At 34.2% G+C, this 268,955-nt stretch overlaps 3 protein-coding genes across 5 annotated transcripts; 2 read left to right on the forward strand and 1 right to left on the reverse strand.

The window, feature by feature from the left end:
- Positions 1-12,788: 12,788 nt before the first annotated feature.
- LOC114331112 (stAR-related lipid transfer protein 7, mitochondrial) lies at positions 12,789-63,182 on the reverse strand. 3 transcript variants are annotated; one of them, XM_028280587.2, is made up of 4 exons: positions 62,243-63,178; positions 51,586-52,031; positions 26,172-26,673; positions 12,789-12,970 (listed from the first exon to the last, which is right to left on the reverse strand). In XM_028280587.2, the coding sequence occupies exons 1-4, from the start codon at positions 62,643-62,645 to the stop codon at positions 12,945-12,947; spliced, it is 1,377 nt and encodes a 458-aa protein (XP_028136388.2). In that variant the 5' UTR covers positions 62,646-63,178; the 3' UTR covers positions 12,789-12,944. The 3 variants fall into 3 exon arrangements, with proteins under 3 accessions (XP_028136388.2, XP_028136387.2, XP_028136386.2); XM_028280586.2 differs by lacking the exon at positions 12,789-12,970 and adding an exon at positions 19,354-19,397 and having other exon boundaries at positions 62,243-63,181; XM_028280585.2 differs by lacking the exon at positions 12,789-12,970 and having other exon boundaries at positions 19,662-26,673; positions 62,243-63,182.
- A 19,013-nt stretch (positions 63,183-82,195) lies between these two features.
- LOC126883941 (craniofacial development protein 2-like) lies at positions 82,196-87,790 on the forward strand. The gene is made up of 2 exons (XM_050649717.1): positions 82,196-84,092; positions 87,299-87,790. The coding sequence occupies exon 1, from the start codon at positions 82,960-82,962 to the stop codon at positions 83,746-83,748; it is 789 nt and encodes a 262-aa protein (XP_050505674.1). The 5' UTR covers positions 82,196-82,959; the 3' UTR covers positions 83,749-84,092; positions 87,299-87,790.
- A 14,681-nt stretch (positions 87,791-102,471) lies between these two features.
- On the forward strand, positions 102,472-221,494 carry LOC114328431 (hexosaminidase D-like). Its single transcript, XM_028277282.2, has 6 exons — positions 102,472-102,786; positions 124,399-124,971; positions 131,841-132,106; positions 148,660-148,937; positions 212,815-213,234; positions 221,003-221,494. Exons 2-6 carry the CDS (start codon positions 124,473-124,475, stop codon positions 221,415-221,417), a joined length of 1,878 nt encoding a protein of 625 aa, XP_028133083.1. The 5' UTR covers positions 102,472-102,786; positions 124,399-124,472; the 3' UTR covers positions 221,418-221,494.
- The last annotated feature ends 47,461 nt before the right edge of the window (positions 221,495-268,955 follow it).

Below are 268,955 nucleotides of genomic sequence, written 5' to 3' on the forward strand. Positions count from 1 at the left end.
TCAGAATTTTCTCACTATTACCGGGTATGGTTACGTCGCATGTAGTTAGTAAGCGGATGACATCTTCTTTGTCGTCGTGAAAGGGCAACTCTTCACCGTTGATCCTGAGAACTCCATTTTGAACATCCAATATTGCCCCCACTTTTCGTAGTACGTCCATCCCCAATATGAACTCGTCGGAGATCTCGGCAATTAATACTTGATGTTCAACTGTGGTCTGGCCAATGGATACTGACATATTAGCCTCGCCATATGTATTAATTAGCTCACCAGTTGCTGTTCTAAGCTTTACTGTTGCAGGTGATAATTTATTATGGTCTCGTACTACATCTGGACGTGCGATAGTTCTCGTTGCACCTGTATCCACCAAAAATGATCTACATCTATTATTGACACGACCTTCGATGTATAAGTTGTGGATTCCACCGGAGGACGTAAGGTTGACAGTTACTATGGGGGCTCTAGTTCTCGAGGTCGGCAGTTGCCCCTTGGTGTCGACCCGCTCTAGTTTTCCGACGGCTGTACGATCTTCTTACAATTACGTCGAATGTGGCCTACGTCTCCGCAGTTCCAACATCTAGGCTCGCGTCTCTTTGGCATCTGATTACTCAATACTCTCCGTATCATTTCCTCCAGACGTTCATCGTTGTGTTCGTCACTTTCTTCAATGGTTCTTACTCTATGGCTTCGTGAAGTTTGACTAGCCGTTTCGTGTTCCAATGCAATAGCAAGTGCTTCATCTAAAACTTTCGGTCTTGCTAGTCGTAAAGCTTTCTGTAGTTCACTATCTTTCAGCCCATTGACAAAGGTATCTACCGCAATTTCTTCTAAAACGCTTTCTGGCACCTCCGGATAAGCCAACCGCACCACACGAGCCACATCTGCTTCAAATTCTTGCAGATTCTCACTTGCTCGTTGACTTCTATTTCTCAGTTGTGCTTTGTATACTTGTTGTAGATGGGCATCTCCATAGCGTTTTTCTAGACGAGTGAACAAGGTCTGGTAACATTTTTCTTGACCCTTAGGAATTGATCTTAATATATCTGCAGCATCACCTCGCAAAGCAGCAGTCAAGGAAACAGCCTTTTCTTGTTCGGTCCAATGGTTGGCGGTCGCAATAGCTTCGAATTGTCTAAGGTATATGGACCAAGAGGACTTCCCATCGAATGGTGGTAATTTAAATCTCATATGATGCGATGTTTCGTCTCTCGGTGTTTCATCCTTCACTACAAGATCTAAAGCTACTGCATTAACTGATGGTTGTACTTTTGTATCAGTTATCATGCTCTCTAGTTGTTTGATCTTCTCTTCTAGCATTTCTTTATTGTCGTCTACACTTTTCTGTATCTTATCGAATGTTCTGGAAACTTCTTCAAATTTCTCGTCGGTCTGTCTACAAACGTCTTTTATTACTTGAGAAACACTTTCAAATTTCTCATCGCTTTTTCTAGAAGTTTCATCGATCTTTTGAGAAACACTTTCAAATTTCTCGTTGTTCTGTCTAGAAGTTTCATCGATCTTTTGAGAAACACTTTCAAATTTCTCGTTGTTCTGTCTAGAAGTTTCATCGATCTTTTGAGAAACACTTTCAAATTTCTCGTTGTTCTGTCTACTAACTTCTTCAAGTTTCTCGTCGCTTCTTCTAGAAGTTTCATCGATCGTTTCAGAAACAGTTTTTAATTTCGATAAGATTACTTGTTCTGCTGACTGGAAGTGGAACGTCTCTGGATCATCTCCGTTCTTCGTTAGGACTTCCTTGAGTCGTGCTTGTAGGACTATCTTGCACCCACTGCTGTCTAATTCGTACTCTTCTAATTGTTCACGGAGCTGTTTTATGGTCAGTTCTTGTAGCAACATCTTTGGTCGGCACACACGTACTTTTCAAAATGTCTAAGTCTTTCCGAATACCGAACAATCAACGCACTTCAATTATTCCCGACGAATAAAGTTCAAAAGTCTTTCCGAATACCGAACAATTAACGCACTCCGATTATTCCCGACGAATAAAGTTCAAAAGTCTTTTTTTCACTTTTCATTTATTTACACTCCACACCGTTAACACCACTGTAGCGGTTATTTACTGTAATTACTTCTAATTACAATAAAACTAGCGGTTCGTAATTTATATACGACTTTATTTTTTTTTATTTATACAAGTTTACTTTACAAACTTTAGCTTAAGACTAAGACTATTTACAAATATGTCCTATTTATATATGCGATACAGATATTCCAGAAATATCTATATATCTCCAGCTATGTCCATGTGACCGCTTGCACGTCATCGGCGCTGCATCGGCGTATCTCGAAACATCGATAGTGTTCTGTCTGTGCTAAGACGGGAGCTGGTATACGAGGGTAGGTCAATAATTATTTTGTTACAATATTATATTTCAACCAAACAACTTTGCTCTAAATGAGAATGCTTTGTTTATTTTCTTCAAATTTCTTGCAAGCTGTTAATTTTGTATCGCGGTTATGAGAGGAAATGAATGATTCTAGTATGTAAAATAAACACGATTGTGATACTGTTTTCTTGCCGCCTGTGTAATTTAAGTATTATGTAGGTACTTAATTATATTTATCGAGTATTAATGCCATAAAAACATAATATTTAAAATAAACATTTTACATAAAGTTTAGTTTAGAGATTTTTAGATTTAGATTTAGTATTATTTCATGTGATTATACCTATACTAATACAGAATAGTTTGTCAGTTGTACTCTGCAGTTAACGAATCTAGTGTTGCATTCAATTAATATAAAATTATATTTGTTAAGTACTCAGTAATATTATTAAATTACGGTTTCACATTACTGCAGAAACATAATCTTGAGGTTTTAAAGTTATTACATATTTTTATTTAGTTAAATAAAAATGGATTCAAAAAAAATTATCTGCTGGGGCACGAACCGAAGAAGAAAAGCCGAAAAAGAAGAAATGACAAAAACAATCTTAGTTCTCTTAGCCAATTTCTTAAAAAAATTAAAATGAAGTTATTCTGTCAGATCATGAATCCAATAAAACTGTAACCGAACTTTATTTACCGGGGATATTTGCGGATAGGGGAACACCGACTAAGTCGATGCCTCGCTGCCTGGAACACACATTTTTAGGACACAAGTCCAAAATCAAGTCATTAATATGGAGAAAAGCTCTTCTGGCTACCCCTAAAATTAGGTGGTTTAACCACATAAAGTAATACAGAGGATGTCCCATTACCCAGGGCATCCAAGGAAACGTTCAGTACAAAGCCTCCTCATTCGTTATGTACTGCGATGGGATGGGGTGGTGTTATAGCTTGGGGGTCAGATAGATACCACTCCAGGTTATGGGCGGTCAGTAACAGGTTTGATCTTCGGAAATGTGGGTCTCACTGTTTCATTAAAACACACATAATGTCCCCAAGGCAGGGGTTGTACGAGTATCTGCATGGGCGCCCATGCAGGCACGCTGTCAGGGAGGCCGTGCCACCCCCTAGCTTTTCGGGTGCTGTAAACTATATATGGTCATCCAAAGTATACAAAATGTAATGTGCAACATCTTCAGTCTGGCCCCACCATAAAAATTTTATGATACTATTTCCTTTATGAGCCTAAATTAAGTCAAAAATGATAACCATTTTCAATTTCGTTGCAATACGAAACTACAGCCGAATCATTATTCTAGTCCAATCAGAGAGTGCAGCAAGCACCTCTACCGGTTTCGAAACATATTAGTCTCTCATCAGGAGGCACATATGCTGCTCTCTCTGACCCAACTAGGACAAACCCCGGCGTGCAGTCACGGATTGCAACGAACGAAATGGCAGGGAAGCCCTAGCGGCAACTGTAGCAGGCTTTTCTTTTAGTATTTTCCTAAAATAAACGATATAGACCACGTAAACTTTTTTTAACACTTAATTGAAAAAGACTGGCATGTTTGTTGTACCTACACACTCATGAAAAATGACTGAATGGGAAGACAAATATTTTTGAAGTGTGTAAAAAGGCTTAGTTCCAAGTTGAGCGCTTTGGGCTTACAAAGCCAGCTTCAGAACTATGCATGGTCAAAAACTATACAGTAGTTATCACCACTAGAGAGGAATCAACATTTTTAGTTGAAAGAAAAACCTTAAAGAATTCTCTTTCGCAGCTAAAAAATTTAGAAGATGGTTGAAAGTTTTTATTTAAATTTGAGGAAACATCTAGAAACGGTGCTTAATTTAACCATACCACCAACTGCACCACAAAAACACGTTGAAAATTTCGAGAAAGAAAATACCACGGGTAGGAAGTCATAACATCGAGGATACATCATTCAATTTTAAAATAAGATACATACATATAAAATCATAGTTTGGTGTTAATTTTGAAAGAAAACTAAATGTAAGGTCAAATACTTATCACGTCGAAATAGTATCAGGAGGTATTTTCCTCGCGATTGACTATGGGATCACTAACACGAGAATTTTACTGTCATCATTGCACGTGGCTGACGTGGCTGTCTTTTTAAAGACAGATCACATGCTATGATTTTTCTGACTTAAATGATTCTTAAGTTAAAGTTGATTCTTTCCTCGACCACAATACACCTCAAATAATTGTTAATTCACTTTAGTTTTGAAAAAGATCTCTTACCAGAAGCACCAGACACAGTTAAAGTAAGGAGGATTACCATCAGCTTTAAGCGCCTAGTCAGCTTACAGTGCCCTGTTAGCAGATCTACTATGGCTTTGACTGTTTTCCTGTCTTTGCTTATTAGGTCTGCCGTAAATTTTGGCGAATGTTCTGTAATGAACTGTTTCGCCTGTCTTTGACCTGGTGAATTCCTCCACCATTCCAAAGATTTGTGAGCTACCCACTTTCTTGTGGCCGTTCTTGTAACTGCCTTTGCAACGCCGCAGAAGGGTTCCGGTCCAACGAATGGCATTGATGAGCCTTGTTTGGCCATTTCATCTGCTTTTTTATTGCCCTTATGACCCTCGTGCCCCGGTACCCAGGCTACCTTAACCTTGCTACGATCTCCTAGTTTATTTAGGGCACTCGCACAATCCCATACTAGCTTAGAATTGACCTCTACAGAATTGAGTGCCTTAAGCGCTGCCTGACTATCTGTGAAGATGGCAACTGAACGGAACGTTCTTTTTTGCCTTTCTATTTCTTCCACACAGTGATGGAATGCCGTTATTTCCGCCTGGAAAACTGAGACATCCTTTGATAGACTAACCGCGAACTGATTGATCCTTGATCCTAAATCCTTGATTTGTCCCTACTATGCCGGCTCCCACACCTTCCGATGTTTTTGAGCCATCAGTGTACCAGGTAGCAACAGCCTGTATGGATATTTAACGAACTTAGTATTTGATCAATTATAAAAATACTGTCTACTTTCTATGTTAAAGGTATCATTATCTGATAATATTATGTCTCACAAATCTAAGATTCTCACAAATTTGAATTACAATATGAAATTTGAATGGCTTTATAACTCCTATCGTACTCGACCATCATGTATAACTTACAGCCCGATCGGAGAACGCAAAATTTTACCAAAAAAAATAAAGGAAGGATGAAAATTTGGGAATAGGTAGTTGAAAGTGTCTATTATTATATAAGAAAAAGTTTACATTTCTACATCCCCTCCATTTTACAAAAATTGGAAAATACGGGGTGAAAAATTTTTTCTCGAGGGTGAAAAATTTACGTTCAAAATAAGTCCGGAATTGGATAAAATGACTAATTCTAAGTAACTTTTGTTCTATAGAGTTTTTTTACAAAGTCAATACTTTTCGAGTTATTTGCGAGTGAATGTGTTCATTTTTAACCAAAAGAAAATGTTTTTGGACGGTTTTTCGGAGATAACTCAAAAAGTAAGTATTTTAGCGAAAAAAATATTCTTAGTAAAAATATACCTTATAAAAAATTTAAAAAATGGTGTATGCGTGAGGTCTGGAGACCCGGTAGAAGCAGAGTTGCAGCTAATGAAATGTAGGTTCTTCGCCAAATTCCAAATCGAATACTTCAATGTGAAATAACCAAAAAACGGAGCACTTTTCGGGAAAAATTAATTATAACTTTTTAAAGTGATTAAAAAAAGGTTTATTTTTGTTTTTTAAAAAACTTCTAACATTAAAAGTAAGTGAGTTACGCTCAAAATATTGTTGGTCCCTTTTATTTTTTGGTAAACAAATGGCGAAAATCACAACTTAATTAGCTTCTCAAACAGGGCTGCTTTATCCATTAGGAAATATAGGCAGCGGACTAGGGCGGCAAATTGTGAGAGGGCGGCACAGGGGCGTCATACAATACATTATACAGAGAGAGTCTGTAAAGTGGAATAAATTCAATATCTCAAATACTAATTGTTTTTTTGGAAAATGCTCAGACCCGTCGATTAGTATTTCAAATTGTCCTTTTTGACATTCAATAAAAATGTATACAGGGTGTCCCAATTTAGAGATATGACGTCATCGTCGATTTTCTTAAATGGCAACACTGTCATTTTGATAGCTAATTTGATAGGGTTTGTAAAGTTATACATAACTGCAAAATATCAAATTTTTATGCTCTACCATTTACAAGATAATAGAAAATAACAAAGTTATATCTGTAATTTGGAATATATTCAATAATTAAAATACTAACTGTTTTTTTGAAAAATGCTCAGACCCGTCGATTAGTATATCAAATTGTCATTTTTGACATATAATAATAATGTATACAGGGTGTCCCAATTTAGAGATATGACGTCATCGTTGATTTTCTTAAATGGCAACACTATCATTTTGATAGCTATTTTGATAGCGTGTGTAAAGTTATACACATCTGAAAAATTTCAAAATTTTATTCCCTACCATTTACAAGATAATAAAAAATAACAAAGTTATGAAGAACAAGAAGTAATCAAATAATAATTGAATTTATTTATTTCAATTAAGCAAATGCTCATAACGTTGCCCATTGACAATTTGACAATAATTGAGGGCAACATTATGAGTTTTTGCTTAATTTATTGAAATAATTAAATTCAATTATTAGTTGATTACTTCTTTTTCATAACTTTGTTATTTTTTATTATCATCTAAATGGTAGAGAATACAAATTTGAAATTTTGCAGTTGTGTATAACTTTACACACCCTATCAAAATAGCTATCAAAATGATAGTGTTGCCATTTAAGAAAATCAACGATGACGTCATATCTCTAAATTGGGACACCCTGTATACATTATTATTATATGTCAAAAAGGACAATTTGATATACTAATCGACGGGTCTGAGCATTTTTCAAAAAAACAGTTAGTATTTTAATTATTGAATATATTCCAAATTACAGATATAACTTTGTTATTTTCTATTATCTTGTAAATAGTAGAGAATAAAAATTTGATATTTTGCAGTTATGTATAACTTTACAAACCCTATCAAATTAGCTATCAAAATGACAGTGTTGCCATTTAAGAAAATCGACGATGACGTCATATCTCTAAATTGGGACACCCTGTATACATTATTATTGAATGTCAAAAAGGACAATTTGAAATACTAATCGACGGGTCTGAGCATTTTCCAAAAAAACAATTAGTATTTGAGATATTGAATTTATTCCACTTTACAGACTCTCTCTGTATATGATGTAATGATAAAAAAAACTGAAAGTATTTTTTGTAAATTTCAGGGGGGGCAACTGCCTCCCCTAACCCTATCAAATGACGCCCCTGGGGCGGCAAAAATACTGTACAAAAAAAATTTGTATTTAAAAATTAAAATCGAATACCAAATAAATATGTATATTCATCATTCATCCATCAATGAATTAGAAGTGGGCATTCGTTTTTAAATAAAAGAAATTGCATTCATATCAAAAATAAAACAAACATAGCATTATGTTATCTTAAACCTAACACTATTCATCCAAAAAAACGGAAGTCATAAATTTAGTGATTATTGGGCCGCCAAAAGCTCGGCAAAGACGATGATTGACTGAACACAGCAATATTGCACATTTGCAGAAACTAAAGAAGTAGGAAATCGAGTTAGAGTTGGGATTTTCAAACTGTATTATTACAAGTACATAACATTACTATTCGTGTCGTCTCCAGCCAGGGAAATGCGCAAGAAATAGACCATGTTCGGGACAATGAAATATCAAGATAGCTGACTTTTTTAGTTATTGTTGACTTGACCTATAGGATGAAAACCTACATGTTTCCTGCCTAGAGTTCGTGTTTTTAATTATTAACAATTTAGTGCAATCAACGCGATTTTTTTCATTTTTTGCACTCAATTAAAAAGCTAAATAGTTGACATAAAATTACAAAATTTATTTTTTTAGAACATTGAAAAACATTCAAAATGACGATTTTGAAAGTCAAAAAGTTAATTTGTTGCTTCGTAAACTGCAAAATAACTGAAAATCGTTATTTATTAATAACTTTTACTAAAACTAACCTAGAACTGTAGTGTTTCACTTTACTCAAAGTTGGGTATTGGGGTACATAACAAACTCCCAAAACTTGAGACCGATCCATTAATTAGTTTAAAAGTTAGGTATTCTATTTGTTTATCCCAGAGATGTTTGTTTTGTAATAACAAATGACAGAAAATAATGAAGATGCGTATGCCAAATGAAAGTAGAAAAGTGATACTATCAAAATGTATTAAGAAAAGATAAAAAATTATCTAATGTAGTAAAAAACATTAGTTTATAAACATTTACAATAACATTAAAAATTTTGTCCGTAGAAAACATCTTCTTAGATAGGTATTCGGAAAGATGATATTTTACTCGAATTTTTAAAAATGTAGTTCAAATGATGACTAGTCATAGTAAGTGAAGGGGGAGCTTCTGCGATAATTGCACTAAATTGTTAATAATTAAAAAACGAACGCGAACTCTAGGCAGGAAACATGTAGGTTTTCATCCTATAGGTCAACAATTAAAACAGTTGTCAGCTACCTAGCGGGAGCCGAAAAATGCACGAGTTCAAAAACTAAAAAAGCAACTTGAAACTACTACCATTTTCTATATCTTGGGATCTACTCAATGGATTTTGATATTTCTTCTTTCAATTTGTATGTACTTTTGTGTACATTACAAATATGCAATTTGTCTAGACTAGACAATTATTAATTAATAAACAGTCTAATTTTTTTAAACAATTTTTGAAAAAATAACCTTTTCTCAAAAATCCATTTTTGGTAATGATACTATCATTATTAATCATAGAAAAAGTTAAGGTATATTTTAATGAATAAATTATGTTCAATAAATTATTATTTAATAAAAATAATTTATTTATTAAAATATACTTTAACTTATTCTATGATCATTAATGATATGAGTAAGAAAATAGATATTTGGAAAAAAATTATTTTTTCAAGGAATGTTTAAACAAAGTAAACCCTTTATTAATTAATACATTTATAATAAAATTGCATATTTATGTAATCTATGTAGAAATTACATACAAATTAAATTGTTAATAATTAAAAAACGGAGGTGAACTCTAGACAGGACACGGGTAGGTTTTCTTCCTATATGCTACAAAAATCACTAGCTAGTTGTGTCTGAGTTTAGCGAACGGACTATACCTGAATATTTCAGTTATTATGAAAATGATGTAACAATGTGAAACAGCTTCAGTGAAATAACAGTTAAAAAATAACGGCTACTGTTATCGCAACACATTCCTATCCTATATTTATACTACTGCAAATTACAAATTATACATAATCATAATTTTTGATTATTATGTAAAACATTATGTGTTTGTTTTCACCGGTCAAAAGTGAATTCATGTGCAGATGTGTTTACCGGCAGATTTTCACCGGCAGATGTGTTTACTATAAAGCATTAATTAATGAAAAATTTTGAAAATTTGTGAAAATGTTAAATTTAGTTTGAGATTTTTATTTCACCACCAAGCATTTTACAGGTTTGAGGAAGGGTGTTAGAGTACACTGAACTGTGGGAACAAACCTTTGAAATGTTGTGTTGGCAGCAGTGAGTGACAAGTTTCTGTCCTTTATAAGAACTGTCATAGTAATATTGTCAAAATAAATGCATGGCGTCTTTTTATAATAGTAATATGTAACATTACGCTTGATGTAAAATAAAGAATATTTTTAATACATTTCCAAACAATACATTTCTTATTTAAGGGACCGTTCAAGTATTACGTAACGCAGGTTGGGAGGGGGGGTCAAAAATCTTCAAGAATTGCGTTACGTAGGGGGAGGGGGGTCAAAAATCTTCGAAAATCGCGTTACGTAATACTTGAACGCTCATCCCTAAATAAAAAATTCTGCTTGCATTTTTTTCGCAAAAATGGTACATTTTTGAAGGGCGGCTACTAGAGAATTGCCTAGGGCGGCAATTGACCTAAACGCGGCCCTGTTCTCAAATAAAATTAATCGTTACCGATTTACAAGTTACTTTACTTATGTATTGTTTATATTATCTATAAGTTTCATTGGTTCAAAGTGCTCAGTATTGAAAAAAAAATGGCTTTACAATAAAACATATTTTTTAATTTTGAAAAAAATCGTAATTGTTTATGGAATTAACTTACAAACAATTAGGAATACCAAAAATCTCAAAGAGTAATAAAATGTACGTTTTGCTTTTTTGAATATTTTTGATTTTTTGTTTTCTTGTTAGACAAAAATTGGTTATGCTATGGCTGTTCAAAATTTGACTAAAATCGTGATTAGTACGTTACTCGTTCAAGCCATTTTAACTACAGCTTTTTCAAAACGAAGCACTTTGAACCGATGAAACTTACAGATCATATAAATAATACATAGACAAAGTAACTTGTGAAGTGGTAAAGTTAAAATTTATATGTGATGCTAATTAGGGGGTGATTTTCGCGATTTCTTTTTCCAAAAAATTCAAGGGACCAACAATATTTTGTGCGTAATTCACTTACTTTTAATATTACAAGTTGTTTTAAAAAACAAAAATAAACCTTTTTTTAAACACTTTAAAAAAGTTAAAATGAATTTTCCCCTAAAAGTGCTGCGTTTTTGGGTTATTTCACATTGAAATATTCGATTTGGAATTTGACGAAGAAGAACGTACTTTTCATTAGCTGCAACTCTGTTTCTACTGGGTCTACAGACCTCATGTATGCACCATTTTTTTCAATTTTTTATGGGCTATATTTTTACTAAGAATATTTTTTTCGCTAAAATACTTATTTTTTAAGTTATCTCCGAAAAACCGCCCAAAAACATGTTTTATTTTGTTAAACATGAACATACTCACTCGCAAATAACTCGAAAAGTATTGACTTAGTGAAAAAACTTTATAGAAGAAGAGTTGTTTAGAATTAGTCATTTTATCCAATTCCGGTTTTATTTTGAATGTATTTTTTTCATCTTAGAGAAGGGGGTATTCCCCTCCATTTTTGTAAAATGGAGGGGATGTAGAATTGTAAACTTTTTCTTATATAATAATAGAAAATTTCAACTACCTATTCCCAAATTTTCATCCTTCCTTTATTTTTTTTTTGGGGTCAGATTGTTCCTTGATCAGGCTATTAGGGGTTTTACATTTAACTCAGGAACATGTAGTTTTAGAATATCCCATCTTTTTGTGGAGGAAGAGAGAAATACTTAAAGTTCTTGTACAATGTTAAAAAAAATTTACTAGGTACATATTTCATTGACATATTGGCAGTATCACTCACTACTTTTAAGCTATCTGCAGCGCGTGTTACAAAAAAACCTCGAGGGATTAAATTTTATAATAGTTCAACTACAAAATTAAATATTTAGTCCTTCCCCTGTAGTGTCAAATATTAGGTGAAAAGCTAAAAAACACTCTTGTATTTTTAGTGAAAAGTTTACGTGGTCTATATCGTTTATATCGCCCTAGCGGCAACTGCTACAGTTGACGCTAGGACATCCCTGCCATTTCGTTCGTTGCAATCCGTGACTGCACGCCGGGGTTTGTCATAGTTGGGTCAGAGATATGTGCCTCCTGATGAGAGACTAATAAGTTTCGAAACCGGTAGAGGTGCTTGCTGCACTCTCTGATTGGACTAGAATAATGATGTGGCTGTAGTTTCGTATTGCAACGAAATTGAAAATGGTTATTCATTTTTGATTTACATGTTTACTCTGATTGGAGTACGAAGGGAACCATTCTCGTTGGAACTTTACCGCGCTGAGCAGATGGGACGTGAATTATAAATTGTAAAATTTCCTCATCTTCCTTAGTCTCAGGATCCGTTATGGCTTGCAAATTGTGGAAGCCTCGGAGGTGTTACCAGAGAAGGTTCCCATTGTTTTCAATCTGGTAGGATATGGAGTAACATCGTTTGCTGTTGTTTTATGTGCTATTAGATTGAAAACCTAAATTAAGTATTAAATAGTATTAATAATAATAGTATATTATGCAACGAGCATTTAATGGTGGTCATTATGAAGCGAGTATAAGGGATACGAAACGAGCCGCCTAGCGGCGAATTTCGTATAGAGTACGAGCTTCATAATGATAAATAAATACAAGAGTTGTATATACGATTTTTCTATGATCATTCACAACAAAAAATATATTCAAATTTATTAATTTTGTAACGCAAACAAATTAAGTAGTTTGTCAGTTTGTTTACATATTGATAACTGTCAAAGCGTATGTATTTGACTCGCCATTGGTCACTGCGCGTGCGCAATCTTTATCGCAAATGCCATATCGCGATTCTATTGGTTAAAAATCTGTATCGTAATGAAAATCTGTATCATAATGAAGTTCATTATGATACAGGTAGTGAAATCGTACGAGAATAGAAAAAAAAATTTATTTAATACAGTAAAAAATTATTTTATTTTAAATTTGATATAAATGATTAGGATATATTGCACTGTTCTTCCAGTTGATAAGGCACTTAAAAATAATTAATAATTGACTCTTGCTAGGATGTAGCAGCAACTGTGGTGAAAATGGTTGTCTTTTTATTTCTTATCTTTTTTAGGCGACTCTGAAAAAAAGTATGGCAATATATAATAGGTACCATAAAAATAATACAAAATGAAAAAAGCAACAAAAATTCTCCGCTTTTGATGATATCTGCTAGTGTACTTTACGCTTTTGGTTTTTCTTGTGTAGTATTTTCTTCTTTATTGATGGTACATATTTGAATTTTTTTTGGCACAGTTAAGATTTTCACGTTTTTTCGGCCTTTTACCAGTAGTGGCCGGAACACACTAGTTCGCTCCTAGGGTCAAAAAACCCTTTTAATTATGTACTAGTTCACACCGAAGACCGTATACTAAAAATTTAGTTCACTCCCATGGTTAAGCGGATAAGTATTTATATACTAAGTTCTATGAAAATCAATATCGGCGAAAATGGCACTGTGATTTTTGTATTTGATATAGAAAATACAGTGATGAGCGCGTTAATAACCGGCAAAATAACGCAAAAGATGGAAAATATATGAATGACAATGAATATTGGAATGAATATACAGTACAACTTCCGTTAACCGAAATAATTGGGGGGGAGGCCGTTTCGGATAACAAGAATTTCGGTTAAAAATAACATTGTTTTTGGCATTCTACTTGTATAAAATTACACAGTATTCTTGGTCAAAGTTGGTATTAAAAAATACTATGAGGTGATTTCGTAATGCGTTGTATATTTAATTGCGTTGTATATTTAATTGCGTTCTTTAGTCGTATGAAAGCAATGTTGACGATGTTGACAAATTAACATCGAATTGTTTCCGTTTTGCAATAAAAATTTACTTTTTATTGATGAAATTATTGAAACTGTCAACCGTTTCGGTTAAACGATATTTCGGTTAAAAAGGTTTTGTTTAACGGAGGTTTTACTGTATATGGAAAATAGATGAAAAACAATTATGTTAAGTTACATGTTAATATAATAATTTAACCTGGTTATCTTTAATCTGGGTAATATCCAGGCATATCTGCAACATCCTTAAACAATTATATTAACATGTAACATAACATAATTGTATACATTTAAAGGGTTTTTACCCAATAAATTTTAGTGGCTCAGGCATGCTATTTTTTGGCTTTTATAAACACTGATGATGGATTTCTTAATCCGAAAACGATTTGTTTTAATGTAACACTTATTTAGGGTATTTTAAAATATACCTTTTACAACAAATCTAGTATATTTTTTAATTAAGTACATTTAGAATGGAAACTTTCAGTCAATGGTTGTACACTAAATAATGAACTGTTTTCCGCCCACATCTCAGGAGGTATGTCTGCGTTTTCAGAAATATAGTTGTCCACGTCCACTAAGTACATAGTTAGCAAATTATTGTACGGCTTGATGTTGTGCTGGTAATATCCCACTAAAGTCTAAAGCAAAACACTCACCTACGTCTAATCGATCTAGGAAAGTCCAACTTTGTGGATTCTACATCGTTTGGAAATCTACATCCTTTTATTTTTGCTTATGTAAACATTCCACTTACAGCCGCATTGATCACTTTTTTTTAATTTGCTTACACAATCTTGGGACTAAAATTTAGGTTCAATTTTTGACACTCCATGTAAAATAGGATATGAAATATGTACTTCACACCCAAGAGGGCAGCACCAACACAAACAAAAAACAGAGTCGAAGGACTAAATACGGAATCCACGGAATACGTATACAGAAAAAGAATATCACAGAAGATTGCTGAGAATGGAATATTAGAAAACGATAACATAGAGGGAAAACTGGCGAAAACTCAAAAATAACATAATCAACGCTTCAACAGTTGCAGAGAGTAAAGTAACGAATACTAACATATTACAATGATCAGAGGACAAAGAAAGCAGATGAACGAATTAATAAAAACGAAACACATTCAGAAGGAAACATGGGCAGACTACTTCCGATCTGTTTGGCAAAGCCGACAAAAATGAACCACCAACAACTGAAGTTACGACAAACGAAGAAATAAACATCGAGGAAGGAGAGGTAAAGGAAGCATTAACAAAATTAAAAAATAGAAAATCTCCAGGAGAGGACAGAATATCGAACGAACTCCTTAAGTACGGAGGACAAGATCTAACTAAACCACTATTAAAACTAATACAAAAAATAGAATAAAACATAATACCACAAGAATGGGTCAAGCATCCTAATACCCCTCTTCAAAAAAGGAGACAAATCTGGCGCGGAGAATGACAGAGAAATTGACTTATTAAACACAACATTAAAATTAGCAACCAAAGTGATAAGAAAAGAATGAAATTATTAAATTAGCAGAAGAACAACAGGGTTTTAGGTTGGGAAGATCATGCACTGTCGCTATATTTATAATGAGGCAAGTTCAAGAGAAATTGTTAGAATACAGCAAACCGGTATATTTATGTTTCGTGGACCTTAAGAAAGCATTTGACAGGGTAAAATTAAAGGACGTTATCCATTTGTTATACTCAAGAGAGGTGCCTCTAGGAATAATTAAAACGATCGAAAACATCTACCAGAAAAACACAATAAAATTAAAAGTAGAAGATGAACTAACTGACCCAATTGAAGGCGACAATGGGATAAGACAGCAAAAAGGGGGACTCCTTGAGTCCTTTATTGTTCCACCTGATCATGGATGAAATAATAAAAAGAGTAAGAACTGAAAAAGGATACCAAATGGGAAAAAAATCTTAAAATAATCTGCTATGCAGACGATGCAATACTAATCTCTCAAAGTGAAGATGATTTACAACGTATGCTGCAAAAATTTAACATAACCGCCAGAAAATTTAACATGTTAATTCCCCCAAAAAAGACAAAATACATGGTTATAACAGCAAATCTAATAAAATGTAAATTGGAGCTGGAGGGTCAAATAATAGAACAAGTGATGGAGTTTAAATATCTAGGCATCACACTTTCTAGCTACGGAAGGCTCCAAACAGAAGTGGAAGATCAAGTGAACAGAGCAAACAGAGCCGCAGGTTGCCTGAATGACACAATATGGAGAAATAAAAATATCAGAAAAGAAATGAAAGGCAGAATTTACAAAACAGTCATCAGACCAATAATTACATACGCGGCAGAAACACTACCCGACACAGAGAGGACAAAAATATTGCTCGAAACAGCGGAAATGAAAACCCTCCGAAAAATCGATGGCAAGACTCTATGGGACAGAGTCTGAAGTACAGATATACGACGGAGATGCAAGGTGGACAACACTAACAACTGGGTAAGAAACAGAAGAATAGAATGGAATGAGCACATAAGCAGAATGTCTACAAATAGAGTAGTAAGGACGGTGAGAGACGGTTCCCCAATAGAAAGACGATCAGTGGGACGACCACGAAAAAGATGAAACGACAACTTAATAGAGGCACATTGAAGGAACCGACAGAGACATGTCTATTAAAAGGAGAAGAAGAAGAAGACATATGAATTTGCTAACTTATTTGAAAGCAAAAGAATGCCAACGACACTAATAAAAATTGTTATTTTTGATTGGTTTTCACTTCCACGGATATTTTTTTAAGAAATATATGACCGGAGCGAATTTACCTGTGAACCTTTTCTGTAAGGGTATTAAAATTTGACCGCCGGAGCGAACTAGTATATGCCCGTACTGACACCATATTTATTGAATGAATGACTGCAGTAGAGTATAGTAACATCTATGGTTAGGTTAAGCAGCGATACTCAACCTTTTTCTTCCCTGGGCCACATAGTAGCTATTTCCACAGCTTGCGGGCCGCAATCAAGGTGAAGTAGTATACAGGGTGTTTTATTGGAAAACAGAAATACTTGAATGGTGAATAGAGGTAAATGAGGCGGTTCTAGACATACTAAATGTATTGCCCCGCCGATTTTTATAACGGAGTTACAGGGTGTTTTATCGATTTGGCCCATTTCTTTCTGGATCCTTAACTTTAGAACCACCTTGTATATTTTTTTGATATTTGGTACACATATATGTCTCATTTATAACCCAAACCACCCAACTACTAATCACAAGTAAAGTCTAGGTCCGGATTAAACAAAATTATACGTTCATTGTGACCTTGAAACAACATCTTCTATATTGAAATTTTCAAAACCCGTTTGCACATTTGGAAAGAGTAGAAAAAACTAATTCTAATGGTTAGCTTCCATTTTTTGCGCAAACAATTTAATGACTTTAATTTTGAAATTATGTCGAAATTTTTAAGAACTCGAACTAGAAACTCGAACTTTCAAAATAAAAATTTTGATATAATTTCAAAATTAATGTCATTAAATTGTCTGCGCAAAAAATTGAACCGAGCAATTAAACTTAGTTTCATGTGCTCTTTTCAAATAATGTGCAAACGAATTTTGAAAATTTTAATATACATCGCTGCTTCAAGGTCACAATTATTTTAATTTTTTTTTGTTAATCCGGACCTAAATTTTTTTTCTTGTGATTACTAAATGGGTCGTTGTATTGTAGTAAATAAGCATTGATTATTTTTAAAATGAGTATTCAAAGTTAACGCCATTAAATTGTCTGCCTCATGCACAAACACAGTGGCGGCTTGTCAGAGGAGGCAAGGGAGGCTCAGCCTCCCCATAAATTGTTTACACACTCTACACTGTTTTGTTTATCATGAATCGCGAAAACAACAAGTACAACTCTCACTATTATACAACGTGTAAATTCCATATTATCACTAATTATCCATACGTACGGAGCATTAGCATTAGAACGCATGATCGCGTCTCAGTTTTATTACATATTATTGTAGGCAGGACCCTGGGTTATCCCGAGATGCATGAACGGAGCACGGAGCCGAGAAGCCCAACAGTCTCCGTTACTAATGCTCCGTGCAGCGCAGCAGGCGTTTAAGGAGACCCGGTCTCCTAACCGTGGCATCTACGGTGCCATCACACGCTGCCCGGAGATAGGAGATATACCAAGGGAGGCAGAATAGCTTCTCGGCTCCGTTGCGTGGTTGCGTGCATCTCGGGACAACGAATTTTAGGGTCCTGACTAAAAATAATGAAAAATCTAAAAGTGCGAATTTTGTTATGAAATTTGGTATGTGGTGTTATAATAATATTTGGAACAACTTGCTCAAATAACTTTTTTCAATATCTCTAACTCAAAGCAAAATATCGATAATTTATGGTGTTTTTGAATTCGCAGTAGGCCGCGTTTAGAATTAAAAAAATTCAGTTGATTATCTTAAAAAATTTGAATCTTCATTATGTATGGACTGCAAAACTTCAAATCTGTATTTATTTTGATATGCGAGGTATCTATTTACAAATATATGGAATTGTTAACAAATAAACGACACAAACTTTGGTATTAAACTTTTACAATTAGACTAACTATTTTTAAAATGATATGATATCATGAAATTATGAATTAGGATGATATTATGAAATGTAAATAAAAAATGGTCAAAAAATGGGGCTTTAAATTACATTTTTTGGCGCATTTTTTTGCTAGTGCAAATTTGTCTAGATATTTTACAGTTAGGTATAGCCTCCCCGATTGTAAAAATCACGAGCCGCCACTGCACAAACACGCCTCAAACATATCGGCACACTATCAAATAATTTGAAAAACACGTGAAATTTGACAAATAATTTGATCGTTTACAGCGCCCTTTAGTTAGTCTTCGGGCCGCATAAAAATCGGTAGAGGGCCGCATGCGGCCCGCGGGCCGCTGGTTGAGTATCACTGGGTTAAAGTGTGAGAGAGCATTTTTATACAGAACATTTTCTTCGCTTTAGACGCTTTGTCTTATTTTTTGTCATTTTTTACGTTTTTTCTTCACTTTCCGAAGCTATTTTCTTGTGGCATCTTATGCAATTTATTGTTTTAATTGGGAATAAGCCACAATTTTAGCTTAAGATTAAGTCTATTTGACGTTTCGATTTCCACTTCGGTTTCATTGCTGATACTTTGCTTTTTGGACTACAGTTTTTCTTAAATTAATAAAAGTAATAAGCTATGGTTAGATGTAGACGGAACTATTAGATAAGATAATGTACATGTACATATCGCCTGTGCGGTGCTGGTTTTGATGCTTTATTCAGTTTAGACATATTCGTTTTTTTTTTATTTTTGGCGTACCTTTCACGATTCAGCAGTTCTTTCAGTACTGACTCTTTTTCATCAAGGAATAAATGACTGAGCCAAGAATGACTATGAATAACTATAGCTACAACATAGCTATAGTTATATAGCTATAAAGAATATGGGTACGGTTATGTGGAGTGCGGTTATGTGCGAGAAAACATTTATACATAATGTTTTCTACGCTTTTGACGCTGTTTTTGTAAATTTTTATGCTTCTTCCTCTTTTGTCACTTTTTCCTTGCCATTTTGCGTTTTCTAAATCGTTTTTATAATAAACTTTACTTGGTATTTTTCTCTATGTCAGGGAAATCTTGTAATCCATTTTAAACATACTTCCACACTACGTAGATACCTGAAATTTTCAGAATAGTTCAGAACTCGATGAAAATGAAATAACGTTCTCTTTGCAATTTTTACTAATGGCGCCTTTTGTTGAATGAATGTGACAGCTATGGTTAAGTGATGACATATATATTCACTTTTGATGTTTGCCTTCGTGTTTGTAAACGATTTTTTGGCTTTCTGCAGATTATCTCTAGGTTTTTGACAAAATTAGATGCTTTTTTAATGCAGATGCAGGTAAATATGAGAAGGTATAGAGGTGGAAACAAAATAGTAGAAACAGACGATCATTTAATAATCATAAACTTAGATAACACTGGTATAAAACTTTTGTTGTTCAAACAACTTCAGCCTAAATTGGAAAATATACAGAGTGGATATAACTTTGCTAATAGATCAGACGTTTTAATTTAAAAATTTCTTCGTGCATTTTTTCAAAGTATTTTCTTTATAAAGAGGGTATAAGAATAATTTAAGTGTGTTTGATGATGACCACAGTATGATTCTGTTTTTGAATGCGCAAAATGTTCGCCAAATCATCATATATAGGCAAATAAAGGCTGCTTATGGTGATAATGTTGTGAGCTAACCTTTAGTGAGGAAATAGTGCATCATGTTCAACTAAGGAACAACCAGTGTTAGTCCAGGGCGGATCTGTTTTGAGATGGACGTTGAGAGGTGACTCAAATTTTTTTGCAGAAATTGCTTGAAAATAAATCAAATAATAATATTTGAGTTATCCTCCCTCTCAAAAAGGTCCGGAACATTGTTTAAATAATCAAAATGTCAAGAATTGAAGGAAAAATTCGATTTTTTTCTTCGTTTTTTGATTATAACTTTAAAAGTATTCATTTCCGAGAAAAGTTGTACTGACATAAAAGTTGCGTAATTCAATTTACTACAATATAGAATTGGTTAAAAATTTAAAAAATAGTTACCCTAGTTGCAAAATAGCAATAATTGCGAAAAAAACATACAAAAACAAGTATTCGCATTTTAAGTTTTTCAACCATTTATGCTACACTTAGGACCTTCATATTTTACCCAGAAAAACTTTATGATACAGTAAAACAATACTGTAAATTTCATTAAGATCGGTTCAATAGATTTTGCAAAATAAATTTTGCAATACAGCTTTCGCAAAAAAAATTCATTTTTTCAAAATGTTGCAGGACTGAAAATAAAGCATATAGCAAGTTGAATTTTTTTTTGCTCATAGAAGTGTACTGTACCTTTCATTTGCAATTTTCAAAATTAAAATCGATTAATTACCACGGCGTCAGAAAATTTTTGAAATAAACAATAATTTTTGGTGCTACGCGCAGGACAGCGGTGTTCGATTCACACAGGTTGATTTCCACCAAAATTTCTTCCAATCTTTATCTAATATATTATTTTCTTACTCTATATTTTGTTGTATTTTAATTTTTTAATTCCACAAAAATCAAACTAATTTTATTATTGTTTGTGAAATACTGTTTAAACAATTGCATATGTTTAAAAATAATAAACTTTTATTATTTAAGTTAAAATATATGAACAACGAAAGTTTTTGCTAATAAAAGTGTTATTTCAAAGGATAGAGTATGTGTTTTTATTTTGCAATAAACAAATTTATTTATTTATATCGAAATGTCATAAAAATTAAAATGGATCAATCATTATCAAAGGTCATTGGAATGCCCAATCAGAGCAACCTATCCGCTGTACTGCGCGTAGCACCAATAATTAATGTTTATTTAAAAAAATTCCTGAGGCCGTGGTGTTAAACTATTTTAATTTTACAAAATTGCAAATGAAAGGTACAGTACACTTCTATATGCAAAAAAATTTTCAACTTGCTATCTGCTTTATTTTCAGTCCTGTAACATTTTGAAAAAATGAATTTTTTTTACGAAAGCTGGATTGCGAAATTTATTTTGCAAAATCTATTGAACCGATCTTAATGAAATTTACAGTATTGTTTTACTGTATCATAAAATTTTTCAGGGTGAAATATGAAGGTCCTAACTGTAGCATAAATGGCTGAAAAACGTAAAATGCGAATACTTGTTTTTGTATGTTTTTTTCACAATTATTGCTATTTTGCAACAAGGGTGACTATTTCTTAAATTTTTAACCAATTCTATATTATAGGAAATTTAATTACGCAACTTTTATGTGAATACAACTTTTCTCGGAAATGAATACTTTTAAAGTTATAATCAAAAAACCAAGAAAAAAATCGAAATTTTCCTTAATTTTTTGACATTTTTATTATTTAAACAATGCTCCGGACCTTTTTGAGAGGAAGGATAACTCAAATATTATTATTTGATTTATTTTCAAGCAATTTCTGCAAAAAAATTTGAGTCACCTCTCAACGTCCAAATGTACTAATATTTTTACAGATGCGCCCTGGTCTATGTGCACGACGCAGCAAACCCAGTGACTTACTTTAATCACATTGCATGACTCGTTTCCACAAATTTCTCGATCCTTGTTACATGAAATAGTGATTGGGCACCTTGACCAATTATAAAAAATGTACGTTCTGTGGGTACCAAAGGTTTGATAGAAGACTCATAAGACAAAACGAATGGGACAAATTTCTTGATCGCATTGTAGCGGAAGACGAAACTTGGTTTTCTTACAAAACTCATGAAATAAAGCGACAATCCATTGAGTTTCCTTATTTAAACTCGCACTCAAAACCCAAAAAAACAAAGAACAACTGTAAAGACCTTTTGAGAGCGACAATGCTCTGCCCCATGCATCGACAAGAACGTCTACAATGGGAAATTTTCGAGCAGTCCCCCTACAGCCCCGACTTTGCACCATCCGATTCTCATGTGTACCTACCCGAAATTAAAGGAATCTTGAATGGAAAATAGTTAGAAAACGACTAAGTAAGAGCTTAAATATAAATAAATGGTGGTATCGTAGCTCAGACGTATACCTTGGGGCGTAGACCTTGGAGAGATTTGCTTATATACATTGCAGTTTGCTGATGACCAGGTTGTTATAGCAAACGATAAAGATGATTTAGAGTAGATGGCAAGGAAATTACAAGAAGAATATAGAAAGTGGGGACTTGAAATTAATACAGAAAAAACAAAATACCTGCCAATAGGTACCGAACTATCGAACATCATATTAGAAAATAATGAAATCATCATGCCCTGCGACCATTACACATATCTAGGAATCGTTTTTGACACAACGGGGAAAGATGATGAAGAAATAAAGAGAAGAATAACACAATCCAGAAAAACAATAGGTTGTCTAAACAGCGTACTGTGGAATCATGAAATAGGAAAAAGAAGAAAACACAATATCTACGAATCTCTTATTAAAAGCAGTCTATTGTACGGAGCAGAAACTTGGCGGATAACCGAAAACAACAGAAGAAAACTGGAGGCAGTAGAAATGGACGCTTTTAGAAGATCAGTAGGAGTGTCACGCAGAGAGAGAATACGTAATGATGAGATAAGACAGCGAATGGGGGTTGACGGCTCTCTAACAACAGACATAGAAAGAAAACAGCTGATATGGTACGGACACGTCCAGAGGATGGATAACTCAAGACTCCCTAAAATAATTATGCAATGGGTACCACCAAACCGCAGAAAGAGAGGAAAACCCAAGAAATCTTGGAGAGAGGGAGTAACGAAGGCGATGAGCGCAAGAGATCTTAGAGAGGGCCAATGGGATGATAGAGTGTCATGGAAATTAGGCATCGGACAACGTCGCAAGACGTTTTAAAACCGATTGATGTATTATATATATCTTAGCTCAGACGTTTGGCTATTGAAGACTACACCGGTATCGAAAATTGGCGGTGGAAGATTACAACACAGGTATCGAAAAACCGATTCCATGATACAATAAATGCCTTGACAACCAAGGTAACATTAACAAATAATCTAGAATACTTTGACTTTACAAATTAAATTTGTGTTGATATCTTTTGTTTTTAATTTTTTATTCCAAAACGTTCTTTACTGTTTGTGCATAAAAATGTTACTTCCCTAGCGAAAAACAAATTTATTTTGCTTCGTTTTTAGTTTACCGTTGCTATATTGTCGATGTAAATGTTTCTCTGTGCATTTTCCGCTATTTTGGTGCTTTAGATTTTCTTTCTTGACTTCTTGACCGTGTTAATGCTTTCAGATCCGTTTTGCTGCTTGTTCTTCACTTTATGTGACTTTATTAGCGCTTTCTATTCACCGTTGATGCAATGAAAACAAATTCATTGCTATAACTGGACCTCGCATACCTCAAACGAAGAAGTGCTGCATAGAATAGGCAAGGAAAGACAACTTTTCAAGACAGTGAAAGTTAGAAAAACCTCGTACCTAGACCACATACTGAGAAATAATAAGTACCAATATGCTCAACTTATAGTGAAAGGAAAAATCGAAGGAAGGAGAAGACTAGAGAGGAAAAGACTATCGTGGCTCAGAAACATCCGACAATGGACAGGGCTAATTTCTGAACAGCTAATAAGAACAGCTGAAGACAGAGAAGAGTTTACAATTGTAGTAGCCAACCTCCATTGAGGAGACGGCACTTTAAGAAGAAGAAGGACCTCCCACAAATCTGACACGCCACCTAATCATCATACTGTTGGTGCATTTAGTGTAGGAAAATTCTCGAGAATGAAAAATCGGAGAATATTCTCAAGAATATTCTCAAAAATATTCTCGAGAATATTCTCGATATGGAGAATTTTCTGAGAATGAACCCTATGACACGCTTAGGTATGTTGTTAAAGATGAATAGGGTATTAAAAATTTATTTAATCAAAAATGAAATTTTCTTCGTAACAGCAAATAATGGATGTGGTTATCTAAACTAAAAAAGATGAGGCCTTAGATTCAGAATCTATTTCTATCATTAGCTCATCCTAGTCATCTACATTCTGCATTTCAATGTAATGATGAGAAGTTGTGGGATTTTGTTTTTCACGAGTCCCAGCTCAGTCATACAGAGTTCAGCAGTATGCCGGTTTCTTTTAGAGGAGTTGATAAAAAAAACCATAAGAACTGAAACTTCTTTCAGTTGCTGCACTGTATGAAGGCATGCTATATATATTAACTGCTATTTTAGTTAATTTTATTCCGAAACATGCACCTTTCCACCATATGATTGGGTCTAGTTTTTCAATTGATTTTACATCGTATGGTTTTCCAAAAAAATCTTTCCTTAGACCGATAAAGTGACAAATCTGCCATTATTTCAGCCGAGTTATCACCATATTTTAAAAATGCTAAATTATCTATAAACTCAATTCCAATTCCCCCAACTTGTTGTTCTCTGCTTAAATGAACACCATTCTAAATATTTATTTACACGTTAATATAGCACCAAAACAATAAATACTGACACTGTTGACACCCTAGGTAGATGTGATTCCCCAGCTCCGGCTACTTCGATTTTCGGGGATTTTATCTAAAATCTCTAAAAAAATTTCATAAGCGGAGCGTAGGTGTTTGGACTTCAAGAATAATAATATTGAGGATGCAAAAAATATACTAAGTAGGTGAATCGGCAAAAATAATATATGTATGTACATATTTTTTACATTATAATAATTTGACCCATATCTAGTTTTTATTTTTATTTCGGTTTTTGTAAATATAGAAAATTCTCGCCGAGAATTTTCTATAGCCAAGAATATTCTCTTGAGAATATTCTCTTCTTACATCACTAGGTCTTACCATTTGCTGAAGGACGTTAGGATAATGAAATACTTTTATGACAATACATAAATGTGTTTACAATAGCCCGAGATACGCCACATGGTAATTTACGTTAGTTATAGTTTATAATATAGTTAAGTTATGTTTTTGAGTTGTTTTCATGTTACATACTATAACTTATACCTTTCTGAACAACTAGATCTTAAATAATTTACATTTGGCTACAATTAATGTATTTTTATGAATACAATTCATTCTACTGAATTATGTAAAGAATTTTCCTTACTTCTTAGAGGTATATTTCTTACTTCTAGATTCTTAGTAAATCTAATTTCTAAACCAGAGTGTTTTTTGGGAGCCCCAAAATAGGTCGTTTGTCAGACACCTCATGGTTATTAGTGTAACAAAATCGCACATAGGTGGTTAAGGGTTAGAATTTTTTGACCTGTTGATGCTTTTTCTTCTCTATTTTTGCCAATTTTTTACGTTTTTACGCTATTTGTTCTTGTTTTACTAATTTTTTGATGAAGTTTTTCCTCGGATTAGACAATTTTCCTTCACTTTTTGATGCTTTTGACGTTTTATCACCACTTAAGGCTCTTTGAACTTTTTGTTGTCATCCTTTTCATGCTTTTCGATAGTTTAGGGCGCTTTTTCTGTAGTTTTTTTACGGTTATGCTTTTATTTTTGATCTTAAATGTGCTGGTTCTATTGTATTTAATGACTAACTGAGTTAATAAATAGTTTGAGACTTAACACAACAACATAATGTTATATAAATAAAGACTTTCTTACCTACATTAAATTAAAATAAAAAATTGCGATCATTGTAGCAAACATCCTAATGGGAGATAATAGTGCTACAAGAAAATAAAGTTTTAGCTTTTTTACTACCTCCCAATACTTTCACTCTTTATATTTTCCTTTTTAGGCGATACAAAATATTACAGTCTCTTAAAAATCGACTACGTTATTGTTTAATTACTGAAAGAAATAATACAAAGGATTTAAATAATTATATGGACTATCACGTTTAGTTGAATTGTTTGAATTGTGCTGTACGCTACTGACTTCACTAGTATCGGTATCTTTAACATTACCTGAAGCATTCTCGTTCCCTCTAGCATTTTGTTCCTCGTTTTCCGGCATTAATATACTCTTAACTTCTCTGAAGTAACTGCAATAATCCAATTTGTCTTTCTGTCTTTGGGCTTCCGCTGCTCGCTCTGCTGCGACAACAGCATTACACGCTTTCGTGGTACCTTCTTTTAAACAGTAGTTTTTGTAATGTTTCGTAGCTTCTCTCAGTTTCTCTAAAAACTCAGGCATGGCACGCATGGCAACCCAGGTTGTTACCGAGGATGGTATACTCACGCCTGGGTTGTCGTAGTAGGTCAAGACGAACTGTATTCCTGGCCTCGTCATGTCTCCTTCATACGGTTTGATTACCATACACGACCAATAGTCGTCTATCCGATATTTTTCTGCGTATTTTGGAAACTTTGGATGTTCGGTGCTCCGGTTTAGGATGAATATAGTGTTCAATGTGTTGTCTATCAAGTAACGTCTGTTAAAGACGTAATCTCGATTCACAAACAGCCTCTGAAACAAAGAAACAAAATTTTAACCTAGAAGAAATACGGCAGGGTCAAATTTGATCGCGCACACTTTCAAACAAAATAAGAAACACTATAAGTGTAGGTAAACTCCCACATAATTTATAAGTACGCACGCACCTGGCTGTTGCGATTATTTAGTCACATTAATATAAAATAACGACTATCGGCAAAGCGTAGATCACACATCATACAAGAAATAGTAGGGTATGATGTATTCCGTCGATGCAAGCACAAAAGAAGAAAGTAAAGAATGACAAATAAGCTAAGAAAATGAGAGAAAAGCATCTCAACTTACGAGAATGAGTCAACAGCATAGAAAGCGAAGAAAAAGAATCAAACAGAATAAACCGTAAAAGACCATCGAAAAAGCCGAAAAGTTACGAAAAAAGAAAAGTGGAAAATTAGTGCAATGGGACCAAAACAGCCAAGTATGTAGTATTTAACGACCGAGGCATTTTGGCTTACCTTTACCTCCGACCTCTATTTAGACCAGTAAGGATCTGTTTTTAGGTGGATGTGAGAGGTGACATTCAAATTTTTGCTGATAGAGTTAGGTGATAACTTCGTTAATAATAATTGATTTATGCTCCTTCTCAAATATGCCCGGAACATTAATAAAAAAAATAAAATATTTAAAAATTTCAAAAAATTTCGTTTTTTTTTCTACCTTTTTTGCTTATAACTTCTATAAAAGACTATTCATTTTAGAACAAAGTCCTATAGGAATAAAACAAAGATAATTAAATTTTCTATCAGATGCGATTGGTTAAAAATGTCTTAATTTATCACCCTTGCTTCAAAATAGCAATAAATATAAAATAAGGGGGCAAAACAAGCCTGTCTTTATTCAATAATTTTCCATCACTTAGGTTACACTTGGAACCTTCCTAATTCGCTTAGAAAATTTTTGTAATGTGCTAAAACCGTACACCAAATTTCATTAAAATTGACTTAGTAGATTTTGCATAATAATTTTGCAATTTTTTTAAAAAATTAAAATTTTTTAAAATCTTGCACAACAAAAACTAGAACATACAAAGATTTGTCAATTTTTTTACATATAAAGAAGTACTCCACCTATCTAATGCACTTTACAGAATTGAAATCGGATTATTTAAGCAGCCTCAGCAATGTTTTAAAGTTATAAACAATTTTTTGGCTCATAAACAAATTAGTGCTGTGGCCAGGAGCGGGTGCTACGGGCTCCTTTATTTAGATGGACTTACTTAAGTTTTTTTATGTATTTTGACCCGTAGAACACGAATTTTTTGGGTAACAGTTGATCCGGATGTTGATAAGATTGTTATAAACAAAGAACTTGAGGAATTACATAAAATCGATTTTTCGCAAAATAAAACATTTTTTTGTATTTCTTGGGTAATTCTAAGCAAAAAATGTTCTTATAAGTTTTTTCGTAGGATGCATAGTTTTCGAGATAAACGAGGTGGAACTTTCAAAAAATCGAGAAATTGCAATTTTTGAACGCGAATAACGTTTGATTAAAAAATAAAATAGCAATTCTGCTGGCAGCATTTGAAAGTTTAGGTCAAATTATACGGGTTTTAATTAGTTGCATTGCTAAAAATTAATTTTTTTATTATTAAACAAAGCTATTTGTTTATAAGCCAAAAAATTGTTTATAAATTTAAAACATTGCTTGGGCCCCTTAAATAATCCGATTTTAATTCTGTAAAGTGTATTAGATAGGTAGAGCACCTCTTTATATGTAAAAAAATAAGCCAACTTCTAAATGATCTACTTTTTGTTCAGAAAGATTTTAAAAAATTTGACCTTTTTTAAAAACATTTAGATTGCAAATTTATTATGCAAAATTTATTAGGTCGATTTTAATGAAATTTGGTACACGATTTAAGTATGTTACAAAGAATTTCCTTAGCGAATTACTAAGGTTCTAAGTGCCTCCAAAGTGGTTAAAAAATATTGAATAACAACAGACTTATTTTTCCCCCTTATTTTGTATTTATTGCTATATTGCAGTATTGCACACCCTGTAGAATTGTAGTAGTTTGACATCTAAAGCCCTACTTACGTTCAAATGATTTTTAATATATTCTACTATTGTTAAGAATCATTAGTATAGCTACATTTTTAATTTTAGTATACAGAGTTGGTCGAAACTCGGAATGAGTATTTCTGAGTTTTCTTAAATGGAACACCCTGTATTTTTGTATTGTAGTGAAATGATATTTTATAGTATGTACTTTTTTATTTCTTAAGCATTCCCTATACCTAACTGCTTTAATTTGTGAGTTATTGGTGATTCAAGCTAAACATTAATTGCAACAAAAAATACGTAAAATTTTATTAGGTTGGCCGTGAAAATACTCAACCCCAAATAATTTTTCAGAAATAAATGCATATTAATCCAGAATGGTCCTTAAAATTACCAATAATGGTTTAGCTATCAAAATACCTAAAGATTGTTGGTGCGATTAACAATTAAGCACAAATTAAAGCAGTTAGGTATAGGGAATGCTTAAAAAATAAAAAAGTACCATAAAATATCATTTCATTGCAATACTAAAATACAGGGTGTTCCATTTAAGAAAACTCAAAAATACTCATTCCGAGTTTCGACCAACCCTGTATACTAAAATTAAAAATTTAGCTATACTAACGATTCTTAACAATAGTAGAGTATATTAAAAATCATTTGAACGTAAGCAGAGTTTTAGATGTGAAACTACTACAATTTTACAGGGTGTAATTTTGCTACGAAATTAATAAAAAAACGTAATTATCTTTTAAAATACCCTGTATAATATTACAAAACTTCATATTTTAAGAAAGAAGACATCGAAGAGAATCCAAAAATATAAAAATAAGTAGTTATAAGCAACTTCCGGTATAACCGGAAGTTGCAAAGAGATGAAAATATTTTTATTTAATAGATCATCCTTCAAAACCCCCTTATTCCAATTTTCATGATTCTGTTGCCTTTAGTTCTCGAGATATTTCTAATAGGCCCTTTATTTGCCTCACCCTGTATAGTGTAAGAACGAACTCAAAAAAGTGAAGAATTCTACACTGACATGAAAAATAATTTTCTTCTTCTGAAAGTGATCTCTCCTCGATGGAGATTAGCTACTACAATTGCAAACTCTTCTCTGTCTTCAGCTATTCAAAATTTAGCCCTGTCCATAGTCGGATGTTTCTGAGCCACGACAGTATTTTCCTTCCTACTCCTCTCTTTCCCTCGATCTTTCCTTTAACTCAGGGGCGTCATTTGACATTTGATAGGGGGCAGGGGGGCATTTCCCCCCCCTGGCCCTGAAAATTGTATTGTATATATAATGCTTGCCCCCCCCCCCTATCAAAATTTCAAATGACGCTCCTGCTTTAACTATAAGTTGAGCATATTGGTACTTATTATTTCTCAGTATGTGCCCTAGGTATGATGTTTTTCTAACTTTCACTGTGTTGAAAAGTTCTCTTGCTTTGCCTATTCTATGCAGTTTGAGGTATGCGATGTCCATGAAATTTTGAGAATTCACCGGTAGATCCACATTTCAAAGGCCTACAATTTATTTACAGTTGATGTTTTAAGGGTCCATTTCTCAACAGCATAGAGAATAGTCGACCAGGCGTAGTATTTTGATAAACGTAGTCGAATTTCGAGTTTTATTCGAGAATCACAAATATACCAGGGTGGATCTGTTTTGAGGTGGATGTGAGAGGTGGCATTCGGATTTTTGCAGATAAAGTTAGGTGACAACTTCAATAATTATAATTGACTTATGCTCCTTCTCAAATATGCCCGGAACATTAATAAAAAAATTTAAATATTTAAAAGTTTCGAAAAATATCAATTTTTTTCTACTTTCATTGCTTATCACTTTAAAACGATTCATTTTGGAACAAAGTCGTAGGGAAAGAAAATAAAGATATGTAATTGAATTTTGTATAATATACGACTGGTTTAAAATGTCTTAAATTATTACCCTTTCTGCAAAATAGCAATAAATAGAAAATAAGGGGGCAAAAAAGACTGTTTTTATTCAATGTTTTTCAACCACTTTGGTTGCACTTAGAATCTTCATAATTCGCTTAAAAAATTCTTACAACATACTTAAACCGTCCACCAAATTTCATTAAAATCGGCCTAATAGATTTTGCATAATAATTTTGCAATCTAAATTTTTTAAAAAAGTTCAAATTTTTTAAAAACTTTCTGAACAAAAAGTAGACCATTTAGAAGTTTGTTATTTTTTTTTACATATAAAGAGATTCTCTACCTATCTAATACACTTTACAAAATTAAAATCGGATTATTTAAGCGGCTTCAGCACTGTTTTAAAGTTATAAACAATGCTTTGGCTTATCTTATAAACAAATACAATGAGGACGTTTGAGTTGGAATAAATTCATTTTCTTGAGAATCCCGAAACAGATCGATTTTTATTTTTAAATTATAATTTTTTGGCATAAATATCATACTAGTGACGTCATCCATCTGGAGTGATGGCGTAATGTAAATATTGGAATTAACTTAATTCAAAAAAAATTTTTAATGCAAACCCTGTATAAATAATTATGTTAATGTTTATATTAGTGAATACAAAATTGAATAGCCTTTCGATTGAGCTATCACACGGCACCTATTCTCATTTAAAAAAATCATCGATTACGTCATCACGCCCAGATTGATGACGTCACTAGTATGATATACATACCAAAAAATTAGAATTTAAAAATAAAAATCAACCTGTTTCGGGGATTTATCTCCAGAGACGCCTATTCTCGACAAAATGAATTTATGATAACTCAAACGTCCTCACTGTATTTGTTTATAAGCCAAAAAATTGTTTATAACCTTAAAACAGTGCTGAGGCCGCTTAAATAATCCGATTTTAATTATGTAAAGTGTATTAGATAGGTAGAGAACCTCTTTATATGTAAAAAAAAAGAAGCAAACTTCTAAATGGTCTACTTTTTCTTCAGAAAGTTTTTAAAGAATTTGAAGTTTTTAAAAAAATAGATTGCAAAATTATTCTGCAAAATCTATCAGGTCGACTTTAATGAAATTTGGGGAACGATTTAAGTATGTTGTAAGAATTTTCTAAGCGAATTACGAAAGTTCTAACTAAGTGCAACCAAAGTGGTTGAAAAACATTGAATAAAAACAGGCTTATTTTGCCCACTTATTTTATATTTATTGCTATTTTGCAGAAAGGGTAATAATTTATTAAGACATTTTTAACCAGTCGTTTATTACACGAAATTCAATTATCTTCATTTTATTCCTCTACGACTTTGTTCCAAAATGAATCGTTTTAAAGTTATAATCAAAGAAAGTAGAAAAAAATCGATGTTTTTCGAAATTTTTAAATATTATATATTTTAATTTTTGTATTAATGTTCCGGGCATATTTGAGAAGGACCATAACTCAATTATTATTGTTGAAGTTGTCACCTAACTTTATCTGAAAAAATCCGAATGCCACCTCGCACATCCAAAAATAGACGTTTCTTCACAGATTCGCCCTGGTCTAAAAGCAGTTCTTTCGATTTTTTCGAAAGATTTTTTAGCCTGTTCTATTCTCGATCGTATGTATTTCTAGATCAGGATTTAGGCTGATATCGATCCACCATCTCAGGTACTTTATATTGGCCTGTTCTAAAATGTGCCCATTTATTGTGCAAGGTTGAGGTACGTTTTGATTTTTTTCGGATTGACGTCACTTTGTTTTAATGTTTATTTTCATACCAAATTGCTCACAAAAAAAATACAGAATAGAAAATTCGACTCTAAAAAGCATAAGGATTCACGTGAAGAAGTAGAATTTTTCAATATAGGTATCCTAGTATAATATTATATTGTACAACAAGAAAGAAAAAAGACATATTTCTCACGAGCGCAGAAGTTTGTTGCAAATCAAGCGAGAGAGAAATATGTCATTTTCTCTCGTGTTGTACACTGTACTTTTTCTATGGATGCGTTTTTGTCAAGAATTCAAACCTCAAAATGAAATAATTTAGGTGCTTTTAGGTATATTATATGCCTGAATTGAAATAAAATACATATATACACATAGGTATTTAATATTCTTAATATTTATATACTTTATTTATTTAAAATTATAATTCACAGTTGAACAGTCTTAAATGGTAATTTTTGATAAGTTTTGACAAGTTTGAACACATTTTGTTTGACAAAAATAATTGTGTTTGTATTGTGCACGTTACCATGGACATGGCGATCATATGTATGTATACCGGCGGTGAACCCGTGAGAAAAAATATTTCTCACTGCAATGGCCGACTTTTCTCACTGCCTGAGAAATTGTTCATTTTGACTGTATGTAAGTAGTGAGAGAAGTTGCACATTGTATAGCATCCATAGAAAAATACACTTACAATTTTTCAAAATAACTTAATAGCTCTAATAGAGTTAAAACCTACGTAAATTAGTAGCATGAGGATTGTTTTATATATTTTTCTAAACGTAAAACTTCCATCCATCCATCCAATGGCACTACAGCCCAAATCGAGCCTTGGCCTCCTTCAATAAGCTTCTCCAATCATTTCGATTTACCGCTGTTCTTTTCCATGAACGCGTTCCCAGAAAGTTCCTGGCATCCTCATCGACTTCGTCTTCCCATCTCTTTTTAGGTCTTCCAACAGGTCTTCTTCCCTGCATTCTTGCATTCAGCAATTTTCTGGGAATTCTACTCTCATGCATGCGGACCACGTGCCCTGCCCACCGTAACCTCTGCAGTTTAGTGTGTTGTGCTAGAGTTGGTTCGCTATATTGCTCGTATATTTCTCTATTATACCTAATTCGCCAGTTGTTATTTTCACTTATTGGGCCCAGTATCCTACGTAATACTTTTCTTTCAAACACATCTTTCAAACGTAAAACTTGCGTTGTTCAAAGGGACGCACAGATACACATGAAATATGGGACAAAGATAATAATTTTGTAATCTAAAAAATTTAGAACCAAATTTCACATTACCATGGGAGGTATCTACCAATCTTGCAATTTTAATGGTAAAATAGTGACCAATTCAATTTAGATCGACATATTCGGAAAAATCAAGAAATCGTTCCCAACAAGATAAATATTTGGATTCGATATTTATACGCCCTCAATTACCGTTTATTTTGTTTATCTTAAATAGATAGGTATCATACCGTCAAAAATGTTTATAATGAAATTAACCTTGACGAACACTTAACTCACCATTTGCGGTCATAAAAATAGTTGCTTCTTCGTTAAGATAAACAACATATTTATCCATCCATATCGCAAGTGACTAAATGTTTATCATTTAAAACTTCCTGACTAAACAAATAAACCAATATGGACAAATCATTACATACTCAATTAAAAAAAAGAACGTTATAAGAAATTATTATGATCAGCATATACGGGGTGTCCAAAAAAGCTGTTTGTACAACAAAAACTACCAAATTCCGCAGAATGAATCTTCTTCTTCTTAAGGTGCCGAGACCGGTTGTCGATCGTTGGCTCTCATGTTGCCCAGCATCAATCAAACAATTACTGTCTTATTTACAGCCGCACGAAATAGTTCAGTGCTAGTTTTCCCAAACCACTGGCGTAGGTTTTTAAGCCAAGAAGTTGTACGGCGGCCCACACTTCTTTTTCCCATTATTTTACCTTGCATGACAAGGTGAAGTATGTCATATTTTTCTGGATGACGCATTATATGACCAAAGTATTCCAATTTGCGCCTTTTAACCGTGTTCACTACTTCGCAACTTTTATTCAAACGTTGCAAAACCCTTTCGTTTGTGACTCTTTCTACCCAACTGATCTTCAGGATACAGCGGTAGACTCACATCTCAAATGCTTCTAGGTTTTTTAAAAGCGATTCTGCCAGGGTCCATGCTTCAACCCCGTAAAGTAGTACTGGGAATATAATATAACATCGAACCATTCTTATGCGAAGTTCCAAATTTAGATCATGACTGCACAGGATTTTCTTAAATTTCATAAAACTTGTTCTTGCTTTGGCAATTCTAGTTTTTATTTCTGTACTAGGGTTCCAACTTTCATTAATATGAGTACCCAGATATACAAGATTACTCACTCGTTCAATTGAGTCATTACCCATTATTACGTTATACAGCGTGTCTACTTGAGTTGGAAACATATGGGAAACTTTTTTATTATTAATTTTACGAAAAAAAGTTATTCTTTATAAAAAGTTCTGCATGCCCCAAAACCTAAGATTCAATTATCAGATATCAAATTTTCTCAATATTATACGAGGTATGTCAAAAAATATGAATTTCGGCTAAGGGTAAAGTACCTTTATTTCTCTCAATATCGAAAATTCTTATGATAAAAAGTTGTTTGGAATTAAAAACTAAGATGAAATATGCAATTACATGCTCCTTATTGAAAAAAAAAATATTTTTCTCAAATTTATGGATACCCAACATCGTTTTTAATTATTACAAATATCATAACTCGTTTATTATTCATTTTACGAAAAAAAGTTATTCTTCATAAAAAACTTTGCATGGTCTAAAATCTAAGACACAACCATGATATATCAACTTTTATTAATTTTATAAGAGGTGTGTCAAAAAATATGAAATTCGCTCAATATTATAGCACCTTTATATTTCACAGTATTTCAATTAGAAGGATGTAATTGCATATTGACACATAGTTTTTAATTCTAAACAACTTTTTTAATAACCGTTTTCAATATTGTGAAAAATAAAGGTACTTTACTCTTGAGTGAAATTCATATTTTTTGACATAACTCGTATAAAATTAATAAAATGTCATATCTGTTGGTTGAATCGTCGGTCTTAGGACATACAGAGATTTTTATAAAGAATATCTTTTTTTCGTAAAAGTAATAATAAAAGAGTTATCGTATGTGTAATGAATAAAAACGAAGTTAGTATCAATAAATTTGAGAAAAATTTGGAAAATATTTTTTTCCAATTAGAAGCATGTAATTACATATTTGAGCTTGGTTTTTATTTCCAAAAAACTTTTCATAATAAGAATTTTCGATATTGAGAGAAATAAAGGTACTTTACCCTTAGCCGAAATTCATATTTTTTGACATACCTCGTATAATATTGAGAAAATTTGATATCTGATAATTGAATCTTAGGTTTTGGGGCATGCAGAACTTTTTATAAAGAATAACTTTTTTTCGTAAAATTAATAATAAAAAAGTTTCCCATATGTTTCCAACTCAAGTAGACACGCTGTAGTTATTATTATTTACGGCTGCCTATTTACTAATAACCATAAACTTTGTTTTTCTTGCGTTGAGTTTGAGTCCATATATCGCGCAGAACGCCACCATTCGGTTTAATAATGCTTGAAGATGTTCAATTATTGATCCTGTCACTAACAAGGTGTCATCTGCGTATCTGATATTGTTCATAAGCATACCATTAATGAGTATGCCCTCTTTTGCGTTTTCTAACACTTAATTTAAGATTGTTTCAGCGTAAAGATTAAACAACATTGGGACAATATACAGCCTTGTCGAACTCCACGCTTGATTTTTACTTCTTCAGAGCACTGATTCCCAACCCTAACACATGCAGCCTGGCCCCAATACAAATTTGCGATTATTCTAATGTCCCTACCGTCCAGACCGGTAGTCTTAAGAATATGTATAATTTTTTTATGGCGAACTTTATCAAAGTCCTTTTCAAAATCAATGTCGCACATGAAAACGTCATGATTTACATCTCTGCATCTTTGAATTAAAACTTGGGTTGCGAATAGTGCATCACGCGTTCCAAGGCCACAGCGAAAACCGAATTGAGTAATACTTGAGATTCTTTCCTCAATTTTTCTATACAGGGTGATTGATTAGTAGGGTAAAGCTCAATAGCTCCGCTATAGTAATAGATAGCAATAAAAGTTAATAACAAAAATTTTAGCCACCTTTGAGCTTCACATTACAAAATTAGTTAGAATGTTACAGGGTGTTCGATAACACAGTGGCAGACCAAACTTATGTTTTTTTAAATGGAACACCCTATATTTTATTTTAAATTCGAAATCCTGTTAACTTCTCCATCACAAAAATATAAAGGTTTGTTATGTTATACAGGGTATTTACAAAGTTATAATATAACCAATTTTATATGAAAATCGTAACAAGTTCAACTCCCTGTATAAATAAAAATAAGCAAAACAACAATGGTTTATTAATGCCATATTTTTTAACGTATTGTCAAAACTTTCAAGAATGGTCGATATTGCTAATTTTCTTTATATAAAATACAGGGTGAGTCAAAACGCAAGTACATTATTTTCTCAGTAATTTTAAATGGAACACCCTGTATTTTATATCACTATTGAAAAGTACCATTACCGTACTTTAATTTTTAGATAACATTCCCTATGTATAAATTTATTAGTTTTCGAGATATTTTCATTTTTCAATGGACCAGTAGCGTGGCCACCCAAATCACCAGAATTTAATAAACTGGACTGATTTTTTTTGGGGTTACGTTAATAATGACGTTTATAAAATACCACCAACAACAAGGGATGAGATGAAAAATAGAATACAAAGTGTATTTCGATGTGTTAATTTACAAATGCTCCGTAGAGTAAGTAGCTCATTCAATGATCGTTTGTAGGCGTACATAAATGTGTTAGGAGATAATTTTGAACACCTTATGTAATTAAATATTAAAAATATTTCATTACAAGTAGCTTCTAATTTTTTCAAACATGTTCTTTCCAAATTTTTTACTGATAAATTATGTTTCGTTCTTTATTTGTTACATTGTTACATTTACATACAAAAGTAGTGTTTAATTGTCTTCACAAAATATTGTATTTTGTGTTTGTGTGTTTTTTTGTAAAATTTATTACTAATTTTCTTTGTTTATTTGTTGCATTTACATAAAAAGATAGTTTTTAGTTGTTTCAAAAATGTAGTGGTTGTGTTTTTGTTTGTAAAATGTATTACTAATAAATTATTTTTATTTCTTTATTTGCTACAGTGTTACATTGATTACCGGATTGATAATCGGTAATCTTCAATTGTCAATTCAGTCATGGCTTACTTAAAATTTAGATAAATTTAAACAACTAAAATAATTTGCTCTGAAAAATGAAAATATCTCGAAAACTAATAAATTTGGGCATAGGGAATGTTATATAAAAATTAAAGTACGTTAATGTTACTTTTCAATAATGATATAAAATACAGGGTAGGGTGTTCCATTTAACATTACTGAGAAAATAATGTACTTGCGTTTTGACTCACCCTGTATTTGATATAAAGAAAATTAGCAATATCGGCCATTCTTGAAAATTTTGACAATACCTTAAAAAATATGGCATTAATAAACCATTGCTGTTGTGCTTATTTTTATTTATACAGGGTGTTGAACTTGTTACGATTTTCATATAAAATTGGTTATAACTTTGTAAATACCCTGTATAACATTACAAACCTTTATAGTTTTGTGATGGAGAAGTTAACAGGATTTCGAATATAAAATAAAATATAGGGTGTTCCATTTAAAAAAACATAAGTTAGGTCTGCCACTGTGTTATCGAACACCTTGTAACATTCTAACTAATTTTGTAATGTGAAGCTCAAAGGTGGCTAAAATTTTTGTTATTAACTTTTATTGCTATCTATTACTATATAGCGGAGCTATTGAGCTTTACCCTACTAATCAATCACCCTGTATAATATACATATTATGTTCTTTGATGAATTATTCTGAGAAAAGTTTTCAATACATGACTCATTAGGCTGATGGTGCGATAGTCGCTGCATTTTGTGGCTCTGTGTTTTTTGGTAGTACATACAACAAATGATGATTTAAGCCAATCTTTAGGAATTTTTCCGCTTTCGTAGATTAAGTTGAATAATTTCGTAAGTATCTTAATGCCCTCGGTACCTAAAAGCTTTAGTGTTTCTACGTAAATTCCATCTGGTCCGATCGCCTTGCCATTTTTTGCGTTCTTTATAGCGTATTGCACTTCTTCCTTAGTTATTGGAGGACCGCTTATGTCATTTAGCGTTTCTAGTTCGCTTTTTTCATCATCGAATAATTCCTTTATAATATATTCAGTCCATCGTATTAGTTGACCTTCGATAACGATAACGATAATTTTTCCGTTTTTATCTTCGATTAGTCGAGTTATATTGAATGCGTCACAGATACGCTCATACTTCTCAATTTCTTTACATTACTGTTAATGCCACTCTGATTTAGCTGATCTTATTTTTCTTCGAATCATACTGTTTAGCTTTTTGTATTCTGTCAGATTAGCATTCTTATATTTTCTTCTTGCATCCATTAAATTCAATATCTCTTCTGTCATCCACTGTTGCTTATTCCTACACTGATTTTCCATTAGATGGTCTTCTTTTACTTTTTCCAATGTTTCTTTGCATGATTCCCATAATTATTGTTCTTCTGAATTTTTATTTCCCAATTTCTGAAACTGATTTTCTAATTTATCGGTTACTATTTCTTTCACTTTCGCATTTGAAAGTTTATATTTGCTGATCCTAGGAGATATTTTGGGTTTTTAAATCTTTTTAAATTTAAGTAATACTTTAGCTGCTAGTAAATTGTGGTTGGAGAGTACATCCGCTCTTGGATATGTTTTGGAGGATAAGATAGCATTTCTATATATTTTTGATATACAGATATAATCAATTTGATTTCTTACTATTCTTCCACAAGTGTCTATAGGAGATTTCCAGGTGTAAAGTCGTCGCTTAGGCAAGTCAAAAAAAGCGTTGGATATTACTAATCGTTTGTCTACGCAAAATCTAATCATTCTATCTCCATCTCCACGGTCGTTTCTCGTTCCTAAACCAAACTTGCCAACGACATCTTCTTCACTACCTCTTCCTGAAATCCCCCAATACAATGTTTATATCTTGGCTTCCTGTTAGTGATAATAAATATTCTAGATCTGAATAAAAGCTTTCGACAACTTCATCGTCATATTGTTGTGTAGGTGCATATACCTGAATGATGTTTAAGTCTGTACGATTTGTTTTTATTTGTAACATTATTAATCTATCTGAGTATAGCACGATATTTTTTACTAATTTTGCGACATTTTGTTCTAAAATAAATGCCACACCATTTCTATGTTGCGGACCTTCTTCACCAGAGTAGTAAATTTCATAATTATCTATCGTCATATGGTCAGAACCTGGCCACCTCATCTCGCTTATACCTAAGATATTTATATTTAATCTTCGCATTTTCTTGATGGTATTGCGAATTTTTCCAGATTCAACCATACTTGTAATATTCCAAGTCGCTATTAAACATTCCTTATCTATTACCAAATTTGATGAATTAGAGGGAATTCGATTGCTGACTACTGAGGAAACCCTGCTGTTTCCCACGCCGAATCTTGGATTCCGAGTCCCATGATTAGTAAATATATTTACATTATCAGTATCTGTCATCATGAGTTACTAGGGAAGTTATAATCAGGTAGTTTCCCGTTGCTTTCCTGATTCCACTACCGTTGACTGAATTTTTCAGCTCATCCGCCTTCGGCGCCGATTCCTCAACCCCAGGACAATAGAGTGCCCTTCCGTACCTCCTGGTAACGGTTGATTGTTTATACCGGCGCACATTCGGTTTTAATTTAGGTTTAGGTTCGCAGTATCGCAGCCGGTTAAATCATTATTTGATTGTCGCCTCCGACTTTATGGCACCGCACCTGTTAGGAATTGTATTCCTTAGCCACGAGCCACTAATGACACAGCTGCTGTCCTGTGTCATGTCCTCAGTTGATCCGCCGGTACTTATTTGGCGAAGCCTTATTCGTACCAGAATGAATATAATATTATAATATACAGAGAGAGGCAAAATTATAGAATAAATTCATTTTCTCTAAAATAGACGATTTTGAAGAAAAATCACGAAACAGGTCGATTTTTATTTTTAAATTACACTTTTTTGACATATTCTAGTGACGTTATCCATCTGAGCGTGATGACGTAATCGATGATTTTTTTAAATGAGAATAGGGGTTGTGTGAAAGCTCATTTGAAAGGTTATTTAATTCTCTATTCACTAATATAAACATTAACATAATTATTTATACAGGGTGTACAAACAAATTTTTTTTATTAAATTAACTTTGATTAAATTTGACAAATAGAAGAAAAAAAATTTTTTGTACACCCTGTATAAATAATTATGTTAATGTTTATATTACTGAATAGAGAATTAAATAACCTTTCAAATGAGCTATCACACAACCCCTACTCTTATTTAAAAAAATCATCGATTACGTCATCACGACCAGATGGATGGCGTCACTAGTATTATATATATGCCAAGAAGTCCTAATTCAAAAATAAAAATCGACCTGTCTGAGGATTTCTCTTGAAACTTGCCCATTCTCGAGATAATGAATTTATGCAAACTCAAACGTCCTCACTTATACTACAGTGTCGCGCCCGCTTGTTTAGCAATTAAAAAAACAAAGGGGTTTTCGATATTATATTGCAAAAAACTCTTTGGGATTTCATCAATCAATGTTTAAAGAAAATCTACGTACCTTGGCAACATTGAAATTTTTAGATAAATGTCCGATTTAGGGTTCAAAATGGCCGATTTCGCAATTTTCAAAATTTTCAATCGCTTATATAACAAAAACTATTAACTTAAGAGAAAAATCACTAAAGACCTTTTCTGTTTGGAATGATTCAAAAAATCTAAAAAAATTGTTTGATGCAAAAAGAATAATTTTAGGAAAAACCCCTAATCTTTCCCCTCGCCTGGCAAGGTCTTATGCTCTTCAGAATCGCCTGTCATTGTACACATTTCTTCTAAATGACTTACTCAAACACATACTTAAATTTAAACCTTACAGGAGAAAGTTTATTTTACCTCCTAAATTTGCAGTTTTCGATTCACTTGGTAGATACACGTGCACTGCTGATGCCTGCCAGGTCATGGTTTTTAGCCTTGGTGTGCTATGAATTATCACTAGAAAAATTGCTAGCCTTACAGGACGACCGTTAGTTGGAGGGTTCTCTAGCTCTTAGACTATAAAGTTATAATCACAAAACGAAGAAAAAAATCGAATTTTTCCTTAATTTTTTGACATTTTGATTATTTAAACAATGTTCCGGACTTTTTAAGTGGGAGGATAACTCAATTATTATTATATGAGTTATTTTCAAGCAATTTCTGCAAAAAAAAAAATATGAGTCATCTCTCAACATCTAAATGTACTAATATTTTTACAGATGCGCCCTGGTCTAATAGTCTAACATCTGCTTACATAAAATAAAGACAACCTTGGACCGCCCACGTGTTTCTTGTTCCGTTGTGGAAGCGCTAACTATACACTGGGTATCGAATCGAATCGCTACACTGCATTACGGCGAGCGGCAAAAGAATTCTCTTCCGAGATGTCTGAGATATCGGCGCGTTGCGGTGTGAAGCGATGTGTTACGATTCTGTAAAGTAGACGCTGAGTCATTTGAATACACGAAAATATTAAAATTCCGATCGTCCTGATCCGTTCCGTAGCGGGCTGTTCCGTACAAGTGGGCGCCGGCCTTAACTCAGCTTCTCCTAAGTTGTCTGTTATGAGAACAAGGTCATCGGCATATGATCGAAGGCAAGGACATAACGATATATACAGACCACAAACCAATCACCTTCGCCTTCACTCAGAAGCTAGACAAATGTAGTCCTAATTAGACAATTTAGATATTTAGATTATAAAGGGTGTTTGGTAGGTCGATATAAAATTTTTAAGGGATATTAGGGGACGCCATTTGCAAATTTTTTTGCTAATAATGTATCGCTCAAACTGTTAAGGTTTCCGAAATAAAGTTAAATTTGTCAATATTCGAAAATTCGATCTATTTTATTTTTAAAAATAATTATCTAAGCGAGATACTTCCCTGACATACAAAATGCCTTACGTATTACTTGCTCAGATTGCAAAAACCCTTCGTTGTTAATGCAACTCCAAACACAATTCGGATGTCAAAACAGTAAAACGCACCTTTCATACGCATACAATAACCATGTTTATAAACCAAAATAAACCACTTCATAGCAGGTAGATTGTTTGTTAACATAGCAGGTAGATTGTTTTTTGTTTGTTATGCGTTCGGAGAATGACTATGGCTGATGGAAATTGTATGCGAAGAGTCAGTGTTGTAGGTTTACATTTTTATTCCATTTGTAAAACAGGGAGGTAGTACGCCTAGATCATTTTTAAACGTGAAATAGACGGTTGTCGAATATTGACAAATTTAACTTTATTTCGGAAACCTTAACAGTTTGAGCGATACATTATTAGCAAAAAATGTTGCAAATGGTGTCCCCTATTATCCCTTAAAAAATTTCCATCGACCTACCAAACACCCTGTATAGTATAGGAGAGTTTTGCACTAACATTCAGCACATTTCTGGATTAACGAATATTGTAGCAGACCCATTATCTCGAGTCGATAGCATCAAAAAAGATATCGACATCATGGACTTAGCTCTCGCACAAGAAACATATCCAGAACTGCAAACTTACTTAAGAGAGAAAACATCGTTACAAATAAAGAAAATACGGTTTTCTGAACAAAACGTAAGTTTGTACTGTGACATATCAACATCTACAGCCAGACCATTTGTACCGAAACCACTCAGTATGGCAATTTTTCGCACCATGCCTTATCTAGCACATCCCGGATCCCGGAATCAACAGTTCTGTGAAGATGATCACACAGCGATATATTTGGCCTTCCATTATCAGATGTGAGGAAATGGACTCTAGCGTGTCTACAGTGCAGTGGCGGCTCGTGACCTCATTATGCGGGTAGGCGACAATATACATAATATATACCTTTATATACTCTATACTCTACATATTATATACTCGTATACCTATATACACAGTGTGTTGCATTTAAGATGAAGACACCCCTATATTGCGGCTAATTTAAAATTTTGCAGTCAAGCAAGTGTGATGGTTCACATTTTTCAAGATAGTCATAGTCAACTCAAATTTAAATTTTAAACCCTATCTATTTGGTTAAATTACACGATATTTGGAAAATTTGTTCCAAATATTATTCTAACCCCACGTACCAAATTTCATGACAAAAATTCGCACTTTTAGTTTTTTCAGTATTTGTAGTCAGGATTCTAAAATATACAATTAGCTATCCCGAGATGCAGCTCGGGACAACCATTGTCGAAAGCGCAAAAAAATGTAGCCTAACCTAGCCCCAAAAAGTTCCCGGAGATTCTCGTCCACTACGGCTAGACAAGCCACAGTTACAGTGCTGTGCTTAGCGTAAAGAATGAGAGACGCATATCATTCTGTTCTGTTCTTTAGGCGGATTTGAAAAGTGCCTGACTATCGGGTAGTGCCATAATAGAAGTGAGTAGCACTACTACGAGGAGCGTACAATAATTACAACTTCTAAGAGAAATTAAAAAGTACCTTTTTTATTTTAGATACTTATAGTCAAAATTTATAGGTTACAATTTTGAAATCAGTAATTTATATTAATAAATAATTTATTATTCGCTGTGTCTAGGTACACGCTAACGTGTACGCAAATAAAAAAGTTATGTACACGCGAATTAAACTTCATCAAGCCAGTATGACGTCATTATTTAGCGTGCACAGTGACTTTATATTTTGGTACACGCTATTTTGATATGTTTAGTGTTTGTTGTTTGTTTGATAGAAAATATTTTTATTAAGGGAAGGGGAAGGGAAGCAAAACTATTCAGATGTTTCAAACTTAATTGTAATAAAACAATATGTATATAAAAGTATATATTCAGGTTAGCAAAATAAATATTAGTTAACATGATATAATATACAAAATACTGCTAAAATAATTTTTATACTTAAGTTAATTATACCAGTTTATATTAGTGTTTATTTTTGCTGTGGTGTTTATTTTTATTTATACAGGGAGTTGAACTTATTACCGATTTTCATAGAAAATTAGTTATAACTTTGTAAATACCCTGTATAACATAATAAACCTTTATATTTTTGTGATATGGAAGTTAAGAAGATTTCGAACATAAAATAAAATATAGGGTGTTCCATTTAAAAAACATAAATTTGGTCTGCCAATATATTATCGAACGCCCTGTAACATTCTAACTAATTTTAGTAATTTTGTAATATGAAGCTCAAAGTTTGCTAACATTTTTGTTACTAACTTTTATTGCCATCTATTACTATAGCGGATCTACTACTGAGCTTTATCGCACTAATCAATCGCCCCGTATATTTTATCTTCTTATTTCTGCTACCCTTAATCAAGAATTTTTGTCTCTTATGTTTTCATACTGTTTTAAAATGTTGTTAAACTCATTAAAAGAACTAAATAATTGTCCACACTCCATAGTTAATTTAAAAAAAAAACACTAAACAATTAAAAAATACGGAAACTTTTTACAAATCAATATTAAGGTGTAAACATAACGCGATTAGACAAATTCTAATCACACTCTGACACTCGCGATACTTACAGATACTTAATACCACAGCATACACGTGGCTCAAATTAGCGTGTACCAAAAAACCCAGTCATAGTACACGCTAAATAATGACGTCACTGACTTGATGACGTTTAAGCGTGTACCTAACTTTTTTATTTGCGTACACGTTAGCGTGTACCTAGACACAGCGTTTATTATTGTATTGTACATTTGAAGAGGTTAGGCGGCGCCTACCTTTCCTACCCCGACGGGCCGACCCTGCTACAGTGCCAAAAATATCGCGCCACATTGTTTCACCTACTCGAAGTTTTCTACCACCTTCCAGCCGATTCGAACACGTCCACATAGACATTACAGTGATGCCGATTTCAGAAGGAAACAGATACTGTCTAATGTGTCGATCGTTTCAAACGTTAGCCAGAACCCTTCCCAATGCCTAATCAAGAAGCAGACACAGTAGCCACAACATTTTTTTCTGGTTGGATAGCTCGTTTTGGCACTCCCAAGCGCATCACAACAGATCAAAGCCGACAATTCGAATCGCATATCTTCAAATCAATCTGCAAATTAACTGAAACTATCCATTTAAGGAGAACCGCCTATCATCCTCAAGCAAATGGTATGGTAGAAAGGTTTCATCGACAGTTAAAAGCAGCAATTCGATGCCATGAGAATATCCGATGGACCGAAAGCCTACCTTCAGTGTTACTGGGCATACGAGCAGCGTGAAGAGAAGATTTAGGTACTTCAGCCGCCGAACTCGTTTATGGAGAACCATTGTGTTTGCCAGGTGAACTATTGTTTTCGTCGCAAAGAAACACCGACGACAGTGCTCACATTTATTTAAAAACACTTAGAAACCATTTCGAAAATCTCCGTCCTAAGCAACCGTCGCAACATGGGTCCAAAAGCACCTTTATATTCAAAGACATGAAGACCACCTCTCACGTTTTCGTCCGCCGTGATACAATCAAAAGCAGCTTAGAAAACCCATATCACGGTCCTCTTCCAGTTATTAAGCGAGGAGACAAGACATTTTCGTCCGTGTAAATGGAAAAGAAGTAACAATTTCCATAGACAGATTGAAACCTGCTTACGAGCTTTACGAAAATATCCATCACGAGCCAGAGAAAATGACAGTGTCCAGCAAAACTAACACAGACAATGAGAACAGCAGACCGAAGAGGAAAACAAGATTCACTGGAAGATATCAAGCGAGTGTCGGTAATAACATTTTTCAGTGAATTCAGTGATTTTTTTCCTGGTATAAACATTGCGTTGTGTGTTCTGTTATTTTCAATTTTCATTATACGTATATATGTACAGTAAAACCTCTGTTAACCGAAATAATTGGGGGGGGGGGGAGACCGTTTCGGATAACAAGAATTTCGGTTAAAAATAACATTGTTTTTTATATTCTTCTTGTTCAAATTACATGGTATCAGAGATATATAGTTGCAAAACATCGTTGTCAAAGGAGAATACAACAGAAAATCGAAGATTTCTTTAAAAAACACTCTTAAACATGTTGAGTTACCTTAATTTTATTGCTTTTTTGAAATTTACATTTTATTGACAAAATTATGGAAACTGTCAGCCATTTCGGTTAAACGATGTTTCGGTTAAAAAGGTTTCGGTTAACGGAGGTTTTACTGTATTATTTATCGTCTTATATTCTCGAAAGGGGGTGTTGTGGCGACACGCATCAATTACTATTTTACTATTTTTTTAACTGCTAATTTTAAATATTAACTTTCCTTTCTAAACGAAATAATTTGGGTCATTTAAAATTCACATGTGTTTCGTTCCTAATATACAAACCATATGCATAGAACGGCCTGTTAAGTTTTAAGAAACGAAATATATCCCTATTCAGGTAAAATGCCTTTGCAGTTTTTAAAACACCAGATCTAATCAATTGTCGCCTGTCTGGCCATATGGTAGAACCACATAATGACAGATTAGTGTTTGTGGTCTAGTTCAGTAGAGGCACAGCGAGCACCCCGTGCGGTCACACCCTCGCTAAAATAACAAACCCTCTTTCGAGACATTTCCACATTCTTTTTACCGATTGAAATACATATATTATTGACAGACAGTTTGTTGTTTTTACATTTATTTTAATTTCATTTAATTGTTTCCGTGGACAATAAGATCACACACGTACTCAACCACCACGGAACAGAGACAACCAAAGACGAAGCTGCAATCAAATATTAACTATTTGATCCAGCCATAAAAAACGAAACTAAAATCAAATGCCGTAAGGGTCTATCGTAGTGCAGAATGTGGATGAAAATTTCACTGAAGCCAAGCCTAAGCAATAAAATGTAATATCGATAGCTTAAGAGAAAAAATCTCCACAATTCCTCTAAAAGATAAGAGTGCTGCAAAGCTAGGAACTGTACCTAAAGTAGAAACGGCGAAAGAGAAGTATAATAGTGTATAGTACGCTTGGAAATCGGCTAAAAAATTTAAACCAAATATAACAAAATTCAGTTTGGCAACATTGTGTGAATACCAAGTCTTCTATGATATCAACAGAACCGTAATTTAGTCCAGACAAATTAATATACATAATATATTTGTTACCAACGAAAAGGAGATGGTTTAACCAAATAATGTTTCAAATATGATGAGTAAAATAATTTTCAATTCGGAATTTTTTTGTCCTTAAAAGTAGAAAACACGTTTTAGTCTAAGAGCTAGTGAACCCTCCGACTAACGGTCGTCCTGTAAGGCTAGAAAATTGTCTAGTGATAATTCATAGCACACCAAGGCTAAAAACCATGACCTGGTAGGCATCAGCCGTGCACGTGTATCTACCAGGTGAATCGAAAAGTGCATAGTTTAGGGGTAAAATAAACTTTCTCCTGTAAGGTTTAAATTTAAGTATGTGTTTGAGTAAGTCATTTAGAAGAAATGTGTACAATGACAGGCGATTCTGAAGAGCATTAGACCTTGCCAGGCGAGGGGAAAGATTAGGGGTTTTTCCTAAAATTATTTTTTTTTTGCATCGAACAAATTTTTTTAGGTTTTTTGAATCATTCCAAACAGAAAAGGTCTTTAATGATTTTTCTCTTAAGTTAACAGTTTTTGTTATATAAGCGATTGAAAAATTTGAAAATTGCGAAATCGGCCATTTCTAACCCTAAATCGGACATTTATCTAGAAATTTCAAAGTTGCTAAGGTAGGTAGATATTCTTTAAACATTGATTGATAAAATCCTAAAGAGTTTTTTGCAATACAATATTGGAAACCCCTTTGTTTTTTAATTGCTAATCAAGCGGGCGCGACACTGTAGTATAAGTGAGGACGTTTGAGTTGGCATAAATTCATTATCTCGAGAATGGGCAAATTTCAAGAGAAATCCTCAGTATATATATATATATATATATATATATATATATATATATATATATATATATATATATATATATATATATGTTTTTTCCACATTCTCTATTTCATCTGTTTTATATATATATATATATATATATAATACTAGTGACGTCATCCATCTGAGCGTGATGACGTAATCGATGATTTTTTTAAATGAGAGTAGACGTTGTGTGATAGCTCATTTGAAATGTTATTTTATTCTCTATTCACTAATATAAACTTTAACGTAATTATTTATACAGGGTGTAAAAAAATGTTTTTATTAAATTAACTTTGATTAAATTTGATAAATAGAAGAAAAATTTTTTTTGTAAACCGTGTATAAATAATTATGTTAATGTTATTATATTACTGAATAGAGAATTAAATAAACTTTCAAATAAGCTATCACACAACCCCTACTCTTATTTAAAAAATCATCGATTACGTCATCACGCCCAGATGGATGACGTCACTAGTATTATATATATGCCAAAAAGTCCTAATTCAAAAATAAAAATCGACCTGTCTGAGGATTTTTTTTTAAATTTGCCCATTCTCGAGATAATGAATTTATGCAAACTCAAACGTACTCACTTATACTACAGTGTCGCGCCCGCTTGATTAGCAATTAAAAAAACAAAGGGGTTTTCGATATTTTATTGCAAAAAACTCTTCGCAATTTCATCAATCAATGTTTAAAGAATATCTACGTACCTTGGCAACATTCAAATTTTTAGATAAATGTCCGATTTAGGGTTAAAAATGGCCGATTTCGCAATTTTCAAAATTTGCAATCGCTTGTATAACAAAAACTATTAACTTTTCTAAACTAACTAAAACTAACTAATAAAAAAATAACTATTAAAATACCTTTTCTGTTTGGAATGATTCAAAAAACCAAAAAAATTTGTTCGATGCAAAAAAAATAATTTTAGGAAAAACCCCTAATCTTTCCCCTCGCCTGGCAAGGTCTTATGCTCTTCAGAATCGCCTGTCATTGTACACATTTCTTCTAAATGACTTACTCAAACACATACTTAAATTTAAACCCTACAGGAGAAAGTTTATTTGTACCCCTAAACTATGCACTTTTCGATTCACCTGGTAGATACACGTGCAGGGCTGATACCTGCCAGGTCATGGTTTTTAGCATTGGGGTGCTATGAATTATCACTATATACAAATTTCTAGCCTTACAGGAAGACCGTTAGTCGGAGGGTTCACTAGCTCTTAGACTATTATAGCTCATGCCGACGAAAACAATTATTTCCCTTTCTGTTTCTGTTTCTGCTGACGAAAACAATTATTTCTGAGAACTTTTTACTAATTATAATTTTCGTGGACCCACAAACAAAATTGATGTTTTTTGCCGATACTCCTCAAAAAAATAAATTTTTTCGCTAACACTTTATTAGGGATTATAATTTTTACAATCATATAATCGAAAATAATATTTTTCGCGGCGTTCATTGAAAGTTCTACTCTTAACGGCATTTTTCGGAGTTATATTTTTCGTAGGCGGCGGCGAAATGTACAAAATACTCTAAAGTAATTAAGTGAATCGTTTTAGGTAAATATATAAAAAACTTTATATTAATAAAAAATAATTAGCCAGCCAAATTTAAAATTTAAAAAACATACTAAAATTTATTTTGTTTGTGAAGTGGCAGACAACAGATCCGTCCAATGGAAGGATACTTCGCTTCTACCGAATCCTGTTCCAGTCAAGATCAATGGAATACATAAAAGCTAGTCACAAGGTTTCATATCTTCCATATAGCTCATCCATTATGTACTTAAATCATAACAGAAACCTACTCTGTTTGTCAAAACTAGAAATGACTTCGAAAATCCTACAATGCAAAAAGGCACATCCACTTGATGCTCATCAAAAACACAACCTGTTAACTACATTTAAAAATCACATAATGAAGTCATGGTTTTCATCCATCTCTTTCTCTCTGAACACATTCTAGGCCAGGGTAATAAGACAAACATATACCCTGTTCGTGACACTTCAGCAGCCAGGGTAATGAAGCGTTTTTTCGACAGGTAATACCTATAGGAACAAATTGTAACTATTTCCTGTGTAGGATCTGGCGGCCATTTTTATTTATAAACAATTAACTGTCAAAAAATGGCATTTTCCCCTTTTTTTTTCAAATCAACGGAAAACAGTGAAACTTATGATTTTTTTAGTACAAATATCTTCGAGATTATGGAAATGACGTATATAGTCTGATATACTCAGTTTGATATACTCATTTATTGTTAATATAATTGCGAAAAAAGGTTGGAATTGCCAAAAAAAATTATTTTCGCAATAACTGTTGTAAAAATTAGTGTACAGCTTTGAAATTTTTGTCAAATGAGGGTTCTTTGGTGCTTAATATGTGATAAAAATTTCAAAGCGAAAAACCAAAGAACCCTTATTTGACAAAAATTTTAAAGCTGTACACTAATTTTTACAACAGTTATTGCGAAAATATTTTTTTTTGCAATTCCGACCTTTTTTCGCAATTATATTAACAATAAATGAGTATATCAAACTTTGTAATACGTCATTTTAAAGATTTTTCCATAATCTCGAAGATATTTGTCCTAAAAAAACCATAAGTTTCCCTGTTTTCCATTGATTTGAAAAAAAAAGTGAAAAATGTCATTTTTTGACACTTAATTGTTTATAAATAAAAATGGCCGCCAGATCCTACGCAGGAAATAGTTACAATTTGCTCTTATAGGTATTACCTGTCGAAATAACGCTTCAGTACCCTGGCTGTTCAAGTGTCATGGAAAAAACCTTATTACCCTGGACTATTCTCCGACTACTATCTGCGACAACAGGCAAAATTTTGAAAGTCTTGACAAAAAATAACTATGCTTTAAAAATAAATTTATAATTATTGTAGTCAGCAGATACAAATCCAAAAAAGCTGCTTTGTACCTACTACATAACTCAAATGTACTACGAAAGAATTGTAGTGATATTTATTGTATGATTTAACATTTTAAAAACATTCAGTCGAATAACATACTTACAGGCCATAAAAGTTCCCAGTAAATGACATCGCTGTTAGAATTCTTCAAAGGATCAGACTCTGCGTGTTCAAGGATAACTGCACTCGTATCCCACTTCCTCCTATAGTCAATATCAACTTGAACATTCAAAAAATCTTCGGCTGACACATCATTGTAAGTACCATACACTTTATATTCGTATTGACCTGATCCAGAATGGTGAAGTCTTCTCCAGATTACCAGATCGGGTTTTTCGATAAATAACACCCAGTCATCGTAAGTTTTTGGAATTTGAGTGTGACCGCATTCGCATATATGTGAGCTGGTGCCGTTTGGTGTTTTCGTTGTGTCGCAAGCTAGGCAAATAGTGCTCTCTTTTAAAATCCTTACATACTCGAATTCTTGTTCGTTTTTTCTAATTTCTTCATCTTGGATCCTGTATTTGTCCCAGTTATATGCTGATATACCTAGAAATATGTTTGCTTTGGTTAATTTGTTTATTCATTTCCCTTTTGACGTTATAATATAGGAATAGTCACAAAAAAATGTGAGTAAAAAATTAAGATACGACATAAATAAATAAACACTTAATTAGTTTGTTTTACATCTCTATTAGGCTATTGATTATGTTCAAAATACGAGAGCTAAAGGAACTACAACGTTAACGGGATTGTATTGTCTCATATGGTCAGTGGACCTCTAAATTAAAAAAAAAACCGCGGAGTGCTACCATTTAAATGGGTGCGTTTTTGCGAAAGGGGTGAATTAGTCCCTAGGCACAGGGTAAATTAGGGTGAGTTCTATGCAATTTTGGTGCAAACAAGTCTACAGGAAAATTATTCCAGGTTAAATTTTGTTTTTTGCCCCATAACTTTTTTCCACAGGGATATAGGTATAGGCATTGCTTCAGCGAAAAATAACTTCCATCGTTCCCTTTTAAAATGAAGTTTGGTAAAAATCTCTAGGATTTATAGTTTCCGAAATAGGATTTTTCAAAGTTCGCCGCTCACAGAATCTTTGGGCCATTTTCCCCATTTTTTCGCATACATTGTTCTGTAACTTTTTTTCTACGCAGTTCTAGGTTTATGCAATGGTACATTTAGTAGAAAGAGAAGCAAATTACATTTAAAAGGGTTTATTGTGTAAGGTTATACGGATCTTTTTAAGCAAGTTATGCCTTTTCAAGGTTTTATACTTTTAATGATTTTTGATATTTTTAATGATTATTTTTTAAATTTCTCATTATGCCTTTTTTTCTTGTACATTTAGGTATTAGTCTAAGAGCTAGGAGCGGATTTTGTGCGTGATAAGTAATATGGAAAAACTATACGGGGATATGTTGAATTAGTTGTGTACATGACTTTCACCAACGGTCGGAAACCAGAGTGGGGGCCGCGGGTAGTTATAAGGGGTCAAAGTCGCGGGTTTTATTATTCTTTTTTATGACGCTCATGATCGAGATAGTGCACCAAAATTTGGGAATAAGTAGGTCATGACGTACCTAAGTAAAATCTCTAGGGGCGCAACGCTGCGGGGCCGACAAAGGGGTGGGGGTAGGGGTGAATATAAAAAATATAAGGGGTCTTTTGCGACGTTTGTGATTGAAATAGTGCACCAAAATTTGGGTATAAGTAGACCATGACATAAATAAGTAAAATCCCCAGAGCCGGAAACCAGAGTGGGGGAGGAAGGTCAAAGTCCCGTTTTTTATTATTTTTTTTTTGTGACGCTAATGATCGAGATAGTGCACCAAAATTTGGAAATAAGTAGATCATGACGTAACTAAGTAAAATCTCCAGGAGTGGAACGCTGCGTGGCCGACAAAGGGGTGAGGCAGGGGTGAATATAAAAAAATGTAAGGGTTTTTTTGCGACGTTCGTGATTGAGATAGTGCACCAAAATTTGGAAATAAGTAGACCATGACATAGCTAAGTAATATCCCCAGAGGCGGAAACCAGAGTGGCGGACGAGGGTAGTTATAAGGGGTAAAAGTCGCGGTTTTTATTATTTTTTTTGTGGCGCTCATGATGGAGATAGTGCACCAAAATTTGGGAGTAAGTAGGTCATGAGGTAACTAAGTAAAATCTCCAGGGGCGGAACGCTGCTTGGGGTACAAAGGGGTGGTAGGAAGGGGCGAGTATAAAAATATATGGGGGTTTTTTTGCCGTTCGTGATCGAGATAGTGCACCAAAATTTGGGAATAAGTAGATCATTACATTACTAAGTAAAATCTTCAGGGGCGAAACGCTGCGTGGGATACAAATATTGTGCCGGGTCACAAAAAAAATAATACACACTGCAACTTTGACCCCTTAAAACTGCCCTCATCCCCAACTCTGGTTTCCGGCTCTGGGGATTTTACTTAGCTAAGTCATGGTCTACTTATTCTCAAATTTTGGTGCACTATCTCAATCTAGCACGTCGCAAAAAACCCCTTATATTTTTTATATTCACACCTACCCCCACCCCTTTATCGGCCACGCAGCGTTCCACCCCTGGAGATTGTACTTAGTTACCTTATGACCTACTTATTCCCAAATTTTGGTGCACTATCTCGATCATGAGCTTCACAAAAAAAATAATAAAAACGGCGACTTTGACCTCTTATAACTACCCTCGTACCCATCTCGGGTTTCCGGCTCTGAGGATTTTACTTAGTTGTCATGGTCTACTTATTTCCAAATTTTGGTGCACTCCCTCAATCACGAACGTCGCAAAAAACCTCTTATATTTTTTGTATTCACCCCTGCCCCACCACTTTGTCGGCCACGCAGCGTGCCACCCATGGAAATTTTACTTAGTTACGTCATGACCTACTTATTCCCAAATTTTGGTGCACTATCTCGATCATGAGCGTCACAAAAAAAAAATAAAAACGGCGACTTTGACCCTTATAACTACCCTCGTCCCCCACTCTGGTTTCCGGCTCTGGGGATTTTACTTAGTAATGTCATGGTCTACTTATTCCCAAATTTTGGTCCACTATCTTAATCATGAACGTTGCAAAAAAACCCTTTATATTTTTTATATTTACCCCTACCCCCACCCCTTTGTCGGCCACGCAGCGTTTCGCCCCTAGAGATTTTACTTAGTTACGTCACGACCTACTTATTCCCAAATTTTGGTGCACTATCTCGATCATGAGCGTCACAAAAAAAAATAATACAAACCGCGACTTTGACCCCTTATAACTACCCTCGGCCCCCACTCTGGTTTCCGACCGTTGGTGAAATTCATGTACACAACTAATTCAACATATCCTCATATAGTTTTTCCATATTACTTATCACGCACAAAATCCGCTTCTATCTCTCCGACTATATATACATTGTGGAATAAAAAAAAAGATTATTTTCTTTACTTTAAAATGGTGTATTGCAAAAAATTCTAGGGGTATTTTTAAACAAGATATCCGTAGGATATCCAAGAGTATCCGTAATTTGAGAAAAATTTTAAATTTTTTTATGTTTTTCAATTAGAAGAATATAATAATTGCATATTATAACATAATTTTTAATTCCTAATAACTTTTCTTAATAACACTTTTCGATATTGTGAAATATAAACGTACTTTACTCTTGAGCGAATTTCATATTTTTAAACATACCTCGTACACTATTAATAAAATCTTATATCTGATGATTGCATCTTAGGTTTTAGACTATTCAGAGCATTTTATAAAGAATATTTTTTTTCATAAAGTTAAAAATAAAAAAGTTTTACATATGGTTTCAACTTAGTGGGACCTATTGCATGTGTATATGTCACATTTTGAAAAAGCATTTCTTGTTTAAAAATAGTCCTAGAATTTTTTACAGTACATCATTTTAAAGTATCATATTTTGGAAACTATAAATCATATAGGGACTTCTGCCAAACGTCATTTTAAAGTGGAAGGAGGAAAGTTTTTTTCTGTGAATCAAAAAGTTATGGGGCAAAAAACAAAATTGCTATCTTTTGTGTTTTTTTCTTGCTTTTCTTTTGAATATATTTTTGTAAAAAAAAAAAATATTTTTGACTTTAATATGTGATGTTTCGATAGTAAATTTAAGCTGGAACAATTTTACTGTAGACGTGTTTACTGTAAACTGTGCAAAAGTGCATAGAACTCACCCTAATTCGCCCTGTGCCTAGGGACTAATTCACCCCTTTATCAAAAACGCACCCCTTTAAATGGTAGCACTCCGTGAGTTTTTCACATTTACAGGTCCATTGACTATATGAAACAATAAAACCCCGTTAACGTTGTAGTTCCTTTCTAAAATACATAATCAATAGCCTATATGTAGGTCAAAATATAACTTAAATAAAAAAATCTTGTAATCGGCCGACAGCACCAACCAAAATCAACTTCTTTCTGAGTTCTAGAAAATCCAAAACAGGGCTTGGTGACCAGAGGCCAGACCCTCCGGATGGTAGGCTGGCGAAATAAGCAAACATTATTTGCCAAATCAGCTGCTGTTTGTCCAGCACAGACAAAACCCTAGTGAAAAGAGCTAGTGAACAAGGTCAAAACACAAGGTAAAATAAATAAAGGTAAATAAGGAATAAAGGTACATACCACCACCCCTATGAAAGCATCGTCACCGCCGAAGGGCCCCTATGATGCCCCATTTCCCAGAGCATCCAAAATTAAAAAAAGTCTCCCCAATTTTATGTGTGCGATTGGGGAGAGAAGGGAAGTAGCTAGGAGATAAGGGTGGTACTGCCTCCAGAAGGAGTGACCCCTCTGATATTCGGAAAAGAGACCTAATCTCATGATAGCGCCAAAATAAGAGCATAGAGATCTGCAAGCTCCTGGAAGGAGTAGGAGATGAAAATCAAATAAGACCTGGGGGAAGTCACTTAGGCACGGCATAACGGTAAAGGGGATTGATATTGATATGACCCAAGATAAAAACTTATGGAGAAATGTAATTAGATGGAAGCTGGCCCCACATAGGAATAAAGGCAAAGAGAATGATTATGGTAATTGAAGGTCACTCAATTGAGTCTTGAAAGTCTCAATGTGAAACTTTCAACTGGATAAACACTAAGATTCTGTGTATAAATATGCAAAAACAGCGAAATGAGCAAATGATATAGAAAAAGAATATTCTAGCACACATACTCACGTCTTAAAATCATTGGGAATTTATTAGAAAGTTGCAACTAACGAGACAAAAAAAAAATCTGTTACAAATACTGCCATTTCTTACAACACTATGTGTTAGGTATAATAATAGTCTCCCATTTTATACAGCTAACGTGGCTTTGGGATTATAACAGGGTAGTCTGCTATCTCTAGACTCTAACTCTAGAGCATACCGTATGCAAGGAAGGTAACAGGGCAAGTGTTACGATTCAACCACCTTTCATTCCTCTGGTTTTACCCAAGGTACTCATTTTTTCAGGCTGAGTCGACCTTAGGCTTGCAGACATTTTTAAAAATGTCTAGATGTTCTCGCTGGCGCTGAGTTTCGATCCCTGGCCTACCTGAGTAGAAATCAGACATCCTATCGCTTGAGCTATCCGGCCCTTATCTGTTAGGTACCCAAAAATAAAGTTAAAATTTACTAAATACACGGCATGTACCTACAGTTGAGTCCCCGAGTCTTTACCCATGCGTCATCATTTAAAGCATACTAAATAAGTCGGAAATTTACCGTCGGTACTAGACACAACCGTAAGTGACAGAAAGTGGGTTTTATTCCGATCATTTAGGTATAAGAGGTGGGGGTGAGTGGGAACCTTGTTATTAAAAACTGGCTGTGAGTCCGTTTCTGCTGAATCAAATTTTGCAAACTTGGTCTTGTTGAAGACAGATCTTTTACGTCAATGTAAAAGTTATGATTTCGAACCAACTTACTGAGTAATATGCCAGCTAGAAGGCGTTATTTAATTTTTTTCAGAAATCTAGTGTTCCTTGGAAAATATTAAATACAAACATGCATTTTTAATACCATATTACAAAATTAGACAAAATTAGCAACAGAATAGCGAAAACCGCATGTTAATACCTTTTTTCTATCTCAAAATATCTTACAAAACGTGTAAATTTAAAAACATAACTGTTACTGTTACCGGTAAACGAAATAATTCATTAAAAGTAGTGTGCTATGGAAACAACAAAGACACATTTTCCAGCTGTCAACGTATATTAGGTCTTTTCAACGCTTCTCATTTGTTTCGAGCCTCGTTCATATCTCGTATATTAATATTATACACGGATTATATGGCATATGACAGAGGCTCGAAACAAATGAGAAGCGTTGAAAAGCCCTATTACAAAGAAATAAAAACAACTATTTAGTGATGACATAAACGTTCAAATTTTTGCCCATCATTTTCGTTGCAAACATTTACTCTTTCAAGAGTAAATTGAACAGCAGTCTCAATTTCTGCTCTCGATATGCTTTGAATGGCGTTTAGTATTCTCTGGATAATGTATTCTAGAGTAGTGTATGATGGGCAACAATTTGAATATTTAGGTCGTCACTAAGTAGTTCTTTTTGTTCTGTGTTATATTTAATTTTAATAGTATTTTTTCTCTTTATATTGTTGTTTTAATTAATTATATTTTTATACGTTGACATCTGGAAAATGTTATTTTGTTTTTTTCCACAGCACACTACTTTTCATTAACTTAGTTTACCGGTGATAGTAACAGTTATGTATAAAATTTACACGTTTCTCGAGATATCTTGAAATAGACGACAAAAGGTATCGACATGCGGTTTTCGCTATTCTATTGCTAATTTAATCTAATTTTATAAAGTATGATTAAAAATGCATACTTGTATTTAATATTTTCCAAAGAAAACTAGATTTCTGAAAAAAATTAAATAACGCCTCCCAGCTGGCTTATTACTTATTAGGATGGTTCAAAATTATCACGCTTACATTGAAGAAAAAGATCTGTCTTCAACAAGACCCAGTTTTCAAAATTTGATTTAGCAGACCCGGACTTACAGCCATTTTTTCATAACAAGGTTCCCACTCACCCCCACCTCTTATTTGCAAAGGTAGAGTTAAACTTGTTAAATCAAATATGCGCAGAATTTGATGAAGAATACAATAATCGGATTTCCAGTGCCCCTTCATTAGGAAAATTTTGTAAAATTTAGATTTTTTAATTTTTGATATTCAATTACGCCCTCTAGCGGTGGACCCACAATTATGAAAATAATTTCCAGGCTTTTCCTGAGGCAACTTTTGTTATAAATTTTTTTATTTCAAAGCTCTACTATAAACCGTTCCTGAGATATGGCCGAGAGCCATTCTTATTGGGACACCCGGTACATACTAATACACATATCCAAATTGGGATTATATGTCATATTCTTCTTTGGACCGTGGATCCCTCGCCAACCACGATTTCACCAACAATTTTGCCAATTTTGTCAAAATTGGCCAAAAACAAAAAAATTACTTATAAAAAATCCCTGAAATTAGTGTATCCACCACCACAGAAAGAACCCAGTACCTTCTGCTCTCTCACATATACTGGCAAGATAACAACAAAAATAGCCAGATACATAAAAAAGAAAGGAATAATACCAGTTTTCAGAACTAATAACAACTTAAGCAAATATATTAAGAACAATAAAAGCCGAAAGAGAAAGCAACTACAGAGTGGTGTGTACACACTAACTTGTGGTGACTGTCCAAAAAAGTACATCGGTCAAACTGGCAGAACTTTTGACAAACGGATAGCAGAACACAAAAGGGCTTTCAACAATAGAAAAACAGACACTTCTACATACGCACTTCACCTTCTAGATCATAATCATTCTTTCAATGAAGAGTTTCAAATTCTACATATCCAAAATAAAGGCCTTAAGCTATCTTTTTTAGAATCTATGAAAATTAATAAACTGAAAAAAACAGATATAATTCTGAATGACCAACTCGAGACAAACAGCTCCCCACTTCTCAACCTCTTCAGTTAGATACTTAAATAGGCAAACACATTGTAAGTTATATCACTTGAGAAAGGCACTCTGCCGAAACAGCTGTAGTCACATAGTTGTAAATAATAAATTTTGTGGAAGTATAGAAAACAAAAGTTTTCAGTGTTTTATTGTGAGATAAAATGAACTTCCATCAAGTAATGGTCAAATCCATCAATTAACAAAAAAATTACTTACTAAAATCATTAGCCAGTTGTGTCTGAGTTTAGCGAACCGACTAAACTTATGTTACTTATTGGATAAAATACTGTAGTTTTTTCTTTTCAGTACTTAAGTATTTTAAAAAATATATCCAATATTTTTACTCCATTGGACTCTAATGAAGACATCTTGTAGTGACCAAATTGTGCATTTTGAAAATGTAAAACTAATATAAAAATTTGCAAAATCATTTTTGTTATGTTGCAAATTTCGGGCTTTTAGCTTGAAGAAATTTAATTCATGAACGAAAGTGTTAACATGAAATATTAAAATTTCTTAAGAGGATGAGTACATATTTTCGGCTATAATGCTATTCAAACGGGGATTCATTTTTTTCGAATCCTGAGAAAACTAATAAGTATTTTTGAAAAATTTAAATGCAGAATGAAAGATTACGTTATTAGTGAGGGCCGAAAGTCCCTGAGAACTTCTATAATGTTTATTTTACTAAGTTACAGAAGTGAAAAACTAAGAGAAAATTTAGTATGATTTTTAATTTCAAATATCTCATTCAAAATAAACGTTTTATTTATTCTAAGAGACTTTCGGCCCTCGGTAATAATTTAGTCTTTCAATCTGCGTTTAAATTTCTTAAAAGTATATATTAGTTTTTTCAGGATTCCAAAAAAATGGACACCATGTCCGTGGTAATATTTTCCAAATCTATCTTTGTCTTAAAACGTACTCAGTCGAATAGAATATTGTCAGCATATTGTTAATCAGACATTGACAATCAGTGACAATTTTAAATATTTGACATGGCATCAGGAATACTTTGAGTTGTTGATTAAATAATATTGATATATAGTGTATTTGATAAATAATTGATTTTAGACGTGAACTTAATAAAACGTTATTTATTGTGTATTATTTGTGGAAGATCCAAGCAGAGAATACATCAGGATAATATATTCTGTGATCCAAGTATTTTGTTGTTAAAGATGTTCAAAATTGTAAGGGTTCCATAGTAACAATATATTATTAAAAAATCACTTTAACACTTTTCCCCTTTACTCGATTGAATATTAGTTTTTGTTGTACATACATATATAAATTATTACAATCACTGAATACATAGTTAGTGAAAAAATTATCAGTAGTAATTACACAAGAGCTCTAAAATTATTGAATTTTTCCCGAGTGACACTTTGACAGTTTTAATTTCACGGCGAGTGAAATTATGTCAAAGTGTCACGAGGGCAAACATTCTATATTAATTTTAGAGTTCGAGTGCAATTTGTTGCGATTATTTCATGAATAAAACTGTTCAAAACCAAAATTTTATTGTAATTTATTTATGTAAGTACAAATTAGTACAATTAAACACAAAGTTTTTATAAATATTTGACGATTTAAAGTCATCACTTTTATAATTTTTAAAACATTAATTGTCATTAATGTCACTGAATGTATTTTTTCCTAGCAACGAAGCGCATCTTACGTAATATAATTAACGACGTGCAATTATCAAAAATTATCAATTTTATTCAGATTTCTGTAGCTTTCTATTGGTCAGAATCTCCTATGAATGAAATAATCACATTTATTCACTGAATTAATAATTTGCAATTATATAAATAACAATTATCCAAGAACATTTAAAAGCCATCTCTTTAAGTTAATGATGACATTTTCAAGTAGAATGACATTCTAGTAATGTTTACATATCCATACCATTGTGAATTTTACTACACGTAATTTGCAGTGTAAAGACAGAAAAAGTAGGGATAGACGTAAAATATTTGCGAATTATGTACCCATGGCCTTAAGTATTTTAGACAAGTACATTTATTAAATTTACAATTTTCTTCTGGACCCAAAGTTAAACATTTTTAGTATGAATGTATGAACTATATCTTTCAGAAAAGAGATGCATCCAAAGGTGTGCTTACATGAGCAATAAAAATTTCTCAATTATGAGCAATTGAAGTGACAAAATGTCAAACAATTTACAGCAATGGAAATAGGTAGGTACATATCAATTTGGAAAAATGTTTAGCAACTACAATATTGAGTGATAAGGAGCAACTCAAAGAAACTAGACAATACTTCAATTTAAAAGCTGCGCTCTCCATGGACAACATTCTTGCAATGGCAAAAAAGAAGAAAAAAAATAAGCATATCTAGGTGCGAACCTTTGTAGCAAGACAGAAGCAGACTTCATTGTTTTATGAATTACTATAATAGGGCTTTTCATCGATTGTCATTTGTTTCGAGCTTCTGTCAGGTGTTGTATTATATTAATATGTCTACTTCATACGTCTTTGCTTTGTATCATTGGTATATACCAATAACGTACGACGTAGATATATTAATATTATGTGACACATGACAGAAGCTCGAAACAAATGACTGTGAATGAAAAGCCCTATTGCTACAAATCGCTCCACTAACTACTTCATTCGTGCAATATCCTAACACAGTAACCTAACACTAGCAATATCTCTATTGTGTGAGAACTACCCTCACAAGAAAATGTTGCAAGTGACTGTATAAATAGAAAGTTAATGTATAAAATAACTTACCTACTGTACCTAGAGCAAAATCCTTGCTTCTTTTTGTGATATTTTGTCTCATTTTCTTAATCAACTCTTCAAAAGCCTTTTTTTCCCACCACTTTGAATATAACGTAAACATTTGTTGGCACCTTCGCATTCTTTGTGCCAGGACACACTCGCAATGATGCATCCAGACTTTAAAAACATCCCTTCTGTTACTCCTAGCTGCATTATCTTCTAAAAATACTTTATAAAATTGTCTCGTTTTAATAATATCCTGGAATCGTCTGTTAAAATCCTGTAGATGTTTGAACTTTTGGCGAAATGTGCAGTCGTATTTTAAAAACTGTTTTTGAATTAATGTCTTGAACACATTTTTGAGGTTAGAATTGAGCGGTAATATAGATTGGGTGGGACCTCTGGGGTACATAACTTTAACACTTAATTACGCAATCTTCTTTGGTGCAATAATAAATAATGAATGAATACCAAAAGAGTATGTTTTAGAAATTGTATGAAAATACGGAAATTTTGACAGACATGTTATGTTACATGAAAAAGTGTTCTTGACCTGACCTATGTTTATATTTGTTTCTGATTAGGAATTGAAAACTGTCACTTTAAGCCTTAACGGGATGTAAATTTGTGATACCGTCTTATACTTAGTTTCAAAAGTATTTTGTGTGTGTATTGTGTATTCACTATGTATAAAATTAATTAACAGAACAGAGGCACTGAATTTTGTAAAACAGATAATAATTGATTAAAACGGTGATTATTTGCTTGTTTTTATGTCTCGTTTAGTTAGTATTGTAGTCTCCACTCTTTATTTACACTTTTCAATTTTGTCTTTCCGAACTATTAAAAAAATTCCGAAATAATTTTAAAAAATCTATTTTTGTGCTGTTCAAATTTTTGACCTTTCACACTTCTTATCCCATGTGTTTTAAATTGCGTTCGAAAATAATATATGTAATTGGACGTTTTTATCTTACTTTATTGCTTCTACTAGAGTGAAACAACGATAGCGTGGTGTATCAATACATAAATCCAATTGGAATGACAGCGTGTACAGGGCACAGGGTCGTATTAGCATTAGCGTTATATTTAAGACTGTTCAATTTTCAGTATTTTTCCATAAAAAGAAAATTACCTATTAGTTCCAAACAAATAGTAGGGGAGGAAAGTATGCTAAATTTGCAGTTACTCGTTAAGTTAAGTTATCCATAATGCGGGGGACTTTCCATTTTTTAATTTTTTTCCACTTCCAACAATCAAGTGTATAAAATCAAAAGTTTCAAAATCAAAATCTATAAATCTATCGTCCGACCTGTACTAACATATAGGCGGGTTGACATTACTATTAGTGAATAACGAACGTGGCTCACGCTTACGTATTTTTCCCGTGCCATTGTTAGATATTTTATTATCTATTTTCAAACTCGAGCAGTACATTTGTATTTATGTTTTGCATACAAATACAAATGTACTGCTCGAGTTTGAAAATAGATAATAAAATATCTAACAATACCCCGGACAAAATACGTTAGCGTGAGCCACGTTCGTTATTCACTAGTAATGTCAACCCGCCTTATGGATGTGAAACGTGGACCACGACCAAAGCAAACGAAGAAAAGCTCAGACGTTTTAAACGAAACACTTCGAAACATTATATTCGAATACCTATTCGAAAAAATATGCGAAAAATTTTCGGACCTCATCACGACATTAACACAAACCAGATAGGATCAGAACCAATATCGAATTAAAAGCACTCTACGATGACACCGATATTGTCCAAGATATTAAATCACAGCAACTAAGATGGGACTTAAAGGTTTAAACTCACTAAGGTACTTTTTAAAAGACCCTTTATTAACTTTTACAAATATACTTCACTTTTAATTGATCGAAAATAACTGAAATTAATTACAATATGTATTACTTTTACTATATAAAATCAAAATGCTGAATATAAAAGGTAAAACTGCTGATTGGGATCGCTGACCTCTGGGATTATTGCACCATAATTTCTCCATCCCCTTGAGAAGTTTTGTGAGGGATGAACAAAACTGAAGGCATTTATTCCGGATCGGCTGTATCGTCTTCTTCTTTGTCTTCTTCCATTTTCTTCTTTTTCCATAACTCTCGTAATTTGTAAACCAGGAGATAGTATGGTATAGTTAGACCCAAACCCAGACATCCAAAGTGAAAGTTATCCTCCAACACCGAATTGTTCTATATGGTCCACATAATGTTCAGAAAAAAGTCACACCATTTTGAGCGTCGGGTTTGGGGGGCAGAGGGGGAGAAATCTGCAAATTCGTAGTGTTTTACGTTTTTCGTCAATATTTCTAAAACTAAGCGGTTTAGCATGAACAACGCTCTATACAAAATTGTTCTACATTAAATTTGAAATAAAAAAGGCCCTATGCATAACCCTTCTAAAATGAACGGTTCCAAAGTTACGGAGGTAGTATAGCATAATTGGTCCAAAAAAAGGCCTAACCCAGACATCCAAAGTAAAAGTTTTCCTTCAACACCAAATTGTTCTATATGGTCCACATATTGTTCAGTAAAAAGTTACACCATTTTGAGCGTCCGCTTTGGGGGGGAGATGGGGGAGAAGTCGGTAAATTAGTAGTTTTTTTTTAGGTTTTTCGTCAATATTTCCAAAACTATGCTTTAGCGTAAGGAATGTTCTATAGAAAAATGTTCTACATAAAATTTAAAACAAAAAAGGTTCTATACATAATTGTTATAAAATCAACGGTTCCAGAGTTACGGAGGGTGAAAAGTGGAGGTTTTCGATACTTTTTATATTTACCGATTTCTCCCCCCTCTCCCGCCCAAACCCGACGCTCAAAATGGTGTGACTTTTTTCTGAACATTATGTAGACCATATAGAACAATTTGGTGTTGGAGGATAACTTTCACTGTGGATGTCTGGGTTTTTGGTATAGTTATATCATAAATATTGCCCAAAAAATATAAAAAGTATCGAAAACCTCGCCTTTTCACCCTCCATAACTCTGGAACCGTTGATTTTATAACAATTATGTATAGAACATTTTTTGGTTTTAAATTTCATGTGGAACATTTTTGTATATAACATTGTTTACGCTAAAGTATAGTTTTAGAAATATTGACGAAAAACGTAAAAAAACTACTAATTTACCGGCTTCTCTCCCATCTCCCTCCCAAACCGGATGCTCAAAATGGTGTAACTTTTTACAAAACAATATGTAGACCATATAGAACATTTTGGTGTTGGAGGAAAACTTTTACTTTGGATGTTTGGGTTAGGCCTTTTTTTGGACCAGTTATACTATACTACCTCCGTAACTTTGGAACCATTCATTTTAGAAAGATTATGCATAGGGCCTTTTTTATTTCAAATTTAATGTAGAACAATTTTGTATAGAGGGTTATTCATACTAAACCGCAAAGTTTTAGAAATGCCGACAAACTTAAAAAAACTACGAATTTACCGATTTCTCCCCCCTCTCCCCCCCAAACCCGATGCTCAAAATGGTGTGACTTTTTTCTGGACATTGTGTGGACCATATAGAACAATTTGGTGTTGAAGGATAACTTTCACTTTGGATGTCTGGGTTATGCCATCTTTTGGATCAACTATACTATACTAAGAATGATAAGGGCAATTGCCATAGGAAATATATTGGCGGTGTCCACAGATGATAATGGTCCATTGTTGTTAGGGACACAGGTTGGAGTCTTTCTTCTTCGGTTGAGAGTTTATGTAGTTCATCTAATTGGATTCTATCTAATTTTAGAGGCTTCACTGTTAGATCTTCTCCTTGGAATTTAATTTTGATCTTTGGCAGGGTTAACGGTTCTTCTTTTATTGTTGCTTTGGATTTGATGTAAACTTCGTTGTTGGTCCTGAACTTGCATCCTGGGGGTAGTTCTATCAGGAATGTTCCTTCTAGTACTTCAATTTTGGAAGCAGAACAGTGGGTGTAAATTTTAGTAGCTTTTGGAAAAACAGCAATATAGTGGGCTTCAGATACTTTTTGGATAATTTTTGTGCTAATTATAATCGGCACGTTTTGACATTGAGCGGCGTCGTTGGATAATTTTAGGGTTTGATTTATGCAGTCATCGGTTTCTGTATTTTCTTGTGGGAACTTCTCTGGACAGATGAATTTCTTTGGTTCGCCTTTTCTGCATGGTAGGTCCATTAATTGTAAAAGTTCCGAATTAGAAACTAAATATGGCCCAGGTGGAATAATTATTGTATTGTTGATGGTTGGAAGTGAATATAAATGAAAACATGTAAATACTTTGGGATGAAGAATGGGGAAATGTAAGATAAAGACTAGAGAGTGGTTGGAATAGTAACTATCTACTTCTACTATCTCGTAGTATCTCATCAGATCTTCTTCTTGGAAGTATGGTAGCTGAGAAGCTGGATGATGTTCTAATCTTCTGGATAGTCCATCTGCTCTCGTCTGGTTTTATAAGTCCATTGTGAAGAGTTTTGATTTTTGCAAACGTAATTGTTGTCTGTAGGTCATCTAATATTTTGTATGATAGTTTGTAAGGCTAAATTCATCTGGTCTAGAACGTTTCGTACTTGCATGTACTGGTTGAAATCAAAGACGAATTGGTTTAAATCGGTTCAGATTCTGTTGGTTTCTGCTGCTATCATAATCTCTTGATTGTGGGTTAGCAATGTTACTCTCTCATTATAGTTGTTCATTATTTTCTTATTAAGGCTTAATTGGTTGTTGATGTTGTTAATAATATTCTGTTAATTGAGTTCAAGTGTCTGAATTGCAGCATCATATCTTACTGCATCTTCTTGATCTAAGTTTCCTGATACGGATTTTATAATACTTCCTAAGCCATTGATAAGACCTTTTTTATTTCTATCCACAAGGAAGAATTTCCTGTAGCTGGCTGTATACCATTAATTACAAGTTTTAATAAAAAAAATTCTTGGTAAAAGGTATATTAGTATAAAGGTATATTAGTTTCAAAAGCCTCTATAGGGCTACAATAAACATAATAACAAAACGTTTTCGCACTGTAACAAGAGCATCATCAGTGTTACCTAAAATAAGTATAACCATGTTAATTAAGACAAAATGTTAAAGTTAAATGACGACCAAGGTAAAAACAAAGTTTGGGTATACTTACAAGAACATGGTGAGCCACCCAAAAATACACAGGTAAAAACCTTTTAAAAATAGACTAAAAGTCTTATATAATATGTATTATTAACATCGTAAAATCCAAAGGATGGATATAAATCCTATGGATATGCCAAAAGCCTTAGGATAACATATACAGTGCGGTTGAATAAGTGTTGCCCCCCCCCCTGTTAACTTGTTTATTTTAAGAATATAAGCAAAACGCTCGGACAGGTCAATTTTTAAACTAACCATAGTATATCATAGCATCAACGTTTCGAACTTTACGCGATCCCTCTTTAGGTGACAGGCATAACTTTGATTTTTTTAAATGGTAAAGTACATCATGTGGCACCTCATTTAACAGCTTTTAAAATACTGATTTCAAAAATGTATAATACTTTAATCCTTTTTGAGGTCGCAGGCCCAAAATTTCGGTCGAAATCTTTTTAAACGCACTTATTTTTTTCGAATTCTGAGAAAACTAATAAGTATTTTTGAAAAATTTAAACGCAAAATGAAAGATTAGAATATTACCGAGGGCTGACAGTCCCTTAGAATAAACAAAAAGTTTCTTATGAATGATATATTTGAAATTAAAGATCACACTAAATTTTCTCTTTTTTCCACCACTGTGACTTATTAAAATAAACATTATAGGAATTCTTAGGGACTTTGGACCATCGAGAATACTGTAATATTTCATTCTGCGTTTAAATTTTTCAAAAATATTTATTAGTTTTTTCAGGATTCGAAAAAAATGATTGCATTTAGAAAGAATTCGACCGAAATTTTGCGCCTAGGCTCTCGAACAGGATTAAAGTATTATACATTTTTGAACTCAGTATTTTAAGAGCTTTTAAATGAGGTGTCACATGATGTACTTTCCCATTTAAAAAAATCAAAGTTATAGCTGTCACCTGAAGAGGGATCGCGTAAAGTTCGAAACGTTGATGCTATAATATACTATGGTTAGTTTAAAAATCGAACGGTCCGAGCGTTTTGCTTATATTCTTAAAATAAACAAGTTAACAGGGGGGGCAACACTTATTCCACCGCACTGTATGACTCCCACACGTGCATGGTAAGTGGGTTACTAGGTAACAATTAATTAGGCCATTATGTTAAGAGAGTTGAAAACGACCAATAGGAATAGGTGAGAGCACCGGCGCCCATACAAAAATTTTCGGGGGGGCCAGACATGAAAATGTTGCACATTATATTTTGTATACTTTGGATAATAATAATAGAGTTTATTTGTTGCAACTAATACATAAAAAATAAACCCAATTTCTCACTGAAGTTGTTAGTCAAACTACAACTTGTGCGTGAGGGTTAAATTTTGATTAAGCATATTAAATAACATTAATTTATCTTATACGTTAACAAAAAGGAATCAAATATAATCTTTTTTGATCATCTGACTTCAATTTTGGGCTCCTCTTCTCACTGATTCAGTTACTGTAAAATTTTGTTTATGGGACCTCCGAAAATCTCTCACAATGTTCAAGAAAGTATTGCAAACAATTTCCGATGGGATTCTTCTGACGAACTTCGTTTTCTATGAGAATTATAATTATTTTTGAAGGTGTTTTATCCATTTCTACCATAATTTTCACAATTTAAACATTTGTAAGTGACATTTGTAATAAATCATTTTTGACCATATATAGTTTAAAGCATCCGAAAAGCTAGGGGGGCACGGCCCCCCCCTGCCCATGGTTATGGGCGCCCATGGGTGAGAGTTCGAAAGCGAATCTGTCTGATGTCAGGACAACTGTCAGTGAAACTTACAGTTTTATGAAATGTTGGTTACACTAGCCACTAAATTTTAAGTTGTTTATGGTACAAGCAATGATAACAGCTAACATCAGTGTGTTGGGATTATAAAAATTCGAAACTTACGGAGAATAAATTATCTAAGATGCAGAGGTTTAAGCAGGATGATGTTAAGGGGGGGGGTTACAGCTACTTGATGGTCTCTGAGGGGTAAGGAATAGTAATGGTGTTAAGCGTATAGAGCTCAAAGTACAACCAAATAAGGGGGGGCCTAAAACTCCCAACCACCCCTGGTTACGCCTATGCTAAGATGTAAAAAGAGCGAATTTGAAAACCCACAATCATCAATGAGATGACATTTATATTTTAATTTATTGCTTGAAAATTGAAAAACAGGAGTAGAAATGTCTTTTTTTTTCTGAAAAATGTCCTTGGCAGAGCCAATATTAGCCCGACTTGTTTGTGATTGCAGATTCATAGTCATAAATTTCTTATTTCATAACATATAAGTACTACAATATTATTTTTATAGATACACAGGTACATTTTGTTGCTTTATTTTATTTTTTTTATAGAAATGTCGAAATTTTTAATAGAAAAGTCTAAACTGCAATAAACCTAGCATACTTAAGAATGTGTTTTTTGACTCTAACTTTCTAACTTTCTTAAATAATTAATATTGTCAATTGAAATTGTCAAATTGACGTAGGTATATTTCATACCTACTGTCATTGAAAAAGAAAAATTATATGTTGCTCACAATATTGATATGATATGCAATTATTATATCAAAGTATATTTAATTAATTGTATTTTGCTTGCAGTACTGTATTTTAATAACTAATTTTATTTACTACATACAATTGTTTACCTTTTAATAACATAACCTAAATCTTACTTTTTCTTCTTATAATTTTTTTGGGCTACGGCCTTGACAATTATCTAGCAACCAGGACCAATATGATTGGCGAATACCTATAATTTAAAGTGCGAAAAAAGTTGCCGAGCTATGAAACCATGTGTCGCTTTTCCGAACTTGCACGGTCCCAATACAGTGCGTTATTATATAAAATATCGCATAAATGCATTATTATTAGCTAAATAAACAACATTATTAGAAATTACCGAAACAGGTCGATTTTCGATTTTAATTTATGATTTTTTGGCATATATATCATACTAGTGACGTCATCCGTCTGGACCTGATGACGTCCTCGATGATTTTTTTAATGAGAATAGGGGTCATGTGCTAGCTCATTTGAAAGGCAATTCAATGTTCTATTAAATAATATAAACATTAACATAATTATTTATACAGGGTGCCCATTTTTTTTTTATATTAAATTGATTGACACAAAAAGACGAATGTGCGTAATTTATTTAATTCAAAATACATTTTACAAAAATAATTATGTTAATGTTTATATTACTGAACAGAGAATTGAATTGCCTTTCAAATGAGCTATCACACGACCCCTATCCTTATTGAAAAAATCATCGTTTACGTCATCACGTCTAGACGGATGTCGTCACTAGTATGATATATATGCCAAAAAATCATAAATGAAAATCAAAAATCGACCTGTTTCGGTAATTTCTAATAATGTTGTTTATTTATATAATAATGAATTTTTGGGTTACTTAACGGTTACAAAAAGTACGGATACGGTATGTCCTATAACCTCACTATCGCAAATTATGTCAATAAATCTTTATTAACGACAAAAAATATTTTGTTGAACTATTTATTTGTATAACTATATATTTCTGTAAATAGAGGGGAGACGCACGGAGCCAATACGAATTATATCTGTATGTAATTATAAGTAAATAAAAATAAAAAATATTTATTTTTTTTATTCATTGGCGCTTTTTTATAATTTTTTTTTATTTGTTTCTCGGGTTAGGGTAAATAAAAACACATTCTTAAGTATGCTAGGTTTATTGCAGTTTCGACATTTCTATTCCTGTTTTTCAAGCAATAAATAGGGCTTTTCATCGATTGTCATTTGTTTTGAGCTTCTGTCATGTGTCACATAATATTAATATATCTACGTCATACGTCTTTGGTTTGTATCATTGTAAAATACCAATGACGTATGACGTAGATATATTAATATTATGTGACACATGACAGAAGCTCGAAACAAATGACTGTGAATGAAAAGCCCTATTGAAATACATATATTGTCCTTTTCATGAGCATTTTTCAGTGCGTAACAAATGATAGGAAAAAGGGTATGTCCGTGATAATACACATTTATGACATTTATTCTAACATGACATTTTAGTTAAATCTGACAGTTGTCACATTTTATTTTCAATTTGGAATAAAAACAAATCAAATGTGTTTCTTGCATTTATAAAATGGTATTTTCTTTGATTTGTATAGTCTTATAAATTATACAGATTATATTTGTAATATTATTATCTAATTAAAAAAAAATATTTTTTTTATTATGGCGCCATCTATCGACAACTAGAATAACTAGAATAAATGTTGTAAATGTCTGTAATCACGGACGTGCCTTTTTTTCTGTCACATACAATTTAATGCGTTAGAAATAAATCGAAAAATTGTGACGCACTGAAAGATGATCATGAGAAAAAGAATACCTACAATACTTACAATAATATTAATTGCAATAAAAACTTAGGCACCATAATTTAATAGATGTCCTATAATTTAATAGGTGCCTAAATAAATGAGGGTTTGTAGCGTAATAGTGTATTTCAAGGGCTAACCAATTTCAGCACTCTGGTGCCGTAGTATAAGAGCATCTGTAAATTAGGGCACCGGTCTCTTTTAAGAATATGCCCTAGGTGTGACATTTTTTTCATTTCAATACTGTACAGTATGTCACGAACGTTATTTGCTCTATTTAATATATCTTCGTTGGTCTACATCGCTGTCTAGGGTATTCGGAGCATTCTTCTATGTAACCACATGTCAAACCCATCTAATAGAAGATTGACCGTACCAGCCTTTAGAATCCAGATCTCGGTGTCATTTTACAACACTGACCAAATATAGCATTACTTTTGGGTTTAAGGTGTGGTTACAGAAAAATTATTTCATTTTTCGAAACGTTGTGAGAGCTATGATTTAATTTTTGGTTTGAGCTCTTTACATGTAGCACATTTATATTGTTCCAACTTCTAAATCGAGGTGTTCTGAATGTTTATTTTCAAAATTAACAAAACTACGAAACCCTCTGTTAGGCGGTCAGAATATCGAAAGAATGAAGAAGTCCAGAACTTGGCGAAGTGTACCTAATAAGGGAGTGGTATGGTTGCAACTCAAAATAACTTTTTAATAAGGTAAGATCAAAAAAATAAATGGATAAATGAAAAGAAATTGAAATATTTATCAGAACCTTTAAGCTTATCAGATTAGAGTGTATGGTGGATAGGGGCAACAGATCGGTAATAGAGTCTATACAATAGAATCTAGAATTTATAAAATATTCTATAGAAAATCTATTCTCTTCTAAGGCTGCAGAGCATTAGACTATCAGAGAGCACTTAATAGAGCAAAAATACGATAAACTATATATCTAAATTAAGTAGCTCTAGTATGATGAGCGAGATCTTAGAATAAAATTAGCCACCTGCCACCTGTATTATATAGGTATGCCTAAAAAAAAAATCTAAACAGACAATCAATTGTCCAAAGCACAAGCACAGTACAAGGTAGGGGTATCCTCCAAAGGGTCTCTAAATTTTTAGGACGCGTTTTTCACTACCTACCATTGGACCATTTATACAGGGTGTCCCATAATTAATTGGATATTAGCTAATGGGTGATAGAAGACATCAAAATACATATTAAGATTTAACCAAAATCGCTTAAATAAAATATGGCTCCTTACTGAGTTACAGGGTGTTTTATTTAAAAATTTAAAAATTATTTTTGCTCACTATTTTAAAACTATTCGACGTATCCTTTCATACGTGGCAGAAAGTGTAGGTATTATACACCCTATGAAATTATGATAAATAAACGTTTCTGGCTACTACCAGTGACGTACGACAGGGGACTGCGAATGGTTGACCCTTCCCAAATTCTACGCCACTGGCGGAATTGCCATTTTACCGCAATTTTTCGATTCTCCAATACTCTCTATGTAAATAACGTACTCTTCACTCGTAACGATAAAGACAATAGTTTTCGAGATATTTGAAGTTAAGCATGTAACGGCACAGTTATTTTTTATTCTAATTAATGTATTGTGCCGCTTAATTTTTAATTTCAAATATTTCGAAAACTAATGAATTTATCGTTAAGAGTGAATAACATACTCTTCAGTCCTAATGATAAAATCATTAGTTTTCGAAATATTTGAAATTAAAAATTAAGCGGCATTTAAAGTACGAGTCTGAGTTGACATAATATCTAATTAATACAACAGTAATTTGGAGTTACTACCCGTTTATTTAAGCGATGGTATATATTACGTAAATATAACTAATTACATGTAAACAACAATAGCGAGCATGAATGTCCTCATCTGCAAGCAGTGATGTGGGAGGGAGGGGATGTGACATGAGGTGAGGTAGATGGGATCGCTTTCACGGGATAAATGGGGAAGGCAATATGACGGAACAACTCTTTAGCAGTATATTCTGTTCTATATAAAGTATATCATTATAAAATTGTATTATATTATATAAATAATATATATATATATATTATCTATATATTTATATATATGTATATATATATATAGTGGTTTGAACAAAAAATATATATATATATATCTATATATATATATATATATATATATATATATATATATATATATATATCAAATGAAATAGATATATATATATATTGTTATATTTCTATTTGATATGAAAATTAAAATTTGATAATTATAGACAAAATTCAATTTAATATAAAATATTTTCAATTTTCTCAACCACGGGCATATAAATTTAGAACAACCTGTATACAACAAATTGTTATATTTAATTTTAAGAAGTGATTAAATAAGACTCAAGTGAAATCGATAATAGGTCATTATCGTTGTTCGCGGAAGGATCGATCATTAGCCGATGCTAAATAAGACTAAGTGGAAATAGAGAATAGGTCATTAAAATTTGTATATAGTAGAAAGTAATTTTAGAATGGGAATTAACTATTTTCTTTGAAATCCATTAAGCATATTTAGAAAGTTTAAAAATTGGTTTTGAGGAATACTGCGAATGAGAGTTGGTGGTGGAAGTTTGATTTGTGAATCTGGAAGGGATATTTAGAAAGTAGGGGAATGAATGACAAATAGAGATCAGAATGTTTTGAGCTGTCGAGAAGTGAAGTCGAGTAGTAGACGGTAGTGTACGGAGAGTGAGAAAGCCGGTGTAGTTCCGTGAGTGTGGAGTATCTATCGCGGAACGAGAGGTAGGCCAGGTTGAGAGTAAAAGAACCTCCTTGAGCCAAGAGTTCCCGGTAGCTGATTGCAGTTTCGAAAAAGGTAGAACACAGCATCACGACAGAAGCAGGAAACGAGAGCTATACGAGCTAGTTTCAGAGGAGAACATTACTGGAAGCCAGGACGAGGTTTTGATTGCAGCCAAGGATAGCAGGAAACGGGTCTTGTGTGAAGACATTCTCAGTTCACCAGAAAAAGGTCAGTCTCATTTGTTTGGACATGAATGTATGGGTTTTTCGTATTAAATACCACATTTAAAATTAAGAGGCTACAGTAGCGAGCAACAGGTAGCAGCAAACGCGTTCCAATATTGCGGCTCTAATTTTGAATATTTTGTCGAGATATTTGGCACACATATTCGTAATATAATAAAGAATGGCGGTACAGAGCCCAATTTTAGAAATATGTTAGTACGTGGAAATTACTCTATAACTAAATAAAATATTGAAAAAAGGAGCCTGTACCGCCATTAAGAAGAAAAAAATAATAAACTTTCTTCAAATAAACTTTTTTATCTCATGCCTAGATTTTGTGTAATCTTGGAACTACTAAAATTTTTTATTTCTAACAAGAAATCGAACATATTATAACTAAATAACTAATTAGGCAACATAGAGAAATTATCAGTGTCATTTTGACAAACCTGCGTTAGATTTTCTCTAATTTGTTCTGTCATCTTTATTGATATCAGTCCAGTGCAGTAGTGTGTTAATTTAAGAATTCGTTATAGTTGTTTCATAGGAAAATAGTGTTTATTGATAGTTATTTATTATATTTTTGTTGTTGTTGTATAAGTTGTTGGCCTGTTTGAAATAATAGATTGTTGTTAATTGTGTTTTAGTTCAGTTCTATGTAGGTAGGTAAGTATATTTTACGTAAAAACATTTCGAATTCTAATGCGAGTATAAAGATTTAGGAGGATATTTTATTTTTAACATATTATCAATAGTTTAACGAAATGGGAAAAGTTAATCAAACGACAAATAAAGCGAATAATTCCAAGAAAAAGTCCATTAAAAGCCGTGCCAAAATTATGAGAACATCGAAATTGGAGCCACCACAAATTTTAACAATGTAAGTACCTATGAGAAGTAATCTACTGTTGTCATACATAAAAAAAAGTGTGAAAAGTTGTTTCCCATGAAAATGAAATTCGTAATAAATCTATGTTTAGGTACAGAAATCCTGACTACAGTACAAATGCCAATTTTTTTTAGGTAGATATTCATAGTCCTGTCGCCAAGGGGGTACAACGGCCTCCTTTATTCAGATGGTCTTACCCAAGATTTTTTTATGTATCTTGACCCGTAGAACACGAATTTGTTGGGTAACAGTTGATCCGGATGTCGATAAGATTGTTATAAACAAAGAACTTGAGGAATTACATAACAGCGATTTCTCGCAAAACAAAACATTTTTTTTTGTATTTTTTGGGTCATTCTAAGCAAAAACTGTTCTGACAAGTTTTTTCGTAGGATGCATAGTTTTCGAGATAAACGCGGTTGAACATAAAATCGAAAAATTGCAATTTTTGAACCCGAAAAAATTTATTTTTGCTAAAGGTGATACAGTAGCGATCAACAGGTAGCAAAAACGCGTTCCAAGATTGCGGCTGTAATTTTGAATATTTTTTCGAGATATTTGGCACACGTATTCGTAATAAAATAAAGAATGGCGGTACAGGGCCGAATTTGAAAAATATATTAATATGTGGAAATTACTCTGTAATTAAATACAATATTAAAAAAACGAGCCTGTACCGCCATTAAGAAGAACAAAAAAATACAATTTCTTCAAATAAACTTTTTTATCCGATGCCTAGATTTTGTGTAATTTTGGAACTACTAAAATTTTTTATTTCATTAGTAGTTCCAAAATGACACAAAATCTAGGCATCGGATAAAAAAATTGAAGAAAGTGTATTTTTATAAAAAGTGCAGGAGCTAACAATGCCGAGGAAGATCTATCAGGCTGCATCTCACTTCCCGCCTGTCCAGCACGGTAAAATTCCAACAAAGCTTAGTTCCGAATACTCAGATTACGAGTAGAACTAATCAAAATAATAAATAATCATTCCATGAAGTACGACTTAACCTGGTAGATTTCCCTCGGCCTTCTTAGCTCCGGCAATTCGTTGGCTTGCAAATTTTAGAAGCCACAAGCCACGATTGGTTTAACCAGAAGACTAGTTCTAAGTTTTATTTTATTTTTGATATTGTTAATATTAGAAGTAAAACTTTCGTTCGTCTTTAGCAGATATCGCCACGGCATTCATGCCATCATTTCGTTGTGAACCGATAACGGTAGCCCGAATTTTAGTAGTTCAAAGAGAATGAAATATGCACCTCTGATGGGACCCTAAGAAGGGTTAAAGGGTGTTCTAGAGTGCCTTTGGCGCTCTATGAACTAAATAAAATAAGACTGCTCTCGTTTCGCTTCACAATGAAATTATTATTTATTATTATTTTTTCGTACAAATACCTATGTTAACATAAAATTTTCACCCATTTGGGTTTATTTTTATAAATATTTATTTACTAATAACAAAATTGTTTTAGGTTACTTCCATTTAGCGCGCCTATGAGTTAAATTGTCAATAATATTAATCTTACATACCTAATGTCAAAGATTACCAATGTTGCCAACGTTTATGATACTATCTCCCGAAGTTATATTTTATTGCTACCTGTTGATCGCTACTGTTTACTCTTAAAGAAACATAGTCAATAATATCAGAAAAGCTTCATCAAACTTAAATAGAATTGTTGCTAATAAATCATAATAGTTAAATGTTAATAAAAACTTTCAATTGGAAACCAAAAGGAAATAAGATTCCCATGTGTAAATGTTATTTTTAAGAATAATAAGATATAGCAAATAATAAGCAGTGATTGCCATTTAAATAAAATAAACAATATTTTGATTACAATTGTAACCCATATGTGTTATTATTTTACTCTTTTCTTTCCTATCCCGATTAGGAACCATTGAGAAATACTTAGAAGCCACGTATGTAAGTAATTAATTTTATAAAAAGCCCTGAGATTGAAAACATATTGATATGTGATCTGGTAAATTAATTAGATTATTATTAAAGCATTGATTAAATTAAATGACATATAAAATTATTATCTCATATCAATAATCAAGATCACATCAACTGTCGTCCAACGTGGAAAGCATGGAAAAGTATTTCTAGTGGCAAATTTGAAGGATAGAAAGAGTAAAGCCGGTATTTGAAAATTTATATGCCTGTGGTAAAAAGTGAGATACTTACATTTGATAACAAAATTTTAGATCTCTTTAGGTACAAATTTTACATAACTGATTTAATATTTTATTTTTACGATATTTACATTTGATATATTTATTGACAATTTATAATATTTGGGTGAGAAAAAGTCGTCTTGGTAACATACTAGTAAAATTTCATATTTGGCGGGGACAGTACTGCTTGAAAACAAATGTCTGTGACAAGAAGCCAAAGCAAAGACAACAAAAAACAAAAAGAACATTCAAATCAAGAGAATAATTCAGACCAAGAAGATATTTTAGACACGACAATCATGGCATCAGAACAGCAAGAATTATCAGGAATAGATAAACTATTACAACTGATGCAACTCCAGTCACAAAAACTGGATGACAATCAACGAAAAGTGGATCGAAAAATGGATGAAACAAAAAAAAAATTGGATCAAAAAATGGATGAAACACAACAGAAAATGGATGAAACACAACAAAAAATGGATGAAACACAACAAAAATTGGATCAAAAAATGGATGAAACACAACAAAAAATGAAACAAGCAATAGAAGAGAACAACAAGAAAATGGAGGAACGCATAGGAAAGTATGAAAAGGAAGTAAAAGGATGTTTGACAACAATGAAAAACGAGATGAAAGAACAAGAAATGAAAATTCAAAATAAAATAAAGGAGATTACGAATTGCCAGAAAAAAGAAATGGAAAGTTTGGAAAACAAGTTGCAAAACGCTATTCAAGCAGACATAGAAGAAGTGGAAAGAAAAATTGCGGAAATCAATACTCAACAAAATGTCGGAGAAAGAAGAGAAATGGTTATACATAGCACAGATGACGTGAAGATAAGATTTGGCGGGGATGTAAGAAGATTACACCCAGTGCCGTTCATATATAGCCTGAAAAAGAAAATACAGCACATCGGAAATTTCGAAACAGCAAAAGAAACTATCAGAAACCATCTAAAATATGAAGCAAGCCTATGGTTCGATTGCAAAGAAGAAGAATTTGACAGTTGGCAACAATTTGAACAAAAATTTTTGAATTATTTCTGGGGAAAAGTCCAACAATTGGAAATTAACAAGGAATTGCAAAATGGGAAATACAATGATAGGATGGGTATATCAGAAAGGACATATGCATTACAAATTTACTATAACGCAAAACATTTACAATATAATTACTCATCGGAACAATTTAGTCGAACTGATTGCAAGACATTTCGAAGAAACGCTGGAAGACCATATCACATTGCAAAACTACAAAGACATAGATAGTTTATGCCAATTCCTACAAATAAGAGAATCACGTTTAAGAGAAAGAAAATCCAGAAGGTCGCGAGAAGATTACAGGCCCCGAGAAACACAGGATTACAGAGATAGAAATCAAAATAGGAGGGACTATACAAGACGAGATTTGAATCCCAGAAGGGAAAACGAAAATAGAGACAACGGAAGAGGAAATTATGAACAAAGAAATAGGCAATGGAATGAGGACAGAAATCGAGAATACCAGAATAGAAACACCACACTCGCAAGTCAAGAAAACAGAAATAATGGTAGACAAAATGAACAGGGATATCGAGAAAACCGAAACAGATCCGACAGACCAAGAGAAAATAGAAGAGAAGTAAATAATACCCAGACAGATGAATATGACGGAGAGAGACATTATGACGAAAATATAAACAACGATGAGCAACAGGCGTCTTTTCACGACGGCGCTCACTAAAAACCAAAAATCAAACAGGAATCTTTTGTAACCCCAAGGAGTTTATTAAATTGGCAAGAAACAACGAAAAGAAAAATGGAGTTAATTTAAAATTTGTGGATGGATTTATCAACGAGAAACCAATTAAAATTATGATAGACACTGGATCTGAAATAACATTGGTCAATAGAAAACTAATAGAAGAAGTTAACTTAACAAATTTAATTTACAAAATACCTAGGGTAAATTTAGTGGGCGCAAACAAACGGACATTGGCAACTATAAATGAAGGCATACGAGTAATGGTACGACTGGGTAAGAAGATGTATGCACTACAATGTGTAATAATGCCAAACATGTCACATGACATGATAGTAGGAGTTGACGAATTGGCAGAAAAACATGTAGTGATAGATTTTAAAAATAATACGATGAATCTAACAGAAGAAAAAGAAGAAGAACAGGACAAGGAACAGGAGAAACAAAATACGGACGAATCAGGTAAAGAACAAACAGTGGAAATGAATTTGGCAACGAAGCAAGGACAAAGAAGAAAAGGGAGAAAAAGTCAGAAAAAGACAAAAGAAAATGAAACCTGTGGCTCCTCAAAAGAAGAGTTGAGCCCAGAAGAAGAAAAATTGAGAGTATCAAAAGCAAAACAAAACTGGGATTCCTCAAAAGAAGAGATGAGCTCAGGAGAAGAAGAAATAAAGCTAACAAATGAAAGCGAAAAAGATATGATCGAAACAGTGGCATTTGAAGAGGAGGCATATGAAAACGAGGATGCAGAATACACGGTAAAAGTATGTGAAAAATCTGAGGAAAAAGACAGAAGATTGATATGGGAAAAAGGGAAAGACAACATAATAGCCGACACTCTAACACAGGATGAGGACACTGAAAATAAGGAAACAATTACTCTACAGGTGGGACTAATTAGAGTAATACAAGAAGAAGGGGTATAAGACGTAGATTAAAGTAAGGAAATATACAGGGAGTTGGTTTTGCCTCGAGAAAATTTATTTAAAAATGCAGATAAATTTTATCGAATACAAGGCGGGGATTTGTTATATTTCTATTTGATATCAAAATTAAAATTTGATAATTATAGACAAAATTCAATTTAATATAAAATATTTTCAATTTTCTCAACCACGGGCATATAAATTTAGAACAACCTGTATACAACAAATTGTTATATTTAATTTTAAGAAGTGATTAAATAAGACTCAAGTGAAATCGATAATAGGTCATTATCGTTGTTCGCGGAAGGATCGATCATTAGCCGATGCTAAATAAGACTAAGTGGAAATAGAGAATAGGTCATTAAAATTTGTATATAGTAGAAAGTAATTTTAGAATGGGAATTAACTATTTTCTTTGAAATCCATTAAGCATATTTAGAAAGTTTAAAAATTGGTTTTGAGGAATACTGCGAATGAGAGTTGGTGGTGGAAGTTTGATTTGTGAATCTGGAAGGGATATTTAGAAAGTAGGGGAATGAATGACAAATAGAGATCAGAATGTTTTGAGCTGTCGAGAAGTGAAGTCGAGTAGTAGACGGTAGTGTACGGAGAGTGAGAAAGCCGGTGTAGTTCCGTGAGTGTGGAGTATCTATCGCGGAACGAGAGGTAGGCCAGGTTGAGAGTAAAAGAACCTCCTTGAGCCAAGAGTTCCCGGTAGCTGATTGCAGTTTCGAAAAAGGTAGAACACAGCATCACGACAGAAGCAGGAAACGAGAGCTATACGAGCTAGTTTCAGAGGAGAACATTACTGGAAGCCAGGACGAGGTTTTGATTGCAGCCAAGGATAGCAGGAAACGGGTCTTGTGTGAAGACATTCTCAGTTCACCAGAAAAAGGTCAGTCTCATTTGTTTGGACATGAATGTATGGGTTTTTCGTATTAAATACCACATTTAAAATTGAAGAAACATAGTCAATAATATCAGAAAAGCTTCATCAAACTTAAATAGAATTGTTGCTAATAAATCATAATAGTTAAATGTTAATAAAAACTTTCAATTGGAAACCAAAAGGAAATAAGATTCCCATGTGTAAATGTTATTTTTAAGAATAATAAGATATAGCAAATAATAAGCAGTGATTGCCATTTAAATAAAATAAACAATATTTTGATTACAATTGTAACCCATATGTGTTATTATTTTACTCTTTTCTTTCCTATCCCGATTAGGAACCATTGAGAAATACTTAGAAGCCACGTATGTAAGTAATTAATTTTATAAAAAGCCCTGAGATTGAAAACATATTGATATGTGATCTGGTAAATTAATTAGATTATTATTAAAGCATTGATTAAATTAAATGACATATAAAATTATTATCTCATATCAATAATCAAGATCACATCAATATATATATATATATATATATATATATATATATATATATATATATATATATATATATATATATATAATTAATAATTTTAATAATTAATTAACCACATTCCACGTATGGGATGTAAGGGATAGTGATGCGCAACGTATAGCCTCTCCTTTCCAAATGTCAACCTCACCTGCCCGCGTGATGATCTTGATTCTGGTCATCCGGTGCATCCTGCTAGATAACAAACGAGGCTCTGACGTCCGAGTGATTGCCGGTATAAGCAATCCCCCACTTACGTACCAACGGCTTCGGGCGGATGAGTTGGGTAAGTGGTAGGGCACTCTTTTGTCCTAGGGTTGGGAAACTGGCCCTAAAGGCGGATGAACCGAGAACTAGGTCAACGGCGTAAGGATGTAGAAGGCAAGGAGAAACCACTACATTAAAGATCCATATGGATATCTCTTGTACATCTATCATGGCTACAGCTTTGAGAGTGAAGACTACTGATCATGTATATCGGAGTGCAAGATCCGGCAGGAGAGGAATAACAACACAGAACCATGGGGCCTCCCAGGTCGTTAGCAAGCGAAACCCCCAAGTAAAAGGAAAGGATACGCCTAGAAAAATTAAGCAGTTTATTAAAGTATGCACCTGGAACGTCAAGACCATGTACGAAGCAGGCAAAATTTATAATGCCATCCATGAAATGGAAAGACTGAATATCGATATAATGGGCATCAGTGAAATGCGATGGCCTGATGCCGGAAAATGTCAAATAAACGAGCACCAAGTATATTACTCTGGAAATACAGAAGGTCAACATAAGCATGGCGTCGGAGTAATTTTAAATAAACAAATAAAAAAATACGTTACGAATTTTGTTCCAATATCCGAGAGAATCATGCTCATTGAATTGGATTTATTCCCAGCAAAAACCAACATAATCCAAATATACGCACCCACAGCAGACAAATGAGACGAAGTAATAGAGGCTTTTTATTACGATTTAAGGAAAGTCCTAAGTAAGTTAAAAACCAATGAAGTAACGCTAGTTATGGGTGACTTTAATGCCAAAATCGGTAAGGGTAGTTATGGTGAAGTAGTAGGTTCATGGCGTTTGGGTGAGCGAAATGAGAGAAGAGAACGCCTACTCACATTTGCTACGGAAGAAGAGTTGGTAATCACCAATACACTCTTCAAATTACCATACAGAAGGTTATACACATGGCGCTCACCCGGTGACACGCCAGAAAATCTCATAAGAAACCAGATTGACTATATTTTAATAAATAAAAGATTCAAAAACTCTATAACATCAGTGAAAGCCTACCCTGGTGCAGATATTAAGTCAGACCATAACCCACTTGTCGGTAAGTTTCGTCTGAAATTTAAAAAAATCCACAAACCTAATCCTATAAGATACGATCTCAAACAACTAAGAGATGATGACATAAAGCAAGAAGTACGGGAATATCTGAAGAACAACATATCCAAGTTAGAAGTAGTTAATGATGTTGACACAGAAATAAACCACTTAGAAAACATTGGGAAGGAAATATTAGACCAATACCTGCGACCGAAAAAGACAGAAAAGAAAAACCCATGGATGACCGACGGTATATTACAGATGATGGACAGAAGAAGAGAATCCAAGCGGAAAGACTACGTTGCATATCAGTTTCTAGACAAAGAGATAAAAAAAGCTGTCAGAGAAGCTAAAAACAGAAATCTGGAAGAACAGTGTGAAGAAATCGAGATGTTGGAACGTAAACACGATTCCTTCAACCTCCACAAAAAGATCAAAGAAGCAGCAGGCATCTATAAATCAAAAAGGCAAAAATGAAAAGAAATTGAAATATTTATCAGAACCTTTAAGCCCATCAGATTAGAGTGTATGGTGGATAGGGGCAACAGATCGGTAATAGAGTCTATACAATAGAATCTATAATTTATAAAATATTCTATAGAAAATCTATCCTCTTCTAAGGCTGCAGAGCATTAGACTATCAGAGAGCACTTAATAGAGCAAAAATACGATAAACTATATATCTAAATTAAGTAGCTCTAGTATGATGAGCGAGATCTTAGAATAAAATTAGCCACCTGCCACCTGTATTATATAGGTATGCCTAAAAAGAAAAAATCTAAACAGACAATCAATTGTCCAAAGCACAAGCACAGTACAAGGTAGGGGTATCCTCCAAAGGGTCTCTAAATTTTTAGGACGCGTTTTTCACTACCTACCATTGGACCATTTATACAGGGTGTCCCATAATTAATTGGATATTAGCTAACGGGTGATAGAAGACATCAAAATACATATTAAGATTTAACCAAAATCGCTTAAATAAAATATGGCTCCTTACTGAGTTACAGGGTGTTTTATTTAAAAATTTAAAAATTATTTTTGCTCACTATTTTAAAACTATTCGACGTATCCTTTCATACGTGGCAGAAAGTGTAGGTATTATACACCCTATGAAATTATGATAAATAAACGTTTCTGGCTACTACCAGTGACGTACGACAGGGGACTGCGAATGGTTGACCCTTCCCAAATTCTACGCCACTGGCGGAATTGCCATTTTACCGCAATTTTTCGATTCTCCAATACTCTCTATGTAAATAACGTACTCTTCACTCGTAACGATAAAGACAATAGTTTTCGAGATATTTGAAGTTAAGCATGTAACGGCACAGTTATTTTTTATTCTAATTAATGTATTGTGCCGCTTAATTTTTAATTTCAAATATTTCGAAAACTAATGAATTTATCGTTAAGAGTGAATAACATACTCTTCAGTCCTAATGATAAAATCATTAGTTTTCGAAATATTTGAAATTAAAAATTAAGCGTCATTTAAAGTACGAGTCTGGGTTGACATAATATCTAATTAATACAACAGTAATTTGGAGTTACTACCCGTTTATTTAAGCGATGGTATATATTACGTAAATATAACTAATTACATGTAAACAACAATAGCGAGCATGAATGTCCTCATCAGCAAGCAGTGATGTGGGAGGGAGGGGATGTGACATGAGGTGAGGTAGATGGGATCGCTTTCACGGGATAAATGGGGAAGGTAATATGACGGAACAACTCTTTAGCAGTATATTCTGTTCTATATAAAGTATATAATTATAAAATTGTATTATATTATATAAATAATATATATATATATATATATATATATATATATATATATATATATATATATATAGATATATATATATATATATATATATATATATATATATATATATTATCTATATATATATATATATATATAATTAATAATTTTAATAATTAATTAACCACATATATTCCACGTATGGGATGTAAGGGATAGTGATGCGCAACGTATAGCCTCTCCTTTCCAAATGTCAACCTCACCTGCCCGCGTGATGATCTTGATTCTGGTCATCCGGTGCATCCTGCTAGATAACAAACGAGGCTCTGACGTCCGAGTGATTGCCGGTATAAGCAATCCCCCACTTACCTACCAACGGCTTCGGGCGGATGAGTTGGGTAAGTGGTAGGGCACTCTTTTGTCCTAGGGTTGGGAAACTGGCCCTAAAGGCGGATGAACCGAGAACTAGGTCAACGGCGTAAGCATGTAGAAGGCAAGGAGAAACCACTACATTAAAGATCCATATGGATATCTCTTGTACATCTATCATGGCTACAGCTTTGAGAGTGAAGACTACTGATCATGTATATCGGAGTGCAAGATCCGGCAGGGGAGGAATAACAACACAGAACCATGGGGCCTCCCAGGTCGTTAGCAAGCGAAACCCCCAAGTAAAAGGAAAGGATACGCCTAGAAAAATTAAGCAGTTTATTAAAGTATGCACCTGGAACGTCAAGACCATGTACGAAGCAGGCAAAATTTATAATGCCATCCATGAAATGGAAAGACTGAATATCGATATAATGGGCATCAGTGAAATGCGATGGCCTGATGCCGGAAAATGTCAAATAAACGAGCACCAAGTATATTACTCTGGAAATACAGAAGGTCAACATAAGCATGGCGTCGGAGTAATTTTAAATAAACAAATAAAAAAATACGTTACGAATTTTGTTCCAATATCCGAGAGAATCATGCTCATTGAATTGGATTTATTCCCAGCAAAAACCAACATAATCCAAATATACGCACCCACAGCAGACAAATCAGACGAAGTAATAGAGGCTTTTTATTACGATTTAAGGAGAGTCCTAAGTAAGTTAAAAACCAATGAAGTAACGCTAGTTATGGGTGACTTTAATGCCAAAATCGGTAAGGGTAGTTATGGTGAAGTAGTAGGTTCATGGGGTTTGGGTGAGCGAAATGAGAGAGGAGAACGCCTACTCACATTTGCTACGGAAGAAGAGTTGGTAATCACCAATACACTCTTCAAATTACCATACAGAAGGTTATACACATGGCGCTCACCCGGTGACACGCCAGAAAATCTCATAAGAAACCAGATTGACTATATTTTAATAAATAAAAGATTCAAAAACTCTATAACATCAGTGAAAGCCTACCCTGGTGCAGATATTAAGTCAGACCATAACCCACTTGTCGGTAAGTTTCGTCTGAAATTTAAAAAAATCCACAAACCTAATCCTATAAGATACGATCTCAAACAACTAAGAGATGATGACATAAAGCAAGAAGTACGGGAATATCTGAAGAACAACATATCCAAGTCAGAAGTCGTTAATGATGTTGACACAGAAATAAACCACTTGGAAAACATTGGGAAGGAAATATTAGACCAATACCTGCGACCGAAAAAGACAGAAAAGAAAAACCCATGGATGACCGACGGTATATTACAGATGATGGACAGAAGAAGAGAATCCAAGCGGAAAGACTACGTTGCATATCAGTTCTAGACAAAGAGATAAAAAAAGCTGTCAGAGAAGCTAAAATCAGAAATCTGGAAGAACAGTGTGAAGAAATCGAGATGTTGGAACGTAAACACGATTCCTTCAACCTCCACAAAAAGATCAAAGAAGCAGCAGGCATCTATAAATCAAAAAGGCAAAAATGAAAAGAAATTGAAATATTTATCAGAACCTTTAAGCCCATCAGATTAGAGTGTATGGTGGATAGGGGCAACAGATCGGTAATAGAGTCTATACAATAGAATCTAGAATTTATAAAATATTCTATAGAAAATCTATTCTCTTCTAAGGCTGCAGAGCATTAGACTATCAGAGAGCACTTAATAGAGCAAAAATACGATAAACTATATATCTAAATTAAGTAGCTCTAGTATGATGAGCGAGATCTTAGAATAAAATTAGCCACCTGCCACCTGTATTATATAGGTATGCCTAAAAAGAAAAAATCTAAACAGACAATCAATTGTCCAAAACACAAGCACAGTACAAGGTAGGGATATCCTCCAAAGGGTCTCTAAATTTTTAGGACGCGTTTTTCACTACCTACCATTGGACCATTTATACAGGGTGTCCCATAATTAATTGGATATTAGCTAATGGGTGATAGAAGACATCAAAATACATATTAAGATTTAACCAAAATCGCTTAAATAAAATATGGCTCCTTACTGAGTTACAGGGTGTTTTATTTAAAAATTTAAAAATTATTTTTGCTCACTATTTTAAAACTATTCGACGTATCCTTTCATACGTGGCAGAAAGTGTAGGTATTATACACCCTATGAAATTATGATAAATAAACGTTTCTGGCTACTACCAGTGACGTACGACAGGGGACTGCGAATGGTTGACCCTTCCCAAATTCTACGCCACTGGCGGAATTGCCATTTTACCGCAATTTTTCGATTCTCCAATACTCTCTATGTAAATAACGTACTCTTCACTCGTAACGATAAAGACAATAGTTTTCGAGATATTTGAAGTTAAGCATGTAACGGCACAGTTATTTTTTATTCTAATTAATGTATTGTGCCGCTTAATTTTTAATTTCAAATATTTCGAAAACTAATGAATTTATCGTTAAGAGTGAATAACATACTCTTCAGTCCTAATGATAAAATCATTAGTTTTCGAAATATTTGAAATTAAAAATTAAGCGGCATTTAAAGTACGAGTCTGGGTTGACATATTAATATCTAATTAATACAACAGTAATTTGGAGTTATATTTGGAGCAATACAACAGTAAAGAGATAAAAAAAGCTGTCAGAGAAGCTAAAAACAGAAATCTGGAAGAACAGTGTGAAGAAATCGAGATGTTGGAACGTAAACACGATTCCTTCAACCTCCACAAAAAGATCAAAGAAGCAGCAGGCATCTATAAATCAAAAAGGCCGGGACACTTAACAGACGCTCAAGGAAATCCAATAGTTGATATTGAAGAAACAAAAACAACATGGATGAACTATGTGACAACAACATTTGAAGACGATAGGAATGTCACCATCACACAAAATAAAAATGACGATACCGGACCACCTATTCTCGAAGCGGAAGTAGAAGCTGCTATAAACAACATTAAGGAGGGAAAAGCCGCAAGACCAGACGAGTTCTACTCAGAATTTTTAAAAATTATGGATAAAGACGAAGTAAAAAGACTTACCTTGATCTTCAACAAAATATACCAAAGTGGAAAAATACCCCAACAGTGGCTAAGATCAACTTTTATAACAATCCCTAAAAAACCCAATGCCAAAAAATGTGAAGATTATCGAATAATAAACCTTATGAGCCATCTCCTGAAAACTTTTTTAAAAATTATACATAAAAGAATATATAAAAAGTGTGAAGAACACATGACAAACACACAATTCGGCTTCAGGGATGCATTGGGTACTCGAGAGGCACTTTTTGCAATACAAGTTCTCTTTCAAAGATGTAGAGACGTGAATTGTGATATATATGTGTGTTTTGTTGATTACCAGAAAGCGTTCGATAGAATAAAACATGACGAACTGATGAAAATATTAAATTCAATTGGTCTAGACAGCAGAGATCGCCGTATAATAAACAATATCTATTACGAACAAACTGCAGCTGTTAGAATAGGGGATCAGTTAACAGACGACATAAAGATAAAAAGAGGTGTGCGACAGGGATGTATATTGTCCCCATTATTGTTCAATACATATTCAGAGCACATTATGAACCTAGCGGACATAGACGAGGGAATATGTACTTATAAACGGAGAACGATTGAACAACATAAGATACGCTGATGATACTGTCATTTTTGCAGACAGTCTTGAAGGTCTGCAGACACTTGTCTCCAGGGTGGCAGAAGTAAGTAGCAGGTTTGGGCTTGATTTTAACATCAAAAAAACCAAATACATGGTTATAAGCAAAAATAGGATACCACCTGGTCAATTACTAGTTAACCAACAACCTATAACACAAATCACCAACTTTTGTTATTTGGGTGCAAACTTAAATGAACAGTGGGACCAATCGACGGAAATTAAGATAAGGATCGAGAAGGCAAGATCAGTCTTCGTCGAAATGAAAAAAATCTTTAACAGCCACGATATAAAATTGGAAATAAAAATTCGTTTAATAAAGTGCTACGTATTCTCCGTTCTTTTATATGGCGTGGAGTCATGGACCTTAACTGAAGCATCACTGAAGAGACTCGAAGCATTTGAGATGTGGTGCTATAGACGCATTTTGAGGATTTCCTGGATAGACAGAGTTACCAACGAAGAAGTTCTACATAGAATGGGTAAAGAGCGCGAACTAGTCGTAACCATAAAACGTCGCAAACTGGAATACCTGGGCCATGTAATGCGCAATGAACAACGATATGACCTACTTCGGACCATACTTCAAGGTAAAGTGCATGGGAAAAGAGGTCCAGGACGAAGAAGAATATCCTGGCTGCATAACCTGCGAAAATGGTTTAACTTAACCACTACCAGACTTTTCAGGGCAGCAGTCAACAAAGTCAGAATAGCCATGTTAGTGTCCAACATCCGTAACGGATAGGCACCATAAGAAGAAGAAGATTCCACGTATAACATAAAAAATCTGCCCGCCGCCATATTGCCTTTCCCAAAATTGTCAAATCAAGTGGTCCCATTTAGTAAACACGAGAACATCTCTTACGTCATATACCCTCTCTCCCACATCACTGTCTGAAAGATAGTTCGCCCATCTTCGGCGCGCGCACTACGCGGTTAATCTCGTGATTTGATAATCCGAGAGCTCGATACATCACACGGCACAATACATTAATTAAAATAACTGTGCCGTTACATGTTTAACTTCAAATATCTCGAAAACTATTGACTTTATCGTTACGAGTGAACAGTATGTTATTTACATAGGAGTATTGGAGAATCGAAAAATGGCGATAAAAAGGCAATTCCGATAGTGACGTAGAATTTGGGAAGGGTCAACCATTCGCTGTCCCCTGTCGTACGCCACTGGTAGTAGCTGTTGTGTATTACGGAACCCACCTTGCTAGTCATGACAGATGATAGATGTCGAGGATGAAAAGCGCGCTTAGTTCTTAGTTTTTTAGGTTAAGAGCCATGTATCTCTTGTGATGTAAAATAAAGTCAATTTCATCATAGTACGCTATTTAATTCAATACATATCACATAGGGCTTTTCATCGATTGTCATTTGTTTCGAGCTTCTGTCATGTGTCACATAATATTAATATATCTACGTCATACGTTATTGGTATATAACCATGATACAAACCAAAGACGTATGACGTAGATATATTAATATTATGTGACACATGACAGAAGCTCGAAACAAATGACTGTGAATGACTGTGAAATGCACCAGCTACAAGTGTAATCTAAGAAAGATACAGATTTTATAGTAGAAACCAACAAGCAGAAGAATCGCTGGAGCAGTATGTAAAAGAAGTAAAAGCGCTGTCAAGCCCTACGAGACAGGTTAGTTTGCAGTATTAGTAATACTAGTATTCGGACTAAGGTCCGCTTGCCACTATGCTAAATTTAGTACTGAAATTAGTACTAAAAATATTGTATCTACAAATTAGATGCGCGCGCCGATTTAGTACTAAAAATTAAAACATGTTCTAATTTCTTGTACTGAAATTGACACAATATTAAAAAGTGAGGTTGTATTGTATATTAGGTACTTTTGTTTTTTTTATAGGTACATAATAATAATAGTGATTTCAACTTTCAACATGTGGAGAAAAAGGCAGATTGAAACATTAATAGAGTTTTACAAATCGAATCAATGATCAATGTTTGTATGTGCCAAAGCACCCTCTCTATAGAATAGGAACGCACGAATTAAAGTTTTGGAAGAAATAAAGGCAGAATTAGCCAAACTAGGTGTGGATATATCTCTAATAGCAGAAATAAAAGCCAAGTTTGCCAGTTTTGCAAAAATACTTCTTCCCATCTTTTATTGTTAATAAGTTAATGGCTTGCAACTTGCAATCTCAATTAGTAAAGCTCCTATCTATGAACCTTGAGTAAAGCTCATGTAAATTTAGTAGGTAGAGCGCATGCCTATATGCTGATTACAATTCGGATAGTTGCAAACACAAACTTGGCACAAACTGACTTTTTCATACTAAATCGACTCGCGCAACTAACCAATATTTTTAGTACTGAAATCAGTACTGAAATTAGTATAATGGCAAACGGGTCTAAGTTACTTTTATATAGCGAAGCTGAGACCCTAACGTTTGAAGATGCCTGTAAGAAAGCCTTAAGTCAAGAAGTGGTTGAATGTCAAAGCAAGCTTGTTCAAGGGATGGCAGCAGTATCAGTAGGCAAACTACAAATGTCTAGTAAGCAATATCGTAGTCAGTCAAAAAGTCAGTCAGAGTCCAGGATCCAGTCAGTGTTGAAACCATGCTTTCGATGTGGAAGACGACATCAACCAGAAACATGCCCAGCAGTTAATTGGGAATGTTTTTTCTGTCAAAAAGTGGGACATACCAGTAGACCCTGTAAAAAAAAAGTTAATCAGGTAGAAGTGGCCGAAGAGAAAGAGAGCAGTGAATTGTTGCAATTGGGCCATATTGCAGCCCTCACAACGGGTATGGAAAAGCCCTGGAAAGTGAATGTGCAAGTTGAAGGTGTGCCCTTAGTTATGGAAATTGATAGTGGTGCATGTAAGTCAGTCATCCACGTAGGTGATTTTTCAAAATATTTTAGTAAATGCAAGATGAACAGTACTAATGTTAAGTTAAGAGCAGTTACTGGCAATAACATTTCAGTTTTAGGTCAAATTTATGTAAATGTCTTGTATAAAAGCCAGTTAACCTTGTTGCCATTATTAGTTATTGAAAGATGAAATAGGTTTTTGCCTTTGATAGGAAGGAATTGGCTAAATGTTTTCAATCCTTCTTGGAAGACAGCCTTGTTTAATCAGTAAACACTTGATTATAGTGTATCAAGCAGTGAAAATAATGGAAGTAAGAATAATTTAAGTTTAATGAGTATAGATCAGAATTTGTTAAAGTCAGACATGCAATCAAAACTAAATTATGTTGTAGATGATTGTAGTTATAATCAGCGTAAAAGTCACCTTACATCAGAGTTGAAGTCACAGTATTCAAATGTATTTAAAGATGACCCCAACTCCCATATAAGAAATATTAAAGTTGAATTTAAACTAAAAGATAATGTACGTCCTATCGTTCATAGAGCATATGATATGCCATATGCCCTTAAGTCTAAGGTAGAGGAGGAGTTGAATTGGATGGTAGAGTCAGGAATTTTAACTTAAACTAGAATTAGTTCGTGGGCCAGTCCTACAGTGGTTGTTCCAAAGAGAGAGAAAACATCTTTTAGAATATGTGTAGATTTCAAGAAAACAGTAAATCAGGTTATTGAGTCAGATCACTGTGTATTACCTCTACCAGAGGACATATTTTCAGAATTGTCGGGAAATAAATTTTTTACGGTCTTAGATTTAAAGGGAGCTTATCAGCAACTAGAAGTTAGTGAAAAATCAAGAGAATTAGTTACCATTAACACACATTTAGGGTTGTTTACTTTTAATCGATTAACATATGGCATTAGTTCAGCACCTGGAATTTTCCAGACAGTAATGGAAAATATTTTTGCAGGTATACCAAACACCAAATGTTATATCGATGACATATTAATTTATGGTAAATCTCTTGAAAATTGTCATAATAATGTAATTAATGTTCTTTCACGTCTAGAAGAATTTATTGTAAAAATTAATGAAGGAAAATGTAAATTTTTTGAAACAAGTGTTGAATTTTTGGGCCATAGAATTGATGAGTCAGGGGTACGCCCTACGGAAGAAAAAGTAGAGTGTATTAAGAAAGCGAAACTTCCACATAACTTAACGGAACTTAAATCATATTTAGGTCTTCTTAACTATTATTCTAAATTTCTGCCTATGCTGTCCTGTGAACTATGTCCGTTGTGTAGGTCAAATGTTTTTTTTGTATGGTCAACAGATTGTCAGAAGGTTTTTGACAGCAGTAAGGAACTGCTTTTGTCAAACCAAGTACTCACCTTATATAACCCTTTACTTCCAATATATGTCACTAGAGACAGTAGTGGTTTTGGAGTAGGAGCTGCACTGAGTCACAGAGTAGATGGTGAGGATAGGCCTGTTTGTTTTGCCTCGGGAACCTTATCATCGGCAGAACAAAAGTATTCAAATATAGAGAGGGAAGCAATAGCTATAATGTTTGCTCTTCGTAAGTTTCATAAATATTTATATGGTCGGAAGTTCACCCTTATCAGTGATCATCAACCTTTGCAGTACATTTTTGGAGCTAACAGAGGCATTCCAGTAACAGTTGCGTCAAGAATAACTAGATGGGCCCTATACATTGTCAGCATATGATTATACCATAGAATATAAGAAGGGAAGTTCAATTTCCAATGCAGATTCCCTTTCCCGTTTACCTTGTAAGGATAGTACTAAGGTGTCTGGTGAAATATTTTCATTTAACATGTTAAGTGAAGTCCCTTTGGACTTTGAAGATGTAGCCAAAGCAACCAAGCAGGATAATTTATTGTCCAAAGTAGTTGAGTTAACCCTATCTGGTTGGCCACACTATGTACAGGGAGATGATTTAAAACCATATTTTAAACTTAGAAATAACTTTTCGGTTGAACGAGATTGTTTGGTTTTAGGTACTAAAGTAGTAATAGTAATCCCATTCTCACTCAGGGTTAGAGTACTTAATTTGTTCCATGAACAACATACAGGCATAGTAAGACTAAAAATGTTAATGCGATCCTATTGCTGGTGGCCTGGAATGAATGAAAGTATTGAGAAGTTTGTTCAATCGTGTAATGTTTGTCAGTCTACTCAGAATTTTCCTAATAGGTCAAATGGCATACCAGGGGCATTAGCACCCCATAATTTCTATAGGGTAAATGTTGATTTTTTCCAGAAGCAAAATTTTACCTTCCTTATTTTAGTGGATAATAAGTCTAAATGGATAGCAGTCAGGTTAATGGAAAATGGTATAGTAGCTAGGGAGGTCATAATGTACTAAGGGATGTTTTCGCCATTTTTGGATTACCAGTAGAGCTAGTTTCTGATAATGGGCCTCCATTCAATTCAGCAGAGTTTGTTTCCTTCTGTCAAAGTAATGGTATAAAACCAATTAAATCCCCACCATATCATCCACAATCAAATGGACTAGCAGAGAGAGTGGTCCAAACAGTAAAGAAAGCATTATAGCGCAATTTATTTTCATGTTCAGAAAATATAATATTAACTGTTGTGAAAACTAAGTTAACTAATTTCCTCTTCACCTACCGCAATACTCCTTCTACTACAACAGGCATTTCTCCAGCCCAGTGTATGTTTAAAATCAGACCTCGAACCAGGTATGATTTATTGAGACCATCTGAAAATGGTAATTTTGTAAACTCTGATCAACCAGTTCGAAATATTAAATTGTATAATACAAATGACCAAGTATATGTCAAAAATACTCGTACATATGTATGGGACTTGGGAAATGTAGTTAAAGTTTTAAGTTATTGTACTTACCTTGTGAATGTTAATAATGTTATACTTCTTCTCTTCATGTGAATGGCCTTAGCTGCCAGGGCTATCCGGCCAGGATCCGTGAATATAGACTTGAATATTCAAGAGCCGTACCTGAGGTACATCTGGGCTTAAGCTCATAGCTCCTGAATCTGAAATAATTAAGAGCTAAAAAAAACTTTGTAATTGTTTATGAGTTCCATAACTAAAGTTCTACTATTAATGGTCTAGTACTACCACGCAAAACCGCACTAAGCACAAAGCACATGCATTGCAAGCAAGCATAAAGTCTAAAGTTTTTAAGCAAGCTACACACGAGTCATTGTTGATGTTAAAAACTTTTGCACTGCGATTAATGTCTTTGAGGTTAAATTTTTAAACAACACGTCAGTTAATGTCGGATCACCTTCTAGTTCCCTTCTAAGCAACTGGGACTCTCTTTGGAACCTAGTACATTCCAATAAAACATGTTGTAAAGTTCCTACACTGCCACATAAACACTGGTTTGAATCCACTATCTTCAATCTAAATAAATGTACAGGAACACTACAATGTCCACTTCTCATACGACACATTTGTGTGATTATACTTCTCCCCAGGTTGGGAAATTTTGTAAACCATGCCTTTTTATATGGAGCTGTAACTTGTGAGCAATAAGTAATTCCTTTTGCCTGTCCTATTTGTTGGAAACGATTTTCCCAACCAATCCATAGGTTTTCTTTATATTTAATTTGAAAATCTTTAAAGGGGGCCTTTGGCTCTTCACTAATAGGCAGCTTTCTTCCAAGATTCGCAAGATGGTCAGCTCTATCATTCCCACTAATTCCAGTGTGACTTGGAATCCATGCAAATTTAATTTCTCTTTGTTGTTCATCAAATTCACATAGGTTTTGTTTTAGTTGGAGAGTTTGTGTGTCTATTGCCGCCTTGTAGCTTGGTCTTGTGATTTTCTCTAAAGCACTTTTAGAATCACTACAGATGAGGCACTTTGTAAAATTATTCTGTTGGATTAACTCTAATGCTTTTTTAATGGCAAATACTTCTGCTGAGCAAATTGAATTAGCGGATGGTAATCTTGCTGTTAACTGTGTTCTCTCGTTAAGGTATATCCCAATACCTACATTACCTTGTTTATCTTTGGATCCATCTGTGAAAATAAGTTTATATTCTGACCAGTTATTGAGGTACCATTCCATAAACTTGGTTTGGTTATTTGCCTCTTTGCCCATATTGACAGTTTCATAAGCCATAGGAGAAATCTGAGTATTAAGTGGAAAGGAGTGACAAGGAAATAAGGAGCTATGTGCTACCTCATGAATTTCATGTAAAGTATTCTGGAAAGCAGCCAGTATTGGTGGGAAATATTTTCTTCTCCAAAAACTAAAGTAACCCAAAAAGACATTGTGAAATTGCTCAATTGAGGCATATATTGGGTTGTTATAGGCTACTACTTTTAAAATGAATTTAGATGAATTTAGATGAATTTAGATACTAGCCATATTCTTCTGAGATCTAACGGTGTTTCTCCACACTCTGACAAAATTATATGAACTGGAGAAGACCTCATAAATCCCCCTACCACTCTAAGAGCTCTATACTGAACCTTATCCAATTTTGCAAGTAGAGAACGTGCACAACCTCCCAGAAAAATAGATCCATAGTCAAGATGTGATCTAATGTATGCCTTATATAGAGTAAGTAAAGTTGCAGGATGTGCTCCCCACCAGGTTCGACACAAACAACGAATAATATTGACTCCACTGGAAGCCCTCAATGCCATCTTTTCAATTTGACTTCTCCAAGAAAGGGAACTATCTAGAATAACTCCCAAATGAGAAACTTCTTGTTTCCAATCTAAACGTGTGTTATTCACTGATATTAGTGAATTCGGAATATTATTCCTATTTCTATCAAAAAAAAATTGCTTGACTTTTGCTAGATGAAAGACACATTCCCATATCATGAAGTTTATTAGAAATACTTTCTACTGTACCATTTAATTTTTCCACAACATCCACCCAGCTGTTGTCGGAGCTATAGAGGGCAACATCGTCTGCATACTGAGTAATTAGAACATCCTCTGGCACACAAAATGAGATTATATTGATAACAATATTAAATAGTACTGGACTCAAAGGGGAACCCTGAGGAAGGCCCACATTGGTAGTTCTTGGTCCTAGCAGATTTAAGGAAATAGGATCACGAACAGACACCAAGCGATTAGTCAATAAGTGTTTAACCAATTCAATAAGGAACAATGGCAAATTGAGATCTCCCAAAGCGTCCAATAATTGGATGATTGACACTTTATCATATGCAGAAAAAATATCTAACATAACAGCAGCTGCTGGTTTCCTTTTTGATATATTTATTGAGATTTCATTGACCAGATGAATTAAGTTTTCAGAAACCCTCTACCTTTACGAAAGCCAGTCTGGAAAGGCGATAGGATCATATGATGTTCTACATACCAATCTAACCTTATTTTTATCATGTTCTCTAACAGTTTACTAACACACGATGATAAAACGATTGGTCTCCAGCCCGAAAGACAATTTATATTTTTATTGGGTTTGGTAATTAAACACACTGTTTGTGATTTCCATTGAGTGGGAATATGCACTCCCTCCTTTAAACATAAATTGAAAAATTTTAACAGGAACTTGATTGCTGACTTTGGAAGATGTTGCAACGTAGAAAATGTTATACCATGCTGGCCCGGCACAGTATCCTTTCGTTCAACCAAAACCAATGAAAGTTCGTTTAAAGAGAAGAGTTCACACTCGATAGTATTAGATTTCACTGGGTGAGACGCTCAATGTCCTCAAATACAGGTGGAGTCAATGAGCAAAGCATTTCCTCCCCTAACGATGAATTACTGGGAGTTCTAGCTGAGGTTTTAGTGAAAGCCTTATGGAAACTTCTCACTTTTCTCCACATTACTGACATTGGAGTACCAGGGGAAATTGTGGAACAAAACACAACAAATGATTTTTTCTTCTTGGATTTAAGTTATTTTTTACAATGTGCCCTAATTTTTTTTTAAATTAATGAAGTTTTCTAAAGAAGGTACCTGTTTGAACTTCTTGACTGCCTCCCTCTTTTATTTAATTAAAACTGAACACTCTTCATCCCACCAAGGTAATTGTGGTTTATGGACTCTAACACGCTTTTTCTTAGGGATGAACCTGTTTGCTGCGTCTAATAAAAGGTTTTGAAAATCTGTGTCAGACTCATTAGGGATGTTGTTAATGTTAGACTCAATATATTGATTGAATTGTTCCCAATTGACTTTTTTCACATTAAAGATACTGCGATCTTAAAGAGGGTCATTTCTTTGGGGGCTATTTCTATCCTTCCCGTAACTCACTACAAAAGGAAAGTGATCACTTGCTCCTATCTCTGGAAAAACTTCCCAAAGGCATTCCACAGCCAAACCTGGAGATGCTATAGCTACGTCAGGGACACTGTTTGAGTCAGGCGGTGAAATTCTTGTCGCCTCACCTGTATTGAGAAAACACAAGTTATCCTCCTCCAAAAGATCTGCAAGACGATTGCCGTTCGGATTGTTAGATGATGAACCCCATAAATAATGTTGGCAATTCAAGTCATCTATGAAGAAAAACGGTTTATCACACATTTGAACCAATTCTCTAAAGATCTCCTTACGAAAACGAACATCTGGTGTCTTATACGATCCTATAATAAAATTTTTTTCAAATTTGACAATGATAGCCTGCCATTTTTCAGGCAAGTGAATATGTGAAATGTCTATCCTATCAGCTGCCAGAGACTGATGAATAAGAACCGCTATTCCACCCCATCCATCAATCCTATCATCCCTATAGCAGTAAAAATTGGGAATATGCAAGTGCTGTGAAAATTTCAGATGTGTTTCATTTAGAAGAATGATATTAACATCATATTCGTTAAGAAAAACCATTAGATCTTGCTTAGTGTTAAAAAAACCATTTTTATTCCAATGTAAAATATTAAATGTCATAACTATATATACAATTTGTTACTATTATTATTTTTTTCTTTTTAATATAAAAAATAATATATTATATTATCTGTGAGAAATAAATGACAATTCAGTCAACACTACTTTTACTAAAATTAGATGTATTATGTGACTCATCAACACCTGCAAAATCCATAATATTATCAGAGGTTAAATCAACATTTTTTGAAGATACACTATCCTGAGAATGTACAGGATTGCTTGTTAATGAAAGTGCAAAACTTGGACCGCATGACTTTGACTCTGGAAATGGGAAGTGTAGGATGGGGATTTTTGAAGAGCTTGAGTGAATGCTCTGGGTGAACTGGATAGTAAAGAAAGATAAATCCCTACTTCTCTTTTGAAACATTCTAGAATTCTCTGGCTTTTCCTTAATTGGGGGAAACAGCTTGGCAGCTTCAAAAAAGGTGAGATTTTGAAAGACCATTACTTCATTTATCTTTTTTTTGTCTTTCGAATTCTTTGCAAATTTTATTTGTGGCAAGGTATTCGAGATCGCAGTATAGGCATTTTGGTACAGAAACTGTGCAGTTTTGTAATGTATGTTCATTGGAGCATTTCGGGCATCTTGCTTTTCCCCTGCATTGTCTTTGTGAGTGCCCAAATCTTAGGCATTTGAAGCATTGCTGTACAGGAGGGATGTATGGGTCTACTGTTACCAAGTTTGAGTAGATAATTATTTCTTTAGGGGGAGTTCTTACGTCAAAGAGTAGTTGTACAGTTCCTGTAGGAATGTATGTAATGGTTCCATTGTCATGTAAAACTCTTCTGTTAAGTCTTCTTGCCGATATAATTTTCCCGTTTTTTTGTAATTTACTGTCTTTAACTATGTTTTCCATTGAAATATTTATACTTACATCTCTAATAATACCCCTTGATGTTAGCATTTTTTGAGGTATATAAGCAAGAAATCCTTTCTCAAGGATCTCTGTGCTATTTAGTACCATATTTGCCTGTCTTGAGGTGTTAAAAATTACTCCTATTCTTTTCATGCCCTTTATACTAATTTCTTTAATTCCAGTCGTACCCATAGTATGAAATACTTTCCCAATATCCATAGGATGGATATTACCTGCTTTTCCCTTGTCACTCTCTATCATAATAAGGAATGGACCGAAGTCAGTGTCCTTGTATTCAACTTTTCTTCTACTAATATTTTCAATCCTGGATGATAAGCTATTAACTTCTGTTAGCATGGTCTGATCCATTTGAAATTTATTTTTTAAAGCACAGAGTTCAATGAAAGCAAAGCATAGATCCCGCCCCTTTGTCAGGGGGACCGGGAGAGTTTGTGTCCATCTCCTAAGCCAGCCTCTACTCTACTATACTACTGCTACTATGATTATATAAAAGCAAAACTTACAGAAAGGTCCTTTTAGAATTTCTTATTCACTACTCACGTATTATCCCGTTTTAACTTTTAACTTAACTACTAAATTAATGTTCAAACACTAACTAACTATATCTACAGTATAATTACTTAATTTATAACAATTTTAACGCGATCACAACGAACCTAATGAAATTAAACTTCAAATCCAATAATGTTATAAAATTTGTGCATGCTGACAGCATACGTCTAGCTAAGGAAAAACCTAGAAGTGAAGTGAGTGAGAGTGCAGTGATTCAAAAAGCGCCTTTAAATGTTGATGAGAGCACATCTGCACCCACCCGCCTGCCTAATATTGATGTACGTGATGGCATGGACCTTCAGGTGGAGGAAAATAATACTGCAATTCCACATTCTAGTAATAATGACACTGTTACTAGTAGTTCCCCTAGGCATAGTCAAAGTGATGCGACATCTAGAAACCCTGTTTCCCCTCTTGCAGAATCTGAACAGACACCTTTGCCAGTGGTTACCAGATATGGGAGAGCTGTGAAACCACCCAACAAGCTTTCTTTATAGAAGGGGAGAAATGTTGTGTATAACGGAACCCACCTTGCTAGTCATGACAGATGACAGATGTCGAGGATGAAAAGCGGGCTTAGTTCTTAGTTTTTTAGGTTAAGAACAATGTATCTGTTGTGATGTAAAATAAAGTCAATTTCATCATAGTTGGCTATTTAATTCAATACATATCAGTAGCCAGAAACGTTTATTTATCATAATTTCATAGATATAATACCTACACTTTCTGTCACGTATGAAAATGATAAGTCAAATAGTTTTAAAATAGTGAGCAAAAATAGTTTTTAAATTTTTAAATAAAACACCCTGTAACTCAGTAAGGAGCCAAATTTTATTTAAGCGATTTTGGTTAAATCTTAATATTTTGATGTCGTTTATCACCCATTAGCTGATTTCCAATTAATTATGGGACACCATGTATAGGAAACAAATAAAGTGAAAACAACTATGTTAAAGGTAGACTTCCGCACCACGCGACCGAGACAGGAGACCGCGACAGGCGACAGATTGGCGAGGTCTCCCCACTACTGCTCTCAATGCAATTATATCGGGGTAGTGCTGCAGCCCACGACCGAGACCAGCGACCAACTATCGCCTTTCCCGACCTATCTGTCGCCTGTCGCGGTCTCCTGTCTCGGTCGCTTGGTGCGGAATTCTACCTTAAAACAGTCGACAACCTCCGTAGCGGATAGGCATTTTTAGAAGAATAAGCTTAATTTGTGTTAGGGGCCAATTCCAAGGGAGGTTGGCGATGTTTTCTTTAAAAATTCATCTCTATCCTGTATCTGTCCAGCAATGGGCTGGACACATTGCTATGATGGCAGATCACGAATACCTTCACTAAGAAATTAACATTTTCAAAAGCAGAGGGCACGAGAAATAGAGGACAACCACGAAGAAGATGGATTATGGATTGATGATGTGGAAGAAGATAGAAGAAGGTAGAAGAAGGTAGAAGAAGAAGATCTAAAGATCCTGGGGGTCAGAAGATGGAGGAAGTTGCCAGGAATAGAGACGAGTGGCGACTTCTTTGAGAGCAGGCCAAGATCCACAACGGATTGTCGAGCCACTTATGATTATGATGTACCTATTTGTAATCGAACTTTCAGAATTATTAAAGAAAGTTTTTTTAACCAACAACGATATGAACACAACCAAATAAAAAGAGCAAAAAAATCTAAATTTCTTCTTTAGAATAGCGATATAACGCAAACGCAAACATCCTATAAATTAGTTCAAACAAAACGATACTGAACAACATTACAAATGTAGATCTTGAGTAGTATATAATATATTCTTTATAGTCGGTTCGCTAAACTCAGACGTAACTGGCTAGATATTTTAGTCGATAGTTTTTTTGTTTTTTGCCAATTTTGCAAAAATTTGCAAAATTACTAACTATTTAGTGATTATTAACTATTTAGTAATTATTTTTTGCCAATTTTATTAAAATTGGCAAAATTACCGACTAAAATATCTAGAAAGTTGCGTCTGAGTTTTGCGAACAGACTATATCTATGTGTAGATATATTACATTCATGATAAATCACAAAAACACTAAACACTGGAAAGAAAAAATATGTCCAGAAGTCCCTAAAAAATTAACAGAAATTTCACTAGAGAACGCCACTGTCCACTGCGTCCTTTGGCGAGTGTGCCGGAGTGCCGGTGTATTGAATGTTGCCTGCAGTGGGTTGTGTTTTGTGTGTTGTGTTTGTATTGTTGTTGTTATACTTTATTGTTATCGATAAGGTTTAAATAATCAAAATTAAGGATGCAAACACCTGCGGTTGTAATAAATATAAATTACTATGTGATGTTCTAAATGAACATACACCTGATTTATAAATTTTCCGTCTCTATTCCGGCGTATGAATAAGTTCAATGAAACATTGATTTTGTCAAGAGTTGAAGTTCCGAGTTAGTATATTCACCCAGCAAAATAATTGCGGCAAATATTGTTTAATGCTTTCAATAAATATGTGCTAATAAAAGGTAAGACCCTAAATTTAGTTTATTAATGTTGTCTTCAATATAACTTTTCAAAAAAGTAAATTTTTGTTGGTAAAATAATGATATTGTTAATTGTTAGTGATGTTAATTTTTTTAAATTATATATTAAGGGGCACGTCTTTGTCATAATAATGGATCAACGCGATAATACAGAGATTTTGTATTGCATTTAGCATATTTCCTAATTGTTCATATAATTATTTGTTCTAACAAGTTAACCTGTTACTTTCTATTTATCTGGTAAGTTTATACACACAAAAACATTTGCTTATGTTTTTCTGTAAGTATGTAAACATAAAAAAAGATCTAGGTGTAGGTAATAAACAAATTATTTTCAGCAATTGTTTTTAATATTACATATTCATTTTTTTGTATATTTTGACATATTTGCATTTTAACTGAATGTTCCCCTTTTCCATTTCCTATATTTGGCCTGGACCTAGATTTTTGACCCTTCGCTTCGTTATCGAACGTATTCGCTTTGTATCTGTTTAGTGTACAGATAGCGAATGATCAATAACGAAGCGAAGGGTCAAAAATCGAGGCCCTGATGTTGATTCATATTATTGACTGCAATTTTCGTTTTATTGTTGACCACTTTAGTTATTATCTCGTCAATTGTGGTGACCATCCATCCTCATATGGGTCTTTTCCATTTTGGGAATATGAAAAGTCACAAGGGGACAAGTCTGCTGAATATAGTGGCTGAGGCATAATGAAGATGCTGTTTTCAAGTTCACAGCTCTCGTTCGATTCTTTATATGACATTCTTTTGGTGAAATTGAGCACTGTTGATAACTTCATTACTCTACAAACAATTTTCTGCACATATTCTACATTTTTATGATCTATTGAAATTCTGGCGCATCCAGGGCAAGCAGCCTCACTAAGGGTATGGACATATCGAAGCTACATGGATGTGCGTGGTGGAGGTCACAGTTGCTACATCGATGTCAAAACAAACCTTGATTTTCTTATGAGATGGCACATACAGTAGTGGTCACTGAATAGTTTACACCTTTATTTTCATATTGTAATACTGTAAAATCGCAGGGAAGGATTTACTAAATGTAAAATTATTCGTCAAAAATTTCGCATGTATTGAAAACTAAAGGAACAAGCTATTACATACCTAACACAGTGCGTGAGGGTGTCTGATCCTAAGACTTCTACTCATGACTGACAAAAAAAATACATAGTTAAAATGTTTATAATTATTGGCATACATGCGTGCCGTCCGCACATTGGTGAAGGCATCATGTGGCTCACATGTATGCTATCCACACGAAACGTGTTAAACGCGTCCAAAATGCCTATATGTATTTTAATGACATGCAAAATCAGGAGCAATTGCCAAACTCAATTTTATTCAAAAAATCTTCTTTCCATTTTGTTAGATTTTGTAAAATGGTTTATTTTAGTTTGATTTTTTAATGTTAATTGACCTATTCTCGGTCAGCCACTGGTAACATTTACTTTGATGTGAAAGGTGCATTTAAACTAGGTAAAAATTCAAAAAATCGGCCATTGGATATTAAAGTGTGTAAGCTATTCAATGGAAATAACTGTACCAAGGATATTTCACCCTCACAACCTATCATAGTGATTTACAGTGATGTTGATGCCATAACCAAATAGTTTGTTTTACATTACGATCAACCTGTGATGCAGTTCTTCTTCGTTTCGTTATTGCTCAATTCAGTCTCCTTGCAGAGCCTCTTTGAAAAAGGGTAGGCCCCGAAACATGGTGTCAGAGGATGGCAAGAGACTCGAATTGAATCAAAACGAAAACGATTATTGTCTTTTCTTTTTCATTACTCGGTTTAGAGTACAAAATGACCACGTTTCATTAAAGTAATGTGAGACGCATTATTGGAGTGTTCTCCTAGCGGCGCCGCTTGGTACTATTGTATCTCGGTTAAGAGGAAACAGTAGCGATCAACAGGTAGCGAAAACGCGTTCCAAGATTGTGGCTGTAATTTTGAATATTTTTTCGAGATATTTGGCACACGTATTCGTAATATAATAAAGAATGGCGGTACAGAGCCCAATTTGAAAAATATATTAATATGTGGAAATTACTCTGTAATTAAATACAGTATTAAAAAAACGAGCCTGTACCGCCATTAAGAAGAACAAAAAAATACACTTTCTTCAAATAAACTTTTTTATCCGATGCCTAGATTTTGTGTCATTTTGGAACTACTAAATTTTTTTATTTCGTTAGTAGTTCCAAAATGACACAAAATCTAGGCATCTGATAAAAAAGTTTATTTGAAGAAAGTGTATTTTTTTATTCTTCTTAATGGCGGTACAGGCTCGTTTTTTTAATATTGTATTTAATTACAGAGTAATTTCCACATATTAATATATTTTTTAAGTTGGGCTCTGTACCGCCATTCTTTATTATATTACAAATACGTGTGCCAAATATCTCGAAAAAATATTCAAAATTACAGCCGCAATCTTGGAACGCGTTTTGGCTACCTGTTGATCGCTACTGTATCACCTTAACAGAGTACTGACTCGTGGTCGAAATTATTTTCACTTATTTCGTCATTCCCTGTTAGAGGACAGTCTAACCACACTCCGCTGCAAATATTTTAATATATGCAGTTCTTCTTCGTTTCGTTATGGTTCAATTCAGTCTCCTTGCAAAGCCTCTTTGAAAAAGGGTAGACCCCGAAACACGGTGTCAGAGGATGGCAAGAGCTTTTTCATACCTTACTCGGTTTAGAGTACAAAATGACCACGTTTCATTAAAGTAATCTGAGACGCATTATTGGAGTGTTCTCCTAGCGGCGCCGCTTGTATCTTGGTTAACAGAGTACTGACTCGTGGTCGAAATTATTTTCTCTCATTTAATTATTTAATGTCCGACTGGTATATTATTTGTTGAATAATAACATTATTTCGAAGTCTGTTAAGTACGATAAAACCCTTTTTTGTGGGAGGAGGGAATCTTCATAAGACCGTCAGTGTAGACCGCAGCACCACAAGAAATTGGTGCTCTGCCCTCTACCCTGGTGTGTGGGATTCAGTCTGCTTGCCCGATTCAGACACCCGTGAAGCCGAGCGAATCAATCGTGAAAACGCAACTGCCTACCCACTAAAACCCCCTCATTCCAGCCATGGACACCCGGTACGTATTTTTAACAAATGTTACTTCGGATGTCCCGCTGCTGACCCTATCTCTACTCCATGTTGTGGAACCGACTGTGAGGAGTAGTTATTATATAGGAGTAGTATACAGCCGCATCATTATTCCAGTCCAATCAGAGAGTGCAGCAAGCACCTCTACCGGTTTCGAAACTTATTAGTCTCTCATCAGGAGGCACATATGCTGCTCTCTCTCTGACTCAACTAGGATAAACCCGGGCGTGCAGTCACGGATTGTAACGAACGAAATGGCAGGAATGCCCTAGCGGCAACTGCTAACAAAAACTAAGTCTAACCATTTTGTTAACCATTTTCATGGTTATTCATTTTTGATTTACATCTTTACTCTGATTGGAGTACGAAGGGAACCATTCTCGTTGGAACTTTACCACGCTGGGCAGATGGGACGTGAATTATAAATTGTAAAATTCCCTCATCTTCCTTAGTCTCAGCATCCGTTATGGCTTGCAAATTGTAGAAGCCTCGGAGGTGCTACCAGAGAAGGTTCCCATTGTTTTCAATCTGGTAGGATGTAGAGTAATATATTTTGATGTTGTTTTATTAGATTGAAGACTTAGTTTTTTTTATAAATATTAATTATTGGCTAGTTAGTTAGTTGACTGAACAAAATAATGCATATCATAGGCTTTCGCATCTTTCAGTATTTATCAATTAACGCTTTAACTATTTTTCCGCTGTTATCAGAGGCGTGCTGTAGGGATATATACTTCCTTTTTGCCGCTTTTCCCCTTACAATCTACGCCACTGTCGTAATAATAATTTCAGCATGTTTTTTTTATTCTTCGTTACTTTGTACGTATATATCATCCTTTTGTCTCAATACATTAGAGTAAGTAGTTTTCAAGTTATTTGCGTTTTAATGTAATGGATTATGTATTTGCAATATGAATGTCTCATGCAATGAGACAAAAGAATGATATTTATGTAAAAAGTAACAAGGAATAAAAAAACATGCTGAAATGATTATTACGACAGTGGCGTAGATTATGAGGGGGGAAAAAGGGCGAAAATGAAGTATATATCCCTACAGGACGCCTCTGGTAACAGCGAAAAACTACCTTTTAAGACTAGTTAGAGTATCCTAGCATGTGTAAACTGTTTGTCAAGTTTGAACAAAAAATATTGGAAGGTGTTAAAACAATGGGCTAAAATCATTTTAGAATATTTGTAATAAAACACTCTGTATCTCGTTAAGGAGGAATATTTTATTTAAGTTTTTTAGGTTAAACCTTCGTATTTTGTGCTAAGGTTTCTCCAGTTACTATATGGACAATTCTTAATGAAACACCCTGTATATGTTTACTATTAACATGGATATTTGCTCTTCTAAATAGTCCACTATAGTGACAACCAGTTTCCTAAAAATATAATGTCACAAAGTTCTTTGTCTGTCAAACCTCTTCTGCCTTGTACTTTTCCTTGCTATATAAGATACAGTATCATATAGCACTGATGGTTTCTCATGTGACCTAGATATTCTCACATGCGCTTCTTCACATGAAACAATTTGACATTCCTCACTGAATCTTCTTTCACTTCAATGACTTCACTGTTTGATACGTGATCTAACCAGGAGATTATCAACATTCTTTTAAACCTTTATCTTTTAAGTTCTCTGCCACACAGATCTTCCACCCTCTCCTTTATTTTCCTCTGCCTCTCTTTCCCTCAACTTCTAACAAATCTATCATTCGTCTCACATAGTTCTCATTTCTACGTCTGACCTGACCAAACCATTGTAGTCTTTGTTTTTAAACCTTTTTGAGGCTGTGGTCACCTCAACTCTTTCCCTAATCATAGTTCTTTATCTTGTTCCTTCTAGTCTTACCCGATATCACTGTAACATTTTGATTTCAGTTATGTCTATCTTCTTGCCCTGAACTCTCTTTACAGGCAACACTTCTCCAAACAGTAATCACAGAAGAAATTAACTTTCTCCTATCTGTTTATGGATCTAGAAAAAAAAAATGATTTTATAGATCAATTTACAACTGTCTTGTCTTCCTCCAGCTTCTGTTCATCAACACTTGTATCAAGTCTAGTACTAAGCTCAGATATGGCTAGGATATGGTATCAACAGATCCCAGAAGACTGGGATTGGCAATTAACAGATAGTATGTTGGAACCGATGCAAACTTAACTCCCAAACACTATTTTTTGCAATTGCAAAAAGATGTGAACGAAATATTCCAGAGTATGTCTGTTTATTTGACCACTTTCCTTCTGCAGGTGTTTATTTTCATAATTTTCAATTTCATTACATTCTTCTCTACGAAAGTGTGTTTTCTCTTATCTTATTTCTGTCTATTATGTGGATTCTCTTGTATTCATTTTTATCTTTATGTCTGACTTCGCTTATTTGGTCCATGATCCTCAGTATTTTCTTCCTCATACATCCCTGTTTTCTGAAAGTTCTTTAGTATATTTTTCATCCTCTTTCAGTTTTCCTAATTACCTTCCTCTTTGCTTGGTGTCCCCTTATTTCTTCTTCTAGTAGGTTAGTTATCTCTTGTTTTACGGTACTATATTTTAGTATTATCGTTGATTGAGGTATTGGAGGGAAGATATCTCATGTTACGAAAGAAAACGAGACCTCTGCTATATTCGCCTCATAGATGGCAGTCCAAAAGCCACCTAGTGAGTAGATATGTGAATCTCTTATCCTTAGAACGATAAAGAAATTTGTATAAAATTCTACTTGTATTATTTTTGGATTTGACCACAAAACGCTACAAACTTATTTTCCTCGGCAGCGTTGCCAGTTCTAAATGTTTTGGAAATATTCGGCATCGAAAATATTTATTAGTCCAAGCTGTATCGTCGCCTCCGTGATGTAAATTATTCCTTTTCGATTGTTTTGCACACATTTACTCAAAAAGAGATCCTTATAACAAATCCACAGGGTACCGGGCAGTACCGCGGTCGGAAAATTGTTTAAAATTTTTTTTTAAACAAATTCACAAAAATATTTTTTTTCACTTCGAACAAATTTTTCTTAGATTCTTTGGGTCATTCTCAGCAAAAAAGGTCTCTTGTTATTTTTCTCTAAAATTGATTGTTGTCGAGTTATACGCGATTTAAAATTTGAAAAAGCTAAAATAACCATTTTCAAGGGTTAATAACTCGGTTAAAAGTAATCATTATGAAAGTCAGAAACTGACCAAATTATCCAAAGATTAAAGTCCGCTCTACAAGATCCTAAAGAAATGTTTGTCATTATTTCATTACTAAGATGTTATTTTTAATTATCAACAATGAGCTTTAAGCGTGTATTGAGGCGGCCGTCAATGTGAGTGCGAGTTTGCGAGTGCGGTCAAAGCTGTGGTGTATATAGTATAGACCGATCAAATAAAATTACAGTACATGTAAATCAAAATGTAATTCCGTACAGGTTGGAATAAATTTTTTATCAAAGTTTAGGTCCAAACAAAAGATATTTTCAAGAAAGTATATGATTCTTATGAGGGGATCATTGTTTAAATAATTAAAAATAGGTAATTTTTGCACAAAATTTACTTTTTTAATTGCTGCGGCAATTCGTGTTTTTATGAAGGATTTTGCAATTTTTTTCTGCAAAGATGAAGAAACAGTCTTTTATATGAGACTTACCAAATTAAATTTGACCCTTAATTTATTTAAACAATTGTAAATCAAAATTGAAAAACAAATTTCCAAAAAAATATTATTTGCACTATAAATAAGCACTATCAAATATTTTGTTTTGCATAAAAAGTTGCGCTATGATATCACTATAAATTGACAAAAAAATTTGTTGATAAATATTCAGTTGTTTATGAGATATTTAATTTGTTTATCAAAAATTACCATTTTTTCAATCGCAAAAACGCGGTTGTTGCCGATAGAGTATACAAGTTTTAAGGTCTCATTTGTTTTGCTTTTATCTATGTTTTCGATAAATGTATTGACAAATCAAAATTTTAATTAAACACCCCTCCAAAATGGCGTTTGAAAATTGGTGTAATTTGTTTAAAACTTATTTTTTTAATAACATCGCCGTGATTAAAAATTTTGAAATTATTTTTCAATATTCGTATTTTTGGTAATTTTTGACATATTCACAAAAGAATAAAAATTTTCTAGGAGAATTTTTGGCCGAGATAGCTTTTCCCAGTTTAAAAATTCATAATTTGTTTATTTATCAATATTGACATTTAAAAGTACGTGAGTACATCTATTAACCTTAATACTTAACAATGTCATTTATACACATAATAAAAATTGTAGAATATTTTTAAAAATGATGATATTCATTACACCTTAAATGAAAACTTTTTGTCTGAAAATTGGCGGAGGAGTAGTTTCCAATATCTCCGTTAATAATGGGCCAATTTCAATGTTTTCTTTTAATTTGGGGTAGAATATAAAAATAATAGCATCTTCATGACCCTTTTTGCCATAAATAATCATTAACTATTTATAAACAATTTTTTTTTCAATAACATTTTTTTTCTCTAGTATTGTGATAAATAAAATTGGCACCTAAGATAATCACAAAAGAGTATTAAAACAAATTTTTATTTTAAAAATTTACCAAAATAGTAAATTTTTTAAAAAATCATAAAAACTTTTTTCTTTGCACAAATCATTGGCAAAATTTCGCAAAAATAATGTGAATACAAAATGTAATATATATAAAAAAATGGAGGACAACCTCTATATAAATAAATGTATATAAGTGAATATAGATTAACAAATATATACACAATTTTTAGTGTATTACCTGTTAAAAAGATTATAAAATTAAATGTAAAATACATACATATTTTAATATGGTACAAAGAAAAAAGTCTTTAACAAATTTTTAATGCTAATTCAGTATTATTTTTTTTTATAAAAAGTCTTTTGTGTCAACTTTTATTTATAATATCAAGAGAAAAACAATATAGTATAAGTTTATACCTAACAAATTGACGAATATTTATTGTTAACAGTGTCATTTTTTTATAAGCTACCATTAACTAAAAAAAAAACATTGAAATTGGTCCATTATTAACGAAGATATTGCAAAGTACTACTGCACCACTCTTCATGCAAAAAGTTTTCAGTTAAGGTCGCTACGAAAATCATTATTTTTTAAAATATTCTACAATTTTAACTGTATGTATAAATGACATTGTTAAGTAGTAGGCTTGATAGATGTACTCACAAACTTTAAAATGTTAATATTGATAAATAAACAAATTATGAATTTTTAAACTTGGAAAAGCTAGCTCGGCAAAAAATGGATCTAGAAATTTTTTTTCTTTTGTAAGTGTGTCAAAAACTATTAAGAACACAAATATCGAAAAATAATTTCTAAATTTTTAATCCCGGTGATGTTATTAAAAAAACAAATTTTAAACAAATTACACTAATTTTCAAACGCCATTTTGAAGGGGTGTTTAATTAAAATTTTAATTTGTCAATACATCTATAGAAAATATACATAAAGGCAAACAAAATGAGACCTCTAAAACTTTTATACTCTGTCGGCAACAACCGCGTTTTTACAATTGAAAAAATGGTAATTTTTTATAAACAAATTAAATATCTCATAAACTGCTCAATACTTGTCAACAATTTTTTTTGTCGGTTTATAGTGATATTATAGCGCAACTTTTTCTGCGAAACATAATATTTTATAGTGCTTATTTATATTGAAAATAATATTTTTTTGGAAATTTGTTTTTCAATTTTGATTTACAATTATCTAAATAAATTAAAGGTCAAATTTAATTTAGTAAATCTCATATAAAAGACTGTTTCTTCATCTTTGCAGAAAAAAATTGTAAAATCCTTAATAAAAACAAGAATTGCCGCAGCAGTTAAAAAAGTAAATTTTGTGCAAAAATTACCAATTTTTAATTATTTAAACAATGATCTCCTCATATGAATCATATACTTTCTTGAAAATATCTTTTGTTTTGACCTAAACTTTAATAAAAAATTTATTCCAACCTGTACGGAATTAAATTTTGATTTTATTTTATTTTATTGGGCTAATATTTTTACCTTAAATATACTTACGTTTTAAATACTGAATTGAAGTTTTTTTAATATTTCGTAATATCGTTTTATCATTCTATCACAGACATTCACCGAGTATCTCTATCCTTCTTTCAAAAACGCAAATACGATCTTCTATCTCGTACAAACTGAAATGAAGAATAAATGCTTCGATAGCTGCTGCCCCAGTGAACTCATCGCAAACTATACTTTTAGCAAAATTTTACATGTAGTTTCCTGAGTGCGAGTGAGATGCTCCATTGGACGGCTGGAATGGTGCATCTCTTTCGCAATCACCATTGAAGGCCGCCTAATATGCGCTTAGCGCCCATTGTTAATAATTAAAAATGACAGCTTAGTAATAACTTAATGACAAAAATTTCTTTATGATCTTGTAGGCTTTAAACTTTGATTAGGTCACTTTCTGACTTTCCTATAATAATTATATTTAACCCAGTTATTAAGCCTTGAAAATGGCCATTTTCGCATTTTTCAAATTTTAAATCGCGTATAACTCGACAACAATCAATTTTAGAGAAAAATCACAAGTTACTAGGTCTGGATCCCGCGTACCAAAAAAAGTTAATTAATAGCAAGCTGAAAATGTGTAAATAGCTTAACGGTGTCTAGTCGGAAAAACTTTGATGTATGGGAACATTGGAACAGGAGAAGTTTTAATAGTGGTTCAGGTTAAAGATTTGGACCGTCAGACTACGAAAACGTCCCATGTATTTTGTCGGATAGAACTCCCAATTGATTTGTTACGTTTTCATTGAACTCTAATGCAAAAATCAGACTGCTTTTTATCACCAACGTAATTCCTGTTATTTGACATAATCTACGTGTCGGACTTATTAAAATGCCCAGTTGGTGATAAATAGCAGTCTGATATTTGCATGAGAGTTTAATGAAAGGGTAACAAATCAATTGGCAGTTCTGTCCAACAAAATAGATGGGACGTTTTCGTAGTCTGACGCTTCAAATTTTTAACCTGTTCCACAATTAAAACTTCCCCTGTTCCAGTGTTCCCATACATCAAAGTTTGTCCGACTAGACACCCTTAAGCTATGATCAAATTTTCAGCTTGCTATTAATCAACTTTTTTTTGGTACGCGGGTTCCAGACCTATATATACCTTTTTTGCTCAGAATGACCCAAATGATCTAAAAAAATATTTTTGTGAATTTGTTTAAACAATTTTTCGATCATGGTACCGCCTCTCACCCTGTGGATTTGTTATAAGGACCTCTTTTTGAGTAAGTTTGTGCAAAAAAGTCGAATTGGAATAATTTACTTGACGGGGGCGACAATGACAATACATCCTGGACTATATACAATACGTGTTGCAAACAATGAACCGGTATTTTATGATGGGGGATGGTTATTGCAAGGCAAGAGACCCTAAAGAGGTCCCTTAACTAAGGCCTTGTTCAGATAGGGCGGTTTGCCAACGTTTGACGCCGCGGTTTACCTGAAAAACCCAACCGCCGCGGTTCAAGTTAACATAGAAACAAATGCAACCGCTCAACATTGTACACATGCAACCGATCCGTCGTCAAACCGCGGCGGTTGTAAGTTTACTAGGGGAGGAATGAGACCGCCAGTCAATCGCTCTCATGTGTACGAACCGCGGCGGTTGGGTTTTTCAGGTAAACCGCGGCGTCAAACGTTGGCAAACCGCCCATGTAAACAAGCTGTAACCGGCTGTATCGAGACATAAAGAACCGGGCCTAATAATTACAAGAAATATTTACCTTTTCAATATGTATTATATTTCACAATCAAGATCAAGGATTTAAACGAATTTTCTTCTTTTGGTGCCTATTCGTTTAGAATATTGGCGATCATTCTGGCTATAATGATTTTATTAATTGATGCTTTAAATAGATTAGTTGTTGTGGAGAACCATTTCCTCAGGTTCTTTAACCATGATATTCTTCTTCTCCCAATTTCTTGCTTCCGAATACTTTGTCTGGAAGTATTACCCTCAGTAATCTGTATTTGGTGCCGTTTCTCATTATGTGCTATACTAACTTTCGAACTTTTTAACGAGATATACTAACTTTCTCCTTTTAATGGTGTACATCACCTCTCTTTCTTTTCCCATTCTTCGTAATACGGTCTCGTTGGTTATCTTGTCCGTCCATGATATCCTTATGATTCGCCTGTATAGTCACATCTCGAAGGTTTCAAGTTTTTTCTCCATCGCTTTAGTGAGTGTCCAGGATTCAACTCCGTAGTATAATATTCAGAAGATATAACATCGTAGGAGCCTTACTTTTATCTCCAGATTAAGGTTGTGGATTTTAAAGAGTTTGGCCATGTTATTGAATGCATTCCGAGCCTTCTCTATTTTACGTTTTATTTCTTGTGAATGGTCCCATTGTTCGTTTACTATTGTTCCAAGTTTCCAAGATAGGTATACTATACTGTATACTGGTATATTTACTCGGTCCACTGGTGTATTCTTGACATGAAATTTGGCATATAAATAGCTAACAAGTCAAAGAAAAAAGTGATATTGTGCCGATGTGTGCTTTTGCCCTGGGGGTGGATTTCACCCCTTCTCGGGGGTGAAAAAATATACGTCCAAAGTAAGTCAGGAAATGGAGAAACTGACTAATTTTAAGTAACCTTTGTTCTATCGAGTTTTTTCATTTAGTTAATACTTTTCGAGTTAGTTGCTTAGTTAATAGGTTCATTTTTCAACAAAATAACCACGCTTTTAGATGATTTTTCGCAAATAACTCAAAAAGTAAGTATTTTGTCGAAAAAAACATTCTTAGCAAAAATATAGTATGTAAAAAATTGAAAAAAAAGGTGTATATGTTACCGGCCAAACCCGATTTCAGGACAAACTAGTTTGGCCTAGGACAAACTAGTTTGGCCTAGGACCTCATTTCATTTGACACCTCATTTGTCATTATATCTGGTATATTGACGAAATAATTACATTCGCGGTCGGGCGGACAGACCGACAGACAGCCTCGCTAAGATTTACCACCTTTAGTAACATCCTTGGATTATAAGCTTTTATTTGACACCTCATTTTTCATTCTACCTGGTATAGTGACGAAGCAGTTATATTTGCGGTCGGACGGACCGACAGAAAGACAGCCTAGTTCAAGCTCTCACTTTTAGTACCATCCTTGGATTATAAGCTTTCAGTTGACACCTCATTTGTCATTCTACCTGGTATATTGACGGAGCAGTTATATTCGCGGTCGGACGGACGACGGACACATAGCCTAGCTCAAATTTCTTACCTTTAGTACCATCCTTGGATTATAAGCTTTCATTTGACACCTTATTTGTCATTCTACCTAGTATAGTGACGGAGCAGTTATATTCGCGGTCGGACGGACCGACGGACAGACAGCCTAGGTCAAATTTCTCATTTTTAGTACTATTCGTGGATTATAAGCTTTCATTTAACACCTAATTTGTCATTCTAGCTAGTATAGTGATGGAGCAGTTATATTCGCGGTCGGACGGACCGACGGACAGACAGCGTAGGTCAAATTTCTCACTTTTAGTACCATCCTTGGATTATAAAGGACGTGATTTGGGAATTACCCAAGTAATACCCCAAGAATACGCATGTAAAATCCTTACATGTTCGTCAAATTACTTTCGACTCGGCTAAATTAGTGTAGGCTAGGCCGTACTAGACGAAGGTTTTCCTGGCTGAAAAATCTACGTACGTGGTTCAACACAACCACTACAAATCTTTTCAGAGCAGCAGTGTGAAAGTAGAGATTGCCATGATGGTCGCCAAAATCCGAAACGGTATCTCTAACAATTTTTAAGTTATTTTGAAAAAAAGAATATTTTTCAAAATTAAAAATTTAAAAAATTTTACTTAAAACCAATTTTTTTTCAAAAATAAGCACTTTGAATCGATAAAGCTTACATATGATGATAAATCATATAAAAACAACATAAGTAAAATAATTTGTGAAGCGGTAACGATTAATTTCATTTAAGTTACTAATTAGGGGGTGATTTTCCCGATTTTTTTTTGCCAAAACAAAAGGGACCAACTTTATTTTGAGCGTAACGTGCTTAAATTTGATGTTAGAAACTTTTTATAAAAACAGAAATAAAGCTTTTTTAAACACTTTAAAAAAGTTAAAATTGGTTTCCCCAAAAATTGCTTCATTTTTTGGACATTTCACGTTGAAATATTCTTTTTGAAATTTGGCGAATATGAACCTATTTTTTCATTGGCTATAACTCTGGTTCTACGAGGTCCAGGGACCTCAAGCGTACACCATTTTTTAAACTTTTTTACAGGCTATATTTTTGCTAAAAACGTTTTTTTCGACAAAATACTTACTTTTTGAGTTATTTGCGAAAAACCGTCTAAAAACGTGGTTATTTTGTTGAAAAATGAACATATTCACTGGCAAATAACTAGAAAAGTGTTCACTTGGCGAAAAAACTCTATTGAACAAAAGTTACTTAAAATTAGTCATTTTATCCATTTCCGGACTTATTTTGGACATATATTTTTCACTCCTAAAAGGGGGTGAAAGTCACCCCCAGGGCAAAAGCCCACATCGGCACAATATCACTTCTTTTCTTTCATGTCAATCCAAATAAAAGTCCATTTAAAATTTACAGCAAAAACCGTGAAGGAATGTACTAATAAAGGTAGATATGACGACATATAAAATGAAACAACATATTATATAACAAGAAAAGCCTTCTATGGTTCTTTTCATGAGCATTTTTCAGTGCGTCACAGTTTTTCGATTTCTCTCTAACGCATTAAATTGTATGTGGCAGAAAAAAACACACGTCGCTGATTACATTTCGCCGGTGACATTTATAACATCTAATCTAGTTGTCAATAGATGGCGCTAATAATATAATATTAAATAATATTAAATGTATTATTAATGTATAATATATAATATTAAATGTATAATTAAATGTATTATTTATATAAAAAATTTAATCTGTACAATTTATAAGACTATACAAATCAAAGAAAATACCATTTTATAAATGCAATAAACACAATTGATTTGTTTTTATACCAAATTGCAAATAAAATGTGACAACTGTCAGATTTAACTAAAATGTCATAAATGTGTATTTATCACGGACTAGCCTTTTTTTCTATCATTTGTGACGCACTGAAAAATGCTCATGAAAAGAACCATATAAGTTTAATGCAAAGCAACCAATAATTATTGTGGGCATATGTTTCGAAAATTCTTTAAGAATTACAAGAAATATTTATTTATACAATATGTATTCTATTTCAATCAAGGATTTAAATGAATATACTCTTAAATAAAACAAACGCAAACTGGAATCCGATCAATTCATGTAATACAATACATATTAAGACTAACTAAGAAATTACAGTAATGTAGTAACCAAACTTATCTATTTGGGTGTCACATGCAACAGCTTAAATTATTAGTTCCTATGTCTATAGTTTACTTTGTTGTATGTTCACTTTGCAATTTCTATAAATTATTGCAATATATCGATTTTGTTTTTTTTTCTTTACTTTATTAACTTATATTTTGTATTTTTGTATTTTTTTTATATTGACGATTTATCAAATTTCAGAAAATTGTATATGTTATTGTTATTGTTAGATATTATTTATTTATTTTTTATGACTTTATATTAAGCTTTGTCCATAAAATTTGTATAATTTTCAGTGACAATAAAGCATATTTCTATTCTATTCTATATTGAAAAAAATCAAATGACAGTTATATTATATCAAACTACAAAAAAGTTGTTTCAAACAATGTAAATACCACCGTTCATTGAAATATTATATTTCAGACCTATAACAAAACAAAAAACAAAAAAAAATTTGTTTGTTACAAAAAACTAAGTTTTAACCATCTTCATAAGTCTCCTTTTTCTATCTTTTATCAAAATTGTCGTGGATTGCGCACTAAACTTCGTGTTATTAGAAACAATTCGCAGGGAGTTTGTTATGATATAATTATATTTACTGAAACTTGGTTAAATGACCAAATATTTGACTCAGAACTTGATCTTACTGATTATGTAATATATAGAAAGGACCGTTCTCACCTCACTAGTACTTCGAGCAGAGGGGGGGGAGTTCTAATTGCAGTGCGCTCATCTATCCCTAGTAGACTGCTGGAATCTTTTCCAGGTATAGAACAAATATATGTGGCTGTTGGCAGTACTAATTGTCCGCTTATTGTGGGAGCGCTTTATTTTCCTCCTAAGTCTGCTTTAGAAAAATATATCTCTTTCAATAACAGCATCGATAATCTTTCAAATACATTTCCCACCTCTCATTTCTGTATTGCAGGGGACTTCAACCTACACTGTACTTGGTCTCATGATAATTTTTGTTCTACGGCAATTTCTGCTCCAGACATTCCTTTAATCGAAGAAGATGCTATAAATATTATGAATCATATATGTTCCTATCAAAATCTTTTCCAACGCAATAACATCTATAATAATGTAAACTCATTACTTGATCTAGTTTTGGTTCATGATGAAAATTGCATTGTCGCAGAAGCTGATGAGGGATTAGTTGACCCCGATAGTTTCCACCCTCCTTTATGCTTTAATTTAAACCGCGGAGATGTTTTAACTGATGAAATGAAAGCTGAAGGCTTTTTCTACGACTTTAAATCAGCAAATTTTCAAGGTATTTCTGATTACTTAGACACAATATACTGGGATGAAATTTTCAGAGACAAAAGTTTAGATGATATGGTCAATATACTTTATGATGTCTTATATGGCGCTATCGATGTTTATGTACCAATGAAAAAGTTTTATACCGGCAATTTTCCTAAATGGTATACCCGAGAGTTAAGAAACTGCATCATTGCTAAAAAGAAAGCTCATAAGAAATTTAAAGTGACCAGGTTACCTCAAGACTATAATGAATTTTCTAGATTGAGGTCGATATGCAAGTCCTTATCAGGTCAAGCATACAATCAGTTTGTAGCAAACGTTGAACATACACTTCCTAGTAACATTAAAAGCTTCTGGAGGTTCGTAAATTCTAAAAGGAACAATAATAGCATTCCGAACACTTTAAACCATAATGGCCAAACCAGTTCCGATGGTCCTACCATAGCCAAGATGTTTGCTCAGTACTTTGCTGCAGTATATAGTGAGGACGAATGTCCTATTCCAAATAGTGCAAGGGCTAACACTAGTTTCAACATTACTGGTTGTGACTTATCTATTTCAGAGGTATATACCAAATTATCCCAGCTAAACATACATAAGGGTCCAGGGCCTGATGGAATCCCACCCAAGTTACTGAAATACTGTAGTTTTAATCTTGCTCGTCCCTTATTCTTTATTTTTCAAAAATCATTACAAACGAGTGAATTCCCTCCCGTTTGGAAAGTTAGTTTTATATCACCGATATTCAAGAATGGAGATAGAAGCGGGGTACAGAGCTACAGACCTATTAGTATCCTTAATACTATACCTAAACTATTCGAGAGTTTAATATGTGACAAAATTAAGCCTACTATACAAAATGTAATCATTGAACAACAGTATGGTTTTGTTATGGGGAGATCAACTGAAATGAACTTGTTAAATTATACTTCCTTCTTAAATGAAGCATTGGAAAGTAAACAACAGGTAGATGCGATTTATACAGATTTTTCCAAGGCATTCGATAGAGTCAACCATACGTTATTGTTACATAAGATCGAACAGTTGGGTTTCTCTGATCCTCTGCTTAGTTGGATTCGAAATTATCTATTAGATAGAAGGAAGATAGTTCGTATTAAGAATTATTTCTCTAATGAAATTATAGTTACATCGGGTGTACCTCAAGGCTCCCACTTAGGACCTATCCTTTTTAATTTATTTATAAATGACATAAATAAAAGCTTCAATTTTGCTCAATTTCTTCTATTTGCTGATGACCTTAAATTATTTCACATAATTACCTCTGATTTGGATCACTACAATTTGCAATCAGATCTTAATGGTCTTGTGGAATGGTGCTCACTTAATGGTATGGACTTAAATGCAAACAAATGCCATGCTATAACTTTTACTCGACTAAGACACTTTGAGAATAATTCTTACTTTATACGGGACACTAGGTTACAATTAGTTGACTCAGTTATAGATCTGGGTGTTATTCTTGATACTAACTTAAATTTCAACCTACACATTAATAGCATGGTTTCTAAGTCATTAAAGATGCTTGGCTTTGTTAAAAGATGCAGCTATGACTTTACGACTGGTCGTTCTTTAAAATTTCTTTATTGTTCTTTGGTTAGACCACATTTAGATTATGCATCATGTGTTTGGTCACCTCAATATAACTGTCATATTAATAAAATCGAACAAGTTCAGCGTAACTTCTTACGTTATTATGCTTATAAGATGCATCTCACTGGTCAAAGTTATGAGTCGTTACTGCAAATTATTCGACTTGACTCATTACAGAGTCGTCGTCAACATAAAGATCTTTGCTTCTTATATAACTTAATTCATGGTCATAAATTCTGTATCCCACTTTTAAATAAAATTGGTCTACATGTACCTTCAAGAACCACCCGTTCTGTGACCACCTTCCACGAGGTCATTAACCGCACAAATTATAGTTCAAGTTCCTATCTCTCTAAAACTCTTAAATTAGCAAACACATTATCTCCGCAAATTGATTTCTTTGTGAACGACTTTACTGCGTTTTCCACACAATTATATTTATACTTAACTTAATGTTCTAATTTCAAGACTGATTTGTCAACTACTGTTATTGTCTTTGTTCTAGGATAAGTTGTATTTGTCAATTTCAAAATGTTCTAGCTCTCAATTGTTGAATGAGAGCAAGTAAGTTTATTCTTTATTATTGTTTGTTATGTATTTACCAATTTTGTATCTACTAGATCTTATTTTTCTAATTTGTGTGACATTTTAATTGTAAAAAATTTTAATTGTATCATGTACTAATGGACTTCGGTCCGTAAATGAATAATAAATAAATAATATTTACAAAGAATCATTTAAATTTTATGACTAACAAGAAATTTCTTAGATGTTGCAACAGTGCCGGTGTGTTAAAACGCTTACTGACTCTCTTTCCTTTTCTAAGGCTGAAACGGTAAACAAAATAAAACAGGAAACTACAGGTAAAATTTTGCTAACAGTATAGTTTGCGATGAGTTCACTGGGGCAGCAGCTATCGAAGCATTTATTCTTCAAGAATTTTTTAGTTTGTAAGAGACAGAAGATCGTATTCGCGTTTTTGAAAGAAGGATAGAGATACTCGGTGAATGTCGGTGATATAATGACTCAATTTTTAGTGAAGGATGAGATATCTTCCCTCCAATACCTCTTTTTCTTCTTAAGGTGCCTATCCGTTCCGGATGTTGGCGATCAGCAGGGCTATCCTAACTTTGCTTGCAGCTATTCTGAATAGTCCGGTTGTCGATGTATTAAATCACTTTCTCAGGTTTTGAAGCCAAGATATCCTTCTTCTCCTTGGTCCTCTCTTTCCAAATACCCTGCCTTGAAGAATGAGTTGCAACAAGCCATATCTCTGTTCATTCCTCATAACATGGCCAAGATATTCTAGTTTGCGCTTTTTGATTGTGTTAATAATCTCGCATTCCTTGCCTATTCTACGTAGAACCTCAACATTAGTCACACGATCCACCCACGAAATTCTCAAAATGCGCCTGTAACACCACATCTCGAATGCCTCGAGTTTTCTCAAAGAAGCCTCGGAAAGTGTCCAGGCCTCTACTGCGTATAATAACGTAGAAAATACATAGCATCTGATGATAGAGATTTTGGTAGCAAGAGGTAAATCGTGGCTTCTGAAAAGAGACTTCATCATTATGAACGCTGATCTCGCTTTTCCTATGCGTTGTTTTATTTCACTTGAGTGGTCCCACTGGCTGTTTATGTTGGTACCAAGGTATGTGTAGCTGTCGACCCTGTCAATTAGTTGTTGGTTAACCAAAAGCTGTGTATTTAATATTTCGCGCTTACTGACTACCATGTACTTTGTTTTTTTCGTATTGAGATCAAGTCCGTATTCTCTACTTATATCTGATATGCACGACATTATTCTTTGCAAACCATCTAGACTGTCTGCAAAAACTACAGCGTCGTCGGCATATCTAATGTTGTTCAGACGCACTCCATTGACTAATACGCCTTCCTGTAGTTCTCCGAGCGCTTGCTTCAGATATTAAACAGCACCGGGGACAGGATGCATCCTTGCCTCACTCCTCTATCTATGGAGACTGCCTCTGTCAATTGGTCATCCACTTTAATATTGGCAGTTTGGTTGTAATACAAATTATATATGATTAAGTCTCTATCATCTACTCCCGCTTCTTTCAAGATATTTAAGAGTTTATCATGTTTTACTCTATCAAACGCCTTTTTGTAGTCGATAAAACAAATATACACGTCACAGTCAACATCCCTGCATCTTTGCATAAGCACTTGGACAGCGAATAGAGCCTCTCGGGTGCCTAAGCTATTCTGCCGTGTATCACTTTCAGAAACGTTTTGAGCAAGTGGCTCATTAGGCTAATTGTTCTGTAGTCTTCACATGTTTTGGCATTTACTTTTTTGGGTAAAGCTACGAAGGTCGACTTTAACCAGCTTTGGGGTATTTTTCCAGTTACGTATATTTTGTTGAATACAGTTGTTATCCATTTTATTCCTTGTTCATCCATAAGTTTTAGGAATTCTACATAAAACTGGTCAGGCCCTACAGCTTTACCATCTTTAGTTGTTTTAATAGCTGACGTGACTTCTTCAATGGTAATCGGGGGTCCTGTTTGGCATTCAGTGTCTTCAATGGTATTCTGCCTTTCATCTGCAAAAGTTACTTCCACATATCGTCGCCTCAAAGCAACAGTAGGATATGTACATATCCTACTGTTGCTTTGAGGCGACGATATACCTCAATACCTCAATCAACGGTATTATTTACCCTGCTTATGGTAGGGGAGCCCAAGCGGGGATTTTTGCAGTTACTCGAGCGCGTCAGATTATCATATGGGGAGAAACATGGTGCCCTGCAGATGTACCTCTACCATATATTGGCTCTTAACACAGGGGAGTTCGTTAAGGGGGGCCCGAAAAAAAATCTATCCTTAAAAATACTCGAAATTGTCAGATTAAGATTAGGTAAGTTAAGAACATGCGAAACAGTGTATATTTCAAGAATCTGACGATTTGAGCGGGGCGTAAGGAAATGGGCGAGTTAACAAGTTTCACAAAAAAAAAAGCGAATAATTCGCGAAATGAACGTTAGATCGAAAAACAAAAAAATACGTGTTCAATATATTTCAAAAATATATCTAATGATAGCAATCATGACCCCACACGGAGAGGGGTGGGGGTAAATTTAAAATTTTAAATAGAAATTCCGCGATATTTCGCAAAATAAACATTAGATCGAAAAAATGCAAAATACACTTAATGAATATTTTTGAAAAATCTATGGTACCAAACACGACGCCCCACGATGGGGTAGGGGTTACTTGAAAATCTTAAATAGGAGCCCCAAATTTTTATTCCAGATTTGGATTCTTTACGTAAAAATAAGCAACTTTTATTCGAAACATTTTTTCAAATTATGGATAGATAGCGCTATAATCGGAAAAACCGATTGTTGGAAATGGAAAATTAAATTAAAAATGGAAAGTCCCCACTAAAATGGACAATTTTACTTAACTTTTTTTGGTTTTAGGACCTACTCTTCACAACCCAATAGGTCCCCAAAGCGCTCGAGTGACTGCACATTTAGCATACTTCGCTCCCCTACTATTACAAGTCGACAGAAATACTTGAAACCGCCAACGTCAGATCGATTGAAAACTTTGGTTACGCGACGTTGTCAGATCAATCTGGTTTTAAAGGTTTTTCGGTTTTTTATTTGCTGCCTATTTCACAGTAAAATTTCCTTCTGCTTTGTGGATAATTGTGTATAATTTCACAATATTGTGCACTTATGCACGGTTGCACCAACAGATCTTAAGCTTAAGTCGAGAATATCATAAGAATTAATATAATATAATTATTATAATATATTACAATAAGAATACCATAATATAATAATAGATATAATTGATAATAAGGTAAGAATCTAAAATTATAGTGCAACATAAGTGATACTCAAGGAGGCCATATCTATAAGTAGAGCTTAGCTAAGCTGGAGCTTAAGATCTGTTGGTGCAACCAGGCATTAGTGTCCTATTTTTCACGGCACTTGTAATATTCATGTTTATTGAAAAACATTAAATATATACATTCCAAATATAACTTTCGACGATTTTATGTGCCAATGTTGCAAAACCAATTGAGTAACTTTCGCGTTATCAGATGTTTCTGTACAATTGCAATATTGTAATAATTATTTATTTGTTTTTATTTTTTCAGGACTATTTCAAGCTTCTTATATTAAAGAAATTATTAAAATAAAATGAATTTAATGCAGTAAAAAAGCACACAAAATGAACAACTACATGCAACGACTGGGATTGACAGCATGGAGGAAAAAAACTACAATACTAGTAGCGGTAGGCTTCCTGTCGTTAATAATTTTTGGTCTACAATTTTCGAACTTAGAAGAAAAAAGCCCCAATCTCAACAATCTCTTACAAGAAGAAAGGGACGACGAAATGGTAGCGGCTGCTGTGGCCAAAAGTATAAAAAATGTTAGATTCATCGAAGCCAATAGAAATAGAATACCAGCTACAGAAATCGATGCTGAAATGATTCAGTCTAATAAGAATGATGTCAGAAGAGACGTCAAGTCCGAAAAACAGTTTGAGAAGTTGCAAATGGAACAACAATTAGGGGTGCCGTTTGTTAATATCGATCCAAAGAATCCTTATATACCAAATAATAGACTAGTACATTTGGATTTGAAGGGGGCACCACCGCTTATAGTGTATTTAAAGAAGTTTTTTCCGTTAATAAAGTCCATGGGGGCTACAGGGATATTATTAGGTAAGTCATTTTCGATTTACCAATTTCAAGATAATTTTCCTTTATTTCTTCGTCTTCACGTGCCAAATCAGAATTATGCGACATGTTGGCGATTACCATTGCGAAGGCTTCTCGATCTTCTGCAACATTGAAAATTTTCCTGTATTTGATATCTGAGTCCCTTCACTAATGCTTTTTAAACCCAATTTTTTTTGCTACACTTCTATGACCGTCTATTTTGTCTTTAAAGGCATGATTCCGACATCGACGGCAGACGGCAACTGCAGGGCGGCAGTATATTTCTTAGCAACTGACGTTCTGCCGGACACCAGTTGCTAATAATTATACAAATTAATAGTGCAAAGTAATGACGTCGTCATGGTGACAACTCTAACTGCCGTTTGCAGTTGCCGCCTGCCGTCGATGTCGGAATCGTGCCCTAAGGATCAGTTTGTAGTATCTATATCGATTTCCCCTCCGTATATGTCCCAGAGAAGACATTTTCCGGTATTTAACAGTCTTTAGCAGCTCTCTATCTTTGTTGACCATCCTTAGTACTTCCTCATTAGTTTTTCTTGCTGTTCAAGGTATCTGCAGCATCTCTCCATGAATCCTTTATTTACTTACTTACTTAGTCCTAAGCCTTTCTACCTTTAGGTGTAAGGCTGGTGGAGTTGAGTTTGGCATTGTAGTCTCCATGCTTTCCGATCTTGCGTTAGGTTTCTTGCACTTTCCAATGTCAATCTCTTCTTCTCGACTTTTTTCCTGATTTCATCTATCCACATAACTCTTGGTCTTCCTCTTTTGTTTTTCCCCTGAACTCTCGTTTCGAACACTCGTTTTGTAAGTCTCTCGTTCGACATTCTACACACGTGCCCGAACCATCTAAGTTGTCCCTCCACTATTTTTTCATTTATTGGTTCTAGTTTTAGGTTTTGTCTAATTGTTTCGTTTCGTATTTTGTCTGTCCTCTTTCTGTTTGCTATTTTCCTCAGGAACCTCATTTCCATAGCATTGACTCTGGATTTTTGTCTCCCCGTCAATGTCCATGTCTCGCTGCTATATATGATTGTTGGTCTAACTACTGATTTAACGACTGCCGTTTTTACTTTCTTCGGTATCTCTTTTTTCCCCAAAAATTTTGTTTTCATAGCGTTAAATAAGCTTCCTGTTCGTCCCATTCTCTCGTTTATTTCCATGTCTTGTTTACCATTTGATTCGATTATTACTATTAGGTATTTAAAATATTCCACTTGCTCTAGTTGTTTCCCGTCTAATTCTATTGCGTGTGTCTTTCTCGTATTTGAAATTATCATTGTTTTTGTTTTCTCTGTATTGATTTTCATATCTATGTTTGATAGTTCTTCTTCTAGGATTTCAAGATTGTTCTGTAAGTCTTCTCTGTTTTCTGCTATCAATACCATATCGTCTGCAAATATTAGCTCCGATAGTTGAGTCCGTTTCATTTGCCAGTATCCTAATGTTAGTTTTCTCATTCTTCCCTTGGCTTTTTTTATCGCTTCATCCAGTCCCACTGAGAATAGCAGTGGACTCAGCACGCATCCCTGTTTGACGCCTTGACTTGTAGTAAATTCTCTGGATTCCTCGTTATTGGTTCTTACTGTATTTGTATTATTTTTGTACATACACTGGGGTGCTAAATTAACCGGACACCTTAAAAATAGGTCATTTTTGATGTCTCGAATTTTCTAAACCTGTTGTCCGATTTAAGTGATTTTTTAATATGTTATAGCCTTATTCTTTATCAATATCGATGTAATAATATTGTGGCTAAACAGGTAAATTTTCATTGCATACCGGGTGTACCAATGAAACTGTGTTTTTTTTCTTAAACTTCGCATCACCCTGTGGAATATTCTAGCATTTATAAAATACTCAAATTAAAACCCAACTATAGCCTTTTGTTTTCTCAACATTCTGCTTTTTGATTCATTCGCTTAAGTAGGACCATAAAAAAGTTAGGAAATTTAACAACTAGCCATGTTCTTTATCAATACAGGGTGTTTCTAAATAAGTGTGACAAACTTTAAGGGGTAATTCTACATGAAAAAATAATGACAGTTTGCTTTATAAACCTATGTCCGCAAATGCTTCATTTCTGAGATAGAGGGTGTTGAAATTTTTCTTACAAACTGACGATTTATTTATTGCTTAAAAACCAGTTGAGATATGCAAATGAAATTTGGTGGGTGTTAAGACGTAGTTATTGTACATTTTTTGAGATACAAGTAAGAATTTAATATTCACCATTGGCGCGCATACAGGTAATATAAGCCCTCATATTACCCGTATGCGCGCCAATGGTGAATATTAAATTCTTAATTCTATGTCAAAAAATGTACAATAACTACTTCTTAAAACCCACCAAATTCCATTTGCATACCTAAACCGGTTTTAAAGCAATAAATAAATCGTCAGTTTGTAAGAAAACTTTCAACACCCCCTATCTCGGAAACGAAGTATTTGCAGACATATCGTTGATAAAGCAAACTGTCATTATTTTTTCATGTCACGTTTGCCAATTATTAGTTTATTTGTTTATTAGTTTGCCAATTATTAGTTTCAAGGTTGCCAAAATTATTATTTAAAAACACGCTGTATTGATGAAATACATGGCTAGTTGTTAAAGTACCTAACTTTTTTATTATCCAGCATAAGCGAATGAATAAAAAAACAAAATGTTGAGAAAACATGAGGTTATAGTTGGATTTTAATTTCAGTATTTTATAAATGCTAGAATATTCCACAGGGTTATGCGAACTTTGAGAAAAAATCACAGTTTGATTGATACACCCGGTATACAATGAACATTTAACTGTTTAGCAACAATACTATTACAGCGATATTGCTAAAGAATAAGGCTATAATATATTAAAAAATAATTTAAATCGGACAACAGGTTTAGGAAATTCGAGACATTAAAGACCCATTTTTAAGGTGTCCGGTTAATTTTGCAACCCAGTGTATATCCTTTATTACTTCTATTATGTGTCTGTCGACTCCTCTTTCTTTTAGTGCCTTCCATACCTCCTTTCTTCAGATTCTGTCAAACGCCCTTTCCAGGTAAATGAAGCACATATGTATCTCTCTATTCTTCTTGATTACCTTCTCACTTACTTGTCTTAATGTGAATATTAGGTCTTGCGTGCTTCTGTCCTTCCTAAATCCACACTGTGTGTCTTCCATAGTTGTTTCTATTTGGGCTTTTATTCCTGTCTCTATTATTCTTGCGAATACCTTCCCAGGGATACTTGATATGGTGATACCTCGGTAATTATTACAGTTTCTCTTGTCTCCCTTTTTGTGTATTGGTAATATAATGTCTTTCTTCCAGTCCTTTGGTAATTCTGCTCTATTTATGATATCATTCAATAGTTTTTTCATGCTATCCATTCCCTCTGTCCCCATGAATTTTATCATTTCCGGGGTGATATGATCCTTGCCTGGTGCTTTGCCCAATTTTACTCTTTCTATTGCTTTTTCTAATTCCTCTCTTGTTATGGATTCCTTTTGTTGTTCTTCATTCCTTTCTTGTATCTCCCCTATGTTGTCCGTCTGCATGAGTTACCTCTTTGAAATGTTCTCTCCATCTTTCCATTAAGTATTTGTTTTTCTTCTGTTATGACGTTTTTCCATTCTTGTCTTTTATATTCGGCATCGTGTGCTCTTTCTTTTGTCTGAGTTGTTTTAATGCGCCGTAGAAGAGTTTTTGGTTTTCTCTATAATTTTTTGTCATTTTTTGTCCAAATCTCTCCCATGACCTTTCCTTTCCTGCTTTCACCGCTATTTTAACCTCTGTCCTCTTTTCTTTATATGCCTCGTAATCTTCCGGGTGTTTTGTGCTTAGGAATCTCTTCCATTTGTCTTTTTTGTTCTTTATTTTCTCTCGTATTTCTTCCGTCCACCATTCCATTCTCCTCATGTTAGTATTTGCTATTTTTGCTTTCCCGCAAGTTTCCTCAGCTGCTTTGATTATGCTGGTTTTTAGATATTCCCATTTTTCTTCTATGTTTGTATTTTTTGCCTTACTTTTCAGAGTATTATCTAATTTTTCTTGGAATTCTTCTTATATCTTTCATCTTTTAATTTGTAACTTTTTATTTTTTCGTTTACTACCTTTCTTCTCTTTTCTTCTTCTTCCTCTGTTGTTCTCATTCTCATTATTACTAGATGGTGGTCACTGCCAATCTCTGAGCCTCTTTTCACTTTCGTATCCTGTACTCTTTTCCATTTGTTGCTGCTTACCAAAAAGTAATCTATGATTGATTTTTCGTTTCTGCTGTCTTGTACTCTCGTGTATTTGTGTACTTCTTTATGTTTAAATTTTGTATTTGTTATAACTAGTTTGTTCTCCGTACATATTTCTATTATGCTTTCACCATTTCTGTCTAGTATTTCTTCTCCTTCTTTTCCCCTGCACTCCTCTATTCCGCTGTTGTTGTTTCCGACTCTACCGTTTAGATCTCCCATTACAATTATGTTTTCTTCCCCATTATCAATTTGCATTTGGAGCTCCTCGAAAAATTTATCTTTCTCTTCCTTTCTTGCATCTTCATTTACTCCGTAGGCTGTTATTATTGTCCATATTTCTTCGTCCATCAGTTTCATTTTCACCGATAATATTCTCTATTTAACATACGTTTCTTCTATAACGTGTTGTAATCTATTCGGTGCAATTATTATCCCGACTCCTTCTTTTGCTCTCTCTTTTGTATCCGCTCCTACCCAAAGTAACCAATATCCTTTGTGCATTTTCTTAAAACCTTTTCCTTTCATCTTCGTTTCCGTTATTCCTAGTATTTCTATTTTTTGTTTTTTATGTCTTCTACCAGTTCTTCCTCTTTTCCATTGATGCTTCTCATATTCCATGTTCCCATTTTTATCTCTCCTTTTTTCTGCAATCTAGCTTTCCCCTTCTTATTTTCATCCTTGTTTACCTGTGCATCATCTTTTTCGCTTTTCCCATTCATTGCCTTGGTCGTCATTGTTGTGTGTCCGGTCTCATTATTTTCTATTACTTTTTTGGAGTCCTTTCCCGATATTTCTGTGAATTTGTATAATTTTCTCATTATTATGGTCCCATTTCCACTCCTTCCCATTAATCTCCAGTTTCATATATCCTATCTTCTTTTCTTCTTTTCTAATTTTTGCTTGTATTTTCCTTTCCTTTCTTGTTAAATCTGATTCTATATACACCTTTTGTCCCTGTAGACTCTTCAGTTTTCCTTTGTTTTTTAGTACACTTAACTTATCCGTTAGGTTTTCCATTTCTGCTACAAAGATTTGGTCTCCGATCTTCACCGCTCCTCTCAGGTTGACCTGTAATTTCAGATTTCTTCCTATGAAGTGTTCTACTGACTCCTTTACTGGTTTTCTGTCGTTAGGATCCAGTGTTAGGCCCTTTAATACTATATTATTTCTCCGTCTATTTTTTTTCAATTGTTCTATTCTTTTGTTTGCCATTTTTAAACCTTCCAATTTTTTGTTTTTTTCTTTTAGCTCATTAATATATTCCATCGTTTCCTTTTGGTCTTTCCGTATGGCCCTTATTTCTGCCATCATTTCATCATGTTTCCACATAACTTCCCGCATCATTTTTATCATCTCATCATTTGTGTCGTTGCTTTTATTCGGTGTTCGTCTCGTCGTGTTACTCTTTTCAAGATACAGTTCATCTCCTTTATATTTTTTATTCTTAGATTCTTCGTCGCTACTATATTCGTTCCTTCTATTGGTTTTCTTTCGGATTGTTCCGCCACTGGCCATTTTAAATTAAATGTTAGATGTTATCCTCAGCACTAATATAAATATTATTATATACACTTTAAAGTTTATTTTTATTTCGCACAAGTACACTTTTTAACTTTAACGATTATCGATAACGATAGGTCTTTTAAAAACCGGTGTTTTTATTGTGGTCTCGATTCCGAAATTACCTTATCGCCAACACACCATCCGCACAACCTCTCGCTTCGCCTGCCAATCTCGAACTCCGATCCTTTATTTAATTTATTATTTAATTAGTTAGTTAGTATTAATAAAACAATTTTTTATTAGTAAATATGAATCTTAAACCTAATGTAAAAATCATCCTAAGCTACGGGGCACATTTTCACTAGGGATGGCGGTTGTTGACAAAACACCGGTTTTCTGTTATACCGGTTTTTTTCACCTACGGTTTAACCTGGCGGTTATAACCGGTCAAAAAACCGGTTATTCCAAAAACCGGTTTTCGGTTTTTTTAGTCATAGCCTATGCCCAATAGGTTACATTTACATTGCGCTTTAGTTTACGATACTCCAGTCAAATCGATATCAGTCCATATCAGTATAGAAATCAGACATCGGTGTTGTGAAATCGGTCAGCTTAAAATTTCTCATTTACGAGGGGGGGGGGGGGGCGAAAAAATTTTTAATTTTTTCTCTGAATTCAGTATTTTTCCACTTATCCGGTTTTTCACCGGTTGTTACTTTAAAAAGAGAAAACCGGTTATAACCGGGATAAAAAACAACCGGAAAAACCGATATTACAGAGGAAAAAAACTGGTTTTAGGTTATAACCGGTAGGTTTTTTCCATCCCTAATTTTCACCTTGATGGCTTTTTATCACATTTTGCCACATTTGGGGTTTTGAGAACCCACATGTGAGATTGATTCAAGCTCGTGCAAAAACATACAGACATACAGAGCAATAAGAAATAATCTGGTCAAGCAGTGACTGTTACTGGTGTTTGATATAGCAACATGATAACAGAATTTATTCTTGCGTAAATTTTGGGATAATCTTTATTTTCCTTTTTCCGTAGAACCTTTAGCTTTTGGCCTATGTGTCGTTTTAAAGATGCTCATAACTTTTGTGTTTTCTAACAGAATACGAAGACATGTTCCCGTTTTCCGGAACACTCAAAAACATCTCATCTAAAAATGCGTACACTGTCGAAAACATTAAAGAAATTTTGAGTCTTGCTGAAAATTCGCAGTTGGAAGTTATTCCTTTGATACAGACCTTCGGCCATGTCGAATTTGCTTTAAAGCACGCCGAGTTTGCTTATCTTCGAGAAGTTAATGGAAGTCCTCAAGCCTTGTGCCCGAGCAGAAAGAGTTCGTTGAATTTCATCGCCGAAATGGTCAATCAAGTAAGTACACTTTTCTAACTATAAATAAAGTCAGTCTCCATATTTTCGAAAATAAGAAATTTTTCGTCATTTGTAATAACGCTGGAGGAGAACGTATCACTTGGGAGCGCGTGTAGGTTCCTTTTAATGTACTAATTAAGATATCAAACAATAAAACATCGAAAAAAATATTTTAAATATTTCTACAACATTTATTATAAATTCACTAAATAAATGTCACTGCAGCTGTTTCGGTAGAGTGCCTTTCTCAAGTGATAAGTGATAAGATTACTATGTGTCTGCACTTTAAAGTCTCTACAGGTGCTGGTTTATATGATAATTTGAAAAGGTGAAAAAAAGGGTTAAAAGTAAAATTAATCAATTAAATTGTGTGTTTATGTATATGTACAGTACCTTTTATGTGTCTTCTTCTTCTTCTCTTAGTCGACTAAGGCTGGGCAGGGCACGCCATCTTCTGTGGTTTCGAGGGTTTTCGGCATTTAATTGATGCAAATGGATTACTAGAGGGTTTTTGAGGTCGCCAAACTCGAATATGCCATCAGAACCGACCCCTTGTGCACCTGAAGCCCAAGGTCACTGCAAGGGACGTCCTCTTCTGAAGTTTTGAGTGGATTTTGGCATTAAATTGATAAAAATGGATTACTCGGGGATTTTTGTGGTGTTTGACACGAATATGCCATCAGAACAGACCGGATCACCTGGTGTCCAAGGTCACTGCAAGGGACGTCATCTTCTGAAGTTTCGGGAAATTTCGCTATTAAATTGATGTAAACGGATTACTTACGGGGTTTTGGGGTCGCTAAACACGAATATGCCATCATAATTGAACTTTGGAATACCTGGTGCCCAGGGTCACTACTAGGGCACGTCATCTTCTGGGGTTTCGAGGGCTTTCGGCATTTAATTGATGCAAATGGATTACTGGAGGGTTTTTGAGGTCGCTAAACACGAATATGCCATCACAAACAACCCCTGTGCACCTGGTGCCCAGGGTGACTTCAAGGGACGTCATCTTCTGAAGTTTTAAGGAATTTCGGCATTAAATTGATGAAAATAAATTACTCGGGGGTTTTTGAGGTCGGTAAACACTAACATGCCATCAAAACAGACCATCGTAGAACTTGGCGGTGATTTGGGTTTACGGAATACGAACTCTACTATGTTGATCTATTAAATTTTTTACATGAGTTTTATTATGCTTTGTCATTATTAGTGATTACCGTAATCACTAGATACTCCAGAATTCCTCATGTAAGTCATATTCGTGTTCAACAACCCCAAAACCAAAAAGTAATCCATTTTTCATCAATTTAGTACCGAAAACTCTCGAAACTCCAAAAGATAACGTGCTTTAGGCACCAGGTGCTTCGGTGTCTATTCTGATGGCGTTTTCGTGTTCAGGTACCTGAGAAACCCATGAGTAATCAGTTTTCATCAATTTAGTACCGAAAACACTCAAAACTCCAGAAGATGACCTGCCTTAAGCACCAGATGCTGCGTGGGTTGGGTCTGATGGCATATTGATATTCAGCAACCCCAAAAACCAAGAGTAATCCGTTTGCACTAATTTAGAACCGAAAACTATCCAAACTACAGAAGATAACGTGCCTTAGACACCAGGTGCTCCGGTTCTGATAGCGTATTTATGTTCCGAAACCCCAAAAACCCATTAGTAATCCATTTGCATCAATTAAGTACCGAAAACCCTCGAAACTCCAGAAGATGACGTGCCCTAGCTACCAGGTGCTCTGGTGTCTGTTTTGATGACGCAATCGTGTTCAACAACGCCAAAATCGGATTAGTAAGTAATCCGTTTCCATTAATTCAATGCCGAAAACGCTCGGAACTACAGAAGATGACCTGCATTAAGCACCAGGTGCTCCGAGGGTAAGATTTGATGGCGTATTTGCGTTCAGCAGCCCCAAAAACCTATGAGTAATACGTTTGCATCAATTTAGTACCAAAGACTCTCGAAGCTCCAGAAGATGACGCCCCTAGCAATAACCTTATGCACCAGGTTCTCCGGGATTTGTTTCTAATGGAATATTCGTATTTAGCGACCTCAAGAACCCCTCGGTAATCCATTTGCATCAATTTAATGCCGAAATTTCTTGAAATTCCAGAAGATGACGTCCCTTGCAATGACCCTAGGCACCAGGTGCTCCGCGGGTCTGTTCTAATGGCATATTCGTGATTAGCGACCTCAAAAACTCCCCGAGTAATCTATTTGCATCCATTTTATGCCGAAAACCTTCGAAACTGCAGAAGACAACGTGCCCTAGTAGCGATCCTGGTCACCAGATACTCCGGAGTTTACTCCGGAGATACACCGAGTAACCCCAAAACACGTAAGTAATCCGTTTGCATCAGTTTAATACCGAAAGCCCTCGAAACTCAAGAAGATGACGTCCCTTGCAGTGACCTTGGGCACCAGGTGATCGAGAGGTCTGTTCTGATGGCATATTCGTGTTTAACGACTCAAAAACCCCCGAGTAACCCATTTTTATCAATTTAATGCCGAAATCTCTCAAACTCCAGAAGAGGACGCCCCTTGCAATGAGCTTGGGCTCCAGGTGCACAGGGAGTCGGTGTTGATGGCATATTCGTGTTTGGCGACCTCAAAAACCCTCCCGTGATCCATTTGCATCAACTAACCTGTAAGGTTAATTGATGCAAATGCGGCCTCAAAATCCCGTAAGTAGTCCGTTTGCATCAATTTGATACCGAAAGCACTCGAAACTCCAGAAAATGACATCCCTTACAGTGGCTTTGGCACCAGATGATCCTAAGGTCTATCCTGATGGCATCTTCGTGTTTAACCACTTCAGAAACCCTCCGAGTAGTCCAGTTACATCAATTTAGTGCTGAAATCCCTCGAAACTCCAGAAGATGACTTGCCTTAGTAGCGGCCCTGGGCACCAGGTGATCCAGGGATCAGTTCTGATGGCGTAATCGTATTCAGTGACCCCAAAAACCCTCCAAATGATAAATTTTGTTCCTTAGTATACTGATTTTGACTTTATTTTTATATTTATGCCATTTTGGATGCATTTCATGCACTTTACAGTGCAATTATGCATTTCCACCCATTTTTGAATAGTACACTTTTTCCTGGCGTCATCCAGAACATAATGCAAATACTGCAAGTCTCTAGGTGATGTATTTAAAAATTTATTTATTCGGGTGTTTTTCCATCACACAATCCATCCACATAAAAAGAAAGGAGTTACACCAACTTTCAGAACAAACAACGACTTAAGAAACTACATTAAGAACAATAAGAGCAAAAAGAATCATTACAGAGTGGTGTAAACAAACTAACATGTGGTGACTGTTCAAAAACTTACATCAGTCAAACTGACAGAACCTTTGACAAACCTATAGCAGAACACAAAAGGGCTTTCGATAATAGAAAAACAGATTCTACGTACCCCTCACCTTCTGGATCATGATCATTCTTCTAATGAACAGTTTCAAATTCTTCGTATTTAAAATAAAGGCCTTAAGTTATCTTTAGAATCAATCGAAATAAAAAAATACAGATATAATTCTGAATTATCAACTTGATATAAACATCTCCCCACTCCTCAACCTATTCAGTTAGAGACTTTAAAGTGCAAACATATAGTCTAATCAAATACATTAGACTATAATACATCCAACTGTCGGCTTGAGTTGAACTACGTTTTCTCAACGTAAACATACAAATTTAATTTTGTTAATTTTTGGATAATTAATTAGCTAATCTTGGTAAATTCTGTTTGTATTTTTACACAAACTGTCTTATAGAACAGGTTCGTTAAAATGGATTCTCAGCAAATACCTAGGATGGCAACAAAATTAACTAAAAGTGTATTACTTTGCCTACATTTACCCCGATGAGAGGGTGTTTAGCTGCAATTTCTTTTTACAAGAAGGCTAATACCAGACTGTATAGAAAATTTATTTTCTATTATTAGGGCTATAAGCTGGCACTCAACTAGTATGTGTTTAACGGTGACATGAGTGTTGCAGGTATGACACCAAGGAGGATTTCCCTGGTTCATCAGGTAACCATGTGTAAGACGGCAATGTCCAATTCTTAGTCTTCTCATGACAACTTTGTCCCTTCCACAAAGTACTGGTATTTTTAAGGCAGGTATTCTGGGTTGAATATTATGGAGTTTTGAGTTTGTTCTATTCCAGAGGTTTTGCCAGACTCTCAAGCACATTTGGTTTACTGTATGTTGTAAATCTACACCAAGTTGTATACTCTCCATTGGAATGTCAGATCGGGATGCCTCTTTGGCCGCTTGATCGGCGTTTTCGTTTCCTGTAATACCCACGTGCGACGGAGTCCAAATAATGCTAACCGATACGTTCTTATCTAATAATACGTGGTATGCATTGTGGATATTTTGAATTAGTGGGTTTTGGGAGTAAAAGTCCTTGATGGATAGTATGGAGGAATCAGTGCAGATTGCAAGGTTTTTTTGGTTGGACAACTAAGTGCTTTCATGACAGCATATAGTTCGGCTGTGAAGATGCTACAGTAATATGGAAGACGGTAGGTAGCTATAACTTCGTTGGTGGTAGTCACAGACGAACCAACTTGATCTTCGAGTTTAGAAGCATCTGTAGATGATTGAGTCATACTGTTTGTTGTGGATGAGTTCGAGGAAGGATGACTTTAGGGCGTAACTAGGGGTTTCTTTTTTGTTATAATGTGTTGATAGACTGGTGTTTATAGTGGGCAATGTTATTGTCCATGATGGAATGTTAGAATATGAGATTGGAGTAGTAGTTCGTAAGTCTATATTACCTACTAGTTCTTTAAGAATTTGAGAAGCTGGTTTTACTGTTCTGGGTTTGTTTACTATTGCTGGTTTGGTAGAGTTGATTAACATGTTGACTGGATTATTTGGATTAGCTGATGCTTTGACAAAGTATGACAAAAGAAGTCGCTGACGGCGAATATGACTAGGTGTTTCGCTAGCTTCGACTTGAATACTTTCAATGGGACTAGATCTAAACGCACCAAGACATATTCGAAGAGCGGTGTTTTGGATGATATTGAGGCAGTTTAGTTGTGAATTGGGAGCTGACATTTATAATATACTTCCATAGTCCATTTTTGAACGAATTAAAGATCGGTAAATTCTCAGTAACATATCTTCATCTGTTCCACACTGATTATGCGCTAGTGATTTTAAGATATTTATTCTTTTAAGACAGGTACCTTTTAATTCTTGAATATGATGTCTCCAAGATAACTTTTTATCAAAGATTGCACCTAAAAATTTTTGTTGATGTACTACTTGTAGTAGAGTTCCATTTAAGGTTAAATTAATTTTGTTGGGATTATCTTTTTTACTAAAATGAACTATTTTAGATTTTTTTGATGAAAATTTAAATCCTGTTCCTTTTGACCAACTGTGGATATCATTTAAAGCAGTTTGAATTAAGGCGCAAGTGGATGATGTGGTTTTGCCTTGAGAGAAAATTACTAGATCGTCTGCGTGTATTGTATATTTGACTGGGGGTCGAATCAGTGTACCATTATTGTTTATACTCATCAAGAATAGAGTAGTACTTAGATTAGATTAGATTAGATTATGTGAGGTCGTTAAGGCTATGGAGCCTCTCAGCACTTCGACCTATAGAGATCTTTTGTGCATACCTTAATCTAGTTAAACTCTAGGATGCCAATACTTCTGATGAAATTGATTAGCATCCTAGGTGACTTGTTTCCTATGTCAGAGGGCGTTAGGGTGACCTCTTCTAGGAATTTTAGTCGTTTGCAGAACAACGCTACGCAATTGCATAGGATGTGTTCTGCCGTTTCTTTTTCATTGTCACAGAAACGACAGTTCTCACTATCGGATTTGCCCATTTTTTTGAGATGATATCTCAGAGGGCAGTGCCCAGTGAGAAGGCCAGTGACCATTTTTATATCTTTTTTACTCATTTCGAGAAGGCGGTGTGTTGCACTAGGCGACACCTTTATGAGCCTTTTTGCTTGCCTTTGTCCTGGTGTGTTGGACCAGTATAATTTTAGTTGATTGAGTTCCCAGGTCCGGAGTTCCTCTCTGATGTGGCTTTTTGGTAGTCCACAGAAGGGTTCTGGACCTTGGAATGGGGTGTTGGCCCCTTCTTTTGCGAGGCTATCAGCTTCCTCATTTCCTGCAATTCCCTTGTGACCTGGCACCCACATCAAAGTTACTTTGTTGCGTTCCGCCAGCTTCTTAAGGGATTGTTTACATTCCCAAACCAACTTTGACTCACAAGTAAATGACTTTAGAGCCTTTAAGGCAGCTTGGCTGTCTGATAAAATGAAGACTTTTGCCCTACGAGTGTCTCGGTTGAGACATTCTTGGGCACTAATCTGTATGGCATGTATTTCTGCCTGAAAGATAGTTGGGGCGTTTCCAAGAGATTTGGATAGGCTGAAATTCGGCCCAGTAACTCCCACTCCTGCCCTTTCATCTATCTTAGATCCATCCGTATACCATGCGAGTGAACCTTCCTCCAGTTTCGGTTCAACTGTTTCATTCATTTGGTGGTTTTTTATGACCACTTCAAATGGTGTTTCAAAATCGAATTTGACTGGCATGACGTCTGTCGGCTTATCCTTAGAATTCAAAGGAATTTCTTCCAGGATTTTAAGATGGCCCTGTAGATCGCCAGGTTTCATTATTTGTGTCTGTCGCAGCTTTAAGGCGGTGGCTACTGCCTCCCTTCTTATGCAGAACTGCAGGGGAGGAAGGTTCAGCATCGCCTCTAAGGCTGCCGTGGGGCATGTTGACATTGCCCCTGTGATTCCCAGACAAGCTAGCCGCTGCACTTTTTGCAGCTTGGCATTAGCTGTTGTTTGTTGTGTTTTTGGCCACCATACGAGTGATGCATATGTGACCATCGGCCTAATAATCGTTTTATATGTCCAGAGAGTCATTTTCGGTTTTAGGCCCCAAATCTTTCCAAATGTCTTGCGGCAGGTCCAACTTGCCACCAAGGCTCTGGATAAGATTTTTTCAATATGACTATTCCAGGTGAGTTTTTGATCTAGGGTTACCCCCAGATATTTTACTTCTCTGGAATAGTCTAGTGTGATGCCATTCATAACTGGAGCCTGTAAATTGTATTTACGTCTCCTTGTGAACGGTATGAGAGTCGTTTTGCTAGGATTGACATTTAAGCCCTCCTTCGAACACCAGTTTTTGATTTCGTTCAGAGCAGTTTGCATGCGACTAGATATAGTCTGGTCATGCTTGCCCCTAATTGTAACAACTAGGTCATCTGCGTAGCCTTGAGTTGTAAAACCAGAATCATGCAACTTAGTAAGGAGGTCATCCACAACTAGAGACCACAGCAGGGGCGATAGTACTCCCCCTTGAGGGCACCCCTTTACTGCTGTCACAGTTACAGACTCTCCCCCAATACTAGCTGTGATGATTCTGGTTTTTAGCATGGACTGAATCCATTGTATTAGTGAGGCTTCAATGCTCCTCTTTACTAGTGCTCTTTTTATAGATTCATATGAGGTGTTATCGAATGCTCCCTCTATGTCAATGAAAGCGCAAAGAGCTATTTCTTTTGCCACTATTGTCTTTTCAATGTTTCCAACAAGAGAATTTAGAGCATTTATAGTGGATTTGCCTGTCTGGTATGCAAATTGATGTTTGTGAAGCGGTTTCCTAATTAGAGTTTCGCTTCTTATGTGGTAATCTACTAGTTTCTCCATTGTTTTTAGGAGAAAAGAGGTGAGGCATATAGGGCGATAAGACTTTGGTTCGTCCGTAGGACGTTTCCCCGTCTTTGGTATAAATACCACTTTTGCGTCCCTCCAAGTTTTTGGAATGTGACCCAGCACAAGGCTTGCTATGAAAAGCCGCTGTAGTTGCGGCTGCAGTTGCGTAAAGCCTTTTTGAAGTAAAGCAGGAAAAATTCCGTCTTTGCTCGGGGATTTAAAAGGTTTGAAGCTTTTAACAGCCCATTCGATTTTGTTTTTTGTAAAGATTTTTTTCCGCTAGCTGTCTGCCGGATCTATTGAGGCCTTTTGGGGCCTCTGCCAGCTGGATGCTTTGCGGTTCATCTTCTAGTACTTGTTGAGAGCCAGGAAAATGAGTCTTTAAAAGCTCTCTAATAGTTTCCGTTAGACTCTCAGTGTAGTCACCATTCGGCTTTTTAATCAGTCCGATTTCATTTGAATGATCTTTTGAAAGAACCTTTTGGAGTCGTTGTGCAGGGGCTAATTCCGTTATCCCTTCGCACAGTTTCTTCCAGGAGTTCCTCTTTGATTTCCTGAGTTCTTTATTGTACTCAGTAAGGGCACTTCTGTAGGGGTCCCAGCTACCTGTACGTTTAGCCCTATTGAAGAGTTGTCTGACCTTTTTTCTAAGTTTAGCCAACTCTTTGTTCCACCAGGGAACATCTCTATTGGTTGTCTTACGTTTCAATGGACAACTTGATTCATATGCCTTTATTATGGCATTTTGAAATTGTCCCGAGGCTCTATCTAGATTTTCCTCTGTGTCAAGCGACGTATCGAATTCCTCCATTTCGCTTTCGAGACGCTCTGTATAAGTGTCCCAATCGGTCTGTTTTGGTACTCGATACTCCTCAAGGCCCTCCTCAGATGCGCCCAGGTCGAACCTTATGTGTTGATGGTCCGACATTGAGGCTTCATTCGAGACGTGCCAGTTGTATATATTATTTGCTATAAACGAACTAGTTAGGGTTATATCAAGAACCTCTTTCCGAATTGCGTTTATGAATGTGGGTTTATTACCTCTGTTGGCAATATCTAGGTTGTTAGTAGATATGTAGTCTAGGAGGTACTCACCCCTGTTGTTAATTCCTGTACTGCCCCATACTGTGTGGTGTGCATTTGCATCGCAGCCAAGAATTAGTTGTCTATTCCTCCTCTTGCACCATCCCATGAGTGTTTGTACTTCCTCTGGAGGTGGATGGTCTTCAGAGTCACCCGGGAAGTAGGCCGAGGCAATAACTATTTGCCTCTTGCCTACTTCTGTTGGCATTTCCACTATTGCGGTTACCAAATCTGCCGTAATGAATTCTGGAACAGAAATGTATTTAGTATTATGTGAGAGCAGTAATGCTGCTCTTGGATTATTAGTATTGTTACTATAGAGTAACCTACCTGATTTTATGTTGAGTCCTTGTATTCGTCCTCTATTAATCCAAGGCTCCTGTAGGAGACCTATGGCTATGTTGTCTTCAGTAAACCTTCTTCTAAGCACGCTGGTAGCTGCTTTTGAATGTTGGAGGTTTATCTGTAGACACTTCAGCCTTTGAGTTGGTTTTTCAAATGGGCTTAGGGACATTTTAATTCCCCTTGTCTTTATCCGGTTTCCCAGATTTTTTATCTACGGCTGATTCCTTGGAGTCAGGCCTTTGATTGCCTGTCCTCCTGGATTCAGCTTGGATTTGCTCCAGAGATTCGTTCCCCTCGGTGCTCGTAGCTTGAGCACTTTCTTGCTCATCTGGGGTCTTAGATATTATAGCGGGTTTTTGAGACCCGCTTGTTCCGGGTTTTTGGGACCCACTTGTTGCGGGTTTTTGGGACCCGCTTGTTGTAGGTTTTTCAGACCCGCTTGTTGTGGCTTCGTTCCTGCCACTCTTTTTCCGGATAACTGTACGACCATATCTATAATTGATCGTATAGCCCATAGTTCTTAGTCTTTCGGCTGATTGGCTATCTACCGAAAGGGTTAGAATCTCCACGGCTCCACTTGTAGACCTATTTATTACTCTCCATGAGGAGGTATGGAGGCTGTTTTGGGCCTCTATTAGGCCTAGAATTTTATTCGTGGAATACTCTTTACTTCCGTGAAGGTACGTCGTAAAGAGTTCGGTGTGAGGAATTTCTTCTCCCTCTACAAGTCTCAGCGTGGCGCCCTCCCATGGATGTATTTCTCCAATGTGTGTCTTTAGCCACTGCAAGGTGGCTTTATCGGCGCACATCAGAGCTAGCCAGCCGGGCCTGTTTTGAGCACTCAAAAAGTTAGGCTTTTCGCTCTTTTCCCTTTGGTGCTCAAGAATCTTGTCTAGGATCAATTCCTTAACGGCTTCTAATTGTTCCGTTGTAAGGGATTGACTTGGGAATTCCGAGGGCATAATTCCCACTTTTATACCTTCAGCCATTTGACTGAAGGAGGGTTTTGCAGATTTAGGCACAGTGTCGCCTTTGTCTGCATCACTCCTTGATTTTTTTGCATGTCGGCCTTCAGGAGTGTTCTCTTCGGAACGGACCCTTTTGGGTCCTTTTCCCAGAGATTTCTCCTTTATGGGCTCGACTGCTTTCTCTCGGGCTTCTTTCGGAGTCAGCCCTTTCTTAAGAAGGTATTTAAACCTTTTTCTTGCGGCGCCACTGAGCTTTATCCTTTCTTTCCCTTGTTCAGGACCTAAGGACTTAAGTTCATCGCCACTTGTTAGGAGTAGCTCTTCCTCAGTTTTTTCAGGCTTGTTTTCGGCCTGTACATGAGGTTCGCCAACTTCCATTTCTGTTTCCGAACTTTGGGAGTCGGATGTCCCTTCGTTTTCTTTATTTTTAGATTCCATAAAAGTTCCCACGAGAAGCTAGGGAAATAAAAATCGCCTGCAGCAGAGCCCCGCATGCTACAGGAAGGCTATTGAAACTGGGGTGCGCCAGGTGCCCCAGAGTTCGCATAATACTAGTTAGATACCCTCTAACCATTCATCTCTTCGGCTTATGCTGTTCCACCTTGAAATTGGGGGGATTTTTATTGTGGTTCCCTTCCACTTGGCCGGCCGGTTAAGGCAAGCCCCCACATCTATGCTCATCTTATGACGTAATAGATACGGTTTATACCAGGCAGGTTTCCGCAGATGGCTGTCTCCCCCCGCAACAAAACATTAACCCGGACATTAATCCAGTCTTGAGATTCCATTGCAGGGGGCGAGCACCATCCTCCACGCTGTGAATCCTGGTATTAGTAGGGGTAGGTTGCTTCTTGGTCGCTGAAGCAGTTCATCCATTCTTAGTCTCTTGACTACCTAGGAAGGATTCCCAGATATTCAAGAGAGCTAAGTTGTGACAGGAAATGCTCTAGTGAGGTCGTTTCACATTCTTTCATACTTCCTGTTCACCAGGCTTGTCCGTTTATAGGAGGTGCCTTCATTCATCGGAGAGCTCCTATTAGGGAGATCCCGTTCATTCACACACACACATACATGATCCACTTCCTGCGCCAGATTACAGCCCTATCTGAACAGCCAGCTTAAGCCCCCGAACCAACATCAAGGTCTTGCAACCACTATCGGGGGGTACTTAGAACCGATCCTTGTGGTATATGCCATTTTCAGTAATAGGTCTGGATCCCGCGTATGAAAAAAAGTTGATTAATAGCAAGCTGAAAATTTCTTAATAGCTTAAGGGTGTCTAGTCGGACAAACTTTGATATATGGGAACACTGGAACAGGGGAAGTTTTAACTGTGGAACAGGTTAAAAATTGTTAAAAATTTGGAACGGTCAGACCGCGAAAACGGAACACGTATTTTGTCCGACAGAACAGACTTAAACTCTCCGAACAGAGATTAAACTCTCATGCAAAAATCAGACTGCTATTTATCACCAAATGGATGTTTTAATGAGTGGAACATGTAGAATATGTCAAATGACAGGAATTATGACAGGTGACAAATAGCAGTCTGATTTTTGCATGAGAGTTTAATCTCTGTTCAGAGAGTTTAAGTATATTCTGTCGGACAAAATAAATGTGCCGTTTTCGTGGTCTGACCGTTCCAAATTTTTAACCTGTTCCACAATGAAAACTGCCCTTGTTCCAGTGTTCCCATATATCAAAGTTTATCCGACTAGACACCCTTAAGCTATTAACAAATTTTCAGCTTGCTATTAATCAACTTTTTTTTCATACGCGGGATCCAGACCTATAAGATGTATTGCCGAGAATTTTCCGTTGGTAGAGACTCTGAAGGTTCTATTGGACAAAAAGTTCTCGAGAAAGTAATATACATTATCATATAATTTCATTTTTTAAAGTGTTTCTAGAACTACCGATTTCTGAACTGTATCAAATATTTATGTCGAGAGATACAGCAATTAGATCTCTGTTGCTGGCGAAGGCATGTGTAATTTCATTTTGTAGGATAATTAGGTTGTCTAATGTACAGCGATTTTTCTTAAAACCTGATTGGGCTTTGACAAAAAAACATTGCTTTTCAAGATACCAGATAAGTCGAAAATTAAGAATCTTTTCTAAGAGTTTGCACAATGTGCATGTCAAAGAGATTGGTCTGAAAGAGTTTACTGTGTTATACAGTGAATCAGATTTCTTGATTCGAATAACAAGCGATTGTTGCCAAAGAGAAGGAAATTCTTGGCTTGTCCATATGTTATATAGATCAAGTAGTTTCGATTGTGTACTTGGATGTAGATTTTTAAGGAAAATTGAGGGGATCATATCGGGTCCTGCTGCCGAATTTTTTAAAGTGGAAATGGCAAATTCGAGTTCTGACAAAGAAAATGGAAGATTTATACACTCTATATAATACAATATATAATACAATGTATATAACTGGAATTTGTTGCGTAAGTTTTTGTGGATGTTTGTTGTTCTAAGGATATATTTTTAACTTTCGTTTTGTTGCTTAAATATTCAGTAGTGATGTAACGAATATTCGTATTCGCATTCGCTTTCGCGAATATTCGCATATTTTTGCATATTCGCATATTTTTGCATATTCGCATTCGTATTCGCATTCGTGAAATTTGTGCGAATGTTTTGCGAATATGAATATCATAAAAAAATAATTTGAAGATAACATTAGGTTAATAAAATCAAAATCTATCCACTTTTTATTATTATTTTTTTATTAAGAAATGGTAACAACCTCGTATAATCACATTATCAACCTTCAATTTATTTTATTATTTGGTATTATGTAATAAAACTTAAGATTCAGTTTGATTTACACTAAATTATATCAATTAACTTCCCATTATAAATTTAGAAAACATTACAAAAATAGAAATGTTTTTTAAAAACTGAATATTCGCATTCGCATCCGCATTCGCGAATGTCGGTAGCAGATATTCGCATTCGCATTCGTATTCGCGAATGTTCAAAAAATGACATTCGTTACATCACTAATATTCAGCAATTATTTCTGAAATTTCCTGGTCATCAGTAATAACTTTATTTTCTTGGATGAGTGCAGGAATTTTATATGATGTGTTGTGTCCTTTCATTTCTCTGATTTTATTCCACACTTGAGAGGGATATGTGTTAGAGTTAATAGAGCTAACGTATTTTTCCACGAATCCTTCTTGCTTTCCTTGAGGGTACGTTTCGATAAAGCTCTCATTTTTTTGAAATGTTTAAGATCTGTTTCATTGCGTGTTCGTCGGTATGTATTTAAGCTTTTTTACATTCTCTTACAGCAGTTTGGCATGTATTATTCCACCATGGCACAGCTCTTTTTCTTGTGAAACTTGTATTGTATGTGCCAATGCATTGTTCAGCTGAAGAGAGTAAACAATTAGTAAAAATATCTACGTTTTTGTTTACATCATATTCAAACAAGATACGATCGGTTTTTTCCCTAGCAGTTTCGCTAAAAATATTCCAGTTCGCTTTTGAAATTTTCCATTTAATCTTAGTTTGAATGGGTTGAGAAGTATTATTAAAGATGATGATTGGGTAGTGGTTACTGTTGTATAGGTCGTCCAATGTGTACCAGGAGAGGAGAGGAGCAGAACCAGGGTCACAAATACTTAGATCAATAGTTGATGTGCTGCCAGATTGGACATGAAAATATGTGCTGCTGCCTGTATTTAGAACATTTATATTTAAATCATTTATCACCTTTTCAATTAGTTTGCCATGCGCAGATGTGTATTTGGACCCCCACATTTGGGGGTTTTTCAGTGGTTGATTGTTAGATAAAATTAATTTTCATCACGTAACGGTCGAACCCACCAATTAATTATTAAGATATGACAATGACACATCTGTATCTCACCAAGTCAACGTTTACTCTGATTTTTAAATCGATCTATTGTGGATCATTCAAATCACTCTTACTTGCGCAGTAAAAGCATTGTTTTAATAATCAAGACCCCTTCCTTTAGAAATATTACACAATATACATAATAGTAGATCATTATGCAGTGATCTGTGCGCTAATAACCGGCAAAATAACGGAAAAGACGGAAAACAATATGATGTGAAATAAAAAGAGATGAAACTTGTAGAAGTGGGAAATTATTGATAGAAACCTCTTTTTCCACCTAGGTACCTCTACCGAAAGTATACTTTTTCGGACCTGATTGTAGGGAGCAAAGTTGTACTTTTCCTCCCTAGAGAGGAAAATATTTTCCTCCCTACGGAGGAAAAGTAAAAGTGACGTCATGGTATTTCATTCATGAAATATAACTTATTGACGCCCTGTACAATATCTGTTTTCTATTACGTAAGTATCTATACATTTTAACGTTTATTTATAAAACACCCTGTATTTTGCAGAATGGTAAAAAACAGTAAATTGTTATTTTGATTAGTTATTTGTTAGTTTTAGTTTTAATAAATTTTGTTGGTTAGTTACATAAATAAATTAAGTAAAAATGAAAAATGACTTGTTATTCATTTGAGGAAGGTGGAAAAACCATAATGTATAACATGGGAGTAAAGTGCCTTTTCCTCCCTTGAATGATTACTGCCCCCCGCTACGCGTCGAGCAGTAAACTTCATTCTCGGGAGGAAAAGTAGCACTTTCCTCCCTTGTTATACAAATAGCTATTACATTACCTATATTGATAGTTTCCCACCTTTAGACTTATCGGAGTCAAACTGCCACAGTGGCAGTTGCCGAACTCGTCTAAACTAGTAGAGGTGGGAAAATATCAGTAGTAATTACAAGAGTGCTCTAAAATTATCGATTTGTATTCCGAGTGACACTTTGACAGTTTTAATTTAAAAAATTATGTCAAAGTGCCACGAGGGCAAAACAAATCGATAAATTTTAAGAGCTCGAGAGTAATTCGGTAAGATTATTTCATAAATAAAAGTGTCTTTTTTAATCATTTTAACTAATATTTTACTACCTAATATCTTCGGCTGAATATTTACTAAACCTGTTTCTTGTTGTTTTTTGTAACAAGTTGTAAAACAATAATTGTCATTAATGTCACTGAATGTATTTTTGCTTAGCAACGAAGGGCATCTGACGTAATAATTGACGACAGGAAATTATCAAAAAAATGATCAGTACTAATTGCACGAGAGCTCTAAAATTATTACTTTGTTTCTCGAGTGACACTTTGGACAGTTTTAATTTCACGACCCGAAGGGGAGTGAAATTATGTCAAAGTGGCACGAGGGCAACAAGTCGATAATAATTTTAGAAATCGAGGGTGATTCACTGAGATTATTTCATGAATAAAACTGTCTTTTAAAATTATTTTTTAAAAGACAGTTTTTTATTAAAGAAAAGATATTATCAAAAATTATCACTTTAATTTTTATTTCTGTAGCTTCCTATTGGTCAGAATCTTTCTATGAATGAAAAAATCACTGTAATTTTGATTTCTGTAGCTTTCTATTGGTCAGAATCTATATGAATGAAATAATCAATAGAAACCTATACATTTACATAATATTGATATTGTCCTTTTCATGAGCATTTTTCAGTACGTAACAAATGATAGGAAAAAGGGTAAGTCCGTGATAATACACATTTATGACATTTATTCTAACATGACATTTTAGTTAAATCTGACAGTTGTCACATTTTATTTTCAATTTGGAATAAAAACAAATCAAATGTGTTTCTTGCATTTATAAAATGGTATTTTCTTTGATTTGTATAGTCTTATGAATTATACAGATTATATTTGTAATATTATTTCTAATTAAAAAAAATATTTTTTTTTATTATGGCGCCATCTATTGACAACTAGAATAAATGTTATAAATGTCACTGACGAAATGTAATCACACGACGTGTCACATACAATTTAATGCGTTAGAAAGAAATCGAAAAACTGTGACGCACTGAAAGATGATCGTGAGAAAAAGAATAGTTTCCCATCTTTAGACATATCGGAGTTAAACTGTCACAAAAATTCTCCAGTCACAGTGGCAGTTGTCAAACTCCTCCGATACGTCTAAAGGTGGAAAACTATCAATATAATATAAATTTATAGGTTTTTGTTGATAATTTTCCACCTCGACTAGTTTCACCTCTTTTTATATTTCACAGCGTATTATGTTTTCCGTCTTTTGCGTTATTTTGGCGGTTATTAGCCTACTCAGCACTGTATAATGCACAATCTTGCATATAATACTTGTATATGTAATATATGTACATACATATGTATATATAATATAATATATCTTGTATATATGTAATACTCGTGTCATCTAAGAATTAAAACTTAACATGTGCTACTAAGATTACAAGTGACAGTTGGCAACCGGAATCACTACTAACAACATTGTGAACCCGTGTTGCCAAGTACAAAATTACAGTACTTATATGTCTAATCAATACTTTTTTTTTTATTATTGAGGTCATGGCTCTGCACCCTTCAGTCAAATACTTACACATAGGGTGCGATGAAGTGTTCCAAATGGGAGAATGCGATCTATGCCGACTCGAAATTCACGAAAATCTCTTCCTTAAACACATAAAGAACATCGTGGACATAGTTCGACTTAATTATCCGAAACTGAAAATCATCATTTGGGACGACATGTTGCGCCATATATCGCAGCAGTCCATGTTCGATGCCAAGCTTGGAGAACTCGTCGAACCAATGGTCTGGGTTTACGCAGAAGATATTTATAGGTGAGTAAAATTTCGACAAACATAAAAATCGAGTGAATTTGTATTATTTTTGCATTGTAAATGCCCTTTTTGTATACTCTATTCTGTATTGATTTAGTTACTCTTGTAGCACGTAACCCGACATTACCATTAGTAATAAATGGAAAACGAGAAAAGATTGATACAATAATAAATAATGTATTGAAATGACAACGTTGATTTGGCTAGATAAACAAGTTCGATAATTTACTGTGAACAAATCGCGAAAATACTTAAAACGGAGGTGAAAATAAATCTAAACACCATACCAAATCGGATCTAAAGATAACGGCGAAGTGTACATCAAAATTCGGAGTGAAACAAACATTTTTAAGTGAATAAAACCGGCAGAGCAAGTGCAAGTCAAAAAACAAGGTTAGCTGTAAATAAACAGAACAATAATTAAATATTGAATTCGATAAGAAGGTAACCGCTAAACATTTTTTGGCGGTGTTGCCAAATCTGAAAATAGAACTGGGAAATAGGGAAGGAAGAAATAAATACCCTTTTAAATAGGCCAGTCTGAGAAGGGCAAGAATCTCCGAGAAGTCGATTCGGATTTTTGCACTTACCGCAGACATAGACAAAATTATACATGTGTCAAAATATACTTTAATATCTAATTAACTACGATTGAATACCCAGTCGGTTTTAGGAGGATACGAAAAAATAAAAGAAAAAAAGAGAACGAACCATGTCAAGCTAGCTCCCGTACGGCCTGAGGGCTAAATTGCAGCAGGTTTTCGGCGGTAACTGTGCGGGAGACGCAAACTTTGTGGACATTCTCCCTAAACCCACAATCAAATTAATGGTAACAACATGGAAGAATTCATAAAAGATTTGCGAGAAAAATTGGACAGAATGGAAGCCAGGGATACGAGGATAGAACAAAAATTAGATGGAATCCAAGAAGAGCTTGAAGAATTAAGAAATCAAAACCAGGAGCTGAAAAGAGAAAATATGCTACTAAAGCAAGAAATAAACCAACATAGAGATAGAATGGAGAAAATCGAGAGAGAGGTGAAGAGAAAAAACTTAAATATATACGGTCTTAAGAAACAGAAAATGAAGATACCCAAATGTTGTCAAACAAAAGCAGGAAGTCATGAACAAAATGGAAGTACATTGCAGAGCAGACCAAGAGACAACACAAATTAGAAGATTAGGCGGTAAAACTAACAACTCGGAAAGACCGGTCCTTGTTGAGCTAACAAGTGGAAGTAAAAAATGGACATCCTAAAGGCAAGCGCAAAATTAAAAGGAACAAAATAATTCGTGAATGAGGATTACCCAGAAACCATCTTGGAACAAAGAAAAATACTTTTAAAGCACATTAAAGAAGCAAGAACATAAGGATATAATGCGAAGATTAAATATGACAAGCTAATAATAAACGGAGATGAATACGGAATAGAAGAAGTCAAAACATGGAATACTCCAACGGATGAACGAAGAAAGGAAAATATTACAGAAACTCCCATAGATAAAACTAGAGCCAGAACAATGAGTGATAGATCCCCACACAGGGAAAATGAATAAAGAGAAAAAATGATGAAAGTAACCCATCCAGCAAAAAACTAAGATTAAAACCAGAACAACATACGGAGACAACATCGCGCGAAACGGATATGAGTATGGTTTTGCAAACAAGTAAAATAGACAAGGTGGGGAGAAATAGGGCAAATAGCAAGAAAAAAAGAAACAGAAAATCAATAGAAGGGGAAATTGATACAAGGGAAAACATATTTATAGGTTGTTGGAATGTCCGAACAACGGCGGAAATAAGTAAAGCAGATAAGATCAGATAGCAACAGAAATGGGTAGATACAACATAAGCATACTAGGGATCAGTGAAACTAGATGGAATGGGTCAGGACGAATCCAATTACAGTGTGGATCTACTGTCATCTATTCTGGCAAAGAAGATATAAACTCAGACAAAGAAAAAGTGGATTAATGTTAAATAAAGCATCGGCCCAAGCTTTGGTGGAGTGGGAAAATGTCTCTGAGAGAATTATATGGGAAGATTTCGAAGCAAATTTAGAAACTTAATAATAATTATTAGTGTGTATGCTCCAACAAATCAACAAGAAGATGAAACAAAGGAAGAGTTCTACGATCAGATGTATATATGTTGCTAGCAAAAATACAAAAAACATACAAACGGGATATAAAAATCGTTTTGGGGGATTGGAACGCCAAAGTAGGATCTAATAATAATGGAAAGGAACATGTAATGGTGAATCATGGCATGGGACAAAGGAATGACAATGGCACGAGATTAATAGAACTTTGCTCGACAAATAATTTGATGATTGGGGAAACATTATTCCGACATAAAGATATCCATAAAACAACATGGACGTCACCAGGAGGGAAATTTAAGAACCAAATTGACCACATATTCATTGAAAAGAAGTGAAAAAATTCCTTACAAGATGTGAGAGCAATGAGAGGAGCCGGCTGTGCATCAGACCACGAATTAGTGAGAGCAAAAATAAAAATTAGCCTCAAAGATAAATCAAACAAAAAACATAGAAAATTCAATACAAATAAATTAAGAGACTCTAGTATAACAAACAAATACCAAGAAACGTTGGAGAGGTATGTGGGAAACTTGGAACAAGTAGGAAAATCTAGCATTGAAGGTATATGGGAAATATATAAAAACGCGTACATGTAAGCAGGGAAAGAGATATTAGGGTACAAGGGGAAAGCTGATCAGCCATGGATAACGCTGGACACTAAAACAAAAATCAAGGAAAGAAGAGCAATCAAAACCGAATTGATCAGAACAACAAACCCAATAAAACGAAAAGAAATACAGGGAAAATACACAGAAAAAAATAAAGAAGGTAAAAAACAAGCCAGAACAGATAAAAGGCTGTATATGGAACAAATAGCAGAAAAAGCAGAGGAAGCAGAGAGAATACATGACACAAGGACACTTTACTCAATAACAAAAGAAATTAAAGGGGGTAAGAACAAGCAAAGAACGAGACTTATAGGAAAAGAAGGAGAAACACTCACAACTCAAAAAGAAATCGCACAAAGATGGACACAATTCTTCGCAGAACTCTATGAAGAAGGAATTGAATCACAAATAGAGAGGGAAGAAACAGAGAGAGACGAAACATTAATCATTAGAAAATATGAATTTACGAAGGACGAAATAAGGTATGCTATAAACCTTTTTAAAAACGATAAAGCGGCTGGCGTTGATGGAATTCCCGCAGAACTGATAAAATCACACTTAAACTTCTCGGTGGATATGTACTACCTACTATTTAAAAAAATTTGGATCGAGGAAAAGATACCAAAAGATTGGGGTGAAGGAGTTATAATAAAGCTACCAAAGAAAGGAAATGTCACACTATGCGAAAACTGGAGACCAATCACTCTTCTCACTGTAGCTACCAAAATAATGGCCAGGATAATATTGGAGAAAATTAAAGATCCCATAAATGAAAAATTAAGAATTAACCAAATAGGATTCGGACCGAACAGTTCCTGTATTGACCATATAAATACCCTAAGAATCATCCTGGAACAATCAGCGGAAATGAATCAGGAAGTTTATATCAACTTTGTAGACTTCGAAAAAGCGCTTGATTCAATAAATCGTAATATGATGTAGAGGATATTAAAACACTATGGAATACCAGACAAATATATAAGAGTAATAAGGCTTTTCTACGATGAATGTTTTGCTAGAGTTGAACATGAAGGGGAACTATCCCAACAAATAAGCATCAAAAAGGAGTAAGACAGGGGTGTGTCTTGTCACCGACGTTGTTTATAATAGTCATAGATTGGATAATGAAACAAACTGAAGATAAAAAACAGGTATACAATGGTCACCATTTTAAAAAACTAGAGGATCTAGAGTTCGCTGACGACATATGCCTCATAACATCAAACAGCCAACACATGTAAAACAAAATTACCAGATTGAACAACAGCAAAAACAACCGGCTTAAAAATAAATACCAAAAAAAAAAACGAAAATATTATCAAATGGAGAAAAGAACGGAAATAATATATATTTAGAAGGGAAACAAATAGAAGAAGTAAAAGATTTCTGTTATTTGGGCAGTCTGGTAAACACAACAGGAGGCACAGAAAAGGACATAACACAAAGAATAAGCTTGGCACAAAACGCTTTCAACTCTTTACGCAAGATATGGGCCTCGACAAACATCAGCGACAAACTAATGTAAAGTCTGTCCTGTTATATGGAGCAGAGACATGGAAACACAACTTTATCTTCAGTATACTCGGTTACGATCCTCGCCGTGTTTGGTTTCGCATTAGCAGAACACCATTGCCAATAAACCCAGCATATGGCATCACATGATGTAGATTGTAGGATATCCATTACGTACCTGTGTGCTGTTAATGCGCCCCTCTCAATAAAGACGAGAACCGTATGTGCCTCAAAAAAATCCCTGTCCAAAACATTACTGAGCCACCATCAAAAGCAACCCGGTGTGACCGAGTGGAGGCAGCATAACGTTCATAACAGCCTTTCTGTAGACCTTATTTTGACTAGCTTTACCATAAATTGATATTCTACACTGATCCTTAAACAATACTTATTTTTCAATCGTCTATTGTTTAATTGGCGTTTTTACTATACTCTTATAGCCACTTTACACGATGCAACTAATTGCGCAATTAATTGCACAATTTCTTGCAGCAATAGAAATTGCATCGTGTCATACGAAAATTGCACAGAAAAGCTGCAACTTCTTGCAGCAATTTCTTGCTGCAAGAAGTTGCAGTTAAATAGAACATGTCCTATTTTTCATGCAATTTTTTCTGCAATTTGGTTTTATTTTTAGTGGGTTTTAAGGCTACACTGTTTGTTTTTACTACATTGACATTCTGTCATCCTAAATTTGAAACTAAACAATTTTTTAACAAAACTAGAGGAAGTTTTTACCAATTTCACGCTGTACAAATAACATTATTCTGGTGGATAACTTTAATTATGCAACATAGGGATTAAAAAAACTATTTTCTATTTGTATTTCTTACAACTTGTTTCCTTTTGTAAATGAATAATGAATTATAAGTATACTTGCATTAGGTATTCATGCCTATTCTGTAACTCATTTCGATGATGGAAGTCAGTAAAATCGAATAGAAGTGGCCAAGTCGAATAGAAATATTCCAAATCCGTATTCCATAACTTTTCAGAATCTCTACAATCGTAATGTGATTAGAAATCACTTCGACAGCATTTACCCTGTCGAGATGAGATTTCGATTATCGGAATTGTGGTTGACGCAAGCGCATTTTGTTTTGTTTTGACGTTTATATTTTATATATAAAAATAATTGATTACTACTTATTTATAATTATTTATAGTATTTGTACCTTTTTTTAGCTGCTTAATTTTTAGTCTGTGGGGTTATTTGTTTAGAGAATTATATATTATATTTGATTTAGACATGTTGTACGAGTATGAATTGACCTAATGGACCTAACCTTATTTATTTGCTACTTGGCGTGACTTGGCGTCTGAATGCTTCCCATTCACAGTGTTGCCATATTTTGTTCGCATATTTCTTGTACAATTCCAATCAATGGTATAATACACAAGATTGGCATACGATAGACTTTTTATGCGTTAATTGATAAATATATTATACCAGTATACTTGTATATTTATCAGTCAACGCTCATAGTCTGAACAAATTATAGAAAAGATGCCATTTTGTAAAAGTTGTTTAGCAGTTATTTCAGCTGGAATCGAATCTTAAAGATTGCATATTATTAGTAATATCGATTTTAAATAATTTATCAATAATAATGAATTAATAACATCAATTTAAATATCTTTGATTTAAAAGCATTTATCCTTCTTATCTTCACTTATCTTTTTTATTTATCAGTTTATCTTCTTTTTTATATCAATTTTAATTAACTTTAATTTAAAACCATTTATCCTCTTTTGAGCTTTTTGCATCCTGTAACTACACAAATATTTTGTTTACTTTTCAAAACTTGTGGATAGTATGAAGAAAGTATGAAAACATTGAGGATATGGCAACGGTGTCATATTTAAAATTTAGATCCAGAACAAACAGGTCACAGAACACTAATTTCGCTGGTTAATGCGGGGTTGCCACCACCTCAGAAACGCGTGAAATAGAAGTCAGAGATTTCGATTTAAACTGATTACGATATGAGTTACAGAATACCAATCCAAACACAAAAATGACGCGATAGATATCAAACATTCCGATTTCGGGTAATTACGATTCGACTTGGTCATTTCTATTCGATTTGTTAAAAGTTACAGAATAGGGCTGATTAATTGATTTTGTTATAATACATTATTCTCTTTGCCTTATCCCTACGCGGGGTCGGCTTCCCTAATTGCATTTCTCAACACAACTCTATCTTGGGTCATAGCAATGTTAATCCCCTTTACCAACATGTCCTGCCTTATCGTCTCCCCCCAGGTCTTCTTTGGTCTTCCTCTCCTACTCCTTCCAGGAATCTGTACTTCAGCTATTCTTCGTATTGGGTGATTAACGTCTCGACGTTGAACATGACCAAACCATCTTAAGCTATGCTCTCTCATTTTGGCATCAATTGGTGCCACACCTAGACTTCCCCTAATATACTCATTTCTAATTTTATCCTTCTTTGTCACTCCACTCATCCATCTAAGCATTCTCATTTCCGCCACATGCATTCGTTGTTCCCCTTTCTTTTTCACTGCCCAACATTCAGTTCCGTGCATCATAGCCGGTCTTATGGCTGTTTTATAAAATTTTCGCTTCAGCTTCATTGGAATTTTTCTGTCACACAACACACCACTCGCTTCTTTCCACTTTCCACTCGCAACACTTTCCACTCGCTTATCCATCCAGCCCTAATTCTACTGCATGCATCTCCATCTATTTCTCCTTTACTCTATAATACCGATCCTAGGTACTTAAAACTATTGATTTTCACAATAATTTCACCATCCAAAGATACCATTTTATTTGTATTAACTCCATCTTTAAGTGAACATTCCAAATACTCTGTTTTTGTCCTACTAAGTTTTAAACCTTTTTCCTCCAGAGCTTGTCTCCACTGTTCCAATTTTTGTTCTAAGTCTTTTTCACTATTTCCTATTAATACTACACCATCAGCATACATTAGGCACCATGGAATACTACCCTGTAGTTTCGCTGTTATCTGGTCCAAAACTAATGAGAATAAATAAGGACTTAGCTACTTTCACCTGAAATTTATCAGTCTCTCCCACACCTGTCCTAACACTAGTCGTTATTCCCTCATACATATCTCTCACAATCTTTACATATTCGCCACGGACTCCTTTCTTATTGAGTGCCCACCACAGAATCTCTCGAGGAACTCTATCATATGCTTTCTCAAGATCAATGAATACCATATGAGCGTTGGTCTCTTTATTCCTGTATTTTTCCATCAGTTGCCTTACAATGAAAATTGCATCTGTTGTTGATCTGCCCTGCATGAAGCCAAATTGATTATCGGATATTTCGGTTTCTTCACGTATCCGTCTATCAATTACTCTCTCCCATATTTTCATGGTGTGGCTAAGTAGTTTTATAGCCCTGTAGTTTGTGCACTGTTGTATGTCTCCCTTGTTTTTGTAGACAGGTACTAATATACTGCTTCTCCATTCGTCTGGCATTTGTCCAACTTCCATAATTCTATTAAATAGACCTGCTAGCCAACTTATTCCTGTCTCTCCCAATGCTCTCCATACTTCCTCAGGAATATCATCTGGTCCGACTGCTTTTCCTTTCTTTATTTTTTGAAGCGCTTGAGCCACTTCCTCGTTTGTTATTCTGGTAACCATTGCTGTTACTGTCTCCGTTAACTCCACAGGCTGTCTGTCAAATTCTTCATTTAATAAACTGTCAAAATACTTTTTCCATCTCTTTTTGACATCCTTTTCGTTAATTAGTATTTTATTATTTTCATCTCGGATACATCTAATCTGATTAAAATCTCTTGCTTTCTTTGCCTCTCTTTGGCTAGATTTTGTTATAATACATATTATTATAATTTTCTCAAATTATAATCTGATAACTCTACTCATTACATTTAATTTATAAAAACAACATTACCTAAAATTTATGCTATTTTGTCAAAGTTTCTGTCTATTTTATGTCAGTTTATGCAGTTGTTTGCACCATGTAATCACTTTCAGGGCCGCGTTTAGGTCAATTGCCGCCCTAGGCAATTCTCTAGTAGCTGCCCTTCAAACATGTACCATTTTTGCGAAAAAAAAAATGCAAGCAGAATTTTTTATTTAGGGAGCGTTCAAGTATTATGTAACGCGATTTTTTTACACAAGTGAGAAGAACAAAAATCACACTGATCACAGTATGATATGAATTCACTTTTGACCGGTGAAAATAAACACAGAATGTTTTACATAAAAATGAAAAATTATGATTATGTATAATTTGCAATTTGCACTAGTATAAGATAGGAGTGTGTTGCGATAGCAGTAGCCGTTATTTTTTAACTGTTATTTCACTGAAGCTATTTCACACTGTTACATCATTTTAATAATAACTGAAATATTCAGGTAGCTGACTACTTTTTTAACTATTGTAGACCTATAGCAAGAAAACCTACCCGTGTCCTGTCTAGAGTTCACGTCCGTTTTTTTAATTATTAACAATTTAATTTGTATGTAATTTCTACATACATTACATATATGCAATTTTATTATAAATGTATTAATTAATAAACGGTCTACTTTGTTTAAACATTTCTTGAAAAAATTATTTTTTTCCAAATACCTATTTTCTTAATCATATCATTATAGTATGGTATAACTAGATCCAAACCCAGACATCCAAAGTGAAAGTTATCCTCCAACACCAAATTGTTCTATATGGTCTACATAATGTTCAGAAAAAAGTCACCATTTTGAGGGTCGGGTTTGGGGGGGAGAGGGGGGAGAAATCGGTAAATTCGTAGTTTTTTAAGTTTTTCGTCAATATTTCTAAAACTATGCGGTTTAGCATGAACAACCTTCTATACAAAAATGTTCTACATTAAATTTGAAACAAAAAAGGTCCTCTGCATAATCCGTCTAAAATGAACGGTTCCAAAGTTATGGAGGTAGTATAGTATATTTGGTCCAAAAAAGGCCTAACCCAGACATTAAAAGTAAAAGTTTTCCTCCAACACCAAATTGTTCTATATGGTCCAGATATTATTCAGTAAAAAAAAAAATATCAAAGTTACACCATTTTGAGCGTCCAGTTTGGGGGGTAAATAGGGGAGAAATCGGTAAATTAGTAGTTTTTTATGTTTTTCGTCAATATTTCTAAAAATATGCTTTAATGTTCTATAGAAAAATGTTCTACATTAAATTTAAAACAAAAAAGTTCCTATACATAATTGTTATAAAATCAACGATTCCACAGTTACGGAGGGTGAAAAGTGGAGGTTTTCGATACTTTTTATATTTTTTGAGCAATTTATAATATTTTTACTGATTGAAAGAAATTTTCTTTAACAGGATTTACTATTTCAGTGGCCGATGGTATGTTAGTGATAAGCCCTTGAAGAAACGTCAACCTCACCACCCAAAATCATCTTCAATTGCCCAAGTAATATAAAAAGTATCGAAAACCTCCACATTTCACCCTCCGTAACTCTGGAACCGTTGATTTCATAACAATTAAGGATAGGACCATTTTTGTTTTAAATTTTATGTAGAACGTTTTTGTATATAACATTGTTTACGCTTAAACATAGTTTTAGAAATATTGACGAAAAACGTAAAGAAATAACTAATTTACCGACTTCTCCCCCACCTCCCCCCAAACCAGACGCTCAAAATGGTGTAACTTTTTACTGGTGGATCATATAGAACAATTTGGTGTTGGAGGAAAACTTTTACTTTGGATGTCTAGGTTAGGCCTTTTTTTGGACCAATTATACTATACTACCTCCGTAACTTTGGAACCGTTCATTTTAGAAAGGTTATGCATAGGGCCTTTTTTATTTCAAATTTATTGTAGAACATTTTTGTATAAAAGGTTGTTCATGCTAAACCTCATAGTTTTAGAAATATTGACGAAAAACGTAAAAAACTACGAATTTACCACTTCTCCCCCCTCTCCACCCAAACCCGACGCTCAAAAAGGTGTGACTTTTTTCTGAACATTATATGGACGATATAGAACAATTTGGTGTTGGAGGATAACTTTCACGTTGGATGTCTGGGTTATGTCATTTTTTTAATCAATTCTATCATACTATTAATGATCATAGAAAAAGTACCTATATTTTAATAAATAAATTATTTTTATTAAATAATAATTTATTGAACATAATTTATTCATTAAAATGTACCCTAACTTTTTCTATGATTAATAATGATAGTATCATTACAAAAAATGGATTTTTGAGAAAATATTATTTTTTCAAAAATTGTTTAAAAATTAGACTGTTTATTAATTAATAAATGTCTAAACAAATTGTATATTTGTAATTTACACAAAAGTACATACAAATTAAAAGAAGAAATATCAAAATTCATTGAGTAGATCCCAAGATATAGAAAATGGTAGTAGTTTTAAGTTGCTTTTTTAGTTTTTGAACTCGTGCATTTTTCGGCTCCCGCCAGGTAGCTGACAACTGTTTTAATTGTTGACCTATAGGATGAAAACCTACATGTTTCCTGCCTAGAGTTCGCGTTCGTTTTTTAATTATTAACAATTTAGTGCAATCAACGCAGAAGCTCCCCCTTCACTTACTATGACTAATCATCATTTGAACTACATTTTTAAAAATTCGAGTAAAATATCATCTTTCCGAATACCTATGTAAGAAGAGGTTTTGTAAATGTTTATAAACTAGTATTTTTTACTATATTAGATAATTTTTTATCTTTTCTTAATACATTTTGATAGGATCACTTTTCTACTTTCATTTGGCATACGCAGAATTGTCCTATCTTCATTATTTTCTGTCATTTGTTATTGCAAAACAAAGGTCTCTGGGATAAACAAATAGAATACCTAACTTCTAGGACCGGTTGTTCGAACGCTAATCAACAATGATCATTATCAAATATTTAATTACTGTCACCAACTGTCAATGTCAACTTTGATTGGGTTGCTGAAATCATAATTATTGATTACAATTATGAAATTACTTAATCAATTATGTTAATAATTGTTATGTTAATTGATTAACTAATCTCATAATTATAATCAATTATGTTTTCAGCAACCCAATAAAAGTTGACATTGACAGTTGGTGACAGTAATTAAATATTTGATAGTGATCATTGTTGATTAGCGTTCGAACAACCGGCCCTTAAACTAATTAATGGATCGGTCTCAAATTTTGGGAGTTTGTTATGTACCCCAATACCCAACTTTGAGTAAAGCGAAACACTACAGTTCTAAGTTAGTTTTAGGAAAAGTTTTTAATAAATAACGATTTTCAGTTATTTTGCAGTTTACGAAGCAACAAATTAACTTTTTGACTTCCAAAAATCGTCATTGTGAAGGTTTTTCAATGTTCTAAAAAATAAATTTTGTAATTTTATGTCAACTATTTAGCTTTTTAATTGAGTGCAAAAAATGGAAAAAATCGCATTGATTGCACCAAATTGTTAATAATTAAAATCACGATCTCTAGGCAGGAAACATGAAGGTTTTCATCCTATAGGTCAAATCCACAATAACTAAAAAAGTAGTCAGCTACCTTGATATTAATTTTATTGTTCCGAACATGGTCTATTTCTTGATTATTTCCCTGGCTGGAGTATTATATCAGTGCGACGACACGAATGTTATCTCCTTGTAATAATACAGTTTGAAAATCCCAACTCTAACTCGATTTCCTACTGGTAATCTTTAGTTTCTGCAATATGTGCAATATTGATGTTTTCAGTCAATTCACCGTGTTTGCGGAGCTTCTGGCGGCCCAATAATGACTTCCGTTCTTTTTGGATGAATAGTGTTAGGTTTAAGATAACAGAATGCTATGTTTGTTTTATTTTTGATATTTTTTTTTTATTAACTCCCAGTATATTTACAATCTGTCACATATATAATATTGAAGGACAATAAGTAAATGGTCGGATATTTACATTGGACATGTAGGAAATATTTCCAGTGAATTATTTCCTTTACATAATTAACCTATTTATTTAAAACCGTTATTTGTTTGTTATTCTGAGTACACTTAGTTAAACCTGCTTATCAGGTCCGTTGGTTTAAATTTTTTTAAGCGGCGCACCTCACCTACTGTGTTAAATAGATCACTCGCGAGGGGGTTCACATGCGTATTTGTTCTATCCCGATATTTTTCACTATGTCGTTTTATTTCACTTTTGATGGTGGGGATTTCCAAGTCTCTTTCTATTGCTGTATTTGGCACGTACCAGGGGGCATTGACTATTATTCTTAAAACCTTATTTTGGAACCTTTGAAGTATTTCTAAGTTTGAATTTGACGCTGTGCCCCATAGCTGGATTCCATATGTCCAGATTGGTTTTAGAATTGATTTATATACAAGTATTTTGTTTTGAATGGTCAGTTTTGATTTCCTGCCGATAATCCAGTATAGTTGCTGCAGTCTAAGTCCTAGTTGTTTTCGCTTGTTGAATATGTGTGTTCGCCATGTGAGGCGTTTGTCTAGGTGCATGCCTAAGTATTTCACACTATCAGCTTGTGCTAATTGGCTGTTATTTAGTTTCACTGGTGGACACTGATCTCTTTTCATCGTGAAAGTAACGTGTATTGATTTGGATTCATTCGCTTTTATTTTCCATTTTTTTAGCCATACTCCTATTTTCTTCAAGTTTGTTTGTAGGTTTCTTGTAGCTCCTGCAGGATTGTGATGGGAGGCTAGTATTGCTGTATCATCAGCAAATGTTGATACTGTTGTTTGTTCTGTAGTGGGAATGTCTGCCGTGTACAATAAATATAATATTGGGCCCAAGGTACTACCCTGTGGTACTCCAGATTCTATGTGGTAGATGTTAGTATATTCAGACTGCTGTTTTACTAAGAAAAATCTGTTAGTTAGGTATGATTTTAATAATGGATAGAAGTTGTGAGGTAAACCTTTTTTTATTTTATACAATAGTCCAGGATGCCACACCTTATCAAAAGCTTGGCTAATATCTATGAATGCGGCTGAACAATACCTTTTCTTTTCTAAGTCATTGCTAATTTGTTTAACGACTCTGTGGACTTGTTCTATTGTGCCATGTTTTGCTCTAAAGCCGAACTGATGATCTGGTATGAGCTTTTTTTCCGTTAATATTGGCTGCATTCGCTTGAGTAGAAGTTTCTCAAATATTTTTGATAAGATTGGCAAGAGACTGATGGGTCTGTACGAGCATATTTCATTAGGGTTTTTACCTGGTTTGGGAAGCATTATTATTTCTGCTACTTTCCACTGATTTGGAAAGTAGCTCAGCCTTAGCATTGCGTTAAAAATTTGTAGTAATGCTGTGATTCCTTTTCTAGTGAGTTTTTGCACTATAATGCCGGTTATTAGGTCATAGCCCGGTGCTTTTTTTGGTTTAATTTGGTGTACAATTACATCTCTTATTTCCTTGTATTTAAAGTTGCTTATGGGCTGTTCCATTTGGAGAGGTGACTCCAGGTAGTTTTGTATGTCGTCCATGTCTTCTTGTGTACTCTCTACTTCATTTGGTTTAAACACATTTGATAGGTGAAGTGCAAATGCATTGGCCTTTTCTTTGTCGTTTCTGGCCCATTTCCCCTGTTGATCTTTTATAGGGGGAATATGTTGTTGTGGCCTGTTCAATTTTCTTGTTGCTCTCCAGAGTGAGTAGTCTGTTGCTTCCGTTGGCGTTAGGTTTTCAAGATATGCCTGAACCGAGTCATTTTTCATCGTTAACAGAAGTTTTTTTAGGTCCTTACTTGCTCTATTGAGGTTTTTCTTATTTGCTGCTGTCCTTGTTTGCTGCCATTTCTTGCGTAGTCTTCTCTTTTCAGCAATTTGGTCTTTTATTATGATTGGGTTTTCGTCGATTTTATCACTGTCTTTTTGTATCGGGGTTGCAACCCAACCCGCAGTTTGAATGGAAGTTGTTAGTTTTTTTAATGCTACTTCTTTGTCCTCGGTTGTTTTAAGAGGAATTTTAAGATCTATACATGCATCCACCCGTTCCTGAAAGGTGTCCCAATTTGTTTTATGATTGCATACTATAGGTTTTTTTGGTCGCCCTACTATTCCCTCAAACATGGTTAACAGTATTGGTGAATGATCAGATGACAGATCAAAGCTTGACTGTATTTTGAGTTGTTTAGTATTAATGCCTTTTGTTACGAAAAAATCTATGGCATCTGGTGTTTTCTGTGGATCACTGGGCCAGTATGTAGGTTCTCCTGTGGCGAAGTGCTTTAAGTTACTGTGATTTATAGTTTGAAGTAATTCTCTACCTTTCGTAGTTATTAGTCTGGAGCCCCAGGCTTTGTGTTTGGCATTATAGTCTCCTCCTGCTATGAATCTGTTTCCAAGCGTTTCGAAGAATTTAGAGTATTCTTGTTTTTTATTGTTATGTTTTGGAGGACAATAGACTGCAGAAACTTTTAGAATACCGCTTCCAGTATTTAGAGCAACTGTTGTTGCTTGCAAGTGATCTTTCGCATAGTTTGTTTCTTCGTTGTGGTTTATATTGCTGCGAATTATAATTGCAGTTCCACCATGGGCTGCTCCATCTGGGTGATTTGTTTGGTAGATATTATATTTTGCGATTTTCATATAAGACTTTTTAGTAAAATGCGTCTCTGCTATTAACATGATGTCTATTTTGTTTTCTTTGAGAAACGTCTTTATTTCTTCTGCATGTTGGCTCAGTCCGTTTGAATTCCATTGAGCTATTTTTAGTAACTGTATCATTTCGATAATTGGTTAACTAGGGCTGTGATAAGGTTCATCATGGTCCCCATCTGTGTGATTAGGTCCTTCATCATTCCTTTTAACTCGGTTATATCGTTTTGCTGTGGAGGTATCATTTGTAATGGTATCTGAGTTTGAGTATTACTTACTTGCTGTATTTGTTGCTGCTGTTGTCCCACTGTTGCTTGAGCATATGATATTCCAGGTCTGATGTTTGATTGGTTCTCTCCATTGGTCTTTTCTCGTAGCTTCGGGTAAAGTTGTTGTTGTAACTGTTTGTGCACTACACAACCCCTGTAGTTAGCGGGATGGTTTTCTAAGCAATTCGCGCACTTCACTGTGTTGTCTCTTGTTTTCCGGAGGCACTCTGCTGTATTATGTGGACCCGCGCACTTCACACACTTATGATTTCGCTGACAGAAGTTTTTTGTGTGACCGTATTGTTGGCATCTCGTGCACTGGGGTATTATCCGTTTCTTGCGAGGTGGTTCAATTATAACACTGCAGTTCGTGAGCTCTTTTATTTCATAAATGGATTTATTGTTGTCCTTGGGTTTCAAGTCCACAAAAAATAGTGGCAAAGGTTTTTTTGTACGACTTTGGAGAACGTTGTGTATATTTACAGTTTCGTGTCCTAATGCCATTAAAATTGTTTTGATTTTTTCCATATCAGTGGAATGATGCAGATTTTTTAACACGACTCTGTAGGTTTTATCAGTTTTTGGCTTATACGTGTAGAACTGGGTTTGTTTTTCTTCCAAGGCTTTTATAATTTTAGTGTAGGCTTCACCTACTTTAGGTTGTACTCTGACTTTCTCTTGTCCAACCGTTTTGATGAGATACTGCTCTTTAACGATCTCTTCTAGAAGTGATATTAATGGATTTATGTCAGCTACACCGTCTATATAAATTGGTGGAGGTTTTGGTTCTTTTTGGTCGTTTTTAGCTTCGTGTTCCTCTTCTTCTTGTTCTTTTGGTAAATTTTCAAATATATTTGTTTGTTTGTTTGTTCCTAACCAGTAGTCATCCAATTTGGTTTGTTTTGAGTGCTTTTGGATATCATCGGGACTGCGTATTCTTTTCTGATAGGTTACTGTTTTCCATTCATTTGGCGCTTGTGGTTGTTGTTGTGGTAACAACGTTGTTTGCACAATGTTTTGGTTTATGTTGGGTTCGTTTCCACCGATCTGCATGTATGTTGGTGCTGTTTGTTGTATCATTTGAAGTGGTGTTGGTTGATATCCAGGTAACGGTTGACTATTGTACATTTGACTATTTTGGTACATTTGTCCGTTTTGATCTAAGAACATTGCTGGGTTTGGTTGGGATAGTGGTATCCCTGTATAATTGTAATTGAAGTTACTAGCCATCGTTATAAATTAGAATTATCATTTTGCCCATATCTCCCCTACTAATACATATATTTGTAGTACTGGTTTCGTACTGGATAATTACTTCAACATTTATCACAACACAACAGTTTTTGTTTAAATACAAAACATCGCACCGGTTGTATTTCAGTTTTCTAATGTCAAATTAATTACCATACGATAATGATTATAATAAGGTAATTATACTAGTTATTTCTTTGATACTTCTTAACTGCTTGAAGGTTCGAATGAGACTGATTTTTGATATGAATGCAATTTCTTTTATTTAGAAACGAACGCCCATTTCTATTTCATTGATGGATGAATGATGAATATACATAGGTATTTGTTATTCGATTTTAATTTTTAAATACAAATATTTTTTTGTACAGTATTTTTGCCGCCCCAGGGGCGTCATTTGATAGGGTTAGGGGAGGCAGTTGCCCCCTCCCCTGAAACTGAAAATGACTGAAATTTACAAAAAATTCTTTCAGTTTTCATTATTACATCATATAATATAATGTATTGTATATTATATAATGCTTCCCCCCCCCCCAATCAAAATTTCAAGCCCCTGTGCCGCCCTCTCACAATTTGCCGCCCTAGGCAGCTGCCTATATTGCCTAATGGATAAAGCAGCCCTGATCACTTTATTGCAGAAAGTTAGTTGCAACTTATTGCACAAGTTCTTGCGCGAGAAATTGTGCAATTAATTGCGCAGTTACTTGCATCGCGTAAAGTGGCTATTAACCTTCACCGAACAGTAGAAACTCTGATTACTGGTCCTGGGGCGTGCTTAATATGCTTTTGGAACATTCTACATCCCTTTCCCTTTGGCTTGTTCCATTTTTGAGCAATGTAACAATCTGAACATACTTTGGATAGTTTTTCATCGTTATTAAGAAATACACTTCACTCTAAGGAGACCAATGTAACACTAAGATATATCAGAAACTCTTTAGAGAAAACACTACCATAACCACACAGTTCTCAAAAACAACAATTCCGCCAGCCTTCGTTGGATTCTTAAATAATGAGTTCTGAGAATTTTATGGTTTAATAGGTTTTGCCAATTTGTTTATTCTCTTTGCAGGCTCAGTCTAGTTTCTCAGTATACGTGACAATTCACTTACGTTAATTAACATAAAACAAATTAAAAGAAATGGGAGAAATATTTAAAAAATGTATAAAATTTCCTGAATTTTCAGGGTGGCCTGATTGTATCCATGCCTGAATTGCCAGGTTGTATGATCTATCTTTCATTGTAAAGTAGGTACCTTTCTTACTTTGTTGTATACCATTTTTAGTTCTTGTTCTTTTGCTATCATAGTTACCAGCAAATATTGACTTATACCTTTTTGACTTTTGATTTCCTTTTTATTGACTTTTAAATTTATTGTAACGCATTCTAGTAAAAATTAGTTGAATTTGATAAGTCATATTGCAAAATAATATTTACCTAATCGATAACTACCTATATTCATAAATGTTAACTATGTTAATAAATGTTCAAAAACTCCAAACTTTTCTCTAGTATTGGGACCCTGCCAGTTCGGAAAAGCGACACCCGGTTTCATAGCTCGGCAACTTTTTTCGCACTTTTAACCTTTAACTACCCGCGCATCAAGTTATAACATAACTACACGCGTGGCGTACTTTGTACGCCACAAGAAAATACACTTAAAAACAGCGGATTTGATTAATTTTTTTTGAAAAAATACACTTAGTTGTTTGTTATAACCTTATTCGGCATCAGTGAATACTTGGAGTTCTTTTTCAGTAAGCCAATTGGGATGTATAACTGGAAGCATGGAATAACTGGATTCCATGATAAATAAAATTACTAATAAAAATTTTTTTAAATGTGATTTTTTACAGGAGAAAAAGTATTGTTTATAAAGATAAATATATTTTGTGCCATAATGACTAAAAAACAATTAAAATATGTACGTATATTACGACTTATAGTAATATAATTCTGGGGTATATTGTTCACCACCGGAAACAACAAATAATAAAATGTAAATTACGATCTTTCCAGCACGCCGATTATAACGAAACTAAAACCAAATTGTAAAGCACATTCCAGTTATAGGTTAGAGAGATAAGCAAGGTCAAAAATTAAATTTTTAAATATATTTCCAGTAGAATTCTTATATCTGGCGTACAAAGTACGCCAGCGCGTGTAGTTAAAGGTTAATTATATTGGCCAATCATATTGGTCCTGGTTGCTGGATAATTGTCAAAGCCGTAGCCCAAAAAATTATAAGAAGAAAAAGTAAGATTTAGGTTATGTTATTAAAAGGTAAACAGTTGTATGTAGTAAATAAAATTATGTAATTATTAAAATGCAGTACTGCAAAATACAAATTATTTAAATATACTTTTATATAATAATTGCATATCAATATTGTGAGCAACATATAATTTTTCTTCTTCAATGACAGTAGGTATGAAATATACGTTAATTTGACAATTTCAATTGACAATATGAATTATTTAAGAAAGTTGCAAGATTTCTCCGCTATTCGCGCATGATCGTTTCTCGTATCCCCTCCAAGTACTTGCACACCGCGAATACTGGTTTCATGTTTTAATCATTTGAAATTTTGACTTTTTGTTCAATTTTGTAAACCTATTTTAACAAACTTACATAAATATATCATATTGCTGAACTGGGAAACTTTCTAGTGTTTTTCTTCGGGAAACTGTTACCTAATTTCTGGCCTCTTGCTATTGTGTTAAATATCAAATTGACTTTTTATTATTTGACTCTGCTTGAATTTTGAAATTTTTGTTCTATTGATTTACATGGTAAACCTAATGTAACAAACTGCACATATTGCAACCCGTAGGTGGAACCTTGTACTGCCTATGCTCCACGTTAGTGTGAACAATTTGTGTAGTTTTACCTTATACTTAGTTTCAGTTCTTCTATATATATATATATATATATATATATATATATATATATATATATATATATATATATATATATATATATCTTATATGTCCTTTAATTTAATCAATGCATTAATAATAATCTAATTAATTAACCAGATCACATATCAATATGTTTTCAATCTCAGGGCGAATTATAAAATTAATTACTTACTTTTGTGGCTTCTAAGTATTTCTCAATGGTTCCTAATCGGGATAGGAAAGAAAAGAGTAAAATAATACACACATATGGGTTACAATTATAATCAAATATTGTTTATTTTATTTAAAAGGCAATCACTGCTTAATATTTGCTAGATCTTATTATTCTTAAACATAACATTTACACATGGGAATCTTATTTCCTTTTGGTTTCCAATTGAAAGTTTTTATTAACATTTAACTATTATGATTTATTAGCAACAATTCTATTTAAGTTTGATGAAGCTTTTCTGATATTATTGATTATGTTCTTCAATTTTAAATGTGGTATTTAATACGAAAAACCCATACATTCATGTCCAAACAAATGAGACTGACCTTTTTCTGGTGAACTGAGAATGTCTTCACACAAGACCCGTTTCCTGCTATCCTTGGCTGCGATCAACACCTCGTCCTGGCTTCCAGTAATGTTCTCCTTTGAAAACTAGCTCGTATAGCTCCCGTTCCTGCTTCTGTCGTGATGCCGTGTTTCTACCTTTTTCGAAACTTCAATCAGCTACCGGGACACTCTTGGCTCAAGGAGGTTCTTTACTCTCGACCTGGCCTACCTCTCGTTCCACGATAGATACTCCACACTCACGGAACTACACCGGCCTTTTCACTCTCCGTACACTACCGTCTACTACTGGACTTCACTTCTCGACAGCTCAAAACATTCTGATCTCTATTTTTCATTCATTCCCCTACTTTCTAAATATCCCTTCCAGATTCACAAATCAACCTTCCACCACCAACTCTCATTCGCAGTATTCCTCAAAACCAATTTTTAATCTTTCTAAATATGCTTAATGGATTTCAAAAAAAAATAGTTAATTCCCATTCTAAAATTACTTTCTACTATTTACAAAATTTAATGACCTATTATCTACTTCAACTGAGTCTTATTTAGCATAGGCTAATGATCGAACCTTCCGCGAACAACGATAATGACCTATTATCTATTTCAACTGAGTCTTATTTAGCATAGGCTAATGATCGAACCTTCCGCGAACAACGATAATGGTACGCGCCATTCACTTTGTTTATTCTCGGCGCATTGTCCCGAGTTTCGTAAGCTTCTTCTAATCACTTCTTAAAATTACATATAACAATTTGTTGTATACAGGTTGTTCTAAATTTATATGCCCGTGGTTGAGAAAATTGAAAATATTTTATATTAAATTGAATTCTGTTTATAATTATCAAAATTTAATTTTCATATCAAATAGAAATATAACAAATTCCCGCCTTGTATTCGATAAAATTTATCTGCATTTTTAAATAAATTTTCTCGAGGCAAAACCAACTCCCTGTATATTTCCTTACTTTAATCTACGTCTTATACCCTAACTTACTATCTGAAACATGGGGGACATGAAAGGAGCCTCCACGTATATTGTGATCACTTGTGAATACAATCGGGCGTCCCCTGGAAACGAGTAATGTCGGCTAATCCTTTCAACACCGGTGCACCAACAACACAGATGCAATCAAAATCAAAACGGTCTTTATCAAGGCCATTTTTCATGACGACCTCAATTAATATTGAAGGACTATCAGCAGATAAAGAAGACCTATTGTCTAATATGTGCAGAGAACATGGTGTCGATGTTCTACTGGTTCAAGAAACCCATAGAGGTACTGCAAGCCGCAGACCAAGGATTCGGGGTATGAAGCTCATACTGGAGAGACCACACGACCAATATGGTAGCGCAGTCTTCGTCAGACCAGATATCGACGTAGCATCCACATCTCTAACAGATCAAAATGACATCGAGATCCTCACAGTGGAGATAAACTCCTGTACAGTAACGTCAATGTACAAACCACCAAACGCTGACTTTGCTTTTGAGGAACCGAATAACTTTCAATCACAGCAAATCAAATTCGTACTGGGTGACTTCAACTGTCACAGTGTCGCGTGGGGTTACAACAAAACAGATTCCAATGGCGAAGAACTAGAAAAATGGGCTGAAAGCATGAACCTAAAACTTATTCACGATCCAAAGCAGCCTGCGTCGTTCAACAGCGGAAGATGGCGCAGAGGTTACAACCCAGACAATATATTTGTCAGCGACAGAATTGGAGACCAGGTGACAAAAATCGTTGGAAGCGCTCTCCCAAAGACACAGCACAGACCAATAATTTGTCTTTCCAACGCGGCAATCAGATACGAAATTGTTCCTTTCAAGAGAAGGTTCAACTTTACTAAAGCAAAATGGGAAAAATTCTCTGAAACATTGGATCAAGAAGTTTCCCAGCTAGAACCTTGCCCTGATTCATACGATAAATTTGTAGAAATCGTAAAGCAAGTATCACGGAAATTTATCCCTAGAGGTTGTCGAACTGAGTACATAGCGGGGCTCAATGAAGAATCTAAACCCCTACTTAAAAGATACGAACAGCTATATGAAGAAGACCCTTTCTCGGAAGCGACAATACAGGCTGGGGAGGAAATGTTACATGCGATATCCGCCAACAGAACGGAAAGGTGGTGCAAGCTGGTCACGAGTCTGGACATAAAACAAAACAGCAGACGTGCCTGGAAGCTGATTCGGAATCTTGGCAACGATCCCGCTGCTCCGGCAGTCAACATGACAGAAGTCACACCCGATCAGATAGCCCATCATCTTCTAATGAACGGTAAGACGACATCAAGAAAGAACAAGGTGAGAGCTCAACGGAATATCGACGAAGAAAGAGATGTTCTAGGTACCTCTTTTTGTCTAGAGGAGATGAGAGGCGCGATCCATCAAATGAAAGATAATAAAGCGGCTGGCCTGGACGACATACGAACAGAGCAAATAAAGAACTTTGGACTAAAAACCGTAGAGTGGCTCGTAAACATGATGAATTGCTGCATCCGTACATTACAAATCCCCAAAATCTGGAGAAAAGCTAGAGTGGTAGCCCTCTTAAAACCAGGGAAGGATCCGGCGGATACAAAGAGTTTTAGACCTGTATCTCTCTTGTGCCACCTTTTCAAGGCCTTTGAAAGAATGATACTGAACCGGATCGCAGAATATGTGGAGACTAAAATTATTCCAGAACAAGCAGGATTCAGACCCGGAAAGTGCTGCTGCAGTCAAATTCTTAATCTCACCCAACATATTGAAGATGGTTTTGAACGGAAGGAAATAACAGGAGTAGCGTTCATAGACCTAACTGCCGCCTATGATACAGTTAACCATCAACGGCTACTCGCAAAACTCTACGAAACTACAAAGGACTTCCGACTAACAAGGTTAGTGAAATGTCTCCTCCAGAATAGACGCTTCTACGTAACGCTCCAGTCCAAGAACAGTCGGTGGAGGGACCAAAAAAATGGGCTACCACAGGGAAGTGTCCTCGCGCCGTTTCTATACAACATATACACCAACGACCAACCCATACACCAACAAACAAGGCAATTTATTTACGCTGATGATACAGCGGTGGCAGCTCAGGGAAGAACCTTCAATGAAGTCGAAGTGAAGCTGACAGATGCCCTGGGAGACTTAGCTCTATACTATGATAAAAACCATCTGAAACCCAATCCCACAAAAACCCAGGTATGTGCTTTCCACCTGAGAAACAAGCATGCCCGAAGGTCGCTGGAGGTGGAATGGCGTGGTCAGATGCTGGAACACAACAAGACGCCAAAATACCTTGGCGTCCGTCTGGATAGAACTCTGTCTTACCGATACCACTGTCAAGATGTTAAGAAGAAAGTAAGTGCCAGAAATAATATCATCCGCAAGCTAACTAATACAAAATGGGGAGCACAACCACACACTCTCCGCACTTCTGCCTTGGCATTATGTTTTTCGGCCGCGGAGTTTGGAGCACCAGTATGGGCAAACTCTGCTCACGCAAAGAACGTCGACGTGGCTCTAAATGAAACGGTCCGTATAATATCGGGTTGCCTGAAACCGACACCTATCGAAGAGGTATACCCCATTGCTGGAATTGCTCCACCACCAATCAGGAGAAAGGTCACGTCAGAGGTAGAACGGAAAAAGCAGGAGACGGACCGAAGACACCCCTTATATGACCACCAAACTCAGCCAAGCAGACTAAGATCTCGGAAAAGCTTCCTGAAAACATCAAGATCCATCCCCGAAGCGCCAGAGACGCGCCGAATACACCTATGGCAAGCGTCAACTACTGCGACACATTTTCCTCCCTCGGAGGAAATGGCTGCTGGACACAATTTACCGTATCCGACTTGGAAAGCGCTAAACAGACTAAGAACCGGCGTTTCACGTTGTGCTAGTAACCTGAAAAAATGGGGATACCAGGAGGACGATACCTGCGACTGTGGCGCGGTTCAGACCAGCCGGCATCTACTATCATGCACAGAGATGAGAGAGACCTGCACAGAACAAGACTTAATTATAGCAAATGACAGGGCCATCTATGTGGCCAACCATTGGAAATACAGAATTTGTTGGTGTTCCGGACACGGAAAGTAAGTAAGTACTTACTATCTACTTCATGTAATTCTGTCTTTTATTCGTGATATTTGTATACATCGTGAATATTATAAATTCCTCGGAACTTTTCCGAGTTCATGTGCCTCAACTCATAACTATTTATCCCATTTTCATTATTCACGATGTACGGGCCTTCGAAAACAGGCATCAACTTTGCGCAAATGCCCCCAGGAAGATTTGATACTCGTAATGCCCTCACGAGTACTTTTTCACCCTTTTGGAAAGTCACTGGTCTTCTTTTTCTATTTTGTTCCTGTCTTTGGATATATTTTTCGTTGCTTCGCCGTAATCTTCTCTGTACGGTTTCAATCACCTGTTGATATTCTTTTGGCTCTTGGTCTTCCCATGGCCTTATCGGCAGTACACCATTCATGATGTATTCTGGGGTCTCTTTTGTTACTGTGCTCGGAATTGTATTTAGATACCCTTCTATTTCCGCCATTTTCCTGTCCCAGTGGCGATGTTGACCATCTGTTGCAATGCGAAGAAATTTCGTCACTTCCTGTATGAATCGTTCCGAAGGATTACTCTGTGGATGCCTGATGCTGACAAAATTTGTCTCTATTCCTCGATCTCGAAGTTGTCCCTTGAAACGATCATTTCGGAAATACGTTGCATTGTCCAGTAGAATCTTTTTTGGTGTTCCTACTATGGCTATAAAATTGTCGATTTTTCTTAATATTTCTTCCCCCTTTGTGGTGCGGCAACTATATAATTTTACGTATTTTGAAAACACATCCACCATTACCAGAATATGTTTGTTCCTTTTAGTGGTCATAATTAGATCGCTTAACATATCTATTGCTACAATGTCTAGTTTGTTTCGGGCTTCAATATTTTTGGCAACATTTTCGTTTTTGAAATTCCGACTCTTATATTTTTGACATACATCGCACTTCTGGGTAATTTCCTTTGCAATGCGGTAATCCTGTCGGCTGATGTAATTTTCCCTAAAAACGAGCCAAACTTTTCTGCTACCGATATGCCCATTGTCCTCATGTAATTTCTTTATTATCTTTTCGGCCAATGTCTGTGTCACTAAATGTAGTTCCTTTCCGTCTATTCTCTTAAAATATATGTTATTTTCTACTTCCGCTCTTCTTTTTTCTCTTTCCTCTGGTCTTCCTGGTTTGTCCTTATCTCATTTAACGAATATATCCCTTCTTCTTGTATTAATCTATTTAGTCCCACCTGTAGAGTAATTGTTTCCTTTTTTCCGGTGTCCTCATCCCGTGTTAGAGCGTCGGCTATTATGTTGTCTTTCCCTTTTATATATCGGAACTCAAAATCATACTCCTGTAATAATAGAATGCCTCTATGTATTCTATTATTTACTAAGCTATTCTTCATGATATGTACTAAAGCTGCATGGTCTGTTTCGATTGTGAATTTTGCTCCCAATAAGTAAAACCTCAATTTGTTTACGCAATATAGTACACTGGCAAACTCCAATTCTGTAACACTATATTTTCTCTCATGTGTTTTAGTCACTCGAGATAAAACATATCGGCACTTCTTGGTCGTTTTGTATTTGAGACAGAACTCCTGCAAATTTTTGTATGGACGCATCAGTTCGGAGTATAAAAGGTAAATTGTAAATGGGGTGGTATATTTTCGTTCCTTTTCCGAATTCTCGTTTTAATGTTTCGAAAGCTTCCTCCTGTTCTTCTTTCCAATTCCATTTTATTCCTTTTTTAAGCAATTTTATCAGAGGGATTTCCTTTTGGCTCAAATCGGGAATCAGCTTTTTAAAATAATTTATCGTGCCAAGAAAACCTCTCAATGTTTTCAAATTCGTTGGTCTTGGGTATTCATCTATGAGCTTGACTCTGTCTTCGGCTAATCTTACTGTTTTGGTGTCCAATTCAAAAACCCAAATAAATGACTTCTTTTTGAAAAAATTGACATTTTTCCATGTTTAATTTCAATCCCGCTGTGTCCAATTCTTTCAGAATTATTTCTATGTGTTCCAGATGACTCTGAGTATCTTGTGAAAAAATTAAATCATCGATATAATGAACTATGAAATCTTCATGGCGATTCAAAATGGTATGTAGAGCTCGGACGAGTGCAGCACAAGCACTCGGCAATCCAAATGGCACTACCTTAAACCGGTAGACAATACCATCAATAGAAAAAGCGGTGTAGTTTCTACACTTTTCAGCTAACGGTATCAACCAAAAACTGTGTTTTAAGTCAATTTTCGAAAATATGTGTGACCCGGTGATTCTTCCAAAAATGGCCTCGATGTTTAGAGGTGATTCATATTGTGATACAGTGTGCTGGTTGATATTCCTGGCATCTAAACATAATCTCAATTCTCCATTGCTTTTCTTTACTATCACAATCGGGTTAACATACGGTGAATCACATCTTTCGATGGTTTGATCTTCCAACATTTTATTTATTTCTTCTTTCACCTCTTGTCGATACTTGTATGGAATCGGGTAAGTCTTTGATCGAAAATTTCCCAAGTTTTTCACCTCAAATGAATGTTCGTACTTTTTAGCCACTCTGTTTTCCTCATTGATCAAATTTTCGTAGTTTCTTAACATCAACCGCAATTCTTTTTCTTTCCCTTCTCCACATATCAATTTTCTGTCTTTTTTCTCAGATTCTTCACACATGTTTACCGTGCATTCTGCATCCTCGTTTGCATATACCTCCTCTTCAAATACAACTGTTTCAATCATATTCTTTTCACTTTCATTTTTTAGCTTTATTTCTTCTTCTCCTGAGCTCGTCTCTTCTTTTGAGGAATCCCAGGTTTCCTTTGTTTCTGATACTCTCAAATTTTCTTCTTCTGGGCTCAACTCTTCTTTTGAGGAGCCACAGGTTTCATTTTCTTTTATCCTTTTCTGACTTTTTCTCCCCTTTCTTCTTTGTCTACTTGAATAGCATTTTCCAACTTGTTTTGCAAACTTTCCATTTCTTTTTTCTGGCAATTCGTTAACTCCTTCATTTTATTTTGAATTTTCATTTCTTGTTCTTTCATGTGGTCCTTCATTCTCATTTCTTGTTCTTGCATGTGGTCTTTAATTTTCATTTCATACTTTTCTATGCGTTCCTCCATTTTCTTGTTGTTCTCTTCTATTTTTTGTTGTGTTTCATCCATTTTTTGATCCACTTTATCCATTTTTTGATCCAATTTTTGTTGTGTTTCATCCATTTTTTGTTGTGTTTCATCCATTTTTTGTTGTGTTTCATCCATTTTTTGATCCATTTTTTGTTGTGATTCATCCATTTTTTTTTGTGATTCATCCATTTTCTTTAATGTTTCTTCCTGATTTTTATCCATTGTTCGTTTTGCTTCATCCATTTTTTGTGACTGGAGTTGCATAAGTTGTAATATCTTTTCTAATTCTGACAATTCTTTTTTTCCTGTTTCCATGATTGTTGTGTCTAAAATATCTTCTTGGTCTGAATTTTCCTCTTGATTTGAATGTTCTTTTTGTTTTTTATTGTCTTTGCTTTGGCTTCTTGTCACAGACATTTGTTTTCAAGAAGTACTGTCCCCGCCAAATATGAAATTTTACTAGTATGTTACCAAGACGACTTTTTCTCACCCAAATATTATAAATTGTCAATAAATATATCAAATGTAAATATCGTAAAAATAAAATATTAAATCAGTTATGTAAAATTTGTACCTAAAGAGATCTAAAATTTTATGTTATCAAATGTAAGTATCTCACTTTTTACCACAGGCATATAAATTTTCAAATACCGGCTTTACTCTTTCTATCCTTCAAATTTGCCACTAGAAATACTTTTCAATGCCCCACGTTGGGCGCCAGTTGATGTGATCTTGATTATTGATATGAGATAATATTCTTATATGTCCTTTAATTTAATCAATGCATTAATAATAATCTAATTAATTAACCAGATCACATATCAATATGTTTTCAATCTCAGGGCGAATTATAAAATTAATTACTTACTTTTGTGGCTTCTAAGTATTTCTCAATGGTTCCTAATCGGGATAGGAAAGAAAAGAGTAAAATAATACACACATATGGGTTACAATTATAATCAAATATTGTTTATTTTATTTAAAAGGCAATCACTGCTTAATATTTGCTAGATCTTATTATTCTTAAACATAACATTTACACATGGGAATCTTATTTCCTTTTGGTTTCCAATTGAAAGTTTTTATTAACATTTAACTATTATGATTTATTAGCAACAATTCTATTTAAGTTTGATGAAGCTTTTCTGATATTATTGATTATGTTCTTCAATTTTAAATGTGGTATTTAATACGAAAAACCCATACATTCATGTCCAAACAAATGAGACTGACCTTTTTCTGGTGAACTGAGAATGTCTTCACACAAGACCCGTTTCCTGCTATCCTTGGCTGCGATCAACACCTCGTCCTGGCTTCCAGTAATGTTCTCCTTTGAAAACTAGCTCGTATAGCTCCCGTTCCTGCTTCTGTCGTGATGCCGTGTTTCTACCTTTTTCGAAACTTCAATCAGCTACCGGGACACTCTTGGCTCAAGGAGGTTCTTTACTCTCGACCTGGCCTACCTCTCGTTCCACGATAAATACTCCACACTCACGGAACTACACCGGCCTTTTCACTCTCCGTACACTACCGTCTACTACTGGACTTCACTTCTCGACAGCTCAAAACATTCTGATCTCTATTTTTCATTCATTCCCCTACTTTCTAAATATCCCTTCCAGATTCACAAATCAACCTTCCACCACCAACTCTCATTCGCAGTATTCCTCAAAACCAATTTTTAATCTTTCTAAATATGCTTAATGGATTTCAAAAAAAAAAATAGTTAATTCCCATTCTAAAATTACTTTCTACTATTTACAAAATTTAATGACCTATTATCTACTTCAACTGAGTCTTATTTAGCATAGGCTAATGATCGAACCTTCCGCGAACAACGATAATGACCTATTATCTATTTCAACTGAGTCTTATTTAGCATAGGCTAATGATCGAACCTTCCGCGAACAACGATAATGGTACGCGCCATTCACTTTGTTTATTCTCGGCGCATTGTCCCGAGTTTCGTAAGCTTCTTCTAATCACTTCTTAAAATTACATATAACAATTTGTTGTATACAGGTTGTTCTAAATTTATATGCCCGTGGTTGAGAAAATTGAAAATATTTTATATTAAATTGAATTCTGTTTATAATTATCAAAATTTAATTTTCATATCAAATAGAAATATAACAATATATATATGTTACACTTGAACTTTCCGCGGGGTTATTCAACGCGGAGTCAAACCCGGAAAACAACAGAAAGCATATATATATATATATATATATATATATATATATATATATATATATATATTTATGCACAGATATCAAAGTGAGGTCCTGACATTACGCGCACTTAGTGAGGACCGGTAGAAAACGTAGACATAATCGTTTCAACTCTTCATAGTGACTTTGACAAGTAAATAGCAATTAAAAAATGACGAGTATACACAAAAAACATTACGTATATGTGCCCCGTATTGTTCAAGTATATTGCCACCCAAGTGAGGCCATTATACGCAGCTATTAAAGTGAGACTGTATATACTTTTTCGTTATGCGCACAAAGTGAGGACAACTTTACGTGTATATTTCCTTACAGCTCATCAAGTGAGGACCATACAGTGTTGTCGATAAATATGAGATTAATCGTTTCTACTGCCTTTTTCTGTATAACACAGTAAGAATTATTATTGTTTCGATGTTTCAGTCACTTGTAGTTATAAGAAGAATGTGGACTCTTTGTTCTTGCTCGTACTGTTTGTTAATTTTATAACATTTTAGTACCTCAGCATTAAATCACGGTAGCCTTATCGGAGACTAGCGTTAATAAAGAAATAGTTTTATATTTTTTAATAATTTACGTTAAAGATGGATAGGAAAGCAAGAATTTTGAAAATAGCGTTAGTTGAGAACAATAATAATCAAAATGGAGGATACAGTGATAGTTCAGTTATGTGAAATTTATATTGAAAACATATAAATATAAAAGCCCGACTTTTGATCTAAGGGGAACACAGTTTTTACGGTACATACATATCTGTCATTTGTCAACCCCCTCCCTTCCATTTCCCCCATCCCTTATTTTTTAATAGGGAATAGGGGCGTGTGCTAGCTCATTTGAAAGGATATTCAATTCTCTATCCAGTATTATTAACATTGACATAATTATCTATACAGAGTGTATTTTAGTATAGGTACTGTTGTCCCTGTCGATTTTCATTTTGAAACGACAATTTTCCAACCTTAATTTTAGTATACAAGATGATTTACTTAATTTAATTAAACTTAATGTACCTTTTTTACTGACTTAATTTTACAGTTATTCCACTAGATGGCAAATACTGTGAATATATGCATATATGTTTTATTTCGAATAATCATTTTAAAATAGTTTTAGTTTTCTATTTTCTCTGAAAATTGTTGCAAGCTTCTTGTTCTTATACTTAAAATCATGTCACTACAAATTTATACGAGACTACATATTAAGAGTATAGAAAGTATTATAATATATGACATACATGCTTTTTTCCATTTATTGAAGATATTTCACCTTATCCTGAAACAATGCAATGTGACCAAGTGTCCTCAACTAAAAAAATATATCCCACTATTTTGATATTAAATGTATAGTTTGTAGTTTGTACTATAAACCGTATTGAAATAGATTGCAACATGTGTGTGTGGTTGGGATATTGACTGCGAAACCTAAGGCTTCATTCGCCTAATCATATTTACCTTTGATTCTTATAACAATAAATAAAATTGATTAACATTTTATATCAATATTATTAGTGTTTTTAAACAATATCAGTATGATATATCAGTATGATAAAGTCAAGATAAACAATACTATAACACAAAGCTTTGAGGTCAAACAAGGACTGCGACAGGGTGATCCATTATCTATCGTCTATATTGTTTAGCATATTACTAGAAAAGGTTATACAGGAAGCAAACATTAATAGAACAGGTCTGATCTACCACAAAAAACATCAGTGCTTGGCATTCGCAGACGATTTGGTAATCTTGGCTAGGAGCAAAATAGAACTTATAGAAACACTCATGAAACTCGAGGAGAGGGCAGCAACCAAAGGATTGTATATAAATGAAGCAAAAACAAAGTATATGGAATGGACAAATAAGCAATTCGTTCGGGGGCAATACATAACAATGACAACAGCGAAGGGAACACAGTATAAATTCGAAGAAGTTGAGAGATTTGAGTACTTAGGAACTGTCTTCACAAGAGATCCTAACTGTGAAGAAAAAATACAAAAGAGAATTATGTCGGGCAACCGCTCTATATTTGCTTTTAATGGGTTGTTAAGAAGTAAACATATATCACGAAGAGCAAAACTAAGAACTTACAAGACCGTAATAAGGCCGATAGTAACGTATGCTTCTGAAACATGCGTCACAACAAAAAAACATCAAGAGTTGTTATTAGTTTGGGAGAGGAAAATACTGCGCAAAATCTTCGGTGGGAAAAACTTAAATGGACAATGGGTAAGAAGAACAAATAAGGAACTAACTGAGCTCTATCAAGATCCTAACATACTAGCAGTAATTAAGGCGCAAAGACTTAAATGGTTGGGCCATGTGCAGAGGATGATTCCATCTAGAATTCCCAGAATGGTACTATTTAGTGCATTGGCAGGAAAAAGACGAAGAGGAAGACCGAGGTCACGATGGAGTAATGGAGTTAGAGAAGATATGAGAAGAATTAACTTAAGGAACTGGGAAACAAAAGCGACTGAAAAAAGGGAGTGGAAAAGAATAGTACATCAAGCCATGGGTCTACTAGGCTCGTAGTGCTTACATATTATAATATCAGTTTTCTAATATTATCCAGTTCCATATCCAGTTCCGAATCCAGTGGTTATATTTCTTCCGTATTGTTTAGTTTCGCTTCCAGTGATTGTATTTTTTTTCTTGTTTTTTTTTGAAATATTTATTTATCATTTTATTACTATATTTTTTTATTGTGCTCATAATAGATTGCAACATTGTCTACAGACATGAATGCAGTAACAATAAATAAAAAAATCGGAGATCCACACCCCGGATTTGAAATCGAAACCTCTGCTTTACGAATCCGAGATCCGAGGTGTACCCACTAGGTCACTAGGCTATCGCTCTTAGACAATATTTTTTCCTGAAACGGGGAACTTTTAAAGCCGGGTCTAGACTATGTAACAAGACATGCTAATAACAAAGTTGTACAACAAATTTGTTGTACAACTTTGTTATGTAACTTGTTATAATATAGCATGAGTATCCAGACTATATAACAAAAAACAAAACAACAACATGCGCATAAATTTTGCAGCATTTTAGATGGATAGCTGGTAGGTTAGGTAGTATATAAAATTGCGTCATATAAGTATGGAGGATCTCTTCATAGCAACAGCAGCTTGTGTAATATTGTGGAGGCGACACCGGCGTGTTAAATTAATATTTTGGATGTGTCCTTCATTAGCAGCTCGAGCAAAATATAGGTAGTGGTACAGCTCTTTTAGCTGATCTGGAAAGAGATAACATAGACCCATCGACAGGAGACATTAAATGTGATGGCTTTTTTAAAAACTTCTTAAGAATAGAAAGTTCTGATTTTGAATTTCTTATAAATGAAATCGGCCATAAAATAGGCAGGAAAGACATTTCGAGATGCAATTCCAGTCAGAGAAAGATTAACAGTTATATTATTAGCAAAGTATATTTTTTAAACTTTTTACTCATTGTTTCAGACAGGAAGTATAACATTTCTGTAAAATTTAATTCCTCAGTATTATCGTCTTCACCTGTTCATGATTGATTGTCACTGTCTGTTTGAATTGGTGTAGCTGGAGAAGTAGCGGATGTAGGTGTAGTGGACGGAATAGAAAGGCTCAGATATATTGTATGATTGAGTGCCTGTTTGAGTAGCTGATGAAGCAGTCTGCATCTGTGTAGCGAATGAAGTGAATGTTACAGGTTTTATGTCTGAACATTCTGCTCTGTAGAGTATAGTATTTATGTCAATAGTATTTATGTCAAATTTAGAGTTGATTTGCACCGATTTGCTGTTAAGGTTCCGCGTCCTGCTTTTCTTTTGTTGGCTTGAGTTATAGGCGTACGTGCATTAGTTTTAACTACAGTTTCTGTATCTATTTTCACTTCTATTTCAGTCTATTCATCGTGTTTTTTTATTTGTTTTTTAAATCAATAAATGTAGCTCATCCCATAGCAATCCCATAATACTCGTTACTTACGAAATAGCTCAATTAAATGAGTAGTCAGTTCTTTCGACAATTTCATCGCGTAAATAACCCTACGTGAACAGAGCAAAGAAAAATCTAGCACAATCACTCCAGAATGAACAAGGCGATATGACTCCAACGGTTGCTGCTCGCGTAGGTACTATGCCAGAGAAATGTTTCAATAACATGTTTTTAGGTGTAGATCAGTCGCGGTGCGGTTTTATAACTTTCTTTGATGTTTACCGACATCTGTTGGATAACATAAAACATGCTATATAACCAGAAAAATGTTATACAACACTGTGTTTTAAAACTTGTTTATTTAAAATTTTGTAACAAGTTACAAAACTTTGTTATTTAACATGTTTTGTTACATAGTCTGGACCCGGCTTAACGGTAACTTCTTATAGGTAATACACTACAATTTCTGAATATTTTTTCTGAAATCTATCGAATGGTACCAAACACGACCCCCACGGAGGTGGGGGGGTTACTTTAAAATCTTAAATAGGAACTCCTTTTTTTTTATTTCAGATTTGGATTCTTTGCGTAAAAATAAGCAACTTTTATTCGAAACGTTTTTTCTAATTACGGATAGGTGGCGCTATAATCGGAGAAAACGGGTGTTGGAAATGGAAAATTAAATTAAAATATGGAAAGTCCCCACTAAAATGGAAAATTTTACTTAACTTTTTTGGTTTTAGAACCTAATAATCACAACCCAATAGGTCCCCAAAGCGCTTGAGTGACTGCACATTTAGCATACTTTGCTCCCCTACTATATGTATTATAAATAATATGCGAAGTAATTATTAACCCAAATAACCATAATTCAACTTTTATTTACTAATAAAGAACTGGACGAAAGTGTCACATCAGCTTTTATGAAACACATGAATATTTACATAAAAAGGTAAGTGATCTGCTTGAAATCGATATTTCCACAATCATCTAAAAATTGTTTATACTTGAGTACTTTGAGACTCTTGTATGAAATGTGAATACCGAAATACGATTAGGAATCTCCATTATGTAATTTTTAAATAATACATAATTCTTAGGAAATGAAAGGTATTATACAAACGTGTTAAAAAATACTACCTACTGAAATTTTTTGATGGTAATAAATGATGAATTGGTTTATCGAATTTATTTTTAAGGTGATACAGTAGCGATCAACAGGTAGCCAAAACGCGTTCCAAGATTGAGGCTGTAATTTTGAATATTTTTTTCGAGATATTTGGCACACGTATTTGTAATATAATAAAGAATGGCGGTACAGAGCCCAATTTGAAAAATATATTAATATGTGGAAATTACTCTGTAAATAAATACAATCTTAAAAAAACAAGTCTGTACCGCCATTAAGAAGAACAAAAAAATACACTTTCTTCAAATAAACTTTTTTATCAGATGCCTAGATTTTGTGTCATTTTGGAACTAATAATGAAATAAAAAATTTTAGTAGTTCCAAAATGACACAAAATCTAGGCATCGGATAAAAAAGTTTATTTGAAGAAAGTGTATTTTTTTGTTCTTCTTAGTGGCGGTACAGGCTCGTTTTAATATTGTATTTAATTACAGAGTAATTTCCACATATTAATATATTTTTTAAATTGGGCTCTGTACCGCCATTCTTTATTATATTACGAATACGTGTGCCACATATCTCGAAAAAATATTCAAAATTCCAGCTGCAATCTTGGAACGCGTTTTCGCTACCTGTTGATCGCTACTGTTTCCTCTTAAGTAAAATATGTCATTTGGATATTTTTTTAAACTTGATAGATCCTAGGGACATGTCGGTAGATCGGTAGGATCATCACTTTTGGGAGTTTTGGGAATATCCCAATTGACAACGCAATATACACCGACGCCGTCTACAACGAGCAACGAATCAGAGATGCCAGATTGGGGTACTTTCGCCCATTTTTAGGGTAATTTGAAAGCACATGGGAAAATTTTTATAGGTTGAATTGGTTGGAGAATTTTTCGGGAGGAAAATTGAGCAAACTGAATTGCAATATAAATGTATGTAACATATAACATTATATTAACGAGTATTTGCTTCTGATTAAAAAAACCGAAAAATGGTTTTTGGAACAACCGCTTTTTTTTGACCAGTTATAACCGCCAGGTTAAACCGTAAGTAAAAAACCGGTATAACCGAAAACCGGTTTTTTGTTCAACAACCGCCATCCCTACCTTGGTTGTTACAAATACAGTTCGCTGGAATAAGTGTTAACCCCCTTATTAACTTATTTATTTTTAGCACATAAGAAAAACGCTCGGATAGGTCGATTTTTAAAATAATCATAGTATGGGCCATTCCACGAACATACGCCTGTTTTGGATTACTTCGACAACGAATATTTTACTGTGCAACATAAGAAGTACGAAATTAAATGGCGCTAATAATTATTAGAATAAACAACAATGTAATTTGCAATTTACTTTCGTTCTTCTTATTTTGCACAGTAAAATATTCGTTGTCGAAGTAATCCAAAACAGGCGTATGTTCGTGGAATAGGGTATATATTATAGCGTCAATGTTTCGAACTTTACGTGATCCCTCTTCTTGAGGTGACAGGCACAACTTTGATTTTTTTAAATAGGAAAGTAAGTACATCATGCAGATTGTCAAATAAAATACGAAACGTCAGACCGCGTATTTTAAATTTAAGAAATATTTTCCAAAAATTTAATATTTCTAAACTAGACATTACGCTTTCGAGGTGTGAACAGTTTCTGTTTTGCAGCAGTTAAAGTTTGCCACTAGTTTAGGGTCTTAACCTAGCTAACAACCGCCGGTGTTGTTGCTTAAGTGTTTGCATATAGGTAAGTTGAGCATTTTTGCTTATATTTTTTTTCAAGCGGCTTTCTTTTATGCTGTTTTGCTTGCTCTTTTTATTTCTTTTTGCTTTCTAGTTATTAATACTTCATTGACTGGTTTTTTCTTACAATGAGTGAGGAAAAGGGGGGCTCAGTCCCCCCTTATCCTGATACTTCTTCTCCGGCTAAAATTGCAATGACTAATAATTCCGAAAAAAATCAAAATCAGACTTCCGACAATAATTCTCAGGAAGAAAAAAAGGTTAATACATACTCCGAAAAAGATCATGGACCTTTTGTAGTATATCTTGAATCTACAAATATACCGAATATAAAAATTGGCACATTCAATACAATTAAAATAGCTCGAGATATATTCAACCTCAAACTTAATGACGTTAAAAAAATAGATAGTAAAGGGCTCAATAGAGTTTCAGTTGAATTTGCCAATTTTCACTCGGCTAACATGCTACTTAAGAACACTCAACTTCTAAATCAGGGATACAAGATATATATACCTTTTAACTTCGTAACCTGCAAAGGTATCGTCAGACAGATTGATACAGATATTGATGAAAAAGAACTTCTTCGGTGTTGCGATACAGGAAATGACATTGAAATTTTACATATAAAAAGATTAAATAGAAGAGTAATTAAAGATGGAGTAACTTCTTATGAACCCACAGGTACGACACTATTTACATTTCGAGGCGTTCTTATGCCCAAAACTGTGTTTTTTTATGGCATACCAAGACTAGTGGACACATATATTGCCCCAGTGACACAGTGCTATAACTGTCTTAGATTTGGCCACACAAAAACAAACTGTAAAGGGAAAGAAAGATGTTTTAATTGCGGGGAAAACAAACATGAAGACGTATGCATGACAAAATGTTTTTACTGCAAGGACTCTCACAAATCTATTGACAAGAGCTGCCCAGAATATACAAGACAAAAGAATATTAAAGAACTGATGGCGTATGAAAATTTGACATTTTTTGAGGCAAGTGAAGCTATTCCAAAATCATACATCTCAAATAATAAATTTATTTATAACCCGAGAGATTTTCCAAATTTTAAAAATAACAGCAGGCCATTAGAAAATACTCCAAGTACCAGTACAAATAATTCTAACACCATAGAACCATCGCAACGAAGAACAAACAATTTTAGATCATCTACAGTAAAACGTTCCTTTCAACAGGTGGTTCTGAATTCCGACAACAAACGGAGAGTCGTGCAAAAACGTCAAGATAAGCAACCAAATGAAAAAAGTATATATACACAGCAATTAAGACCAGAAAAGCCAACCTCTTCCCCCACTAGCTCATTTTCTCGTTCAGAACCTTTCAAATCAAGAACCTCAGCTAATTTATCACAAAACTCCAATCAAGCCTGGCAATCCAGTGCATCGCAAAACTTTCAAAATATTGATACCTTTTCTTCAAATGACTTTTTAAACTCATGCTTAAATTTTATTAGTAATACATCATCAGAAAACTTAAATTTACTTAAAAACCATTTATTTTCCCGATTAAACGTAGAGTCCTATATGGACCAAGAGGATAAATCTGATTCTGATTTTAATTAATTAAACATATATCAAATCACATAATCATGAATTCAAAAAAGAAATTAAAAATTATTCAGTGGAATATTAGAAGTATTAAATCAAACAGGGAAAACATAACGAACTTAATTTTCAAAGAAGACCCTGACATAATTGCTATTAATGAAACTTGGCTTAAACAAGATTTTAATTTTTCTTTGAAGTATTATAATGTTGTCAGACAGGACAGAGATGACGGATATGGTGGAGTAGCTACTTGTATCAAGAAATCTATTATTTTTTCTACAATTCAGAAATACAACTCAGACCAAATCCAATACATAACAACAAAAATTGGTAACTTATACATAATAAACATTTACTCCAATACAAATAATGCCATAACTCTTCCTTTCTTGAGCTCAACAATAGAAAACATACCTACAGAAAACTTAATTATACTAGGTGATCTAAACTCTCACCATCCCCTATGGGATAAATGTCCTACCAATAAGGGAGGAAAAAATATTTATGATTTTATTTTTGATAAAGAATTAATTATCCTAAATGATGGGTCAGCAACATTGTTTCAACCTCCTAATAATAATCTTAGCGCTATAGATCTAGCCATAGCAAGTAATAATATGGCTCTATGTTCTACTTGGGGTGTCATACAAGATTGTGGAAATAGCAACCATTTCCCCACCTTTGTCATAATAAACAACTGTGAGTTTAACAAAAATGATAGCATCTATACACAAACATACAAAATGAGAAATATTAAAAGAGCAGACTGGTATACATTCCACACTGGGATGATAACAGGAATGCTTGATTTACCGGTAAACTCTAATTACAATGAGTTTTTGGAGGTAGTTAATCAAGTAGCAGATAACTCAATTCCCTATAAAAACTGTAGAACACAGGGTAAACCTTCAAATCCGTGGTGGGATGAAGAATGTTCACTTTGGATTAAAAGCCGCAAACAGGCAATTCAAAACTTTAAACAATCTGTTTCCTTAGAGAACTATATAAACGCTAAACGTATAATCGCCCAAACTAAACGAAACCTCAGAATTAAAAAAAGAAATAAATTCATAAACTTCTGTGAATCATTAAATAAGGAATCTAACACTACCTATGTCTGGAATAAAGTTAAAAAATTCTCAAATAACAAAAATTACGGCCAGACATTTCATAACCCAGCAGATAACATTAAAACAGAAATTCTACAGAACATGTCTGCAGTTTTTATTGATCCAAATTTTGAGCTTGACGATATAAACGAGCAAGTTTCCCCTTTTACAATCTGGGAACTTAACAATGCTGTAAATAATAAAAAAAATTCTGCACCAGGTATGGACGACATTCCTTACCTTATGATAAAACATCTACCACTACAAGCTAAACATTTTCTGTTGAATATCTACAATAATTGTCTAAATGGTGACAACCTTCCTGAAGATTGGAAAAACCATAATGTTATAAATATCTTAAAGCCACACAAAAATCCACTCTTGGCCAGTAGTTTCAGACCAATAGTTTTATCCTCATGTGTGCTTAAAACATTAGAAATATTAATCAAGAATCGTCTAGATTGGTCCTTAGAACATAACTGTTCATTCACCAACCATCAGACAGGTTTTAGAAAAGGAAGAGGCACTGCTGACAACTTGACCCTCCTTCATTCCACAATTGTGGAAGCCTTTGAATCCTCCCAATCGGTTTTGGCCATCTTTCTTGATATCAAAGCAGCATATGATAATGTCAATATATACAAACTTTATAGTAAACTAAAACTTCGAAATATTCCATCTGCAATAAATAATATTGTGTTCAAAATTTTACAGAACAGACTTTTATATTCAAGATCTAATGATGGTGACTTTTTGGGACCTTTCATGGCAACCAAGGGGCTACCTCAAGGTTCTCCCTTAAGTACCATTTTGTTTAATATTTATATAGCAGAATTGTTTTGTATTAGCAATAATGAAGTTAAAATATGTGGATATGCAGACGACTTGGTTTTGTATATTAAGGGATATGATATCCAAAGCATGGTAAGTAAAATAAACAAAGAATTGGAAAACACATTACACTGGCTTGCAGAACATGACTTGTCCTTATCCAAAGACAAATGTGAAGCTGTATGGTTCACAAAGGGTAGGCGAAGAGATAATCTAACAGAAATCAAAATCAACAACACAGCCATTCCTCTAAAAAATGAAGTGAAATTTCTAGGCATAATTTTTCATAAGCATCTATCATGGGACTTACATGTTGACAATATTATACTCAAGGCAAAGAAAAATATTAACATCCTACGTGCAATATGTAGAGTCTGGTGGGGAGCTGACCCACGAACACTCCTAATGGTTTTTAATGCCTTGATCAGATCTCATCTCGATTATGGTTCCTTCCTATTCAACCCAATATCACAAAAATGCAACAACAAACTCAATGCAGTATTTTTTGAGGGACTTAAGATATGTTTGGGGTGCATGAAGTCTACACCAAATTTGGCAATCTTGGCAGAGTCTGCCCAAATGGACCTAGAACATAGAAGATTATTGTTAGCCTCTAAATTTTTAAGTAAAATCATCATTATTGAGAATCATCCCATAATATTACTCCTAATTGAAATACGTAAAAGACTTATAAACAAACCTAATTTTTATACAAGGCATAATGTACCATACTTGGTTTCGGCATTAGAATATTTTTTTCCATATTTTAAAAAAATATACAAAAGCCCAAATTTTCCATGCTATGAATTAGACTATGATACACTAATGAATCCACTTCCAATTCTAAATTGTAATATCAAAAAATATGACCCGATGATTAAAGAAAAATTCCTTATGACTACTGAACAATATGGAAAAGACCATACCTTTATATATACTGATGCCTCAAAAAACAAAGAAAGGGTAGGTTTTGGGATATGCATCCCGAGTATTGAATATAATTTCTCCTCAAGACTTCCTGGAGCTCTAAGCATAAGCAAAGCAGAGAGTATAGCAATACATCAAGCGGTGGAAGTCGCAACTACAAAACATCTAAAGAAAGCTATAATATTTTCTGATTCGCTCAATGCAATAACCAATATTAAAACATGTAACATATCTGCTTCAGCAGATATAAGGGCCCTAAAAACAAAGAAACTTATATCTTCAGCCAATGAGAATGGTACCAAAATTCTCCTTTCCTGGATACCTGGACACTCTAATATATTTGGTAACACCCAGGCTGACATACTGGCAAAAATAGGAAGAGACCTGAATGTACCCATGGAAGTACAACTGAATTCCCAGGATGCCCTATCAGTCATCAGAGGAAAAATTACAAAAGAGTACCAAGAAAAATGGAAATCTTTAGTCCAGAAGAAGACTTCGCAATACAAAACAATTCAAGACTTCTTTCCTACAAAACCTTGGTATTCAAATTTTCCATATAGAAATAGAAGACACACTACCACCATCATTAGAATGCGCACAGGCCATTGTTTAACAAAACAACATCTGTATAAAATGAATATAAAAGATAATCCTTTTTGTGAATGTGGTCGTCTCGAGGATCTAAACCACATCTTTTTTGAATGCCCGATTAATGTGATTCCTAATTTTGATATATACACAAAATTTATTTCCATGAACTTCAAAACACCGCTCTCTATATACAATATTCTAAGTTCCTTAACGGAAGAATCAGTCAATGTAATTATGCGTTTTCTTGCAATTAACCAAATAAGCTTATAAACTGCAATGCGTTTTCTAGCAATTAACAAAATAAGCTTACAAATTGCAAGGCTCAACTGTTTATATGTATCCGTGTTATATTATGTTGCTATTTGTCATTTAATTTATGTTTTAATTTTTAATCATACTTAACCTGACCCAATTAATCTCATTTAATTATAATCATCACACCTCATCAAAAGCTTCCTTACAAGAACATAGTCAGCGATTTTGGTATGGCTTAGAACCAGACTACGTCAAGATCGCTTATAAATCGTGCTGGTAATCGCCTTGCAGCGAAACCAAAAACAAAAAAGAAGAAGAAGAAGAAGTACATCATGTGACACCTCATTTAAAGGCTTTTTTCTACAACCGTGTTAAAAATGCAATTTTTAGAACTCCATACGTGCGTTAAAAATGCTACTTTAAGGCAGGGCCGGTTTTAGGGTTCTGAGCGCCCCTGGCAAAATAAAATTTGGCGCCCCTTCATATAAGAATATACAAATTTACTGCAAATATAAAAAAATAGGAAAAAATCAAAATTTTACCATAAAGAACTATGTAAAAATATATTTATTTAAAAAATAGTAGGATAGTTATTACTTATAACTTATCCAACATAGGGCATAGCATAGCGAGCACATTTTAAATTCAAGCGACGAAGAAGCGAGGTAAAAGATAAATGCACATTATCAACAACCAGTAAAAAATGTATATAAATAACTATTTAGATGCAAAATAAGCCACAATTAAATTGAAAAAAATAATTTTATTATCGTTTCGACGCCCAAATCGGGTGTCGTTATCAAAATACAAAATACTACTAAATTAAACAAAAATGTTGTTGCTTAGTAAAAAATTCGTCTAATAATTTATTTATTCTGACTCATTTATATCATTTAATGTGTATAAATCTTCTACAAGACCAAAAAACATGTTGATTGTGCGCAAGATATAGCTGCATCCCCAATAACTAAATTGAGGGAGTGGCATCCACTTAGCATAAAATAGCATGCGGATATTCTTTGCAAACGCGCGCTTGTATATCTTTATTTTTTCTCTTCCTTTTAGACCCGTTGTGATATCCTTGGCCTTACAATCATCTATGCAAATTCAAATAAAATCATTCATTATTTTTTTTATTATCTCATGAGCTTTTTATTATCTCTATGACTCGATACCTACAGAACCAAGCTATGGTTTTAGGTATCGAGTTACTAGGACAAACAATATGCTGCATACTAAAATTAAACCCGGTACTGTGGGATAAGAACATCAGTATAAAAACAAAAATAAGAATATAATATAACACCATGACAAAAAGTATTCTGAATAATGGGTGTGAAAATTGAATAAAAAATACGAAAACCAAATGCAAAATAAGAGCAACAGAGATCGAATACCTAAGTAGAAGCTGTAGAAGGGATAGAATAAATAACATAGAGATTAAGAAAATAATGGTAATGAATTCAAGGGATAATAGACAACATAGAAAAAAAGAGATTAACCTGGTACAGACATGGCAGAAGAGCAGACCAAAATCGTTGATAAACAGAATAACAGATTGGAGCCCGATAGGAAGAAGGAAGAGAGACAGACCCCGAAAATCTTTTAGAGATAAAATGGACGAAGCAATATTAGAAAAGAAACCTGCAGGACTGGAAAAAGAGAAAGAACTGAAAATAACGGTCAAGTGAAATAATACAGGAAAAACTATGGAAATCCAGGGTGGTGAAGAAAAACAGGATGTTTCTAAATAAATGCGACAAACTTTAAAGGGTAATTCTACATGAAAAAATAATGACAGTTTGCTCTATAAGCGTATGTCAGCAAATACTTCGTTTCCGAGATATGGGGTCAGGGCCGCGTTTAGGTCAGTTGACGCCCTAGGCAATTCTCTAGTAGCCGCCCTTCAAGCGTGTACATACCATTTTTGCTAAAAAAAATCGCAAGCAGTTTTTTTTTATTTAAATAAGAATACATAAAAATTGTCATTACAGTTCGATCACATCAGATTTCTTTCTTGATTTTTCTTTGGAAAAATCATCTCTAATGTCGTCATAATTTATCGCCTTTGTTACGTCACTTTCTATGGACAAAATCGACAAATTGTTAAGACGTTCTTGCATCATACTTGATTGGAGATTATTTTCATGAATATTTTAAATTCTTAAACACAAATAAATGCGCAAAGCAATATCAAAATTAGGGAAAATATCTTTGAATCCACTCTTCTTTAAATATTTAGATATGTCAATTATTGGTGATTGGTGATTCTATTGTGGTATCCAAATGAACCTTTAAGTGAATGCATTCATGTATGAATGATGTAGGTATCTATTAGTGAAGTCAGTGAGGGTATTTAGCTCCGAATTCCATCCTACTGCATCAATTTACTTGATATTTTCATTGTAAGTAGGGAATAGCTCAAGAAACAAAGTCTACGCTATATCCTATGACGCTTTTAACTTAGGGGTGGTTCCCACCCGTTCTCGGGGGTGGAAATTTTTTTTTTTTATCAAACTAACACCGGAGGTGGCCAGAGAACCTAATTCTAAGCAATAACTGTTTTATACATTTTTTTGAAAACTCAATATTTTTTGAGTTATTCGTGATTAAAAATTTGCCATTTTCATTGAAAAATGACACTTTTCGGAGACTGTTTTTTGGGAATACCATAAAAATTGTGCATCTAGCGAATTTTTGTAGTTTATGAAAAATCAGAGAGATTCATTTTTTCATAAATCTTCTAGTTTAAATAAAAAAAGAGATGGTAGGTGAAAAAAGATTTTTTTTTGTGCATGCTCAAATTTTTGATTTTAGGGGTATAATGCTACGAATACCTTTTGTAGTGCTTGAAAAGACCTTTAAAACGAGAACTGTTAAATGTCAGTTATATTCAAACTAAGCGAGATATGGTGCAAAAAAAACTTATGACTAATGTATTTTAAGTAAGGAAAAAATGAGAAGTATATTTAACCCCTCATCCACCAGAATTTAAATGCATCTTTTTTTTCTAGAATACCTTCTACTATAGTGTTATTTCTATATTTAAAAAGTTGGACGGGTTTAAAATGAATGGTTTTGAAAAGAATAAGTTCAAATTAATTTTTTTTTAATCTTCCTTTTTCTCCATGTAATTCGAAAGTGATAAGAGATACGTAAAAAAATACCTTACAAAAAGGAAGTACAAAACTCAAAGAGGTACCACAAAAAATGTATATTAATAAATAATAAAAGGACGCGTTTCGGCTCTTCACGAGCCATCATCAGCTTTAAAAGACGGGAGCAAAGACGAAAACTGCCCTACAATATAAAATGGAAATTTTAAGCATGTGGTGATAACGCCCACCTCAGCAAAAGAACTTACCAGACCAGGAAGGAGGAAGAATCTACTAGATTACATTATTTAAGTTTCTATAGGCTTCATTATTTAAAGTTTTAAGTATTGTATTAGACATTAAGTTATATATGAATATAAAAATTCATTAGAAAGATTTTTATGACTTGCACGTTGGGAGGAACCATCTTGCGAACAGATCAGGTGCAAGGAACTTTTCGATGAACTGATCTGTTCGCAAGATGGTTCCTCCCAACGTGGAAGTCATAAAAATATTTCTAATGAATTTTTATATTCATATATAACTTAATGTCTAATACAGTACTTAAAACTTTAAATAATGAAGCCTATAGAACCTTAAATAATGTAATCTAGTAGATTCTTCCTCCTTCCTGGTCTGGTAAGTTCTTTTGCTGAGGTGGGCGTTATCACCACATGCTTAAAATTTCCATTTTATATTGTAGGACAGTTTTCGTCTTTGCTCCTGTATTTTAAAGCTGATCATGGCTCGTGAAGAGCCGAAACGCGTCCTTTTATGACCTTTTATTAATATACATTTTTTGTGGTACCTCTTTGAGTTTTGTACTTCCTTACCTCGAGACCACATTTGAGAATGGATACTTCTCTTCATGTACCTTACAAAAATGTAGGTTTTCTTTTAGATAACAATGTTATTTTTCTTTCATTACTGTATCTCATTATAGTATTTTTACTACAAAAACGTTATTACGTAGGTCAAAATTTTTGACGTAAGAGAGCTGTCAAAACATTAGAATGTGACTTTTCATTATTGCTATGTTTATTATAAACACGGCAATATGAAAAGTCACATTCTAATGTTTTGACAGTTCTCTTACGTCAAAAATTTTGACCTACGTAATAACGTTTTTGTAATAAAAATACTATATCATTTTCAAGTTACATGGAGAAAAAGGAAGATTTAAAAAAAAATTAAAAATGCTCTCTATAATTTGATCTTATTTTTTTTTTCAAAAACCATACATTTTAAACTCGTCCAACTTCTTAAACATAGAAATAACACTTTAGTACAGTCGGAAAAATTAAAGAATACCCATGAACGAACATATAAAACACGCTGTATTTTCCTGTCACGGTGTCACAAAGAAAATTGCCAAGCGCAAGTACATGTAATAATAATTATTACATGTACTTGGGCTGGCCAATTTTTTGTGTGGCACGTTGACAGGAAAATACAGCGTGTTTTATATGTTCGTTCATGGGTTATCTTTCATTTTTCCGACTGTAAAAGGTATTGTAGAAGCCAAACGATGCATTTAAATCTGGTGGATGAGGGGTTAAAATATACATACTTCGCATTTTATCCTAAACCATTTCTCTGCTATTAAGTTGAATACCCCCATTTGAGCATGCACAAAAAAATTTCTTTTCAGCTACCATATCTCTTTTTATGTTATCACTAGAAGACTTATGAAGGAACGAATCTCTTTGATTTTTCATAAGCTACAAAAATATTTTATATAGTTTTTTTTCGTTAGATGCATAATTTTTAAGGTATTCGCAAAAAACCGTCCGAAAAGGCGACATTTTTCAATGAAAATGACAAATTTTCAAACACGAATAACCCAAAAGGATTCAGTTTAAAAAAAAATGATAGAACAGTGCGCCTTTGCGGTGCTGCCGACGACCCAGTAGTGTTAAGAAAATGCAATTTATGTTCTAGAAATGAATGCCCACTTATATTCCATTGATGGATGTACTATGTACTTAAATACATAGTACATACTACATACATACTACTTTAATTTTTATATACAAATATTTGTTGTACAGTATTTTTGCCGCCTTCTCATAATTTGCCGCCCTAGGCAACTGCCTATATTGCCTAATGGATAAAGCAGCCCTGTATGGGGTGTTGACATTTTTCTTACAAACTGACGATTTCTTTATTGTTCTAAAACCGGTTCAGATATGCAAATGAAATTTGATGTGTTTTAAGAGGTAATTATTGCGCATTTTTTGACATAAAATTAATAATTTTATATCTACTGTTGAAATGGTGTGAATTTTTTTAAAGAAAAACATAGTACGCCACTGAGATATTTCAAATAACAAATCATTTTGGAATTACTCGTTCAATTTATGATATATACAAAAATCTATTATTCCTTTTTTTCATACGTCGTTCGTGCCGTTTTTATGCAAAAAGTGAAACATCTTAACGCGTACAAAGTATTCGAAATAAATTTCTATATATTCATATTATGAAAAAGAACTTGTCAATTCTAATTCATATAGATATACCTGGTTTGTTTTTTTTTTTATTTCAAATTACACACCCACGGACACACGACAATGTTGATAAAGCAAAGTTTACAGAACAGGAAGACAAAACTATTTAACCATTGAGGCTATAATGACAAGCAGCAGTATAATAATATCACTGACTATTCATAAATTTGTTGATACTTCGTAAATCTGATCTTGGTGTATTTTAAGTATGTATGTATAACATTGTAATACCATAAAAGTGATAGGTATTACCTGACAAATGACCTTTAAAAGCCATAACAATTTTTAGGTTGCATTATTTTTATTAGAGAATTTTTGTGAGCTAGAAATAGTTTTCTTATTGTTACAATTATTTAATATTAATTGTCTTAGGAGTAATCTTAGCCCAAAGATATTCTATAAAGTCCAAAAAAATAATGAATGTAAAAAATATTATATTTTTTTTTTGTTTAGCTAATGCCTCCACAACTAATGGCCATTGGCATGGTAGGTACGGTAATTTTGAACAGTTAGGTACCTAGTGTCATGTGTAAGTAGTGTGTGTGTTAAGTAAGTGCCTTGTTACTTTGCAATGTCGACGTCATTGTCTTTGCAAAGAGACGCTAATTGTATCCGAACGTCTGCGGTCCCTCCGGTGAGAACCGATCCCACGAGGACAGAAACTATATTCATTTATTAATTTATAATAAATGAAAAATTTCCGACCCTGGTGAGATTCGAACCCACAACCTTTCGGATTTTTTCGATCCAAAGGCAGACGCTCTTACCACTGAGACACGGAGGGGGGTAAATATTATATTTATATATCAGCGTCTCTCAAAATTTGGCGCCCCCAAATTCTGGCGCCCCGGGCGGTCGCCCGGCTCGCCCGCCACTTTATCCGGCGCTGCTTTAAGGCACTAGTGCTTTAAAAATTTTATGGCACTGCAATTCGTATTGATCGTATAGGCAATTTTGATGTAATGTCAAAAAAATATAAAAATGGAATGTCAGTCAAGTTCAAGTAAAAGTTTTTGTAGATATTGTCCTGTAATTACGTTTGTAGAAAAAATATTGCATGATATGCGTGTTAAAAAGTGCATTTTTAAGGCACTCATGTGAATTGCAGAACTCGCTGTCGCTCATTCTGCAAACTTTCACATGCGTGCTTTAAACGTGTACTTTTAACACTTATATCATAAATAACTATTGAAATACTGATTACAAAAATTTATAGTATTTTAAGCCTTTCTGAGAGCATATGCGCAAAAATTTCGCTCGAATTATTTTTAAATGCGTTCATTTTTTTTTAATACTGAGAAAACCTTAAGTATTTTAAAAAAATTTAAACGCAGAAAGAAATATTACTGTATTATCCATGGTCGAAAGTCCTTGAGAACTTCTATAATATTTATTTTAATAAGTCACAGGGGTGAAAAAAATAGTCTGATTTTTAATTTTAAATATATATTACAAAAGAAACTTTTTGTTCATTATAAGGGACTTTCTGCCCTCGGGAATAATGTAGTCTTCTACTTTGCGTTTAAATTTTTTAAAAATACCTATTAGTTATCTCAGGATTTGAAAAAAATAAATGCGTTTAAAAAGAACTCGACCGAAATTTTGCGCCTACGCTCTCAAAAAGGATTAAAGTATTAAACATTTTTGTACTGCTTGAATTTATGCGACGATTGACGATCCACTGTTTTAAAGATTGGTTGAACAGATGTTGCCAGTTGTATGGTCCTCACTATGTGTATCGTAAGTTATTCAACAGGGCATAGAATATACATGGTTAGAAAATATACGCCAGGGTCAGCGCCTCTATGCGGAAAATCTCTGAACTAAAAATTGATGTGGACCATACAAAGTGAGGTCCCACTTTTTTTTGTAAAAAAACAGTGTTTGCTATCAGTACATGTCTACGAAAAAGTCTTACATTGATTGACTAAGTGAGGTCCGTATACTGGACCTCACTTTGTACAGGACCTCACTTCAACCGCAGTTTCTTTTGATATGTGGCTCACTTCATACGCTGGGAGTAAATATATATATATATATATATATATTGATACATGTATCCATGTGACTTCCAAAGTAGATTCTCGTAATACGTTGTTACTTCATATATACCGTTATGACTTCCGATTTCGGAAGTCACAACGTTTTGCCTATATTTTTACGAATTTGGCTACTAGATGTTACCAGAAGGCTTATATTAAAAATTTCGCTGGAAGTCATATCGTATCTAACATACTCATAAGATCAGATTTTAGTTCGACGGTATATCACCAGCGCTAGTGTCCCTCCCGTGCTACTATACAGGTTATGTACACAACGTGTAGCGTCTTCCGTATACCACACCGCTCGGTGTGACTTCCGTTTTTTGGCAACCCTGTGTAACGGTTTCCAGACATTTATCTGTTGTAGATTCGCGGTCCTAATCGTACTTAGTGTTTTGTGTGACTTTTGTTTTTAAACATGAATAATAGCAGATCTGCTTTACTTTTAAAGTTTTACTTTTAAAGTACTTAGTAAAGCAGATCTGCTTTACTAAGTACAATAAGTGATTATATATCTCTATAATTATATATTTTCTGTACTTATTTCAATCTATAATATTTACTTACCTATTTACTTATATAAATTCATTTTTCTCGTGTTTTTGTATACTTCCTTTTTTACAATGAACTTCTAATTTAATCTACACTCACCGGCACGAAAAACGGGCACCCTAAAAAATGGGTAGTTTTTGATGTCTCGTATCTCCCAAACCTTTGGTCCGATTTAAGTAATGTTTTTAATATGTTATAGCCTTATTATTTAACAATATAGATATGATAACATTGTTGATAGACAGGTAAATTTTCATTGTATACCGGGTGTACCAATCAAACTGGGTTTTTTTCTCAATTTTCACAACACCCTGTGGAATATTCTAGCCTTTATAAAATATTTAAATTAAAGCCTAACTATAGCTCCAGGTTTTATTAACATTCTGTTTTTTTATTCATTCGCTTACGTTGGATAATAAAAAAGTTAAGGACTTTAACAACTAGCCATGTTCTTTATCGATACAGGTGTTTCTAAATATAAGTGCGACAAATTTTAAGGGGTAATTTCTGCATGAAAAAATAATGATCGTGTGGCAAAATAATTTTATATTTGCAAGCATTTGCGGACATAGCTTTATCAAGTAAACGATCATTATTTTTTCATGCAGAGTTACCCCTTAAAGTTTGTCGCACTTATTTAGAAACACCATGTATTGATAAAGAACATGTTTAATTGTTAAAGTCCCTAACTTTTTTATTATCCAACATAAGCGAATGAATAACAAACAGAACATTAAGAAAACCTGGGGCTATAGTTGGGTTTTAATTTCAATATTGTATAAAGGCTAGAATATTCCACAGAGTGTTGTGAAAATTGAAAAAAAAAACCAGTTTGATTGGTTCGTCCAGTATACAATAATAATTTACCTGTCTAGAAACAATATTATTACAGCGATATAGTTAAAGAATAAGGCTATAACATATTAAAGAAATACTTAAATCGGAGAATAGGTTTAGGAGATACGAGCCATCAAAAATGACCCATTTTTTGGGGTGCCCGTTTTTCGTGCCGGTGAATGTATCTATTAAATAATCTAAATTATTTTTAAAAATCTTATTAAAAGCTTAAATACAAGAAATGTAGGTAAATGTTCTCATTTAACGAAATTTCCGAAAATTGTGTATTTTTTGACCCAAGTAGGCTGAAAAATCGATTTTATAGTTATTGTTATTTCGAAAGTAATAAAACGTGTAAAAATTACAAAAAAATTGAATGTACAATTACAATTGAATGGAATTAAATACACGATAAAATGAATCAAGAGCGATAAAAAGTTTAAAGTAATAAATTCTAGTAATAATATAAAATGCACTAAACTCTCTCTTAAGGGGGTAGGCGCAAAATCTCTGTCCAATGCTATTTTAATACATTTATTTTTTTCGAATCCTGAGAAAACTAATAAATATTTTTTAAAACATACACCCAGAATGAAAGATAACATTATTACGGGGGACCGAAAGTCCCTTAGAATAAAAAAAAGTTTCTTTTGAATGAAATATTCGAAATTAAAAATCACACTAACTTTTCTCTTGTTTTTTCATCCCATTATCTTTATTAAAATAAACATATATTAGGTATATAAGTTATTAAAATAAACATTATATAAGTTTTCAGGGACTTTCTGCCCTCGGTAATAATGTAAGCTTCCATTCTGCGTTTAAATTTTTCAAAAATACTTATTAGTTTTCTCAGAATTCGAAAAAAATTAATGCATTTAATTAGCACTGGACTAAGATTTTGCGCCTATCCCCAACGAGCACCTCCTCTATACGGACGGTATTTAAAACAAAATTAATTTGCCGATATATTGAGCCTGTACTCTTCCGGACAATCCCTTAAAATGATGTGTACCTAAATGAAAAAAAAAAAAATACATAGATATTTTTTCCAAATATTTTAGAATACAAAACTACAATATTTATATTTTATTATTTCAAATTAACACAGAGATGACAACGAGTGATATTTAATAACTCTTTACCTTATCAGCAGTAGGTAATAAAAATCTGGTTCTAGTGTGGGATCCGTCATTAAAATATTTTGTGTGTCGGTCATTAAAAGAAATGTGACACCATAACGCGTTGCTCTAATAATACTTTAACATTGATATTATGTTGTGACTAAAAATGTTAACGGAATGTCTGCTTGGCAAAAGAAAACATCGGCACAATATCAATTTTCTTCTTTGATATGTTACATATGTGTATGCCAAATTTCATGTCAATCTTAAGTGGTTTTTTAAAATTTATGGGTTTTGCAATATTTTACCGTCAGCGAACGGACTAATAGAAGAGGATCCGATATAAGGCCGATCTGCATCGATCTATTTAATGGATAACAATAATTATTGGATATGTAATTTAGTATGTTAACAATTATAAAAAACAAGGGTGCATGATCTAATTTTCTTCTGACTATAATCAATTAATAATTAATAAATGACTTTTATCTACTCTATGTCATATTATAATTGATAAATTTTTAGTTTGTGAAAACTGTCATTATAGATAGCAGTGCTTTAAAGTAAGCATGAAGTAACAATGTATTTTAAATGGGATTTACTTTTTCTCACTGTTTTTGACACACTTTCATATAATTAAATATTCTTTCTTAACTTTCGCGTTTCATGGTGATGACATCTTCTTTTTCTTCAAGTGCCATCTCCGCGAAGGAGGTCGGCAATCATCATAGCTATTCGGACCTTGGAGATGGCTGCTCTGAAAAGTTCGTTTGATGTACATCCGTACCATTCTCTCAGGTTGCGCAACCACGATATTCTGCGTCTCCCTATGCTTCTTTTTCCTTGAATCTTTCCCTGCATAATGAGTTGGAGCAAGTTTTATCTCTCTCCACGTGTAATATGTCCGAATATTCCAATTTTCTGGTATTAATTGTATTTAAGACTTCCATTTCTTTATTCACCTTTCTCAGAACCTCTTTGTTTGTGACGTGTTCTGTCCATGATATTTTTAGAATTCTTCTATATACCCACATCTCGAATGATTCCAGTTTTTTCATTGATGCCGCATTCAAGGTCCAAGCTTCCATTCCGTAAAACAGAGTCGAGAAAACGTAGCACCTAGCCAACCTTATTCTTAGCTCTAACCTTAGATCTCTTGTGCAGAGCACAAGAGAGGTGATGACATAATGAGCAATAAATTACAAAAAAAAATTTGACAGTTTTGTGGTTTGAAAGAAATTAGAATTTTTATATGTCACAGTTCTAAGAATTGTAGAATAGAAATGAATTCCAGTGACGAAGAGTTACAGTATTTTTATTTGTTTATCGTAGATAAAATATTGTATGAAATTGTGCGTGAAGTATTTTTTGCGAACTTACGCGATGTATAGCACTCACTCCGTTTCATAAATAACTATTTTCATATATTAAAAAAAAATGTTTCGACCCGGGTAGATATTATTCCAGATTTTCTGATTTGGGCACAGAGTTGGATTGTTGGGGCATATATGGAGAGCAGGTAGCGCAACAACTATAAACTCAATTTTACAATGGAGACCAGGAGTTAGAAGGAGACGCGGAGGAACTAGAATAAATGGTTACAGGAATTAAAGGAAGATTTATATAGGGCAGGAATTAGAGACTAGCAGAAAAACAAAAGAGGATAGAAAGAAATGGAGAAGCATAGTCAATAGTATCGAGTAGCAGATTGGGAAAAATCTGCTCGAAAAAGATGGATCTAGATAGCTTTTTAGCGGGTAATCCCCACCTGGAGGGTTTAGCCATTTAATTTTTTATTACATATTATTATTGGTACATCAAAAATTAAAAGGACGGTGCCTGTAATAAAATCTAAAATATTAAAATTTTCTATAAGTTCAAATTTATTTATTAACATTTTTGATATAATTTTCGTAAATAAATGACTTACTATTAACACTTTTTTAATTAATTCCAATAAATCCATTTTACAGCAATAATAATATATTAGTATTTTTGTAAAATAAATATCAATCATATTATCATAAATAACACAGGTTTACAAAAAAAAACTAAATTTCGGACAATTTGACGAAACCATATGACAAGGGGGTTTTTGGAGTGGCTGATCACAAATCCGGGGTCTGCTCACCTCTATCGCGTCAGGTAAAGGTCATTTCAAGGTCAAATCAAGATAAATCGACAGTCGCTCTGAAAAAGTATATTAGGGGGTTCTTGGGGTCGCTGAAGATGAATCCGGAGTCCGCTGACCTCTATCTAGTCTAGTTCAACGTCATTTTAAGGTCAAATCAACATAAATTGACACAATTGCTCTGAAAGTATAGGGAGTTTTGCGGTCGCTGATCATGAAAACTGCGGTCCGTTGAGCTCTACTACGTCATGTAAAGGTCATTTCAAGTTCAAATCAGGAGGAGTTAACAAAATTGATTTGACCTTAAATGGCCTTTACCTGACGTGGTTGAGCTCAACGGGCCCCAGTTTTGTGATCAGGGACCCCAAAAACACCCTAATATACTTTTTCACAGCGATTGTGTTGATTTATCTTGATTTGACCTCGAAATGACCATCAGCTAGACGTGATAGAGGTCAGTGGATCCTGGATTCGTTATAAGCGACCCCAAAACCCTCCTAATATACTTTTTCAGAGCGACTGTCGATTTATCTTGGTTTGTCCTTGAAATAACCTTTACCTGACGTGATAGAGGTTAGCGAACCCCGGATTCGTAACCAGCGACCCCAAAAACCCCCCTACTCATATGGTTTCGTCAAATAGTCCGAAATGTATTTTTTTGTAAACCTGTATAATCAAAAGAATATCAATATTTTAATTTAAATAGACAACTTTAAAAGACAGACAACTGTATTCACAGTAAAAGTTTCAAAAGATCACACATTACGCTCAAAATAGGAGGTAAATCTAGCAGACGAGTCGTTGTGACTTCCAAAATATGACAACACCGCTGGAAGTGACAACGCGCCTTGAACTACCCTATATATGGAAGCCATAACGTATGCTGTACGCTTCGGTATATACGTATATATATACAAAATTTATTTTGGTAAATCCTTTCCCCTCAATAGGTAGACCCATTTTATAAGCCCCCCTTTTACCAAATACACAATTTTTAAAAAATAATTCCTAGTAGAAAAGGCGGAAGTCGGACAGCCTCTTCTGTATACCGGAAGTCACAACTTAACGTGCATCAATATATATATATATATATATATATATATATATATATATATATATATATATATATATATATATATATATATATATATATATCCTACTATCTTCCTAGCGTCCATACATTGCCCGATAACTATCCACTCGGCGTCCGCGGAAATCGAGCGTCCGTATACGGACGCCGAGATGAAACCTTAATAAAAATTTGTCATTGGTCAGTTTTCTTAGAATACTTCTTCTTCTTTTTGATGCCGTTGACTAATAATACGAGTACACAAGTTCTCTTCATGTACAGAAGAACTCAGATTACGATAATCAATCATTAAGCGAAATTATTTCGGACGCTTAAAAGATAGTGAAGTAAATTTTTCGTATACTGTAGCGTATAAAGTAGTGTTAACTGTTTATCACCAGAGGCGCTCTTTTCAATATACGTATACTTTTAGGTATACTGCATTTTATGTTTACGATTTCTCAGCGTCCATTAAATAAACTCAAGTTTTGATCTTGCCACTTCTGAGCGTCGTAGACTTGGCAACCGTGGCCAACGTAGTATTTAGGAGGAGTTCACTGCGGAAGGAGGACTAAGGCCCGTAATTCTTTAAAAATTTACTGCCGACATTGAACAAACTTTTTGCACTGGTTAAAATATGGTTTTCATCCAATTTTGAAAATATGTGAAAACGTTGAATTATCCACATCCGTCTGTCGGTAAACACAACTCCTCCTTTACTATACCAGCTAGAATGACAAATGCGGTGTCGAATAAAAGCTAATAACCCAAGGATGGTACCTACTAATGGTGAGGAATTTGACCTAGAACTTTCGGTTTTAGAAATGCAACCGGAAGTATTGTTTTCAGCTCACCGGAATAGTACAAGCGATATATTATTCGACGCGCCTTAGCAAGAGGAAAACAAATATATTCATCCGGTTTCATGACTGTCTGTGCGTCTGTCCGTCCGTCCGCAAATATATCTCCTCCGTTATTAATACGGATGGAATGACAAATGAGGTGTTGAATGAAAGCTGAGGATGGTATCAAAGATGAAAAATTTGAACTCGGATTTCCGGTTTTAAATTTGCGACCGGAAGTAACGTTTTAAAGTCACCGAAATAGTATAAGCGATATATTATTCGACGCGCCTTAGCAAGACGAGAACAAATATATATATCCGGTTTCATGACTGTCTGTCCGTCTATCCGTTCGTCCCCGAATATAACTCCTCCATTATTAATACAGATAGAATGACAAAAGAGGCGTCGAATGAAAGTTTATAACCCAAGGATAGTACTAAAGATAAGAAATTTTACGTCGGACTTTCGGATTTAGTGTTGGAATCAGAAGTTACTGTTTTAAAGTCACCGAAACGCTATACGAGATATATTATTCGACGTGCCTTAGCAAGATGAAAACAAATGTATACTTTTGGTTTTTATATCATTTCCGGTTAAAAAGTTTTAACCGGAAGTGCCATATTATAGTCGCAGAAATTGTATATCTGACATAGAAGCGTATTGAAAAGTCGCGCTTGATTTTTTAGTTCCGGTTTTGAAGTAATTTCCGTTTAATTTTGTGCTTACATTCAACCGCTGACGTCTTCCGAACGCACCCAATGATAGAGAAGATGAGGACAAGGGCGCCCATATAAAAATTTTTAGGGGGGGGCCAAACGTGAAGATATTACATTTTGTATATTTCGGATGACAATATATACAGTAGACTCTCTCTATAACGAACACGGATATAACGAGGTTTCGCTTATAACGAGGTACATTAGGTGTCCCATGAAATTCCTATTGAACTATAACGCTCTATAACGAGGCAAATTTTGTTATAACGAGGAAAATTTAAATCGAAGAATACTTGTCTTTACCTGTTTTTAGCGTTGTAATGGTCATAAATAAATAAATGCCCCAACTACCTGTACATAGAAATGCCCAACATCTATCCTATTATCGAGGCCAGTGCTATAATAAACTCGGCCACCTGTAATAAACATCTGCCTGTTTATCGACCGATATTGAATACTTTAGGAAATTTACAATTTATGGCGACGAAGTCTCATTGTTCACTGTTCAGGTTGACCATCGACACATAATAAACTACGTAAGAGGCATCAAAAGATTTCAATATTATTATTGTTTGATATAACGAGATCCGCTTATAACGAGATAATTAATTCACCATTTCAGTTCTCGTTATAGAGGGAGTCTACTGTAGTTTAAACCACCTAAAAAACCTAGTTTGAACCCTGTTGTGAGGAATTATTCATACATTTAAACACTAGACCAAGTTTTTAAATGGAAATGTCATGGGTACCACAAAAGTTGAGCCTCTCTTTAAAACTCGTTTGAAAAGAATACAATGCTTGCAAAGCCTTCCCTTCAACTTTGGCGAGCAGACTAACCAAGAGTATGTGTCGAACCAAGTTTTTACTTTAAAATCTTAAAAAAGAGCCCCCTTTATTTTTGCAGATATAGAATCCTTATGAAAAATAAGGCACACATATTCCAAACATTTTTAGAATTGTTGATAGATGGCGCAAATAAATCGCATTTTCCGAATATAGCGCCATCCGTCAACAATTCTAAAAAAGTTCGAATAAATGTTACTTATTTTTTGAGCAGGAAACTCAATCTGCAAGAAAAACGGGGGTTCCTATTTAAGATTTTAAAGTTAACTCTCACCCCACCTCCAGAGTGTGGAATGAAAAATCCTGTTTGGTGTCATTCTATAGATTTTTGAAAAATATTAAACACGTGTTTTTTAGTTTTATTTGGAAGTACATATATTTCTCGAGATATTAGACCGTTTCTATAATTTTGCTGTGGTATCACGATATGGGGGGCCCATTTAAGATTTTAAAGTTACCCCCCGCTCCACACCCAGGGGTTGAAGTGGTGGACTTGTTTAGTGTCATCGTATAGATTTTTGAAAATTATTGAACACGTATTTTTCAGTTTTTCGATCCGATGTTCATTTCGCGAATTATTCGGCCTTTCCGCTACTTTTGGGACACCCTGTATATAACACTCATTCATCATGAAAGATCACCTGTTTTTCATTTAAATAAAATTGTTCTGTTCATCATAATGCACACTTTAAAAATAATCTACTTACTAAAAAAATACTTTTGCAAACTAAAATTTGACTATGTTCAATAAATTTTAAAAATTATTTTTCAGTATGAATTTTTTCAAAATATAAAATATAATTACTTTATACCAGTTGTTAAAGACAAAGCATTAGTGATTATCGATCAGAGATCGGAATTCTTGCTGATATGGTTTTTTTGCAGTATAAATGATTCATTTAATTTGTAATTTTGGGTGTCGATTACAGTGTGTATGTTTCCCACGCCTCTAATCTCTGTCAATGTTTTCGTTAGTAGCATACCGTGATTGTGGGAAATGTGTATTATGCACATTCCATACAGACCACTGTCGCAGACACAAAGATTTTCTGTTAAACTATTAATAACTACCCAATATGTGAATTTTTTTTATTAATAAATATGTTGTTTCCAATTTATCTCTCAAAATTATCCAATAATGTTTTGACAAAAATGCGTTTATGTAATATAAATTTAATTTTTTTCTTTCCCGAAAAGCTAGGGGGGGCCACGGCCCCCCCCTGCCCGTGTGTATGGGCGCCTATGGATGAGGATGATGTTAATATGGAGTGAGTAAATTATGTGATAACGTGAAAATCGGCGGACACAAAGTGCCAAATCCAAAAAATTGTGTAAGTAATAGTCAGACAAAAGTGAAAATTAGGTAATAGTGTGAAAAATTGCAACTAATTGTTGTATACTAATATACAGGGTGAGTCATCAGTCACCACTAACGGGACGGAAGATTACAGCGAAAGGGTAAAAGGTTCGAAAAAAATTTAAATATATCTTGTAAGTTAATAAAATCTAAAGTAAAATGTAACGTACAGTATATAAACGAATGGACACTAAATAGAAAAAAATAATGGAATAGCCACATAAGAAGAATGGAGGAGTCACGTGTGCTCAAAATAGTAAGAGATAAATCACCAATCGGTAGAAGAAGTATCGGCCAACCGCGAAAAAAGATGGAGTAACAACCTTCCATAGAAGTATCAATCCGCCAATGAACAAGCCGGATTGCTTATAAAGAGGATAAGGAAGAAGAATAAGAAGAAAAAATATAACTTCGATACGTCGCAATTTATTGAGACATCCTGTAATAAGCTGCAATTTATTGGGACATCCTGTATATTTCAAAATAATTTTATAATGTAGGTTTTATCAAGTTACAGACTAATAATTTAAAAATTTTTACTCTTTCGCTGTAATCTTCCGTCCCGTTAGTGGTGACTCACCCTGTACTTACAAGGAAAAATTTGTATGGAAGTAATTATTGTTGTTATTATTTACATCAAAATAAAATTAAAGCTGCACTTGTTTTTTATCGTTTAGTTACATCTTATCTAAAGCATTAATAAACATGTAATGCAATAATTAGTAAAACTATTTTTATCAGATCTACATTATTTATACCATACCTATAATTTCTGTCTATTAAAGAAACAAGTATTTATATTCCATACTTCTGTATTGTATTGTATAAATAAATATAACTGATATTTGTACAACGCTAAAAAATGTCGAATGTGTCACATTCCTTAGTTTGTGTTGTAAAATTTATACAATTATTCAATTATGTAAACTGTCCAAAATACTAAACTGCTGAGAAGACAAAACGCACGTGTTTAAACTCTTGTGCGAATCTTGTTTCAGTATTGCTTCCAAGAAATTCTTGTGGGATAATTTATTATTTCATTTTTAACCGATTTTCATTATTTGATTAAACAGGGTGTTTGGTAAAGAATGGGCCATAGCTTAACCTCAGGTTCCTGAGGTTAAAATAGGCCGATTTAAGCTAACTTACCTTAGTACAAAAGTTTATAATAACCGAGATACAGGGTGTCAAAGTTAAACTTTTTTTTATTTATTATTGAATATTTCCTGACAGGTATGAGATAACAACATGAAATTTGGTATGTGGGAGTTTTTTGGGTCGATAAAACTAAATTCCCTACCAAAAATTATGTATTGCCCAGAGGGCGCCACATACGCCTTTCAGCACTCATTTCTTACGTTCAATTTGTTTTATCCCTCACTCTGTATAATTTTGACTTTAAAATTATTATTCTCCTATTAGTTTTACTTAAAAAAGGTATACTTCTTTCATCTCCATAAACTCAACAGTTTTCGAGATAAACGCATTTTAAATCTGCGATACACCATCATTTTTAGCATAATATCATTGTAGTTACACCCGAAAAATAACTTAAAACCATAAAATTATCCAAAAATCTATCGCAAATTTCTTCAAATGGAATTTGCAATGTAATGACATAAATTTAAGAGCTAGCACAATTATTATGGTTTTAAGTTATTTTTCGGGTGGAACTACAATGATATTATGCTAAGAATGATAGTGTATCGCAGATTTAAAATGCGTTTATCTCGAAAACGGTGAAGTTTAGGGAGATGAAAGAAGTATACCTTTTTTAAGTACAACTAATAGGAGAATAAAAATTAAAAATGTCAAAATTATACAGAGTGAGGGATAAAAAAAATTGAACGTAATAAATGAGTGCTGAAAGGCGTATGTGGCGCCCTCTGGGCAATACATAATTTTTGGTAGGGAACTTAGTTTGCTCGACCCAAAAAACCCCCATATACCAAATTTCATGTTGTTATCTCATACCTGTCAGGAAATATTCAATAATAAATAAAAAAAAAGTTTAACTCTGACACCCTGTACCTCGGTTATTATAAACTTTGTACTAAGGTAAGTTAGCTTAAATCGGCCTATTTTAACCTCAGGTACCTGAGGTATCGACAAGACTACCATTCATAAGGGTAGTTACCGATTACCGGATGACATATATATCAAACAGCCAAAATATCAAACTTCTCCTTTTAATGGAACAAGGTGGGGCTGCACAATTTAAAGGAAAGTCCTTAAACGATATAGATGTGGATCTTGAAGAAAATCTGTTAACTACCGATGATAATATGCCAATTACAGAGGCAACTGATTTAATTCCAGAGGTAAATATTTGTGAAAATAAAGCTTCTGGCATATATTCTAGTGTAGCTTTGTCAGGAGCAAGTAACTCGAGCAAAGAACAAAACCAAAAGGAAAAAAGGTCGTTGGTGCCCTGGAAAGAGGCACAAAAAACAGTTGTCATCAAATATTTTTCAGACCATATTAAAAATAAAAAGCCTCCTAAAAAAAGTGAATGTGAAATTTTAAAAGAAAAGTATTCAAAGTTATTGAGTAACAAGGATTGGCTCAAAATTAAGTTATTTATTCAAAGCCAGTACATGAAGAAAAAGTAAATTTAATGATTTTTTTTATTTAAGAAAAAGTAAATTTAATGATTTTTTCATTTCAAAATTATGTAATTTTCAATTAATAAACCTTTTTGTATTATTTTAATAAATTTTTCTATAAATCGAACTGTCTAATTCTTTTGGTATGTCGTTAGACGTGCCCAATCCTTTAAAATACACTAATAAAACTCATTACCGATGGTTGTATCATACGGAAAACCAGATCACACTGTATCATTGTTGTGAAATATTGTGGTTTTCCAAAAGGTGTACACTGTGTAGTCTGTGAATATTTGTTATTCTATCACGAAACAAAGTTGGGGTTCATTGTGTGGAAGGAACAATGTCGAAACAGTCATAAGCAGTTTTTATTTAATTGAAGCAATCGATTCTATTTCATAATGACATCTTTTATCATAAAACAATGAAATCTTTTGGACATTGCAACAAAATTTATTACAATTTATTTCCAATACAGCAGTTTCGGCAAGTTCCATTTCTCAAGTAATGTACATATCATTAAGTACTATTAAAAAACATAGTTTCAGAGAAATTTAAAATTTGTCGCAAATTATGTACCAAATATACAGTATGGTTCAAATGAAAAGAATAAATTCAAATATTTGGGTGAGTACGTTATCGGCCCGTCAAAAAATACGGGCCGATAACGTGCTCGCCCATAATGCAGCCCCAAACATTATCATAATGATGAAAATTAAGTTTATGTACTAGACAATTATTATGAAAAGTAGACTCGTCTGTGTAAACAATATACTTTTAAAAAAATCAGGTTCTTCTCCAACTTTATCAAAAGGCCACAAACAAAAATTTAAAGGTTTATCATAATCCTGTTGTATTAAATGCTGGTGTAGTTGAGTGTGATACGGATTATAGTGGTTTATCTTAAGTCTTCCACATAAACTCGTTTGACTGATTTCCAATTCTCTCGAATTTTTTATCGTACTAGTATTTGGGTTTTCAGTAACAGAAAGTAGAACATCAAGTTCATAGAGGTCGTCACAAATCACTGCTTTATTTTCATTTGCCTTTTCGTATGTAAGATTATCAGTAGCACAGCACGGAATCTATTGAGAAATCTCAAAAACTTCCTTTTGTGGGTATTTTCTATCAGGATAGTTTTGAGCGTAAACTTAAGAAGCTCAGAAACAATTTTTCAAACATTCCCCAATGCAAAGTACATTGTCGACTCTTTCGTAGATAGCGTAATTATTCATTTTTAGGAACAATTAAATCTAAATACTAAGCACGAATGTTTATATTTTTGACAATTACCAGACCGTAATGTCATAAAACAATGTCGTACAATGACATTAACTAACTACATCTTTTGTTTTAAAATCGATGTAATCATTAATAATTTATCTAATTGTAAATTACGCAAAAACTGTGACTCCTTGTTATAGGACATCCTTATACCATTCGAAAGAGAAAAGTTTGTTTATTATTATGATTAATTAATATTCATGGTGTACCATTTAAAATAAGCCTCATGTTACACATTGAATAATCCAATAATGAAACTGTAAATTTTGAACACCCTGTAAATAAATGTTTAACAGTCAATCATGAAATACATTCAACCAATATCCAATTATTTAGCTGTAAGAGTAAATTTGTTACAATTGCTTAAATAAGTTGAGAATGAGTCTTCTTTTAAAACTTTACATTTTAAGAAAAGTCGACATCTCAGAACACTCTGTACATAGGTGTAAGGAAGCCTTATGAAGCTATACTTTATTTTTTACGCACAATTAGAAAATGCAACAAAATACATGTGTTCCATAAGAAAAAATATAACTTTAATACACAGCAATTTATTGGGACACCCTGTATATTTCAAAATAATTTTAAAATGTAGCTTTAATCTACTTACAAACTATTAATTTAAATTTTTTTTCAAATCTTTTTTTATTTCGCTGTAATCTTCCGTCCCGTTAGTGGTGACTCATCCGTATAATATGCCAAAAAATTATAATTTAAAAATAAAAATCGGCCTGTTACGGGATTTTTCCTTAAAGTCGCCGGCTTATGAACAAACGAATTTATTCCTTTCATTTGCACCATACTACTGTATAATAACATATTATGTAAATACCAAATTCGATACGCTTTCCGTTAAGTGTCAAATTACCTCTATTCTTCACACATGTAAAATGTTGAAACAGTATATTTTCATTAATCTAATATTGTGGAAATATGACATCGTCGCAGGGCGCCCACTAATCGCTAGAGTAAATTATACCGTATAATTGAAGGACGCCCAGATATCGAAAAAGTCAATTTTTGCGTATTCTCTGGACGCTAAGCGCTTGTTTTACAAAAGGACGCTGAGTGATGGAAAAGTTAAACTTGAGAAATGAATTCTCCTTGGACGCTCAGTGATCGTTCTGTCAACGGACGCCCAGCGGATAGTAGAATGCATATATATATATATATATATACATATATATATATATACACCGTTCTTAGGCGTCAACGCCCTTCTGTAGGGATCTATGGAGGAGTATCACCAAGCCGCAAGCCCTTATCCCTTGCCGTACCGCTCCTCCATAGGCCGATCAGACGCCAGTTTATTCCAGACCAAGTCGTAGACTCTATTGAGTTTTATACTACGGCGTTGACCTTTTATTAATTTCATGACCTAGCTGAGGCTCGAACCAGCGATCGCCAATCCACTAAACTTGTCGATCGACTGCGCCTCAGCTAACTGGACCGTCAAGACCGACAGTTTCAGTTCTTCCCGTATCGTAATAAATACAAAATTTTTGTCCTTTTTATGTTTGGTTGACTTTTTATATCTAGGATACAAATATTGTATAAAAATTTCAGGTTTGTCCAGCCTACGGTTTGGGAGAAGTATGCAGCCGTATTTCCAACAGCTTGGACTGCTTCAGCGTTCAAGGGGGCGTTCGGAGAAACCTTATACGTACCCAATGCTCGAAGACATCTGGAAAACAGTCTCAGGTGGTTGGACACGATGGCCGCACAATCGCCATCATTTAAAGATGGTCTTGCCGGTATCGCCATCACCGGATGGCAAAGATACGATCATTTTGCTGTGCTGTGCGAATTGTTACCAGCTTCTTTACCGTCGCTGGCTTTGAATTTGTTGGCTGTGACTACTGGTTACTTCAATTTGTCGCTAAGGGACAAGTTTTTAAAGGCGCTGCATTGTCCGGAACCGAGTATTGATAGTTCGCCGTTTATTATGCTGGAGTCCGATCCGTTTTTGTGGGAGAAAGTTAGCAGGTAAGTAGTTACTAATAGATGCTAATAGTTTCAATATGAAATCACAAAGGACCAGGCAACACTCCTTATGGAAAAGTGGTCCCGGTCAAATTTGATGAAAGTTTGGTCAATGATACTTCTTGATGTGTAGATTAAAAAAGTCCATGGCACCTGTCTGAATAACTACTATTCTCGAGTTACAGCCTTCTGAAGTTATTGGATTCGAGTGCTCGGTTTACGTTAAGTGCACTAATTTACGGTCAAGTGAACGAAAATATTTATTATTAGAAGAAGAGAAACTCATGTTCTTCATACATACTTGCTTGTTGTATATGAATTTGTGGTCAAAAATAGTTGGATCGTATTTTAGTCTTCAGAAAACCTCCGAAAAGTCTTTAGAAAACTAAAGAAGTGCGGTATAAAAGGTGCTGCTAGATCGATATAAGCATTATCATGTTTTCCTGAATGCTTCTCAGTTATGGAATACCGGCAAAACTACAGTTCCGCCTTATCTTTAGAAAACTACTGAACAGTGGCGGATCTAGGGGGGTGGGGGTAATTCCACTAGTAACATGTTCCAGGATAATTAAAGAAAAAATTGTTGAAACATAAAAAAATACATTAGTTGACATGAAACTTGTGCCGCATATCAGATATAAGACAGGTAGAGAAAATGGACTTGATTTCAATACAAAAAAAAACAAAGTATGTAAATGGTAGTTTGTAAATGCTAAATATTAATTACAATTGTCTATGGAAAAATCGGGTTTAAATCATCTTCGACTATTCGTATGTTAACATTTTGCTGATTTCGGTTAGATGCATCATATGTCGTGTTAACTAACGACCTATCAGGATACTTAACATTGGGTTGATGTCTTGCAAAGCCTAAAAACCATAACACAATGGTGATATGAGCACAAGTACCTACAGTTCTCGCAAAAGATTGACAGGTACAGTAGTACCCGTTAATCGGTTCTTCTACAGGCTCATCTTCATCATTATCTTCATCAACCGTATAGGAAATGAATACTTGGTGTTTTGTAGCTTGCCGAAACCTAGAAAATATTCGAACACTTATGAATCCCGGTTCATCCATATTCTCATCAATTTGAAACTCTTTGTAATTTTCTCTTATCTTATCTTGTATGTAAGATGGTGCCAGTTTAATTTGATATATCCCAATCGTAAGGTCTTTTAGGTAGTCTAAGTTGAAAACAGGAAAGTTAGCACAATCATGATTATGAAGCCTTCTCCATTGACCATTTCTTCTATATGATTATACCTAAGTATGAATATTATAGTTGTTATAAAAATAACCCTACAAAATTATTCTCCATAATATTTTGTATTAAAAAGCTCATCATCATTGGCTGTAGAACCCCTGGTGGACCTCGGTCTGTTCGAGAATAAGCTTCCATTCCATTCTATCCTCCGCCTTGGTTTTTTAATTTCGTACTCTTAACACCCGTAACTCATCTCTGGTTCTTAAATCGTACTCTGGGCCATGGGCTCCCAAACCCATGGGCAGGGGGGGCGGGACCCCCCTGGCTTTTCGGGTGCTTTGAATTATATATGGTTATTCAAAGTATACAAAATATAATGTGCAACATCTTCACGTTTGCCACCCCCCTAAAAATTTTTATATGGGCGCCCGTGCTCTGGGCTTACGTCTTTTTGTGACACTATCCGCTCTTTGGTTATAAATGTGTTTTGATGGCTCCATCTCGTTCATTTTCTTTAAATAAAGTTATTTTATTAATTCTAAAACATGTTACCGGTGGAATTACCCCTATCCCCCCTAGATCCGCCACTGTTCAGTAGTTTTCTAAAGATAAAGCCGAACTGCAGTTTTGCTGGTATTGCATAACTGAGAAGCATTCATGACAACATGATAATGCTTATATCGATCTAGCAGCACATTTTATACCGCACTTCTTTAGTTTTCTGAAGACTTTTTGGAGGTTCTCTGAAGACTAAAATACGATCCAACTATTTTTGACCACAAATTCATATACAACACGCAAGTATGTATGAAGAACATGAGTTTCTCTTCTTCTAATAATAAATATTTTCGTTCACTTGATCGTAAATTAGTGCACTTAACGTAAACCGAGCACCCGAAACCAATAACTTCAGAAGGCTGTAACTCGAGAATAGTAGATATTCAGACCCAGGTGCCATGGACTTTTTTAATCTACACATCAAGAAGTATCATTGACCAAACTTTCATCAAATTTGACCGGGACCACTTTTCCATAAGGAGTGTTGCCTGGTCCTTTCTAAAAATCACCATTTACATTGTTCATTTTACTAAACATGCTTTTCTTTTTGTCTCTTCTTCTTCTTCTTTAGGTGCCGTCTTCTTAGCGAAGGTTGGCGATGACTTCTGCAAAGTCTTCTCTATTTTGGGCTTTTCTTATTAGACTTTGAAAGTCTAATCCTGTCCTTTCTTTGATGTTGCGCAGCTAGGTCATTTGTCGTCTACCCGGGCCGCGTGTGCCTTTTATTTTCCCTTCTATTATAAGTTGAAGGAAGTTATACCTGTCGTCTCTAAATATATGTCCAAGATAAGATGTTTTACGTTTCTTGACAATTTCTGTGAGTTCACGTTCTCTATTCATACGCCTTAAAACTTCTTAATTTCTAACGCGGTTGGTCCATGGAATTTTCAGCATACGACGAAATAACCACATATCAAAGCTCTCTAAAAGTCGTTACGAGCTGACTGTTAACATCCAAGCTTCTACGCCATGTGTAATAGTACACTATATACATAACACTTTATCATGCGGTATAAGGGACAGATTAAGATTGTGGGCAGTGAATAACTGTCGCATCTTTAAGGTGTTTCTTGCCTGTTCTATTCTACATTTAGCCTCTTGCTCTTGGTCTAAGGTTTCATGTATCCAACATCCTAGGTACTTACACTTTTTCACTTGTTCAACGAGATTGTTGTTGACTAGTATGTTTATATAACTGGTGTGTGCTTTTCTGAAATTACCATTGTTTTAGTTTTTTTTACATTCACTTTAAGGCCATATAGTTCTCCTTCTTGCACTACTTTGGTTAACAGAATTTGTAGTTTTTCATCACTGCCAGCAATCAGTACTGTATCATCGGCGTACCTGATGTTGTTTAAGATTTTTCCATTGACTTTTTCCTTTTTGTGCTTCATCTAGAGTTCGTGCAAAGATTTCCTCTGAGTACAAGTTGAATAATAATGGTGATAGTATTCAACCTTGTCTAACTTCTTTGTCTCTCCTTTTATTTAATTTTTTTTTCATTGTTCGCTAAAGTAATCCATTCGCCATTTTACAAATTATTTAAATTCTAAATTTTTCACTTCATTGGGTTTCGCACCTTGATGATCTCCTTCACACCGAAGTAGAATTCTGTTCCTTAGAATACATTATCTAAAAAATTTACGGAGGCTATTATTTTCTTTATTAATTTGATTGAATTGAAGATTTATTTTCCCAAAATAAACCAATGAATCGTCTATAGATCTAAACAAGCGTATGAAGTGTTCTAATTTCGATTGATTTGAAATTTTTTTCTCAGTTTGTCCAAAAATATGTCTGACAAAAGTGGACTTTTAGAATCTTTTCCGCCAAATTATTTATTAAAATTTCTACTTCTAAAAGTGGCTATCTTCTCGCGATGTTGGCGACCACATTGACCAATCTTATTCTATTACAGCAGCTCGAGGTAGATCAGTTGACGTTAGATCAGTCCACTTCCTAAGATTGGCCAGCCAGGATATACATCTACATCCAGGGCATCTCTTGCCTTCAATTTTGCCTTGCAGATTCAACTGCGGAAGTAAATCAATCATCAATTTTCTGTTAATAATTTCTTTGGATTTTCTTAGCCTCTTGAGAATAGTTATGTTGGTTGTATGGTGTGTATAATGAGACCCTCAGCATACGTCGGTATCACCATATTTAATTTTAATGCCATATTCTTATGCGTAAATTTATACTTAAAGGTTAAGGTGCAGAGAATTTTCTTAAGGCCGTTAAAAGAGCTTCAGGCTCTTTATTTTGTTCACACTCTTTCTAACGGTGTATCGCTTATTATAATTTGGCCGTTTACGTTAACGTTCTTCCTAATGATCATTGTTTTGTCTTCTTACAATTTAGTTTTAGACCGTATTTGTTACACGTTTCTACAACATTATCCATCATCCTTTGGAGCCATTTTGGAACCCCTGCGTACTATCTGCCAGCAATACTGTATCGTCTGCATATCTAATATTGTTTATCTTCTTCTTCTTGTGGTGATTCCTCCTTTAGTGGAGGTTAGCGACTACACTGGCAAATCTGTCTCTGGCCAATGCGGCTCTAAACAAAGATGTTGAATCAAGGCCGGTCCAGTCTCTGATATTTCTAAGCCATGAAATCTGGCGCCTACCGATCTTTCAATCTTACCCTGGATGATCAGTTGCGCGAAGCGGTACTTTTCGTTTCTCATTATGTGTCCCAGGTAGCTAACTTTTCTGACTTTAATGATTTTTAGCAGTTGCCTATCTGTAACTATTCTCCTCAGAACATTTTCGTCGGTGGTGTGGGTTGTCCAAGGTATTTTCAAGATTCTTCTATAAAGCCAGAGTTCAAAGGCTTCTAACTTGTTCATCAGTGTTGTGTTGAGTGTCCAGGCCTCCGTTCCATACAAAAGTATTGACCACACATAGCAATGCAGAAAACGACATCTAAGGCTGATATTAATGCTACTGTTACAAAATAAGCTTTTCATTTTGATAAACCCTTGTCGGGCTACCTCTATTCTCGCTCTTACTTCTTGTTTATAATCAAGTTGATTGTTGAACCAGCAACCAAGATATTTGTATTGGTTTACGTATTCAAGCTGTTGGTGTTTCACATATATTGGAAGGGGTAAATTTTTGTTCCTTGATATTTTCATAACTTTGGTTTTCTCAGTATTGATCTTCATCCCCATTTTTTCACAACTCTCAGTAACCCTATCTGACAGTATCTGAAGACTATGGTCCGAATCAGTCATTAATACCGTGTCATCTGCATAGCGGATGTTATTTACTCTTTGACCGTTTATCCTGATTCCTTCTGAAGAGTGCGATAAAGCGTTAGCAAATATTACCTCAGAGTAGACGTTAAACAGTATGGGTGATAGCACACAACCCTGTCTAACACCTCGTTGTATTTCAATTGGCCTCGACTTATTACCATTGGTCTTTATGATTGCTGTTTGATTCCAATAAATAGCGCAAAGAAAGACAGGCGTACTCACAATCATTTATTATCACTACGACGACCGGTTTCGATCTCTACAATATACAGATCATCTTCAGGTCAGCGTTACAAGTGATTAAATGATGCCGTTGCAAGGGATGATTTGTAAGGTCATCAGTAACATGATTTCAAGTCCAGATTATGCTAGCAGGATAACACACAGTGTATCGGGATAGTTCTTTAAGGTAGAGATGTAATGTTAAACAAAAGATAAACGGAAGAAAAAAGAAAGAAAATCAACAGTTCTCTGTAGGGTATTTTGTTTGTGATTTGTAATTAGAGAAATGTTAAATTGAAATTTTAGAGTGTACGGAATTAAGTTTTAATTTATTTTAATTTTTAACGGAGAGACTATTAATTTAATTTTAATGTTATGTATATTAGTTATGAGAAAGTCAACATTCGGATGGAACTGTTCGTAAATGCAGCAAAAGTGTTAATTAACTCTGTGTATGCACTTGTAAAATTGTAAATGTCGTTGCTCTCGTACGTTTTGAGTTGAGGACAAAGGTCGAAGTAAGGAAAAGACAAATAGAAACCAATTTATTTATAGTATTGTTCCCAGTCAAAGAACTAAGGGATGTCAGTTTTTCAGTTGTCGTTGCAAGGGCTTGTCTGATTTCCTCCCAGTTCTGTTCTATGTCTTGTGCTCTGTCTTCTTTGTTGGTAATTTCTTTAAGTTTGTTGTTCAGCTGCCCTTCTGTTTCCTATTTGGTTTTTTCATCTTTGAGTTGTTCGGATATGCGCCTAATAGTTTTCTTTCGTGGTGGTTTACACATTAAATTTGTAATCGCACTTCTATCTGCGCCAATACTGGATTATGATCTGAACCAATGTCAGCACTAGGGAAAGTTTTTACGCTTTTGAAAGAGTTTCGGTACCTTTTATTAACAAGAATAAAGTCGATTTGGTTGCGGACGATGTTATGTTCTCTATCCTGTGGGGACTTCCAGGTATATAACCTTCTTGGTGGTAGTTTAAACCAGGTGTTAATAATTACATATTCATGTTGCTGACAGAATTCTATCAATCTGTCGCCTCTGTCATTTCTCTTACCTAGTACCCATTTGCCAGCCACTTCTGGCACTGGTTCATCCCCAACTTAGCGTTAAAGTCTCCCATTATAATGGTTATTTCAGATTTTCGAACTAGTTTAATGATGGTTTCCAATTCTGTGTACCAGCGCTCAATTTCAGAATTTGATTTATCAGCAGTTGGTGCGTAAGTCTGGATTATATTTATATTCATGGGTTTTCCCTGTAGTTGTATCAGTATTATGCGGTCAGAATGGGGGACAAAATTTATTACTTTTTCAGCGAGTTTCTTAGTCAATACTATTCCTACTCCGTTTTTGTGGTCTTTGTCATTGTTTCCGGAGTAGAATAAGGTTCCATTCGCGGTTGCACATTTTCCCGACTGTGGTCATCTCGTTTCACTGATGCCAATGATCTGTATTTGTAGGCGTTCCATTTCTAGTCGTGTTATCCAATTTTCCTTCTTCAAAAAAGGTTCGTATATTCCAGGTCGCAATTTTGAGGTTTTAAGGTAATGATTCCTCCCGGGGATTCTTAGCACCCTCTGGTTATTTAAAACCTGCCGGGGACTGGGGGCCATTATGTTTGAGTTAGCTGCCATGTAGTTGTCCTGGGAAAAATAATGGGGTGGTTTGCCTTATATTTTCTAATATTTTCTTTTAGCTCCTGTTAGCTACTTAACGCACATCCACTCTACGCAAGTATTACCAGGGTCAGGTGACATACCTAAATGTCTTCGTGGACGTAGGAGTAGGGCTCGTTGGCAGAGCTTCTCCGTTTGCACGGATACCGACTCATGTCAGTAGTCAGTGGGCCTTTCTCAGAGTTTTGTTACACTGAAGGCTGTGGCAACCTTCAGCGCCTCCGAGGCCCCTTACCAACATTTAACCCCAATATTGTTTATAAGTTGAACATTTAGTACAATACATCTTCTGATTCGTCGAAGGTTTCTCTAAAGATGTTTTCAGAGTAGAAAAATATGATAAATAATGCTGACGACAGTATGCGACCCTGTCTAATTCCTTTTCTGACTATAAAGATCTCGGACGGTTCATTTTAGAATAGCACTGTTGCTTTTCGTTGGAGATATAAGTTAGAGGTTAGTCTTATATCCTTACCAACGAGGCCTGATGTTTTTAGGATATCGATTAGTTTCCCATGCGATACTTTGTCAAATGCCTTCTCAAATCAATGAAACATGCATACACATCACAATTGACATCCCTGGCTTTCTGTATTAGAAATTGCGCTGAGTGAAAAGCGCTTCCCTCGTTTCGAGTAAAAATTTTGAATTCAAATTTCTACTGAATGATAAAATATTGTTTGTTCGTTTTATTAAATTGCTCAAGTTCTTTTGTATTTTTAATGGTATTCTTCGGGGTGAATTGTGTTTTTTCACCTTTAAATCATAGTGAAAAATGTGTGCAACATGTAAAAATTTTTGTGCGTAATATTTTTAAAGTCATCTTTTATATTTCTTAGGTGTACCTTTCCTGGAAGTCCAGTATTTCGACTGACAAATCGGTTCCACAACCTCGAACTGGAAGCCAAAGAATTTCTAGACGTTACCACAAAACAAAAAGGTTGGATGACCGCCTACAACATCCGTCACAATTACAGCTTGGCTCTAAGAGTCGAAGAGCTCACCATAGATCTTCCAAGACTATACCACGGGATGATTTCTTTGGCCAGAGCCACCGTGGACGCCATGGACGAGATTTTCGACAACTATACCATAACCGAATGGATAGAACAAAAGATATATCCATATATACTGGAGTTCGAAAAGATACAGAACGATAGTGTCGTTCTCAAAAGCGTAAATCATTGGCCTTCGCGACCATTACCTCTCTCTAAAGAAATGCAGAAGTTAGTTCTTAATATCGGTTTGCACTAGCCGTCATTTTTTTAAACATTAGTTTTAGCGGTTTAGGATATTCTACCGGAGAATTCAGTATTAAAATCCAAATTTGTGTGCAAATATTAATTTCCATGACCTGATAGACAAGTAGATGTAGTCAATAGTGAAATAAGAGAAGGATTGGGATAATAGTGAAATTAGAGAGAATCGTATAGTGAAGTATGAGTTCGAAGAGGTCATAGTGAAAAGGAATGAGTTCATAGTGGCATTTGTGTGAAGAGGGAGAGAGCAAGAGAGAGAGGGAGAGAGCGAGAGAGAGAGGGAGAGAGCGAGAGAGAGAGAGAGAAAATCTATAGGAAAGCAAGAGAGAATAAATGGTGAAATAAGAGAGTGACAATAAGGCAGCGAAAGTCACTAGTAAAATAACGGTGAGAGTCAGTGGTAAAATAACAAACGCAGTGACATAAAACAGACAGAGAACGCGTTAATAGTGGAATACTAGAGAGTGTGTTGATGTAGAGGGAGAGCCAATAGTGAAATACACGAGAGACGGAGTGAATATTGAAATCAGAGAGAGAGAGAGAGAGAGAGAGAGAGAGAGAGAGAGAGAGAGAGAGAGAGAGAGAGAGAGAGAGACATAGTCAATAGTGGAATAAGGGAGAGAGAAATTAATGGAAAGATTAAGTCAATGATAAAATAAACGAAAGAGTAAATAGGAAAACAATAAAGCTAGGTCAATAATGAAGTAAGATGAGTAAGAGTCGATAGTGGAATACGGGTTTAAGGTAAACAGAAACAGAGAAGCTAAATAGTGAAATTAGAGTGAAATAGTGAGTCATTATTGCACTTAGATTGTATATAAAAGGGAGTAAAAGAGGTGGAGGTCGGTACTAAGACTTTTTTTTTCTGAAAAATGGCTTTGGCTACGAAGACTTGTATTATGAGAAATAAATGACAGTTGGAGATTTGTAGGTAACGTAGAAAGTTGTGGATAGATTATTATGGATATCATTTCCAGTTTTTGATTTTTAATACACGTTGTTAATCTTATATTTTACTGCGATCTTTCCGTTGTTTAGGAGACTGAAATTATTTACACGTGATGCAACAAGAACTGGTTTTTTGATAAGTTATTATGTAAATTTTAAATAATACATACCTATACGAACCGCTAAAACTAATCGTTTATAACGTAAATTTACAAATCGTTTCCATTTTGTATCCATTTATGACAAATATATTACAAATGTCGAATTCATTGCATAAAAAGGAGTTTTGCTAAGAAATAATGCGATCTGAGAGAAATTTCATACATACTTAGAAGTGTAGCACAAATGGAAGCAAGATGGGAATATATATATAAGTTGAAAGTCTAGGAAATTCTGTGATCTAAAAAATCTTGAATAGCTTGAATGTTTTTCGAAATGTGTGTTCTTAGGTTTAATGACAGTCGGGTAAGATTTTTTGGTTTATTTCACACGATTTTTTTATCAAAACAGTTTCTTACAATTAGGGCAAAATAATGTGAAAGCATTTAAAAAAAATTCATAGAAAAAACTTTACTTATGGTGGTGCAAGAATAATTGTTGAGTTTTGTAACTGATCTCATTTTCAAAATCATTGAGTTGATAGTTTATTTGATATTGTGATCATTGGTCAAGATACTGGCATACCAAGCCGGAACGAATGAGATCGGTACTTGCCGTTAAGGTTGATCTGAACCCCCCCAAAAAAAAATTTGAAGTTCAAAAATTTTGAAAAAAATTGAGAAGGTGTATGTGATTACTAGAAGTATTTTGACAAATTTTGAGCGAACTTCATGTTTTCGTTTTCGAAAAAACTCAAAAATACTCTTTTTTTACAAGTATAAAGCGGGAAAACCAAACATACAATTTTGTTAATTTTCTTACAGCATAAAGATATAATCCTAAGAAATACTTATGAATTTTTTGAAAATTTTTGATCTTACAGTTTTGCCATAATAGGAAAAAATAATATGTTTTGGCTTATAATAAAGCTACCGGCAAGAAATCGGACAAAATTTTAATAACAACATATATAAAACTGTAAGAGTGGAAAATATTTGCAATAAAATGTTGAATATTTTTTTCTAAACATATGAAAAATCTCGTTAAACAAGAATTATATCTTGAATTGCCGCTGTGAATTTGTGCCGCCATGAAGTGACTCCATCTACAACATCGGTAATATTTATGTTCGATAGATAGCAGTACCTTCTGCTAGAATCGCGTCAAACAGAACTTTATCCTAGCAGCGTTGCCATATCAATTACTTTGTACAACAAAACGTGTTATTGTATTATAGTTAGTAGGTAATATAATACAGATATATATACTACTATAACGTCTATTTATAACGCATCAACGTGACCTTCTGAAATTAATTTAACTACTTTTCTTGAAATATTGTCAGTCCCCTTGGCCGTATTAGATTTTGATATATTTAGGGCCGGTACTTTTTGTCTCGATTAAACCCGAGTTGGCTTTTTAATGTTTTTAAGTAACATAAAGTTGTCTTTTTTATTTGTATTTTTTCATGTATCTCTGAAGCTTTGTATTTGACTATATTTTGAATTGGAGCATAAATAGTCTACTTTTGTCAAATAGTTTTTCTAATAACTACCATCCATGGTGTTTCTCTTTTGTCGCACTTATGTTTATTAAAGATTTTAATTGAAATCATTATTTTATCTTTAAAATTTTCATTGTTCATTACTTTTTGCATTTGTGGTGAGCTAAATTTAAAGGAAACCAATTGGACGATATTTAAATAGATATGGAGTAAGAGTACCTAAATAAATAACCACTTTTGAAATTAATTCAGGATAGGTTAAAAAATATTTTCACCTTCATATTAAAAATAAAAAAAGGATCAATATAAAAGAAATAATAACAATCAATTTTAAAAATCTTACATCTATATTGATTTCTTCTATGTACAAAAACAACAGAAATAAATAAATATTAGCGAAGACAAAAGAAAAAATGTGTTGACACTTAATAATATGTTAAATAAACGTATTGATTAGTCTGATGCAAGTAGAACTAGAACTGTTATATGGAGCTAATCTGGATCGGTATAAATTAGATGAGAAAAAAAAAATCTAATAAACAGTTTCTTTGAGAGAAGAAAGAGAAAGAGTATAGAATATTAGAAAATGAAAACGGCGCGGCAGAATAATCATCGATAAAGAAGTAAAAAAGGAAACGCGATAACGATATCTGGAACAATTGTTTTATCTGATAAGACACGAAGAAAAGCCAGAAATTGCTATCAAAACTGTTTCTTTTAGCTGTAACCTTTCTGATGTTTTTGTGTCCAGCATGCCTACTACGATACGGTCTCGGATCAATTCCTCCTTCAGTTGCCCATAATTACAATGTTCTGCTAAGGTATGTAGGCTAGTAATAAATAAGTCAATGGTTTCACCTGGTTTTTGTACTGTAGAATTGAATTTGAAACGTTCATATATAATATTACGTCTAGGGATAAAATATTTGTCAAAAACATTTAGAACTTCCTCGTAAGTATCTGGAATTTTTTGAAATTGTATCAAAATATCTTCGGATTCTTCTCCCATAAGGTACACTAGGATATCTATTTTTTGTTTTTCTGTCTTTTGGAGCTGCCCTGATACCGACATGTAGCGTTCCAGCCTCTTCCTCCATGCAGGCCAAATTGCTGGGGCCAAAAAATTGAATTTATCCGGAGGGTTAACATTCAATGGTGCTGGACTTACTATACCTTGAGTATTTGCATCAGGAGTAGTATTAGTAGACATTTTCAGTGTTACTTTATGTCGGGTATGATTTCAACCACAATTGACCACAATGCAGAATATTTTCTTGCCCCTTAACGTTGCTTTGCTACTCTTGGCATGTGCTAGTGGTTAATGGGTAATATAGTTTTATACTTAAAATATACGTGCTGCACTCAACACCGCTGCCACCATGTTTAGTTGGGTTCTTTAATAATGACTATTAAGTACTCTTGATTAAGATATCTTTATTTAGTTTGATCATCTTACATCGCTTGTCCCGGTACCGGTTCCCCGGATCAGACCTAACCTAACTTAATCCTAATCCTTGTTCACCTATATGACATCTATATAGGCAACCAAAGATACACTAACAGAACAAAAACAAAAAATATAGTAAAGCAATGTGGATTGTTTGTGTGCTTGGAAAAAGGTTATCGGTATTCAGCCCGAGAATATACACCTCTAGAGACAGCCAAATCCATAAAAACATGTAGCTTGTTAAGTGAATGTCCCTAAAGAAAACAATAACTTCTTCTTTAGCTTGTTTGCATCCACTCCTGGACAAAGGCCTCCCATGAGTTTTCCACTCTTCTCTGTTTTGTGCTCTTTGGTACCAGTTTCTCCCCACTTTTGCTTTGAAGTCATCTAACCATCGTTTTTGTGGTCTTCCTCTGCTACTACTATGCTCGCGTGGTCTCCAATGTACAATGTTCTCGTCCACCTTTCGTTGTTTTGCCGTGCCACGTGTCCTATCCAGTTCCATTTCATTTGCGCAATTCTTCCAGTTACATATTCCACCTTCGTCCTGTTTCGTACGTCCCATTTCAAATATGTTCTCTCAGAGATACTCCATAGCTCGTTCGATGGCCCTCTGTGTTCTTAATCTATTGGCTGATAACCCTGTAAGTGTCACGGTATCCACTCCATCAGTCATAACTGGTAGAATACAACTGTTGAATACCCTTTTTTCTAGGTTTATTGGTATCTTTTTGTTTTTCAACACATCACTGAGTCTTGCAACTGCTGCCCAAGTAATTAGGATTCTTCTAGTTATCTCTGCCGTTTGATTCTGTTTGCCTAGCTTGATCGTGTGACTCTTCGACACTTTCGATCTGACTTCCATCTAAGTCGATTCTGATATTTTGATTTGTCATCACTTTTGTTTTATTTAAATTTATTTTTAAACCGCTTTTCTTCTCAGATTCCTGTTTAAGCATCTTTAGTATGTAGATTAGTTCTTCTGTATTGTTGCTTATGAGCACTATGTCATCGGCAAATCTTAGATGACTTAAAAATTTAAGTGACAATTTAACTTTTTCTTCTAAGACATAAGGCATCTTCTAATTCAATAGTAAATAATTCTATATTCTATATCTGGAATCAATCCTTGCGTTATTCATTCCGTCTAATACGGCCCAGAGTTCTATGGAATCGAATGCCCTATTGTAATCAACAAATGCTGAATGAAGAGGGTTATTGTATTCGTTACACTTTTCGAGAAATGTCCTTATTGTCTGTAGGAGTAGGTGTTCTACGGTACTATAACCTTTGCGATATCCCGCTTGTTCAACAGGCTGGTAACTATCGAATTTATCTGATAGTCTGTTGGTCATTATTGTGGTAAGCAGTTTGTACGGATGTGGTAACAGACTTATTGGTCTGTAATTTTCGAGTTTGTGTTTGCCTCCTTTATTTTGTAGTAGAAGTAGCTGCGCATTTTGCCAAATGGTTGGAATAGCAATATCAAAGAGGCACTTCTTCATTAGGATTTTAACTGCTTCCAAGGTAGTTTGACCTCCATCTCTAATCATCTCTTTTGTTATTCCGTCGTCTCTATATTTTCCATTTTTCATTTGATTTAAGGCATTTATAACTTCCTCGTTAGTAATAAACCATACCATAATAATAACTTTAGTAATAAACTATACCATTTATACTACAGCCAACGATCAAATGTGTAATTTGGAGAAGTGTCAGAACAAATGGAGAAAAGGAGAGGGGCCAGGCAAGGTTACATACTGTCGCCGTTATTGTTTAGTTCTTATTCTGAAGAAATCACACAAGAAGCTTTGGTAAACGAGACAGTCGGCATAAAAGTAAATGGAAATTTAATTAATAACATTAGGTATACCGACGATACAGTCATAATATCAGACAACTTGGAAGACTTAGAAAGAATAATGAACAAAATATTAAGATATATGTAATGGAGAATACGGACTCTCCCTTAACCTCAAAAAACCAAAATTTATGAAAAATAGCAAGAACAACAATATAAATGAAATATTAACGGTAGGCGGCCAGCAGTCTGAGAGAGTAAAAAAATATACTTACTTGGGAACGATAATCACAGAAAATAACGATTAGACTGCAGAAATAAGAGAGAGAATTGAAAAAGCACGTGCCAACTTCGTGAAAATGAAAAAGATTTTATGCAGCAAAGATCTGATATTGGCCCTCAAAATAAGGCTAATTAAATGTTATGTACACAGTGTGCTTTACTATGGAACTGAATCATGGACATTAAATCGAAATGCAATAAATCGACGGTTCTCTTAGCAAGACAGAGACGAACTAGTTTTGGTGTTAGTGAAATAGTTTTCAGTATCTTTTCTGTTAAGTCATTTTTAATATCTTTATTATAACCTTTTTTGTCTTATTCTGAGGTATCTCATGAAACTGATTACGCAAAAAGATCTCATGGGAATATTTTTCTCAAGAAACGCGAGGTTTTCGCCTTGCTTAAACATATTTTGCGGAATTTAAAATCAAAATCCTGTTATTACATCTACAGATGCATATAAAATATGATACATCCATGGCCGTCGTCCACATGTTTACAAAAAACATATTGTTTCCATAATCTATAAGCGCTAAAACAAATTTAGCAATTTCCCTATTCTACTTTGCAAAATTCATATAGTATTACAACACTTGATTATACATTTGAGGCATTCGCACTGTCCGTCAACGTGTTAAAAGGTTTATGTGTATAAACAAAATTTGTGCAATGTAATACACTTTTAGATGATTTGTCGACAGTGAATGGAAGAGGTCGTAAAATTTTATTACCATCTTTCAGTGTCAGTGTGAGATAAGATGAATTCCTTACTAACTGGAATATTTAGTTACGGAGAAACATAATATGTAATTAGTCTATGTTGTGAGGCCGCTCCCGTCTAAAAAAATTCTGATTTGGTTTCTTTGCGGATTCCTATTCAAAAATGTCCCCTTTAAATAAATCAGAAGAGTGCCAGCGAAATTTTTGGGCAAAAATTGTTAAAAAAAATGTTTCTAAACAAATTCACAAGATTACCATTTTTTGTCCAGGAAAATATTTTTTCTTGTTTTTTTGGTCATTCTAAGCAAGAAAAATATCTTGTCATTTTTTTCAAAAGTTGATAATTTTCGAGTTAGAGGTGAACTAAAATATGAAAAATGCGAAGATAGACATTTTCGAGGCGTAAAAACTCATATTTAAATTATTATATTTAAGGTTGGCAAGTCCTTAAAGTGAAGTTTAAACATTCATTTTTGAAATTCTGAGTAGTAATCGGGTCTAACTTTAATCTAATTTAGGCCGTTGTTTTTTAATTGTTAATTATGCGCGTCGATCCGATTTTAATGCCAATGCAGCAGGGTCTATTTCAACAATCTCCTATTTTGCACTGTAACTCTTTAGGTTTTTTGGCTTCTTCTAAACAAAAAAGATATCTTCTCATTTTTCTGAGAAGTTAACAGTTTTCGAGTTACAAGGGATTTAAAATCTGAAGATTGCGAGAATACACGTCGCTTGCTGAGAACATTAGTGACGTAACTTCAAAAACGTAGTTTGTAGCGCCTTAACTGTATCATGTATGGATATTGCACGTAGAATATAATATGTTTTAATGTAATACCGCCACATGTTGCGAGTGCTAGGGGTATTTTACAGAAACGTTTGCACAATATTCCGAAGTATGGGAGAGTTGTAGAAGGAAGTAATAGGACAAACAATTTATGTTTTTATTTAACTATAAACAAATTAAGGAGAAGAGCATGCAAAATATTTTTATTAATACCCTTAATATTGGAGATCGATTTATTCGAACAAGTTGGGCTAAGTCAAAAGAGTATAACATCGTTCAGAAAGATAATAGAGGAAATCATCAAAACGCACAACTATAAACGAGAAACTTAAGGAAACCGTAAGAAAACACATAAATAGCTTTGAGCGCGTAGAGTCTCACTATTTAAGAGCTCAAACTCGTAGAGAATTCCTTGATGGATCATTAACCTTAGCTTAGATGTATAGATACTACAAAGAGTAACGAGAAGAAAAGCAGTTGCCATCTGTCAAAAGATGTACATATGAAACATTTTTTAACACAGAATGTAATATTTCTTTTTTTAAACCGACGAAAGATCATTGCGCAACTTATGAGGTGTATAAACAATGCAATCAAGAAGAAAAATAAAAAGGCCAAGAACAATACACACGTCACATTCGTAGTAAAGAAAGAAGCCGAGAAGAAAAAGCAAAAAATATTACAAATCCTACATAAAAAATAATAAACTCATAGTAGCTTGCTTCGATTTGCAAGCAGTATTACCTACACATTGCGGAGATATTTCTACATTTTTTTATAAGTCCTGTCTCAATTGCTTTAATTTTACGATTTTCGAAGTAGCATCGCAAACAGTTCCTGCTGTTTTTGGCACGAGGCCATTGCTATGCGAGGAGCAAATTAAATTGCAACATGCCTCTCTAGCTATCTATCTACTTTACCTGCAGGAAAAGATATTATTTTTTATTCCGACAACTGCGTTGGCAAGAATAAGAATAAGGCGGTTTTGGTGGTACTTATGTACTTATATGCAGTTACGCATGCTGAAATAAATAACATTACTCACAAATTTTTTACTGTTTGTCATACCCAAAATGAGGGTGATTCGATGCATGCAGTAATCGAGAAAGCAAAAACACAGTTTAACTCAATTCATGTCAGTGGCCACCTCTAATAAGTGCTGCAAAAAGAAAAACGGTAGGCCCTATAAAGGGAATGAAATGGACGCTGAAGACTTTTTGACTCCAAGTACCTTTCAAAAATTTTTGGGCAAAAATTCACCAAAAATTCGGATAACGAGAAAGTAATATGGAATAATATAGAAATTCTTAAAGTAGAAAAGTGTTTTCCTACAAAATTTTTTTACAAAGTAAACTTTGACTATACAACCTATAAAACTATTGGCCTTTCTACTCGTCATTTTTCTGATAATAATAATATTTTAGAGCAATATAACTCAAAACCAGCCTACGAAAAGCCTCCTACTGTAGGAGAGAAAACAAAAGAGCATTTACTGGAATTATGCAAAAAAAAATCTTATTGCAAATGTACATCAATCATTTTATTTCAATTTGTTGAGTTAATTTCACTTTGTTGTGATTTATAATATACAATAATTATAATTATTAGATAAATTTATCTAGTAAACTACCATTTATAACTTTGTCTGGTTTTTCATTGTTAATCTGTATAATCGTAGCAGTTATGGTTGATGAGTTATTTAAAAATATAATGCAATACCGCCATATCTTACAAATATTTATAATGGTTAAATATTGCTTGTTTTTCAAAAAAGATATCCATTCGTGTGCTATTGAATTACTAATATTCTAATATTCAATTACTTGTCTTAAAATATCTATTTTGTAGAAGAAGAAAACCGCAGTTGTATCGGTATTGAATGGGATGTGCGATATATTAAGATAAATGAGCTTTTAAGCTTCGAAAATGCGTATTTTCGCATTTTTCAGATTTTAAATCGCCCCTAACTCGAAAACTATCAACTTTTGAGAAAAATGACAAGATACCTTTCTTTTCAATTTCTGGCCAAAAATTTCGCCCTCAGATTTCCTTCCGCAAAGAAACCGAAACATAATTTTCTTTCAGACGGGAGCGGCCTCACAACATGGACTAAATGTTTCTTGCTATTAACATTGTTATTAGGCGTTGATAAAATTACTGTTTAAACAATTTGGCATCATAGCCAATTGAGCCGATGGGTGTAACGATAAAAAAGTGTTCAGGTTTCTACATATTACTGAGTCATCATGTAGAAATCTACAATTAAGTTGAAAATGTTACCACAATGGCATGCTACAGTAGAGCCATCTCTAGGATCAGAAACAAATTAATTGAGGGTTCATATCAACCTTAAGCCATGTAGTTGTTGGCGTGAAAGTCACACGAACTTTAACTTTACTACACATAGGTACTTTATTTCACGTTAAGAACGGAACGTTTGGCTTATGCAGGTCAGTGTTGCCAAAACTTTCAGGCACGTGTTGCTACTAGACTGCATATATACGATTCATTCTAACCAGACGGCATGGCATCGGCGCGCTTCTATCGTCTGTATAAACCTAATAACACCAAACATTCCATGTATGTTCCTAGAATGTACACACAGGACATTGAAAACATTCCTGGAATGTCCTCAAAAGCACAAGAACGTCCCCTAAATCTCCCAGAAAAGTCCTGTGTCAGCATTTTAAACATTCCTTGAATGTCTTGTTGGAGCATTCCATGGATGTCTACGAATGTTCTTTGGACATTCACAGTATATTTTTTAGACAGTCCCTGGATATAGTCGCTGATGTGACAATACCTCCGATTTGTTTTTTCATGAGTTTTGTAAGAGAGACTAAAAACTTTTTTTACAGTCACCTCCTGTTTTCATATGATATTTTTTGACATCTTTTGTAGTAAATTCAACTATCTATTTACTACAAAACATGTCAAAATTTACATGTGAAAACAGGAGATGACCCTAAAAATGGTTTTTCGTCTCCTACAAAATTCATGAAAAAGCAGATAGGAGGTATTGTCACATCACCGTCGATATACCAAAAGTATATGTGGCAATACCAAATAATACATCCTTGATAAATATAAACATTTTTAATTCACAAAATCTTGTCATATACTTATTTTTTTCCATAATCATCACTACGATGATGATTAATTGTATTGAATTGTACATTCAGAGACGGTAAGGCATAACGAAATGGCAGGGATGCCATTCGTTCGTTGCAATCCGTGACTGCACGCCGGGGTTTGTCCTAGTTGGGTCAGAGAGAGCAGCATATGTGCCTCCTGATGAGAGACTAATAAGTTTCGAAACCGGTAGAGGTGCTTGCTGCACTCTCTGATTGAACTGGAATAATGATGCGGCTGTAGTTTCATGTTGCAACGAAATTGAAAATGTATATTCATTTTTGACTTACATAATTGTTTAAACAAAAGAGATCCAGCCAGAGCAAAACTAACATACAGAACAGCAAAAAAAGCCACATATAATTCTAATTTCCATTTTCCATCCAATCATAAATTTTTAGGTTATCATGAAATGTGAAAATGTGATGACCACGAGGCACGCGACCCTACTTACATAGAACACGTGCGGCAAATTTGAAAATGAACGCAAGTTGAATAGTAAATGGCCTCACTTAAAATATAGGACATTGGTAGTATGTTCATAGAATGTCTTGTGGTAACATTCCACCAATAATTTAATCAGATGTTCACCGAATGTTCCTTGAATGTCCAGAACATTCAAACATTAATAGAACTTTGATAGTACATTCCTGGAATGTTTTGTGTTGTTAGGGAAGAAATACGTAGCCCTACCTACGCAACGTTCCGTTATTAACGTCAAACGCTCTATAGCATTTTGGTAACTACGGAAACTACCAAACTACAAGGAGTTACGTTATATCTTTCAAGAGATTATTTTGATTGAAAGTGTAAGCAATTTCATTGTAACGTCATTATCAATGTGTCAATTGTCATTTTAAATGACATCTATCAATTTGTTTGTTTGAAGAATTCCAGAACAGATTAAGCCCTGCTGTGCCTTTCTATTCTATGTGTTCTAGTTATATTACATTTATTACTTATTTAAAGCTAACAATAAAACACTGAAAACGTTTGTTTTCTGTACTTCCACAAAATTTATTACAACTATGTGACTACAGCTGTTTCGGCAGAGTGCCTTTCTCAAGTGATATAGTTTACAATGTGTTTGCCTTTTTAAGTCTTTAACTGAAGAGGTTGAGGAGTGGGGAGCTGTTTGTCTCGAGTTGGTCATTCAGAATTATATCTGTATTTTTCAGTTTATTAATTTCCATAGATTCTAAAAAAGATACAGATATAATTCAGAAAAGAAAAATACAGATATAATTCTGAATGACCAACTCGAGACAAACAGCTCCCCACTCCTCAACCTCTTCAGTTAAAGACTTAAAAAGGCAAACACATTGTAAACTATATCACTTGAGAAAGGCACTCTGCCGAAACAGCTGTAGTCACATAGTTGTAATAAATTTTGTGGAAGTATAGAAAACAAACGTTTTCAGTGTTTTATTGTTAGATAAAATGAACTTCCATCAAGTAACGGTCGAATCCATCAATTATTTAAAGCTGTTACAACGAAACAAGTTGACAAACTGTTGACTGCCAATTGTCTAAATGTCTAAAACTTTTAGACCATTTTTAACCTACCACTTATAAAAACGGTTTTTGCTAAACAAAATAGTGTAAAATAAACCAAAAAATTATATTTGGCAAATGTAATATTTGAATAGCTAAAGAAATCAATTATATAAGCACAAAAATAGGAAATTAGCCTTCTTATGAATAATAGTTATTCGTGTATTTAGGGCAAAACGCGCTAACATTATTGACCTACAATAATAATGTCCGTTTTTGCTCGATATACGTATACATTTTTTCTATGATCTTTTAATGAAATGGAATTTGTTTTATCACAGTAACCATTTTTTTTGGAACTAATACAATAATAGTACCCTAATTAACTTACAACTAGTAGACAAAATGTGCAGTTTTTCTTAAGAGATCGTATTAAAATAAATATAGGACATCACGATAATTAAATTAAGAATTTTTTACCAGTTTTGGAGGTTATGTTCATAGCGTGTGTGTTGAAATATGAAAAAATACTTGATAGATTAGTATATTGGCTTAGGTAACTTTCATTATTTAACAATTTCAAGTTATCGACTACTGCAACTAATGGTAAGAAATCATCATTGTTTAGTATTTTTCCTGTGTGAAGTTGACTTCTCTAATGTTTCAATCTTAAGTCATATAAATAATAATTCCCTTCACATATATATTTCATATATATATATCCCGGAATGGGACGTTTCGATGCCGCCGGTTCATCGCCGGCCGTTTCGATGCCGCCGGTTCATCGCCAGTCCATTTCATAGCCGTCATATCTCGCATTTCCTAGAATTCCTAATTGGAAGAGTATAGGAGAAAAAAGAAAGATTCAGACAAATGCTGTACAACCAAAAAAAAGATATGGAGTGATGAAGTTATAGAAGAGATGGAAGTAAATAGCAAGAATAATGTAAAGCTTTACAAATATATAAAATCACAAAATAAGAAGAAACCAACAGTTAAGATTGATGCCAAAGTATGGGAGAAATACTACGAAGAGTGATTTAAGGCGAGAGAAAGTTCTCTCGAATATACAGAGGATACAGACCTTTATGATGAAATCGAAATCGAAAAACCGTCATATGAGGACTTTTTACGTGTTATAAGAAACCTAAAACAAAAGAAAGCAGCAGACCCAGATGAAATCCCAAACGAGGCGGAGAAGAACTACAACGGAAAATATACGAGCTAATACTAAGGATTTGGGAAGAAGAAAGAATGCCCGAAGAATGGAAAACTGGATGGATATTTCCGATTCTAAAGAAAGGGGACACTACAAAATGCAACAACTATAGAGGAGTAACACTGTTAAACAGCTGCTACAAGATATTGACAGCACTAATCAGACAAAAACTCTCAAAATACATTGAAACTAAAATAGGAGACTACCAGCACGGATTTAGAGAGGGAAGGTCAACAATAGACGCAGTTCACATAATCACAGTCAATTGAGAAATGCTACGAACATGATATCGACTTACACATCCTTTTCATAGATTTCAAGCAAGCCTTTGACAGCTTATCAAGACCCGGCCTAATAGAAGACATGAAAAACCTAGATATACCAATAAAACTTACGAAAATGACAATGGAAGGATCGACTGCAGCAATAATTACAGATAACGGTATCACCAAAAATATAGAAATAGCAAGTGGAGTACGACAAGGTGACTCTCTATCAACGTCATTATTTAATGTCGCAATAGAAGGAACAATAAGAGCTACAGAAATAAAAGGTACAATTATAACATCAATGTCGCAACTTGTGGCGTATGCTGACGACAGAGCATTAATTAGCAGAAACCTGAACAGTTTAAAGGAAGAATTTACGAAGTTATGCAAGGAAGCATCCAAAAGGGGTTTAGAAATAAATCAAAACAAAACAAAATGCCTAATATGCTCAAGAAAAAATCCAGATAATGTAACAAGTTTAAATATTGGTGAATATAAGTTTGAAAAGGTAGAACACTTTAAATATCTCAGTTAATGGAACTAACGATAGAAGCATCGTAATCAGTGAAAGAATTCGGGCAGGAAACAGAGCCTACTGGAAACACAATAACTTGCTAAAAGATAAGAAGCTTACTCAGAATACTAAACTGAAGATTTACAAAGCAGCAATTAGACCAGTAATCACATATGGTGCTGAGGTAATGTGTCTTACCCAGAAAGAGGAAGAAAGATTGAGGATCTTAGAGAGGAAAATAATTCGGAGGATAGAAGGCCCACTAGATTTAGGTAATAATGAATTTAGAAAACTCATGAACCACGAAGTAAGAGGACTTCTGAAAGGAGAAGACCTCATCAGATTTATCAAGGCACAGAGACTCAGATGAATGGGACATATAGAAAGGAGAAATCCAGGAGCCGTCATCAAGAAAATTTCCAAATGGAGACCTGTATCAAGCAGACCACGAGGAAGACCCAAAACTAGATGGGAGAAACAGATAGTCGAGGACCTTAAGAAGATGGGAGTCAGAGAATGGGTAACCATAAGCAAAAACAGGAAGGAGTGGAGTAAAATTGTAGAAGATGCCAAGTCACACAACCAATTGTAAAACCAAAATGTTAATGCGGATTGATTCACCGCGACAAACGAATCGGAAGAGCCCAAAGAGGGCGGCAATCACTCCGCTAGGAGTGTGGATGACATGATGATGATATCCCGCCAAGTCTTCTTTGGTCTACCTCTGCTCTCGGAGACAATAGTCACTTGACAACGTATTGGTATTTGGTGATTCTCTTGAAATATCTTCAATATCTTGAAAACTACATAAAAACTAAAGAATGTGTGTGTACTTTGTACGCACGTAAGGAGTTATACTTCTATTAAAATTAAAATTAAACATTTGTGTAAAAATTCTGGCGTTTTTTACAGAAAAGCAATTGCGGGGAGGCTCCAATTCATAAAAAATGACTCATAACGATATTTTTAATTTTTGGTATTATTAAGTATTAAAATAGTTTAATATTTAAATAGAAATGCAATTAAAATGTTTAAAATATATTTGTTTCATTGAAATCATAATAATAGAAGAATAACTTCTTACGTGTGTACAAAGTACACACACTCTTTTTTTATATTAAAAGTCCAAAAAATATATAAAAACTATTTAAAAAGTCAGTACAAATATAAATTCACTTTTGTCTCTGTTCTCATAACTTTTAAAACATAACTTAACAACCATAACTATAAATAAAAATGACAACAACACATTCTTTAACCACAGCCGCCATTTTGAATAATTTTTAACATGTCGTTGGAATGCTCAATCAGAGCTAACGTATAATGTATCTGCGCGTAGCACTAACAATTTTTAATGAATTCGCGCACATTTACATTTACCCCTCAATCGTGCCTAAAGAAGTATAATTTCAAAAACCCAAACACAGCACTACAAGCAAAAGAACGGTCTCAAATCAACTATCTTCTCTGTAAATTCCTAACTCTTATTGCTTTCAATATAACGCGCTACTCGAAACAAATTACATTATCTGTGTGTCAACTGTCATTTGTCAGGGCGTTTGAAAAGCTAACAGCTTTGAGTGAGTCTGACCGTTCTGAACTTATAGTATAGTCGTACATAGTCGGCTGAAGCTCCTTTTTTTAGGTAATGGTCTAACTAACTATCAGAGGACTTGTTACACTAATGACGAGAAACTAGCGAAACAGCTATTTTGTTTTCTCTGGTAAAAGTTCAGGAATATGTTGAAATTTGTTGTCTAGTTTTTGATATCAGTCAATTTTCAATTTTAGTTTATTTTTTCCCATCTGTTGCCTTGTTTACGTAGATTTAAAACAGCTTTGAATAGGTCTATACTTGTTCTAGATTTGTTCAAATATATTTTATTTGCTAAACGTAGTTCTGCAGCAGTTTATTAGAAACGGTTTGGCAAAGGGCTGTTAACATGACAGTGTGAAATTGACGTTTGATTTATGACATTTAAGATCAGTTGTTATCTTTAAAAGTACCTAACAAAAATGCCAAAAATGAATCAGATCAATTATAGATTATCAATAATTTTTTACATCAAAATAATGTCAAAGTTGTGATTTTTTATCCGTTTAATTAGTATTTATCAATTTTAACCCCGCGTTTTAAACAATTTCTTTGTTTCTGATCAAGACAGTCAACTTAAAAAATGGGTTCGGACGACCACAGCAGCTGACTGTGGCAGCACAAAGCAGTTTAGTGACTGAATCTAGCGGTAATAGGGAACGCTTAGTAAGAGCAAGGACACACCAGGCGGCGCGCGTCGTATCGACGTCGAGGCAGCTTAAATACATGGCACGGTGTAAGAGCGGCAGCTATGCTACGATTTAAATTATTTGTATTTCGTTGTTGCCAAATTTAGTCGCGTGTTGGCTGCTGTACGATACGATGTCTGAAAGTTATGACGATTTGTCTTTTTGCATAAATGCAAGTTTACTTTAGCTTAGATTAAAAAAAAGAAACGCAGATATTTGATACATTCTATCATAAAGGAACGAAAGTATAAGGAATTTTTTACACATTATATAACGAAATTAATATAATAAAAGCCCAGAGAAGTTTTTTAATTTTACAAGAATATCTAAAAAATATTTTCAGGAGTTAGTAGTAAGTAACAAAGAGCCATTTTCAAGAAATGACACCGTTATGAGGGAAAGCATATCACCTAAGAAAAACTATTTATAACGCTAAGAGGCTGTCCATTCTATGGTACGCCACTGAGCAAATACAGGTGTTAAATTTATGCCTCTTTATTATACCCCATTAATTGGGAAATAGTGATGTTTCACAAATTAATATTAACAAAAAAATTATTCAAAATAAAGTCAAAGTACGTATCGAGAAAGACGAAAACTAGAATATACAAAACCGTAATAAGAGCAACAGTCACCTACGGATGTGAGACATGGGTGCTAAATAAAACAGAAGAAGAAATGATAGAGAGTTGAGAACGGAACGTACTGAGAGCTATTTGCAGGGGAAAGAATACAGATAGAGAAGACGGCTGGCATAGAAGCACCAATCAAGAATTATGGATGCTTTACCAGGAACCAAGTATAACAAGATACACAAAGTCATAAAGAATCAGGTGGGCAGGTCATGTCGAGGGGATGGATAAGGAAAGAATGCCAAAGATGGTACTGCTACGAAGACCAATTGGGACTAGGAGACGAGGTAGACCAAGAAAAAGACTGCAAGAAAGTTTCAGGAATATAATATAGTATCGATGGAAATTATACATTGGAAAGAGAAGGCGAAAATCGGATATAGTGGAGAACCATAGTTCAGCAATGTTTACATAATAGACATTAAATAAACTTATATTTATAAATTATTAGTATAAACTGTATTATGTATTATGCATGTAGAGCATAATAAATAAGGTAAGATAACTATTTTTTATCTTTATTTTTATGAAGTCAATAATTTTATTTTTATTAAAGTCAATCCTTCTGACAAATAACTCAAGTCAAGTCAAACTAGTCAATGGTTACAGATTTGAAAATTCTGTTTGACTGTTTGTGAAATTAGGTTCAAAGAGTTTGAAAAATAATTTATTCAGTAGATTACTTTTTTTTTAGATAGAAATGTACCTAATTAAGTTGCCCTTTAAGCTATAAGATAAAAAAAATTAAAAATACAATGAGTCCCATATAAAAATAATTTGATATGGGAGTAAAAAATTCAAGTAAAAATATAGTTCGAGTCTGTAATTTCCATCATTACAGATTTGCCAACACTCGCAACAAAATTCGCTAGAAACAGTTCAAACGTCTGTGTTGTACCACGAAACACGCATATATGATATGCCGTGATATAAGTCGTAAAACCGCTTGGGCGACATATTTATGGTTTATAGAATGGGAAAATTTTAAGAGCGCCTGGTGTGTGTCACTGCATCAAAGTATAGTAAGGGATGCGTCGCTTTCGACATCTCAGCGGGGGTTCAGTCGACGTACGCCGTCCCGTGTGTGTTATGCTGTTTGACTGTGGCAGAACAAAGCAGTTTAGTGACTGAATCTAGCGGTAATAGGGAACGCTTAGTAAATCTCACAGCGGCTGACATCCAGCGGTGTCGTCTCTGCACCCTACCGCTTACTCAGCTGTCCAGCGGCTGAGGTCGTCCAATGACTTCATAGCTATCACGAATCAGAACATAAGTGATTGACCGAAATATGATCTACGATGATATTTGTTTAGCATTTCGTCTATATTAAATTTAAGACCAAAATGATCATGTTATTAAATTATTTAATTTAGGCCTGGATCCTGCGTACCAAAGAAAGTTTATAAATAGCAAGCTGAAAATTTGTTAATAGCTTAACGGTGTCTAGTCAAACAAACTTTGATGTACAAGAACACTGGAATAGGGGAAGTTTTAATTGTGGAACAGGTTAAAAATTTGAAACGGTCAAACCACGAAAACGTCCCATGTATTTTGTCGGACAGAACCTCCAATTGATTTGTTACCCTTTCATTAAACTCTCATCCAAAAATCAAACTGCTATTTACCACCAATATAATTAGTTTCATTAAAATGTCCAACATGTTTGTCGGACAAACATTTTTTCATAAGTTATATAAAGTTTGCTATTGAATAAATTTAAAAACAACCTGCTAGTTTTCACAATCATAAACTTGTCAGGATGGCACGTTCCACAATTAAAATTACGTTCTAAAATTAAAACTTCCCCTGTTCCAGTGTTCCCATACATCAAAGTTTGTCCGACTAGACGCCGTTAAGCTATTAATCAACGTTTTTTTGGTACGCGGGATCCAGGCCTACTTGTGCATAGCAAGTATTACCTGCGAATTTCTCAGTTTTTTTATAATTTATTGATATTACTACAATTTACATCTAAGATACGTATTTATGTCTTCTAAGTCATTTTATAATTTTAAATTTACTGATATACCACTTTTTACTGATATTTTACATATTTCTACTGTGATTTTACCATTTTTGATATTAACACTGCCTAAAGCACAAATTCTTTTATTTTTTGAACTGATTGTTTATATCTTGAAACTTCAAATCTTTTTAACAGTTGTATTTACACAAAAATGTTTGTTTTTCAATGTAAAATGTGTACGGTTCACACGAAAAATGTTTTATCTTCTGGTTGATTTTTTTCTAACATCCACTAGTGGAATGGCACAGAAAAAAGAAGGAAAACGTCCTAATATTGTAACAGCGGACAAATTACACCGAAAAACAAATATTTTTAACCCGTATACATCACATACACTTCACATAAGTATATTTTTTATATCTTTTCATATGGATCATCAAAACAATCTTAACAAATTCTATATAACTTTATTCTACCTGTTGTAAAAAGATCGTTGTTTAATTTATATATTACACCAAATAGTATTAATGTTCAAAATTATATAAATTTGTCTTTGAAAGTGTTTTATTTACTCTTGGAGTATAAACCTACCAATTAGTCAAGAGGAATTTGTATAATGGTTTAAAAATGACAAAAGTCGAAGGTGGACGAACATAATTTACCATACATTTTATATGAGAGTGGAAATCTTCTAAAGACAGTATTAGGTGAATTGTTTTAGATTATTAAATCCGGACTTCGGATGGAGTATATCCGAACGTATTTTCTCTTTTGGGGGTCATGCCCGCAGATGCATCCACGGTGCTTTGCGTAAAAATTAAAACCATTCTCGGTATACGCGAATGGCACGTCTTACCTAACCGTTCAATCGCGCGCGCAACCTACCATATCCCTTTTCATTTATCTGTATGTTTTATATTTGAGGCGCTCAGAGCAACAGTGGCCTAACCCCAAAAACGAAGTTTTGAGATAAATGCAATCTTTGCATTCGTATTTCCATTATGCTTATGGGATGGCGCTTCAAATTATGTGGCTCCATTTAGACATATATAGAGGTAGGCTGTGTAGACTCTTGTTAATCCGAAGATTTAATTTTTTTTTTTTTTTATTAACATCAAAGTTTTTTTACAATCTGTTTTACAATGAAAACAATAAGTAAAATTGTTTGTCTTTACAATGGCAGAGAGATGTAAGGTCCAGTGACCAAAGCATCACGACGTACACACATTACCTTGTTTACCGGTGAGATGCGCACATACACTGATACGCGAGCACGAAAACTAAAACTAAAACTGGCACAGAACACAATGGCTGGACGCTGTTGAAGGCGTAGCTTCCTCTGCTGTAGGCTCTGTCAGGATCGGTTAGGTAGGTCCAAGGGATCATATCGCTTCAATCTCTTCGCTTGTTGCTTGTTGAGAAGATTGTGTGCCAGGGTGTTTGGATGTACCCGCAACCTATTTTGATATTGTTCAGAAGATTTTTTGCACTCTTCGGAGACTGATAGTACCTGAAGATCTCTATGTATTGCGTCATGGATGTACCAAGGGGCATTAGCGATTGTTCTTAGAGTTTTGGATTGAAATCTTTGTATTTTCATAATATTAGATTTGCTAGCTGATCCCCAGAGCTGCGAACCATATGTCCAAATGGGTTTTATTATTGTTTTGTATATAAGCAGCTTGTTATCGATCGATAGGTGAGAGTTTTTTCCCAACATCCAGTAAAGTTTTCTGTATACAATTCCCAGTTGAAGTCTTTTCGTCCATATATGTTTGGTCCAAGTTAGTCGTTTGTCAAGGTGAATACCTAGATATTTTACGTCATCCTTTTGAGGTAAAGGATGTTCATCGAGATTAAGTTCTGGACATGTACCTCTTCTTAGAGTGAATGTAATGTGTGTGGATTTTGAGGGGTTTACTCTAATTCTCCAGAGTTTAAGCCATTCATTTGTTTTGTTCAGATGTAGTTGCAGTCTCTCTGATGCTATTATTGGATTACCATGAGAGGCCAGGAAAGCAGTATCATCTGCGAATGTTGCAAGTGTTAGGTCGTTGCTTGTTGGCAAGTCAGCCGTATATATTAGGTATAGGATCGGTCCGAGCACACTACCCTGAGGTACACCAGATAGGATGGGGTAGAGTTTTGTATAGGCTTCACTATATTTTACCAGATATCTCCTTTCTGTAAGGTATGATTGAAGCAGTTTGAAGTAAGTGTAAGGTAGGTTTTTCTTTAATTTGTACAGAAGTCCTGTGTGCCACACCTTGTCAAAAGCTTGAGAGGCGTCTAAAAAGGCTGCAGTGCAGTATTGCTTGTTTTCGAGACTAGTTCTTATTGTTGTGTACAGTCTGTGAACTTGTTCTATTGTACTATGTTGATTACGAAATCCGAATTGATGGTCAGGTATGAGACTCTTCTCTTCTAGTATTGGTTTTATTTTTCTTAACAGAAGTTTTTCAAACACCTTAGAGATGACTGGGAGCAGACTTATCGGTCGGTATGAGTTGACATCTTTTGGATCTTTTCCAGGTTTTTGAATTAGTATAATCTGTGCCACTTTCCATTGCAACGGGAAGTAGTGCAGACTTAACATAGCATTAAAGATCATAGTGATTATTCTGTAACAATCATCGGTTAGTTCCTGCAGGACCTTACCCGTTATGAGGTCGAATCCTGGTGCCTTATTAGGTTGTATCTCATTATTTATTACTGTTTTACTTCTTTAATATTAAACTTGGAGATTGGCGGTTCCATTTGATATGGAGCCTCAAGAAAAGAATGAAATGGTTCTTCTTGTTCTAATGGTACTACTCTAGTAAAGGGACTAAATACTGTCGAAAGATGTTCTGCGAATGTCTCGGATTTCTCTGTGTCTGTTCTTGCCCATTTACCTTTGGCATTTTTTAAAGGAGGTATGGCGTCTTTTGGTCCTTTTACTTTTCTCGTAGCCTTCCATAGCGAATAGTTAGTGTCTTTGAATGGAGTCAGATATTCTAAGTAAGTTTGAATCCCCCTGTTTTTTTCTTCTTTTAATAGATTTTTAAGTCTTCTGGTAATTCTGTTTAGATTTTCTTTGTCAATAGGTGCATGTGTGTTTTGCCATTTTCTCCTAAGTTTTCTTTTTTCTTCAATCATGTTCTTTGCACTCAGAGAACAATTTATGGTTTCCTTCCATAATGTTTGTTCAGGTGTAGCACTCCATCCCGCCTTTTGTATGGAGGTAGTAAGTTGCACTGCATTTTCAATTTGTATTTCTGTTTTAAGTGGCAAATTCGTTAATATTTGTTCTGTTAATGCACTTCGGAATATGTTCCAATTTGTTTGGTTATTGGTTAGGACTGGAGGCTTATTTCTGAGTATGACTTTGGAGTCTAGGTCAATTAGAATGGGAGAATGATCTGACGAGAGGTCCCAGCATGATTGTATTGCTAAGTAGTTAAGAGAGATACCTTTAATCACACAGAAGTCTAAGAGATCTGGTGTTTTATTTGGATCTGTAGGCCAATAAGTTGGTTCTCCTGTAGATATGTGTTGTAGATTGTTTCCTATTATCGACTTCAGCAGTTGTCTACCCCTTGTGATTATTCTAGAGCCCCAGTGATGATGTTTACAGTTAAAGTCTCCTCCTGCTATGAATTTGTGTCCAAGTGAACTAAAATAGGTATTAAAGTTATTTTCGTTGATGGATTGGCCAGGAGGACAGTAGACCGCAGATAAGGTAAGGTTGCCTAACCAGTCATCAATGACAATGCTAGTTGACTGCAGGTACTTTTCACTGAACTTATTTAACTCATGGTGTTTTATATTAGATTTGATAATGATAGCTGTGCCACCGTGTGCTTTGTCATTTGGATGTTTTGTGTAGTAAACAGTGTATTTTGGAATTTTTATATAATTTTTGTCTGTTAGATGGGCTTCTGATATGAGCATAACATCAATTTTCTTCTCGTCGAGAAAAATTTTTATTTCTTGGATATGATTCGTTAGCCCATTTGAGTTCCAGACGGCTATTTTAAGTGCGTTTTGCATTAGTGCATTTTGGAGATCATAGTGGTAAGGAGATTAAGCATAGTATCCATTCTCTCCATTAATTTTGCCATCATGTTTTCCAGGTTGGCAATTGTCGTTAAATGGTTTGAGCTAACATTACTTTGTTGGTTTGTGATTTCAGCTGTTTGACTATTTCCTGACGTTTTTTGAGCGTAAGAAACACCAGGGGTTACTGTTTGGCTGTTAATTGTATTGATGTCTGTTCTATGGGTCTCTTGTTTCTGTCTGAGTTGGGGGAACTTTTCTTTTTGTATTTGTTTGTATACGCTGCAGCCCTTATAGTTGGCCGGATGGTTTCCCATACAGAGTACACATTGTACGTTATTGCTGCGTTCCTTGCGTGGGCAGTCTAGAGTATGATGATTACTTGCACACTTTACGCATCTTGGAGGCATATAACAGAATTTTTGTGTGTGGCCATAACGTTGACATTTGGTACATTGGGGAACCTGACGCTTGGGATGTGGTGGTTCGAAGGACACAATCATATTCTGAAGTGCTCTCACTTCATAAATGTCTTTATTATTTGGCTTAGCTTTTAGTTCTATATAAAAAAGCGGAAGCGCCGTTTTGGATCCATTCTTATATATATTAGCTATGTTGGTTACTTCGTGTCCCATTTGTGATAACTCATCTTTTAAAGCATCTTTATCTGCTGTTTGATGCATATTACGAAGTACAACTCGGAATGTTTTTCTTCCTTTGTCTGGTAGGTGTAATAGTGGGTTTTTTTCTCATTTAGTGCTTTGGCTATGTTTCGGTAATGTTCAGAGGTTGTGGGCTGGATCTTTACTTGGTTGTTATAAAGGCATTTGATGGTGTATCCCAGTGGGGATATTGTTTCTAACAATTCTCTAAGAGGTTTTATATCACCTACATCTAAAACAAATATGGGTGGTGGCTGAATACTATTTTTAACTTCATCAGTTTCGGTTAGGTTGGTCTCATCAGGTATTTCATCTAAGCTAGCAAATCTATTAGACGTTGGTGTGGGTGCTTTGAGCCAGTAATCGCTCATTATTGTTTGTCTTAGTTGTTTATCAGCTTCAGGGCTGTCCTTTCTTGCTCTTTTGCGTGCTTGTACAGTGTCCCATCCTTGGTCCTGATTTTCTTGGCTATCGTGTAGATTACTGATGTGTATTTGTGACGGTTGATAAGAATAAGAAGAAGAAGAAGCATGATTAGAAAGAAAAGAGTTACCTGGTTGTTCTTGTTGATTGTTAATAGAATCAGTCTCTTGGTGCACTATAATGCTTGAGTAATTTTCATTGCTTTGTTGCTCACTAGACGAGGCTGTGGTTGAATCTCTCGATGGTTGTTCCATGGTATTTGTTTGCAAGTTAGCGGTGTATTTTTCTGAAGTTGATCTTCTCGTCGGAGATCTGCTCACTTTATTTGAATTTAGAAATGGATTGTCTTTGTCTATGGTTTCTACATTTTCGCTCATCCTGTATCACAATTAAATGTTTTATACATCACGAACAATTATTTTATGGGACGCCTATGACTTTATTTGCCGGTATTTTTGCGTATAGAAAATAGAAATAGTACTTGTTTTATTTTATTTGCGTTTTTAAAACACTGGTAATTAATATTACTAATTAACGATAAAGTTTGGAACAAAAACTGGTTACTAGATATTTTTGTACTAAAAATAAATTTATGCGACCGTCTCTAGCAAAGGTTGGATCGAGACTGAATGGTTTGTATAATGGTTTAAAAATGACAAAAGTCGAAGGTGGTCGAAAATAATTTACCATACATTTTATATGAGAGTGGAAATCTTCTAAAGACAGTATTAGGTGAATTGTTTTAGATTATTAAATCCGGACTTCGGATGGAGTATATCCGAACGTATTTTCTCTTCTGGGGGGTCATGCCCGCAGATGGATCCACGGTGCTTTGCGTAAAAATTAAAACCATTCTCGGTATACGCGAATGGCACGTCTTACCTAACCGTTCAATCGCGCGCGCAACCTACCATATCCCTTTTCATTTATCTGTATGTTTTATATTTGAGGCGCTCAGAGCAACAGTGGCCTAACCCCAAAAACGAAGTTTTGAGATAAATGCAATCTTTGCATTCGTATTTCCATTATGCTTATGGGATGGCGCTTCAAATTATGTGGCTCCATTTAGACATATATAGAGGTAGGCTGTGTAGACTCTTGTTAATCCGAAGATTTAATGTTGCTGCTTTTATTGATATACTAATCTAAAAATGCTCAATTTGTGGCTTAGGCCACTGTTCTGCCGTGCTTAGCCAAAACGCCGTATCTACAGAGACATCACATTCGAGTAAAATCGATTTTTGTTTAAGAATTCGTATACATTTACACAGGATACGGCATAAGACGCGGTGTGTTTAATGTGTTTTTTCTTAACTTACGTCATTTTTAGTAAGCAAATAAGATATATATGCACATTTGGGTTAGAAAGAAGTAAAATTTTAATGTTTTCAGATTTTTGCAGATACAGCGTTTTCGCTAAGCACGGCAGTATTCCTCTGAGCGCCTCATTTATCCTTGCTGTCTTTCTCTTTCTAGAATTTCTTTCTTTTTATCTTCTTCTTTAAATGTCATCTTCCAATCGGAGGTTGGATGTCACCATCACTATCTTTACGCTATCTGCCGCTGCTCTGAAGAGTTCTATAGAACTGCATTTAATCCAGTCCCTTAAATTCTTCAAATACTCCTTCTTCCTCTTATGTTTCCCTTTATTATCAGTCCTAGCATTTCAGATCGCTGTCCCCTCATTACGTGTCCCCGATATTGTAATTTTCTTGTTTTTGTAGTAAGGAAAAGAGATACGTTCTCACAAACAATTTATTTTACAACTGACGACCGGTTTCGCTGTCTACAATATTCACAGCATCTTCAGGTCACGGTAAAAGTAAAATTAAATGTTTCCGGTATAAGGGAAGAATATAGAAGAATTATAAAATATATTCAATATAATACTTTTTCTCTATACTATGCTAAAGGGAGAGTTGGTAGAGGGACAGATTTGAATGTAACACATTAACAAAAAAACAAAACAATTGGCAGGATCTTGAGGGGATTAGTAAGGAAACACGACATTAAACCGCGAAACAAAAAAAAATTGTTATATATAAAGTGATGTTATTTTTATATTTTTAATTAATAGAGTATATTTTAATTTAGTTGGGATTATTAGATGTTGTTCTGGATGTTCAAGAACTTATAGATGTAAGATTGGTTGTGCAATTTTCCTAAACCAGAATTGGTCAGTTGTGTATTAGTTGTGTTGTGATTGTGAAAATGTTTTAATTTGATTTGTTGGAGATATTGAAATTAAATTGAACAATAGTAGGGTAGAGGCCCCGGTTATGGCCACATTAAGCAATTTTGTTCATTGTAATGAATAAAACACTAAACAAATTTTAAAATTAAACGATGGAAAAATTCCTATACTTAGTGGGAAATCTTACCAATGAGCCTTCAAAGTTTCAGCCTCCTAAAAATAAACCATTCTAAGAAAAAAAATATTAAAAACAAAATGGCAACTTTTGCCAGTTATGGCCACGAAAGCCCCATTTATAGCCATAACTTTTCCCTATTTATGGCCACTAAGAAGTTAATCATTATTAAAAAAAAAACAATGTAACCGTTTATTGTATCATTTTTTTATTTATTAATCATAAGTTTAATACAAAATAAAGTCATTATTTTTTTAAATAGGTATAACGCATGATTTTTTCTCGTGTATATCTACCTTATTTGGAAAAACTATCTTCAATATCCTTCCGTCTTGAATAAATTGTGGATCTGGTAGTTTACTGACAATATCAGTTTTGTTGATGAAAGATATGTCAGTGTGTATAAGTTTAAAATTTAAATTACTTTCATCTATAGGTACTCCGCAAGCCTTGAATTTCGTATTCATTCTCGGGTAAGATATTAATGATTTTGCTAACATATTTGAAAGTAACAGTCCCTCTCTTGCTGATTGATTCAATAAATGACGCCAAAATATAATCACCGGGACTAAACTCAACAGTATTGTCATTTTCAGTATCACTATCATCTTTATCCATAATACCTTCATTTTGATCATCAATGTCGTTTACTATACTACCTACTTCCGCTTTCCATTCATTCCACTTCTTCTTCTGAGCTAGACTCCACAATATTTTTCTTTTTTTTACTTTTAGTCTTTTTGTTTTGTTCGTCCTTTTTTAGTTCTCGTTCTCTTTTCCGTTGTTCTTTTAATTTTAGCTGTTCTAGTTTGGCTTGTTCTTTTAATTCATTATAAAGCACCCATCTGTCAGATGTTATGACACTTGGAGTGTAGTCTTTTTTTCTTTTTCCAGATGTAGATGTTTGATTTGGCCATGGAACAATGTCATTAAATATGGATGCTAAATTTTTCTTGGGTATCTCAATGATATTTGATGTTGAGGGATGGGCATCAATCTCACGATGAGGTGAATTGTTGGAGCCTATTGAATCTTCCACTACATTTGATGCTGAATTTTCACCAAATTCTTCAGGTGTGAAAGTGTTTGCTTTAGGTGTTAAGGGTGTTGAAGTGTTGAGGGTTGATTCGCGATTGATGACTTCAGGTGACGAACTTTGAAATATTATTGGAGTGTTTGCGGTGACATGAAAACCATTATCTTTGGATTCCTCAATCTTATTAGCTAATCGTAACCAGAAGTCATACAACATTGTTGCTTCAACGTTACCATCCCAATCATAATTTTTAGTTTTTGCATCTTTGAATTGTGCTAGAATCGATGGTTCTATGTGAGCTTCAATGAATCGAAGGTGATGTCTTACTTCTTCAGTATCAGTATTAGTTGATGTTATAGTTTGTCTCTGAATAATTTTGGAATAATCTACATTATTTGCATCGAATGAATTTAAACCAGAAATCTTAAATCCCGAAATTATATTTTGTGTCATGTTGGGTTCATTTATCAAACCTTTGGAACATCAACTTTGGTAAATTCCTTTCCATGGTTATCAATACGCCATTTTCTAACAGTTTTTTGTTACATCTTCTTTAAGGGACCAAAAACTGCCACATCAAGAGGCTGTAAAATATGTGTGGAATTAGCATGAAGTGCGATGAGTATAAGCTGATTTTCTTTTCCTAAGATCGAGTCTGGTCCACAGTGACGTGGACCGTCAATTGGGCACTTCCCAGATAGTTTATTGCGAAGAGTTGTTCGGGGTACTTGAAATACTTTGCTCGCTTGGTAACAGCCAGCATCCAGGGCTTGCTTGACCTTCGAGGGTGAATATAAAAATCTTTTTTTGAAATTGGAGCCATACTTCTGAAAAGAAGTAGAATAAAATTACCTATAGGTACTACTTTAAGTTATGGCATACTACTCCGATAATCATTTGTCATTTACACATAATATGGCCATAACTAGTTTTATACAAATCCACTTATGGCCATGCCATGGCCATAAATAGGAAAACATAATATATCTTTCTCCGTTTATGGCCACGAAGATTATAAGGGTTGGAGGTTAATATTATTAGAATATTTTACTAAACATTGAAAATATAACATATAATCGCGCCATATGTCTACATATTGTTAAAAACAAATATCGGATGCATTAAATAAAATTAGATATGAAAAAAGTATTTGCTTACCAAATTTCTTAACAAATCAACAGTTATGAAGTTTCACAGCAAAAGTCAAAAGTCACAAGTTTTTGTAGAACTATCAGCACCACCTAGTATGAAGTATTTAAAGTAAATATGTTTGTAGATTACTGTAATAGCATAAAGGAATCGCTGTTACCTAAGTAGACCTTAATAATAGAAATAAATATATCAGGTGGCCATAACTGGTATAGTGGCCATAACCGGAGTCTCTACCCTAATTAGGTAAAATTTGCTAAAATTTTTAATATTAAAAGTGTCAAACAATAAAATCATTAATAAATAATTCAGAATTAAAGTCAAGTGTAAAGGTAATAGCCAGGAAGGTAGTGTCTACGGAGACCTACACAGAGGAGAGGAATCGAGATAGGACGACCTTGAAATTTTTGTACACAATTTTACCTGTTTGCTTGGTTTCTCGCTAGGGCGGCGGTGGCGTAGAAATAGATGCTACTTTTGCATTGGAGTGAATGTGAAAATTTCGAAAATAATTAATTATTCGTAGTTAATATAAGATTATTGGTTTTGGTGGTTAATATTATTTAAATATGAGTGCCAAGAAAGCTTACACTAAAAGAACTTGCTTCGTACCGGGATTTATATCGAGTTATCGTTCCGATAAAAAATTCAAAAGGGAACTTAACGAAGTTAATAAAGACTTTTTATAAAGATTTGTCTTTATGTTATTTATAACGTTCGTGGATTAAACCTATTCGTTTGTATGTTATTTCCTTCGGTGTAAATAAAATTTGTGCCTATTATTGGTTTTTATTTTAACCTGAAAATTATAGTGATAATAGTAGGACGATCTTGAAAGTTTTTCTGTCGAAACAATGCATTTTTTGAGACAAAATATTTCACAAAAATTAACATTAATTTTATAAAAGTCTATATATAGACTATCGTCTGCGTAGTTTATAGACATGTATTTTTATTAACTAAATTTAAACATCTGATAGGTAAGCTTTCAGAATATAGATAAATGAAGTATTCAAAAAAAAGCAGTTTAAATTTTGATAAAAAGAATAATTAAAAAAAATTGATCAATAAACTTCAAATTATTTAAATAACTTTTTAAACTTTTTAAAAACAATTACGTACAGTTAAGTCAATTTTTTCAACTAACAAACTTTTTGATATCAGTTACAAAGATATTAAAAAATTAATTTGCAGTTGAAATACCATTGGTATATAAATGTGGCAGTTAGATAATGTGACAAAATATTTCCGCTTCAAAATAAGCTGTCCTACATATTAAAGTAATGACAAATTTAAATTTGATGTCACATCTCCATCTACAATGGTATATAAAGAATACACTTTTTACCACACGTCGATATGTTATAAGGTTAAAATAATTTATTTTTGGCATAAAACATATTCAGCTACAATCCACCAATAAATTAATGTCTAATTACGCTAAAAACAAAAATAAAATGAGTTAAATATTAAATAAGTCCATAAGAGCTAATGTATTTGTAGCACCTATTCGAACACTTGCGCCTCTAGCGGCGATTGCTGAAAGTTGAATTAGAGGTTGAAAAGTTAGCCCACAAACGATGCATTGCGTTTCCACTCCTTCTTACAGGTCTCCATAGTAGTGTCAAATTTGACCGGAGCATTTTAGCATGGCTGGTTTCTTATTATTTAGGTAGGTGCTCCAAAGCTTATTAACAAATGATGTGTCAGCTGGCCCAGAACCGGGGATTTTAGTCAAGAAAAGGTAAAACATGAAAGTTGATGGACCAATGCTACCGCTTAAATGTCAAATATTTATATACGTTACTCAGAACATTTAATGGACTTGCTTACTTGGCGCCTACCTTTCACTCAGGAGATCGGGGTTCAAATCCTGGCGCGGAAAATTCTTTTTGTTTTTTAAATTGACATTTTATTTTAAAAAATATTTATTTTTATAATACCACGTTTTTATTATTTACACGAGACAATATAAAAAAATCTGTATGTCTTTTATAGAATTATTCATAGAACTTATGAAATAGCATAATATACATATACATTTGATCATAAATATTATGATTCACCTTAATAAGCAAAATTACTGTACATGAACCCCTGAAGCTTCCTGAGTTAGTACGACCAATCTAAGTGAAAAAGGGGGTTGGCCTCCCCACCCCACCCCCTCCTGACATTTTTTTTATCTTTTTAGACAAACTGTTTTTTGCATAATTTTATGTGATGTAAAACCAAAAAATACATACAACCCTAATTTTTCACTTTTCTATCACCAACCCCCATTTTTAATAGCAATCTAATTATTTCCCTGTTCTCTATAATATATAAAAATGAATTTTTGTCTGTATGTCCCTTATAGAATCGTAAACTATGCATTTAATCATATAATGACCTCAAGCAAAGTTTTTGTACTTACATGAACCCAGGAAGGAGTTAATACGACCAACCTAAGTAATCATTATTTTGTGATGTCTGCGTAAATAAATTATTTACGCAGACACTACAAAACAATAAGTATGTATTGTTTATTAGAAAAAAGTAGACGCAATATTTTTGAGTATTTTTTGGCTTTCTGGTAATTTTTAGGTATTTAACTTTTAAACATTATTTGGTTCTAAGGCGGCACGAAGTTTGCCTGGTCAGCTAGGTAATACTAAAAAAATATTCTTGGACTAGTTTGGCAAAGACTGAAAAGTATAAATCATTAATTTATTAATTTTAGATTGTAAGAAAAAAGCGTCCACATGGAACAAGTGTAAGAAGGTCTGAAAACACTTGAGATTACCAATTGGAGAAACAAAAGCAAGGAACAGAACAGAATGGCGGAAAATCTTAGAACAAGCCAGGAGCCAAAAAGGGTTGTCGAGCTACTGATGATGATGATGAAGAAAAAATCGTCAGCTGCATTATGTAGGTACATGGCAAAAAATGTTAGCTGGCCAAGTGAACGTGACAGAAAAATACGGAAATCCCGTATCATTTTGGCAAAGCTAAAAATTGTACAATTTACAATTTAATAATTTACAATTCAATAATTATTTTAATTTATGTCAGCTGGTATTTTATATAATATTTTTTTAGTATTACCTAGCTGACCAGGCAAACTTCGTACCGCCTTAAAACTAAATAATGTTTGAATGTTTAATACCTAAAATTACCAGAAAGCCAAAAAATACTAAAAAAATATTGCGTACCTTTATTGTTTTCTGCCAAATGCATAATCTACGATTCTATAAGGGACATAGGTACAGACAAAACATTCATTTTTATATATTATAGAGAATATGGAAATATTTAGATTGCTATTAAAACATGGGGGGTTGGTGATAGAAAAGTGAAAATTTAGGGTTGTATCTTTCGGTTCTACAACATATAAAATTAAGAAAAAACAGTTTGTCCAAAAAAATAACAAATAATATCTCCCTTTTCACTTAGATTGTTGGTCTTACCAACTTAGGAACCTTCAGGGGTTCATGTACAACACATTTGCTTATTAAGATCAATCATAATATGACCAAAAATGCATAGTTTGCGATTCTATAAAAGACATACAGATTTTTTTATATTGTCTCGTGTAAATAATAAAAACGTGGTATTAGAAAAATAAATATTTTTCAAAATAAAATGTCAATTTAAAAAACAAAAAGAATTTCCCGCGCCAGTATTTGAACCCCGATCTCCTGAGTGAAAGGTAGGCGCCAAGTAAGCAAGTCCATTAAATGTTCTGAGTAACGTATATAAATATTTAACATTTAAGCTGTAGCGTTGGTCCATCAACTTTCATGTTTTACCTTTTCTTGACTAAAATCCCCGGTTTTGGGCCAGCTGACACATCATTTGTTAATAAGCTTTGGAGCACCTACCTAAATAATAAGAAACCAGCCATGCTAAAATGCTCCGGTCAAATTTGACACTACCTCCCTGGCTATAACTGTACATGAAATTAAATTTATAGAAATATAAAGTTATGATTATTTGTACAGCAATGAGACTTTATGAGATATTACTAAAAAAGTTGGAAAAAGACAAATATGAAAAAATAATAATAGATGAAAAATCTTTCATTTATGTTAATATCTGTTGAATTTAATAAATAGTTGAGTAGATTGAAAATTTATTTTAAAAGATCTTTGAAAAAGTTACCTGGTTGAGCTGAATTATATGGTTTCTTTGTAAAGTTAAAAAAGTTTTTGAAATATTTTTTGTTTTAAAGTCGATAAATAACACATAACAGATTCTAGAACGCACACAAAGGAGATGACATAACAGGAGTTTGGAAATTTTTGATGAGCAAAGCAATCTGTGTACTACTACATCTTATTTCTTTTCGATTTTTAAGAATTGGAAAAATTCCTCTAATTTGGGTTTATTTTCAAAGAAAACTCAAATGTCACTTTCTTAAAAACTTCAAAAAAAATTCTTTGAAAATTTACCTTTACACTTGACTTTAATTCTGAATTATTTATTAATGATTTTATTGTTTGACACTTTTAATATTAAAAATTTTAGCAAATTTTACCTAATTACTATTGTTCAATTTAATTTCAATATCTCCAACAAATCAAATTAAAACATTTTCACAATCACACCACAACTAATACACAACTGACCAATTCTGGTTTAGGAAAATTGCACAACCAATCTTACATCTATAAGTTCTTGAACACCCAGAACAACATCTAATAATCCCAACTAAATTAAAATATACACTATTAATTAAAAATATAAAAATAACATCACTTTATATATAACTAACAATTTTTTTTTGGTTTCCCGGTTTAATGCCGTGTTTCCTTACTAATCCCGTCAAGATCCTGCCAATTGTTTTGTTTTTTTTTGTTAATGTGTTACATTCAAATCTGTCCCTCTACCAACTCTCACTTTAGCATAGTATAGAGAAAAAGTATGATATTGAATACTACTATATTCTTCCCTTATACCGGAAACATTTAATTTTACTTTTACCGTGACCTGAAGATGCTGTGAGTATTGTAGACACGGTCGTCAGTTGTAAAATAAATTGTTTGTGAGAACGTCTCTCTTTTCTTTACTACAATAGTATGGACTCACACATGCAACCCATTCATTATTTCTTATTTTGATTGCGTTTATGAGAATAGAATAGAAATATGCTTTATTGCCATGAAAAATTTTACAATTTTATCGACAAAGCTTATAGTCAAAAAAACAAAACAGTAACAATCCAATTTAATAAAATTACATAAATCGTCAATATATTTAAATAATAATAGTAATAATGAAGTTAAAACAGAAATAATCAATTGCAAAAATTTAAATAAATTGCAAATGCATAGTCTACCTAATAATTAATAAAAAAGGTTTAAAAGTTAAAAAGTTAAGCTGCTGCATATGACACCCAAATATAGATAAAAAAATAATAAAAATACTACTTGTGCAAAGGGTACTGTAATTTCTTAGTTATTGACTAAAAAAAATCTACTGAATAATATGGTCTTTCAGACAGGTAGGCTTTTGTCAGTTTACGGAATTTGGGGAAAGATGGTGCAGATTTTAGTTGTAGGGGGAGATGGTTGTACATTTTTTTTGCGGAATATAATATCGATTTCTTTACTAACTCCGAGGACGGGGTCGGCAAATAGACGTCAAACGTAGAATTTCTCGTGAAGTAGTCAGGATTAGGACTTGGTGGAAAGACATGTAGATGTTTACGAATTAAGCAAACAATTTTTCTTTCGTATTCTTTGCTAATTTCTCGCAATACTTCCGTGTTCGTTTTCTTCTGTGTACATTCTATTCTGTAGCAACACATTTCAAATGACAGTAGCTTATTTACATGTTCTTGCTTCAATGTCCATATTGCAGTATCGAAAACACGTAGCATCTCAAAGCTCTTACTCTCAGGTCTAATCTAAGGTCTTTGTTGCACATAATTGTTTTTATTTTTACAAACGCATTTCTTGCTATTTCTATCCTGGCCCTTTCTTTTTATAATTTCTGTTATTGTATTTAGAACATCCTTAAAATTGTTCTTTTCCATTCTCATAACCCTCATTATGTCTTGCGCTCTAAATGTACCTAGTTTTGCGTACACTTTGGTTTTACCTTCATTAAATGTATTAGATTCAAACACACAAAGCCCAGCTATATGATTAACGCCACAGTTAGCTCGTCCCGTTACTATCCGTTGCTTTGCCTACTCTTTCGAGATAGGATTTGGACGATCCATGACCCGAGTTATGGACGCCGGCCCTGTATATATGCAAAGACCTATAGTGTGCTGATTTTGCATTATGGTTTATTAAACTATGGTATTAATTAGTTTGCATTTTCGTAATCGCAGGATTTATTTTCAATAATTACGTTTTGTTCAATTCATACATTCATTCTGTTCATAGACTTCGTAGTAGAAACATATTGCTCTTTAAATTCATAATTGTACTTTGAATTACGTATTTTGTATTTTCCAAAATAAATAATCTTTTTTTTTAAAATAAGTGTTCCTCTCGGAAACTTATAAATGGCGTAGTCAGTAGGATTTTCGGGAAAATCCATCGTGGAAAGTTCTTGGGTTTTAACCCTTTACGAAAATAAAGAACCGATATCCCAGTTTAGCCAGTAAATTACATTGAGGAAGACAGTGTGCAGCACTGTAATTTTTGTAATTTTTGTTTATGTCAGATTCCTCTTCTAATCTAATCAAACCCTTTAGCGACATTGATTCTGACGAAGAGTTAGGCTTAGTTGATATTTTTTGCAAATTACAATTGAAAGATAAAATAGCTACATAATTTAGATATTAAAACTTTTTCAATAATTCCAAGTTTTGATGGTAATATTAACCAACTTCACAGCTTTATCAATGCAACGGAATCTATACTGAATCATTATTTTGATAGAAATAATTAAGCTAGTTTTCAAAATACTTTGCTACTAAATGGAATTCTTAATAAATTAGAAGGCAAAGCCGAGGAAATAGTACCCATAAGCGGCGCTAAAACTTGGCCAGATATAAAGAATGCTTTGATTCAGAATTTTGGCATAGGCATAACCAGGGTTTTGGGGGTTATAACCCCCTCCCCGTTGGGATGGACTTTGAGCTCTATACGCTTAACACCATACCCCTCAGAGACCTTCCAGTAGTTGTAACCCCCCCTTTCCAGTAGTTGTAACCCCCTTAGTATCATCCTGGTTACGCCTATGATTTTGGTGAGCATCGTAATGAAAATTGCTTGAATCAAGACTTAGTGAATATTAAACAAAAACCTAATGAATCTCCGTATGTATTTTATGAAAGACATTTAACTTTATTAAATGCTAGTTGTAATTATATTGATTTAGATTATATTAATCAAGAACGTGAGTCGAAAAAAGCTTTCTTTACGAAGCAGGCCCCAAAGTCATTTCTAGCTGGACTTAGGGAGCCTCTAGGACCGATTATTCGTGCCTTGCGTCCTGTTTCGTTGGAACAAGCTATTCAGTTTATTAGAGAGGAGGATAATATTAAGTATTATCAGAAAAATCAAAATTTTAATAATATGTAATGGTAACAATAATTTTACTAGAAAATCAGCAAATCAGAATTTTAGTCAATATCAGTCATTTCCTCAATCAAATATTCAACACACCCAACCAAGAATGGTCCAACCGTCGACGTCCAACTTCCAACCAAATATGAATCAATCAAACTTTGACTACCGGCCTCAATTTCCCAGAGGTCCTGTCCAAATGCAAAGACACCCAAATATCCCTCAACCAAGATATTTCACTAATTCTCAAGTTTTTGGCAAGCCAAAAAATGTTTGGAAATCTAATCCAAATAATGCTCAGCCCAAACCTACTCCTATAAGTATATCTACACGAAATACGACCCCACAGTCTCGACAAAACTATAACCACTTCCAAAACACAGGCCGCCAGCCAAATTTTTATCATGAAGAATTATTTAACACTGATGTACTTCCTGAAGAAGAACAGGACAATCAAAATTTTTCCAATTCTGACAACATTTAATACATATAGACGATGACGATTCTCAAAATTTTCGCGAAAACGACCCGGCCAATGACACCCCCTGGTTAGAAATCAACGTTTATCCCAACAATAAAAAAGGTTTCCTACCTTATGTTAAACTTTCCAATCCTCCTACAATGCTATTAATTGAACAGGGGCATCAAAATCCCATAAGACCCAAAATTGCAGAAAAGTTTTATAGAGATAAGATATACGTAGAACCTTTCACAGTATCTTCAGTATTTCAGACATATAATCAAAAACATTGTGCAATGATTCCCATATTTTCCGATTTTAAAAAATCTGGAGATTTTATAAATTCCACCTTTTTTACTTTTCATGACATATTCGATGGCCTTATATCCATAGATAACTTAAAATTGTTAAAAGCTCAGTTGGACGTTACTAATTCTAAATTAATTACTCCAGAGACCGCTTTGCCAATACAATATCTAGAAAGAAATCTCACTATTTTTAAAAATAAAATTGATCCTCACAGTCGTAATGTAACCAACATTCCAGACTTTCAATCAAACGGTAATATTTTAATTCCCACACAATTTATAAATAATTGTGAAATCTCTTCTACACTTTTTAATGCCCAAAACGGCAATGTCATAGTTGATTTTTGTAATAATACAGATGACGAAATAAATTTTTCTCTGTCTACACCGACTTAAAGTACACTTTTTGAGTATAACTCTTATGACCTATTTTATGCCGATAATATACAAAACGAACAAACTAACAAAGCAGCTATTAATAATCTTATTCGAACTGACCATCTCAATCCTGAGGAGAAACTACAGTTTACAAAAGGAAAGACAAATAGTCATGCCGACGCTTTATTTACAATTGAAATAAATACTAATGAAATTATAAAATACATGGAAAACCTAAATAACAACAACTTACCTACGGACAACGAATCGGTGATTGCAAATGCAGGAGATTTGCAAAGCATAGTTGACGAAAATCAAGAGAATGAAGAAACAGAAGAAAATATAGAAAAAGAAAATGAAATGGACGGACAAATCCCCGACAGAAATAACGATAATGACGATATGATGACAACGATACCATTCATACGAGTGAAGAAGATCCGGTATTAGGAATGAAGATTACAGAAAGAAGCCTTAATTCTTTTGACCACCAAATTATTATTAACTTTGTTGTACATTCTTTAGCCACACCAAAAACTGAACAACTTTTTCCTAACGAAAAACGTTTTCATATACAGATCCAGTGCCGGTTTATCCACTGGGCGCATGGGGCGGGCGCCCAGGGGCCCGTTCCTTTTAATTATAAAAAATAAAGTCGCTAAATAATCTCATACGTAGATACGCCAATACACTGCAAACGCCTATGTTCTGTTGTTACATCTCTTCACGCCTATACACAGTGGCGTAGCCTAGCCCCACCGGCAGTGGTGTCATGGCAAAATTAGCAGTGCCGGAACGCACTGCTAATTTTTGTTTACAAAACCTTAATTCTCTATTTATTTTTTTTTCTTTTCTTAACCAGTGTGGGAACGGCGTTCCCACACCATGACACCACTGCCCACAGGGGCTCTGTGTCAATGTTTGTGGCGGGGCCTTTTTCCAAAAACTACAGAAAGTTATTAGAAATATGTCTCGAATTGTAGTGAATTTTGCATGTGAATCCAGCTTGGAAGCAACTAGTTATTTCAGAACTGTTCAGTCTCTACACGTTTTTTTCGGCTTCTCCTTAAAGGTGGAATTTACTGAAAGAAAGCGCCATTGTGTAAAAAGATTAATTGAAACTAGATGGTTTGCCCGATTTGACGCTGTACATGCATTATCTAAAAACTACGGATCCAACATATTTTTTTTTCAGTTAAGCAATAATAGAGATGAAAAATCGGCAGTTAGAAATGAAGCCAAGGCACTGTACAATAAAATGGATACCTTTGAGACATCTCTATTGACTAACTGTTCTTAATGGGAAATAAGCCACAATTTTACTAAAAAAATGATTTTTATTAACGTTTCGGCGTCCAAATCGGATGCCAAATTAAACAAAAATGTTGTTGCGTAGCAATAACGTTAATAAAATCATTTTTTTTTAATAAAATTGTGGCTTATTTCCCATTAAAAATAGTTAATTACACAAATGCCACAAGAAAATAGCTTCAGAACAACATTAGCTCTATTGACACTGATTTGGGCAAGAATTTGGTAACGAGTGAATGTAACAAGCAAAACGTTAGAAACTGTGGACTTAAACGTAGAACGTGTCAATTGGAGTAGAATTAAGGACATCTGTTTTGAGATTTGTTGGAGACGTAAGAAATAAGTTTAGCGAAATTGAACAAGAAGCGAAAACTTTCTTTTGCGAAGGCGAGAATATCTCAAACATCTACTATACAGCTTACCTTCAAAGAATAAAGAAAATAAAAACATTTTTCGAAGAAGCAGGTGAAAGTCAATAATTTTAAAGGGGCAAGAGATATTCAGAATTGAAGTATTTAATGTTATATGCGACAATATTACTCAAGATCTTTTAACGCGAATTGAATGCTAGAACGATGTAACATCAGCTTTTAGATGTTCTTTTAGGCTAGATAAAGAAGAAGTCAAGACGTCAATTAATACTTTATGCGAGAAATATAAAAATGATGTTGATGAAACCAAAGAGAACTTGCATAATGAAATTACCCATTTTGTTACGTTATGCCAAAATTTACATAAACATACATTTTATGAAAAATTTGATGTCATCCAGGATGTAAAGGCAACTTTTCCCAATATTTTAACTTTACTGCAAATTTATTTGACGATACTAATTTCTAATGCGTCAGGCTAATTTAAGGTCAAATTTGGGTCAAGAAAACCTAGACGCATTATCACTATTGTATATTAAAATGAAGGACTGGAGAAACTGAATTGTGATATTATATGGCAGTTGGCGAATGCCAAGTCAAGAAAAAAGTGATCTAATTTTTGTCTTTATGTATTTTTTGGAATATGTTTTTTTGTTTGTCATGTGTTGTTTTGTGGACCTTTCTGTTTTTGATTTATGTTTTTAAATGTATTTTTTGGATTATTTTTTATAATAAATCTCCCGTTTTATACCGCTGACGCGGCTTTGGGATTGTAGCAAGGTCCCACATAACAATTTCATGTTCTACTACCGCACTTCTTTTCAGTATATAAGTACCAAGAATGTACTTTTTAGAACATTCCAAGGAAGTGCTATAAACCTTTTATTTATATACTTAGAACGTACTACCGCACATCTTTTTAGTTTATACCAAGAAGGTACTTTTTAGAATATTCCAAGGAAGTGCTATAAACCTTTTATTTATATACTTAGAACGTACTACCGCACATCTTTGTATGGGAAGAATATATATTTTTAAGAATATTATAAGAAAGTGCTATCAAATGCTATATTGCTTAGAAGTATGTTTTCAGAATCACCTAATCTCATCTTAGGTTCTACTGGTTCTACCAAATACCTATTATATTTACATATTTTAATTGCAAATGAGAATGTAGTTAGTACCTACATTCTACAATATTACTAGCTACTAGTTATTTATATAAATTATTATATAATATTCAGCTAAACTAAACTATGTATAAGTAACTAAAATTTATATACTTATATGTACTTACTTAGATAACTACTATTTAAGTAATATTGACTTACCAAAATAGATTATATGTATTTTGAAGCACCGCAAACAAAATAAAGAGATTATGTATGTTCTTTAGTCCTAGTATTTTATCATTCGTCTTCATCCTTAACACTGATACAAATACATAATGCCTGTTCCAAATAATTCGTTTTCATATTTTACCGTTGTTTCCTCTGATCCATTCAGGCAGTGGCGGCTCGTGACAATTTCAGTTGGTGGGGCCAGGGCCGCATATATAGGTATATTTGACGAAATTATAATAAGAAAAATGAAGAATGGAAAACATGATTCAAAAAAAAATATATACAGGTACTGTACTGAACTGACCCAATAGCACGTACACACACATACTCGTACAACCCCAGCCTCGAGGGACATGTGTGTTCCAATGGAACAGAGGAACCCACATGTCCGAAGATCAAACCGGTCATACTCCGTAATGGAGTGGTACCTATCTGACCCCCAAGCTATACCACCACCCCTCCCCATCGGAAAACATAACAAATGGGGAGGCTTTGTACTGAAAGTTACTTTGGATGCCCTGGCCTGGCTAATGGGATATCCTCTTATTACTTTATGTGGTTAAGCCACCTGATTTTATGGATAGCTAGAAGAGCTTTTCTCTCTATTAATACCTTTGTTTATTTATTACTTAACTTTGGACTTGTGTCCTAAAAAATGTGTGTTCCGGGCAGCAAGGCACCGACCTAAGTCAGTATCCCGCTGTCCAGACTGTGTGTGCTCAGTCACTCAGCGGCCGAATTGACAAAATAAATTTTGTTCTCCTCGACGGCTGAGCGCCCGAAAGGTGTGCCCATCAAGCCCATGTCTGACGGTACTTCGATGCTCAACTGCCGCGTTATTACTTATAATAAATTACCCAATAGCAGCTTTACTTGTACAAAAGTTGAGCACGTCTGGTTTTCTGGCTAGCAAACATGTCGATAACTCTATTATTAAAGTTAGGAATTTCACTAAGTACTTCCTTATGAATTGAACAGACAGCAAGTGAATTCAGTCTGTCTTGGCCCATAGTATTTCGAAGAAAAGTTTTAATTCTTTTTAAAGTGCTGAAACTTCTTTCTGCTTCCGCTGTTGTAACTGGAGTGGTTAATGAGATTTGTAATAGTTTGTACACTTCAGAAAATGATTCTTCAAAGGAATACTGGACAAAAAAACTAAATAGTTCACTGACTGAACACATATTTTTGAATGTGTCGTTGCGATATACTAAAAGTTCATTTTTTAATTTATCTTTACAAATTAAGGGATTGTAACTTGACGCAAAAGTACTCACTAAAGTCCCTGGGAACTGTTCTCTGAATATATTAAAATTTTTGGGGTCGATAACTTCAAAAGTGGCAAATATTTCTGATTGTTGAAATCGGTCTTTAAGTTGATTAACCACAATATCACATACTTCTTTGGCATCGGCGGTGAGGTTTACTTCAGCTTTATGTCGTTTTGTTAACGGTTCAACTTGATCCATTCCTATATTCTGCCGTATTTTGGAAACAGTTGTTTCAAAGTTGTGGAATGCATTACCTATTGTAATTGTATTGGCATTTCGCATCTGAATTGTTTGATATAAAATATCAACATGTTTCATGAGCTCATAGAAGAAATCAAGAAAAAACAGAAATTGTGGATTGAGAAGCAAATTTTTTAAACCATAGGCTTCTCTCGTTGTAATAGAATCCCAATCATTTTCATCCTCGATCTTTTCAAAACATTCCAATAATGCAGATTTATTTTCATAAACAGTGTTCACGACATGCGACTGAAAGTTCCATCTCGTTGTAGATATAGTAGGAATGCGATTATTAGAGACTGACCGCAAGAGATCACTGCGTTTAGGCGAAGTAGAAAAAAAAGTAGTGAACCCGGTGATATTAGCGAAAAATAACTTTACTGATTTTATGTTCTTGCTACAAGCACTTTTTATTACTAAATTTAGTTGATGAGCGTAACAGTGTACATACTTTGCATATGGAAAATAATTTTGCATCAGGATCTGAACACCCCCCCTGTTGCCACTCATTACTGCGGCGCCATCGTATGCTTGAGCTATGAGTTTCTTTCCAATATTGAAAGGTTCTAGGCATTTTTTTAGAACCTCACTGAGGCCGTAAGCTGTTCGATCTTGCACACCTTCAAAGGATAAAAACCGTTCAACAGGTTTATCACCCTTGATATATCGCAAAATGATAACAAACTGGCTTTTGCAGGATATGTCAGTTGTTTCATCAGCTTCTAAAGCTACAAAACTGGCAGAATTAATATCTTTTATTAATTCTTCATAATAAACTTTATACATGCAATCTAACAGTTCATTTTGTATAATGTGTGAGGTATATTTAAAAACTGATGTACTACTTAAATGTTCTTCCAATACACTATCGAGATTACTAAGCAAGGATAATAAATCTAAAAAATTTCCACGATTTGCTGATTCCTGTGCTTCATTGTGTCCTCTCAATGCTAGTTCATGACTGCCGCAATACTTTAAACAATCGATAACTCTATTTAGTATGTGCCTATTCTTTGTGACCTGTTCATTGTGTTTCTGAACTGAAATTTTATGAGCAGAGTCTATCGCTGAAGCAATGTTGACAGTACCAAATAGTTTGAATTTACACGCATTTTCTAAATGAAGTGCACTTTCTTCATGTTTTTTAATTCTCTCACTTAAATGTTTGAGATCTTTGCAACCTGCAGTTGTCCACAATCCTTCACCGCGAAACAATAAACAATAAAAACAGAATACACTTTGTTTTTCTTCACTCACTGTCAACCACGATTTTTTACCAAACCACGTATTACAGAATGTTCTCTTTTTCTTACCATCTAGTTGTGTAAATGTAAAGTCATTTGGTTGATACGCACCTAATCGTTTAATTTCATTTTTTTCCTCCATCCTTAACGTATGAAAAGGACTTTGTAATAAATAGTCTACTTTATTCATTTTAAATTAACGTACACAGTTGTATCACACCCACACCGAAACAGTGTATTAAGTAATACACAGATCACAGATGGGCCACAGAAAACGGGCCCCTGAGAACAGCCACACGGCCGGGCTAGGATTCTTGACGACAGCGGAAAAACATGCAATGCAATACAGCCGTAGCTACGTGACTGCATCGACTAGTCAAAGAAATATCATTTAAACGAAGGGCCAGGAGAATCTGGCCCTTCGGACGGTTCCATGCGGTCAGTGAAGTGCATGGTGACAATAATTTAATAGTACGGTGTGTCATATTGTGCAATATATTATTTTTATATCACGAGGACAGAACGATAGACATGAGTAAATAAATTATTTAAGGCATATTTATATAAAATAATATAGAATCGTAACTTACAATCTACAAATATTACATATTTTCTGGTGGGGCCCGGCCCCTCTGGCCCCTAAGGACGATCCGCCACTGCATTCAGGTAAGAAATTCAGGGCCGAATGGCCCATATTGAATTAAATGTACCTAAATTCAAATTCCAACGATGTAAAAATACTCATGATAAACTCGAAATGGTAAAGTCATTTCAATTATGAAAACGAATTTTTAATAGTATGTAAACGTTAATACAATTAATGTTTAAACTTTTTTACCATACAACAATTTTGAAATGAAATTCGTCCAATACTACCTACATACATAAATTTTATTAATTATTCTAAAAAATAACGAAGTTAATAATCTATAAGGCTAATATTATACTTCCTATACATACATATTATTTTTAAGATTATTTTAAAAGTATCTACTTATAAGTATGTGTTAAGAATATTTGATAAAGGTATATTCTAAGAATAAACTTTTACGAATATTCCGAGATCCTACGTACACGAATGTACCCAGTATATTCGACACGAGAATATACTTTGAAGTATATGCAAAGAACATGAAATTTATAATGTTTTTTAAGGTACATGCTATGCATATACTAAAAAGAATATACTCCGACGAATGTTGGTAGTTATGCTTTGAACATGATGCGAACATCATTGTTATGTGGGGTAGTCTGATATATCTAGGGCCTACGGTATACAAGGAGGGTAACAGGGCCAGTGCTACGCTTCAACCGCCTATTATTACCCCTGGTTTTACCCAAGGTACTCATTTTATTTTTCATTTTCAGTTGTTCTTGCCGACGCTGGGATTTGAACTCCGGCCTACCAGCACGCGAGTCAAGCATACTACCGCTTGAGCTATGCCGGCCCCGGATTATTTTTTACGTTTGCTATTCTTCTTGCTTATTAAAAAAAATATTTTATGGATTTTACAATAAACCTTTATAGTTAATGCATCTGTTTTAACTGCTTAATGTTGCTAACACAACAATAATCAGATCACATTCAGGCATATTACCAATCAGATCACATTCTTCTTTTCAATTAATTTGATCAATGTAATTTTATAGTCGATTTTTAGTAACAGTTAAATTCAAATAATTTTAAATTCTAAATTCTGCAAAACACATTTGTCTTTTTCTTTTTTAAAAACAATAGATTTAAATAGCAGGCCTTTCAGATATTAAAATCTCTATCACATAATTGTTTTGGTTCATGACCTTATGTTGAAACTTTTGGAAATCGACTACCTTTTCCTTAACTGTCAGTTTCATGACAAGTAGTCCCTTACAAACTTTTGACACTTAGCAGACCTCGTTGGCCCAAGATGGTTTTCAGGGTTCTCGTTTAGAGTCTCACCATGTTCCCGGAGGTATTCTTATAACATCGGCGTTTAACCTATCCAATTTCACAATACTGTAATGTAGATTGAATTTTAAGTACAACCATTGTTTAGTTCTGGGGCTAGTTAGCAAGTATTCACGAGTAAGTAATCATAACCACATTTTTAACGTTCATAATTTCAACCATCTTTTCAATTTTAATAGTGGGATTACTTATTCTATTTTAGATTCACTGATGATGGACTGATAGGTCCGAAAACGTTCTGAATGAACCTATTTTACATAATCCATTGAGATTTTTAAAATTTTATTAAATATACCTTTTACATAGAAGTGGTTTTACTTCATGTTATGAGTTTTTAACTATATAGTATACAGCCAACCTAGGGAACTACCCCTTTTAGTTGATAAAAATGAATTAAATTCCATTATGGAAACTGTCCTAAAATTCCATACAAAAGATGAAGTACTTTTTCAAAATTTTAATAATATACATATAAATATTATGACATTTTAAAAACAGAAGCCTATTACTTTGAAACAAAAATCGTTTTCGCTGTTCACTTTCCTATTGTTCACCCAGAAGTTTTCTTCTATTATCATCTTTATTCCATCCCTACGTCGAACCACAGTACCATTATACCTCGAAACACCTTTCTGACTATGAATGAAAATTATTATCAATATCACTCGCTGCCCTGTCTGGATCTGAAGCCAAATTTCTACTGCACTGAGGAAGATTTTACTGCTATAATTGAGAAAGGAGACTGCATCTTTCAATTATTGCAACTACAGACTAGTCCTACAACTTACCAAAGGACCCCCGTCCTAATATCTGAAACTGTAATACAACAAATTGACGATTCACATTACATTGCTATTTTCATAAATCACACGAAAATTGAAACAATATGTCAGAAGACAGATTTCATCACACCGAAAGGAAATTTCCTGATTTCCATTCTATACCAATGCCAGTTCAAAGCAGATAAGAAGACATTTATTAATAAAAATACAGTTATCCAAGGCCAACCACTTCTGCTTCCTGAGTTGAGAGTCCCTAATGCCAAAGAAGAAGAAGTGCCAGAAATTATTTTAAAAGATATCTCGCTTGATAAGATCCACACAATCCAAAGAAAACAGAATCAAATTCAACTGGTGGTACTGAAACATCTAAAAGACCGTTCCATCAACCATTGGAGTATCATAACATATATCTTACTAATGATCATTATTATCTCAATAGCCGTCCAGTATATTAAGAAATTTCATTCAAAAGGAAATCCACTCCCAACACAAGATGACCACTCTACAAAAGAAGATGATCCAACAGTTCCTGTACCTAATCCAAGAGCATTTTTCATTCCATGAAATATGCCAAGAACTCGCATCGGGAGGAGTTATGGATGCCGGCCCTGTATATGTGCAATCACCTATATAGTGTGTTGATTTTGCATTATGGTTTATCGAACTATGGTATTAATTAGTTTGCATTTTCGTAATCGCAGGTTTTATTTTCAATAATTGTTTTGTTCAGTTCATACATTCATTCTGTTCATAGACTTCGTAGTAGAAACATTGCTCTTTAAATTCATAATCGTACTTTTAATTACGTATTTTGTATTTTCCAAAATAAATAATATTTTTTTAAAAATAGGTGTTCATGTCGGAAACTTATAAGTCCCGTTAGGAATTGTGTAAAGTAGTTCGTGCTCTTGTAATTGCAATTGATCCTCTCCTCCACATCCGGGATTAACATCCTCGTCCAGTAGCCTTCCGTTAATTTCTCCATTCTTTACGCCACATTCTTGTTTCAGAGAGAAACTAATAAGATACAAAAATAAAGATATAGAAAAGGAATGAAACAACATAAACACAGCATGTTGTTCTGAAGCTATTTTCTTGTGGCATTTTTATAATTAAGTATATTCAAATGGGAAATAAGCCACAATTTTACCTAAAAATGATTTTATTAACGTTTCGACGCCCAAGTCGGGTGTCGTTGTCAAAATACAAAATAATACTAAATAAATAAAAATGTTGTTGCTTAGTAAAAAATTCTTCTAATAATTTATTTAATCTGACTCATTTATATCGGCAATTCAGACACGTATTATACATTTTAAAGTAGACGACTTTAAAATGATATTGCCAATATTCTTGAGTTGGGATTGATTTCATGTAATCGAATGAACTATCTTTTAGTAAAGTCGTCCCAGGAACGCAACTCATCAATATTGGCAATATCATTTTAAAGTCGTCTACTTTAAAATGTATAATACGTGTCTGAATTGCCGATATAAATGAGTCAGATTAAATAAATTATTAGAAGAATTTTTTACTAAGCAACAACATTTTTATTTATTTAGTATTATTTTGTATTTTGACAACGACACCCGACTTGGGCG

The sequence above is a fragment of the Diabrotica virgifera genome, chromosome 4 (genome assembly GCF_917563875.1).
Source record: "Diabrotica virgifera virgifera chromosome 4, PGI_DIABVI_V3a".
NCBI classification, from domain to species: Eukaryota; Metazoa; Arthropoda; class Insecta; order Coleoptera; family Chrysomelidae; genus Diabrotica; species Diabrotica virgifera.

Excerpts from the sequence above, each read along its gene's own strand:
- LOC114331112 (XM_028280585.2), bottom strand. The coding sequence starts at position 62,645 with ATGTACCCCAGAGGTCCCACCCAATCTATATTACCGCTCAATTCTAAC. Across the intron at positions 52,032-62,242 it reads TTTTGCTCTAGGTACAGTAG|GTATATCAGCATATAACTGG; the intron begins GTAAGTTATTTT and ends ACATATTTCTAG. Across the intron at positions 26,674-51,585 it reads ACTGGGAACTTTTATGGCCT|AGGCTGTTTGTGAATCGAGA; the intron begins GTAAGTATGTTA and ends TCTTTGTTTCAG.
- LOC126883941 (XM_050649717.1), top strand. The coding sequence starts at position 82,960 with ATGGGTGACTTTAATGCCAAAATCGGTAAGGGTAGTTATGGTGAAGTA.
- LOC114328431 (XM_028277282.2), top strand. The coding sequence starts at position 124,473 with ATGAACAACTACATGCAACGACTGGGATTGACAGCATGGAGGAAAAAA. Across the intron at positions 132,107-148,659 it reads TCGCCGAAATGGTCAATCAA|GTCATGGCTCTGCACCCTTC; the intron begins GTAAGTACACTT and ends TTTATTATTGAG. Across the intron at positions 213,235-221,002 it reads TTGTGGGAGAAAGTTAGCAG|GTGTACCTTTCCTGGAAGTC; the intron begins GTAAGTAGTTAC and ends TATATTTCTTAG.